At 48.3% G+C, this 283780-nt stretch overlaps 9 protein-coding genes and 1 long non-coding RNA gene across 15 annotated transcripts; 5 read left to right on the forward strand and 5 right to left on the reverse strand.

Annotated features, from left to right (window-relative positions):
- The first annotated feature begins 12050 nt into the window (after positions 1-12050).
- LOC101940344 (myosin-16) lies at positions 12051-64435 on the forward strand. Its single transcript, XM_065559000.1, has 44 exons — positions 12051-12153; positions 14964-15242; positions 16172-16315; positions 16869-17025; positions 17482-17509; positions 18837-18933; positions 19166-19258; positions 21425-21488; positions 23012-23110; positions 23773-23876; positions 26053-26191; positions 26832-27100; positions 27641-27811; positions 29576-29752; positions 31510-31636; positions 32547-32605; positions 33436-33523; positions 34270-34387; positions 35531-35651; positions 37370-37506; positions 38552-38633; positions 39921-40094; positions 40984-41211; positions 41988-42092; positions 43063-43149; positions 43344-43489; positions 44923-45013; positions 46506-46562; positions 47385-47471; positions 48135-48380; positions 48635-48752; positions 48982-49109; positions 50662-50858; positions 52001-52133; positions 54305-54521; positions 55797-55933; positions 56085-56188; positions 57051-57243; positions 58454-58657; positions 60434-60559; positions 61889-62059; positions 62636-62836; positions 63315-63544; positions 64035-64435. Exons 2-43 carry the CDS (start codon positions 15033-15035, stop codon positions 63516-63518), a joined length of 5838 nt encoding a protein of 1945 aa, XP_065415072.1. The 5' UTR covers positions 12051-12153; positions 14964-15032; the 3' UTR covers positions 63519-63544; positions 64035-64435.
- On the reverse strand, positions 58616-69339 carry LOC112059055 (uncharacterized). The gene is made up of 4 exons (XR_010590870.1): positions 68147-69339; positions 62625-62803; positions 61878-61939; positions 58616-58754 (listed from the first exon to the last, which is right to left on the reverse strand). It is a non-coding gene; the product is annotated as an uncharacterized LOC112059055 (long non-coding RNA).
- On the forward strand, positions 69332-89532 carry ARPC1A (actin related protein 2/3 complex subunit 1A). Of its 2 annotated transcripts, none has more exons than XM_008164723.4 (10): positions 69332-69624; positions 73083-73188; positions 73886-73990; positions 76775-76997; positions 79693-79800; positions 83022-83234; positions 84601-84676; positions 84878-85071; positions 86171-86261; positions 89166-89532. In XM_008164723.4, the coding sequence occupies exons 2-10, from the start codon at positions 73125-73127 to the stop codon at positions 89202-89204; spliced, it is 1113 nt and encodes a 370-aa protein (XP_008162945.2). In that variant the 5' UTR covers positions 69332-69624; positions 73083-73124; the 3' UTR covers positions 89205-89532. The 2 variants fall into 2 exon arrangements, with proteins under 2 accessions (XP_008162945.2, XP_065415074.1); XM_065559002.1 differs by lacking the exon at positions 69332-69624 and adding an exon at positions 71845-71962.
- An 8429-nt stretch (positions 89533-97961) lies between these two features.
- ARPC1B (actin related protein 2/3 complex subunit 1B) lies at positions 97962-116475 on the forward strand. The gene is made up of 10 exons (XM_005289060.5): positions 97962-98198; positions 106430-106503; positions 108891-108995; positions 110497-110719; positions 110839-110946; positions 111932-112138; positions 112872-112947; positions 113035-113231; positions 113729-113819; positions 116127-116475. Exons 2-10 carry the CDS (start codon positions 106440-106442, stop codon positions 116163-116165), a joined length of 1110 nt encoding a protein of 369 aa, XP_005289117.1. The 5' UTR covers positions 97962-98198; positions 106430-106439; the 3' UTR covers positions 116166-116475.
- A 1098-nt stretch (positions 116476-117573) lies between these two features.
- PDAP1 (PDGFA associated protein 1) lies at positions 117574-127569 on the reverse strand. Its single transcript, XM_005289059.5, has 6 exons — positions 127424-127569; positions 122312-122403; positions 121551-121658; positions 120955-121076; positions 119172-119323; positions 117574-118371 (listed from the first exon to the last, which is right to left on the reverse strand). The coding sequence occupies exons 1-6, from the start codon at positions 127434-127436 to the stop codon at positions 118313-118315; spliced, it is 546 nt and encodes a 181-aa protein (XP_005289116.1). The 5' UTR covers positions 127437-127569; the 3' UTR covers positions 117574-118312.
- A 214-nt stretch (positions 127570-127783) lies between these two features.
- On the forward strand, positions 127784-131964 carry BUD31 (BUD31 homolog). 2 transcript variants are annotated; one of them, XM_005289058.4, is made up of 5 exons: positions 127784-127923; positions 129221-129328; positions 130062-130184; positions 130478-130644; positions 131691-131964. In XM_005289058.4, the coding sequence occupies exons 2-5, from the start codon at positions 129235-129237 to the stop codon at positions 131739-131741; spliced, it is 435 nt and encodes a 144-aa protein (XP_005289115.1). In that variant the 5' UTR covers positions 127784-127923; positions 129221-129234; the 3' UTR covers positions 131742-131964. The 2 variants fall into 2 exon arrangements, with proteins under 2 accessions (XP_005289115.1, XP_065416228.1); XM_065560156.1 differs by lacking the exon at positions 127784-127923 and adding an exon at positions 127987-128007.
- A 1322-nt stretch (positions 131965-133286) lies between these two features.
- On the reverse strand, positions 133287-139508 carry PTCD1 (pentatricopeptide repeat domain 1). Its single transcript, XM_065560154.1, has 9 exons — positions 139381-139508; positions 138396-138953; positions 137772-137912; positions 137190-137408; positions 136377-136478; positions 135186-135959; positions 134760-134876; positions 134030-134212; positions 133287-133650 (listed from the first exon to the last, which is right to left on the reverse strand). The coding sequence occupies exons 2-9, from the start codon at positions 138900-138902 to the stop codon at positions 133471-133473; spliced, it is 2223 nt and encodes a 740-aa protein (XP_065416226.1). The 5' UTR covers positions 138903-138953; positions 139381-139508; the 3' UTR covers positions 133287-133470.
- CPSF4 (cleavage and polyadenylation specific factor 4) lies at positions 139464-148058 on the forward strand. 4 transcript variants are annotated; one of them, XR_010591208.1, is made up of 10 exons: positions 139471-139718; positions 141088-141138; positions 142021-142173; positions 142979-143074; positions 143208-143301; positions 144140-144212; positions 144595-144683; positions 145094-145264; positions 147422-147577; positions 147691-148058. XR_010591208.1 is itself a non-coding variant. In XM_065560155.1 (8 exons), the coding sequence occupies exons 1-8, from the start codon at positions 139616-139618 to the stop codon at positions 147488-147490; spliced, it is 810 nt and encodes a 269-aa protein (XP_065416227.1). In that variant the 5' UTR covers positions 139464-139615; the 3' UTR covers positions 147491-148058. The 4 variants fall into 4 exon arrangements, 1 of the variants encoding a protein (XP_065416227.1); XR_010591207.1 differs by having other exon boundaries at positions 147422-148058; XR_010591206.1 differs by lacking the exon at positions 144595-144683.
- Positions 148059-152219: 4161 nt separating this feature from the next.
- ATP5MF (ATP synthase membrane subunit f) lies at positions 152220-155959 on the reverse strand. Its single transcript, XM_005289057.5, has 4 exons — positions 155812-155959; positions 155285-155392; positions 152924-153040; positions 152220-152406 (listed from the first exon to the last, which is right to left on the reverse strand). The coding sequence occupies exons 1-4, from the start codon at positions 155825-155827 to the stop codon at positions 152378-152380; spliced, it is 270 nt and encodes an 89-aa protein (XP_005289114.1). The 5' UTR covers positions 155828-155959; the 3' UTR covers positions 152220-152377.
- Positions 155960-229265: 73306 nt separating this feature from the next.
- LOC101937616 (ATP-sensitive inward rectifier potassium channel 12) lies at positions 229266-281985 on the reverse strand. Its single transcript, XM_042853113.2, has 2 exons — positions 281351-281985; positions 229266-231392 (listed from the first exon to the last, which is right to left on the reverse strand). Exon 2 carries the CDS (start codon positions 231238-231240, stop codon positions 229927-229929), a length of 1314 nt encoding a protein of 437 aa, XP_042709047.2. The 5' UTR covers positions 231241-231392; positions 281351-281985; the 3' UTR covers positions 229266-229926.
- Positions 281986-283780: the final 1795 nt, after the last annotated feature.

The following is a 283780-nucleotide window of genomic DNA, read 5'->3' on the forward strand; positions in this document are numbered from 1 at the left end:
GTGAGCGGGAGAAACGGCACAGGCAGCAGCCTGGGAACTGGCTGTACAGGGAAGGCCGGGTGGCAAGGAGCCCAGGAGGAAGGACTGAAAAATTGTGAGCCAGGCAGGGAAGCTGCCTGTTGCCAGCAGTGGCCTGCGTGCAGGTGGCATGGGCGTGACTGTGTATATGCAGCAGGTGGAAGGCGTGGAGGGAACCCCAATGAGACCCCATTACCTTTATACCTTGTTAGTGGGGTGCCCATAGGAGGTAGGTGAGGAACCATTAGGTTGCTCTTTTCTTGAGTAATTGTCCCTTTCAGTTTCCAGTAGCCCTAGAAAAGTGACCTTCTGTGACTCAAAATGGAAGTTGATCTCCACCCGAAGGCAAGGACCTGGTGTTTATAGTGCCTATCATGCTTGCCTCCCTGCCTGGTAGCAGACATTCAGAGGGGACTGAAATACCACAGCCCTCAAAGCTATGACTTGCTCTGGTCAGTCAGGGGAGGCCTCCTTTTAAATAGCCAGCTACCAACAGCCCTTTGTTACGGGCCCCAAAAAGCCTGCTTTGTGTTCCCTCTGCTTGGTGTACCAGAGCAGCAAGCATTGGGCAGAGGTGACAGCCATCCACAATGCAGGGGATTGTTACAGACAGAGAACATTCATGTTAACTTCAGCTGAATCAAGAAACACACAAGAGGCAAAAGGACCAGTGTTTGCTAAATGCGTATGGGACTCAGCTGAGAGTTTAAAATATTTAATTAAAATCTACTTTTAAATCACGTAACATCTTTTCCTGGGAGAGAGAAGTTCATTGAGCCATGTTGGTCCCAGGGTATGAGAGACAAGGTGGGTGAGGTAATATCTCGTGTTGGGGAAAGAGACAAGCTTTGGAACTACAGAGCCCTTCTCAGTAAGTTGGGCGGGATGCCTGGGGATTGCTTCCAGTCAGAAGACTAGACCCAATGAGTTTTAGGGATGAGGTAGCAACATTGGAGTGAGTGGGTAACCCTCCTGGGAGTAAGGGTGTAACTGGAGCAGAAGGGTGTAACCTGGAGCAGAATTTGGCCCCACGTATCCAGTTAATTACATATACTGAGAACCTTTTCAAGGAAACATCTGTAAACTACAGGGAAAACCTATATGTGCTCATGTACGGCATATTAAGGCTGCCTGGAATCCCAGGTTCAAATCCCAGGAAGGGTCATTTTAGCCGTTCCTCCCCAGGCAGATGAAACGAGATCTAAGCAGGTTACTGCACTGGGGGTCTTTCAGATGAGCCTTTCCAAATGGAAGCCTGCTCTTTGTGGACATTAAAGATCCCACGGCACTTTCCATAACATCAGTGTTACGTGTCAAGTGGTTGCACTCTGTCCTTCTTTTAGCCTTGGCTCCATGAGAAAATAGCACCAATGTAACTTAAATTAGTTTTGAATCTGATTTACTCAAACTGGTGCAAAGGACAATGTGGACCCTTTTATTTTACTTTCAGAGTGGCTCGTCGTGGTTTAGCTTCAGTCAGTTCCCAATTGGTGCAAGCTAACCCGCAATATGTCTGGTTTACAGGGAAATAGGAGGGTCCACACAACTTTTTCCACTAGTTTAACTACATGGGTTTAAACTCACGCCTTAAGTTAAACTGATGCGACTTTCTCATGACAAGTAACAGAGGTGGGCACTGGGAAATAGCTCCTTTAGCCTTGAAGACTCTGACTTTCTCTTGGCAGGAAATGAGGCTTTAGAATGTGAATAAGTGAAGAGGCCGTGAGGAAGTTTATTGTTATTCTGCGCTCCTCTTTCTCTTGGTGCTTTTCCTTTTCCTGCACACCTGCCAGGCACAATCAGCCCCATCCTGTGTAGTGCTCCGTGACTGCCAGCACAGAAAAAGAGAGCAAGCGAGACAGTGTGCCCTAGTTCACTAAATAAAGCACCCCCCCAGCTTTGCTTAATTCCTGGACCGCATCCTTGCCAATAGTGTTGAATGTCAAGCCCAGAAGCAGGAACAAAAAGAGCCGGGTTAATGTCCGCCTCTGTGGAGAATGTGGGGAAGATCAATATTTGCCAAATGGGAAAGGGCAAGATCGATAGAGATGTTTTATTTTCAAACTTAATCGGAGGGTATCACAACTAATGGAGAGTAAGAAAGATAAAACCATAAATCGACAAGACAGTGGCCCTTTAGCTCAGCCATGTGTGCTCAGGCTGAAAACCCACATCTTGACAGGTACGCAAAAGCGAGAAGTCTACCCTGGTGCCGGGGTTTCTGTATCCCAAGCAGGTGGATCTGATCAGACGGAAGAGAAAATATATATAGGTTTGTTCATTTTCTGCATCTCAGAGGAAATAGCTCAATTGTACAGTAGGTTTTTTTCTCCTGCCAGCTTTTTGTCAGGCATTCATATGCCAGTACTGTAGATTAGTTAGATCACCACTGACAACAGCTTTGAAAACATCATTTTTTAAGCCTGAAGATAAAAGTCTGCTTCCCCCTCCCCGCCCCCTCCATCTTTTCATGTCTTTTTAATAGGCTTCCTGACGTTGCTGCATGCAATGAAAGATGCTACTGGTGAAAGACGTCAATATGCAGGATCCCTGCAGTGGGGTCAGACAAGTCATGCAATTGTTGCCCTGGCATCGTCATGTGAGGTTGTTCTTTGGAGCAGGTGTTCAGAGCGATCCTTCTGCAAAATGAAACCTCACCTGGTGAAGAGAGGGACAAAGAGGAGCCCTACAAAGCTAGTCATCCTCTGCATTCAAATTGGGTATCTTGCACTAGATTCTAATCCAGCCCATTAAGTTAACATCAGCAGCTTCAGTATTATTAGTATTATTAATTACAGTAGCACCTAGAGTCCCCACCCAAGATTGGAGCTGGACCTGTGGTGCTAGGTGCTGTACATATGCTTAGAATCATAGAATATCAGGGTTGGAAGGGACCTCAGGAGGTCATCTAGTCCAACCCCCTGCTCAAAGCAGGACCAATCCCCAGACAGATTTTTGCCCCAGATCCCTAAATGGCCCCCTCAAGGATTGAACTCACAACCCTGGGTTAGGACGCAGACTCCTAAAAAGTCCCCACACTTTGCCAAACAGCGTGACAATGGGCATGTGAGGGGAAAGTATTCAGCTCTGATGAAACAGGCAAATGCAGAAGAAGTCATGAGTGTCATGGTTCCCCTTGGTACAGATGACACACTCAGGGATCAGAGCCAAGAGATACGCCAGTCACCAAGTGATGAATCAGATGCCGAGAAGAGTGCTTTGCTGTTGGGACAGCTGCAGCCGCATTTCAGTTCTGTTGCTAGGGAGGGCAGGGGAAACTATGAGCCCTATTCACCCTTATGCACAGGAGTAGCCCCATTGGTCCCCGTTGGGCTGTGAATGAGAGTCAGGGTGGCAGGATCAGGCCTGTAAATTGAACATATTGTATGTGGGTTTATCAGTAAAGATGTTCTGGTTCACAATGCTAATTTACTAGTCCCTACCAACTCCCCAGTCAGCCGAAGAATCACACAAATGGTGGCCTTCACACCCCCAGCCTTCAACTTCATTTCACCTACTATTATTATTCCTGTAGCACCTAGTGTCAGGCGACCTGGACGTGGGCAGTCTAGCCTAGTGGTGAGTGCGAGCATCAGGTCTACGGGTTAGAGAAGGCGTCAGGAACCGAGCATCAGAAACTAGGGGCTAGGGTCAGAGCTGGGGACTGGAGTCAGGCACTGGGTACCATGGCCAACGGTCGAGCTGGAGTCCCCTAGAGCAAGCAGGATAACAGGCAAGGTGGGGTCTCAGGCAGAGACAAGAGTAGTGACAATAATGTGCTTAAGAGCTGCTTTGCTGGCCCCTCCAGCTGATCAGACAAGCCTGCTGCAAGCCATGGATTGCCTGGAAGCTAGCTCCGTTGCAGGCCCTGATTTCTGACACCTAGCGCCCCATTGTGCTAGGCCCCATACAAACACCTAGGAAGAGATAGCCCTGGCTCCAAACAGCTTACCATCTGTATAAACAGGTCAGAGGAAAGCTAGGAAGTGCTGTTATCCCCATTTTACTGATGGGGGATTGAGGCACCAGGAAGATTAAGAGACGTACCCAAGGTCACTCATGCAGTCTGTGGCAGAGCTAAGCATTGAACCCCAATTTCCTGAATCCAGTGCCTCAATCACAAGACTGTCTTTTCCCTCCCATTGAGCTCTCTTTGGGGTGGGCTCATGGCCAGGGGTGTGTGCACAGCAGGCGGGGCTCAAAATCACCGCCAAAATTGTTTAAAACTTTTCATCTACATGGCTATGGACTTAAACCTGCTCCCCAAACAATTTGGACAATAAATGCTCCAACCTGAAAGCCCTGACTACAAAGGAGAAGAACAGATGAAACTGAAGCTGAATGAAAAATCTCCGGTGGTATTGGGTATTGCTTTCTGTGATTCCACTTTTATTCTTCGTCCCAGCAGATCCTAGCTAAAGCTGGTGCAGGGCTCTCAATGCAGCTGACAAAATATAACAATAATGCACATAACAATAATAACTTACACAAGACTATACGAAGAGGAGAATCTGTCCCTTTGTGTGTTTTTTTCAAGGCACGAGGCTTTAGGCCAAGTGTCTTTAACTGTCTCTTTTCTGCCAAGAATGGGAGTATTCACTGGGGGCCTGATTATCTCATCAGTTGCGCAGGCCAAAGCCAGTGGGAGCTGCGTGCCTGCAACGGACAGGCTAATTGAGAAGTTCTAACGCCAGCACGGCTTGAATGGAAGTGGTAGGAATCCTTTAGCGCTTGCCAAATGCAGCTGCTAATGTCCGTTAGCCAGGCAATCTAAGTGTACCTCTTAGAAAGCCAGCGCAGTCCTGGAAGAACTGTCACTCCACACTAGACTGAACATTAAGGAACTCAGTTTATCCTCTTCAGCGTCATCCTTTCTGCCATCTCGGAGGGGATCAGGGTAACAATTTGGTGTGTTATTATTTAAAGAGAACATCAGACACAGCTAATTATTAGAGTTATTACAGGACACTGATTTATCGAACTGCCGACGTGTAATCACAGAACTCCTTGAAGCTTAACAGAGTTTGTTTTCTACAGGAATAAAATAGCAGGATCCAGTAATATTCAGCTCCGGTTTAGTCTCAGGCTCTTTTCTGTGCCATGAATATTTGGATGTGTTGAAACAGGCAGAACTATGCGCAGCTGAGGGGAAAAGCACAACCCACTGATGGGCTGTCTCAGATTTACGGGGGGATCCCATAAGTGGGCCGGGGGGAGGAACAGAGAAACGATTCAAACATCTGTGAACATCCCACACAACCTTTCTCCCCCAAAACATTAAAATTCCAAGGGAATAAATCACTCATTAAAATAAAGGGAAATATTTTAATTCACCTGGGAGGGTAAAACCCATGAAAATATCAGGAAACATCCAAAATCATGGATTTCAGAAGTCTGGCAACCTAACAAAATCCCTGAAGATGCCACTTTACTGTCAGGGATTCAATGTGCAATTTCATTAGATGCACATGAATGCCTGGTCCCCTTCCACTCCCTAAATACCGATAGTGTTATATTTGAGGCCAGGAAGAATCTTTCTCTTTGGAGTAGTGGGTGGCAGGTTGAAGCCTTTCACAAAGATTTGTCCTGTGCTAGGAACACAGTGCTGTGTGTAGGGCCTACTCCTGAACCACTGAAGTCAATGGCAGTTTTGACATGACTTTCACAGGGAGCAGAAGCAGGATGGAGCTGTGCCGTACTTCCAGTGAGCTGAAGCGGTTGCTTGCCACTGGTTTGATAGGGGCAGACATGAGTGACCAAGGGCTAAATTGTATGCCAACACCCTGTGCAAACCCATTTCCTTCACGGAGGGCGGATAGAGCGTAAGGCCGTGTGTAACCCACACACCTTCTGGGTGTGGTGCTGTCCTAGCTAGTGGCACTGAGACCACTTAGAGAGAGATAAAATATGTCTGCTCTACAGCCTTAGTTAACAATCAGTTGGCTTTTAGCTCATGTGGTAGAGGCCCATGCCCAGAGATCCCTGGTTCGATCCTGCCCGCCGACGACCCTGATCTGTCGGCGTTACATGTGCAATACTTAGCTCTCAGAGAATGTCTTCACTGGAGCTGGAGGTGTAATTTCCAGCTTGAGTGGACATTCCTGTGCTAAATCTGATCACGCAAGCATGCTCAACATGTAGCCATGGCGGCATGAGCAATGGCACATAGCTAGTGTCTTGGATGGGGCCATACTCGGGGCAGCTAGCTCTCACCCTGCTCATGCACCTACACTCTATATTTAGCATGCTTGCTCCATCAGAGCGAGCATGGGTATGTCTACTCAATTTGGAAATTACACCTCCATCTGCAGTGTCAATGTACCCTTAAATAGTCAACTCTTCGGGGCAGGGACTGTGTGTGCAGAGTCTAACACAGCCGAGCGCTGATTCTGATCAAGACCTTTGGATGCTGCCATAACCTAAATATTAAATACATAAGGACAAGGATTTTCAAAGGGGCCTGAAAGTCAATGGGAACTGGGCACCTAACTCCCTCAGGAGTTTTTGAAAATTGCAGCCCAGGTTAGGAAGTTACTGGAGATGGGTGGAAGAGGCTTTCTTGTAGTTAACATTAATATTCAGGAGATGCTGAAAACTCTCCAAGGCCTTCTAAAAAGGCAGAAGCAGAAGGTTGGACACAGGGCCGGCTCTAGGCTTTTTGCCGCCCCAAGCAAAACAAACAAACAAACAAACAAACAAACAAAAAACCTTCCAGAATGCGGCCCCTGGAATTCTGCTGCCCCAAGCTTGTGCTTGGTTTGCTGGTGCCTAGAGCCGGTCCTGGTTGGACATGTCTCCTCTACCTGTTCCTAGCAGCTGTTGGTTAAAGCTAATTCTGCGCTAAGCATGAGGATAATACCAATGTCTGTTTCAGCATTTCCTATCTCACACACGCTGATTTAGTAATGAGGTTTCGGGGCAGCGGTAATTACATTCCTTGTGCTGTATCCACGCTGCCACTTCGCTGCTCTGATGTCTCTTCACATTTGGGTAGGATCTCTGATGTGCATGGCGTGCTGAGCCTCTCTGGATGAGCTAATTGAATAGTTCTTCTTTGCACCAGTGTAGCCCTTGGGCACCCCCACCTTGCCACTTGCTGGAAGAGCAACTCAGCTGAGAATCCAGCCAGACCCCTCCCTTCCGGAACACTGTGACTCACAGCTGATTTATATGAAATGGGGCTTGTGTGTGTGTTTGTTTGTTTGATAGCTCTCTGATTCCCTTCTAGCATGGAGTGAACCAAGGGATCCGAGTGTGGATTCTCCCTCCTTCACCCCATCAGCTACACTCTAGTAATAGCCGCTTTCAGCCCATGAGAGAGAGCTCTCCCATCGATGGAATGAATCCACCCCCAATGAGCAGCGGCCGGTAGCCATGTCAGCTGGAGAAGTGCTCCTGCCAACATAGTGCTGTCCACACCGGCGCTTCGGTCGGTGTAACTTATGTCGCGCGGGGGGGTGGTAGTGTAGATGCAGCCTAAGACATGTCCTGAGGTTGAGGTCACCTCCCTGAGAAACGACTAAGGGAACAGTTAGACCATCAGAGTGGGAATGCTAAAGGTTTCTCCCCCCCTGCCCCCACATTCTCCTTTTCTTTCCTGTTTTCAGAACTGCACCTGGAAGAACTAGCCAAAAGGGTATAGGAAAACACAGTAAGGACAGGAGATAAGCCAAAGGCTGATCTTACAAACAAATGTGAGAGAGGCCCATATAATCCTAATGGATGATCCCATTCATTGCCTGAGAAAAACACCTCCACTACCTATGACATACTCCTAAGCAATGCATGATAGCCAATAACACAACAGACGGGCCACAAACTTCAGTATGAGGCTGGGTGGTGGCCCTGGATCAGGGTAAGGATTGAAGCCAGTAGGTGACCCCGGTGAATGGGTTAAGGTCAGGGCCGTTGACGGGGGGGGGGCAAAGGGGGCAATTGCCCAGGGGCCTGGGCAATTTAAAAGGGCCTGGGGAGCCCCAGGCCCTTTTAAACAACCCAGGAGGGCCACAAGGCTCCTAAACGCACATGACTGCACTGACCAATCGTGCCAGCCTGCGGGGCCTCCCAAAGCGCAGGGCCCGGAGCGGTCGCACCTGCCTAGGAGTGACAGGTCCTGGAAGTGACGGATTCGTCACTTCTGCCCCGGGCTCCCCACCAGGGATTGGGGGCCCGGAATTTCTGTCAGCGGGCCTAGTTAAGGTTGGGGCCAGTAGAGGATCTTGGGCTAGAGCAGTTCTTAATTTGTGCCCGAGTTCATAGCGCCGGCACCTCTGGACTTGCTGCGTCAGGTATGCAAGTAAAAATATTGCTTGAGCCCCGGCACCTCTTTCATTACAAATTAAGCACTGGGCTGTGGTTCAGTTTGGGGGCTGCAGAGGGCACCAAACTGGGGTTAGGATTGGGGCCAGTTTTGGGCCCCGGGCTAAGGTTAGGATTGCAGCTGGCTGGGGCCCCAGGTCAAGGTTAGGGCTAGAGCTGGCTGGGGTCCTGGGCTCGTTAGGATTGGGGCCTGCACAGGGTCCAACTCCGGGTAAGGGCTAGACCCCTAGTGGGGTTTGAAAGTGCTCAGCACCTCACAGGATCAGTCCCAGAGTGCTGCGCAAAGAGCTCTTTGTCCTTGTTTGGTTCGAGTCGGGGATGTTTGCCTCTTCAGCACAGGCGTTACCCTACCGTCCTCATGGGAAGACAACAATCCTCCCCAAGGCGGCCAGCAGACAACAGCTGAGAATGAGGCTAACACATTTAGCCGGAGGATCAGCATTATTATTATTTTTTTTAATGATTCATAAATGCAAAAACCGTCTTAGAGTCTCTCGGGTCAGATCTTAATATAACCATGGGCAGGGTTTGCCTTTCGCGATGCGAACGACCCCCCAAAGCAGCATCCAGCATGTGTCAGTTTGCTGCACCCCAGTGAAGGTAACAGGCAGCATGTGAAAGGCAGCTCCCGGTTGCCCCAGGGCTTGCCGGGACAGGCTGGCTTGAACAGCAAAGCCCTGCTGTTCGCAGGCTGAGACTGTAAATCAATCAAACGTTCTTTTGGCCCACTTGGCTTTGCAGTTCTCCCTATCTTCTCCTTTACCTTGCTCTTTGCGGGCTGGAGTCTGCAGGAAGAAGTACTCTGTCTTATACGGCTTTGCACCCTCGGGATACGTCTACACGGCAAAAAACCTGCCGCATCAGCAAGCTTCAGAGTCTGGGGCAACTGGCTCCGGCTCATGCTACAGGGCTAAAAACAGCAACATAGATATTCCCGCTCGGGCCGGAGCCCAGGCCCTGAAACCCAGTGAGGGTCAGGTCTCTTGGCTCGGAGTGGAACGTCTGCACTGCTGTTTTTAGCCCCTTAGCGCAAACTGACCGGAGCTGTGTGACTCGCTGCCGCGAGGATCTTTTGCCCATCACCATAACAGCTGGGCGCCACACCAGTGCCAATGGATTTAGCCTCACAACACCCTAGTGAGGTGGGGCCGTGCTATTATCCCCATTGTGCAGATGGGAAAGTCTGTGAGAGAACAGGCACTTGAATCCATGTCCCCCATGTCCTAGGCTAGTGCTCTAACCATTGGGCATCCTTCCTCTCTCCCATTTGACATCAGTACCTTTCAGAGGGGGCTACCTAACACCTGCCTCCAAAGTCACTCATTTTGAGTGGCGTAGGGTGGTATTATTTAGAGTGCTCAGGGCAGGGCCCATGTATTTTATTTTCTGTAAAGCACCATTAAAACAAATACTTTTTCTATAATATATAAATAATAACAATAAGTGAGTGGAAAAGTTGGTCCAGTACAGCCAGGGTCATTATAATGGAGTTTATAAAATGTAATATGAGAGAGAGAGAGAGAGAGAGAGTGTGTGTGTGTGTGCGCGCGCGCGCCCTCTGCTGGGTAAAATCTGAACGGCTCAACTCTGTGACATAGGCCCTATACTGCTAAGAAGCAATGGCCATTCTCCTTTAGTTCAAGTAGTATTTATTATTAATTATTATTATTTGTACTCATAATTCACTAGTGCCCAGAGGCCCCCCGTCATATTTCAGGACCTGATCCTGCAGCCATTAGGGAACCAAAATGCCCACTGTCCTCAAAGGAGTTTTGTCTGAATAGGGACTGCAGCCCTAAGTCAGAATTTCAGATCATTGATAACATTATCAGGTGCCTGCAGAGTCACAAACTCCACCCACACAGACCTGTTCTGAACCTGTCTCCAGCTGCATTTGGCATGTTGACTGAATCACTGGGTTATTGCTAGTCGATCTCCTCCGGGCCAGGGAGGAGTTTTCAATTTGCTGGGAAAAGCAGGGGAATAAGGACTCGTAGGAAGGTCTGTAGATGTCATCTCCCATCCCTGCCACCCCCCTGGCCCCAATCCCCAAGGCCATGGTGCAATCTGGGGCATTTCAAACTGTGCTCTTTCCAAGTACTTGTATAGTAAGGATAAAAGTCACCTCCGGCTGGGGTGCTTTGGAAGCATTCAGAGAGTGGAGCAAACCTCCAACGTCAGGAACATCCCGCATCTCCCTTTGAATTCCACCAGTGCACATGGTAAAGATCTGGGAGTGTGAAGGATGTGCTGCTGTCTAAGGGCCGGGTCTTGCACACCCTCAACTCCCACTGACGTCAACGAGGGCAGTCAGCCTCTTCCAGGTCTGGGCCTGTATTACTAAAAAAACATTCTGCATGTGGGGCTCCCTAATAGCTGAGCCAGCATCTCTGAAGTCAGAGGGAAACATTCTGCCGATTTTCATGGGAGATGGATTTGACCCCAAATGTTTGCTGATTCTGGCCTCTTGGTTGGATGAGCTTGTGCCTGTTTATGATTAACCAGCTTGGCCTATAACCTCATGGGGAGGTGTGACTATTTTTTTGCAACCTAGCTCCCACACATGGATAATACAGACCTTTATGTCTAATAGATCAGGATGAATAATTCACAGTCAGTAATTTATCTAATGAATTTCACTCCTCTCGCGGTCTCTAGACAGATTGTTCAGGAGTCACTTATAACTTCCACTCATCGTTTGAAATTATTCACCGAATACGCTCGGCAAATAAGTCACACTCTGTAGTTCATTCTTGAGCAGTTCATCGCAACCACTCGATATTGAAAATTCAAGATGGATTAGTTAATTCTGATTGGACATACAGATCATGTGGTACCATTTCTGTTCCCTGATTGGATGAATCAGATTTTCAGTGTGAATGCTCACCATTGCAAATTCAAAATTTGCTTTCTCCATTTCCCTAATATTTGCCTCAAATTTGCTGTTTCTGCAAACATTTCTGCCAGCAAACTCACTCCTTAGTATACTCACCTAAGTAAACACAAAACCCCTTGATGGGGGATACTACTCATGCTCCACCCACAAGAGTCGTCAGATGCTTCTATTGAAACACCCAGCAGTGCAGGAGGTAGCAAAGTTGACATTGAAGTGGTCATCATTAGACTTCAGAGTCAACATGCCACTGCAATATGACTGGGGGGCAGTTGCCAAACTTGCCACCTCCTAGAGCAGTTGGGTGAAATTCAGTCCTGGCGTAAGCAGTTGCAACTCCACAACAGATGCCATTGTTTGTCTGCCTGCAGACTCAGGCAGACAGCTCAGATTCACAAGTTTTTCATCACAAATGTAAGGACTAAAAACTATTTTCAAGTGGAAGCTTAACTGGGTCAAAACTGATAGCGCCACTTGAGAAGTAGGGGCACAGCTGGCACTCCAAGTATCATTGAGCCGGACTCCTGCTTTTCACTGGTCAGCTACCCTCACTGGTGAAATCCTTACCCGTCACCTGGCAGGAAAGAGACGGCTGAAGTTGTGCCTTTGAAGGAAAAATTCATTAGGCAGCTGTTCTATTTCAGCCCCTGGTCCCTGGACTCATGCAGTTGAGTTGGTAAGATGCCCTATAAGGAGAAGAAAGGGAAGGAGAATTCCCCAAGAAACAGGGCATTAATTGATCTCTCCTGCGGGACATGAACGTTGGCCAATCAGGTTTGCAATGGTGTGGCCAGCTGAGTTTGTGTCTCATTAATGCGCTGTTCTTTTTTTTAAAGGAAATGCTGGCTCAGGCCCTTTGGGTGGGTATAAGAGAAGCTGGCCAGCCCCTTGTAAACACGCAAGGTCTTCCAGCACTCTCAGTGGTAGGTACTTGCTATGTGTGACGGTCGGGAAGAGGTGTATTGGGGAGCTCTGCTGTGATTCATGCAGCCGTACTGGGCAGGAATTGAAAGTGGAGGCGGGGGAGGGAATAATGTCAGGCTATAAGAAGCAATAGCTACCCCTCTAACTTACCCAGCATGGATTTGTTTTCATTGTGTTTTATGCCAGAGAGACTTTGAACTCACAGATAGTTTTATATTATAGTTGTTACATCAACGGAAACCTTGGAAAACTAAACCTCAGAATTTTAAAAAGCGAGAGCCTGCTCTGAAAACCCGTTGACGATAATGAGGAGAGTCCTTTAGAGAGGCAGTTTGATCAAATACATTAGAACAGCGAAAGTAACCTCCTTGCACTGTACTTGTTTTTAATCATCGACTTAATTTAAGACATCAGTGGGGGGTGTTATTCAGTGGCTAGACCGGAGAGGGGTGTTCCAGGGCTTCTGTGCCAGCTGCGCCACTTATCATGTGACCTTTGGCAAGACCTTTGCGCCCTTTTTCAAAAATGTCCCCGGTTTCTGGATGCCTCTGTTTTGGGGTCCCAAAATAAGACTCTCAGGGGCTGATTTCAGAGGAGCTTCAGGTAGAAAGGCAGGCGGCCAGAAATATCCGATTTTAGATGCCTCATGTTGGCCTCTCAGAAACCAAGGCAACCCCAAATTGATGGACACTTTTGAAGATTTAGGCCATTCCTCAGTTTCCCCATCTATAAAATAGTATCTCCCAGGGATAGTGAAGCTTACTGAATTGAAATCTGTAAAGGGCTTTGAGAGCCGCAGCTAAGGGGCACTGGATGACCGAAGTGTATGCTATTTGTATTTACATGCGTGTATGTTTAGTGGTAGTCTAGTGCAATGTACCTTTCAATCTAATCGGTTACTAATATGCTTTAAAGATCCAGCGTCCAAGTTCTGCTCCCGTGTCTTTATTCATGTGTAATGTTACTTAGTTCACTAGTGAGTCTGTTGATTTCAGTGGGATTGCTGATGGCGTAGGGAGAACAAGGGAGAGCAGAATCCGGCTCTAAATAACTCTTGCAAACCTGGGAATAATAATAGTCAAATTTAGCTACACAGAGCGCAAAGGAAAATGTTTGCTGATACTCCCTCACTGAACCTCCTTTATCTCTGCCTGCTTGACCAGCAGGTGAGGTATACAGAAGAAACTTCTTCCTTCATGCTCTGTGGGTGAAATTCATCCACTGAAATCAGTGGCGTTACACCATGAATTCATTTGGCCCCCATAGCCTCCCTTATCGCTTCCAGTGCCTGGAGGAGCAGTACTGCATCTTGGGTTTTTTTAGACCCTCAAGATCTTAAGTGGGCATCAGGGAAATTGAGATCCCCAGAGGGACCCCAACCAAGATCTCTCTCCGTGTAGTGCCAATCTATTCTGAGAGCAACAGGCTGCGGCCCAAGCAGCATCTTCTAAATGGAGCAACAGCTGGCAACCAGAGTCATCTGCCCTTCCCCTTGGGATTCCTCCCCGTCAGCCAAGACTGGCTTGTCTAACCAGGCAGTTACTTCTGCTGCGACACCACAGCTCAATATTGCAGTGAACACTGTTCTGGGTCATGCACCCGCTGCCCCAGGGAGTCAAGGGAGCTGCAGTGGTGGAACAGAGGGTAGCGCTTGGTGACAAGAGCATCAGGGGTCAGGTCTGTGATGTCTCCTGGAGGAACAGCCCGGAAGGCACAGACCAGCCTTTAAGCAGCTCGCATCCTGGACTGCACTGCTAGGGCTAATGCATTCCCTGGGGTAAGGGAGGGAAGCTTTGGGGTCTGATTTCTGGCTGCCGATGGGCCGTTCCGCAGCCCAGAGCCCACACAGAGTCTCCGTAGTGCTCAGCATTATGGAGATGCCACTGACACTGCCTGCCCCCAGATGTGCCCCAACATACCACCAAATTTGGGGCTTGCAAGCACTCTTGGTGGCCCTACGCACGGCCTGCACTGGGGAATTCTCCCCTTGCCGCAGGCCAGGGGCTCTTGCGGAACGTCTACGTTGCAGTTAGACACCCATGCATAGCTCCCCGACCCACCCCAGCTCACCTCCGCCTCCGCTCCGTCTCCACCTCCTCCCCTGAGCTGCGTCCTGCTTCTCCCCCCTCCCTCCCAGCGAGGGGGAACGCGGCGCGCTTGGGGGAGGAGGCATGGTGGGGCGGGGATTTGGGGAGGGGTCCAATAAGGGCAGAGAGGGGCCGAGTTAGGGTGGGGACTTTGGGGCAGGGGTGGAGTCAGGGTGGGGGCGGGGGCGCGAGCTCCCACAGGTGCAGAAAAAAGTTGGCACCTGTGCACCCACGGCTGGCCCATAACAGCTGACACTGGCTCGTGTGGCTCGGGCTAAGAGCCTGTTTAATTGCAGCACAGACATTTGGGCTCGGGCTACAACTCGAGCTCTGGGACCCTCTCACCTCACAGGGTCCTAGAGCCTGGGCTCCAAGCCAAGCCGGAACGTCTACACTACAATTAAACAGCCCCTTCCTTAGCCCCCGAGCCCCGCAAGCCCGAGTCCGCTGGCACAGGCTAGCTGCAGGTTTTTCATTGCAGTGTAGACCTACCGTTGGGGCTTACAGGGTTTAAGGGGTGTGGGAGAAATCACCTCTCACTTTCTAGCCTCCCTCTTGATAACAATCCTCCAGTTTTGGGGCATCCCAGTCTCTCACTATGTGCCGTGATGGGGCCCTATTGAATTCACAGGGGGTTACTGTAGCCTGTGGGGGACAGAATAGGGCCCCAGGATTCCCCACACTGCTCCTTGCCAGATTCTCTGTTCTCCCCCTTTTCACAGCCTTGCAGGAAGCACTGCTCCCCATCTCTTTTCCTTCCGGTTTCACCCTCTGCCTGACCTGAAGCCAAGATGCCTGGTGGCTACAAAGGCGAGTGCGGGGACGATATTGACCCCATGCCATTCCTGAACCCTCCCGAGAAGGAGAAGCTGGAGGCCATGAACAAGCCCTATGACATCAAGAAGTCGTGCTGGGTCAAGGATGAGAAGGAGGGTTTCGTTGCCGGGGAGATCCAGTCTGACAAGGGTGACCAAGTCATTGTGAAGACTGTGACCAACCAGGTACGGTCGGCTCTGTGAGTTGGATGTGAGAATGACAGCAGCTCCCGCTGGGTCACTGTCCTAACACTGCAGCTGCATCACCAGTGTAAGCCTCTAGATTTCAGGGCCTGGTTTCTCCCTCCTCCCTCTATGGGGCAGAGGCTTAAAATCAATGGAAATCCATTGTATTCTCTGGTGAGAGGAGAAGGAACCAGGCCCAGGGGTTAACTGACCACATAAGATTAGCCCTGAAGCCAAGCGATGCTAGTAAGGATTACTCACGTGAGTAAAGCTTTGCAGGATCAAAACATCGTTAGTCTGAAGCCTCTAGCCTCAGGCAGGCTGAAAGTGGCAGTGGCTGCCTGGCCGGGCTTGAAGGAGAGCTTTGCCGTTTGCTTTGCAGCTCTCTCTTTCTGCCCATAGTTTCGTGGGAAGGACGCTCGTTAACAGTCCGAGCATTTTCCACACAAAGCCTCCAGAGTTTGATCTGATTAGAATGTCCCCATGCTGGATTGGCAGCCTGGGTGAGTGAAGCCTGCTATCCCCAGAGCAGGCATGGCATGGCGAGCAGCAATCCACGCACCCGCCTCCCTGCCCTGCTGATGTGCCTTTGGCCTGACCTGGAAGTTCAGTGTCCATGGGCCATTCAGGCCTGGGCCCTCTCTGCAGAGCCTGCCAACAAGGTGCTGTTGACAATGAGTGCAGGAGGGGTTGAGATATGGCTGGGTGTCCATGGAAACCATCAAACTCATCTCACATAGCATCTGATGGGTGCTCACTGGCCTAACACCTTTCAGTGGCTATTGAAAGAGGCAGGATTGAACCCAGGGACCATAGGGCGTAAGGCTCTATTTCCCATTTACCAGTTACCTCGAACTCTGGCTCAAATATTCTGATGGCGACAGAATGCAGACTGACCCCACTTACATATTGCTTCCCTAACCCCCCAGACCGTCACCGTGAAGAAGGATGATATCCAGCAGATGAACCCACCGAAGTTCTACCAGGTCAGCGACATGGCCAACATGACCTTCCTGAACGAGGCCAGCGTCTTGGACAATCTGCGGCAGCGTTACAGCCACATGAGGATCTATGTAAGTGGAAGGCTCGCAGGGGAACGCCGAGTAGCGTGTGGTGATGAACATGCCAGTGCCAGGCACTAGTGGGTCAGAAATAGTCGTTGACACCAATTCAGAGGCCCAGATCCAGAGCTGAGTTACTTCAGTGTAAATCTGGAGGCACTTTCTTCTTTCTGAGTTCCACCCCATTCAAACCCTTCTCCAGGCCTGCTTGGCTCTCACCTGTTTAAAACAGATGATGGCATGTGAGGCAGCCTGGATTCTCACCCTCGCTCTGCCTCTGTATGAAATCGGCCAAGCCAATTCACCACTCTGGGCCTCAGTTTCCCCATCTGTAAAACAAGGACAATGAATGACGCTGCCCTACAGGTGTTGGAAGCACTAATTCATGATTGTAAAGCCCTCTGAGATCCCTGAGTGCAGGGTGCTAGATGAGTGTCAGGCGTTAGAGAGACCTGAAGTATCACCTGAGGCTGCACAATAAACTAGCTCTGTGCTTCCCATTGTGCCCAGAGCAAACTGGTTTTCCTCATGTTGGCTGGTTTGTCTTCTCTTTCTCACCCTCCAGACGTACTCTGGTTTGTTCTGCGTGACCATCAACCCCTACAAGTGGCTGCCAATCTACGGAGCCCGGGTGGCCCAGATGTACAAGGGCAGGAAGCGTACTGAGATGCCCCCTCATCTCTTCTCCATCTCAGACAATGCCTACCATGACATGCTCCAGGGTGAGTGTGAAGGGCAAACTGGCTTCCCTATCCCCCCGGAGCCTCTATCCTTGTTCATCCCAACCACGGCTGCCCCCGGAGATCCCACTGGGGCGGGATGAGCTTGCCCCAGCAGTGAAAGTTGCTGCAAAATTGGGCTTCACATGAAGTTTTGGGAGGGGAGAGACTAGCTAGATCCCTCCCTCCCCCCGAATCCAGGGCTCTGATGCCACAGAGCCCCCACATGGAAGGGCTCCTGCAGAGCATGTTCTGAATGACACTTGCCCCTTCCTTGCCAATACCCCTGGGCTAGGCTTCCCTGTGTGGATGGAAGAGGAAGGGTACGTCTGGGGGCAGAGGGGCAGGGACCAAGGGCGCTATCCCTAGGGATAGCCTGCAGGGCTGGCACTTTGTTCCTAGGGGATTGTGGAGAGCCTCGTTAACCCTGGCCTTGTCCTGTTTGTTGTTCCCCCACAGACCGTGAAAACCAGTCTATGCTGATTACGTAAGTATTCCTTGGGAGTCTTCAGCTGGTCATCTCCGCTGAGCGAGAGGGGAACGGGGCGCAGGGAGAAGAGGTGGAATTAGGTCTCGGAGGGAGAGCTGTCCGGTGGTTAGAGCAAGGGCTGGCAGTCAGGATGCCCCGGTTCTGTTCTTGACTGTCACGGACTAAGGCCCCAATTGTCCTTAGGTGTGTGGGGAGCAAGGGGGACAGGAGCCTTTCCCCACACTTGCGTGCCCTGTGCGAGGATCAGCTGCAAATGCCATCCCTGGACTTGGAGGGGGGGGCGGCGCGGAATGTAGAGACTGTTCCCCTGATGCACCCCTGCGGGCTCTGTTAATATTTCTGCTGATCCTCTGCAGGTTTAGTGCAGGCAAGATACACATTCCCCCGCTCCCCCCAGTCTGCCCCCTTCCCATGCACAGATCGGTGAGCTCGGAGTCTCTCTGCGGTGTCCAGGATATAATGCAGCAAACTGGGATGATTCCCACCTTCCCAGCATGGACACTGTAGATAAGTGACACTCCAGATTGCCCTCTCATGGCCTGGAATGGTCCTGCAGGGACCCTGCCTCAGTTTCCCTCTGAGTTCTGAGAATAATACACTTCTACCCAGCGTCTTCCAGAACAATATTACACACACACACACACCTTGAGCTAATTTATCAGTCTCTTGATCCTTCCCAGGTGGGTCTAATAACCCCAAGCCCCTATCTGCGAGAGAGGGGAGCTTTGCTCCCTCCCACCCCTCACTCTACAAGGCTCCAGGTCTCAGACCCTTAAAGGAACAGTGCTCTTGGATGGCCCTAGATCTTTCCTCTGCCTCCTCAAGCTACTTCTCCGGGCTGTAAAGGCCGGAAACCCGTTACAGCCACAGGCCGCTGCCAGCACACAGTATGGGCCATGTGTTGTAAAACTGTAGGGCAATGATGCCGATTTTGCATGAATGTAAAACTCCTCCTGATGACTCTTCTGGAAGTATCAACTGCAGGCCTGATTCTCCTCTCGCTTACATTGGCCTTACACCCTCCCTATTCTTGACTTTAATGAAGTTACTCCAATTTTGCCCTGGTGCAAGGGTCAAAGCAGAATCAGCCTCGGTGAGCTTTGTAAGTGACCGTTCACGTCACAGATGTCTTTCCCCAGGGCAACTGCCTTCAGTCTTTCCCTGCTCGTTCTTGGGAAGGTCAGTCCCCCCCAGAAAGGACTCGTGCCCGCAAACACATGCAGTAGAAGCAATGCTATTTCTCTCCTGACACCGACAGATCATTTCTTACCTTTTGCTTGTTTCTCTTTACCGACACCTTGTTTCTCTTGTTTGTTTTACTTAGCGGAGAATCCGGTGCCGGCAAGACTGAGAACACGAAAAAGGTCATTCAGTACTTTGCCAACATCGGCAGCACGGGCAAGCAGGCTCTTGACGGGAAGGTAAGACGCAGGAACGTGGGCGTACTGTCACAACAGTCATTCAGCTACCCTTGGGAGTTCCCTGGAAGAAACTATTCTTTAAAGAGCTGCAGGAAATGTTTGCAACCAAACTCCAAAGTCTTTTGTGTTTAGATTCCGAGGCCAGAAGGAACCACTGTGACCATCTAGTGTGACCTCCTGTATAACACAGGCCACAGAATTTCCCCAAAATAATCTGCCTTTTCTTGTGCAGGGATCCCTGGAAGATCAAATCATCCAGGCTAATCCAGTCCTGGAGGCTTTTGGAAATGCCAAAACTACCAGGAACAACAATTCCTCGCGTTTTGTAAGTACCAGCCTCTCTCCTGACTTCAGTTTCGTTGGGTGGGGGGGTTATGTCAATGATGCAACCCAAAAGTGTTCACAGAGGAAGAAGCCTCTCTAGGAGTAACGATAATAAGAAGGATGTATTTAGCACTTTGCATTTCCAAAAGACCATGCACGCATTAATTACCCTGCATTTGCTAACATTCCAAATCAAGCTTCATTGCATCCACGTTCACTAAAACAGGCACAAAAATAGAAAATCAAACATTGCCAGAAGCTAGGAATGGGCGACAGGGGATGGATCACTTGATGATTCCCTGTTCTGTTCATTCCCTCTGGGGCACATGGCATTAGCCACTGTCAGAAGACAGGATACTGGGCTAGATGGACCTTTGGTCTGACCCAGTATGGCCCTTCTTATGTACAGTAAGAAATACACATTCATATTAATGATCCACTGTATTACTGACCCTTAGTGCTTAGAGATCAAATTCAAAATGCTTTGCAAAGGTTAGCAAATGAACCCACAGACCATCCCTGTGAAGTAAGTGAGTATCATTCATGCCTTCTAATTGACTGGGAAATCGAGGCATGGAGATTTTTTTAATTCAGGAAATCTCTGAAGCACGTGCTTACGTCCCCCTGGAAGTCAATGGGGTAAATGCTAAAATACTTTTCTGAATCAGGGCCAAAGAGCTTTGTCAAAGTCTCATAGCAGGTGCGTGAGAGTGTTCTAGGGTTACCATACGTCCGGATTTTCCCGGACATGTCCGGCTTTTGGGGGCTCAAATCCCCGTCCGGGGGGAAATCCCCAAAAGCCGGGCATGTCCGGGAAAATCGGGAGGTCAGCCGGGCCCGCGGGGAGCCGGGCCGGCGGGGAGCCGGGTGAGCCGGGCCCGCGGGGAGCCGGGTCGGCGGGGAGCCGGGTCAGCCGGGCCCGCGGGGAGCCGGGCCGGCGGGGAGCCGGGTCAGCCGGGCCGGCGGGGAGCCGGGCCGGCGGGGAGCCGGTCAGCTGGGCCGGCGGGGAGCCGGGTCAGCCGGGCCGGCGGGGAGCCGGGCCGGCGGGGAGCCGGGTCAGCCGGGCCGGCGGGGAGCCGGGCTGGCGGGGAGCCGGGCCTGCGGGGAGCCGGGCCGGCGGGGAGCCGGGGGAGCCGGGCCTGCGGGGAGCCGGGCCGGCGGGGAGCCGGGTCAGCCGGGCCGGCGGGGAGCCGGGCCAGCGGGGAGCCGGGTCAGCCGGGCCTGCGGGGAGCCGGGCCCGCGGGGAGCCGGGTCAGCCGGGCCGACGGGGAGCCGGGTCAGCCGGGCCGACAGGGAGCCGGGCCGGCGGGGAGCCGGGTCGGCCGGGCCGGCGGGGAGCCGGGCCTGCGGGGAGACGGGCCGGCGGGGAGCCGGGTCAGCCGGGCCGGCGGGGAGCCGGGTCAGCCGGGCCGGCGGGGAGCCGGGTCAGCCGGGCCGGCGGGGAGCCGGGTCAGCCGGGCCGGCGGGGAGCCGGGTCAGCCGGGCCGGCGGGGAGCCGGGCCGGCGGGGAGCCGGGTCGGCCGGGCCGGCGGGGAGCCGGGCCGGTGGGGAGCCGGTCAGCTGGGCCGGCGGGGAGCCGGGCCCGCGGGGCCGGGAGCCGGGGGGTGCGTCGGGCCGCCGGGGGCCGGCAGTGCTGGGCGGGCCGGGGGTGGTCGGCCGGGCCGGCACCCCAGGGCCCGAGCTGACCCAGGCTGGAAACGCCGGGGGGCCAGCCTGGGCCGCGCCTCCTCCCCCCACACCCTCCTTACCTGCTTCAGGCTTCCCGCGAATCAAATATTCGCGGGAAGCAGGGGAGGGGGCGGAGACTTTGGGGAGGGGGCGGGGCTGGGCGGGGCTGGGGCGGGGCCGTGGGCCGTGGAGTGTCCTCCATTTGGAGGCACAAAATATGGTAACCCTAGAGTGTTCCTCGCTCCCATTCTTCTGTTGTGTGCACTATACAGCATTGCCTCAGCTGTAACAATAGGACAGTTTCTTTAAGCTATACTAAAATATCCAAGAACAAAGGGATTTTTAGAGATTTGATCTGTGAAAAGACTAATTGCTTCTCACTGACTTGCACATTTGCCCCAGCTGCACGGCCCCTGTGATCCCCCAGAATCTCTCAGCTACTCCCTGTTTTTAGTCAGATATCGCAATAAACGGCCTCCTCTTTCATTTTCTTATCCAGGGCAAATTTATCCGAATTCACTTCGGTACCACAGGCAAACTGGCTGGGGCTGACATTGAGAGCTGTAAGTAGCCACATGAATTTTGTCATTTACTTCCCCCTGGGTCTCATCCAAAGGCCATGGGAATGAGTGGGAAAACTCCCATTGACATCAGGGTGGCCCATGGGTCAGGGTCTATATTGTATGGCCATCTACTGCACCAGGGCAAAGCTGGAGTTAATTCCATTAACTTGATTGATTTGCTCTGGTGTAAACAAAACCAGAATCTGGTCTCTGGTGAAAAGACCTGCTACAGTTACTTGTATTCATCATCATCATCAGGACAATGGCATGACTGTGGTATACTTAGGATTCTAAAAATAGCTTTCTAGGAATGTGCATTGTTCTTTGTTTGCACACATGCATTTAAAACAAAACTTAGAACCACATATCCCAGCACTCCATGCATAGAGACCCCGGCGGGTTTCCTGGCTAGGGAATTTGAGAGAGCAGAAGAAAGAGAGAGAGGAAACATATGGATTGCTGTTTTTTTTCCTGGGGGATTCTCTATATCTGCTACTTGCAACTGGTCCCTGCTTTGCAGTCCTCTCTGGAGGTCATAGGTTGCAGTCACCTCTTTTTTTGGACAAGGAGGTGTAGATATCCTCCGAGTCAATCAGAACTGCAGCCTAACTGGCTGTTGAACAATAGAAGAAGCTTCTTCCCCCAACGACTTCTTTGCAAATGGCTGAATTTCCTGCCTCTGCATCATTTGCAAGTTGCAGCCTCAGCTGGTGTGACCAAGAGAGTAAGAGACCAGAATCAAACGTAAGTCTCCTTCACGTCAGCGAGAAACAGCACCGTTGGGCCAATGCACATGGGCATAGGACATGATGACAGGGCACAGGGAGTCTTTTCTATGGCTCTTTTTAGAGAGGAAGAGCATCTCAGAGATGATTAGTAGTTTAATCATATATGCAATAAATTGACTTTTCATAACATCCTTTGAAATGGAAAGAGCTTTGGGGCAGTTGCGTATCTGGAGATTAGAGCGGGACTCTGAGAACCAGAAATCCTGGCTTCCTGGGACCCAGCATTGACTTTTGACCCTGGATAAACAACAAGGAGTCCTTGTGGCATCTTAAAGACTAACAAATTTATTTGGGCATAAGCTTTCATGGGCTAGAACCCACTTCATCAGATGCATGAAGTGGAAAATACAGGAACAGGTATAAACACATGAAAGGATGGGAGTTGCCTTACCAAGTGTGAGGTTAGTCTCACTTATCCCTGGATAAGTGACTTCATCTCTTGCCTCACCCATTTGGAAAATAATTATAATAAAACGGATCTAACTGGGAATGTTGTGAAGCTTATAAAGTTCTTTGAGATCCTCAGCTGAAGGATGCTCTAGGAGTGCAAAGTATTATACAGTCATGCTGGATAGAGTGAATGGAGAAGGAATTTGCTTCCAAAGGATACTTACTGTACATGAAATTCTGGCTCCACTGAAATCAACAGAGCCAGGATTTCATGCTATACCTTTTACCTACGTCTGCAATCTTAACACAGGCCTGGGTTTACCAATGATCCCATCTCTATTTCAGATCTCCTAGAGAAGTCTCGTGTCATTTCCCAGCAGGCAGCTGAGAGAAGCTATCACATCTTCTACCAGATCCTCTCTAAGAAGAAGCCTGAACTGCTTGGTATGGCCCTTCTGTGTATATTCACTCTTCTTAACTCGGGCTTCCCTGATATGTCCTCCGTTTCCAGGATGAGAAATCTGTTCACCAAAGCTATGTTTATCAGTGGTTAAAGTAGGTTGACTCAAGAAGGCGACCTCCTACTGAAGCAGCTAAGGAGGAGGAGACCAGGGCGGGAGACCAGGACAGGGGGTGATGGGGACGTTGTATTTCCTTTTCTTTAACCCCTGTAACTGACTGGTCTAAGGTGTGCCACGTAAGGTCTCAGCTGATCTGATCAGGTTTGGTGTTAAGGTAATGAACATCAGGTGCAAACTGAAGCGATGGATTGCTAGAGCATGGAGATTGCTTATTTCCCTAGACATGGGGAAAACACTGAGGCTGAGGTTTTCAATGTTGCATAAGAGATTTGGGTGTCCAGTTCTCATTAATTTTAATGGGAATGGGGTGTCCACATCCCATAGGGGGTCTGAAAATCTCAGCCCTAAAGGAAGTCTCTCGGAAAGTGCTCCATTAGAAGTGGATCCCCGGGAAATGAAACTCCTTATTCCCTTCCCCATCTGAAGAGTTTTCCTTCTCCACCCATAGGTCCAGTGCAGGTACTGCTTTGTAACTGCGTTGCTGTCAGACCATGTAATTACCTTTTGGTTTGCCTCCTTCTGCAGAAACTTTGCTTCTGGCACCTGATCCCAAGAATTACCACTGGATAAGTCAGGGCGTAACTACAGTAGACAACATGGATGATGGGGAAGAGCTGCTTGTCACAGATGTAAGTCTGGAAAAATGAAGTGGGGGGGTAAAAAGGTCTGGCTAAACATGATGCTCCTCCATGATCTCAGTTCTCTCTAGAAATAAGTAATTAACTATTGCAGCAACTTACCTACGGATCTGATAGATTCTTCATCGCTCAGAGATTGGGATATCCTCTAGCTCAGGGGTAGGCGACCTATGGCACGGGTGCCGAAGGCGGCACGCGAGCTGATTTTCAGTGGCACTCACACTGCCCGGGTTCTGGCCACCGGTCCGGGGGGCTCTGCATTTTAATTTAATTTTAAGTGAAGCGTCTTAAACATTTTAAAAACCTTATTTACTTTACATACAACAATAGTTTAGTTCTATATTAGACTTCTAGAAAGAGACCTTCTAAAAACGTTAAAATGTATGACTGGCACGCGAAACCTTAAATGAGAGTGAACAAATGAAGACTCGGCACACCACGTCTGAACGGTTGCCGAGCCCTGCTCAACCAGAAATTCTGGGCTTGATGCAGGAGGTCCTGGGTGAAAGTTTATGAGTTGTATTATTACAGACATCAAACTAGATTAATTATAATGGTCTTTTCTAGCCATAACACCTATAAATCTGTAAACTTTGGTGCATATCGTGGGGTAAAGCCTGCTTACCTCCCTCACATGCATAGTTTCATTGGACTTCTTGCACGTGGAAGGCTAGCAGGTTTTGAGCCTCTCTCTGTTCTTTGATGACTGTTCTCATACATAAGGCAATCTGGCTTTGGAAAGGGCTTATTAGGAATCCTTGCTCCTGACGGTGCTATTACAAGCACTGTTTCAGCTACACAGAGATCAGACTGTCTTCAGCTGCGCATGTTATAGTGCCACACGACCCTTTAGAAGAGCTAGGCTTCCCTCACTGTAAACGGGATGCTAGCTAGAGCAATTGCTTTAGGCAGTGTTTCCCAAACTAGGGCCGCCGCTTGTGTAGGGAAAGCCCCTGGTGGGCCGGGCCGGTTTGTTTACCTGCCGTGTCCGCAGGGTTGGCCGATCTTGGCTCCCACTGGCCACGGTTCGCCGCTCCAGGCCAATGGGGGCTGCTGGAAGCAGTGCGGGCCGAGGGACGTACTGGCCGCCGCTTCCAGCAGCTCCCATTGGCCTGGAGCAGCAAACACGGTCAGTGGGAGCCGAGATCGGCCGGACCTGCGGACGCAGCAGGTAAACAAACTAGCCTGGCCCGCCAGGGGCTTTCCCTACACAAGCGGCATCCCAAGTTTGGGAAACACTGGCTTTAGGCCTAGAATAGGCCTCAGAAACATTCAATTTTCCCACTAGATTCACATCTTTGTACAGTCCGTTTTAAGTTCAGTTCTGTGATAGACTCACAAGACAGAGACGGGAAAAGGCCAATTAGGTCATCTAGTCCCTCGCCTTGCTGTTACTGTAGGGCTGTTTCCTACCAGTGTTTTGGCCAGACTAGTTTTGGGTGATAGGATCCCATCACTGCCCTTGGAAGACTCTGGTTGGTGACCTGGATTTCAGGAAATGTTGATAAGGGTTCCAAAAGGTCAGGTGCTACTGAGCCACATTCCTCTCTGGTGTGACTCTACCAGACCCAGTGGAGTTACACGAGCGATGGAAGCAGTGCCTTCTGTCTTCCATCAGGCTCTTTGTTTGCACGAGATTCAGGTTTCCGCCCAGTGTGGGGCGTTCAACCAGCCCTTTGTTTATTTGGTACAGAATGATGAAAAAGTTCCAAATTTGAAAATGATCTTTTTTATTTAGTGGCGCTTGGTGTTTTACAGGCTTCACTTCTTTAAATGAAACAGCTGAGATTCTCAGAGCCCTCTGAGGGGATCTTGATGCCCTACTCCCCTGAATTTTAAAAAGGGGGCTTTGAAAATGTCAGTGAATGCATTGGATTTAGCTCCTTATGTCATGAGATTGTTCAAATGACTACTGGCGAGGGGGCAGACCCTCAGCTGGCGTTAAGTGGTGGATTAGAGACAATCAGGCTACACTGATGTCCATCAGCTGAGGATCCGTCCCAAATAACTTCCCCAAAATGCTATCTAGAGCTAGTTCGAAGGGACCTCACTGGGCTGATCTTGATGGGCTGTGAAATGACTTTAGGTGTTTATAATAAGGAGAAGTCCTCCTGCTTAAGGTGCAGGTTTATATGTCCCTTCTGTGGGTCTCTTTCCCTGCGTCCAGGTGGCCTTTGATGTTCTAGGCTTCTTGCCAGAAGAGAAGCTTGGAGTTTACAAGCTGACGGGAGGCATCATGCACTTTGGCAACATGAAGTTCAGGCAGAAGGCAAGAGAGGAGCAGGCGGACGTAGACACCACCGAGGGTAGGTTGGGGGTCACTGCATTGAGTCAAAGTACGCCAAGGGAATCTACAGCTGAAACAAGAATAGATTTCTTTACTCAGCCAGTTCACTGATGTCCCAGAAAAGCTGCCCAAACCCAAGCATGTTTCCAAAGGATAAAAATGACCTTAAACAACCAACTGCATCTGAGTCGTTAAAGTGAGCAGATGTGCTACCGGGAGCTGCCATTCACCACTCCAAAGGGGTGTCAGGCCTAGACAGGTGATTGAGCATTCAGCAAAAGGCTTGATCGTTCCTCATAGACATCACCCTGCATTGTGGCTAGTATGGAGTCCTGGGGGAGCGGGCAGACAGTATGTCTCCCGGAGCACAAAGGCAGAGCACCCCCTGCTGTGTCTCTTTCTTGACTGGGCTCTACTCCTCCAACTCCAATATGGCTGGCCAGCTCTGCTGGCCAATGTGTGTCAGGGGACAAAACTATGGCCCCTCCCCACCCCTTGTGGAGTGCTGTGCTGCAGCGGTGAAGCAGTCTCTGGGCTCCCATAACCCCTTTCCAGAACCCAGAACCCCTTTCCAGAATATACTAAAAAACACAAACAGGAGATCAAGCAACATTCTGCCTCCCTTTAAGATTAACTACGTTCCTCTTGTCCTTTAACAGTGGCTGACAAAGTTGCCCACCTCATGGGTCTCAACTCTGGAGAGCTTCAGAAGGGCATCACCAGGCCCCGGGTGAAAGTGGGCAATGAGTTTGTGCAGAAAGGGCAGAACATGGAACAGTGCCACAACTCCATCGGCGCCCTGGGCAAGGCCGTCTATGACAAGATGTTCAAATGGATGGTGGTCAGAATCAACAAGACCTTAGACACCAAGATGCAGAGACAATTCTTCATTGGGGTGCTGGACATCGCTGGCTTTGAGATCTTTGAGGTACACAAAGCAAAAGACCCTCTCTCTGCAGTGGGACCCCTCTGTTTGTGAAAATATTTCCTTATCATCCTGCCCTCCTCCAAAATGTTACCTTCAGTATCCGTGAACATGCCAGCATAGTCAGTCGTCGTCCATTGGGACGGGTCACTAAATCCCGGGCACCAAACAGAGGTTGATACCCTGGCAGAAAACAACCATAGAGCGTGTGGGGGTTAAATAATGAGCAAATGACCACATTGGATCTCTCAGTTGCAGGAACCCAGCGACTGCTTTGCATTAGGGAAAGAAAGGTGCATGTTGTTTGGACATTCAGTTACCTAAGGCCAAATTTTGGTCGCATTTACACCACAGAGGGAATCTGAAATAACTCTGAAGTCAGTAGGGTTGCTCTAGACTGGCTCTGGAATAACGGAGATCAGAACGTGTCCCCGAGAGTGGATAATTTGCCTCTTGCCAGCAGCTGTGTTGTATTTGCAGCCTCTGGGGCGACATTTCAAAGGCCGATCAGTGAATGCTTTGCTTCCCCCCTACTCTCTGCAGTTCAACAGCTTTGAGCAGTTGTGCATCAACTTCACCAACGAGAAGCTGCAGCAGTTCTTCAACCACCACATGTTTGTGCTGGAGCAGGAGGAGTACAAGAGAGAGGGCATTGTGTGGGAGTTCATTGACTTTGGCATGGATTTGCAGGCTTGCATTGATCTCCTGGAAAAGGTAACTTTCCCTGCCCTGAAGGAGAGGAGCGGGGAGAGAATGATCTAGAACAGATGCAGAGAAGGGCTACTAGGATGGTTGGAGGAATGGAGAACTTAGCTCTGAGAGCAGACATACGGAGCTCGGCTTGTTTAGCCTAACCAAACAAAGGCTGAGGGGACCTATGACCAGGGCCGGGTCTAAGTTTTTTGCTGCCCCAGGCAAAAAAGAAGAGCGCCGCCTCGCCGTACCCGCCCCCCCGCGAACGCTGCCGAAATCCCTGCCCCCCAGCACCACGCAACCCGAAGCCCCGCCTCCCCAGCGCCATGCTGCCTGAAGCCCCGCCCCCTCCAAGCGCCGCGCCGGCCGAAGACCCCGCCCCTCCTCCAAGCGCTGCACCGCGCCAGCCCCCCCCCAAGACCTCGCCCCCCTGAGCACCATGCCGCCCAAAGCCCCGCCCCCCAACCACCACGCCACCCAAAGCCCCGCCTCCCCCGAGCACCATGCCGCCCAAAGCCCCACACCCACTCCAAGCACCACGCCGCCCAAAGCCCCGCCCCCGCAAGCACCGCCCGAAGCCCCCGCCCCCCCTCTGAGCACCGCGACACCCGAAGCCCCTGCCCCCCCTCCGAGCACGCCGCCCGAAGCCCTCGCCCCGCCTCCGAGCGCCGCACCGCCGAATAAAAAATAAATAAATAAATAAAAAATAAAAAATCGAGCACCGCCCTGCCCCAAGCACGTGCTTGGTCGGCTGGTGCCTGGAGCCGGCCTACGACTGCTCTGTATAAATACACCAGAGGGATAAGCACCAGGGAGGGAGAAGAGTTATTTCAGTTAAGGGCCAATGTTGGCGAAAGAACAAATGGATATAAACTGACCATCAACAAGTTTAGGCTTGAAATTAGACGAAGGTTTCTAACCATGAGAAGAGTGAAGTTCTGGAACAGCCTCCCCAGGGGAGCTGCCTTCCAAGACTGAGCTTGATAAGTTTATGCAGGGGAGGTATGATGAGACTGTCTACAATGGCATCCACGGCGGCTAGCAGCAAATACCTCCAATGGCCAGAGATGGGACACTAGATGGGGAGGGATCTGAGCTACTACAGTGAATTCTTTCAAGGGCTCTGGCTGGTGGGTTTCACCAACATGCTCAGGGTCTAACTGATCACCCTATTTGGGGTAAGGAAGGAATTTTCCCCATGGTAAAATTGGCAGAGACCTTGGGCTTTTTTCACCTTCCTCTGCAACATGGGGCACGGGTCCCTTGGTGGTTTGAACTAGAGTAAATGGTGGATTCTCGGTAACTTGAAGTCTTTAAATCAGGGGTAGTCAATTGCTTTTTGTCAAGGTCCAAATTTCTTGGTCAAGGTATAGTCAAGATCCAGACACCAGAGAAAATAATAAATAATAACAATAAATCAAATAGCAATCATGATAATAATAAGTACATGAAAAGATTTTGGGGTCCGTTCAAAAGCATCTGGTGGTCTGGATTTGGCCTGCGGTCCACCTCCTGACTACCCCTTCATGATTTGAGGACTTCAGTAACTCAGCCAGAGGTTAGGGGTCTATTATGGGAGTGGGTGGGTGAGGCTCTGTGGCCTGCAACGTGCAGGAGGTCAGACTAGATGATCACTCAGCTGCACATAATTAAATTACTAGATAATAATCTTGCTGTAAGTGGCAAACTCAAATCAGAGGTGAAGCTTCCCCTGCTCACCACTGAGAAGGCAGAAATGGGCTTCTCTCATCTGCTTCTACCGTGTAATCCTCTTTCTTCCCCCAGCCCATGGGCATCTTCTCTATCCTGGAAGAGCAGTGTGTGTTCCCGAAGGCCACAGATGCTACTTTCAAAGCTGCCCTCTATGACAACCACCTAGGGAAATCATCCAACTTCCTGAAACCCAAGGGAGGCAAGAAAGGGCCTGAAGCCCACTTTGAGCTGGTGCATTACGCTGGCACGGTATGTCCAGAACAACGTTATTTTTGTTGGCATATCATCCATGTAGATCTGGCTACCTGCATGGGCCTGACCCTGTACTCGCTGAAGTTAACGATGAAACTCCCACTGACTTCAGTGGAAATGGAGCCAGGACTGCACTGCAAACTCAGGCCTGTTAGACCCATGCCTGAGTGCTCGGTGTTTCCAAGCTCATGTTTCAGCATCCACATGGCACTGGGTCATGCACCAATCATGTCATCCTTTCAAGGCACTTGTCATATTACAGCACAATGTGCCTTTATGGGCCAAATTCCCTGCTGGGGTAAACTGGTGGAGCTCTGTTGACTTCAATAGAGCAGCATCAACTTACCGCAGCAGGGAATTTAGTCCTGCAGGGTCTAATTGAAACGCATCTCACAATGCTTTATAACAACAACAAATGAGATAAATCACAATCTAAAACTTCAGCTGGGCAAATGGACCATCAATGACTTGATAGTAGCGCACTTTAGTGAATTATGAATAGCAAGTCAATTGCATCTGTCAGGGATGGTCTACATATACTTGGTCCTACCTCAGCGTCAGGGCCAGCGCTTCCATTTAGGTGACCTAGGTGGTTGCCTAGGGTGCCAGGATTTGGGGGGGGGGCAGCATTTTGCCGCCCTTGGCGGCAATTCGGCGGCGGGGGGTCCTTCCGCGCTCCGGGTCTTTGGCGGCAATTCTGCGGTGGGTCCTTCACTCGCTCCGGGACCCGCTGCTGAAGTGCCCCAAAGACCGGGAGCGCGGAAAGACCCCCCGCCACAGAATTGCCGCTGACGACCGGGCGCATGGACGGACCCCCGCCTAGGGCGCCAAAAACCCTGGCGCCGCTCCTGCTCAGCGTGGGTAGGATGGAGCAGGTGACCCCTCCGTCCCTTCCAGCCCCGCATTGCTATGATTTCTATGACACTTCAACACACAGGGCTCAGCTCTGATCAAAAATTAAATCCTTAAAAAAAATTCTGCAAGCCATTCCCCGCCCCCCGCAGTACCAGGACTTTGTTTCTGGGAGCACAAAAGCTCACAGGACAGTTACCAGGCGAGCAAATCAGCCAAGGGGTTAAATTAATTTTTGCTTGTTTCTCAAATGTTGCCAGAAGAGCCTGAGTCCTGGAGTTCGCTGCCGCTTGTCTAGTCTTTCATGGAGACTGTGTCAAGCAGCCGTGCCAGCGCTTAGTCTTTATGCATCTAACCAAACTCTGCCAGTTATTCCCGCACGTGACCGCACAGACATTCTGACAAAACATGACCACAGCATGAATCAGAAGAGCTTTCTGTGTCTTATTCACATTTAGCAGCTATTGCCATTCCGGGATCACACATGGGCCTTTGACATTGGCCTTTGTGTTAGACTACGCCACGCTAAATTCAGATGACACCAACGGATCGGCCATATTGTCCCCTCTGGCAGTGGCTCCGGATGAATGCGTATTAGGGAAGTGTCTAACCTCTGCCTGCAACAGGCTTCCATCCTTGAAGCCTGCCAAAGCTCCTCCATCAGGGGAACATCTGCTTTCAATGGCAAGACTACCTAAACCCACAAGACTTCAGTGAGTAAGTTAATGCTGATTGTGAGTCAGCAGTAACTCAGTCACTTTCCCTCTTCATGCAGTGGATTTCTCTTCAGAGGTCTTCAGGGCCAGTGGTCAATGGAGAAGAAGCATCTTCTTATTTATACTGCGTGGCAGCAACATTCTCTTTCAGAATCTGGAGTGTTCACTTTTCTCCCCTGTCTCCAGGTGGGGTACAATATTACTGGGTGGCTGGAGAAAAACAAGGACCCCCTGAATGAAACAGTGGTGGGCTTGTTCCAGAAATCCAGCATGGCACTGCTCGGTAATCTCTTTAAAGAGGAGGAGGCTGCAGGTACGGTAAACATTACACAGTACAGCAATGTGGTTGAGCGCAAATGTGATCGTGTCTAGCCCTTTAGTGTTTCCCCACAATTCTCTGGGGCAAGGATTAAGCCACTGGTTGTAGCATCCTCTGAAGCCAGGTAACAGACTTTGCTCTCTGATACCGCCTTTTCCACACTGAAAGATGGGCTAGCTCTGTCCTTGAAAACGACGCCCCCTTAGAGTTAGCCGAAGTAGCTCACCTTGGCGGAATGAAGCCCCTCTAGAATACTGTTGCCGGCACACACTTGTGTCTGAATGAAGGGAGGATGCAATGCGGAGTTAATGACAAACTATGGAATTCCCTCCTGGCAGTAAATGGCCTTCTGTTGACCAGACAAATGTCAGGTTTCTATCAACCAGAAACTTGCTGCCTCATCGGATTGTTGCCAGCCCAGCCTGGGGCTCCACAATTCAAAAGATGAATGGGAAAACTGTTTATGAAAAGGCTTTTAAGATCTCAAATTATTAACAGATTGGGTCAAATTCTCCTCGGAGTGACACTGGTCCCACTCCATCCAGTTACAGTGCAAAGCAAGGCATATGCCCCACTGTCACCGAGAGGAGAATTTGGCCCAAGGGATGTACTTTCAAACAAAATATTGTAAACTCAGCTTTTCTTTTCCAAGCACTGAGCTCGCTTCAGATTCCAGGGTTCCCTTACAGTAGTAAATGAATACAAAATCCCTAAACCAGAATAGCGTGCGGGTTTGATGGATGCTTGTTTTTTATTTAAGGGGCTGTAGTCTCCAGCGAGTACTGTACTGTGAACTACAGGCTCCTGAAGAGATATATTTATTTTGTGTGCTATAGTATAGCACTTTCATCTAATGTATACTTGAGTATATCACTTATATGTGATGCATTTTATTATTATTCAGCTGGTACCAAGAAACAGAAGAGAGGCTCTTCTTTCATGACTGTCTCCAACTTCTATAGGGTAAGTGGGCCTTCGCCACCCATCAATCGCAATATAGGGTTCTTTATTATTTGTATTTTGGTAGTGATCCATGCCCCTATAGGGCCAGACCCTATACACACACATAACAGAGAGCAGCCCTGCCCAAAGGAACATACAATCTAGGATATGATTGTGGAATTATAGCTCTGCTCTAGGAATTGTTTTGGGGAAGTTCTCTGGCCTGTATTATACAGGAGGTCAGACTAGTTGATGACAATGGTTCCTTCTGGCCTGGGAATCTATTAATCTAATCTATGAATCAAAGGTTTAGAAAAGATTCAACAGGTAGACATGGCAAAGAGAGGTTGGGAGCGCAAGAAAACAGTGTGATTGTTTATGAATCGTGGAATAAGAAGAACACTAAGATCACATCAGCTGCCTTTTAGAACTGAAACAACAAGGAGTCTGGTGGCACCTTAAAGACTAACAGATTTATTTGGGCATAAGCTTTCATGGGTAAAAACCTCACTTCTTCAGATGCATCCCAAATAAATGCCCAAATAAATCTGTTAGTCTTTAAGGTGCCATCAGACTCCTTGTTGTTTTTGTAGATACAGATTAACATGGCTACCCCCTGATACTTGACACCATTTTAGAACTGAAAATCCACAATTCAGACCCTCTTGATCACCCATGGTGTCCTCAAACGTTCATCCGTGCAACGCTCTTCACCTGGTGTGCAGCATCCAGCCTGCACCTGCATCCTATTGTTATCTTCACAACTAAGGAGTGTGAATTAATGTATTGAGCATGAGGTTCTCTCTCTTCTGCTTGGCTCGCTCACTTTATTTCTCTTCCTCTGGCTTCAGGAGCAGCTGAATAAGCTGATGGCCACTTTGCATAGCACGTCGCCCCATTTTGTACGCTGCATCATTCCAAATGAGTTCAAGCAGTCTGGTAAGTGTCTGCAGAGCCTCTGAACTACACTCGGGCAAAGAAACACAATGCCTTCAGCCCTAGCTTTGGCTGGCTGAACAGCAGATCTTTATCCAGTCCTGGAAGAACTTGGGATATCACTTCATAGAAGACCTCCATGTCCCTTAAAGGCAATATTACTATGGGACAAAACTCTAATAGAGAGGTTTGATGACAGGATGGCTAATGAGCAGTTCATTCCTCTGTGGATGTCCACTGAACAGGGAAATACAGGATCACCAAACTGCTTTGACATGCAGTAAACTGGCAAGGACAGTAATAGAAAGCACAAGGTAGCACCTGGACTTCTGGTAAAGGGTGGTTATCCCTGATATCTCCCTTTAACTCCTCGTCTACCCATGAATATGCTGTTGGGCTGATAAATGTGCCAGATACTTCACCTCCTGGATTGCCATAGGGGTCAGTGGAATCTCAGCTGCATAGTAATTGCAAGAAGACTGATGGAGCAGGGTTGAAGTGAAAAGGTACACGAACAGGCCCTCTGGTGTAGAACATTTCAGTTTTTCTTGTACCCAGCACAGCAAAGTGAAGGGTGCCCTTAATACAGTCCTTTCTCCTCCATTTCAGTTCTACCCACAGTGTGTGAATTCTGTCGATTGCTAACCTCTCCCTCACAGAGGGCGAACTGCGCGAGAAGCTCCAATTGTTTTGTTCCCCTGCTCTGGCTCAGGAAAGTGAAGTGCTGATCTGTTCTATGGTTTTTGTAGGGGTGGCTGATGCCCACTTGATCTTGCACCAGCTGGCCTGTAATGGAGTGCTGGAAGGCATCCGTATTTGCAGGAAGGGCTTTCCTAACAGACTGCAGTACCCCGAATTCAAGCAGAGGTGAATGTTTATATTTTTGGGGCCATTTGGTAGAGTTTGGGAGGATGGACACATACAACATCCTATATGGTAACCTCCTTGGACAATCGGGAGGTGGAGTAGCGCCACTGCTAACCCTCCTACGTCCGCTTCTCCAGGAACTCTTATTAAGCAAAGACGAGAAACAGAGATGGTTATAAACACTTCACAGCTGGCACCCTTGCCCTCTGGAGACCTTTGCTAGAAGAGCCTGCGATGCAAGTAGACATTAACCCTTGCCTAGCTCCAGGGCCATCCTTAGGCATGCGCAGCTGCGTAGGGCACCTGACCACCAGGACCAGAGGCGCCGACTTCTCATCTTGTCGGGGGGGCGCTTGACCCCCATCCCCACTCCAGGCCCTGCCCCGCCTCTTCCCACCCCTGTTCCACCCCCGCCCCACCTCTTCCCCAGAGCACGCCCCATCCCTGCTCCTCCTCCTCCCCCCCAGAACTTGAACACTGCAAATTAGCTGTTCACGGTGCTCTGGAAGCGCTGGGAGGGATGGGGAGGAGTTGGTAAGCGCAGGGCCGCTGGCACGCAAGAGGCGTAGGGGGAGGGGGCCAAAGGGGGGGAGCTTGGTGCCGGTGGGTGCTCTGCACCCACTACATTTTCCCCATGGGTGCTCCAGCCCCGGAGCACACACCCACAGAGTCCACGCCTATGACTGGGACAGCAGGCAAGAGTGGGTCAGCTCCCGCACACCCAGCACGCACTGCAGTCTCCTTGCGAGGCAGAAGGCAGGGGCCGTATTCACAGAGCCGAAGGCGCATTCTGCATGAGGGAGAGGGTACGGGGGTCGGGTCTCTGTGGGGAACTGTGACTCTCCGCATCATTCTGTCAATAAATCAGAATTTTTTTCTATAGCGCTACTTCGTTAGTGCAAGGACAGTCCAGCAACATTACAGTGGGCTTCATTTGTTTAAACTGGTTTTAATAACATGCACGTGGCAAATTGTCTAATCCTGTCAACTTATGTTTGTGTTGCTAAGAGCAAGTCGGGCATAGAGGCACCAGTTTAACAATACTGCGTAGGGCCCCATACATCCTAAGGATGGCCCTGCCTAGCTCTTCTACACTGGTCCTAACAGTGGCTCTTACATCATTACACGTCTTTCTCATTCCAGATATCAAGTCTTGAACCCCAATGTAATCCCTCAGGGATTTGTGGACAATAAGAAAGCATCAGAATTGCTACTTGGCTCTATTGACTTGGGGGAAAACGAGTACAAAATTGGGCACACCAAGGTACTGGTTTTTCCTCTCAGATTAAGCTAAATGAATCCCAGACCGTTGTCATAAGTGTGTCCACACAGGGAATGGCACCAGTTTATGTTGATGTCAAAACCGATTTTAATTCAAGCACTGGGACTTTTGTGTGTCGACCAGGCCTCGGAGTTAAAAGTTCCTACAGCAACCTTAGCTCTGCCCTCCATTGCCTTCCATTACGTGACCTCACGGCCCAGAGCAACGTCACATGCTCCTTCTCAAATACAGCGCAAGATAAGGCGAAGGAGGCACACTTTTAAAGTGCCCTCAGAGCGCTTTTTACTCGCTCCTTAGTGTATGTCTACACTAGAAACACTATAGGGGCACAGCTACGGACATTACAGAACCAGAAAGGGTTCTTCCATCACTGTAGTAAATCCACTTCCCCGAGAGGCGGTAGCTAGAATTCTTTTGCTGACCTAGAAGCGTCTACACCCGGGTTTCTGTTGTCTTACTTACATCATGCAGGGCATGACCTAACTTCGTAGTGTAGACCAGGCCTTAATCAAGTAAAAATTCCACTAAGAATTATGCCCGACTTCAGACTGAGTAAAAAAAAGAGTCAAGACCTTGTTTTTTGCCCCTATAATCTTAGTGGAGCATGTCAGAAATTAATATTTCTGCATGTATGTTTTGCGTGATCACGTAATGAAATAGACTATTGTGATACACATGCAGAGGCGGAAAAAGTTCAGCTTTTTCCAGGAACTTCTACTGGAATTTTCTAACTTGTATAATACTCCCACTCCACTTACTGCTTCTCTAGTATATTTCATCCTTCAATTTCCAAGTGCTTTATTATATGTCAGTTAATTAAATCTTCCAGTGTCGTCATTATCCCCATTTTATTGCTAAAGGAACACAGGCAGAGAGAGGGTAAGTGACCTCACCTAGGACACACAGCAAGTCAGGGCTAGAGCCAGAAATAGAACCCAGGGGTCTTGACTCCCAGACCCTTGCTTATAAAAAGCCCAACTTTAATATTTTATTAATATATAATTCTGTGTACTTACAGCAGTGGTCCCCAAGCTTTATTGGCCGCACCCCCTTACCTGGTCTGTGTCCCCCGGGAGCCATGGGTGGGAGCTTGGGCTGGGAGTGGGGCCGCAGTCATGGGCCACAGTCAGGAATGGGGCCGGTGCTGCAGCTGGGGCCTCAGCCGGGAGCAGGGCCACGGTCGGAGCCGGGGGCCATGGTCAGAGCTGGGGGCCATGGTCAGAGCTGGGGGCCGCGGCTGGGAACAGAGCTGTGGCTGGGAGTGGGGCCACGGTTGGGGCTGGAACTGCAGCTGGGGCCGCATCCAGGAGCGGCGTGGCTGGTTGCGGGGCCAGGAACCAGCGGCTGAGGCTGGGGGTGAGGCTGGCATGGAGCTGGGGGCAGAGCAGGGCTGGGTGGTGCTTCCTCCCTGTCCCCCCCGTGGGGGCTGGCCCGGGCCCAGCCACAGCACCCCACAAATGTTCCTCCATGCCCCCCCTGGGGGGGACACCAGTGACCTACAGTGATAGTAAATGTAGGTGGAAAGTCAGACAGGTCAACAAAGGCAGAAACCCATAGATGGAAACTAAAAGGGGACTAACAGCCCTGAATAAGCCCAGATACATGAATAAGCCTAGAGACGTGGGCTGAAGTTCACAGTTTCAAAGTTCTGGTGCATGACCTGGAAGCTAAGTCCTAACAGTCTTCTCTTGCTCTTCAAGGTGTTCTTCCGTGCCGGAGTCCTGGCCAAACTGGAAGACATGCGCGATGACCGTCTGGCAAAGATCATGACCATGTTGCAGAGCCGTGTTCGTGGCTTCCTGATGAGGATTGAATTCAAAAAGATGCTGGAAAGAAGGTATCCCTTTGAAATATGAGACACCATCCGAGAGAGCGCTAGAAACCAATTGCTAACAGGCTTCATTCTCTACTAGGCATCATGAAATGAATCTTGGATGTCAACCCTTGGTCCTGGCACGCAACCAAAATAACGGGGCTATGCACTGTGGATCTATACGGGAATCATGGGGATAAAGAATCCTCCCCTTCAGCCCACAGTAGTGCATTAAAGCCATGCTGCAGCCACAGGGCTACAATAGCTCCACTCCCTCCCGTGCATCTACTCTACTAATTGATGGATCTATCTAGTGATGGATTCACAAGCCCTGCTTCTGTTCAGGAACCTGATGGTGCAGTGAACCCTTTGGAACACAGCTTCGTGGTACACAGTTGGTGTAGATCAGAGTGGGCCCTTAACATCTTGGTCCCAACCTGTGCAGTAGAACGGTATTGTTTCTGCTGCCGCTAGGGGGCGTTGATGGCTGCGAGGTGAAGGAGTGTGGGGAAGAGAGGCAGATACTGCCAGTTAAAATCTTTTCCAGCTGATGCACCATATTTGTTTCCTCCCGTGCATGAAACACCCAGATTCTACTTCAGTGGTAGGATTCCTTCTATCCCAATACCACCCTGCCACCCTTTACCTACCTTAGCACACTGCCGCTGACCTTTCTTGCATCTGGGACTGGGAGAATACTGCTCCATCCATTCCTACCCCACTCAGTGAATGCACCAGCATTACATAGCTTCTGTATACTGGCTCCAGCCTCCTGGCAGGGTTCTATCACACTGCCACAGTGATACCACCCAGTACAATATACACACTGCACAACGAACCTTTGAAAATAATATCTGCTTTAGGAAACAATTGTATTCAATGAAAAGAAAACCCCTCTAGCCAATGCAGAAATGTGAGGTCAGCATTTAAGAATGGACTGAAAACTACATCTCTCAAATGAGCTGATACAGAAACTTGCTGCATACCAGGACAATGTCTTGATGTCTCAACATTGCCAGGAAACCGGGGACTGTTTCTAAGCCACACAACCTGTTCTGTTTCATTACAGGCTAGGCCTGATGGCGATTCAGAGGAATGTTCGCAAATTCCTGCAGCTGCGCTTCTGGGGCTGGTGGAAATTGTATAACAAGGTGAGAACTGTGCTCCTCACAAACAAACCCACACGCACCACTGTACCCAGCTTCCACAGACTGAACTAAAAGCAGCTGCAATGGGTGGGGTGCTTGGATTTTGAAGATAAAGGGTAGAAAAAAAGAATTGCCTTGCCCAGTTATTCAGCGACAAGTAAATACACTCTGGGTGCCAGTGACTTTCTTGTTAATTATTAACAGGGCAAGGGACATGAATGATTTCCCTCCACGTCTATGCCAGAGCAGTCTGGAAATGGAGGACACGTTGAAATCTGAATCTGCCACCTCCATGAAATGGGAATTAGGTTCTTTAGGAAATTCAAGCCCTGGATCTCCCTCCTCCAAAAAATAAAGTTCAACTCTGCCTTAAGCGGCTAGATGTTGTAGCTCTGAACACTGGGGATGGACTCAGGCTATTAATTAAATCCTAAAACCTAGACCAAAGTTTCTTGGTCCATTTCCCCACCAGCTCAGAAAGACGTGGCCTAAATAGGCCAGATGAGCCCCATTCCACAGCAGTGGCTTCTTCTCTCATCTCATAGGCCTATTAAGATTTTTTTGGTGGCAGGGGATGGAAAGGAGCATTGGCCAAGATATTCTTGCATAATAGATGCTGAAGGACCCATACACCAATTTAAGGCCAAATTTAACACAGGGGAACCTAAACAGCATCCGATAAATGTACCTGTGTACCCATTGGGAGCACAGCCTCCCACATCCGCAAAATTGATGTTGCAAACCTTAAATATTCATTATTCCACCCCCATTTTGTGGTTGCGCAAATGTAAATATGGGGCTTTTGCATGTGTGTAGAGGCCAAAACGTTAAAAATGTGGGCCCAATGTCCTCAATTTACCAGAAGTTCAGCACCTCAGAAGCAAAGACCCGGAGCCTCAAAGGTACTTAGACATCTTACTCTCCCATTGAAATAAATATCTTTGAGGATCTGGGCCAAAGAGCCTCCAAAAGACATTAAGTCAGATTTTGATCTCCGTTACACTGGTGTGAACCTGCAGTACCTCTAATGATGTTAATGGCACTCAGAATCTGGCAAACTGTCCTGGTTTCTCTGCTGGGGCCCAGAATTGTGAGGGTAAGTAGTTTATTACGATGCCTTTCCTGGAAGTTATCGAAGTCACACTGTAGTGATGAAGCACTCCGCACCGAATCAGTCATTTCAGAAGACACCAGGCCCAGGCAATACGATCAGCTCAGGTGCATTCTGGGGGAAGTTGCTACAGAGAAGATCCATTTGTGAACCTCACTGGCTGAACTTCTTGCTTACAGGTGAAGCCTCTGCTGAATGTGGCCCGACAGGAGGATGAGATAAAGGCGAAGGAAGAGGAGCTGAGGAATGCCATGTCGAAGACTCAGGACCTAATTGATCGTGTCAAACAGCTGGAGGAAAATATGGCCAGCCTCAGCCAAGAGAAGAATGATCTTACCATCCAGCTGCAGGCTGTGAGTTATCAAAAAAAAAGGATGGTTACCGGTTATGTCTCCTCCTTGGGCCCGTAAGAGGGCACTGGCTATAGCTTTTCCAAATGATTCATAAAAGGGCTTGTTTTAAGAATCTGGAACAAGGAGAGAGCAGTGGGAGATGGAAAGTGAAAGTCCCAGAGAACCACAGCAGGGCAAAGAAAAACCCAACTCTTCCAAAAACAGCAGGAGGCAGAATGGCCTAGTGGTTAGAGCAAGGAAATGGGAGTCAGGAATCCTGGATTTTCTTCCTGCCTCAGCCACTGATTCTGTGTGTCCTTAAGCAAATTACTTGGGGAAAATTTTTCAAAAGCGCCCTCTAATTTGGGTTCTTCCATTTCTGGTTGTCGCACAGTCAACCTGTGGAACTCCTTGCCAGAGGATGTTATGAAGGCCAAGACTAAAACAAAGTTCAAAAAAGAACTAGATAAATTCATGGAGGATAGGTCCATCAATGGCTATTAGCCAGGATGGGCAGGGATGGTGTCCCTAGCCTCTGTTTGCCAGAAGCTGGAAATGGGTGACATGGGATGGATCACTTGATGATTAGCTGTTCTGTTCGTTCCCTCTGAAGCACCTGGCATTGTCCACTGTCGGAAGACAGGATACTGGTCTAGATGGACCTTTGATTTGACCCAGTATGGACATTCTTATGTTCTTATGTAACTTGAAACACCGAAGGCTTGATTTTCAGAGATGCTGTGCAACCACAACTCCAGCTGGAGTCAATGCACCTTTAACATCCTAGCATAGCCGCCGGTGCTTCAGTGGAGTGGCCCTGACCCACTGTAATGGATGTTTGGTGCCACAAGAGACCAGAGATACAGTAGCCTCTAAAATGATAAAGGTTGTGTTTCCCCCCCGCCATTAGGAACAAGAGAACTTGACAGATGCTGAGGAGCGGCTGACCCAGCTGATGAAATCTAAAATTGACATGGAGAGCCAGATCTCAGAGATGAAGGAGCGCCTGGAAGAAGAGGAGGGCACGGCCTCTTCCCTGAGTGCCCACAAGCGCAAGCTGGAAGGGGAGCTCAATGACCTGAAGCGCGACCTAGAGGGGTTGGAAACCACGTTGGCCAAGACCGAGAAAGAGAAGCAGGTACGAAGCGTTGTCATTATTTTAAGCTCTCTCTTCCTTGCCCTTTAGGGAAATAACCCCTGTCAAGAGCAGGGAACCAACCAGCAAAGCTCACGCAGTCTGAATGCCCTTTGAGAAACTAGCTTGGAAGCTGTCAGCTGTTCCCTCTCCAGTATTCAATATTCCCCGTTCCACAGTCTCTAAAAATCTGTTATTCCTTCTATCTTGAGCTGGGATGAACCTGAATCTACAACTCTCCTTATTGTCCTGTATTAGGAAGATAATTTCCCTGTAACTCCCACGAATCTCTTTCTACAGAGGCCTTCAGAGCCCTTCCACATCCTGTGTTAATCACCACCTTCCTTGCACTGCAAAGTTACTGGGTTTTTGCTTAGAAAATGTGCCCCCATGAATCCCTCCCAGTTGCCTTTTATCTAAGTTCCGGGGATACTCCCTCTGTTCCCCATCAACCGTTTCTTATTTGGAACAGTCACTGAAGGTTTAAATCCATGATGATGTTATAGCCTTTTTGTGTCCGTGTGATACGGTCCTTGGGTCACAGTCAGCAGATGCTTGCGGCACCCTGCGGCTTCCCCTGAAATCAGTGTTAGATAGAAAGCAGGACAGGGTCCTTGATCTTCTACTCCCAGACACCGAGCGGGTGTGAGAGGTCAGTAACAGAGGTCCAGGTTCTGGCCTCCCCGGAGCTAAAAAACTACAAGTTAGTTGATTTGGGGGGTGCTAAAAGTTGACATGGCTGGTCGTGATCTTGACTATGTTATCTTCCCTGTCTCCAGGCGCTAGACCACCGAGTGCGAACCCTGACTTCGGATCTCTCCGTCCGGGACGACACAATCGCTAAACTCCAGAAGGAGAAGAGGGCGTTGGAGGAGTTGCACCAGGTAGAAAAATCTGCTCCATTTTCTTTACGGCACCCCAATCGTGTCCTTAGAGTTGCACTCTGGGAAAGGAGAAATGGTGTCCTACGCAAACTATCGAGAGATTAAATTGCTGCACAAATGGGAAAGGATCCCAGGTCTCAATCATGCTGGTGATTTGTGTCTCCTACAAATTGTACATTGCAGAAGAGTAAACTCTTTCTCCTTTGCACTAATGGCTGAGAGATCTATTGTGAACTGCTGGATTTTGTGTGAACAAATGCAAAACACACCTCCTGCTGTTTGTACATGTCGTTTGCTAGCTCCTCTGGCCAGGGACTGCGTTTTTCTTACATACAGTGCCGAGCCTGCAGTCAGTCAAAACCCACCCCCCAGACGCATTCGGCTCAGCGGGCTGACCTGGTTAAGGCACATCCGTTTCCACAGCGTAACATACAAGAAGTCATGATAATGAACTATAGTGCTAGTAATAGTACTGAATTAGTAAATGTTCTGCCGGCTCTTTTCCACACGTAATGACGTCTTCGTGAGATGTGAGCTCACTACTGTGGTCTATTCTCACATCTCAGCTGAGCTAGGAAGAGACTGCCTTTTCCTGGGTGCAAAAGATGGTGTGTGGATTAGCCAAGAGCAAACTAGGGCGGTTCTTTTGTAACGATACACGTTGTCACTGGGCCAGATCCTGCAGGTCTTGCTGACAACTTACACAAAGCTCCCATCAATGTCAGTGGGTGTTTGGCCTGACTGAGGAGGACTGCAGCTGTGTCCCAGGATTATTACTATCATCTACTACCTTTAATAAGACACTAGGAAATTATATGAATCATTAATAAATCTGTTACCCTGAGGCGCCTTCACTGAGAGAAACTGGGGTTTTGGATGGTGTTTTTCTTATTGTCAGGACAGGGGTAGCTAGTCTTCCAGCCACACAGTGCACCAGCGATGGCCCTTTTCTCTGTCTCTCTCTTCCTAGAAAACTCTAGATGACCTGCAAGCTGAGGAGGACAAAGTGAACCATCTGACCAAGAACAACAGCAAACTTACCACTCAGCTACACGAGGTGAGGACTGGTGGTCTGAGATTGTCATTTCATTCATTACTGTGTGAGGGCTTGTTTTTAAAGATTGATACGTTGGGTGCCTCTGATGAGCATCTACCGCCCGGGTGTTATTACAGAGTGCTTGTCTCTACCCAGCCAGCTTTTTCAAATTCTTGTGGCCATGGATTCTCCTCTCCCCTTTTATCTCTGATTAGCTGGAGGACAACTGGGAACAGGAAAAGAAGATCCGTGCCGAGGTGGAGAAGGCCCGACGGAAGGCTGAGGGTGACCTGAAAATGACCATTGAAAACCTCAATGAGATGGAGCGAGCCAAACTGGACTTGGAGGAGGTTGTTAAGAAGTAAGTGTCAGTCCATACGGAATCTCATTGTGTGGCGGATACTCCGCAGTCAAAACAGGGCAGCACCAGGGATCTGATGGCGTTAATTATACCTGAAGACCACTTCATTAGAAAATCACTAGTAAGAGTTCCTGTTGGGATCCTAGAAATCCATTACTAACCTAAGGCCAGGAGGAAGTGCTGTCTAATGGTTAGGGCAGAAGACTAGGAGTCAGGACTCCTGGATCTTATTCTCGAATCTTTCTCCAACTCATTGTCTGATCTTTGGTAAGTCAGCCTCTCTATTTTCCCTCTTACAAAATGAGTATAATCATACCTACCTCGATGGGTGTTGTGCGTGTTAACTGATCCTTATTTCTACAAGGCTCTGTGAACAGATAAAAGCTGTCCTAGAAATGCAAAGTATTATCGCTAATTAGATCATTATTATAGTGTCACCACTGACTACTCTAGTGATGGGTCTGCCAGCATTTCTCTGGCATTCCTCCCCTTCAAAATTAACTTTAAGGATGTAAATTCTCAATTACATATTATCGAAACCACTGCTATTGTTAGTTAAATAGCTAAGTAGCTAAGTAAATGAATACAGCCATTAATTAGTAGGTGCAAAGCGTGATACTGCCAGTCCTAGCAGAGAGCTCAGCAGGAAGTGCAAGGCTGTTGTGCTCTCATGCAAGGGAAGCTAAGTGCAGACACAAGTAAGGTTAAGCACTAATATCGCTCCTCCACACTGAGTGAATGTATCAGCTCCCCTGAGTGGCCATGCCTTTACCCTCAAGGGTACATAGTAAAAAGGGGGCAGGGGATGGACATGACTGAGGAGAAATGAGCTTAAGTACTGAGGCAATTAGCTATGAATTGCCTACTTAGCCCTCACTCCTGCACAGCCTAGCTCAGGGGTGGCCAACCAGTGGCTTCAGAAGTTAATATGCGGCTCCTTGTACAGGCACCGATTCCGGGGCTGGAGCTACAGGCGCCAACTTTCCAATGTGCCGGGGGGTGCTAATTGCTCAACCCCTGGCTCGGCCACAGGTCCTGCCCCTACTCCACCCCTTCCACCCCCTCCCCTGAGCCTGCCATGCCCTCGCTCCTCCCCCTTTCCCCCCAGAGCCTCCTGCATGCCAGGAAACAGCTGATTGGAAGATGTGGGGAGGGAGGGGGAGGCGCTGATCGGTGGGGCTGCCAGTGGGTGGGAGGCCCCGAGAGCGGAGTGGGGGAGCTGATGGGGAGCTGCTGACGTATTACTTTGGATCTTTGGCAATGTCCATCAGTAAATTCTGGCTCCTTCTCAGGCTCAGGTTGGCCACCCCAGCCTAGAGTCAAGGGTTCCTAGTAGAGTTCTTACCCAGTCCTCTGAACCCTTGTAAAAAGGACCACCCACCATGTGACACCCCCCTCTCACCTGAAGGGGTTTCTTGTGCCTTTTCTTGCAGGCGAGACATGGAAATCAATTCAATCAGTTCTAAGGTGGAAGATGAACAGTCTCTGAATTCCACACTGCAGAGGAAACTGAAAGAACACCAGGTGAGGAATGATCTGACTATTCTCTTGCCCTTTACATCCTATTTCAAGACTGTCTGGTTTTCCTTTGCTAGTATCAAAGGGACTGTCCAAACTCACATGAGAAGTCAATCCACTGGCGTGCTAGGGAGCTGGATTGGCTGTTAGGGACCCATGTCATTCGTGAAAAACTCCTCAAACCAAAGCTCCAATAACACCAAACCTTTGTGGCTAGGGCCAGATTCGCCACTCTGGCCCGTCAGTGTAAACTGGTATAACTCTGCTGAAGTCAATGAAGCTACTCCAGGTTCAAACCCGTTTAAAGGAGATCGCCATCTATCCCCTGGTGGGGTGGGATCTATTATCCATTCTTTACAGGACAAGTACAAATGTCAACTTCCTTTCCTTCTACGGAAATTATTCTAAGAAATCCAGTGCAAAACAGCAATCCAGCTCTTTTAAACTATTCTGTTAAAATGGAGACAAGGCCCTATTGTTTTTTAAGATCTCGATACTCTTCTCTTCCAGTAAGTCATACAATAGTCGGGTAGCCACTTCCTTTTCCAGGTAAATACATTATGCAAAGCTCAGCTCAAAGGCAGCACCTGTGTGGGTTTTTTTTCAGGGAAATTTTGATTTTTTTTTTCCCTAGCTGCCCTGTCTGAAGCCCCAGGATGTGGAGTCCCTTGCCCTACAACTCACAATGAGTCAGGGACTCAGTCAGCTCTGAGCTCCGCCCCGTCTTTTGTTCCAGCTACTTGCACTAGACCCTATTTCCTTTTATGGCCGGAAAACTGCAGCCTCCGCTTTGAACTTAAAACTCATCACCGATGAGTCCTGTCACAATGATGCGGCAAGAAGGAAGGTGATCTAGTGCAGGCACCTCTTGGTCTATTTGTATCTACCGCACAAGTATGGCTGGTCAAAAATGTGGCATCGAAACAAAGCACGGGGACTCCTATGAAGTTTTCCTTCCCCTGACCAAGAGGGGATAAAGTTGTGAATCATGGGAGATGTAGTCCAGCCAGAGACCCCAGCCCATAAGGCACCCAAACTACAATTCCCACAAGGCACGGCAGTGCCCTGCAATATTTCTGGTTTCGGCTGGAATAGTTCAGTTTTCAAATATTTCACTGAAAAGTCAAAATTTGTCATGAAAAAAATGCCTATTTTCTGCCCAACTCTACTAACAAGTTTCCCCATGTAAATTGGTCTTCTTTCCAAGGACTCACTACCCACACGAGATGTGACACTCCTCAGGAATGAGAAGAAAGGCCTGGTGACAACAGGTCTTGAATGTTGGTCTTTTACAGTTTAGCTAGGGCCAAATTCTACAGGCCCTTCCCAGGGAAAACTCCCTCAGAAGTTGACAGGTGTTCTGACTGAGTACAGATGTTAGAATTTACAGATGTGTTCATGCAGGTTCTTTCTTATTCCCTCAGCTACTCAGATATAAACACTGGACAGTTTACTGTTGCTTGTCCGATCACTTGATATGCTTGTGTGTGTCTTACAGGCCCGTATTGAGGAGCTGGAAGAGGAACTGGAAGCTGAACGGGCTATGCGAGCTAAGGTAAAAATATGATTCCAAAGAGAGAAGACTGTATGTTGCAAGTCCCTGATAAAATCAGCAATGGTGTGAAGACCAGTCTTGAACTCTACTTTGCTTTCTGTCCAGCTATCAGTGGGCAGGTGCTCACACCACAAGGACCTACCAGTATGTAACAGCCCTCTGGTTTGAAATCTGTGTAGACTGAATGGGCCATGAAGAGTGAACTACCTGCCCACTGCAAACAGGAGCCTTGCAGTTCAGGGGCTGACCAGTTGGAGGGGAAATCTGTGGCAGAACAGGGTGGATCCCATCCTGGCTTTAATAAAAAAAATCTTCCCTTTTGCTCTTTACAGATATGTAACTATGTATGTATCTCGTATAACAAACCTTATATGTACAATTCCCTAAGCCAATTGTAGGGATTTGACTAATAACTATATTATCAGATCTAGTGATAGCAGAAAAGGCTGTAGATAATCCACTCTCCAAAAGGATGTACTGTAAAAGCATGCCCTACATACAATCTGTGGCTATGAACAGACAGCATGAATACATAACTTTTCCATTTCAGTGTGCTGTACAAATGATAACTTATGACTTTTCCAACAAGCTACGAGGCAGATAAGTATTATTAGTCCCATTGCACAGATGGGAAAACTGAGGCATGGAGGGACTTGCCCATGGACACAGCAGGCACCAACGATTAGCGTTCAGGAATTCCTGGGTCCCACTCCTGAGCTCACTCTGATCGTGGTTTCTGACATAGTCATGCTTTTAAAAAAAGGCCATGGGAGAATTTAGCTTCGTCAGCGAGTAAGAATTTCTTTCCTTCCCTCCCACCAGGTGGAGAAACAGCGCAGCGACCTCTCCCGTGACCTTGAGGATCTCAGCGACAGATTGGAAGAGGCCGGAGGTGCCACTACTGCTCAGGTTAGGAACTGACCAGAGAAGGGCATCTGACCCTTTGGTCCCCCTCCTTGAAGAAAGCAAAACATTAGTGAGTTGGGAATATCTCCAGGAGCATTTTCAGAATCTGCACTGAGCTAGTGAGCAGGCAAGATTCTACACCCCCTTGTATCACCAAACCTTTACCAACCCCCAACTCCCCCAAAACCTTCCCCAAGCAGAGTTTGACCCCCAACAGGGACACACGTCAGAAACTCCAGGAAGTCTGCCATGAACTTCACTATTGCTATTGACTTTACATGGACAGCACTCAGAAACTATGGTGATACATAGCAGTATAAAACCCTTAGATTCTCGGATGAGGAACTCATTTACTAACATGGAGAAGGGGGGTGGCAGATGACTTGGGCAGAGTTTTCCATTGATTCCACAATGAAAACATTTGGACTGAAGTCCAAAGAACGTTTCTGTTTGAACTTCAGCCCGGATGCTTTGCCTTCCGGGGGATCTGTCCTGGTAGCCAGCGGTAAACTCATTAATGAAGTTACACCAGGGTGGAGCTGGTGAAACAAAACAAGACAAAAGGCATCAAAAAGCCTTTCAAACAAAACAGCCCCTTGAGGAACATGCTGAGAATCGGCGGCTCTCCCGATCCTGGTGGATGGTTTGTGCTCTGTCCCTCCGCAGATTGATCAGAATCGCAAGCGTGAGGCCGAGCTGCTGAAGCTGCGGCGTGAGCTGGAGGAGGCAGCCTTGCAAAGCGAAGCCACAGCCTCGACTCTGCGCAAGAAGCACGCAGACTCCATGGCGGAGATGGCGGAGCACGCGGAGAACCTCCAGAGGGTCAAGTCCAAGCTGGAGAAAGACAAGCAGGTCATGAAGGCCGAGATCGAGGACCTCAGCGCCACCATAGAGACCATCCAGAAATCCAAGGTAAGGAGCAAACAGCCAGTGTCTCTGAAACCCAGCAGGGAAACCAGGCGGGCTGCATATGTGCTGAACCCCTTCAATGTCACCTGAAGCAGAGGCTATTCAGCACCTTGGAGCGCCAGGCCCACATCCCACTCGCCTGGTCCATTCCATTAGAATGATAGCTAATGGGACAAACTGGGTGTGCTGGGGAGCAGAACTTGGCCCTTCAAGTCAGACTTTGCTTTTGTATGACTGACCTCACTGTTCATTTACAGCTGAATGCTGACGCCCATGTCCGCAAGCTGGAAGACAACTTGGCAGAGGCCAATTCCAGGCTGGCTGAGATGGAGAAGAACCAGGCTGAAACTAACGCCATCAGGACAAGACTCCAAGGTAAACGCCCTGCTCTCCTTTGACATGTCTGTGCCATACTGTGCCCCACTGGGCCTCCTCTTCCCCTTTTTCCCATCTAGCTCTGGCAACCCTGTCCCCATCTCCTCTAGCCATCTCTTGCGCTGCAAAGTCTTTCTGGCAAGGTCGTGACAGTCCAGCCTCGTGATCTCTTTCAGTTCATGAGGGCAGAATTATTTCATCTCATGCTTGTTTTGCACTTTATTTGTAGCTGAAAACAGTGAGCTGAGCCGGGAGCATGAGGAATCTCAGAGCAGGCTCACCCAGATTGCCCGCATGAAGACTACCCTCACCTCTCAGGTGGATGACTTGAAGAGGCAGCTGGATGAAGAATCGAAGGTGTGGATGATAGCCCAAGAGGGGGCTGCTGCTGGATAGTTGCACTAATTGCCATCCCATACCCTGCTCTCTTCAGAGAAACAAACCTTTTATTGTGTTAATGACTCACCTCTAGCCATGGAAAATCAGCCTGGTCCAATTCATCCCTGGGGTAACAAATAATACCCATTAACAGCACTTTTTATCCAGGGATCTCGGTTGTAGGTACCATTAGTCCCATTTTACAGATAAGGAAATGAGACCTAGGGCAGTAGTTCTCAAACTAGGGCCGCCGCTTGTTCAGGGAAAGCCCCTGGTGGGCCGGGCCGGTTTGTTTACCTGCCGCGTCTGCAGGTTCGGCCGATCGCGGCTCCCACTGGCTGCGGTTTGCTGCTCCAGGCCAATGGGGGCTGCAGGAAGCGACTCAGGCCGAGGGATGTGCTGGCCACCCTTCCCGCAGCCCCCATTGGCCTGGAGCGGCAAACTGCGGCCAGTGGGAGCTGCGATCGGCCGAACCTGCGGACGCGGCAGGTAAACAAACCAGCCCGGCCCGCCAGGGGCTTTCCTTGAACAAGCGGCGGCCCTAGTTTGAGACCACTGACCGTTTTTATAGCCCCGCAGCCCAAGCCCCGTCAGCTTTAGCCAGACGATCCGGGCCAGCCGTGCTGCGGGTGCTTTATCACAGTGTAGACAAACCCTCAGAGGTCTTACTTGAGTCAGTGGAAGAACTGAGAATAGAACACGGTTCTCCTGACTTCCCCTTCTATGCCCCAACTACTGGATCTCACTGCAGATGACTCCAGTTGAGTTACAGTTGGAACAAATCAGACTGAAAACTATGGCAATATTTCAAGTACCTCCCCTGCCCTGGAGGCACTCAGCATATTCCGCAGGCAGGCTCCGTTTACTTGCTGCATCGCTCTACTGGTGTATCAGTACATCTCAGTCACGGCAGACGCTGTTTCTCGGCTTAGAATGAGCACAGAATGGGTTTTCCATGGTAAATCAAGTGAAACACCACGCCAAAGCGTTGAGAACAGTGCAAGGCCAAATTCTGCTCTCTGTTATATGAGTGCATGTGCAACTGATTCATGGCAAAGCAGTAACACCTATGTACGGAGAGTGGAAACTGGCCCCGTGACTGTGAGTATATTTGTATTTCTGGCCTGAAATGTTTCTAACAGGCTCAGAACTGAGTTGTTCCATCTGGGCACCGAAAGGCCAGGAAGTTACTCCAGTGCCTTCATTAACATAAGAACAGCCATCGTGCGTCAGACCAAGGGTCCATCTAGCCTAGTCTCCTGTCTGCCAACAGTAGCCAATGCCAGGTGCCCCAGAGGGAATGAACAGAGGCAAGTGATCCATCTCCCTGTCGTCCACTGCCAGCTTCAGGCAAACAGAGGCTAGGGATGCCCAGAGCATGGGGTTGCCTCCCTGTCCATCCTGGCTAATAGCCATTGAAGGACCTATCCTCCAGGAATTTATCTAGTTCTTTTTTGAACCCTGTTATAGTCTTGGACTTCCTTTGTGCTCCCAAAGGACAAGTAACTCATGGTGGTTTTGGTATCTCCAGTCCCGTAGCACCGCTGTCGTGAGCCTGGCCAACACAAAACATGATCTGGACCTGATAAAAGAGCAGCTGGAGGAAGAGCAAGAGGGCAAAGCCGAGCTGCAACGCCTGGTCTCCAAACTCAACACTGAAGTCACGACGTGGAGGACCAAATACGAGACGGATGCCATTCAAAGAACCGAAGAGCTGGAAGAGACCAAGTGAGCATTCGGCTTTCAAGGCGCCGGAGAGGGGATGGGGGTCGCCAGGGCCAGTATTCAGGTTGGCTGTGGAGCGAGTCAGAGTTTAGGGCTGTGAGCTTGTGGGGCTCCACTTGAAAAAGCTAAAGAGGAAGCGAGAGCATCCCGGTCAGGAGGAGAAAGAGGGAATGTTGCCTGTAATAATAAATAAGGGATGCTGAGAGCTAAATCCCCATTGCTGCCCGGTATCAAACACCGCAGACACATTCCCTAATAAAGGGCCAGGTTCAGATACCCCTACTCGCACCTGAGTGGTACTTTACTCCTCGGTCAGCCCTCGTGGAGTCAATAGCACTCTCACGGGGAAAGGGGCTACCAAACCGGAGTGAGGCACTCCACCCCAGGGAACTGATAAGAGATTATCGAAGCTGCACAGGCTGAAAGCGGAGCCCCCTTGGCTGTGGTCCGTCTGGAAAGAGCACTGTGAGAATCCATGCCACCACGAGGAGAACTCTTAGCCTGAAAGCCCCGGTTTACATCTCTTGACTCAGATTGAATAGGTCTGGTTTACTTTAGATTTGATGGACTGTGCATTGGCTGAGGGGGGAAAAGGGGACAATTTACCTTTCCCCTCTTTGCAGTCCTACTCCTTGAGACCCCTATGTGCCAGGCCAAGGAGAGCTCAGTGCCAGCAAACCACCCAAGAGCAGAGGTCTGAACGGTGGCCCCGACCACTCCTTCCAGTAGAAGAGACGAGCATGTTGCACACTGTTAGGGGTGCTGCTGGGTCCCTTCTCTGGCATATACCCCCCAGCAACTCTGGACGTGTTCTCGCCGCGTCAGCAGCAAAACCTCGGAAGAGTCCTGCTGGTGCGGAGCCCTTCCGCGCAGACTCAGCCCAGCGTTTATTTGCAAAGCCGAATGGCAAGCACCGTGAAATGCGCCGGATTGAAATTTAACACTGAAAAAACAATAAATTAAACGGTGCACGTGCCATTCACAGATAGGACAGTACCATTCTCAGTCAGGCTTCTGCAGACCTCCTGACCTTGGTAGGTCCCTCTGAAGGCTAAAACAGTGAACGTGTCTGAGGAGGGAACAGATAGGCAAGCCTCTCTCCCTCCGCTTTCTTCAGCTTACGCTTTAAAACCTTCCACCCTCAGGAGAAAGCTGGCTGCTAGGCTCCAGGTGGCAGAGGAGACAGCCGAAGCTGCCCAAGCCCGGGCCGCCAGCATGGAGAAAACCAAGCAGAGGCTTCAGATAGAAGTGGAAGACCTCACTCTTGACCTGGAAAAGGTAAGGGACCTGATGATGCAAAGATGGATTCCTGCAACATATGCCTGAACAAAACATTCCCAGGAAACCCTAGAACCTGATTTAAAGCCCACTGAAGTCCCTCTGTCAATGTCCATGGACTTTGGGCCAGGCCCCTCATTCACATGATTTTTATGGTCTCTACTGAGTTTATTAAAGTAAAGACAAAATCTTGCATTACCAGCAGTAGCAAGGCACTAGACGTATCCCACTGCGTGAAAGCCCAGAGCAGGGGTTGGCAACCTTTCAGAAGTGGTGTGCCGAGTCTTCATTTATTCACTCTAATTTAAGGTTTCGTGTGCCAGTAATACATTTTAACCTTTTTAGAAGGTCTCTTTCTACAAGTCTATAATATAGAACTAAACGATTGTTGTCTGTAAAGTAAATAAGATTTTTAAAATGTTTAAGAAGCTTCACTTAAAATTAAATGAAAATGCAGAGCCTCCCTGGACCGGTGGCCAGGACCCGGGCAGTGTGAGTGCCACTGAAAATCAGCTCGCGTGCCGCCTTTGGCACGCTTGCTATAGGTTGCCTACCCCAGAGGATAGTCATAGACATTCCATATGGACATACAGCATGTTCCTTTCAGTCAGGCTAATTAACCAGCTTCCAGTAGCAGCAAAAGCAAGAGTCCATGTGGCCAGACAGCCCGTCCTAGCTGCAGCACCAGGTAACCCTCTCCAAAGCCTGTGTCTACAATGCCCTTGTCCTTCGCGTTTGCCAGTGCTGGACCGCCACTGTTTGTAGCAACGGTGGGAATGCTAGTGTGGACTGGCCACTGGTGTTTTAATCATTATGTCCTCTAGCCCTGCAGTGAAAACACTAGTGACTGGTGCTGCCGGTTTACGCTAGCGTTTCCACCTTTGCTAGCACTAGTCTAGATGCACCAATAACAGTGCAATGATGGGAAATGGGAATAAAAATGCTAGTTAAATCAGGACTACGGGATGCTCCAAAGCCCAATAAACTAAATGGGAGTTTTTCCAATGACTGCAATGGGCTTTGGATCAGGCCGCAGGAGCAGACAACCCTACCTCACTGCGTTACATCCATGGACGGTAGGTGACTCGCCGGTTCGGGAAGGCTAGCCCCTCCCGCCCTCCTTCCCCTGATGGAGCCCAGAGCGCCGCGCCTCCCGCCCCACCCGTGGCTACCAGCCCGCCCCCCCAGCATGCTGGGCAGGCGGCGCGTGGCTCCCCCAACCCCACGCCGCCAGCCCACCCCTCTAGCACAGGGCAGGCAGCCCCAGTAGCCACCCCCCCCCGCCCCAGCACTGGGTAGTGCAGCCCCAGCGCTTGGGGGGGCCCCCTAACGCTGGGTGACCCCAGCCACCCCAAGTTCCAGCCTGCTTCCCGTAGAGTTGCCAACCCTTCAGGACTGGCCTGGAGACTCCACGAATTAAAGATTATGTCATGTGATTAAATCTCCAAGAACACGTCCAACCAAAATTGGCAACCCTATTTCCTGGAGAGGAGCAGCCAGCCTGCCTGGGCTGGGGCCAAGAGGGAAGGGCAAGCCTAGCCTTCTGGGCGGAGCATGGGCGGGGCCACGCTGGGCTGTTTGGGGAGGCACGGCCTCCCTCAGCCTACGATATGCACTGCCCATGGTTACATCCCTGGGGCAAAGGGGTGTTTTGCTATCATTTCCCTCTAATGAAGGCCAGCTTTGGATAGTAAGGATGCAAGGCATATTCATGATTAAAAGCCATAAAGCTCCAGGAAAGAAAAATACCCTGTTATCCTTTCCCTTTGATGGTGATTCAGTTTAACACAATCTAAAATTGCCTTGGATAGCGTCTTGTTTGCAACTGAAGCCAAAATGCTTGCGAAAGAGCCACAGTAGTCGACCACAAGAATTCCTACCAGCGCATCTGTACGCGATATGTCTGAAATGGGAAACATTTGCTCCCCTATAACCGCAGAATTGAGGGAGGCCATCACACTGAAAGCAACTTGGTGGTCTTGCCAAATTCCTAGCAGCAGGGAAAGAAAGCCAAGCAAATATTTTAATCATTCATTCAGAATGACTAAGAGGAACTCTGCCAGTCACTAGAGCTGCTGCCAATTTAACCGTGACTAGCTGGCAGGACATGCACAGAAGTGATGTGTAAAGAAAAACTTGTCTGCCGTGAATGCTTGGCTTTCTGCTTGCAGGCCAATGCTGCTTGTGCTGCCCTGGACAAGAAGCAAAGGGCCTTTGATAAGATGCTGGCGGAGTGGCAGCAGAAATGCGAAGAGCTGCAGGTGGAGCTGGACAATTCCCAGAAGGATTGCCGCATCTACATGACGGAAAACTTCAAACTCAAAACTGCCTATGAGGAAGCCCTAGAGCATCTGGAATCTGTTAAGAAGGAAAACAAGACCCTCCAGGGTAAGCACTGATTCCATGTAAAAACAACCTCCACACATCCCCAAAGCCCCCGATTTCCACAGAATGATGGGCTGTAGCTTCTCCCAGCTGATACTCACGTTCTCTTTGTGAACGTATTTCTGATGACATTCCAAATGATGGGCCAAATTCTGCTCTTGGGGTGAAATTCACCAACTCACTAACACCTCCCCACGCACAAACGCAAAGTAAATTGTGAAAGTAACGTAGATAAATATATAGTGCCGGGGGGGACAAGAGGGGCTCAGGAGACAGGAAGATTGTGCTTCGGGTCAGTTGCCTCTTGGTGGCCACTGGTCTAAAGGAGGGGCCATGACGCCTGTGCATCCCTTGGGTGGGGGGTTATCATCACGAGAACCAGATAATAGGGGGAATGATGGACTAGTGGATAAAGCAATCAACTAGGATACATGAGGCTTGGATTCCATTCCCAGCTCTGCCACGGAGTTTTCTGTGATCTTGAGCCAGTCACTTAATCTCTCTTTGCTTCAGTTTACCCGTCTGTAAAATGGGGCAAATGACACTGACCTTCCTGCCAGGGGTATTGTGAGGATAACTCCATGAATATTTGGGAGGAGTTATGACCCTCTGGCAGTGTGGCCCACAGAAAATAAATAATGATGCACTCAGTGGCACAGCCCTGATACTCCCTGCCCCCTCCATCCTTTGCTCCAACCTACAGTGGCTGGCACAGAGCCCAGACTGCGTGGAGTCTTGTTTTCACTTAGGAAGAGAACCATTTGAGAGGAGGGAGGAAGAAGTAGAGAGAGACTGTGGAGAATTTCTGATGGCTCTTTTCCATCTCCCTGAACACGGGCTACCAACAGGCCTCATTCGGAAATCCAGAGTAACATTTAGAAATGAAAGCAAAGGCCAATTGATGGGAAGTAGAGTCATAGAAATGTAGGGCTGGAAGGGACCTTGAGAGGTCATCTAGTCCAGTCCCGGGTGCTGAGACAGGACAAAGTACACCTAGACCATCCCTGACAGATATTTGTCTAGCCTGTTCTTAAAAGTCTCCAATGATGGAGATTCCACAACCTCCTGGGCTAACAGATTCCAGTACTTAATTATCCTTATAGTGAGAAAGTTTTTCCTACTGTCTAACTGAAATCTCCCTTGGTGCAGAGTGTTGATCGCTTGACTGGAACTATCTCAAGCCCTTTGCTTTCAAAGGATCAGTACGGGTGGCACTTGTTAAAAGTTCCCAGTCTTGGAATACACCCATCCCATGAAATCTCCATTTTTCTTCCTCAGAGGAGATTAAGGATCTGATTGACCAGTTGGGTGAGGGAGGAAGAAGTGTACATGAGCTACAGAAGATAAAGAAGAAGCTGGAGGTTGAGAAGGATGAACTGCAGATGGCGCTAGAGGAAGCAGAGTCTTCCCTGGAGGTAATAATCGTATCCAGTTGTGACAACTACACATGAGGGGGACACATCAGACTAGTACATAACCTGCTGGCCATATTCCAGCAGATAAATTATACAGATTTTACCTCTGAAAAGCCATTCAGTCACACCTCTATTGTATGTTTGCTGGCAGGTTGAAGAAAGCAAACTGATCCGTATTCAGCTTGAACTAGCTCAGGTGAAGGCTGACATTGACAGAAGAATCCATGAGAAGGAAGAGGAATTTGAAGCTACAAGGTATGGAATATTTAAGTGCTCAAAGATACACACGCAGAGCTTTCTGACTCAATATGCCGTGAGGAGGTGTAAGGTCCCAATATGAATATTCTTTCATTCAATGAAAGAAGCCCACATTTGCTTGGGTGATCTGTTGGATTTGACCTGATCTAGTGGCTGTATGATCAAGGGATCTTGTGTTAACATTAAGAAGCAGGTGATTGTAGGAGATTCTGGGTCAAATCCAGTTCTCTGTTACAGCTGCGTGGGGTCACCGAAGTCCAAGATGTTGCGCTGCATAACTAAGAACAAAATCTGGCTCCTAATACATTTCTTAGTTACCATCAGAACAGACTTCTGCTTCAGAATTTACGCCAGTCTCTATTAGAGTAGGATGAGACCTAATATGGGAGGCAGATTATCCCACAACCAGGGTTATTACACCTTCCTCTGAGGCTTATGCTGTTGGCTAGTGTCGTAGACAGAATATTGGACTAGATGGACCTTGGCTCTGAGCCAGCCTAGTAATCCTTAGGCTTCTAATGTTCACAAAAGATACAAAATATTGTCTCTCAGGGAAACGTGATAAACCACAATTATCACGTTAAACTCTCAGGATTATTTCCAGTGCTTAGCTACCTCATTGGAGAAGTGTTGGTCCATTTCAAATCTATACTTATTAGTATGAAGTACTCTAAGAAGGAAAGTGTTTGGGATCAGTGTGGCTGCTGGGATCAAGAATCCCATTTTCAGAGAGTTTCTGAAATGATCCCTTTTTATAATTTCATGAACAATCCCTTGGTTTTACCCCCCTAAAGCCAAAGGCTGGGCTGCAGTCAAGTGTAACAGAATGATCCAACTTGTGCTTCATTGGAATCCGCAGGAAAAATCATCAGCGTGCAATTGAGTCTCTGCAGTCAAGTCTGGAGATGGAGGCTAAGGGGCGTGCTGAAGCGCTCAGGCTCAAGAAGAAGATGGAGACGGATCTGAATGAAATGGAAATCCAGCTGGATCACGCCAACAGGAACAACAGTGAGCTTGTCAAGACACTGAAAAAACTGCAGCAGCAGATCAAGGTAAACTGGAGAGGAGGAAGTCGGACCCTGAAGGGAAAACTCTATCCAGTTACATCTTTTTACATATAATAACTCTAGGCAGTGGAATATACAGCCTTGTTTAGAGAGACTCTGTCAGGTCACATTTGCCCCCAAATTCAGGTTTTGTAAGCAAAGGATGTAAATCAGGAGTAACTTCATCCAAATCAATGGGGTACAACTGTTGTGAGAGAAAAACCAGGCGCACGGGCTTTTACAAAACCTCGGACCAGCAGAAACATTTCCATGCAATTAAAAAAATTGCAATGAAAACGGTTTTGATTGTAATAGACAGTGCCCTGCAGTGTTTGCAAACCAAACAGTGCTTCATCACTCGGGTGCAGGTGAACCTGAAAGTGAAATTGACTAGAAATCAACTGAAGTGAAAAGTGAAACTTACCAGTCTGTTTTCTTTGTCCGAGCTCAGAGAACTGCAAAAAGGATACCAACAGCATAAAAAGGGCAAACCAAATTTAGATTAAAAAATTAAAAAAATAAAAACCTTTGAAGGCCAGATCCTCAGCTGGTGTAAACTGGTGTCACCGCAGCTGAGGATGTGACTCTAATAATCTAGTCCGGGGTCCTCAAACTTCATTGCACCACAACCCCCTTCTGACAAGAAAAATTACTACATGACCCCAGGAGGGGGGCCTGAAGCCTGAGCCCATCCAAGCCCCACCCCCTGGGTGGGGGACCAAGATCGAAGCCCAAGGGCTTCAGTCCCAGGCAAGGGGCCTGTAATCTTAGCACCAGTGCCCTCGGGCTTCAGGTTCGGCCCCAAGTAGTGGGACTCGGGCTTTGGCTTTGGCCCCAGCAAGTCTAAGCCAGCCCTGGAGACCCCATTAAAATGGGGGCGCGACCTATTTTGGGGTCTCAATCCACAGTTTGAGAACCACTCACCTAAGGTGGTGTAACAGCATTGAAAAGTACATTTGTTTTCGTTTTTTAAATAGGTGGGCCTTATTTTGCTCTTTGACACTGGTGCAAATCAGGACTAACTCCACTGAAGTCAAAGAAGTTGCACTGGTGTAAAGCAGGCATAAGTGACATCAGAATCAGACATCGTGATTTTTAACTGGACAATGTCCCTTTAAAAAATAGGAGAAAAGAAAAGGAGATGGGTGGGCCGTCTTGTACTTCGCAGCTTCCTCTGCGTTCTTCTTAATCATGCTGATCCCTCTTTTGCCTTCAGGATCTTCAGATTCAGATGGATGAAGATGCTCGCCAGCACGAGGAACTCCGGGAACAGTACAACCTCCAGGAACGCCGTCTCAGCCTGACACAGACAGAGCTGGAAGAAATGCGCGCTGGGCTGGAGGGCAGCGAGCGCTCTCGCAAACTCCTGGAGCAGGAGCTGATAGAGATCACTGAGAGGCACAACGAAATCAATGTCCAGGTGAAAACAAATACCACACTCTTGATACAGGGTCCTTGTACTGTTTGCTCCGCTGCTGGCATTAAAATGCTGTCGTGCTTGATGAGACTGTACTGCGCTGTAACGAAAATGTTATGAAAGAATAAATAAAAATCCGATTGATTTTATTAGAGCCAAATATAGCCGCAAAACTCCCAGTGACTTCAGTGACAGCCTGAGTAAGTATTGCAGGATTCGACCCATAAAGAATTAAATATGATATTACTCCTTATGGGGAAAGTCCTATAGAATTTACGATGAACTCTACCAAGAGGGTTGTATGGATATTACACTAAGCATGGGATATTTGAAAATGCTCAGCGTTGGCCCAAGTCTATGATCCATTGACGCCAGTGGGGGCAGAGTTAGGACAATGCTGAGTGCTTTTGAAAATGCCCCTCTAAAAATCTATCGGGTGAAATGCTGGCTCCACTGAAGTCAATGTGAATTTTGCCATCGGCTTCACTGGTGTCAGGATTTTACCCCTAGAATTTAATGAAGAGTGAGATCCATTTGACTGAAATTTTAAACCATCCTACAGAATGCAAAGACAATGATGTCCTATAGGATTCTGTGCACTGGTTTCAAAATTCTAGAGATGGTTTATCATTATTTATTACATTCTCTAGGCCTTTTTCCATAAAGGATGGACTAAATGTGCAAAGGATTTCCAAAGAAGGGGAAGGTCTACAAGATAAACTGCTGGAAAGGACTAATAATAGAGAGAAGCATTTGCATACTGAGATGATCATGGGACTTTGTTCATCTAAACAGATGTAAATGCCACTTTTTATCAGAGACATAAAAAACATAACAAATACATTTACTTGTAACTGATGCTCAAAGGCTAAATCTTTGGCAGCTAAACTGCTGTATTTATGTCTCATAGTCTGCCTGATGCTTGCTTGTTATACAGAACTAATATTGCACGGTGCTTGCATTGTACTCTACAGCAGGGATAGTCAATTATTTTTTTGTCAAGGTCCAAATTTTTTGGTCAAGGTATAATCAAGGTTTAGACTCCAGAGAAAATAATACAAAATAACAGTAACAATAATAATAAAAAGATTTCAGGGAGCATTCAAAAGTGTCTGGTGGTCCGGATTTGGCCCGTGGTCTGCCTATTGACTACCCCTGCTCTACAGTATTGTGGTACATAGACTTGATGCTGTAGGTCTGAAGATCTTGAAAGTCTATACAATGCATTTGTTTGGTTATTTAGTAATGTTTCTAGGTATAATTGTCTTAGCAGTTGGGCTCCTTACAAAAAATCTTAAACTATACACATTGGCAAACATTGTGATTAGATGTAGATCAGATTTCCCATGAGGCAAAAGATACATGTAGGCTGTAAGATCTTTGCACAGCAATTCTGTGTGTGTGTGTGTGTGTGTGTGTGTGTGTGTGTGTGTGTGTGTGTGTGTGTGTGTGTGTGTGTGTGTGTGTGTGTGTGGAGTGCCTATAGACAAAAACGTCTGGATGCTACTGCAATATAACTTTGAAATAATAATACACACACATGCGCACAAATACAATGAAGCAGGATTAAAATCAAACCCTTTCGTAGACAAAGGGATATGACGCATGGAACAAGATTGGTTACCAAGGAAAATCTTTCCGATATAAAAGTAAAATAAACATACAGGGCCAAATGCATCCCTAGTGTCAAACCAGCAAAGTGCCAAGTCATCTGCTCAAAGACCAAGTTATAGCCCATAAAGCTAGGCTGGGTCACTGAGTCTTCCCTCCTCCCTTCAGAACCAAAGCCTGCTGGTGATAAAGCGCAAACTGGAGTCTGACCTTATGCGCATTACAAGTGAACATGAGGAGATGATCAGCGAGTTCCGAGCGGCCGATGAGCGAGCCAAGAAAGCCATGGCTGATGTAAGTTGCACCCGGCCCTCAGTGATGGTCCCTAGAAGCCTGGGGGTGGGGAGGTTGTATATTCTGCTCTTTCCTACACTGCTCAATTTTGAAGTGCATTGTTACTGATTAATCTTAGCACTTACGTAGCATTTCCCATTCGCAAAGGGCTGTGCACACATCAGCTCGTCTGCTCACCAATATGGCAAAAAAAGACTTGGAGAAATCCACTTCTGTTCTGTCCCCCCTGCTAGGGAAGGGATCTTCTGCACTACTGATGGCATCCTGGGGAGCTCCTCCATTTCCCCTTCTGTTTTGTCCCCGCTTTCCTCAAGGCTTAACATTGAAACTATCAGGCTTCCAACCAAAGACTGGACACCCTCCCCCGTAGCCAGTCAATGCCATTCATAATTGGCATGGAGAGCAGAAGAGTGGCCAATGTGGAGTACATTTCTCAGTTGGCACTTAACAATTGACACCTTAGAAATTCCATAGATAGCTGTAGAGTTAATGCTCAGTATTTCCTCCTGAAAAAAGGCTGAACATTCTGCCTTCTTTATGCTCTCAGCTATTGCTTGTTCATACAGCACCTTACCTAGACCCCGGGGCAAGAAACCCAGGCTGGACCCTGCTCCCAGAGGCTCCCTCCTGCTCCCAGCTCTGAACCTTGGCTGTCTTGTCAATTTCAGCTTGACAAGGCTGTCTGGCTTCTGGAGGGGAGTGGACATTGGGGGGAGAAGTCCTGGGTAGCTTCCTCCCGTTCCCAGTGGGGAACATGGAGTGGTGGGGGGCAGCCCGCCAGGAGCCTGTGGGGCAGCCAGGCTCACGACTCTCAGCTTCCACACTGCCCCTCTTAGGTTGGTGGAAACGCTCCTGAGGAGGACACGCACCACCAATCCAAGGAGGGTAGTCTGGAGATGCACCACTGCAGTAATTATTGCGGGGCCTGTAAGTCGACCTAATATAAGTTGACTTATGTGTCTAGTGTAGACATACCCTATGGTACGTTCTAATCTCTCTTCTTCCCAGGGGAGGATGGAAAGCATAAGCACTGGATTGTCTAAAGGCAGAAATTACTGTCTTAATAAGAGGGATGGGTAATATCTTATACTATACCCCTGTGATAGTAAGCAAGCGCAAATCTCCTGGCTTGAGGCCTGATCCAAAGCCCATTGAAGTCAATGGGAGCCTTTCCATTCGAGAGGCAAACTGTGATGCATAGAACAGACTTCTAGATCCTGCAAAAATTCCCCATATGGCCGCATATGGACATCAGGTCTAAATATCCTAGTTTCCAATGCTCAGTATAAATAGTCCGTGCTGACAAGCTGTTTCTTACCCTCCTCTTAGGCTTCCCGCATGGCAGAAGAGCTGCGTCAGGAGCAGGATCACTGCATGCACCTGGAAAAGATCAAAAAGAACTATGAAATCACAATAAAAGACCTGCAAGTCAAGATGGAAGAGGCTGAGCAGTTGGCCCTGAAAGGAGGAAAACGTACTATCATGAAACTTGAGACCCGGGTAAGAAAAACTGGATAGATCTACTCCAAAAAAGTCTTCCAACACCGCCGTCCAACCCTTCCCTGACCTGAGCTTTAGTACTCGGGAGAAATATTTGGAAAAAAAAAAAAAGGAATGTTTTTATTAAAGGGCCAGTGTATCCCAGATAGATTAAACTAAACTAAAGAGAGAAAATAATAGCAAAATATATTCTAGAGAAATTAAAATCCACCCAGGCCATACTCAGCCCACTGCAATGCAATGAAAGGTCAGTGCTGCTCCTCTGTGTCATATGCAATTTCTGGTTGGATCCTAAATGTCCTTGGCTATAACTCTAGGGCATATTCTCATTAGCCAAGCCATCTCTCTGTCGAGCATCCCATCGATGGGTCCTCCTGGCCCCAGTTCACACAAGGTCCTATTGGATCCAGTGATATGTCTCATTGGGATTCTTTTCATATTTATTGCAACTGAAATACCCCTGCATCAGTAAATAAAAACTTTCCAGATTCTTAGTGTGACTCCAGATCTCCATGTCCATCATGCTAAACACAATCAGTACTAACGTATCCTGCTGGGTTTTTACCTCCTTTTCAGATTAAGGAACTGGAAACGGAGCTAGATTCCGAACAGAAGCGTCACGTGGAGACGGTGAAAACTCTGCACAAGAATGAACGCCGCCTGAAAGAGCTGATCTTCCAAACAGACGAGGACCACAAAACCAACCAGCGCATGCAGGAGCTTGTGGAGAAGCTGCAGAACAAGCTGAAGATTTACAAGAGACAAATTGAGGAGGCCGTATGTAGCCCAGACTGTAACTCTCCCCTCTTGTGTGCACACACAATAATATCTACCACATAAATTGCATCTTCAAAAGAAACAGAACCTGAAATACGTGTTCATCAGTAGCATTAGCACCTCCAGTCATCAGGCTCCTGTTTTATGCTCCCTTTTCCTGCCATCATTGATAATACAAGCCCCAACGTACCTATAAAAAGACAGCCACCTAAAAACCCACCTGCCTTATCCTTTGCAAAAAATCAGATTAATGCACGTTGTCATCTCAACCTCTTGCAGTCTGTTGGCCGCCCTCACAAGTTCCCTCCAATATCTGGGGGGATGTGTGTGTAAAATGTATTTATTCCTGGTCCAACAGTTTACTATACACTTTGCCTGATTGGTTGTACTGAAGGAATACAGGTCAGAGCCGTTTTGTGCCGGCATGGTCTGATATAAAGACTTAAAAAAAATAAGCCAAATCTTCTCATGTCCGCAGGAGGAGCAGGCTAACCAGAGCATCGCAAAGTACAGAAAGACGGTGCACGAGCTGGATGATGCAGAGGAAAGGGCTGGAATGGCTGAATCGGCACTAAACAAATTGCGCACCAGGCACCGTGTCTCAGCGAGCAAGGGATTCACCTCTGTGGAGATCATCCAAGTGTCGAAGTCTTCTGCTTCCAAGTCCGCTTCGGGGGAATAGACACCTATGCTCTGAACCTGCAGCTGGTAGGGCTGCATGCCTGGCCTTTTTCAGACAGGGTACTGGGGTGGACTCGGAAACACGGGTTCAGTACTGACCCTGGGGGACTCACTGAATTCACTATGAATGGTGACGGGGCCATTCTGCATGGCTCTGCTGATGTGGGAAGAGGAATTGTGAAATTGAAGAGGACTGTGATGGTTATAGATGCTGTTACAGCCTTAGAATCATGCAGAAGTTCCACTGTTGCTCTTTAGCTCAGAGGCAGCGGGGTTTCTGTCCCCTCCACACCCCTCAAGTAAAAAGTATGCTCAAAACCGATATACCTGGCCCGGAGAGGTCAGGATTTAGCCCTATTAAAGGAAATCATTGGCCCGGTCTGAGCATCAGTAGGTTCCAGTGGGTGTTTACATGGATACTGTAGCATTTCTCACCTCTTCCCCTCCTCCTTAGGGAGGCTTTAAAAAATAAAGAAGTTGCTATTGCAATCCAATTTCAATGTCTCTTTCCTTCCAGGGTGACACACATCTTCCCAACAGCTGCCCATTGCAAGATTGCTACCCTAGTGATGAATTGAAAATAGCAGTCTAGAGCCATCAAGAAGACGCCTACAAAGGGAGAGAGAGATGGAAACAAAGAATGTACGTGTATCTCTGGGGGTAAAAGAATGATCTGTGTGTTCCCATCACTGGAGAGCTTGAAACCAGTACTTCCCCCGACTGGATTAAACCACAAAATCATATAGGTCTGGCTGTTATCAGTTGAAATGAGTCTGTTTTCATGTGGATTTTACATTTTCATGTCAAGGACGGAAGGTGTAAAGCATTTGGTTGATGTGGGCTGACTCTTGTAAATAATTCCTCACACTAATAGTCTTAATGCATAGTCTTAATAAAGCTTACTGCATGGGAAAGAAACTTGGAGATGCTGCTGGATTGTCTGTTTGTAGGATGACAGTTTGATTCACTGAGACCTCCTGTCCAAAAAAACATTTTTAAACTAAATTCAGCAGCACTGAACCACGTTGGCTAGTGTGCAAGTGTACTAGTTACCTTTACTGGATCAGAATTTCTCAGCTGTGTGTCACAGGTCCTCTAATCCTAACAGTTAAAAGCAGGTTCTCCTTTCACCCGGGGTTTTGGAGAGGAAGGATCTAAGTTCTATCCCTGCTATTGCTCTAAATTGCTGTGGTACACATCACACTGACACCTATGAAATCCTAGGCCATGGATTCTTTAAATCCCAATGTACGAGGACTCGCACAGCATTTCCTTTGCTCATTTAGCATAAGGGCTGTAGAGATTTTCCAGATCCTTTTGGTGATGAGGTCCCAGCCATGCACTGTTGGGGGCAGTTTTGTGACATCAACAAAAAGGCCCAGCCAATCAGAACATGGCTTTGGACCATCAGTGTCTCCAACCCAGACACTACTATGTACTGGCACACACTCTCCTGGGGTGAAAAAATACAGCATTGTGTGTCTGTATGATACAGGCCCTTGTGACAATGGGTTCAAGTGTGTGATGCTTGGGATCAGAGATTTGTGCAGCTAAGGGAGGCGGAAGCAAAGGTGGCTGAACACATGCTGACCCAGCTCCAGTAACAGCACGGTCGGGGACAGTGGCCGTTCCAAGAAACAGCTGGAGGATTTGTCAAGAACAGATCAATGCCAAACCAACCTGATTTCCTTCTTTGACAGGGTTACTGGCCTAGTGGACAAGGGGGAAGCTGTAGACATGATATATCTAGACTTTAGTAGGGCTTTTGACACAATCCCGTAAGACGTTGTCATAAGCAAACTAAGAAACTCTGGTCTAGATTAAATTACTGTAAGGTAGGTGCACAATTGATTTTAAAAACCCTATTCAAAGAGCAGTTATCAACGTGTTTCTGTTAAACAGGGAGGGTGTATTTAGTGGGGTCCGACGGGGGTCTGTTCTGGGTGTGGTACAAGTCAATACTTTCATTAATGACTTGGATAATGGATTGGGGAATATGCTTTTAAAATTTGCAGATGATGTCAAGCGGGGAGGGGTTGCAAACACTTTGGAGGACAGGATTACAATTCAAAACAAGCTTGACAAAATGGAGAATTGGTCTGAAATCAACAAGATCAAATTCACTAAAGGCAAGTGCAAAGTCCTTCACTTAGGAAGGAAAAATCAAATGCACAACTACAAAATGGGGAATTACTGACTCGGCAGTAGTACTGCTGAAAAGGATCTGGGAGTTATAGGGGATCACAAATTGAATTTGAGTCATCAGTGTGATGCTCTTGCAAAAAGGGAAAATAATATTCTTGGGTATAGTAACAGGAGCATTGTATGTAAGACTCGAGAAGTAATAGCTCCGCTCTACTTTGCACTGGAGTATTATATGGCCTCATCTGGAGTATAGAGTCCAGTTCTGGACACCCCACTTCAAGAAAGCTGTGAACAAATTGGAGAGAGTCCAGAGGACAGCAACAAAAACTGATAGAAGGTTTAGAAAATCTGACCTATGAGGAAACGTTAAAAAAGTGAGCGTATTTAGACTACAGGGGGGCGTCATAACAGTCTTCAAATATGCTAAGGCTTGTTGTAAAGAGGACAATGATTGATTGTTCTCTGTGTCCACTGATGGTAGGACAAGAAGTAATCGGCTTAATCTGCAGCAAGGGAGATTTAAGTTAGGTATGAGGAAAACCTCCTATCTAGCAGGGTAGTTAAGCACTGGAACCCTTGGAATCCCGGTCATTGGAGCTTTTTAAGAACAGGTTAGACAAACACCTGTCAGGGATGGTCTAGGCATTCTTAATCCCGCCTCAGGTAGAGGGATGGACTAGACGAGAGGTTCTCAAAGCCGGTCCGCCACTTGTTCAGGGAAAGCCCCTGGCGGGCCGGGCTGGTTTGTTTACCTGCCGCATCTGCAGGTTCGGCCGATCGCAGCTCCCACTGGCCGCGGTTCGCCGCTCCAGGCAAATGGGGGCTGTGGGAAGTGGCGCGGGCCGAGGGATGTGCTGGCCGCCCTTCCTGCAGCCCCCATTGGCCAGTGGGAGCTGCGATCAGCCTAACCTGTGGACGCGGCAGGTAAACAAATTGGCCCGGCCCGCCAGGGGCTTTCCCTGAACAAGCGGCGGACCGGCTTTGAGAACCACTGGACTAGATGACATCTTCAGATCCTTTCCAGCCCTACATTTCTACGAATCCCCAACTCTGGGCTTGTCAGCATTGCCCTTCAGCTGCAGGAGAAATCAGTTGAAACGAGGGAGGGTGAGGCCAGGGAGAACGATGCTGCAGCCTCTGAAGAAGCTGCTGCCAGAAACACCAAGCAGCAGCTTCGTTGTCTCAAAGGGAAATGGTGGTGGTGACTTGTGTACTGCTGCACCAAATCAACTGACATCCCTCAGCAGAGCCTGGGACAAACACTGCCACCTGCTGGCTCCTTCCTTCCCCATCCTCGCCCCACCAATCTGCCTCCCTCCCTCCCTCCCTCCTTCTTCAAAAATCAAACCAGTCAAGCCCCTCCAAAGTAGGGGGAGGGGGCAGTGGGAGCCCTGAGGTATGTGAGGTGCTCGGGAGGGACTCCGGGATTGGCCTGGAGTCTCCAGGAATTAAAGATTAATCTTTAATTAAAGATTATGTCATGTGATGAAATCTCCAGGAATACATCCCACCAAAACTGGCAACCCTAGGAAGCAGCGGGGCTCTCATGGCAGATATCTGGCACTTTACCAAATGGCTGAGGCCCTAAATCTGTTTCCAAAAGTGCTCATTTCAGGCCTGACCCTTGGACCTGAGCTTCCCAACTCCCACTGATTTCAGGGAAGACCTCATCTTGCAGGAGCTACCTGCAACTAACTCCCAAGGAAAAACTTGAACCAAAGACCACAGCTGAAACATGGCATTTACTTAAGGTTTTGATCAGGTTAAAAACAACTAAATCATGCCCCCTCCTTCCCCACCGTATGTCACAACCATTTCACACACAATCCACTTAAACACAGAAGATTAAAACACAGCACAGCAGTTGTTAAACTGGCCTGTCTTAACCAGCTATGGAAGCTGTCTAAGATGATGGCATAAATTGATCTTCATTTGTTAAGAATCGCAAATTTTGCAACTTCAGTACATCCAGAGTGGCTATTTGAGATCAATATAATGCCTTTGCTAAGTCAGATAGCTCTAGTATTGGTTATGAAAACTGATTTTGAAAAATTATTATAACCTAGGTGGATGCTGTACTGAAGTCTTAAGCAAGTGCATCTTGGAAAAAAATCCAGTACTTATTTTTCTCTCTTTTTTTTCCCTCCCCAAACATGTTGTGTTTCCTTCCCTGTGCCTGAAAGTGACACATTTTCAAATGTCGGAGCCTACCTTACACTTCTAAAATAGATACTTTCGCCCACAAATGCATTTGTGTTTAGTTACCCATTCTGAATCCAAAATTCATGTTGTGCACTTGCAGTTACCTGTTTGCACATGTCTGCGCATATTTTGCAGTTGTCTGCATTTTGAAACTATGTCCCGTCGTTTTTTTCTTAATACCTTAAGGCAAACTTCATCTATAGTTAAATCTCCCACTGTTGCTCTCACATTAGTGCAGTTCCACCACTGTTAGAGGAGTGTTAGTATAGATTGGTCACTGACCTTTTCACTACTAAATCTTCTACTCCAGCTCACAGCTGCTTGGGAGGATGTGATGGTGAAACTGCTGACAGCTTGTCTGCACTGGAACTTGCATAGCTACGCCAGTGATACAGCTGGAGCCGAAGTGGGAGATTCCTGAAAACCTTTATTGTAGACAAGGCCTTAGTATTTTTGCATTTAAAATCTCCGAGCTCCTGCAAAACACGGCTGCTCTGTAACATATCTGGCTCAACTGCTTTCACCCATCTGCCAGTGAAAATCATTTTGTCAATGTAATACTGTATTTAAATGCAATTTCAATCCTGTTATGTAATATTTAGTTGACCTAGTTACATATTTTTAATCTTTACAACTCAACTAGTTTTATAAGCAGACGAATAAGAACTCCAGTGACTGCATACTGCAAAGAGTCACTCTAATCTTCCCGTATCAGAGGGGTAGCCGTGTTAGTCTGAATCTGTAAAAAGCAACAGAGGGTCCTAATCTTCCCATCAGATTTGTCTTTTCTGTACTATAAGTTGCCAGCTTTACAAGTGCTGCCTTTTATAAATATGGTGGTTACCTAGAGGATAGAGCACTAGATGGGGCCTCTGGAGAGCTGAGTTCTACTCTTGTTCTGCCACTGGCCTGCTAGATGAACTTGGGCAAATCACTTCACCTCTTTGTGCCTCAGTTTCCCCACCTGTACAATACCTATACCTATCTCATAGAGCTGGAAGGTCATTGAGTCCAGCCCCCTGCCTTCACTAGCAGGACCAAGTACTGATTTTGCCCCAGATCCCTAAGTAGCCCCCTCAAGGATTGAACTCACAATTTAGCAGGCCAATGCTCAAACCACTGAGCTATCCCACCCCCCATATGTGTAACAATAGAAGTAACTATGACATTCCAGTTTGATTTATAACATGACTCCCTGGCTTTTTCATCAGTAGAGCTCAAAGCACTTGACAAAGGAGGTCAGAATTCCCAGCCAGCTGCTGGATCAGCCAGATCCTGCTTAACTGACAAGCGCTGCCACAAACCACAGCTCCAAGCACTTCAGTGACTAGCTCTGCACAGAACCACTAACCAACCGCAGTACGCATGTGTAACTTTCCCCTCTAGGACGATCACTGCGCATGTACAGCTCTCCCCTTCAAGCTGGCGACACTGCGCATGCTCCATCCTATCGCCCCCCGCCATTGTGTAAGAAGAACTCTCGCCTCAACACGCTTCAGAGCTACGCGCAGGCGCAGACTGAGGAGCAGCTCCCGGCCCGTGCGCAGGCGTAGGGGCAGGAACTCAGCCCGCCCCAATTCTGTGCGCAGGCGCAGTGAGAGGAGCGGCTCCCGGCCCGTGCGCAGACTCCGAGGCTGTTTCCTGGATCGCTTGTCAGTGCCGGGCCCCGCCGGCCGCTCCCTCTCCCGCCGCCCGGAGCGGAGTCGCGTTGACTGACCAGAGTCCGCGAGTCCCGCTCCGCTGCCTCCCCTCCCCCCCAGGTAAGTGCCGGGTCCGCGGCCAGGCTCATCCCGCGTCCGCCTGCGGACCCCGGGCCCTTCATCCCCCCCCTCGGGGTGGGCTCGGCCCTTCCTGGGCCCCTCCCCTCAGCGGGTGGGGGGCACCTGGGCCCCGCCCCCTTCCCTCACGCCGGGGGGCGGCAACCCCTCCCCCCATTCTCCGTGCGGCGGGGGGTGTCCGGCTGTTCCTCAAACCTGAGGAGGGGGCGGTGAGAGCAGCCCCTCCCCCACCGCTGACCTGTGCCCGCGTCCCCGCCTGGGGCTGGTCCCTCCTTCCCAATGGCGGGCGGGGCTAGCCCGCCGCCTCCTCCCCACCCCACACATCGGGGGCGAGGGGTTCCAGGTCTCCGGCCACCTGTGCCGAGCGCAGCGGCCCGCCAGAGCCCAGCTCGCTCAGAGCCCCCCCCGGCCAGCCCGTGCTCCGGTAGTGACAGCCTGGGGCAGGGGCACAGCCCGTCGGAAACAGCGCCTCTGTTTATAACGCGGACTGCAGCCTGGCTCGGTAGCCCCGCGAGAGAGCAGTCCGGACCGATTTGGAGGGGCTGACTAGCAGCAGGAGGCAGTGAACTGCAGACACTTTCCTTCCAGATGATTTATGTGATCTGAAAGGAGATCGATGGGGGTTAGGAAAGTCTCTCTCTTTTTAGCGCTCTATCTGGATTGGGAGGCAGTGTTCCTGCTATGTGTGTGTTGGGGATAGCCCTGTAACATATGTAACCTGTCCTGGTTAGGGAATGACAGCAGCCTAACACCCTTTCCTCACCCCATTATCACACTCCCCTCCCCACCACCCCTGAAAAAGGAAGCTGGTACTGTACAAAAAGATAAAAATCCCATCTTGATTCTGGAAAGCAAGGATTATTACTTTGCAGTTGTAAATTAATTAGATACATTAGGCCAAGTACCTAGATAAAAAGGTTAACTGGGGTAATATATTTCCTGTGGGGGATTCTCAGATTGGGTTGACAGGGACGGTTGAAGATATTGGTGGTTGAGAACTGCACTGAATACCACCTATCAGTAATATCAAAGGGCAATGGATTAGTGTCTTTATCCTGCAATGAGCTGTTTGGTGATTAGGAAGAGTATGACTAAAAATTGTATTGAGGTTTTTTTTGACTCTGTTAAAAAGGAAGGTTAGGAAAAGGATAGTGTAGTTATCACATGTGTGGGGGAGAGGTATTCATTTTTGAGAATATCTGTCTGCAGCATTGCTCTGTAGTGGTTAGTTGGTCCTCCAAAACAGAATACTGTCACTTTATACAGGTGAAGGGAGATCTACTGTCCGTCTTATGAATACGATTATTGCACAAGAGAAACACAGAAACTACTGTGATTCATTTGGAAAGAATGAATGATACCTTCTATCTAGATTAACTGAATGGGCATTTTAGGTTAATACTGGATATGGAGGAATCTTTCTAAGTTTAACTAGGGATGTTTTCATGTACGAGCATCTATTTTTGATACCAGCTTGCTGTTTAGTCTGAAGCTTAAAAGTAAAATCTGTGGACTAGATGTTATAAAGACAGGAATATGTCCCCAACATGTAGCGCATGTGTGGGAAAGTAGCAGGATTGTGTTAGAAACCGTGTTTTGAAATAACTATATGCTTTGGTTTTGGAAAATTTTCTACATTTTATTTCTGAAAGAGAGTAGAAAGGGCTGAGCCATCCTTGTTGGTGAAACAGCTCTTCAATTTTTCCTGTATATGGAAATTTACTGCCACTGACTGTTGGCGTGCACTAAAACAAGAAGATGATAAAAAGAAGTTGCAAACCTTTTGCTTAGATTAACAAATGGAATCTCAAATCATGGCTGTCCCAGGTCAGAGATAACTCAAACCCCTTTTAATTAAGGAAACGATGATGACATAACACTTTGGTAGGACTGGATAAAACCTCTCCAATAATAGTTACCCATATTTTGGTAAATCAAAGGAATTAGAAGAACAAGCAATGAGGTGTTAGTTTAAAATTATATCACCTTGACCTTAGTTAAAAGTTTAAATACTGTTTTTCTCAAAATGCACTTTCAGAAGTAGTACACTGATATATAATTGTATTTGTTTCCCTAAGTGTAAGGTAACGACGTGGAGGCAGTACTTAAGTTTTAAAAAAAAGTCTCCAAAAATATTTGTGGTGTTGGAATGCTGTATCATTTGTTAAACTACTGTGATTCCATTTGCTAAATTCAGTAAGGAGTTGCTCATCTTCCATTCACTCCTGAGTTTCTGTTGGGTTCTGTTCATTTCCTGTTTGCATCTGAATTCCTACCTTGCCTTGCAATCTCCACCCTCTGCTAACATGGCCATACTTGGGTATGTTGTAATTTCAGATTATAATGGGTGTGAGTGTTTTAGAATGACATCACTATGGGATTTTTTTTTTCCTTTTAGATGCATGTAGGAAAAAAGCTTTCTCCTGGACTATTATAAATTGATCCTTGGATATGAAATTTAGTAGGAATATGTGTGGGAATTGGCAAATACAAATTATATGTATTGAGCTGTATGTAGTTTGACTACAGGTGCTTTTAAACTGCTGCAGTGTTATCTTCCACCCATTTATGCTGCAGCGTCTTTATACTTTTGACAGCTGTGCATGTGGAATGTATAAAGTCTCAGATTGTACTGTATTATACAGTTGTGTGGTTACTCACTAATACAACTTTGGTTGCAGAACCCAGTGGCATCTGTATTAATGCCGTTACAAATTATGGAATACTAAGCTTTTTTTTTTAAATAAATTTGTATATTTACAGATTAGAATATTTTATGCTGTCGTTTTAGTGTTCAGTTTTCATGAAAAATTCTGTAATCCAAAAATGTATAGCTAATTAGAAGTAATTTCTTTTTGGGCTTAACGAAGTGAATAATTTTATCACATAACAAATGTGTCAGTACCCTGTAATTAAGTTTCAGTGGAATGTTTGTGTTAATATTAAAATGACACATTCAACTTAAAAAAAAAAAAATTCCTGGAATCATCTTAATGCTTCCTTTGAGCCTTGATATTGCAGGGGACTTTGATCAGTTTATTGAAATATCCATCTAAATAGAGCTTTTTTTAAAAAAAACCACCATTCTGTAACTCTGTAGAATTATTTAGGTTTGTTAGAAGACTTTTCATAAGTCAGGGAAAGCCTGTCTCACTCTTACATGTGAAGAAACACTAAGAAGTGATAATTTGCAATTAGCTCTGTTAAGAATGAGAAGTCAAAATAAGTCTGCATACCCTGGTGAATGGGTGCTTTATAAATTCATGAGATAGCAAAGGTAACCTTTATAGGCATCTATACTCTTGTTGAACTAGTTATGATGATGTGTAAATAAGGTATAGTATTTGACTCAAACAGCCCTAGTAAGTAATGTCTAAGACTATAGCTTTATGTAATTATCTAATTTAAAATGTTGATTTTTCTACTCTTATTCCTTTCAGCTTTTTCACTGTTTAAAACACTAAAAATATCCTTTATTCAGAATGTCTCTACATCAGTTTTTATTAGAACCAATCACCTGCCATGCCTGGAACAGAGATCGTACTCGTAAGTACCATATTAACTATCTTTTCCCCGTTGATTGGTATTTTGTACATGTTACAGAACCATATACTTATAGAAAGGTGACCCAGAACTTTGAAAAGGAGAAAACAATCCAGTACAGCACCAATTACAAGATCATATCAGATACCTAGTGTGCCTCACTGAGCACTCCCCTAAAAACTACAAAACATGCTGCAATAGTGAGTCTTCAAAATTCCATATAGGACATTGGGTATATGGGAAACTAGAGTCTTAGAAGTGTTTATCTGCGGTGCCCAAAAGCAAAAACTAGAGATTTAAGTGGGCACCATCACTTGCAACATGACTTCCTGTTACCTCACTCTTAACCCTCTTTTCCATGCCCCAAATCCAGCCTTTTTTGTAACCTAGTTTCTCCCCACCCATTTTGGATTATAACCTTCAGAATCTTTTTTCTTCTTTGGAGACTGTTGAATACTAAACATCATACAGTTCTAAAGTTCTTCACAGCTTCTCCAGATAAGAAATGCCCTACAATGCATTCTGGACTTTGGGAATAAGTCTCTTTAGTCCAGATTCTGCATTCCCAATGAGATTGTATCCACCTGTGTACACATTTTGAAACTGAAAAATACAGATTTGATTTGGAAAGCTATGCTGTTCTAAAGCTTTTGTCATAAAAAATAATCTCACATACTAATGGATTAATTCCCTTTGCCAGAGATTGCCATTAGCCCTAATAACCATGAAGTTCACATCTATAAGAAGAGTGGGAACCAGTGGGTAAAAGCTCATGAGCTGAAGGAACACAATGGACACATTACAGGTAAGTGAATATGCTGGATCTGATAACATAGTTATAGAAAGTCATTCAACCTGCTTTTAAGAAGTAGTCTGACAAACAGAAATCTATAAGTGATGAATAGATGATCCAGCCTTTTTATAGATCGGCACTCACTTCATGGAGAGCTTTGCTGCATTTTCCTGGACCACGTAAAGCAAATGTGGGGAAGCAAAGCATTGATTTCCAAACACTTTCATTGAGTAGCTACCATACTAAAGTTCAAGGCTGTAAAAAGTAGTAGTATCCTGTTCCTGTGACCTTTTTAAAAAAAATTCTTTAGTGAGATAGCAAGAATATTTTTATCAACTTTTCAAATAAGCCAATTTTGTCATGATTTTTCTCTGGTCATACTTTGCATTCATCTTAATTGCTAGATTTAGTAAGCAAACTTCAGCAAGTATATATGACTCTGCTATACTGGTATGTGGCTTTTGATATCTATAGATATATTTTCTGGGGATTAAATAAGCAGTTTATGTTTAAGCAGGTTGGCATCAGTTAATCTCTTCCTTTCTCCTCTTTGATATGCTTGTAATACAATGTGTCTTTGTATAAAGAGCAGTGGGTTGCCGTTCTAAACCCTGGTGATGGAACAGGGTCTTCAGGACTTTTGTTTTACAAGGTAAAACGTGAAAAGGAAGATAATGCAAAACAGTTTTACCAAAGGTCCTTTGTATTCTGGGGAAGGCTAGAGCTCATTTCTACAGCAAGGTCTTGGTTTTTGTGCCAGAATAGAAATTCGGTAGCAGCTGAGATAAATTTTAAGTTGGGGTTTTAATTATAAAATTAATATAACAATACAGTATTATTTAAATATTAAATCCAGTTTCTTAATTTGTTTTTGCATTTACAGTTTGTACTGTCTCATACTTCTGTATTGACAATTCAGTTTTGTATTAAAGTTTTCAGTGAGGGAAAACTAGATGTTGTGGGTTTTGGTGGCTGGATAGCAGGAAGTTGAGGATTTTGGCATCCAGGGAGATGTGGTAGAGGTTTACAATGCTCTCTTTTAAGTTACCATGTTTTGGTTTCAGAGTTAACACTCATTGGAGATAAATAGTACTGTTCACATCTGTGAGTTATTGTTTCAGGCTGTCTGCAGATTCAGGAAGACATATCACTGCATTGGTTTTACTCATTTTATATTTTAACACCTTCTTTGCAACCATAATGGCTAGAAACCTTTGTTAACTAAAGCTTAGATACTGATGCACAATTCTGGGGTAAGTTCTACTTGTGTGAATTCTTGGAATTCATGGGTTCCTGGCTTTATCACAGAAGCTTAGTTAATATAATTTTCAGGATCCAAAATTAAAATATAGAAATGGTAAGATTGCCAAAACATGAGTCACCCAGGTATAGTGTAGAAAATAGGATTGTCCTGCATTAGCCTTCTAAACAAAATTACTTGGGGAAACTAGTGAAAATTAGCATTTGCCCTGTCCACCAGTATTGTGTGCTGATATCAGCCCACTAATGGAGAGAAGCCTCTGCTTGTACTACAGGGTTTTGTGGGAACTTCACCGAACTTGCCTGCACCTCGTTGGCAAGTGCACAGCAGTTTGCACTCTTTCATGCTAACCTAACTGCATAGCCTGGTTGAGTGTACAAAAGACTTGTCATTCCCAAGGGTGTTGCTCAGCATTTTAGTTGCACCTTTTGCCACTAGCAATATTTGGGTGTTAATGTTGCATACCACTGCCACTTGAGAATGCTGGGTGCTATGCAGCGTTTAAAGCTTACCAAAGTCTTGACACTTGCAGTATTTTAACATTAAGAAACCTGTTTTTATAGTAGGCCAGAAATGAATTGTAGAATAAACATTGCATCTAAAAATATTAGGCATCAGATTCTGCCATATTTTTCTACTTTAATTCTATTTTTGTATCTTTCATGCTGGGTTTTTTTGTTTTTTGTTTTTTTTTTTCAATCAGCATGCTTGAATAATTTTTTTTTCACTACTAGAGTAGTGCTGTTAAGGAAGGTCTAAATATATTTTTGTGGCTGGGGGAGACTAATGATAGCAGACTTCATCAAAAAGAAAGATGCTGAGTAAAAAGATAGGCAATAACTCTGCTCTGAATATTTCCAGTTGAAAACATCCATCATTGCATAGGAAGGATGGAAAGCTGTGGCAAGCTTGTCAAAGGGATTTCTTATACTGTTTTTTCCTGACGTTTATTCGCTTCTTTGCATTGATACTGATTTATTTTTGGCTGATGGCACAGCTTCAGTAGGCATGACACAGACATATGTATTGTATTCCTACATAAAAACTGATAGCTTTGTTCTTTCTAACATTTCTAAAAACTACTACTGTCTGAAGTTTTAGACTATGACCGTGTAGCTTGGCAGCAGCAAAAGTAAACAACTATGCTAGAAGTTTGGGCGAAGTTTTGGAAGTACTGCTTCTTTAGCTATTGAAGTAATAAGCCTCTTGCAGAAATCAGAGTTGGGATCCAGAAGAGGGAGGGGGTGGAGGAAGAGGGCGGTAGCCATTCTACTACAAGTGGGCGAGCTTTCAGAACAGTCTTCCTTATCACACAGTCTATGTTCCAATAATCTATCAGTAAGAGGGATTTGGAGAGGGAAGTCAGGAGCAGTAAAGGTTTACAATGATGATTGAATGAATGGTGGTGAAGACCTCATTGGCATCTATCTTCCTGGTAAAGGGCAGTAGCTGATGTCTCGGTTCTGGGTTGCTGTACAGTAAACAGGGATTCACAAGAAAGAAGATGTGATATTAATAGAAGGTCTAAATTGCAGGTATTGATTGGGCTCCCAAGAGTGACCGCATTGTAACTTGTGGTGCAGACCGTAATGCCTACGTCTGGAGTCAGAAAGACGGCGTGTGGAAGCCAACTCTAGTGATTCTGAGAATTAATCGCGCGGCCACCTTTGTGAAGTGGTCTCCTTTGGAGAATAAATTTGCCGTAGGAAGTGGAGCTCGACTCATATCTGTGTGCTACTTTGAGTCTGAAAACGACTGGTGAGCAGTTTAAACTTGATGATTTCCATTAAGGCAAATCCATGAGGCAGTACATTGTCTTGTTTCTGTATTCTATAGTGTGTTTTAAAATGCAGTTAATGGACCATAGATGTGCTTTAATTGCTGAGTTTTTATCTTTTTTATTGAGATTTTCTTAGAGTTTCAAAGCTGTAAAGGGTACATGTTATGCATGTGATTTAATCATGCAGTTCTCATTAATATTAATAGGTAGCTAAATCCTTGGACAGTACCCTGAAAATGTATTTCTAACACTTACTTACAGTAGAACCTCAGAGCTACAAACACCTCGGGAATGAGTCGTTCGTAACTCCAAAATGTTTGTAACTCTGAACAAAACGTTATGGTTGTTCTTTGAAAAGCTTACAACTGAACATTGATTTAATGCAGCTTTGAAACTTTATTATGTAGAAGAAAAATGCTGCTTTTAACCATCTTAATTTAAATTAAACAAGCACAGAAACAGTTTCCTTACCTTGTCAAATCTTTTTTTTTAAACTTCCCTTTTTTTTTTAAGTAGTTTACATTTAACACAGAATTGTACTGTATTTGCTTTTTTTTTTGTTTTGTTTCTGCTGCTGACTGCATACTTCTGGTTCCAAATGAGGTGTGTGTTTGACTGGTTTCTGCTGCTGACTGCAATTCTGGTGTTCGTAATTCTGAGGTTTTACTGTATGTCTGTTTAGACCTTTATTTTCATACTCCACTACCTGATTTCTGGCAAGTTTAATGGATTTTCTCAAATATTTGGTGTTCTTACTTCTCCTACCTCTTTCAAAAGTGCCTGAATTTCTTTTATAACTAACCATTGCCTGGGATTTTGCTCATTTACCAAATAGGGTTTTTTGGTGTAATGGTTTATTTGTTGTAGACACACAAACCATCTCAATACTAATTCACCAAGATTCTGAAGTTGTTTGGGTAAATATTGTATAGAGCTTCAGAAATCAAGCCCCATATCTCACAAACATGAAATAAAATGGTCATGGCGCTGCTCGGGTTTGGCCCAGTTACCCTTCATCATCATGGGGTGTAGGGGAAGGTGTCTTGGCTAAATTTGAGTGAATGGCACTGTGGCCTGGCCCAGAAAGGGGAACTGAACCCATGTGATGGGCCACCACTGCAGGGTGATTGCAGGGCAGGCTCTCTGTGCAAACACACCCCCACCTCCAGGTCCAACCCCCTGGTATGGGTAAAACAAAATAACCTGAAATTCCCAAAAAAGAAACTATAAAAAATAAAAAGAATTTCACAGGTTTCTAGTCATATACCATCTAAAACAACCATTCAAAAGAAATGTATTGCATAAGCAAAGAACTTACTTTAATAAATCTCTTCTGTTTGGTGTGTAAAGAAACAAGTGGTCTACCAGACACTCAGAAATGGAGTGGGTGACCATACTTGAACCTGACAGCATCAAGCAATATATAACAATTAGCATTTCCATGTCTCTTACAAGTTCTGTTGAGATACATTCTACTTTTTATTAGCATTTATATACTATGCCAAAGCCACACATTTGGGCGGGCCAGAAGACGTTGCATTTTAAGATAGATTTACAAACATGGACTGAATGGTACCTCGTCCTTATTTGCATAATCCTCCATGTTTAGAGAGTCTTTTTTTCTCAGTTACAAGCTAAGAACTTGCACCCAAGTCACAATATTTAGATGGAAAAAACTTTGTTTTGTTATTGCTGTTATCTGTGGCTTAAATGTGGCATTTAATTGATCTGTATTTTATAACCTTCTGAATAACCTGTGAAAATTTCCATGCAATATGAGTTTATATAACTTTCATAAATTTTACCATAAAATATAAAGAACAGAAAAGTTATAAGCTGCAGAAAACACTTTAAACCTGCAAAAAAACATGCATTCAGAATGTTGTACTAAGAAAATAATACTGCTCAACTCTATATTGTGATTCAGCAATGTTCTCTTGTTCTTAGGCATATAAAAGGGGAAATTTACTACATCAAAATCAAGTTAATGAACTCAAGGTCAGAGTAGTGGTCAATTTGGTATATTAAAGTGTTTCCAAAAATTGATTTCAAAAGGACATAGGACCCAAATGCGTATCTGCTCAGAATAGTAGCTTCTTTATTTTAATGGTTGATGCCTGGCTGACAGAGCTCACAGCCACTTGAGATTCATGAATTGTATTGGAGGTTTTGCAATCATCAGTATTTTCTGAAATGAATTTACGAAATCTCGACTAGATGGATTAAGGTAGAAGAAAGGAGCAAAAAGAGAATAACTAGTTGAATTCTTCTCTAAAAAGTTCAGCTGGTCAGTGTCTCAAAAACCTACATAGCACTAACTGAAAAGTAAAGAGAATACACATATCTGATAGAATACAGGTGTGTATTACAAGTGTTGCATTTTAATGTACTGTCACTGTGGAGTAATAGAGGGCTGGAGTTCCATGATGTCTAGAACCATTTCTTTTCTGGTGAGAATTTAGAGGCAGATTTAACAGTAATGATGATTGAATGGGCCATGTGTACTTCAGTCTCCTCATCCTTTACACATCAGTTCTGTTGCAAAGTTGGAATGTTTCCAGTCACTTGCACTGAGATTTGATGCATTGGAGTCATATATACTGCAGGATATTTGGTGCTTTAATTGTAAGCAAATGGTTCTCAATAAATAAGTTTTATTTCCTGTTATTTTAGGTGGGTGAGCAAACACATTAAAAAGCCTATTCGCTCCACTGTCCTAAGTCTGGACTGGCACCCCAATAATGTCTTGCTGGCTGCAGGATCCTGTGACTTCAAATGCAGGTGAGAGCAAATAAAGCGTTTGCAAGTTGATTTGTGTTACTGCTTTAAATCAGTAAGCATGTGCTAATCCTACCTACACTGTCAAAATAGCAACCTGTCATGTACTAATGTATTTATTTAGAAAAATAAAATATAGCCTTGAAAGACTATTGAATCTGTGCCACTACACATGTACACAGGACTTTATATTTTTAGCATGTATCCACTAAAAAGTCAGTGTTACTTTCATAAAGCAGTGTTTACTTATACTGCGTCAGCTGTGCAGGTACCTGATGGTCAGCTCCTAATATGAAATCAAAACCTGTCAAGCACCATCTTTTATCTGAAACAGTCCTTTGGCCATTGTTAGCATGAGGTTGGAAGACTTGGCAGCTGCTTAGTGCAGATAGATCCCTGTCCCCTGCACAGCATCCCATTAAAGTCATGGGGTGCAGTGCACGGGTCCATCCATGTGTCTCAGCTTGCAGGATCTGGGCCCAGATAGGTAATTTTCTACATGGTGATTTCACTGTATTCTTTTTATTATTATTATTTTAAACACTTTTACTTTGCACAATAGTGAGAATTTCCCTTCCTTCTGCTACAGGGGAAGTATTCAGGCTTAAAAATAAAGTCTGTGTTTTCAAAATGGCTACTAGAATAAATGCTAGGCCCAAACATTACGTTCCCTAGTCTAAAATGAGGTATACATCTGAAGTCTAGAGCATTTGGTCATTTGATATCTCATGGCACTTTTCACATGAGGAGAGGTGTTCTGACCAAATCCCAGTTTGTTTAAATTGGATAGGGTATACATCTTCACTTCCTGCCCTAAACAGTTGACTTTTGTAAAGTGTTTTCATCCCTCCAGAAGAGACTGCATGTGAGTTGTGTGTGAAAGGTTCCTTCTGCATATGTTATTAAAGCACTTTGTGACCCTGTGAGATGAAAGGTGCTATTTAAATGTGAGTTGTTTTTTATATTAATGTCAGTTTCCTTGGATTTGTAACTTTTTTGTCCTGGTATTTTTTTCTAACACCTCTTTTATGTGGAGAGGATCTCATGTGAGGTTTTTCTTTTGACTGCTCCTGAGAAGCTGGAACTGATTACCTTATAATGCCTTGTTGTGTCTAATCATCCCTTATTGAAGAATCTTATTGAAGATATGGGTAGGCAAGAAATTACCAAACATAGGTTGAATCAACTTCCCAGGATTTCCTTAGAACAGAACAATGATTCATGGAAGATTAATATTCTTGTTTCATGTACTTCCTGCTGGAAAACTTGTTCTGCCCGGCATTTCATTCCTCTGGAAATGGTCCATTCTGAAATGTGTATCTTGCTATTAAAATATTTAGGAGGCATTTATTATTTAAAGTTTGCATTGCAGGATGGACCATTTAATACCAATTACAACTCTGATCAGAGAGAGGAACAGGTCTTTATGTAGGTGCATCAGAGGAAGAAGTGTCCATCTCAGTTCACATTTCCAGGTCTCGTACTTCTATTGTCTGCGAATAACCTATTTCTGAATGTTAGGAGAACTGTCTTTCTCTGCTGAAGGGTGTATACAGATCTCCGGAATTCTGTTTCCAGGCGAATGTTCAGTTATATACTAGAGTTATAAAGACAACTGGGCTTTTAGCACATCTGCACCGATAGCTGGTTCTGAAAAGTTATTAAATGCCAAAGTCAGTAGTAGCAAGCAGTACATCACTTCAGCAAGCAGGAGACATGCTGATAAAAATCCAGGGCAAGAGGTGCTGCTAGTTGATAGTTATTTAATAGGATTTAAGATGGCTGGCCTTGATAATCCATAGGGCCTCTTCCTTTAACTTTCTCTCTTAGAGTATAGCTACGAGCACTATGTAGGGTCGGTTTTTATACTGTAGCTGGAGCAGTGTCACTGGAAATAAAGGCCATATTCTAGTGCTCTTTGAATGTGGAGACTTTCAAGCATAGAGATGGCTTTAGTTCTAAAATTGAATGGTTCAGAAAGAAATCTCAGCAAATGAAAGGCTTTCTTCAATCATCAGTCACCTCCCAGTCTTCTTGCTACTTGGGACTGATTTATTCTTGCCTTGTATCAAAGACTCTGCTGCTTTTAACATATGATGTCCTATTTCCATATATTAAGTGAGCTGTCCTTCTGGATTCTTGTAAAGGGCTCTTAAATTTAAACCTACCAACAACACACAGTCCTTCCGCCAACTTCTGTTTTAAACTGACAAGGCTGATTCAACTCATGTTTACAATTTAGAATTCTCTGGTAGCCATATTAACATAGCTCCACTTAAGGCCTTTTTTCTGTTCTATATTTGTCGGCTTTACTGAAGACGTGTGTGTTCTTCAAAGCATATGTTGAACAATGTGCCACACACACACATGCAGAGTTTAAAAAATATTACCATAAGCTCACTTTAAAAAAAAAAATTCCTCTTCATTTTTGACCTTGAGCATGATCATTTGATCACGGCTATTGTTATACTGAAATCTTTCATTATTTGTACTATGGTGTGGTTCAAATGGAAGAACACTCTTGCTCAGTGGATTAACTGCTGCTGTTAATCCTATGCCTGTGACATCATAATAACTTCCATGGTAGCATTTATGGGTGCCATATTGTGCCACCCCTGAATCTCACAAAAGGAACCTATGATTATAGGGGGAAGACTTTTTATTTAACACATTTTGATAAATAGCAGTGCTGGGAAAAGAGATGCAGAAAAATAGTGACCGTTTAATATGTTTTGATGCACTCTTCCAGCAGTTAGTCCGAATGTGACAGTCTCTCTTACCCATTCTCTAGATTGAGATTTGGAATCTTTGTAAGGATTTGTGTTAGCTGGCTGTTACATATTGCACTTCTCAGATTCTCTCTGAACTTTGATTGCCAGGGTTGTTAGTGCTGTGAAAGGAAGAAACAAAAATCTTAATGCAATAGAGAATTTTTGTAAGTGCAGTATACATTTCCATAGCCAGCCTCTGGCAAAAAGGAAAGAGACAGAAGGTTGCATTTGCGATAAGAAGACTGTGTACGTTTTATGCATAATGCTGCTGAGTGCTGATGTTTTCCCACAGCACACAGAAGTCTGCTGTCAAAGGAAGCTCAAAAAATGGCACCTTAGCATGGCACAATTAATGTAGCGTCTGTCCTGGTGACTCTAACGTGAGATTTTTATGCAGTTAAAGTGTCTGGTTTTCTTTCCATTATCATTTTGGTGTTTTTTTTTTATTTGCAGAGTGTTTTCTGCTTACATTAAGGAAGTGGATGAAAAGCCAGCCAGCACACCATGGGGCTCAAAGATGCCCTTTGGGCAGCTGATGTCAGAGTTTGGTGGTCCTGGAAGTGGCGGATGGGTGCACAGCGTCAGTTTTTCTGCCAGTGGTAACCGCCTAGCCTGGGTCAGCCATGATAGTACTGTGTCAGTTGCTGATGCCTCAAAAAATATGATGCAAGTATTTTCTTTTTGTTGTCTGTGTGTTTATTAACCCTGCGATACGAGAAGGGAAGGGCAAGCACGGCACATGGAATGTTGTTTGCAACAAGGAAGTACAAAGCTGGTATTTCCAGAAGTGTTGTGTCCAGCTCTGTCAGTTATGCTGTGGGGTACAAGCAATCCATTTAAAGTTTAGAAGACTTGTGTCTATTCAGATTGGCTCTTGGGAAGTTTGGATAAATAAAGCCAATCTGGAGTAAATTAATGGTTTTTGATAAAAACGTTTTGTTTTTGAAACTAACAGTGTGTTTAGTTCTGCTATTAGGAAACTACATTCTCCTGTGGAATAGCTATAGGAGACTTCTGTGAGAGCATGTCCAGTTCTTTTACATCTAGTCCCTGATTTGATAGTGTTAACTAGGGACTGGAGAATAAACTGTTCCATGAAATCTCAATTCCACACTTGTCCTCTTCACCATCTTACCTGTTGCAAGGTTTTAAATTATATCCTTCAACCATGGTAGAAATATTTCACTATCCTCCTGTAGTGCCCCCGCCTCTCTTCTCTTGGGAATGGGGAGAGGTGACATTGTTCCAGGGATGTGGGGAGAGGAGAGGGCCATCTGAGCACAGCTGTGTTTAATTGTGACACACACAGATCTGGGGAGAAATGCAGAATGTATACTTAGCTAGAGAGATCATTAAATAATACAGATGATCTAGGGCCATCTTTGAAATCCTGGCCTGTTCATTAATTTCCTTGGTATTGTTGTAATAACTTGAATGATGAGATCATTTAGTATTGATATAAATGCCCAGCTATTGTGTCTTAAAAGGATGCAGCCAAGTACTTTAAGTACTGGAGTGTTTTACATTATTTTTGTAACCTTCTGGAGACCTAACTTTTTGTCTTACCAAGCAGAAAAGACCCAAATTGGTAAATATCAGTAATGCTGGAATGTGTAATCTTTTTAAATGTGTGTCACCACTTGTGTACAGAATGCCCTATAAGGTCAGCATATAGCCAGGAATAGTTTTCTGGTTAATGGCGCCCTCTACTGCCTGCTCAGCAGCCCAGTATAAAATATTGTAGGATTTTTATAAACATTGACTATTGTCTCTTCCTTAATTTCTTGGGGACATACCACAGGATTTAAAATAAAAATAGATTTCACAGGGCATTCGCACTAAGCTATAATTACTTTTCTGTAAGTCACAATCTACTTGGGTCACTTGAAGGCACCATATTATAGTAATTGGGCTATACTAGCTTTTGTACTAGTAGCGCTGTCTGAGAATGGGCCCTTTTGTCCTATTCTGTTGAAACAAAAGATAAGAGGTTTCAGTGAGGCCCTTCTTTAACAATTGTTCTTGTGTTTAGGGTTTCACAGCTGAAAACAGAGTACCTCCCATTCCTGAGTGTGTCATTTGTCTCTGAGAACAGCGTTGTGGCAGCTGTAAGTGTCCCTTCTTTCCTCTTGTAGAATGTTGTAGTGCTTCAGTGAGAGGATAACACACACATTGTGAAGTTAGTCAATAATGAAATACCTCTTCAGAAGCACCAGCATGAGCTGTTCTGCAGCTGAGTGAGGTATAAAAAGCAAAGGTGCTGCTCCTAATTAGCTCATGTTTTTTGCCTTGATGATGTCTTGTTGCAGGGCCATGATTGCTGCCCAATGCTCTTTAACTGTGATGACCGCGGCGTGCTGACCTTCGTTTCCAAACTAGACATTCCAAAGCAGAGCATCCAGCGCAATATTTCTGCCATGGAACGCTTCCGCAACATGGACAAGAGAGCCACTACAGAGGATCGTAACACTACTTTGGAGACACTGCATCAAAACAGCATCACGTGAGTGCCACCACGCTCAAGACATGTGACGAGGAGCGCTCCCTTGCACCTTATGTATTGCAGGACATATCTGAGACCCTTCAACCTTGGATTTGCCATATCAGAAAACTTACCCTTTCACTGACCGTTGCTTATTCCTGGTGTTTCCTAGAAAGGCAAGAATGCCTTGCCCCAGGGACCTAGCCAATTTAGCAATTTTGTGCATAGATGTTAGCTATTGGAAAGGGAGACATGGAATTCCTTCCTGACCCCTTGGGATGTTGTCTGATACCCTGAATAAGGAGATTTAATTGCTCCCGTTTTGTTTGGAACCTGATAAAAGATAATCATTAACATTGATAGTTACACATGTGTATCTCCCTTTGTTTCTGGGTAAAGTCATATTTAATGTGTTCCATCATTCAGACCTGAACAGACACTGTGTAACAAGGACTTGATACTGTACGTGGGACCAGGAACACTTACCAAAGCCACTAAATCCAGTGAGCAGAATTCACCTGAAAAACTAATTCTCCTTTCACCCTCACATTTACAAATTTATTTCAGTATTTATTACTGTTTTGGAATGAGTGAATACAAGTTAATCATGTGAGATGTTCCTGTTTGCCCTAGTACTCCATGTGCACAAAATACACTAACACTTCTAAAGGAAAGTTGGTCCCTCTTTAAATTATAAGCTTTTTATAATAGTGCTGGATGACTTTCCTTGTCTGCCTTGGAGGCTGCCTCCCAAGTTCTTACATTGGCAGAAATACTTCACCATTCTTACTCCTTGAAGATGCATGAGGTGGGGTTGTGTTTTGAAATCTTTACTTGATAGCACAGCTAATGAAAGATGGAGGGGTTTCAAGCAGACTCTCCAGCATCCTCCAAATATGATGCTTGCTTTATTCTTTCTCAAGTGGCATACTGAAAATCAGGCAGAAGGTACAAATTACAATCATGTTACTCTCTTCCTTTGGGAGAATAGGGATTGAACCTTCTGGAGTTCTTACAAAGCCAGTAATATCCAGTGCTTTAAAGTCTACTCAACCATGTCTCCACTACTTGTGGCTCTCTGGTATTCTTAGCTCTTACAGCTGTCACTCTCTGTTTTCAGCCAAGTGTCTATTTATGAGGTAGACAAGCGAGATTGTCGCAAGTTCTGCACCACTGGCATTGATGGAGCAATGACCATCTGGGATTTCAAGGTATGCATTTACTACTTTGCTTATGAGTAAGGCTAAGATTATGTCATGGAAGTCACGGAATCTGTGACTTCCAGAGACCTCCGTGACATTTTCTGCTTCAGCCCTGGGCTGCAGGGCTGGAGCTGTCAGCCAGAGGACCCTAGAGATCTCAGCTGTGGGGCCACTGCAGCTCCCAGCCAGCGTGCAGGGGCAGCTCTTCTCCCCCCCTCCCCTTCCTCCTCCCCCACCCCACTGTTCCCTCTAATTTTTCCCACCCATGTGCGGAGAATTTTGTTATGTGCACCAATATGGAGGTGATGTGCCAACACTTCGTATTGGTGCACATAACAAAATTCATGTGGTGGGGGTGGGGCCAAGTGGTTTGGAGAGTGGGAGGGGGCTCAGGGCTGGGGCAGAGGGTTGGGGTGCAGGGGTGTGAGGGCTCTGGCTGGGGGTGTGGGCTATGGGGTGATGCCGGGAGTGAGGGGATCAGGGCTGGTGCAGGGGGTGTGTGCTCTGGGATGGGGCAGAGGGTTGGGTGCAGAGGGTGAGGGCTCTGGGGTGGGGCCGGGGATGAGGGGTTTGGGGTGCAGGAGGGTGCTCTGGGGCTGCGGCGGGGAGAGAGGACTCCCCCCAAGCCCAGGTGCTGCTGGGGGGGCGGAAGGGGGAGAGACACCTCTCCCCACCACAAGAGCTCTGGGGCTGGGGCTGAAGGATAGGCACGCCAGCCCTGGGCTGGGAGGATCACCCCAGCTGCGCCCGAGTCTGGGCAGCTCTGGCTGTAGCTGGGTCCAGGGTGGGCCAGGCTGGGGCCAACCCGGGCTGCTCCGGCTGCGTGCACCAGCAGGTCCAGGCGCCCAACCCCAGCAGGTCCGGGCCACAGGCTGAGTTGGGGCTGGGGGAGGGGCGCCCCAGCAGCTCCCTGGGCAGGTTCCCTGAGCGCCTGCGCAGCGCTAAGTAGGCTGATGCGCGGCCACACAACTTACAGGGAACTTAGGCCCCCGCAGCTCCCAGCTGCTGGCCTGGAGCTCCAAGCCACTGTGGGGGTGCCCCGGAGCTTGTAGCCGCTGCAGGCCCTGGAGTTCTGAGCTGCGGTGGGGGTTCCCGGAGTGCCCAGCTCCAGCAGGTGGCGGGGCCCTCTCAGCTGCCACCGGGAGATCCCATCCGTGAAGGGCAGCCCCCGGAGCTCCCAGCCACCGCAGGCAGCAGGGGACCTGGAGTTCTGAGCGGCGGCTGGGGGCCCCGCAGCTCCCAGCCGCCAGTCCTCGAGCTCCGGCCTCCACAGGCAGCAGGGCCACTGCAGCTCCCAGCTGCTCTGAGCAGCAGCAGTGGGTGCTGGGTCCCCTGTTCCCCATTTTGTCACAGCTCTTTTTAGTAAAAGTCAGGGACAGGTCACAGACTTCTGTGAATTTTTGTTTATTGCCCATCACCTGTCCGTGATTTTGACTAAAAATAATCATGACAAAATCTTAGGCTTACTTGTGAACTGACTGTGATTTGTTAATCTCTGGGCATCGGAACCTGGGATTCAGCCCTAATGTAAATTGTATTAGCATTAGGGAATCTAGACTCTGGATAGTTAGGACTCTTAGTGAACTCTTTAGAGGACACAGATCCAAGACTCAACATAATCACAGATGTATTTGCTTAGCAGATGGTACTAATCCAGACTAATGTTTTAATGGGATCACTCAGGTCCCTGTAGGAATCTTGTTAATCCTCTTCTTCCTCCTCCAATCCCCTTCTTTTTTAGCCACAACCATGCTGGCTCTGGAGACCAGAATTGACACTGGAGCAATGAAAGGGACTCTGGCACAGGTCTACAAAGGTAATTAGGCTTATAACTGCCATTGAAATCAGTGGAAGTTAGGAGCCTAAATACCTTTGTGCATCTGGGCCACTGTTATCTTTCTCCATCCTCTAGGGACTGAGCTTACTGTCTTGGCAGACCCAGGCTCTTCAGAGACTTTCTTGACTATTTTTTTTAAAAGTAGCAAAAAAGCGTCTACAGTGAGGTCCAAAATGCATGGAAGCTCAAACAAAAAACCTAAATGGATTTAAATGTTTAAATGATTCTAGGCTGACTTTTTACTAGATTCATCTTGATGTCAAAACAGACTAGGCCATTCACCCTGCAAACTAGGATTCATAGTTTAAAATTCCAGCAAAAGACTACTGCTTGACACTCCTATGGCAGGGTGCCCTACTTGGTGCTTTAAAAAAACCCAACCATAATTGGGATATATCTAGGATCTCAGGATCCATCTTTGTGAAAGCCTACACGTGCCCTATGCAAAGTCTCTCTCAGAATTTCCTCCAGACCAGATTGCATGTGTTGCTGCACATTGGCCAGCAGGTGTCTCTGTAGACCCCCCCCCCCCCCCCCCCCGACTTTTCTGTTGAGCTGTGGAATACAGTAGAACCACAGAGTTACGAACACCTCAGGAATGGAGGTGGTTCACAACTCTGAAGAAAACATTATGGTGGTTCTTTCAAACGTTTACAACTGAACATTGACTTAATACAGCTTTAAACTTTACGATGCAGAATTGTTCCCTTTATTTTTTTAGTAGTTTGTTTAACACAGTACTGCACTGTATTTGCTTTATTTTATTTTTTTCGTCTCTGCTGCTGCCTGATTGTGTACTTCTGGTTCCGAATGAGGTGTGTGGTTGACCAGTCAGTTCGTAACTCTGGTGTTCATAACTCTGAGGTTCTACTGTACACAATTTTTGCAAGAGAACTGTTGGTTGCTTTATAATCTGGTAGCATGTACCAGCCCCAACCAGTGTTGGGGCCAAGTTAGAGAGCTGGACCTGTCTCACATTTCATCTGTTTTGTTCTATCACTTAGTTTTGCTGTAGGGGTTGACTATGTTCCATACAAGATACTGTGGTAGTACTGATAAATGTTTTCTCTCTCAAGACCTTAGAGTCTTCTATCCAAGGTCTACGAATCATGTAAAGATGGATCTCCATTATCTAGCATGACAGACTGCTTGACAGCATGCAGCTCCAGCCTCCACACAGACCTGAAAAGGGATGAGTAAGCTGGATCATTTGGAAGCACTGAGAAGATATGGCTTGGCAGATTTTCTTTTAAATACATACTTGGTGAAATGTGTTGGTTTCAAAATCAGCTGTGATTGTCTCTTTCGTTTTGATTGGTTGTTTCATTCCATTCTTTACCAAAGCTGCTCCGTTAGTAGTATATTGCAGGAAGTTATGGATCACTAACTTAAAAGGGGAATTTTATGTAAATTGTCTGCTAGAAATAAAAGATACAGAATGTGTTTGTAGTTTGGTTCCTTGTTAATGATGATCTAATCAGTAGTGAGTGCATGGGAAAGAAAAAAACTTTTAATGTGTCCTTCTATATCAAGAGGAGGAAGTTCGTCTTCTCAGCTAAAAGCTCTTTACAATCTCAAGAGTGAGGGTAAATCCAACCAGACTTCTTCTGAAGGAAGAGCCTAGTCATGGAAAGCTGTAATGATGAGGGAGACTTGTCTCAATGATTATTTCCAGAGTGATTAGTCCTCTCTGCTTTAGCAGTTCATCGTCTAATAGTAGCAAATTAAAACTGAAAGTCCTCTCATTATCAGCTCAGACTTGGTTCGCTAAAGGCAAATTAAATGACCAGGATTATCTGTAATGCTTTGAGGCTTGCACGGAGCACCTCCTCAAATAGCATTAGCTCAAAGTATCTATGATATGGGATGGAGACTGCATACTGGAATTGAAGCATAATTAATGCTGCGCTAGAGTCTAGTAGGACAAGTGAGACAATGACCTTCTAGGCATGGTGTAGAACATTCTACTTTATTGTGACTGCTGGAGAAGTGCAGCTTGTTTAGCAGCACAGAGAGCACAGACCAGCTTCTCCAGAGACATAAAAAGTAATGGTGGACCGGTCATACTTGCTGGAGTTCATTTCTGACCCCCTGATAACTCACAAAAGCAGTTATGAATAACTTTGTCCATATGGCCATGTAAGGTGACTGTTGAATCTTACTGCATGCCTTGAGGTTGGCAGTCATTAGAGAGGATTATCTGGCTAAGGGCAGTTTGCATTGTGTCTCAGGTTTGAGTGTTGCATTTTAAACACAAGAAATGAACGGGGGGGGGGGACCACTGTCTATATTTACCACTTCCTCTGAAACCAGCATGTAACTCGATACACTACTTATTGCTCCCCTTTGGCTTGAAAAGAAGGGTGAGAGGGAACCACAAGGCATTGGGTCTCTCGTGCATGTCTAAAAAACAAGCTACCCGCAACTCCAAGACTCATCTTTTTTCAGGTAAGGTGTCTGTGAAACACAGAAAAATGATTATTTTCCAATTCCTCTTGTTTCTGGTTTCCAGAAGTGTGGGGAGGGAAGTCAACATTTTGCAGTTTTTCCTTCATCTCAAGAGCATAGAATCAGTGGGGCTGCAATGAACCTCTCATTCACCATCTAGTGCAATGATCTGCAAAGTGACTGATTTCATCCGTAATAATACAGGGCATTTCCTTGTATGTTCCATGTGAGGCTGTGTGTGCTTGAAACAGTAGTGAATTAAACCTCTTAGGCTGCTATTGCATAGGTATTATCTCCCTCCCTGTTCCAGAGCTAGGAAAATATCCCCCTGGCTAAAACCTGTCACAAGAAGCTATTAGAGACATTAAGGGCTGGTCCACACTAACCCCCCAGTTCGAACTAAGATACACAACTTCAGTTACGTGAATAACGTAGCTGAAGTCGAAGTACCTTAGTTCAAACTTAAAGGTACTTACCAAAGGTCCACATGCGGCAGGCAGGCTCCCCCGTCGACTCCGCCTACTCCTCTCGCGGAGCAGGAGTACCCGCATTGACAGCGAGCACTTCCGGGATCGATTTATCGCGTCTAGACAAGACGCGATAAATCGATCCCAGAAGATGGATTGCTTACCGCCGAACCCGGAGGTAAGTATAGATGTACCCTAAGATAGTGATGGAGTCAGGGAATGTCATGAATAAGAAACTGTTTTTGAAACAGTTTAGGATAACAAATGGTCCATTCCAAACATGGCAAAAATGTAACAATGGAATGTCCCAAAGTTCTATATTTGGACCAGTGTTACATATATTAATCATCTGGAAAAGGGGGGGGGGAGCCAGTCAGATGAGTTATTTTGACTCCTCAAAGCCAGAGAAGACTGAGAAACTCCGGAGAACCTTTTTTTTAGCCTGGTGCATGGAGGCAGCACCAGCTCTAAATTCATTATTGCTATATACCCTGTAGAGGAATATTTGAACTACGACGACATATTGCTGGGACCTAAGTTAACTGAAACAACTCAGAAAAAAGAATTAAGCATCACTGTAAGGAGAGCCCTGTTCAGGGGTAGACTAGTGCCAGTCAAAAATAATCAGGTAGGAATGGGATAGAAAATAGAACTATTACACATCATAACGGAATGTCTCAAATACTGCTGAATTCTGGTCACCTGGGGTAAAATTTTCAGAAGTGTCTGTTCCGTTTGAAGTCAGTGGTAGTTAGTCCCCCAAGTTGTGCGGATGCTTTTGAAATTTTTATTCCCATCTCAAAAAGACAGTAGCAGAAAAGGGGGTTCAGAAATAGGTGGCAAGAATGAGCAGAGGCAGAAAGAGAAGAGTACTGCTGGAAGAGTAAAAAGTGGGCGAGTTACATGCAGAGACGAGGGTAGAATGGAAGCATATGAAATAAATGGTCTACAGAAGTTAAACAACTCTGTTGTCCTTAGTACAAAAAAGGCAAACCCAGCAAATTCCAAACTGAGAAGGCATAACACACAACTGCAAAAATCAGCAATTTCCAAACTCCTTGACATAACACAAGCTGTGTGACTTATCGCCACAAAAATGTGTATGCCAGAAGCATAGTGGGATTCAAAATGGATTAAACATATATGGGGAATGAACACATTCACAGTTAGATTAAGAAAGGATAAAACTATGAAGTTAAGGAATATAAAACAACATCCTTTAAGGCATAATTCAACTAACAGCTGCTTGGGATGAAAAATAAACTTCCCCTATAGGCAGGTTGTTATATGCTGGTCCAGTGCAGGGTTTCTTGCTCCTTGCTCTGCAGCATCCAGTTGAGGCAACTCTCAGAGATGGGGATCACTGGTCTCATCGGGAATAGCTTTTCCTCTACCCTTTGCATTTATCACATGACCATCTTTCCTCTCCCTTAAACCAAACTGAAGGTCTGTACGGTGTTTGGCTGAGTCAAGCAGTCTCCTTGCCCTGATTTTCCACCTTTTAAGGAGGCCAAGGGGAGTTCTTTGTATCTTGCTTTGGTAAGAATCAGCTGGTATGTGTTAGCCAGCTGCAGTGCCAGACTACACACCCAGTTTGGTCAGGAGTGTCTTGTCTACACTTACGGTGCAGCTGTAGTGCTTAGTGACAGCCGACAGGAAAGCTTCTCCCCGAGAGGCGGTAGCTATGTTGATGGGAGACAGAGCACTGTCTACACTGGGGGTTCGGTCAGTGATGAAGCGATGTAGTTATACTGACATAAGTTTGTCGTGTAGACCAGGGCGTAGAGAGCTATATTCCTAACCAATAACACCCATAGCTGCCATCTTAATTCTATGGGAACAAGCAATCTTACTGTTTTTTCTAGCAGTCTTCACTCCAATCCTGCTTTAAGACAATTGGACAATAGCAGCACAGTCAGCTGGCCAGGTCTACATCCTACTTAGTTGTCAGCACTTATGCTGAGCTGGGTTTAGGTCATCGAGGGGTTTCTTGGGTGTCATGAGCATACAAATTCTCTGTGTGTAGCATTTCACATCATTACTGTGCATATGCCTTCTTGAGACTTGGCAATGGAAATCCGTGCAAGCTGTCCATTGCATGTCAGGTAAATCATAAGTCAAGCGATGCATAAGACTGTGGTCTTGTCCTCTTTTCAGCTGGTCTTGAGGTTCCTTACAGTGAAGAATTAGCACCATTGTCAAAGAATTCTGTTTTCAATTCAATTCACTTTCAGTTCCACAAGCTAGTATGTTCTACGCTAGCCAGAGGGTAAGGAGCAGCTTGCGTTCTTTGTCACATCGTCCAGCTTGCAAGGACCTAGAACAGCCCGATCTTATGGTCCTAATTCATTTTAAAATCTGGCTGTCTTCCTGTGCTCAATGATTCTCCCTCTTGTAAGTTGATCCTCGCCTGCTGCCTGCTTTATGTGGAACATAAAGTGGGGGAAGCAAAACTGTAGAGTTGCTTTTAACAAATGTCTTTTTCCCCCGAGGGAACTCATTTGTTTGAAGCAAGGAACCTTTTGCTTTGGCTTCATTTTAGTTTTTGCCAGCAGGAATAATTCTGGGAGGAAGCTCATGGGTTCTGAAGGAACTGTAGGGTTGCTCGGGCCTGCTGCATTCAATGTATCAGATCATGTGGTTTGAGCAGAAACATGTTTTAAAATATATATTTTTTGGACCAGGCCAACTTAGAACCCTAGTTTAGAAAGATCTACAATAGTGCCCATCGTGTAGGTACCTTAGATTGTAAGCTCTTTAGGCAGGGATTGGCTTTGTTCTGTGTTTGTACAGGGCCTAGCACAATGGGGTCTTGGGCCCTTCGGTACACTTGTGAGAAGCACTGTTTGGAAACCCTGTGATAGCCGAGAGAGTTTCACCCCAGCAACAGCAAGTGGGACCTGGCTAAGAAGAACCCAGCCCCTAAAGCTTTCAGGATGACGCTGGAGTGTAACCAATGCCTTACCTGCCTCTGGAAGTGAACAGGGAGCCACCACTGTGGCAGAGCTGGGAATAGAACTCAGGCGTCCTGAGACCAGTCCTAGGCAGCAGTGTCCGATTACTCTCTTGCAGGGGATACATTGGCATCATACTCTAGACTAGAGAAACACGCAAGCCAGATCTCTGCAAGAGCTGCACATGTTCAGTACCAACTTCTTTCTGTCCTTGTTAATTACAACACATCTGAACAGCAGCCACCCCTCAGCCCGAAGCAAAGAGGAAGTGCAGTAGCTAATAGGGAACTGCTTTGCAGGGGACGCTGCTGGGTTTTCAGTCCAAGCTCTCTGTTTAGTAAGGTAAGGGTTCCTTCCCCCAGAAATGAAGCTGACCTATAATTAATTCACAGTCTTAACAGGCAGTAGCAGTGAGTGGGAGTGGAGTGCTCCAGGCAGCTGAATGTCTTAACGTAGCCTGGAGGGGAGAATCTTTTTGTTCTGCAGTGAAGTAAACCTGTGTTCACTCTGTCAGGTCTCTCTGGGGCCAGTGATCAGTGGCAGTATTCTTCTGCCATCAGGCCTACTGATTACAACGAAAGAGTCAATATACTGATGGCTTCAGGAAAGGATCCCTGGCCGAGATCGGCATTGCTGAAATCACAGCAGCTTCTAGCCACCAGTAGCCTGAAGGGAGAACTGGTTTGCTTGGGCCGAGGACATGAGATGCGCAGGGTAGGAAATCAAACCTCTGCTAAGCTTTCAGCTTTGAGAAGCCTGTAGCAGGTGCCTTGTTAGCCAGGTCCCCCAATGAGGGACAAGGAGTGGTTATACCTGCCAAGTTGCCTTGGTGGACTTTGCATCTCCCCTCTCAAAGCTGAGAGTTAGGCCTCTTGCCTGATTTTGAGAGACTATTTTCCTGCTGTATCATCCTCTGTTACCCTCAGCCCTCCCTAGGGTGACCAGATGTCCTGATTGTATAGGGACAGTCCCGATATTTGGAGCTTTCTTACATAGGCACCTCTTACCCGCCCACGCCTAGTCCTGATTTTTCACACTTTCTGTCTGGTCACCCTATCCCTCCCAGCACCTAAAGCAGCAGTGGCCAACCTGTGGCTTCGGAGCCACATGCGGCTCTTCAGAAGTTAATATTCGGCTCCTTGTATAGGCACCGACTCCGGGACTGGAGCTACAGGCGCCAACTTTCCAATGGGCCAGGGGGTGCTCACTGCTCAACCCCTGTGTCTACCACAGGCCCTGCCCCTCACTCCACCCCTTCTTGCCCCCTCCCCTGAGCCTGCTGTGCCCTCACTCGTCTGTGCCTCCTGCATGCCACAAGACAGCTGATCTGGAGGTGTGGGGAAGGAGTAGGAGGCGCTGATCAGTGGGGCTGCCAGTGGGTGGGAGGCCCTGGGAGTTGGGTGGGGGCTGCTGACGTATTACTGTGGCTCTTTGGCAATGTCCATTGGTAAATTCTGGCTCCTTCTCAGGCTCAGGTTGGCCACCCCTGACCTAAAGACTCCTGCTTAGACTCGTACAGGCTTCTAGGGACGCTCTGAGAACAACCCTCCTTGCATGCTGCAGGAATCCGGACTAGCCAGTTAAGCCGGAAATCGGCACAGGAATATGTGAAAGGTAAAGCTGTCAAAGCCTTTTTGGATCGGGCCTTTATGTAGTCAGTTCAGCTACTCATCCTCCCCCCAGCAATGCCCATGAATATTAACACTTAGCACTTCTCCAGAGATTGACAAAGGTTGGTCCCTTGCTGCTATGGTGCTGGTTGCCTTAGAAATACGTATTAAATTAGTAAATAGTCAACCTATTCATGGTGTGAGGAAACTAGATTAAGTGGGCTGCTGGGTATCTACTTAAAAGGACCCCCTCAATATGCCAATCCTGGGTTTAGGCAGTGTAATTGTAGCCTTATTGGTCCCAGGGTATTAACGGGACAAAGTGGGTCAGGTAATATCTTTTACTGGACCAACTTCTGTTGGTGAGTTTTTGTCTAGAAACTTTAAACTGTCTCTACCTTCAAGTGACACCTAAAGTTACTGCAGCTGCATGGACGTAGTAGAAAAAATCGATTCGCTTGTTTACTGTGGGCATTTGACCACAGTTGTGTATAGTCACTGTCACGGTTTCTTTAGGGTCACCAGACAGCAAGTGTAAAAAATCAGGTTGGGGGGTAATAGGAGCCTATATAAGAAAAAGCCCCCAAAATCAGGACTGTCCCTATCAAATCGGGACATCTGGTCACCCTAGGTTTCTTCCTTGCTAAAGTGACACTGGGGGGAAAAAAGGGGGGGGAATGATTACAGAACCCCCCATCTCCGTTGTTAATGGAATTTTAAAACACCTTCAGGACATACTCTCTAAAGGGGGCTAGCTGAGTCCAGGCCACATGTGTCTTTAAAGCGGTAGCCAGCCTCCATATAGCCTGGCCAGTTGCAAAACTATTGATAGTGGCCCTTGAAGGAGGCAGAAATACCGTCAAAGAATCCACACTCCAAATCTAGAGGTGAAGTGAAAAGCTGAGCTCAGGCGTCCCTGGGTTGGCACTGCTGCTGTGCGAGGGCTGCGTTCCTGGCACACTCGGCAATGACCATCGCCGTGTGTGGAGGTCTTGGCAAGTGGGAGCCAGAGGGCTTAGTTCTTAATTACTTTGCTTTTAAGATTCTATTTGGGGGGGGGGGGGGGAGGGAATTACCTCCTGCACCAGGGTCATGTTCTACCAGCAACACTGGCCCACAGTAGCATCCAGAGAGCACAAGGAACGGTTGGAGAACACCCCGCCCCCCAGCATGGGACTGTTCCAAACAGGGCCGGCTCCAGGGTTTTGGCCGCCCCAAGCAGCCAAACAAACAAACAAACAAAAAAGCCGCGATCGTGATCTGCGGCGGCAATTCGGCGGGAGGTCCTTCGCTCCTAGGTGGAGTGAGAGACCGTCCGCCAAATTGCCGCCGAATACCTGGACGTGCCGCCCCTCTCCGGAGCGGCCGCCCCAAGCACCTGCTTGACAAGCTGATGCCTGGAGCCGGCCCTGGTTCCAGAGCAAGGGCCTGCTCCTTCCCCATGGTGCCACCAGGTCTGTAGGGTTGTGGCAGCTGGACTGGAAGTCAGTGCTGCCCTACTCAGCACTGCGGGGCTGAGCTGGGCCGGAGCAGCCCAAGGCTTGCCGAGGTGCAAGCCACCTCCTCTCTGGCCCCGTGCCAGGCTCTGAACTGGCTCAGGGATCAATCTGTCCAGGATCCTGAATCGTAACACAGACTTGGGTTAGCAAACTTTGCAGCTCCCCTTTCACGCTGCGAGTGTGGGGGAGTCCGGCCCTGCTAGCACGACTGAGCCCACCATGAAACCAGTGTCACCGTGCCATGCTGGGAAGCTGTTAGGGACATTTTGATCCTTCCTTCCTCTCTCCAACCTGCCAGCATTGGAAAGCCATAACTAGGCCCATAGCATCAAACTCCACTGGGCTACCATGCCAGAACAGGGAGAGCAGTAACGATTTTGCTTAGAAGAAAAAGAGGGTGGCTGTTCTCTGTTGTAAACGAGGATGCTTTGGGTCTGATCCTGCACACGCTTCTGCGAGTAACTGCCCTCGTGAGCAGCCCTGCTGATCTCAGGTGTAAATGCTGTTATCCCCCCGGGCATCAGGGAGTCCAGGATTGGGCCTCCAGGGCCACCAGCCTATCCCTTCCAGCTATGAAACTGTCAAACTGGGGAGCAGAGCAGGAACTTTTCCTGTTGCAGCCACCTGTCTCTGCCCCTTCCCTTTGGTCCTTCGCAGCCAAGTCTCCTCTTGAGCCCAGGCACCTCAGGTTTCTGGGCCAGATGCGAACGCGATCGATGGCCGAGCACAGCAGCGATCCCCTGAGCTCCAAGGGCATCTGCCAAGCCTCTAGCGAGGGAAGCTCTTTCCAGGCTCCGGCACTTCCACGTGTCGGCCCCGGAGCCTTGCACACAGGCCTGGAGAACTGAGCCAGGGCTCGTGCAGACAACCCAAGGCTGCTGCGGCTGCTGCTTCAGCTGGAGGCAGCCCGTGCAGCTTTCTGCAGTCCCCACACGCCCACGCAAGGAAGTGGTTACATTGCTCAGAGAGGAAAAGGGAAGTCAGGCTCCTTCAGAGCGAGAACTCAACTTCTGCCTTTCATTCGGGGCTGGTTCAGCTGCAGTTCGTGTCGACTGCCCAGAGTCCATGAACTAGCGAACCCGCTTTGGACAGAGAGATTTTTCACCCTGCTTTCCTCATCTTCTCTTGAAGGTAAGTTGGCAGGAGTTTCTTCTCTTTTACCACAGGGGAAGGGGAGGCTCGTCCTCGGCTCCTAGCGGAGTGACTGGCCGTGTGTTTAACCCCGGAGCGTGCCGCCAAAAGAAAAATCTTTGTTCCTTTTACTTGAGCAGAACAGATCCGGAGCTACAAGAACGGCACTGGGATTGGAATGAACTTCCCCTATGAATCAATAGGTCCTCAGAGCTGTTGGCTTTTTTTCCCCCCCTTTTTAAATGTTTCTTTTCCATTGTAGCTTTTTTTCCCCCTAGGAGGCCTGAAAGCGCCACTGATTTGGAACAGATCCCTGAGCAGGGATACCACAGAAATTAATGAAAACGGTGTGCTGGACCACAGGCCCGTTAGCCCTGCTGCTGTTCCCAGATCCCTCCCCAGGGATCCCCTCCGTGTGTGCGCTGGGTCTGACTCTCCCCTTGCTTACGCTGCTCCATTTGGCAGTTACTTCTGAGTTACACCAGTGGGAGTGAGAGGAGAATCAGGGCCTCTGGTTCACGTTTGCGCTGTCCCCTCCTTGATTTTTTCCCTCTAATCCTGACACTGACACTCGATGCAAAGGTGTCTCTTGGCACATCTGCCCGGAACCGGCTAGGGGTGCTCTCTTTCCAGCCAAAGGGACAGAGCCTGCGCGGATTTCTGCGTAACAGCGCGGGCAAGCGAAGATGGAAGTGTGTCGGGGGATCTCAGAACCGTGTGCTGATTGATTAAAACATCAGGCGTTGCTCTCGGAGCCGAGACCTAGCAGCAGCGGGCAGACAGAGAGCTCCTCCCGTCTATAATCTGCTGTGTCTATCAGAGAGGAACTGCTGGGCTGTGGTGATCTCTGATAGCCTGGGGCGGGGGCAGGGTGCCTTCAGTTAAATCAGTTCATTTGGAAGAAGGAAGAGAAAACCCTGGCTGGCGGAGCCATTGTCACACTCAGCAATGGGCTCCTACTGGGTCCCTCTCCCGAGGTGGGGTTAGGGGCACTCTGTCACAGCGAAAGCGCCTCGCCTGACTCCCAGGGGAAATCAATGGGTCGCAGGCTCCTAAGTCACAGAGGTACTTTGGATTGTGTCACCCTGCTGGGTTGGCTGGAGAGGAGGAAAGGAAAGAGCAGATGGATGGAGCGGATGGGTAGAAAACAGGGCCCGGGCCGGGGGGGTGCACAACTCTGTCTCCCCCTCCCTGCAGCTGTTGCTGGAGTTGATGGGATTGACCACTGAGGCCCGAGGGCACCGTCAGTAATACGGGGCTGGGACGGTGGCCTGACCGTAAAAGGCTTTGGGACAGACTCGGTCCCATCCCTGGCCTGGATCTCTCTCCCCCCAGGCTGAAGCAGGGCAGTGGAGATGCAAACTTGACCCCTGTGCAGAGCAGGGTGATCAGATGTCCCGATTGTATAGGGACAGTCCTGATATTTGGGGCTTTGTCTGATGCAGGCGCCTATTACCCCCACCTCCTGCCCTGGTTTTGCACACTTGCTGTCTGGTCACCTTAGTGCAGAGCATCTCAGCTCCCCTAGTGCCACCTCCCCCTGGAAAGGGCCGGAGGAGCCTGGCTGGACTCCCAAGGGAACATTGATTCTGCCTAGTCTAGCAATAGAGCCCCCTCCCCATATTAACTGCTTGACCGTCCAGCGGGGCAGGGGTTAACACGGACGACCTGCCTGGCTCGGGGCGGAGGACTAGATTAAGCTGCATGTGCTAAATACAATTTCCGGGGAGGCAGTGACAGCAGAGAGGCTGATCCAGCATTTTGCCTGTTTCTGACCAAATTCAACGCTCCCCACAAAATTTGCAATCAAGGCCCTTCCTACTGAGCAACTTCCTTAGCTGGGGGGGAAAGAAATGGCCCAGCTCTGGATCCAGCGTTCAGTTACTTCCCCCAGCCTGTCTCTTCATTGGTGAGGCCTTGAGCCTGGGCAGAAAAGGAGTGAAACCCGAGGAAGGTATCCAATTCTAAGCCATCTCCGCGCTGGGGATCAACTCATCTGTCTCAGGCAGGCAACGATCCTCAAACTGAACTTTTTACCCACGAAAGCTTATGCCCAAATAAATCAGTTAGTCTTTATGGTGCCACCAGACTCCTCGTTGTTTTTGTGGCTACAGACTAACACGGCTGCCCCCTGAAACTTACCTTTGTTTTACTTGAGAGAGCAGATATCTGATTGTTCCGGGGCGGGAGGGGATGTGGAGCCAGCGGATTCAGGAGATGAATGGGACCGGCTGTTGGAGTGGATGTTAGTATAGAATGAAAGGTGACGAGCAAAGGGGGGAATTTTTCTGGACCCTTTTTTGGTTCTTTACTGTGCATAAAGGTGACCGGAAAGCTTGTTTTATTAACCGATGTCCTGCTTTGTCCTTGCATTACAACTTCAGCTCTTGTATAGTCTGCCCGGAAAACGAACAGTGGATCTGTGAAATCAGATGCCAAGCAAGTGAAACCTAACCTAGGAGGGGAAACGATTGTTGTTCAGATTGCTTAAAACACTTGGGTGCAGGCAGTTGGCAGCAAAGCATCTCCATTTTTAACCATTCAGCACCCAGCGCCTTCCACGGAGGGTGAGGAAGGCAGCCAACGAGTCCCCCTGCAAAAGAGGGAAGGCAGAACTTGATATTCCCAAGGCAAAATTAAGCAAAGCTTCCCCCCTCCTGAGATTATTTTAAGCCTTTCAGGCTGTGTTGATGCATCAAAAAGAAGAGAATGGGGACACAACTCCCCTTTTCTCCTTCTCTGTTAAAAAGGACAGAGATGCAGTAAAAATGCACCCTTCCCCCAAACCCATCTCTCTCCTAAAGCAACATCAGCCGCTCAGTTCGGGTTAGTGACTTCACATGTTTTCTGCTCCAGGCTTTCCCTCACATTAGCAGCCAGGCTCAGCCCCTCCAAAACACCCCGCTTTCAATGGGTGTTAGGCACTTAAATAGCTTTGAGGAGCTGGGCCGAGACTACTATTTGCAGCCAGTTTTATTCAGCCAGGCCTCCTGGGGCACTTGCTTCCTGTGCCTCTCACGCCAGCCGTGTCAATGGGATGTGCTGTAGCAGGTTTCAGGACAGCGGCAGCACTGCGCGGTGATCACTGAAATATATACGGTCTGGTTCATTGGGTCAAACAAATCCCCCGTGTAACCTCATTGACACTTTGATGGGATTATAGCATAGTCCTTTGATGCTCATAACACTTCCCAGGGTTGCCGCTGGTCACGTTTCCCCCTTGCAGATGATGCGCACAATCCCGCAATAATACAGACCCTTTGCATTTTCCTTGGAGGGCAGGGCTGGATGTTACAGCTGTTTAAGACACGGGTAGTTGGCACATTATGTGCTGTGGATCTGAGCTTTGCTGGGACTCAAACCACTAGGCATTGGTTTTTGCTAATTCCTGTGTGTGGGGCCCTGTTTCTCTTGCTCTTCACAGGCCTAGGAGGCTGGAATCTGTTATTAGAGGCTTGGCTTTTTTGCCTCCAATAATAACAAGCAGCAAACACTGCAATTAACATCCTGGCTGGCGGCACAGAGAATCGTGGCAATTTCTGAGTGCTCCTCATGAAATTGGCTTCTAGGTTCAGTGCAGCCCAGCTCAGCAAACCGGGGTCTGTTCCTTGTCTGATGGTTCCAGTATCTTCCATAGAGTTGGCCGAGGCCTGTTTAAAAGGCAAGGGTGGGTTAATAAAAAAAAAAAACTGTAAAAATATCCCCTCCCACTCCAACACTGAGTATTTCAAGCAGCACCACAATGGTTCTTTCATTATGAATTCTGTACCCTGGCAAAAGCCAGCGGTGAGCTAAGCTAGTGGAAGATATTAGTCATGATCTACACTGGGGTTGAACAGCCAGCTTGTGCTTAATAGAAATGTAGATTGGTTGCTGCGGGGAGGTGAAGAGAAAAGAACGTTTTAACCATAAAAGTTGAGTTGTGTCTAAAGAGGAAGGAACTCGCAGAGGAACCAAAGTGAGGAAACTAAGATGAAGCAACCAAGCAGGCCGAGAGATTGCACGCTGTCTGTTACACAGTGTCGGCAAGATAGTTTCTAGAAGGGGACGACTTCTCGTTTGAAAGGTTCTCTGACTTGGGAGCAACTTGCTAAGACACTCATGGTTAATTTTGCTAAGAGAATTTTTGATCTTGGTTGATTTTGGTACGGAAGCATCTTGAGGCACATGCGTGCCCAGCCCCTCAGCCTTTGCCACAGCCTCTGTTTTGTTTGGGATGTTTAACGGAACAGCTGAGCGTTAGCCAGATTAAAACCGGTGCCATTGGAAGCTGGACTAAAACATGCAGCATAGTGAATGCGGACAGAACGAGGCAGTGTGTTGCTGGGGATTGGATGGACACTTAACGTGGGCAACGCCTACCATTAGACAAAGCTCGAGCAAGCGCATCTACAAGAGCTACCAGCTCTGACTTGGCTGACTGCATCTCAGAGAGGTACCTCCCAGCAGCCAGACAGCGGTTCCTTCTTTTGCAACATCCTGCAGTGGCCCCAGCTGGAGGCAGGAAGCCAGGCTCGATGGGCCACTGGTCTGATGACACACTTTGGATCTGAGGTCAGCCTCTTTAATACTGGAATGCCTCCAATCTAGCCATAAAAATGCATCCTTACAGGGCCGCCTGGGGTAGCTGGTACAGCCCCCTGCTCCATTCAGGGCGGTGTTGGAGGGAATGGATCACATGATTCTAGCACCAGTGATGGGGAATAGTGAACTGGAAGGCGATCCGTTGGGGACTGCCTGGCTCAAGGGATGGGGACACGGAGCATTTCACCACTCGGGCGCCAGCTTGAATCTAGTTATGGTTGGTAGTGACAGAAAACTTTTCTCCGCTGCCATTTGTTCATTGGCTGTGAGCCACTTGATGCTCCCTGTCTTGGTACCATTCCCTCCAGGTGTCTGATCTCGCCCGGGCTGGGGCAATGTAGGGGAGGTTTGCACTGGGTCTGAAGCTCCCCCCCTTCTATAAATAAAGGGAGGCCTCGCCTCTCTAGGGCAGTCAACCCAGCACTGAATTCACCCCCTCCATGGAGGCTTGGTGGGGACACGGCACCCAGTAGGTGACTGTCCAACTGCCTTTGGCTTTGAGGGGGTAGGTCAGGAAGGAACCTGAGCCATGGGGAAGAGAAGATTCCCAGCTGCAGGCAGTTTCCTCAGCAAGGAGGTGACTAAGTGTTTGGAGACACTGAGGACTCCCAGATGGGGCAGGCTCTTCCCAGTGCACTTAATTCCCAGGCCCGCTGTTGTTCATTCCGGCTCTGCTCCGTTCTGCTGCACGCAGCAGGGGCATCTGAGGAATGTGACAGGCATGCGAAGGGGGGGGGGGATCTAAGGCACAAGGACAGGGGAGGGGTTAGCAGCCAGCTGCTCTGTGCTCCAGCTGGTGGAGGTTAGTGGCTCTCTGGGATCATACTGAAGATCCTGGCCAGGAAGAAGGGAGGCTGGCAAGGCAGGCAGCAGTTCCTCTGACCCTACGAACTTGAAGAATTTTGCACTTCATTCATCTGCAAGGAACCCCAATTCTGGGCTTGGTTCACCAGATAGGTCACCTCTCCTCCCTCCCCTTCATGCAGGGGCCAGGCCGGACCGTCCATGTGAAGTGGACTGAAGGGCCCTGCTGAAGTGATCTGCTGACCGATAGTTACGTGCCAGTCACCTGGGTTAAGAGGCCATGGAACAGAATGATTTCCTGCACCCCCGCACCAGTACCGCAGACTTTCCCATAAGCCAAGAACATATGTGTCCATTTGGATGGAGCAGTTCCAAGTGGTTTTGGTCCTGGCCTTTCTGCAGAATTCTTATCTCCTCTGCCCCGAATGCTGAGAGCTTCCCTGATGTTTATACACATTGCAGAAACCAGAAATCCTGCCTAATGCGTCCATTTGACTGTCACCGCATCCTCCCCCCTTTTTATCTCCTTCCACTGGTTGCATCTTGACTTTATCCAGCCTACACTGCGAGCTTTGGGGCAGGGACTGTCCTAGGTACGTGTCTGCACAGCAAGGAGCAATGCACTGCCCTGATTGAGGCCCCCAGGGGCTACGGCCGTGCAAAGAAGTAATAACAATGCAGCTGATTTCGATGAGAGCATCAGAGTAGCCACAAGAACGGATTGAGATCACAAGCGACTTTGTGTTTAGCCTGCTCCAATCCCCTCCTGTAAAACCATGCTTGTGGGCGGAGTCTGTTCGCTTCAGGAGCAGGAACCAGCGCCAAGAAGGTTCATGAGTGATTAGAAAGTCCCTTAACATTCTGAGCCAGCTTCCTGTTTTTTAAGGTTATCTGGACCTTCTTGTTTCCTTTCAATGCCCTGACTGTGACAGGTTGCTGCCAAAGGGCCATTCCAGGAAGACTTGAAAAGGGAACTGGGGGGGGAGGCCTCGCTGTGTCCTTCCAGCAATAAGGCTCGACTGGATGGTAAGATCATTGCCAGAGCGCCGGGTCCATCTTGTGGGCTGGACCATGAGGCCCTAGCCTAGTCTCTTCTCATTTTGCACCACCAATCTCCCTCCACCAAAGGCATAAGGGGAGTAATTTATCAGACTAAATTAGTAACGCATTCCAGTGCTGACTTGCGAGAATCAGACAGTCTTAAGAAATGCTTGGGGTTACTGACTCGAAAGGGCTGGCCACAGAGAGAGGAGTGTGTGACTTCCTGGCTTTTCATCGGTTGGAGATCTGGCTTCAAATCCAGCCCTAGGTTAACAATGAATTGATGGGTCCTCCTCCTAGTTCCTAGTGGCCCAAACAACTACACAGGTCATGATTAGTTGAACTGGTCTGAAATCAAATCTGAAATGCAACACAGATAAGTGCAAAGTACTACAGTTAGGAAGGAAAAATAAAATGCACAAATATAAAGTGGGGAATAACTGGCTAGGCAGGAGTGCTACCGAAAAGGAGCCAGGAGTGATAATGGATCACAAATTGAATATGAACATACAGTGGCAAAAAAGGCTAATATCATTCTGGGGTGTAGTAACAAGAGGGTTGTAGGTAAGACCAGGGCTGGCTCCAGGCACCAGCTGAGGAAGCTGGTGCTTGGGGCGGCAGATTGTTGGAGGCGGCATTCTGCCCAATCCTAGGGCAGCACGGCCGCTTTTGTTGTTGTTGTTCTTGTTACGCTCCGGCCGCCCTGTAGGGGGCGGCGGCGCGGAGAACCAGAGCGCCCTGCAGGGCAGTCCTCTTCCTTCCCTCCCCGCCGACCGGAGCGGAGCCCTCGCGGCAGGAGGCGGCGCGGCGGGAGGGGCCGCGTGGCAGCGCCCCTGCTGTAGCCCTGGCCGCCCCTTCTCTCTCTCTCTCTCCCGCCCGCTCCCTCCTCCTCCCCCCCCCCACAAGCCGGTCCCCCTGCACCTGTGCTCCAGCCGCGCCGCAGTTTTTTTTTTTTTCTTGGGGCGGCCAAAAAGCCAGAGCCGGCCCTGGGTAAGACACAGGAGATAATTGTCTACTCAGCACTGGTGAAGCCTCAGCTGGAGTTCTGTGTCCAATTGTGGGCAATAGGCTTTCGGAAAGATGCAAACAAAGTGGAGGGAGTCCAGAGGAGAGCAACACAAACGATAAAAGGTTTAGGGAACCTGCCCTATGAAGAAATATTTTAAAAATTGGTATGTTTAGTCTTGAGAAAAGAAGACTAACGGGCACCCTAGTAATAGGCTTCAAATATGTTCAGGGCTGTTATAAAGAGACCTGTCATCGATTGTTCTTCGTCTCCACTGAAGGTAGGGCAAGAAGTAATGAGTTCAATCTGCAGCAAGGGAGATTTAGCTGAGCTCTTAGGGAAACGTGTCTGTTAGGATAATTACGCTCTGGAAGAGAGTTCCAAGGGAGGTTGTGGGATCCCTCTCATTGGAGGTTTTTAAGAACAGGTTGGCCTAACACTGGTCTAGGTGGACTTGGCCTACCTCAGTAGAGCGGGCTGGACTAGATGACCTCTCAGGGTCCCTTCCAGCGTTACATTTAAATGATTCTATGAAAGCCAATTGAAGTCAATGGAGCTATGCAGATTTACATCAACTGAGGAGCTGGCCTTTGGTTTCAGTTGTCATTGAACACCAGCGTGAGAATCACCATGAATCTACCGAGTCAGGCAATGATTGGGTGACCAAGGAGCAGATTCCAGTTTACCGCCCTTATAGTGGCTTGCTCCCTTTGGTGGCTATTTCCTTTAGATGTGGCTGACGAGGGCCCTCTTTTAACCTGGCTCTTACATCTCTGCCTTTTCACTTTCGTTCCAGCTGAAAAGCCATGGCCTACCACAGCTTCCTGCTTGAACCCATCAGCTGCCACTCCTGGAATAAGGACAGAACCCGTAAGTGTACAAATCCCTTCTCCTCCAGGCGCACCAGCACCGTGGAGTGAAAACAGGTTACGCGGCTATAACTGAGTTAGCAGAACTGGCCCATGGTATGCCTGGAACATGCTGCACTGGTAAAGGTCCCATTTCCCAGGACCAAGCCTCAGAGTGCAGAGAGTGCTGAGCTGGCCACATTGGCTTCCCTTCAGGGCTGGCTCACAAGACTGCTTCCCATGTTCTCCCCAGCTGCCAGCTCCCCCCAGATGTGCAGGCTGTGGAGACCCCTTGCATCTGGCTTTGCCAAGTGCAGTGACATACTGGGCTGGGCCTATGACCTAGTCATGCTATTCATCAGAAAGAAGAGACAACGTTCATCCAGGTTCTGAGCGCCTCAAACTCGGCAGAGGGGTTTTCAAATCCGGGACCCTAACAGAGAGAGGAGGCCATTTGCAAGGTCCAGGTCCCAGTTCCGAACACGCAGCTCGCCTGGGGGTGGGGGGACGGATCCCGGAGTTTGCTTATGTCCCATCTCTGAAGCAGTTTGTACAGAGGGATAACGCCCAGGAGCAAGTGGGTAACACATCTGGGGAGGTGTTCCAGCAAGCTCCCACTCCTCGCCTCCCCCATGGCTTCCTACCAGGAGATTGGGGTCGTGTAGGAGGAGGTTCAGCCCAGCCCCGCCGGCTCAAAGAGACGATCCTGCAGCCCCGTTTACTTGGGGCCAGGTGCACCATATGCGATGTGTTGCGGGGGGCCCAGCCCCCATGGTGCAGCAATGGGCAGAATCGAGGTTGTTACTGTTAGTATCACAGATAAATACATTTCAAGTCAATCTGAGCTGCCCTTGTGGCCTGCCAGCAGAGCCCCTGGGCGATTGACGGTGCGTGACGCCATGGCGCCCTGGGGTGCAGGGTATAAAAGGGCTGCAGTGACCACGGAGTGGCTCACCAGAACAAAAAGCACTTTCTTTAGGGGCAGGGGGGAATGGGCCATGCGGCTGGCTGTAGGCAGGATGGGGCGGGCACAGGCAGAGTGCCTGCCAGGGGGCCACCCCTTGACAGCTGGCATTCCATAGGGAACCTCCCAGCAGAACGGCTCACCCGAGGTGGGCGGAGCCTCTTCTGGTAGTGGGTGGGGCCTCTTCTGGTGGTGGGCGGGGCCTTCCTCCCACTTGCCAGTTTAACTGGGAGCTGAAACTCAATGCTGGGGGCTGCACAGCAGTGGCAGAGTGTGGCATGGATGGGCTGGGTCAGAGGAGCTTGGCTGGGACAATTCACATGCAGCTGCTCCCCTCCAGCACTAAGTCTCGCCTAGCTTCACCCAGCTGCCTCTTCCCCTTGTGCTGCTCCCCTCACATAGTTGAGGCCTGAGCAACGGAAGGCACAAGATCTAAGCTATGCTTGAATCAAGGCCTCAGACTCCCCTTCGTGTCCCTTTTATAACCTCCACCTTCCTGCGTAGAGGCCCCTGCCCACCACATGCTAGTGCCAGGTTCACCAGCACAAAGGCGCTGACTTTCCCGCTTCGCCCCAGTCCCCGCCCCCACACTACTCCTTCCCTCAAGCCCCTGCACCGCCTCTTCCTGTCCCTCTCCCCCACCACCCGAGCACGCCCTGCCCTTGTTCCTCCCCCTCTCCTCCTTCATGCCGCGAAACAGCTGATCCGCAGTGGGCAGGAGGCGCTAGGAGGAAGGGGGAGGCCCTGATGGGTGGGGCCTGCTGGTGGCTGGGAGGCGCTGAGGGGTGGGGGAGGAGCTGATAGAGGGGCTGCCAGTGGGTGCTGAGCACCCACCATTTTTTCCCCATGGCTGCACCAGGGCTGGAGCACCCACAGAGTCGGCGTCAGCGCACCAGCACGTGTGAAGTTTCTCTCCTAGCACCTCTCTTTGTCACTGTGCACAGGGATCACCCAGCCCCTCGTCACAAGGCAAGAGGGATGTTGCGTTTAGTAGCTTTCCCACAACAGCGAACTCTGTGTCCGCTGACTGTGCGCTACAAGCCGGGCTCTGACTCCAGACTCAGGGCCACCGAGCAGGCAGCAGGGGAAGGTTGAACGAGGAAGGGCTGGGGTCGCTCAGAGCGAGCCCCTTTGAAGTGTACAACTGTTCCATTGGCTCTGGTATTCGGCCACTAGCTGCAGCTGTTGCTTAGACAACCCCCCGCCCTCCTCCCCCCCAGCACTAGTCAGGGTAGAGGCTTTCCTGCCTGACCTTTGTGGGCCATAAGTGAACACCCTGAAGCTTGAGACTGGCCTCTCTCACCATGAGCTTAGCCTGACTGTACATGCTTAGACATGCTGTATTTATGGGCATCAGCTGATCCTGCTCTTCATTGGACCCCCAGCTGCGGTACATAACCCCGCCCCCGCTGGCGGGTCACGTAACCGCTGTTATTGTTCCCCAGAGCTTGCCATCTGCCCCAACAACCACGAGGTCCACATCTACAAGAAAGCTGGGGAAAAGTGGAACAAGGTCCATGAGCTGAAGGAGCACAATGGGCAGGTGACAGGTGAGACAACGCGTCATAGGGCCAAGGGTCCCTCTCGTCTCTGAAAGCAGCCAGGGAACACGGCTCCTAGACACAGCCGCCTGCGAGAGACGGGGCTGGAGGGGGCAGATCCCCGGCTAATGGGAGGGCTCCCTGCTTGGTAATGCACTCAGAGGACGTGCTTGTATCTGCCGTGGGGGACGGGTGTCCTGGAGATCTTGTCTCAGCCGCAGCCAGAACCCCTCAGGCTGCACTTGGGCATCTTGCTAACTAAGCAGGGTTGGGCTGGCTCAGCCCTTAGATGGGAGCCATCCATGGAACACAGTAGTGCTGCAGGAGGTGGTGGTGTATGAGTCAGTAGGTGGCGCTCTTCCCCTTGTCACTACTGAGCCCAGAGGCCTAGCGCAGTGGTAGGGGGCGCTGTGCTGTCTTTCAGAGGAGATGTGCAACGGAGATCCTGACCTAGGGGCATCAAAATCCCAGGGCGCTTTCCACCACAGTTCTTGTACTGGCTGAATTCCCCATTGGTCTCATTCTTCACCCCCCTGTACTAAACTGTTGTGTTGCTGTCTGCTGTCAAACAGCTGCCATGTTCCACCCAGAGGTGGCTGCATTTCAGGGGGGAGTGAAGGAATGTATATAAATTGTTAAGCAGTGAGGGATCTTGTGAAAGGAACAGGGGAAATCTAAGCTTTTGCTGTTGGGCAGAAGCAGCTGAAAGGGCCTCCCCAAGGTATAAATTGAGATGGGAGTTGCAGCTATCAGGAGAGACCGCTTTAAGCCATCATTAAAGCTGAGCTGGGGCAGGGACTGTCTAGTGGCAGCACATTGGCGTTCAGGGCCTCACCACTCTGTCACTGCAAGGACTGGGAGAGACAGAGGCTTGGAGTGGCATCAACAGTCTCCAATTAGAACAGCGTCCATCCCTGTCCCGCCCCTGGTAGGCCTTCTGGGGGGGGGATTGATCCACTTCCTCAAAATCAATAAACTTGCAGCTTCCCGCCCCCAAAGATCTGTGCTTTGAAAGGCTGCCTGGCTGACTCGTTCTAGGAGGTTGTGGCTGGCTCTGTAGCAGGAACCCCAGATCCAGCGTGGCAGCCTGGGGCACTGAACATGAAATGGCACTAGTGAAAGGCAGGGGGGAGATTTGGAAGTGGAGGCTGGCAGCAGGAGGGGGAAGGAAAGGGCAATGGTGCCCCCTGCTGGCCATTTTGTTGGTTTCTTCTCACCAGCTTTCCGGGGGGGCAGTAAACTGATGCCGGCGATGGGCCTGACCCAAAGCCCTGGCACCAAACACCCCGACCGCTGAGGCCCCTTAAGCCCAGCTGTGAATGTGGTGACTGGGGAGGGGCTCGAAGAGCCGGGGAGAAAGGAGTTTGGGAGCATAGACTCATAGATCTTCAGGCCAGAAGGAACCATGATGTCATCTAGGCTGCCCTCCGGCAAAGCACAGACCAGGGACCCTCCCCGAGCATTCCCCGCCCCAGCCCACGCCCTATCCACACGGCTGTCTGTGTTTCAGGCATTGACTGGGCCCCCGATAGCAACCGCATCGTGACCTGCGGGACCGACCGGAACGCCTACGTGTGGACCCTAAAGGGCAATGTCTGGAAACCCACCCTGGTTATCCTGAGGATCAACCGCGCCGCCCGCTGCGTGAAGTGGTCCCCCAAGGAGAACAAGTTTGCTGTGGGCAGCGGCTCCAGGGTCATCTCCATCTGCTATTTCGAGCAGGAGAACGACTGGTGAGTCCTGGCCCTTTGGAGCGCCAGCCTCTAGGGGAACATGCTCCCAGGGGGGTAGGGCGCCTCTGCCCTGCTGCTGTCAGTCAGGCAGCGTGCGACCTGCTTGTCTTGTGCCCTAGGTGGGTTTGCAAGCACATCAAGAAGCCCATTCGCTCGACCGTCCTCAGCCTGGACTGGCACCCCAATAACGTCCTGCTGGCCGCCGGCGCCTGCGACTTCAAATGCAGGTGAATTAAGAGTCCCTGAGAAAACGCTGAGACCTGGGGAGGGTAAGGAACAGGGGGTTCTGGAAAGGAGCAGGAAGGCTGCTCTCTAGCGGGGAGCCCTCGCCCTGGCTGGACTGACATGCTCTTTGGCACGCCAAGGTTAGAAATGGGGCCCTGGTGGGGTTTGGGCTTGCACAGAACTGCCTCTCCCTTTGCCGTGCCCTGTCACTTTCCTCGGGGAACGCTGACGTCACCCTCCTCCCCTGTTTATTTCTGACTAGAAGTGGGCCCTAGATCAGAGCACCCCAAGCTCTGGGGAAGCCCTGACCCTCAACTGGATCCCAGCTGTGCAGCTCAGGCCCATCGCTGGCTCTTCAGAACCAGAAACGGCCGCTGGGCAAACAGCAAAGCCGCTCATGTGAGAGTAACAAGGGACGATCATGGGACTAAAATAAAGATCCAGGGAGAAGCTGAGAGGTCGGGTTCGCCAGATCTAGGCAGGACTGGGCCCTCCAGGGTTCGGAGTGTCATTCAGGACCTGGGTGGCGTGAGGGGAGTCTCCATGTGGCAGCACTGCCTCCCTGGCTGATGATATCATGGAGTGATTTCCTGCCGTAAGCATCCATCAGGGAGCTTCTGATTTGTTGTTCCCCACCCTAGGGGTGTCTCATTAGTGATGTGGCCCAGCCCAGCTCCCTGGCAAAAGCTCTGTCGTCTGTGGCCCTTCATAACACAACTGGGCCTTAATCAGGAATGAGTGAAGCCTGTCGGGGGCGGGAGAGAAGAGTAACTCCCCCTTCTGGGTTCTAACAACGCTCGGCACCTCTCTGGAGAGGGCCAAGGGACTCGCTCGAGGTCACACCCGCCAGCATTACAAACCTGGTCGCCTAACTCCTCAGCCAGGGCCCAGGCTGCTGGACTCGGCTGCTTCTCGGGCTACCAGCACCGTAGCCACCGTTCAGCCAGCGCATGCAGCAGCCCAGATCTGTGCCTCGGTTCCCTGTAGGATTTTCTCGGCCTACATTAAGGAAGTGGAGGAGAGGCCGTCCCCCACGCCGTGGGGCTCCAAGATGCCCTTTGGGGAGCTGATGTTTGAGTCGAGCAGCAGCTGCGGCTGGGTCCACAGCATCTGCTTCTCTGAAAGCGGCAACCGCGTGGCGTGGGTCGGCCACGACAGCACCGTCTGCCTCTGGGACGCCAACAAGAAAACGGCGTAAGTGGGACTGTTTTCTTTAACTGAGCAGCACGTGCCAGCACACTTGCATCTCCAGTGGGGCAAACCCCAGCTCGGGGGAGAAGCCCTTGTCCGCACAGAGCAGGGAGAACCTCACTGTGAAGGGCAGAGCTGGCTGCAGGTAGCCTGGATGCTGTAGCGGCCGGGGGTTGAGGGCCTTGCTCAGCCCCATGCGCTGATCGACCCTCAGGGATACAGGGGCTCTGCCGGCAGAGGCCTGGGAACGAGCAGCAAGGGTTGGGAGCGCCGGGGCTGACTGCTGAGCCGTCTGCACTTCTAGCCTCTGTTGCTACTGCAGCCACCTCTGGGGGCAAAAAGTGGCAGCAGCTGGCCAGTGCCCAGCGACACTCGAGAATAGCCTAGGGCAGCATGCAAAGACTGAATCCAACGCCATCTCCTGCCGCTCTCCCAGCCACCTACCGACCCAGCCCGATCCTGCCGTGCCAGGCTGCCTGGGCGAGGAAGGGACCACCCGTCACAATCCCCCTGCTAAATTGGCCCCTTTCCCTTGCTCACCCCACGGTGCTGGAGACCAGGATGCGCTCAGCCCTCGCAAGAGCCGGCTAACCCTGGCTGCAGGCTGGCTCATTGCTCGCGCTCTGGAAATCTGGGGGGCCTGTTGCGTTCCCTGGTGGTTCCAAGGAGGATGTGATGTGAAGCCAGAACGCTGCTCAGAGGTGCTAACCGCTCTTGGCTGCTTCTCCCTGCCTAGTGTCACCTCGTTGTCTGTGGAGACTCTGCCGTTCCTAGCGGTCACCTTCATTACCGAGAACAGCCTGGTGGCAGCGGTAAGTCTACGGCTCGCGCCGGGAAGCTGAGCGGCTGCTCTGGTGCCTGGCGGCTTTGAGCCGAACACACTGTTGGTGTTTCCCCAGGGCCACGACTGCTACCCGATGCTCTTCACCTACGACGAGAGCCAGGGCTCGCTGACCTTTGGCGGGAAGCTGGACGTCCCCAAGCAGAGCTCCCAGCGTGGCCTGACCGCTCGCGAGCGCTTCCAGAACCTGGATAAGAAAGCCAGCACCGAGACCAACAACGTCACGCTGGAAACGCTGCACAAGAACAGCATCAGGCAAGGGCCGGGTGGGGCACCGGGAGGGACCCTGCCGCACGTTAGTCCCGGAGACGGTGGGGGATGGAGCTAAGTCCAGCCAAACCCAAATCCCAGAGCTGCCTCCTCACTTCGAGGAGGTTCGGCTTCCAGTCTGACCCCGTTAGCGTGGGACTGGCTGAAGTGGAGGCTTGCACTGCAGAGCATCTCCCTGGCCGTTCTGCAGGGACAACCTGCCTCCCCTTGCTAGAGCTCACTTGCTCCATGCAGCCTTGTTAGCTGGGAGAGCCCCTGCTGGTGGCCTTCACAACTGAAGGTGGTGAGTTGAGTTGCACGAGACAGAAACTTGGGCAAAGCTCTCCTGTTGGAGCCAGCCTTCCCGTGTGGCAGGTGGTAAAAAAACCCGGAGCTTAATAAACTCTGAGTCGAACACGCCACCTTAAAAAGACTCTGTCAAATGCTGAGGCCAGGGAAGCCAAAGGGCAGCTGACTTTCCAGTGTCCGTCTGTGCTCTCCAGCCAGATTTCCGTGATTGCCGGCGGCAAAGCCAAGTGTACCCAGTTCTGCACCACAGGAATGGACGGGGGGCTGAGCATCTGGGATATCAAGGTATACAACCCCAGCAGTGACTGGAGACGTGTTTGCAAGTTATGGGGCTTTCTTGGGTCACCTCAGATCACAGCCTGAGTGCCAGGCCCTGCTCGCGGTTCCAATAGCATCAGCGCCTCATTGCAGCCAGCTGTAAAGGAAAATACAACGTGGCCCCGCAGCCCTTCTACACGAGGGGATTGCTGGCTCTGGGGAGTGGTGCTTCTGCAGCCACTGGGGGAGGGATTCTCAAAAGCACCTGGCGTTGGCCTAGCTGCTCCTAGGCCAACTCTGCGCCCTTAACCAAGCAGGGTTTTTATTTACCGGGGTTGTTTTCAAACTGTCCGCACAAAAGACCCAAACGGCAGGGGAAGCCTTCCCAGACATTTCAACTGACTTCTTTGGGAGCCGCCCCCACTACAGTTATGAGGCTGCTAACAAAGCTAATCTCTGCCCTGATTGTGCTTTCTAGTTGCTTTTATTACGCCTGCTGGCCGCTGATTAGCAGCAGGTAACAAAATTCACACTACTGGGAAGGACTGAGTAGCTCAGAAGCCTTGTGCCGGATTACATGGAGACAGCAAGGAGAAAGCTGGGTTCTCGCTGTTGGAAGATGCTCAGGAAACGTTATATTGTAACAAACGCTTCCATTTCACGTCACGCTCGCGTCCCCAGCGTCCCACTGATTTGCAGTTCTGCGACCCCCAAATGCCTGGGAGCTACCGCTCAGCACCGGACACTGCTTGCAGGCCAGTCCTGGTACTGAGAGCACATACCTTTACCTAGCACTACACTATCCAGACTCACAAAGCCACCGCGCGGTTCCCCAAGGCAGTGCTGGGAGCGGACGGCACTGAACGCTGGCTGGTTGCTGGTGCAGGCATATTGCTACTCCTTGTTATTGCCACTCTCTGCTGCCATGGGCTAGCTCCAGGGGGATGTGTGTCCACAGGAGGCTATTTCCTCGCCTTCAGACCCCAGAACCCGGATCAGCTTTTCAACCTTTTCTTCTGTTGAAAGCTATTCAGCATGCCCGAGGGAGTGTTCCACGCCGGTGCTGCGCCCATCACAGCCACTCACATGAGCACAGATTGAGTCCTTGTGTAACAAACGCTGCTTGGAATGGGATGGGATCAGACGTGCCGCCGAGCCCTGGGCTCACCTTGTGCGACTCCACCCATTCCGTCACAGCTAGTAACATTCGGCAGAGACATTCTGTCCATGCTTTGACCTACCCAGATAGTTCTCCAGGCTGGGGGGGAATATTCCCAGGATGGTATTTTTAAAATTCAGCCTGATCAAAGGGAAATTTAGAACCCGACACTAGCCCCTCTGATTAGAGGATCCTGCAAAAGAAATGGACACACCCAACTGGCTCTGTCAGACAGTTGACTTGAACAGCCCTTTGGAGCAGTGGAGAGCTGTAAACGCTAAGCGCCATAGAAAAGCATGCCATGTCCTCTTGCTGGGGAGGGGGGGGGGTAAAGAAGGGGGTGAGTGGGGAATGCTAAATGCAGACTAGCTTGTATTTTTACATGGCTGGACACAGGGCCGGCTCTGGCTTTTTTGCCACCCCAGGCAAAAAAGCCTCCCACTGCCCCCCCCGCCCTCCCCTCCACAGGGAGCGCGGCACGGGAGGGCGCCGAACCCGGCCGGGGCCCTGCTCTCCTGGACCGGCCGGAGCGCAGAGAGCCCAGCCGGGGCTCCGCTCTCCCCGACCGGCCGGAACGCCAGGGGGAGGGCGGCGAGCCCAGTCGCGGCCCCGCTCTCGGGCCGGAGCGCCGTGCCACCCCAAGCACATGCTTGGTGGGCTGGTGCCTGGAGCCGGCCTGGCTGGACACAATGTCTATCTATTTCCCCCCCCCAGCATAAAACAAATACCAGCTGTGGTCTACATCCAGTTTTTGCAGTTTCGGCATGTCCACACCAAATCACACCCTTAGTGGTAGAAAGATGTTCTATAGAAATGTGGCTCAGTCCCCTTCCCATATGGAATCAGTTACACCGGGACAACTGTGTCTACATTAGCGGGTGGTGTTGTAACACTAACTCTAGCAATACCGTTAAAGCAGCAGCTCTTGTGTGGGTCGACAAGGCTTATGAGATGAGGTCACAGAGGGCCCTGCATTAGAGAGGTGACTGGTTGAGAGGCAAGGAGTCTGCTGCAAGAAGCAGGCATATTTCCATGGCTTGTGCTTGCACTCTGGCCGAGCAAGCCAGCCCCCTAATTTGCAGTGGCCAGGCTGCCCAGACTGTTTATTCATTCACTGTGCTCTCACACACCCGGAGAAAAGTGCTTGTTGGAAATCTCTGTTGTTTTCCTTGTAGAGCCTGGAGTCCGCACTGAAGGATCTCAAGATCAAGTGACGGAGCCTGTCGGGAAAGGCCATTTGCAGCACCGCCAGCCTCGCTCTCTTATTCCAATTCTGCTTGCTTTTTTTTCTGTAAGATGTTGAGTTCAGATCAAGACGACTGATAGTTGCAGATACACATCTCCCCTGGCAGCGGTACAACTGCCTGGGCTCAAAGGCACTTGGGAGACTTGTCAGCTGAAGTAAATTAAGTACAAAGAAATTAAGTAGTATTTTTAAGACTTTTTTACATTTTAAAACAATGCACCTATGCTGGTCATAAATTGCTTAAAGAAACAGAAAATAAAGTGTCTTTTTCATGTAAATCCAGCGGCTGCTTTCTTTCGAATATATATTGATGTCGTGTCACTGTTAAGTTCTCCCCAAGGTAGCAGATATCATGGGGGAGTCTCCTAGTGCTGTCTCTGCGTCTGTTTCACACCTCAGAACCACTTCCTGTTTCAAACAATTGCTGCACTCACGCCTGGCACCCTTTATTGCCAGAACAGAAACAGCTTTTGCCTGGGAGGCGTTCTGCCCATGCCTGCTCAGCCATGTACAGCCCCACCCAGTCTGCTCAAAGAGAAGCAGGTTTCCCAACCTGCGATGTTGCTGCCCTGGTTTCATAACTCTACCTGCAAACATGGGACCCAAAGCTTGCACCTCCACGGTGCCATCCTCGTGGTTGAGTTCAGCGCAGCTTCCAGACAGGTGGGGGCTTTTCAAAGACGCAAGTAGTAAGCCTGGTGTGTGGCACCTTATCTTTCCAAAACACTTAAAGATACAAGGGGATAAAGATGGAAGAAAAAAAGATCGTTCCCATTGGATTTTAACCAGTCGTGTCCACTTCTAAATGTCTCCTTCTCATTTATACAGACTTCCAAGGATCACGTTCTGGTGCCCAGGTAGGGGACAACTCTCTCCCGGTAGCACAGTGGCAGAGCTTTCCATGATAAATACGCCCTCTTTTCCCTCCTCCCAGAAACCTCACACTAACCCTCCCAATTCTGAAAGGTGTAACAGTCCAGGGTTAGCTCTATCCACATTGAAGAGGACATGGATTGAAAGAAGTTAGAGGACAATTATCCCCTTCCACTAGGCTAGCCAACTGTGTGTGTGTAGAGCAGATCTAATGAGATGTCCACCAGACCCAAGCAGGGAAAGCGCGTTACCTTCAGGCTGTAGCTGTTGGTACAGTCCAGATGCTCCAGTCAGACTTGTCCTATTGGCTCCATTTTGACAGTGCAAGCGGCACAAAGTGCCAGGAAAGCAGAGCAAAACAGAGACATGAAATAGCAAGTCACCATCATAGCTCACAGGTACGGGGCATCTCCCACAAGTTGTTGTAACTGGAAACCCCATAGAAGCATACCCGGTGCCCATGAGATTTCATGCTGACACGCACAAAAGACAAGGGCAAAGCGTTTACGATAATTTAAATTTTAATCAGCCAAATATACAAGTTTGGGTTGGTTTGTTTTTAATTTATTGAGTTTTTCTTTTTACCTGGGTTTTGGTACAATCAATGAAGGCTTTGCTTTAAACAAAGGATGATGTGGTTAAAAACTGACACTATCCCTAGTCAGAGGAGAGAAAAAAGGAGGGAAAAGGGGGGGGGGGGGGGAGGGTGAAAATGGGAATGAACAGCACTCCAGAAAAACAGCCCTGAAGTTAGGCTTCCAGACTATTCTTACAACACTCTGCAGCTCAATTTCACGGGCTGTTTGCAGAAGTGGGTCCTGACGATACACCCCCCCGACCTTTGGGTTTTCATCAAGATTACCGACCCCATACCCCACCCCCAAGCTGACAGAAAAATCTAGGTTTTGTGATCTAATATATGAAGCATTTCCCCTCCCACCTTGCTCCCCTACCCTGCCCCTAATGTGTTCTCGGTCCTAAAAACAGCAAAAACATTCAGGTTTCCAAACTGTTACACAGAGAAGTGCTGCTCAGCACGGTTCTGCCCTGAAGATAGCAGCTGCCCCCCCAACCCAAAATGGAATTCTGTGCCAAGATGAAGACGAACACACTGTCAGTGTCTCTTGGAGGTGAATTTGACTTCGATGTTGCAGTACACCCTATGTGGTATGCAACATGGCAGAGTTCCTGGCAGGCACCAGGCAGAGTTCCCTGGAATTCTTCCTCCTGCATGTCCTGTGCTTATTTGTTAAGGGATAGTGATTGCAGTCTTTTGCCTGCCACAGACGCGTCATCTTTTGCTGTGGGAGTGGGAGGGGAGAAAGAAAAGAGAGAGACTTGTCAATGTTTCCAGATGCAGGTGGGGAATTGGTGCTGTCTCGGTGGCCCTAGAGACAGAGCTCCATTTAGCCACACTAGACGTATAACAGCTTAGCAAGTGTCCCTCTGCCACCCCCCTGCTTAGATGCTAAAATTCCTGGTGGGTCCACATCCAGAGTGAAAGGAGAATGCCATCTCTACGGTCCATCCTGACCCTGGCCTCAGTCATTGGTGCCAACTGTGGAGAGATCTGTGCAGTGCGAAATGCACTGAGACCAAACCCCCATCACCACTTTGGTTCACTAGATACTTCAGCTGAATTAAGGGTCAGCCTGTGACCTAGAGGTGCAAAGCTCTATATCCTATTACCAATTCCCTGAGCCGTTTAGGCCCCACCCCATATGTACTTCTGATGCACAATATCCAAGCTGTTTGCAGGGAATTCACTGAACTGCTGGTGCGAACATGTACAAAAATCCACTACCTTTGCCTGTTCAGCTGAAGCGCTGAGGTGTAGAGAGCAAATCCCTCCTTACTTTGCCTGCTCACTGCCTAACTAATCTACCCCTTTATGACGCAGCATAAAGCAGAGGATGAAACAAAGCTGACTCTAGGGTTGAACAGAATAGCTGTTTAACAGCACACAGTAACAGCACTGGTAGAAAGGGAATACTATGCCTACTTCGCTTGTGATACTGAGATCACAGCTCCTGGAGGTATGGCTGTCAGCGAGGACAGTTAGGGGTGGACTGAATGAGGAACTGTTATTGTAAGGCCTTACCTTTTCTTTCCTCCTCTTTCTTTTTGGCAGCTTCTTCCCTCTGTTTCCGGATGATGGCTAGTCGAGCGAGATCTGCCTTTGCCTGTTCCGTTTTACCAGCTAGATGCATTTTCATGTATCTTTCTTTTGCTTTCTGCTTCTCTATTTCTTCTCTGTTTGAGTGAAATACACTAGTCGTCATGGTATCCAAATTAACACACAGGTATCGTTAGCGTTAGAAAGGGGATTAAGAGAAGGCGTGATCTCGAGCAGCATCGACCTCTGATCTTAGAGCACAAATGCGCAGTCATTTCAATCTCTAATTAGCATTTTAGCAATTGAGCAATTCAAGGAGGCTGAAGATCAAAATAATGTTTAAATCCTTTTCAGAGCAGTCACGGGGCTTGGGAAAAGCCATGCTGAAGATGGCTTCTGGCTTGAAAAGCTACCTAAATAAAGGCTTCTTTCTAACATTCATTATCACCACACCCAAGTGCCTCACAGTAGCCCAGTGAATTAGGGATTGTTTCTGTTCCCACTGTGCCAGGGAAAACTCTGGCACAGAGTTAAGTGACTTAGGGTACGTCTATACTACCTGCCGGATAGCATTCCATGTATCGGGGGTCGATTTATCGCGTCTCGTCCAGACGAGACAAATCGATCCGCGAATCGACGCCCGTACTCCACCTCGGCAGGAGGAGTAAGCGGAGTCGACGGGGGAGCCGCGGCAGTCGACTCGCCACCGTGAGGACGGCCAGGTAAGTCGAACTGAGATACTTCGACTTCAACTATGCGAATAGCGTAGCTGAAGTTGCGTCTCTTAGTTCGAACCCCCTGCTAGTGTAGCCCAGGCCTTAGCCTAATATCCCACAGCAGGACAGTGTCAAACCAGAGCACAGTCCTCCTGCTTCCCAGTCTAGTGCCCTACCCAAAAGCCACCCTTCAGCTGTAGGAATCGGTATTGAATCAAACTCGCACTTTTCTCTCTAAAAACCCACGTGTGAAATGGCAACTGAGTTCAAGACTGAAAACAAAATCTAAGTGTCCACTGGGGCAAGTAACTTCACTCTGACCCCAGGAATCTGGAAAACGCACTCCCATCCATACTAGGGCTCCTGCCACACCAGGAACTTAACAGGGTGACCCTTGGCATGGTATTTTTCTGCCACTACGCACTAATGCACAGGGGCAGTTATTTCTGATTATTGACATCAGGCTTTTAGAAAGGAAAACTAGATAGCCAGGGTCCATGACTAGGGCTACTAGGTGCTTAACACAAATAATTAATAACCATTATAATAATTAGCAGAGGAAAAAACACTTATGCCCGTCTCAATGCGTTTCGCAAAGCTGCCTGACTTTAGGATGACAAGGTGGGTGAGGTAATATCTTTTATTGGACCAACTTCTGCTGGTGAAAGAGACAAGCTTCCAAGCTTATACAGAGCTCTTCTTCAGGTCTGGGAAAGGTGCTCAGAGTGTCACAGCTAACTACAGATTGTTTAGCATAAGTAGTTAACACATATAGGATGGCAGCCACCAACATAGGCTGGCTCTACTTAACCATGTAAGTTCCTACCCAATGAAATTGGGATCCAAAGTGAATCCTGACAATTATCTTCACACCTACTGTGACGGTGGGCTCAAATAAATAAAGGACCTCACTGAGACGGCAACTTCCCTCCCAGCAGGTCAGATTTACTGGCACTACGTGGCTTGGCCACTGCAGGGGGCAGAACATTATTCTAGGAACAAACACAGAACACACATCTCTCCAAGCTATAAGAGAGAAGGGGGATTGTTACCGCTCTCTCCGCGACAGCTCCTTGGGTCCATCCAGATCCAGCTGAGTTACTTTTTTGGCTGTCTGAACAACGCGATTGGGATTCTCTATGTCTATCAACCCTTCCACGCCTTTGCGCTTTTGCTGGAGTTTAGAAACAAAGGACATGCATGTTATCAATGAGTTCTGTAGCTGTCAAGGCTCAATGAGTCTTCTTCACATACATCCTAGTGGAGAAAGTTCACTCACGTGGTCATTACCTCTGAAACCAAACCTAGACAGACACTAAAAAAATTCTTATTACCAGGGAATATATCTGCTGCCACATCGTATTTTACTTTACCATGTGTTTTCAACCCCATTGTTAATAGTGAACGTTACCACGTCTGTTTCTTCCACTTCAGTGTACAGCAATGAACAAATTATTAATGGAGTGAAGATTAACTAGGAGGAGACACACACTACGTTTAACTTTAAAAAAATCCCACCATCCTTATAAATCTGGGCTCAGGAGCCCACAAATACATGGGGAAAATAAAAATCAAGGATTAGCAGGTTGGTTGTGCCTTGAGAATGTGGGGTGTTCATCTACGTTAAATGCATTGGGAGTTACGGTACCTGATAGTCCTCGTCATCTTCGTCACTCTCGTCTGAATCTAACGATTTCTTCTCTTTTTTGGGGTCTCCTATTGCCCCCTCTCCCCCTTCTTCTTGCTCCTCCTCTTCCTATGCGTTTACAGGAGATTAAGAAAAAATGTAAACTGATGAAATTGCAACCACTAGCAACGACTCTTTAAAAGAAGTCAGCACAGTGAAAACATTAATAGGCAAGGGATACAACTGCATGGCCGAGAATGTCAGTATTATTGGTATGTCTTCTCTAATCAATTTTATTTGTATTGCATTCAAGAGCAAGATACGTTTTGTCCCCTAAATGTGTCCCATTATTCACATCACCTGCATTAACAGGGTCCTCAATAAGAGACTCCACTGCTTTCTATATACAATATGATATCCATTGCTAGGTAACTTGATCACCATATTCTATGTTTCACATTTTACCTCCCACAGAGGAAGAGAATAAGGGACACATTCTGACTTTGGTTTCAAGTGCTCGATACCCCATTGATTTTGATAGAAACTGCCTAAACATCACTACGAATTAGATCCAGCTCTAAAACTCTATGTCACCAACAGAAAATCTGGAGAATTGCAGATTGTCAAACCCAACATAGAAGCGTTTCCACATATTGTAATTCAGGTGACAGAATGATTTACACCACTTGACTCTAAGCTGCCTTTGCTCATGAACTGCAAAATAATTGAGTATAAGAGCAGCAGTTTATCTCGCTAAGCACATGACCAGACAGAACACATACCCTGGCCTTTTGTTTTTCTGCTTGGAGCTGTGCATCAATCTCTTCAGGGCTTGTGTACTGTCTTGCTCGGCCTTTGTGGCCTCCTTTTCTACCTGCATGAGAAATTAAGTCAGTAGCTGATTTAGTGAGATGTTTCCACAAACTCAAAAGCCTGTCCCCAATTCTCTCTTGGCTGTAGTTGTGCATAGTACAGACCAGTTCTTCTTCCAGTAAAAGCTAAAAGAACGCAGAAGTAGCCCAATAATTCACCAACCTTAGTCAAGCACTTCGAGCCCTTAGATAAATACACAGAGAACTGTTATTGAACCACAAAAGTGTTCAGAGAAAATTTTTCAGACTTAGCTTAACCCCTCCAGTTTCTAGGGAAGCCTGCACCAGTTGGACCATCTAATCCAATGGTCTGTATTTGAGAGGGCCCAGTTATACCTGGCATCACCAGAAAAGAACATAGCCCATCATCTCCATAAGATTCTCTACATCATGTTAGCAAATAAAAGCTCTGAATAATTTCAACATTTCCTGTAGTTCACTAGGGATGTTCTCACCACTCCTCAAGGTAGGTACTACTGTTTTCATCCCTCAACTACTACAGACACCAGGCATTGCAGCACGGTTCTGTCAGGCTATAGAAGGATGAGGAGAATTACGCTTCCAAGGGCTCAAGATAGTGGAATGACACCATCCTTCCCCTTCCATCCACATCCACAGTTGCCTCTGATTCACTTCCTGGGTTGGCAACCAAATATAAATCCCACAACCACTCCCTACTCTGCATTTACTACACAGCAGGAAGCTGCGCTCTAACTATGCTGCCACAGAAACACTAGGGAGTGACAGCAATTGTAAGTGAATTTCTACTATAACCCTGATTTTTCCTGACTGCCCGCCGCCCCTACACACATACCCAGAAAAATGAGAGATGAAATCAGTTTCCCTGGATGCATTGCCCTAGCTGAGATCCGGTACCTACCACCAAACTTTAATACCTATCGCCAAACTTAAATTGATTGATGTGAAATCACTGAAACTATTAATGTTTCCCGAAGAATGGCAGCGCCAGTGGTCGCGGCACAAGACATCCAAGGACTGCTGGAGACCTGGGCTTTCTTTTTTAAGCAGTCTCTACCCTTTTCCCTGCAGACACAGAGCTCAAAGTACAATCTGACCACTAAAAGTACTTTGCAATTATTTTTTTGCCAAACAGTTCATGAGGGGGTTCTCTCCTCCTGCAGATCTCAGGAGGGCCACTGGCAGGAGCCATGGGACATCCGTTTGACCTCTTTACCCCCCTGTTTATTCCCCGAGGTCAGTAAGTAGCCTTGCGGGGAAGGGGTCGGGGGCGAGAGATCAAGGGAACACTCTTCCTGAGATCTGTATGAGGGGAGAGCACCAGCTCCCCTGCAGAGGTTCAGTAGTGCCCAACTAACCTAATTTGTTGAGCTGGTTGAATAATTGGAAAATGTTCATGAAAAAACTGTCCCTTTTTTGGCATTAGTACATTGGTCCAGCAGAGGCAGGCAACCCCTGTTTTCTTGATCAGAGCTGAACCACTTACTGTGACCGTGGCTGGAGTTGTCTTGAGGAATCTACCAAGGCTGGGGGGGCACAACTGTTCATGAGGAGGGCTCTCAATAGCTCAGTAGCTCCAACATACCTCCCCCCCGCTCCCCTCGTCCTCTTTCCTCACACTGCTTATCACTGATTTTCTAAAGTCTCTAGGAAGGGAACTTTGAACATGCAGTTCTTAGAAGATCTGAAGGGGGGAAATGAAAAAAGCAGGAGGCTTGAAGGGAGAATTCCCAGCCAATCTTGGGGAGCTCAATAAGCCACCTCCCCACAAATCTTAAGAAGCCTCATGGCCCCTTCACCTCTGCATTTCTACGTTTTCTAACATGAGAGGTGAGGTTCTGTACACTAGTGGCCTTGAAAGGGGATATTCACTCAAAGAACTTACATGTGCCTGCCGCCTTCAAAAAGCATGGGATAGATTTTCAGTTGTGATTTCAACTACAGTGTCTGCAGCCACTGATAGATGGTGCTGTCCATTAAAGGACTTCTCTACCCCAGTAAACCACCCTTTTTTTCCTCACAGCTTATAGAGATGCCAGAGTAGCGTTACAATTCAAAATTGGTTACTTATTTAAAAAAAGTGTGGCATGACTGATACAGGTACAAAGTAACTACTATGCTGTAAACTTTATGCATTATTCTACCCCGTGAAGGGCTACATGATCTAAAACAATGATCTGCTACAATACTACCAGGGTAACTAGGCTCTTTGGTGTCTGGCAGATGCATTTTCAGGCATTTGTTTTCTTTATGAGTCAGGTCAGCTTATAACAGCAGATTTCAACGTACTTTTTCAAAAAATAAAACTAGCCTGTAACCCCCTTTGGTCTTCACATTAGGTGTTGTCAAAAGCAATAGATACGAAGAGCAAAGCTTATTAGTTCTAAGTTTTACCCATTCTACACTGAAGCCTGTACCAAATAATTAAGTATTGTACCGCTCAATACTTTTACCATCATCTCATCAACTAGAATGAGATGAGACCTGAGTCGCATTAGTATGCCGATATTTAATCAAGGAGGGCATAGGGAAGGCCTTTGCTCATGGTAAGGAGGCAGGACTGTAAGGGGCTTTGGGCTGTGAGTCATGCAACCTGAGTTCTATTCCTAGCTCTGCCACTGACCTGCTGCATTACGTTGGGCAAGTCACTTCACCTCTGTGCCTCAGTTTCCCCCATCTGTAAAATAGGGATAATGAGTCTTATCCTCCTTTGCAAAGCACTTTGAAACCCACAGATGATTGTATTTTTAAACTATGGTAAAGGCACACAGAGCCTAAGATAGGCATGTTTTTAAATACATATTTCAGTCTATAAGAGTATTACTATTAATGTGAATTTAAGCTTAGAAGAATTTTATGGAGCTATGAGTTTAAAAAAAAACTTGGGAAAACGGGTTTCGACAGCCTCTAAACAGAGATCAAGAAGTACTTCAGAAACACTTGTTCTGTATTAGCAGACAAGCTCATATTTGTGCAGCAGAAAGGGTTTCTCTCCCAAAACATTATGAACTACTTCTTCAATAGCGCTATTTCTTTACAGAACATAGATTATAAAAAAATTACACACACACATTACAGAAAAGAGAAGAGCATTCACCGAGTGGATCCTTTTGGAGCAAGATGTATTTGTAATATATGCAGCTGCGGGTTTTTTGTTTTTTTTAATTATTGACAGGATTAAATCCAAGTGTGCTACCAAACACTGCAGGCAAAACCCTGGCCCCCCTGAAGTCAATGGCAAAACACCCATTGATTTCATTGGGGCCAGGATTTCACCCTGCAAAGCCACAGACAAACTTGAGAGGGGTATGTTTAGAATTGTGTGATGAATTTGGAATAGGAAAAATTGAATTTATTGAGCTTTCATTACAAAAATAATTATGAGCATCAATACAAATAAGTCTGGAGCCTTTTCCTATGTCTAGCAATAGTTTTATATAGTACAAACTGGTATGAAGGATGTCTGGCCTAGATCAAGATATCAAAGAACCTGTATTAAAAAACTGGGAAACAAATCTTATGATATTAAAGACCGTGGAGGGCGGGGGGGGGGATACTGTATTTGATGCCTAAAGAATTCTCTAACAGTCACAAACTCAGTTAATGGACACTAATAAAGTAAATTGGCAGAGACTACAGGAAGGGTAGAATGGGGAATAATAATTTACATTAACATAGTAAGATTTGATTCCATAGAAAGCATGAAAGAGCCAATTATGTGGACAGATTTAGTGAATCTAGAGAATGATCTGGGTAGATCCAGCTCAGACTTGATGGACTCTCATTCCCTCATTAGCTCTCCTGTACCACATGCAGGCAGGTTGGTACCCACTGCATAACAGCAAGATGCTGTGAGTGAAGCTATTATGATGGTGGGTTTAGAGCCACTAAAAACTCTAAAATGAGACATTAAAAGTCATCTTTGTGTCTTCTTCTGTACAGTACTCTTATGCAGCAAGTAACCACCTTCTCTTCATTTAGATCAGTAGTTCTCAGACTTTTGTACTAATAGCAAGCCTCTGAGTGTGACCCCCCCTTATACATTAAAAACACTTTTTTATATATTTAACACCATTATAAATGCTGGCAGCAAAGCAGGGTTTGGGGTGGAGGCTGACAGCTCACAATCCCCCATGTAATAACCTTGCGACCCCCTGAGGGGTTCCGACCCCCAGTTTGAGAACCCCTGATTTAGATCCTTTCTACATATCCCCAGAGGCCTCTCAAATACTAATCCACTGAAGGAAGAATCTTAAAGAACCACATGCCATCAGCATCCCTTTGAAATAGGCCCCATCAGTCAGTACATTGGGTACATGTGAACTGCATTCTGTGCCCGATTTAGCTTGTGAGCTCAGTGCCTCATGTATTCTGTACAGCACCAATCATACACTCCATGCTCAACAGATGCCAGCCTCCTCCCCAGTGCAGAACAAAACCCATCACCTGGCACTAGATCTGCTATGGGCCACCAGTCCCACTACTTTTCCCCTGCACACAGTACCCCTACAACTTGCACATACCCCTTAGTTCCCAGGGGCTTCTGCCCCCTCATGCTTCTCCCATCACCCACAGGGGCTTCAAGCTGGTACTCCCCTGAACCTGCCATCGGTCCATGGGGGCTTGCACCTCCCCATAACCCATCACTCCATTCCCCTGGGCTTGCATCTTCCTCTCAATCCAATCGCTCCAGGGGGGTTATACCCCTCCCCCAGGGACTTAGGGCTTGCCCCCCCCCCCTTGATCCTATCGCTGTGGGGCTTACACCCCTTCCCCAGAGCCCTAAGGCTTGCCCCGACAAACCCCACTGCTCCTAGGGGGCTTATACCCCTCCCCCAGGGACCTAGAGCTTGGGCCCGCCCTTAACCCACCACTCGTGGGGGGGTTATACCCCTTCCCCAGGAACCTAGGGCTTGCCCCCCCCCAACCCCACCGCTCCTGGGGGGGCTTATATCCCCCCCCCCCGGGATTTAGGGCTTGGGGCCCCCCTCCTTAGCCCCACCGTTCCTGGGGCCTGTTTCCTCTCATCCGCCCCTCCCTCACCTCCTTTCGGCATAGCGGCGGTGATGGCGGCTCCGGCAGCAGCTGCAGCGAGTCCCCCAGTCCTCGACCCGGAAGCGGAAGCCGCACACCGCAGCCCCAGCGCGCGGCTCCCTCCTCAGCCCAGTCACCAAGCCTGGCCCTGGAGCACGAGGCCCCCAGCACAAGGGCTAACCGCAGCACTGCCTGAGTACAAACCGAGCCGCTACCTTCCCATTGCCCCTCACTCACGGCACCAGTGGTGAGGCCTGTCCCTGCTCCTTCCTTCCGCACCCGGGGCGGGGGAGGAGAGGGAAATTCCTTACAGGCATTACAATGGACACCAAATGCACGCGAGGATTGCGGTGAAACTCGCGCTCCCCACCCAGAAAACGGCGAGTGAATTTAGTCATTAAAGCGACTAGGCAGCGGAAGGACCCCAGCTGCTTGTGACGCCATAGGGGAGCGACGGATTTGAAAAGGCGGAAGCTGTAAATAGTGATCGTCTTTTTCTCTCCCGGCAGGTGAGCTCCTTTCTTTCCGGGAGAGCGATATTCCCCGGGGCGGCGGTGGGTCGCATTGCACTGCCCGACACGCCGCTGGGCGGGGTGAGAGTAGGGCAGGGGGTACTAGGCCACAGGCAGGCTATTGTAAGAGGTGGCGTGTTCTCCCTTAGAGTCTAGCAACGAGAGACCTGCGCCTGGCCTGCTCCTTATTCCAGCCAGCCCGCTTCGACCGTCCCTTGGGGTGTCTGGTCTGGGTCTCCTACAGAGATAGTCCCCTAGCTACACGCAGCAACTACGGGTCAATATTACCAGCTTTCAGCCCAGCCCAGGATGTTTAAACTCAGGTTTTCCTTGACCTGGCTAGGTGGTTTCACAATATCTGTGTATAATGGTTACGGCCATAGTCTGTGGTTAAAAGCAAATGTGAGGGGAGCTAAGACTCGGCGATTCCCAGCTTTGTCACTGACTGCCGGGTGATATTTGGCTTCCTGGCCTTTACAATGGCAGTTATGATGCCTACGTATCTCTCAGTAGTTTGTGACGCATAATAGGTCTTTGGATTTAAGACATTAGAGAAGGGTAAAGTACTATTAACTGGGAAACCTGCCCTGAAAAGTGAAGGAATATGTTATGAATTAAAACGGAAATTAGGAAAGGCTCCCTCCCTCCTATACACTGATAACATGTTAAACACTTATTCATTGTTTAAAAAAAAAAAAAACTTGTCAGACCATTTTTCAGAGTAGCAGCCGTGTTAGTCTGTATCCGCAAAAAGAACAGGAGTACTTGTGGCACCTTAGAGACTAACAAATTATGTAGATTGTAATGGATTTTTTACCTTTAGTCCTTTTGGTATGGTGTCCATCTGCTTGCATTTGGAAAGGAAGATGATGTCTGTCTGTATCTGTGTGAGTTTTTTCATGAAGTTGATGGATTTCCACTCCATACGGCTAAATGCAGTGCCTTGCATAATGACAGGTTTCAGAGTAGCAGCCGTGTTAGTCTGTATCTGCAAAAAGAACAGGAGTACTTGTGGCACCTTAGAGACTAACAAATTTGTTAGTCTCTAAGGTGCCACAAGTACTCCTGTTCTTTTTGTCAGACCATGTCATTTGTTTGTTCCTTAGTTTAATTTATCTCTAAATAAAAAACCCACCTCTATCTTTATCATTGAAAAAGGGAGTCAAAATAATGCTGAAAAATCTCAAGGGCTTCCTTATGCTTTTTTTTGGAGGGGTGGGGGTGCATGATGACCTTATGATATCTGGAAACATAAGTGCTATTGAAACTTGACCTGCATTTATCCCTATAACAGCCTTTTTTGAGAAGATGCCCAAAGTAAAGAGAAGCAGGAAAGCTCCTCCGGATGGCTGGGAACTGATTGAACCAACATTGGATGAGCTGGATCAAAAAATGAGAGAAGGTAAGTTATGAAGCCAGATACTGGTTAGCATGTGACCCTATGATTGTACAGTCCTTAAGAGCTTCAGGATACATGTTTTATAAAAGGACAGCAAGTGTGGATTTTTAAATCTGTTTTCATTAGGGGCTAATAATGAAGATGAAACATTTTGATGATGATAACTTAGTGTGTTAATTTCTTGCATCAAAAGTTACCCCTAGAAGACAAATTCCTAATTCTAATTTAGGACACATGGAATTGGGACATGGCAGAATGAGTTACGTGGATCATCTCTGGATCTATGGCTTAATTTGCAAATGAAATGAATATTGTTCTGAGTCCATAGTACTCCACCCAAGCTCTAAGGACTACTGTAGGCCAGGATTGAAGCACGCTGGTATAATTATGTGCAGGGGGAAGCTTGCATTGCAAAGGCCAGCAGTGTTTGGTTCTAGTCTGTGCTGTCACTCTTGGTACTCAGATGTGCCTGTCCTATCCAATCATTATACCTGCATTTTCCTTACCATCATCCCTTTAGCGCGCTGACTTCCTTTCCAAAGGGAGTGCAAGAGAGTTAAAGACCTCCTGTGTGTATTTTTACTGCAGTGAATTTTGTTTTTGACTATCTCCCCACACCCCTTTAAAACTACATTTTTTTTCCTCAGAACAATTGTGCTTTTTTAGGATATATAGTGCTGTAATAACTTATAGGCCACTGCAAGTTAAATCTGATTTCTGTGTCCTCTTCCCTCAGCGGAGACTGAGCCTCATGAAGGGAAGAGGAAGGTGGAATCCCTCTGGCCCATCTTCAGAATTCATCATCAGAAAACGCGCTACATCTTTGATCTCTTCTATAAGAGAAAAGCTATTAGCAGAGGTAAAAAGCTTAAATATTTGCTCTTGTGGTGAAGAGATCACAGCTTCCATACGGAGTGTCTGAATCATTAGCCAGTGAGTGTAAACCAGAATTAGATTATTGATGGGAAAGGATTAAATAATTGTTCTTAAAAAAAAAAAAAAGTGACTTTCCCTCTGTCTGTATTTGCCAGGAAGTGGAACTAGCAATGAGAACTAGATTCAGTGGAAAGACTAAAACTTTTTAAATAAACTGTTCATTTATCTGCCCCAATGAGAATTCTGTGGTGCTCACCAGTCACCTCTCTCGTGCAGAACTGTATGAGTACTGTATCAGAGAAGGATACGCTGACAAAAACCTGATTGCAAAGTGGAAGAAACAGGGTTATGAGAACCTTTGCTGCCTGCGCTGTATCCAGACTCGGGATACCAACTTTGGAACTAACTGCATTTGCAGGGTCCCAAAAAGCAAGCTGGAAGTGGTATGAATTTTTTATTTGCTCTGATGCTATTTTCCTTGCTTGGATTTTGAGCCAGCAGTCATGACTTACCATAATTGTATTTCCTCTGCTACCTTTGACAATAGTATCAATTTCTAGTTTTCTTTACCACTGGATTCTGCTATTAAGTGGCCATCCTCTGTTTTTCCTGTTTCCTGAAGCATTTGCCCATGAAAATGACATTAAGGGGCTAATATAGACTTGTCCCAGTTACCTTCACACTTAACCAACTAAAATTCTGGTGCAGTGTTTAGGGTGCTAGAACAACACTTAAGACCAGAGCACTGACTTCCTATACATAGTGCCTTGAGCCTAATTACATGTATTACTGTGGCATCTAAGTGCCCTAGTCATAGACCAGGACCTGATTGTGCTAGGCACTGCACAAACACAGAACAAAGAATGGTCCTTGTCTCCTGAAAGTCAGACTGAGGAATTTTTGAGAGGGATTTGACTGTGGCAAAGTACAGTGAAAGGAATCTTAAATACCCAAAAGGAAATACAACTGTCTAGTTTCTGATGTGTTCCCTTTCTTCTTAATAACTTGAGCTTGTAACATAGCTATAGTGCAGAAGTTCCCACTGCTTTAGATAAAAATTTGTAATACTAGGAAGGAAAACTGATAATCCTAGATGTTAATTGGTCCCATGACTGTCCCTCGAATGTTCTATTCATAGTTCCAGACAGCAGAGTCTCACTGATGCACTTCTTGGCCAAATCTAGTTCTATAGGATTCCATAATCTTTCCTGGTGGAATATTCACTTCCATTTGGTTTTATAGTAATGCCTGATTCTTGCTTCACCCCCGGAGGGAAGGTGGGGCTTGTGTAGCCTCTGCATAATGTTGTGAAAAGTGGGGTGGGAGACTGTTTGTAGAGTAGCAGGAAACTTGGAGCTATGGGCGCTTCAGAGGGCTTCCCCTGTTTGAGATGTAGCATACTGCACTAGCTTTTTATTAAGAATACTTGTTCTTGATATAAAGTAACTTACCTGGAATGTGGTGACTAATGCTTGTTTTTGCTTTATAGGGGAGAATCATTGAGTGCACGCACTGTGGATGCAGAGGCTGCTCTGGGTGAAATCTTTAAAAACTGGACACTTTTGGGGTTCTGAAAAGTGCTGATTTCACATCATGGACTATTCCTGCTATAATTGTCTTGTATAAACTCTGCAGTGAGTGAAGCTTCCTTTATCAGTCTGAACAGCAATATGCCCACCTGGATCATAAAATGTAGTAGTGAATGATTTTGACTAGTCTTGTATAACCATTTTATTTTAAAATAAAATCTTACCTCCCCCCCAGAGTGGAGTGGAATAATCTTGTGACAAGGCAGTTCAAAGATTGATTACACATATTCACAATGGCATATGGCTCCTGGCAGCAGAGCTGTATTGTCAGTAGTAGAGGCACCCGTGAATGGGATGTAATCCTTAACAAGTGACAACTCTATGCCATACCCAGGTAGCTATCCCTGTACAATTATCCCTTTGTCTTTAATAGTAGTGTCCTACTTACAAAGTGACTCCCTAAAGCAAGATAGTGAGGCAGGTATACAGAAACTCGTGTACAGGTTTTCTGTTACTTCAAATTTCAGTACTAGTGAAGCTAGCTGGCCTGGCTGGGTGTTGTACCATTGGAAAGTCAAGCTTCCTCATTCCCCCTGGGTTACAGCTTTCTGTTAGGACTGAGTTCCTGGGGTTTGGAATTGTTGTCTGTTACTAAATCTAGCAAGTCCCAGACTGCCAGCTTTCAAGCCCTGAACACTTCTTGCGGTGGAGGGGAAGGTACCTTTCAATAAACTGCTTAATATGAATTGCATTGTAAGTTTAGTGGGACAGCATGGAGGTACAAACTGAGTACTTAATTTCATGGATAATCGCACCATTTGGCAAACACTAAGGAAAGTAACCTAGGGTCAAATGTGTATTGTCTCCTATTTGAGCCAAAAACTAGCCTGAGGTTGTCATTAATGATACAAATGCTTAGCACCTCTATTCCACGAGCAGCTGTTAGATGGAGAACTTAAAATGCTTAACACTATCATATACTCCATCTCCTCTGCCACATGTGATTACATTGTAGCCCTTCTAAAAACAGCCAGAAATGCAAATGCTTATTAATTTTCTACAGAAGCATCTAATAAGTGTTTTGACCTTTGAAAAAAAGATAAGCCTCTTACTTAAAAAGAACAGGAGTACTTATGGCACCTTAGAGACTAACAAATTTATTAGAGCATAAATTTGTTAGTCTCTAAGGTGCCACAAGTACTCCTGTTCTTTTTGAGGATACAGACTAACACGGCTGCTACCCTGAAGCCTCTTACTTGTTACTCGTGTTCTAGGGGTGATGCTAGTTTCCTCTCCTAGGGACCAGCAGACATTGGCTGCCGTTCAGGTCTAAAGGCCCTCTTCTTCGGTGATGCCTGGACCCAGAGAGGCAGATGGAATCAAAAACTGCCTTATGAACTACCTCTGAAGATGAATTAGAGAACCACTGAGTAGTTGTTTCTAACAGCTCTGGCAATTCAAACCTCTTACAAAATCAAACACAAGCTTGCCACTTATTAACAAAGCATCTATTAATAGTAGTGGGAAGCGACGCTGTGCTGATGACCACCTAGTCCTTTTTAGTTCTTATTTCTCCTTTCTGTTGAGATGGTACTTTATTAAACAGTCAGAACATACAAGTACAGTGCTGCCAGCTATACGGCACCTGAAGGAAACAACCCTCCAAATTCCTCTGTCTAGGTCCAGCATCTGACGTCGTGCACATTCAACACATGGAGAATAGTGACTTGCTCTCAATAGTTACTGTTCCCTGGTGCCCTGGGGCTGCGTGTCCTCTGCACTGCCCTTGGCTGCTGAATTCTTAGTTCTGTATTTTGCCCATGGGTGTGGAGTCTCCTCTGCTACCATTGCTTTTAGCCAGCGGAAATAGTAGCCTCGGAACCCATCAATCTTCTCCAGATAGGTGTTCTTTGACTTATACTGCAAGTGAAAGCCCAACAGTACATGTTATTCTATGGAAGAGTAACTAGGCTGCTCTGATTCTGCAAATTGGAAGAAGACCGAATACTCCTACTAAGCCGCTACAGAAAATATTTGGCAGCTGCACTGTACTCTTAACTGTCACCATTTCAGCCAATGCTTAAACAGGTGGTAGATGAGGAAGATACAATTTTATTGGGGCAGGGAGGAAAGGTAGAGATCTTAAAAATTACTTCACTCTCCTGCTAGGCGTTATATAAACAGACAGTCCTTATCCAAAACAGCTTAGTCTCATCTGTGCTTTTCCACATTACAATGTTCACTTCAGCCATAATCAGTTACATTGGTCCTGGTCCTAATAAATGACTGTGGTACTTACCCTGTCAAACTGAGGTGGATACTGAGCTGCAAACTCCAGCTGGCGTATGACAACTTCGTTTGGGGGGACCTGGTTCTTTCTCATGTCTCGTAGGATTTCTGTGAGGTAAGTATAGTCCAACTGCTTCACAGCTGCATTGATAAGGGTGCTGTAGATGTGGGTGTTGGGAGTAATCCCAGAGTTCTGAAAACACATCAGTGTCCGAATTATTAGTGCCTGCTATCTACTACAGAGCTGATCTCTGCAGACCTTTCTGCCGGAGAGATATGAGCACATCCTAACGGAGGATTTTGACTAATATTATTTGACCTCAGTGCTGGCAAGTCACATCACCACTTAAGAGTGCAAGAGCTGAAGCATAAATACTTTTGCCTACCAACACGCACTTTGGGGGACGTGTGTGTCACAACTCCACTGCAGATAAGGGGGAAGGGCCCATTACCTAGGGAGTGCAGCTGCCTTTCCTGTTATGGTTTTGGTTACCTGTACAGTACTAGTGAAGTTTACAATCCAATCCTCCTTCCCATGACCCATGCATTAAGCTAGACTACTGTACCACAAAGGAGGAGTTGCAGAAGATCTGACTAGAGGGAGTTCCGTTACTTTAGCCTCAGTGAAAGCTCATGTAGAGAAAGGTACAGGATCACTGCCTGTAGGAATCCCCCAGTTACTGCTGTCCCAATAATAAAGTAATAATACTTTCCAGTAGCCAGAGCTGTAGTTTTTGTACCTTCATGTCCAAAAGTAACTGCAGTCCATCTTTCTCTTTGCGGCAGGCTATGGCCAAGTTACAAAACGTCTGTATGTTGGGTGATATTCCCCTCTGCACTAGAGCTGTCAGCATGCCCTGCAAAACACAAATACTTGAGTACTTAGACCATTCTAGATGATTTAAGATGCAGCACTGACTGTTTCCAAAAGAAGTTCCAGCTAGTTCTCTTTAGCCAGAAGGCTGCTATATGAGAATGCAACAGAATCCGCAGAGCTCCAATAAGTACTTTAAGGGTCCCTTATGGGAGAGGGAGAGAATATACGATTCTGTGCCTTCTGCTGTGAGTGGAGAGTTGATCTCAAAGGTTAAAAGGCAGCTAACGTGACACCAGTATGACGATAAAAGTTTGCAGTATAGTCATCATTTGGGGGCTCTTATTCTTACCTTTGCACCTTCTAGGTCTCCCTGTTTACTCTTCTTTCTCAACAAAGTATTAAACAAGGTCACATCTACTTTCACTTTATGTTCATCCAGGACTGTCAATAAAGAGGATTCTGACTGGCTCAAAGGTTCAACCAGCTCAGCCAACAGTGTGAAAGTCTTAATGTTGGGTGCCACATTGTCCTCTTTCATTTTATTCAAAAACCCCTCCATGTTCCCCATCAAAGCCAGCCTATCGGAGGGCGTTGCTACTGTCCCTAAGGAAACCAAGTTCTTATTGGAGATGTTTAAGTCCAACAAATTGGGCAGGTTCCAAGCAGACTCAACAAATTCACCTCGGTTTGTTTGAGGTGGATCTGAAATAGCCTGGTTTCTTCTGAAGTGTCCAATCGTACTGCATTCTACTGTCTTATTAGTGAGACCAGTCAATCCAGTTCCTGGCTCAGTCTGAACCTCACTCACGTCTTTGTCTTCATTGTTGATTAAGTGTTCCTCAGTTCCTCTGGAATCTTCTTGAAATATTTGTTTTTCCATGGTTTCCACATCTAACTGGGTAGCAACTCCACTGTCTGCTCCCTTCCTTTTCTGACTTTTCACCTTTTGACCCCGCCTACCCGATATGAGCTTTACTTGAGCAGGGTTTTCATCTGTGCTTCTTAGCAACAAGTCAGAAGCCACAACTGGGTCACCTATTCCACAATCCCTTGCAGCATGGAGCATCAAATTGTAAATGTAACCATCAGGTTTAATTCCCAATTTAGTCATTTGTCGCCAAACCTGTTTTGAAAGGGAAAAAATGTAGAGATGCTTAGATAGAGTTAATGTATGTGAAAAGTGTACAGCATTAAAGAAGTGGGGTATTTTTAGCTAGAAGTAATCTGTCATATTTAGACCCAATTATTGTAACATTTTAGGTGCCCACCATCAGGCTTTCTAGCTGCACAAATGGGAATGATACACTTCTTCAACAGAAAAGACCTCCACACCCCAGACCGGACACCCATCCAAACTATTATTAGTACAATCCTCTAGTGCACATGGCACTTTATGGGCATCAGATAAGAAACCTGACTGAGGAGCTTACAGTTTAAGCATTTTCCACCTCCATCAGCTCCAAAGGCCCCTCCCGCAGGTTCCAATCCCAAATTACAGATACAACAGTTACATGAATGGCAAAACAGGATAGAACTAGACCTGCAAGGCATATCTGAGGCCACTCTCCTTGTCCTTTATGCAGCCCATGAGAAGGAAGCTGAAGGTCTCTGTGGTGACAGCATGGCCTTTATGCACAATTTCCTAGAGAAGGAAAAGGAAGATGACAGTTACACCAAGGGAGTTTATTCTGCAGCTGATTGCTTAATGGAAAGTATTGCCTTTCTTGCTGCTGAATGGAATCACTTTTTTGAGACACATCTGCAGCAAACTGCATGGGAGGTCTAAGGACTCCAAGTACTTTAAGCAGAATGATGGCTACAGAAAAGAGAAAAAACAACATCTGACAGCTACTTCAATCTCAGCCTGTCTCAGCAGAAGGTGCTATAGGGAATAATGTAGGAAATTTGGGTGGGATATAGGAAGGAACTGCTCAGCTGCTCCACTGTCAGCCTTTCAAGGGGGAGCTGCAGTAGAGGCAAAAGCAACCGCTTTAGATGAATACATGTTTGTAAAAAAGGGACCGTAAACCTGACCTTTACACAACACTTAATACTTGAGAGCAGAATTTCAAAACCTCTAAGTCTGAGCCTGCAAAATCCTGTTTTTGTCTGTTTAAACTGAATACTTAAGATATTGAACTACCCAGTATGACTGCATAACTCAACGCAAGCATAAAAGAGTGATCCTTAAAAAAAAAAAAAAAAAAAAATTTCAATCTATTCCCCCAAGCTTAAAGGCTAATATAATAATACATAATTACAACCTGTCTGCAAGGAAAGCCACATGCTTCCCCCTAAAGTGCTTTGATTAGAGATGGAGATATGTATAGTACAAGAAGATACTCCTCTTTACCTTCAGTACGTCAAAGCATGTCCTGAGATCTGAGCAGATGGCACATACTTTCATTAGAGCGTGATATGTTATCAGATTCAGCTCCACATTTTTGCACTTTAGTTGTTGCCGTAGATTGAGCGCACTCTGCAGACCCGAATCTTTCCATGGCGACTCAGCACAGGCATTGAAGAGGGCTGTGTATGTAGCGTCTGTGGGGATTAAACCCCGCTTTTTCATCTACTCTCAGGGGGAAAAAAGTTAAGGAAATAAATTATATTAAATAAAGAGCCCAGAATTAAGATAAAAAATAGTTCCACCTTGTACAGATACCTTGGCGATAGGCACATTAGGAAAACCTAAAATAAATTAGATACAACTTGTAAGCTTCAAGGCTACAGTAAATTCTTGAGCTCCAGTCTTCTGAGTCCCAAGCAAAGTGGAAACACCCATGGAAAGACATTTTGGAGGAAGCATCTCCAGAATTATCTCTTTCTATGGGACAGAACGCGAATGGGTATACTTTAACTCATGAAAGACCCCCATTGTACTACCTGCCAGTGACCCTGACCCCTTTCTTAGGGAAACAGCTATAATATTTACATCATTGTAAAGTCTGAATGCCTTCTTCACATAGCCGACTCTGCCACAGCCACCAATCAGAACAGTGTAGTTGCTCTCCTCTGGCTGCAGATGCTCTTCCTTCAGCATCTGCACCTCAAACAGCTTCAGAGCCTCTGCCAGCTACAGACAGGAGAGACAAAGATGAGAAGGTAAGAGAAGCAGTTCCTTAAATAACATTTAATAAAGCAGATACATATACAAATATGGAGACACACTATGATGAGACAAGGGATGCATGTTTATATTTCATCTTGGGATGGAAACCACTACCCCTCCATTCCTTATGAAGCCACAGAAATGTAATCATAATTCCTTTGCCCAAAGCGGTGACTAGTGAGAGGCCCTCTCCTTCCCACTCAGAGGTTAAGAGCAATTATCACTCTTTAATGAATTAATGCTCTCCAACACCCCTGTGAATTAGGTAGATAGATATTACTCCTGGGAAACTGAGGCTTATAAGGAGGTAGCCAGACTGTCCCGGGCTTTAATTCTACCTCTGAATTTTTGTCTCCCAGTCCCACAACCAATCTAATAGATCATACTGCCCCTCAATTATCAAATGCTGTTAATTACTCTAGTGATTACATGACTTGAGAAACCAACCTTGTCTTCCTTTATCAGTGCCTTGCATTGCAAAAAGTACCAGTATGGTGTGTTCTTAGGACCACGTCTAGGTTTCCGTTCTGACACTTTTTCCTCCTCTTCCTCTTCTGCTTGAAATCTTAAGTTCTGCAACGCTGATGTTGTTTTGTGAAAATATTTTCTAGATGAAAATTTATTAGATAGTGTTCCAAAGCCTACATCTGCATCACCGTCTTCTGATTCTTCTTCACGTTTCCTGATAGCTTCAGGTGAGCTGGCAGGGTCAATCGGTTTCAAGTCTCGGTTGTGTAACTTACAGAGACCCTGTGATGAGCTGAAAGGCCTCAGCCTCATGCACTGCAGTCTCTGGCCCAGGAATCTGAGCAGACTCGGTATATTTTTGGGACACCCTGAAAAACTCTTTGGAGTTGCCCAAAACATTCGACTGTGACACACCAAGGGATAGTAGCATTTCAGGGAGAACAATCCTCCAGGGAGCTGGCGGGACACCAACTGCGTGAACCTCATGATGCACCTCTTGTGTCGCTCCCCTTCACTACGAGGTTAAACGTCCATCTCCTAAAGTCAACCAGAAAAGAGAGCCGATGAGAGGAGCCCGAATGGGGTCAGCAAGGGGATCCCTCGGAGAGAGCGGGAGACACACCAGGGACAGGCACTAGCAAGGCAGGGGCTGAAAGGCTTTTCCCCTGAGGGTGGAGAAAGTCCAGGACCTTGCACATGCTGTCAGGGCTAGTCCCAGCCCCTGGCTGCTCCCTGACCCACGGGGGGGGGGAGGGGTGTCCATGCTCTGATCTCCCCCGCCCTCCAGCCCCAGCCTGCTGGGGCTAGGCCCCACGAGGCGCCCCTGCCCCCGGGGGGGCTCTACCGGGAACCGGGGGGGGGCTGCTGCTGGTGGTGGGGAGAAGGGTTTCCGGGGGGGGGGGGAGTATGGCCCTTCCCACCCCTCAGCCCCAGAGCGCGCGCGGCACAACCCCCTTCAACTCACCCGCAGCCCTCGCCTCAGCTCGCGCTCAGGGGCGGGGTCATGGCAGGCTCCCCTCCCCATTGGCGGAGGCGGCCCCGCGCGGTGCATGCTGGGAGCTGGGGGGTCAGAGGTGGCGGCGGGTGAGGGTTGAGATCCCAGCATCCCGCGGGCGGGCGGTCCGGAGCGGCTGAGCCGGTGGCCCCGCCGGCCCCCAACTCCGCGAGTCCCCGGCCCAGGCCCCCTCCCCGCCGCCATCATGCAGGAGCTCATCGCCAGCGTGGACCACATCAAGTTCGACCTGGAGATCGCGGTGGAGCAGCAGCTGGGGGCGCAGCCCCTGCCCTTCCCCGGCATGGACAGTGCGTGAGGGGCCGGGAAGTCCGCTCCCCATCGCCCCCCCCGGGGGGACACCCCCTCTCCTGCGGAGATCCCCCCATGGTCCCGGGGGGGACACCTCTCCTCCTGGGGAGACCTCCCCCCTCACAGCCCCCGGGGGGAGCCCTCCTCCCCTGCGGAGACCCCCCCCATGGTCCCGGGGGGGACACCCCTCTCCTGCGGAGACCTGCCCTCTTACAGCCCCCGGAGGGAGCCCCCCTCCCCTGCGGAGACACCCCCCCCATGGTCCCGGGGGACACCCCCCTCTCCTGCGGAGACCCCATCCAAGGTCCCAGGGGGGACACCCCTCCTCCTGGGGAGACCTCCCCCCTCACAGCCCCCGCGGGGAGTCCCCCTCCCCTGCGGAGACCCCCCATGGTCCCGGGGGGAACACCCCCCCCCTCCTGGGGAGACCTGCCCTCGCGGGTCCCGGGGGGGAACACCCCCCTCTCCTGGGAGACCCCCCCCATGGTCCCGAGGAGGGAACACCCCCCCCATGGGGAAAACCCCCTCCTTCCCCTTCTCACCCCACCCTTGTGTGAGAGACTCCTCCATATCTTTCTTCCTAGGGGAAAGCTCCCCTCAAGGCCATGAGGAGATGCTTCCTTCATCCCTTTAACCTCCCCCGCCCCCCCCAACCCCAGCATTGGGCAGATGGCCCCACAGGTTCTCATTCATGGCCTAATGGAATGTGTTTTGTATTTTGGTGTCTGATCTGCATGATTATTGCTTGAAAACAGACTTTATCTCATTAATTAAGGGACACTAGGGACCAGATTACTGTGAGGTAGGTCAGCATCAGTATGCCCACCCTATTGATGGGGAAAACGATTGGACAGAGAGGTGAAGTGACTTGTCCCTGGTCACACCAGGTCTGTGGGTGAGCCTCAAAACCTTGTGTTCTGATGATTGACGCCAGTAGTGGGAGGATAGGCATCGGTTAACAATATGTGCTGGCTAGCCTAGTGTCCTTGTGTTTGACTCTGCTTGCACACCGCAGATGCTCTAAGTCGGGATCATCAAGCATAACAAGGGGCAGTGTGCTGTTGACCACACTGTACTTGTTCGGTGGATAAATACTGCATGAGATTTCAGTCTCCAGGACTGGACAGGTTCTTTCACCAATGTGAAACTAACTTAAAAGTAACAAAAAATACTCTGAAGAGCCAAATGGCTGAGACCAGCACAAGAAAGTTCATATATTCCATTAACATGTAATTTGCCAGGGGGATTTTTAATACTGCTCAACTGCTTTTGATGCCCAGAACTAGCTCATCTCTAGATGGAAGGAAACACTTTTAACATGGTTGCAGAGTTTCAGAAACCTTCACTGTGAATTTTTTTTCTCCACAGAATCGGGTGCTGCTGTCTGTGAATTTTTTTTAAGAGCTGCCTGTGGAAAAGGCAAGTGACATCCCTAATACTATATTCTAACAGAAACAAAAATAGGAGAAATAGGGGTGTTGGCAGTTCATTAATTATATTATCTTAATTTATAATACCCTAGTTATATTGCAGGGGTTGGGGAGAGAGACAGTGAGATGGAGATCAAGAGGGACTATGTTTCACGCACTAGAGCTCTCCAAAGCAAAGATGCATTGGTGGGATCCCTATAAGGTGGATGATGCGTGAACTAAGAAATTCAGGAGGGTGAGGCTTGAATTGATTACATACAAACCCTTTTGAGGGGTTTGGGCAATGGTAGTGGTAGGAACTGAGTACTAGGGTACGTCTTCACTACCCGCCGGATCGGTGGGTAGCAATCGATCTATCGGGGATCGATTTATCGTGTCTCATCTAGACGCGATAAATCGATCCCCAAACGTGCTCCCGGTCGACTCCGGAACTCCACCAGGGCGAGAGGCGGAAGCAGAGTCGACGGGGGAGCCACGGCCATCGATCCCACGCAGTGAGGATGGGAAGTAAGTCGATCTAAGATACGTCGACTTCAGCTACGCTATTCTCGTAGATAAAGTTGCGTATCTTAGATTGATTCTCTTCCCCCCCCCCCGTGTAGACCAGCCCATAGACTGCCATGCAGAGGATCTGTCTGTTGAACTCCTAACCATCTATGTGGATAAACAGAAGACCTCCCTTTTCTAGGGCTGTCAGTTCAGGACCTTTCACCAGCGCTAAATGGTAAATTCATATGCAAATGTAAAGACTTCTGAAACTCCTCTTCCAGGATTCAAACAAAGGACCACCATTGCCCTGTAGGCTTGCACAAAGCTTCTTGCACTAAAAGTTCCAAATGTTCATTCTTACTTCTCCCCTCTCCACCCATAGGAGGCATGTGTCCTTTCCGACACATCAGTGGAGAAAAGACAGTTGTGTGCAAACACTGGCTCCGAGGGCTGTGCAAGAAGGGAGACCAGTGTGAGTTCCTTCATGAGTATGACATGACCAAGATGCCTGAGTGTTATTTCTACTCCAAATTTGGTAAGGGGTGTTGTAGTTTCTCATTGACTTCACTTGCTAGTGTGGGAATATGACTGGCAAAGAGGACCCTGGTATATACCTGTCATCTCTGCTTCATCTGCTCTCTCTACCCTTCTATGTCTGCTACTGATGCTTGTTAGATTGTAATTTATGAGCTCTGATCAGATCTGTTTAGTTCCACATTGTATTTTACCCCCTTAACTCTTCGCACATTTAAAGTTTTGTCTTTCATAGCTTGTCCCTAACTTGAACTCTTTGACCCATGACTTTAATGGGTTTTGTACCTGTTATGCTGATTTGGATCAGAGTTGATTTGGATGAATAGGTGGTCTCTACATGAATTAATTTTTCAGCAGATGATGGGTGACAGGAGGCTCAAGGATCCAAAAATTGAATGCCTCAGTCTTTCAGCTCTGGAGACCTGGGCTAAATTAAATTAACATATTGAGGTAACTTGTTAGAAAATTATAGTCCTGTAGGTTTCCTTGGATCAAGGTTAGCATGTAATTTATAGTTTCGCCACAATTTTGCTGCATTAAATGTTTAGTTTTGCTGTAATTGCTTCCCTTTCCAGTATACTTTATTTTTAAATGCGCATCTAAATAACCCAATCTAGCAAAATCTTACTCACCTGCAGTGAGTATTTGTTGATGTTGGTAAAGGGCAGGCAAATATATTTTGTGCCTGGATTTAGAAATATTCATGACAGTTTTGCTGGGACTAGATGACCTAGGTATTGTTTTGGGAGGGGATTTTACCTCACGCATGCTCTGTTTCCTAAAGTGTGTGTTTGGCTTTGGTACAGGAGAGTGCAGTAACAAAGAATGTCCGTTCTTGCACATTGACCCGGAGTCTAAGATCAAAGATTGCCCCTGGTATGACAGAGGCTTCTGTAAACACGGTATGTATGGTGCATAGGTGCTGCTTTTGTGACTATAAAAATGAGGCTAATGTAATCCACCTCCCATATGTGCCACTGGTAGGTGCTGGGGTATGTGTGTAATATATGTGATCTATGAAGTTTTATGTTGTAGGTCCCCTCTGCAGACACAGACACACTCGAAGAGTCATTTGTGTGAATTACCTGGTGGGATTCTGTCCGGAGGGGCCCGCTTGTAAATTCATGCAGTGAGTATGTTCTAGGGTCTTTTCTGTCATCTGTAGTTTCCTCTCTGATCAGTTACCCATCAGGTCTATCTTACCTATATTGCACCCATCAGTGTAGAACATTTGCAGCACTGATGCAATAACTGTACTGTACCACACATCTGAAGTTTTGTTCATATTTGAGTTTACCTCTTAAAAGTGAAAAGAATTTGTAGTCAGGATGATCAAAAGAGATTGGGCAAATCACACCAATGTTCCCCAAGAAGACATTGAAAATGTCAGTCAGTGCTTACATGGTCAATACAACTTGTACAAAGCAATTTAATTAATTACAGTTGATCTGATCCTCTTAACTCTAGACACATTATTCCAACAGTTACGCTTTCAGCTACGCAACTGTTTTATTTCATAGTATATATTTTTTTAATCCTTGCATATGAGTAGTTCATTCAGTGGCCAAAATTGGTATGGACATTTCCTATATTGCATTGCATTTTCCAAATATCAGATTAAAGTGGCTGTTTCGATATTTACACACACAACTCTGGGACATCAAACAAAGGTTGTGAGGACAACTGCAGATTCGATGAGTATATATCCCAGAATACAGAAATACTCTTTACTGTCTCAGTACCTCCCCAACCACTTTAGTTTATAAAGGCTAAGCAGCAGAACACAGGAGAGAAGGTCCACTTGTTGTGAAGCACAGTTTAAATAACTAAAGGTTTGCTTTGCTCTCTGGACCGTTATTTGTCTCTTAAGGAATTAGTTCAGTGCTGTGCTGATAGTATATGCCAGTTTCTGGTTTGAGTTTCAATTCTCTATATGTGTCTTTTCTCTTTGTGTGTTTATAAACCAGTCCTCGATTTGAACTGCCTATGGGAACCACAGAGCAACCACCACTGCCTCAGCCGACACAACCACAGCAAAAGGTACACGACTTCCCTGCCTCTCCCAGAGACAACACATTCGAAGCACAGCTCATTTAGATAAACCAAGTTGACTCTCTTTTTAAAGAGGGCATGTGGTTAGAACAGGAACGAGCCATCAGGACTCTTATCCTACTCATCGTGTCTTGGGAAAACATCTGTAAAATGGGGATAATCCTTTCCTAGTTCAGAGCCCTATTGAAACTTGACCAAAAGTTTTTAAAGAACTTTGAGATCATTGGAGGAAATCCACCATAAAAATGCAAAGTATTATCCTTTTCCTCTCCTCTCTTACTCCTGGCATTGATCACAGTTGCTGCCTCCTTCATTCTGGGGTTGTTTTTTTTTTTCTTCTAACTGAACCCCTGATTTCCCTCTTCCACAGTCACCATTCTGCTGCTGCCACCTTCCTTCAGCTGAGAGGGCAAATGCATGGCCAGTAGTGACAGTTCTGTTCCGTGGACTGTCTGGAAGGTGGGCACTGTGTAAGCATTAAGCAGTGCACCTGAGCTCTGCTACACTGACAAGCACAAGTCCTAAGATCACTCGTATATTGCAGTGTAAGCCCTTGGTCACAGAGCACTACCATGTTACATAGTATATCATATACATCTGTGTTTTCTTTATTCCAAGCAACCATCTGTCAGATTTAAAAAAATAAATCTGCTTGACACCTGTCATGGAGCTCTAATGGACATATCTGGCAAGCTAGCCCAGCTCTGTAGATCTGTTTTGTGAGGGAAGTCTTGGTTGCTAGGTCAAGCCCTGTATGCCCTATTGTTTCTGAACTTTCATCTCTGGTGCTTGGGCTGGCAGATAAATTTTCCTATGAATTTATTTAGAAGGTTATCATTCAATGTGTGGGATGTTCTCTTCCCTCCCAGCAAAATAACAATCCGCCATTACAAAGGTCATCATCCTTGATCCAGTTAACGAGTCAGAACTCTTCTCCCAACCAGCAGAGGACCCCACAAGTCATCGGAGTTATGCAGTCTCAAAGCAACAATGTGGGGAACAGAGGTCCCCGGCCGCTGGAGCAGGTCACCTGTTACAAGGTAACTCTCAGAGGGTGTTGGCATTTGAAAAATGCAAGGTAAAAGTCACCTAAACTGACTAATGCATCCTTTGTGCTGCTAGTCACCTGTCACATTGCTTTTCAACTTGGTGCAGATTGCAGTAAAGGGAACAGGTGGCTGAGTTGCTGGGGCAGCAGGGCCTGTGAAGAAGCATTGACATTGTAAAGAAAAGTATTGAAATGTATGCACTGGTTATTAGACATGTATTTTGGATAGTGGGTGCAGCTTGGGATCAGGAAGTTAGTATTGCGCTATGGAGCCTGTGGGTTACCAGTTACCTAGTCTGTGGGTTGGCAATGACTGTCAGATGGCTCCTCAGTGGCCTGTATGAAATGGTTCAATGCACTTGATCCACTTGCTAATCACAGAAAACCCCACTAGTGGCAGTTAAAAGGACATTGTCAACCCGAAATTGAGCCAATTTCAAAAACCGTCTTAGAAGTAGTTTCAGCTGCTACCCCTGCCCCTGAATGTTCCTCCTTGCATTTTCCTATTTTTAAAAAGGCTTCTCCCCTGTTACTGTGTGAAAAACTCACCCAAACAGGGGAAAGTGACTATACACAGTCAAATCCAGAAAGGCTGAAGATGGTTCTGCCACAGCACGCGTAGTTCCTGCCAAACCGAGGAACAAGACATCATACCCAAATTTCTCAGTTTGTGGTGCAGGCAGCTCCTCAATTAAACTGAAACCTCAATTTCCATTAACATTTTGCAGAAACATCCCCACATGCTACTGTAGATAGCAAAGGATCTTCTTAGCCACTCTCTTCAGTAAGTCGGACCAAGATGAGCACTAGCATTAATAATGAACCTAAACGTTTCTTTATTCAAAACTAAGTCTCTTAATAATCTAAACATACAACTAAGACTGTTTTTTGGACTCATTCCACCATTATCTTCTATAACTAGACATTTATTCTGGCTACATGATTATAAACATCCAAATCCGTTTAACTGAGAACCTCTAAGGCTCCAATTTAATGCAAGATTTGGGTTTCAGTGAAGGCAAAGGGCCTAAACCTACCCACTAAAGTTATCCTTGTGAGTCTTGCCCTTAACTTCCTTTGTAGCAGAAACTCTAATTGGGGCTAGTTGTATGTCATGGGGGGGCGGGGGGGAGAAATGGGCAGGGGAGAAGTCATATGCTTCCAATGCTCTTCTATGACTAATCTATGCAACGCTGTTGCCTTTGTCAAAGGTAAAGCAGGAAAGCAGCACAAAAGAGGATATAGGGGCAGCAGCAGTTCTCTTCCCCCTCCCTTCCTCCCCGTTCTCTCTCTCACCACAGAGCTTCCCCACCAGGCACTGAGATCGTATGTTTAACGGGTTCTAACATTTTAGTCAGTTTTTTATTGGAAAATAAAAGATATTTTGATTTCAATTAGTTACCCCATGACTCTTGTCATGCATTTGTTTGGTTTTATTATCAATGCGTTACTTTCCATTTTTCTGCAGCTGAAGCTTTGAAAAGTCACTACCCTACCCAAGGCTAAGCAGTTTCTCTGCATAGTCATCAATAAAAGAGTGCTATCAGGCTGGGATTTAAGGAAGTAATTCAAATAAATTGCACATCTGGAGAAAGTAGGAGGGTCAGACTACGATATGTCATGGCTTCACAGCTTAGAAGGCTGTTTCAGAGCATAGGAAGCATCTTTTGTTCAGATTGAGTTTTACCCTTTTAGTCCAGGGTGGCTGACAAGGAGACTCTCATCTGAACGTTTATGTTCATCATACACATTGGTCAGAGCAGAGTCCTTGAGACTTCAGGTGCTGAAATATAGCAGGTAAAAAGCCCCTTTCTCTACAGCGGAGTAATGCAGTTAAATCTCCTCAGGGCTTTGAGTATCTCTATTGCAGCCCTTTCCCATTGGTAGTGCCAAGAACCCCAGTGTTCAGATGGAACCTGGGTCTTCAGGTTATAGTGGCAGGCAAGTTCTGGTCCTAACAGTCAAGTGGCCCCAAAAGGGTCTGTGGCAAGGATCTCATTTATGGTATAGCACAGAATGCATTAACTTGCTGAATATTGTCTCTCGTGTACAAATGGCATTGCTTCCAAACTAGAACTACTTGCCAGTTGGTTTGTTAAAGGCAGTGTTGGGAAAAGCCACAATAACTCCTCCCTTTTTTCCTTCCTAGTGTGGTGAAAAAGGACATTACGCCAACAGATGCACCAAAGGACATCTGGCCTTTCTAAGCGGACAGTGAGACAGCATAGAGGGAGGAGAGTGCAAGGAGGTTCTTTACACTGGGGAAAAGTTTCCGCCTAGCACTATTTCTTGAACTATTGATCAGGTGTTTTGGTTTTTTTTTAAACGCCATTAGTGAAAGAACTGTGGCCAGAGGCTGGCTGCTGATAAACATTTTTGTAACTGTCCAATTTTTTATGTTTTAACCTTTTAAAATAGATCTTGGCCTCTGCCTTCTTTCACTGAGCCTAGCTGGGAGGTAGATCTAAAGGCAAATAGATGTGCAAATCCCCACCAACGCAACATTCAGCGTAATACACATCTTGCTCCAGTGTGTTTCTGTAAAGGATAGCCTTTGGGAACCTCCAACCTTTCAGCAATCCTTGTTCAAGGAGGAAGACAGACTGGAAGAACTAGTACTTGAAATGCCTCCCACTTCAGTGAGGGAGCTTGTCATGCAGCTCTTGAAAGGAGGCCCCATGTTCCCTTATTCAATCGGAGGTTTCTTAACCTGATGGCTCACATAACATGTGGTGTACCAAGATGTAAAGTATTTGTCCAACTGCAATAAAAGTTTGTATGCTTTGGCCGGAAGCATTTTCCCCTTTGCTGTTCTGCGGGGTGAGAAGTTGGTCCTTGTATGTGAAAACCACTTGTAGGGGAATGAACGTACATTTATGGTTTTAGCTGAAATCACAAAAGCATTGGCTGTAGAAGAGGCGCAGGTCTGTTCTCACCATGGCAACCCTGAACTCAGACCTGAAGTAGCTTTGAAGGTGTAACACTATATGGATACCAACAGATGAAGTTAGTTGGCATTCCCACAAGCAGTCAATTGCACAAGTATCTTCACAGGCTCTCGAAACAAATAAATGGAACTATATATTCTTGAGATTGCTTTTAAATTGGACTCTGAGTGTTAGAGTATCCTCATAGGAGCATGTTTTTCCAAGCCAAAACACCTTAATTTTGTAAGACTTTGGTCCTTTGAAATAATGACAAAGAGAATTTAAAAAAAAAAAACCCATCTGTTGCATCTGGAATATGTGAGCCTTTTCTAGTCTCGAGCATCTATCTACATTTGCTTATCTGCCGTTGTTTTTTCCTTCCTATTTTAAAGTTTTCTGTGAAACTTAGGTTGTGATTTTTCAGGAAAAGGGTAATGTATGCCTAGGAAGCGATAGGACCCTGGGTTGGTTTAAATGATTACACAGGACTGTTGATTTTAAAAAAATTGTAGAAGAAGCTGTACTTACTGATACTCCTTTTAGTAAGTACACAGTGGGATATTTAGGCTTAAAAGTTAAAATTAAATCCACAGGTGTAAGTTGGCTGACTAGCATTGCTCATTCTGCATTTTTCAGAACACGCATCAAGACTTCTGTCCCTGAAGTCTATAAACAAGTGCCAAACCTGTGTTTGTGCTTCCAGCACAGGGCTGTTAAAGACTGTGCATCTCTAAGCAACTACCCCCATCTACACTTAGTGAACTAAAGCTTATCTGCTTGAGAGTATGGTCAGCTGGTGGAAGTTTTTTCAAGCCAGACAGTAATTTCATCTTTATAATACTGCTGAACACAGAAGTGCTCCCTGCCATCCTCCAGCAAGACCTTTATTCTAACCAGGTTCTTAATAGGCAGGGGCCTCTGTACCCCATTAACAGCTGTTATCAAACACTCTTATCACTGTTAGCTTTAGACAAACAGCCTCTTGTAATTCATCCATAAAGAACTGGCCCCTGCATCCTTCTGAACAGTAGCATCATTACTTACTGATGTGTTTTGTTAATGTAGGTGGTCCCGAGTATATCGAAGCTGTGCTTCTTTAAGTGACAACCATGTACTCTCCCCCTTGCTTATTTAGACTTTCACCATCATGGTTGGAAGTGTCAGCTGACAAACATGGCTTTGCTGCTGTAGAAGTTTCATTTCATCCCTCTCCACTTTATTTAAAAAAATAAAACCCAATAGCTTTAGCATAGTTGCTTGTCCCTGGCATTTAGAATAATCTGTCACATTCCATTTTAAATATAGGCTACTCATTTGCTTTCATTCTGCCTTTACCATCACTTGGGCAAGGGTTGTTCTACACACAAATCTATGGACACCTTTTAGGACCAGTGGCAGGAGCTGCTTGGCAACATACTATTGAAGACAACCACTATCCGAGATCTTACTTAGTAAAACAGTACAGATTAAAAGTGGTGGAAGTGGCCGCTAGCAGAGAAATTTTGTTTTGTATGAGGCAACTATTATTATAGATTCATAGATTCTAGGACTAGAAGGGACCTCAAGAGGTCAGCGAGTCCAATCCCCTGCCCGCATGGCAGGACCAAATACGGTCTAGACCATCCCTGATAGACATTTATCTAACCTACTCTTAAATATCTCCAGAGATGGAGATTCCACAACCTCCCTAGGCAATTTATTCCAGTGTTTAACCACCCTGACAGTTAGGAACTTTTTCCTAAATGTCCAACCTAAAATATACAACTTGGAATGGATTTGAGGCACATTGTGCCATAAGCAGATTCTTTTGAAAATAAGTGGCTAAACAAAGTTTAAAAAGCACAGTAATAGGAGAAAATGTTTTTCTGGTACAGGACTAGTAGTACAAAAAAAATAGTGTACAAGTACCTCGATAACACACCCGTTTTGCAATAATGCAACTTTTAAGTTTCATATTCAGAGGGGTAGCCGTGTTAGTCTGAATCTGTAAAAAGCAACAGAGGGTCCTGTGGCACCTTTGAGACTAACAGAAGTACTGGGAGCATAAGCTTTCGTGGGTAAGAACCTCACTTCTTCAGATGCAAGTAATGGAAATCTCCAGAGGCAGGTATATATCAGTGTGGAGATAACGAGGTTAGTTCAATCAGGGAGGGTGAGGTGCTCTGCTAGCAGTTTAGGTGTGAACACCAAGGGAGGAGAAACTGTTTCTGTAGTTGGATAGCCATTCACAGTCTTTGTTTAATCCTGATCTGATGGTGTCAAATTTGCAAATGAACTGGAGCTGGCCCATCCGACCTGAGGCTGTGGTTGGTGGACAGAAAGCCAGAGAACCCGCGACACGCCGGGCAGCTGGCTGATGAGTTTGTAAAGAGCCGGTCAGGGGGTGGCAGGGAGGAGCCCCAAAGGAACAGGCCCGCCGTGATGCAGAGAGAGAGTCACCCTGGGACCTCCCAAAGAGGGAATATGGGGAATCCCCTCCCACGGGGAATGCCCAGCGTCAGGGACAACCGACCGGCTCGAGGGGACCCACAGGACATGAGCTGCTATTACTGCGGCCGAAGAGGCCACGTTCGGGCCCAGTGCCCCAAGCTCAAGGACAGACTGAGCAGACCGAACCCGCATAGGGTTAACTTGGTAGAGGCCCAGACGGACGAGGGGCAGGCTTCTCACGCAAGAGGGGCTGGCAGCTTATCAACTGCTCAAGAGAGAGAAGGGCCCCAGGCCAGCTCCTCTAGGGGGCTGGATGCCCCAGACTCAGGGTTTTTGGTTTATACGGTGGGCGCGGGGCTGTCCCTCCGGAGAGAGTACCTTGTTCCCCTGGAGGTGGATGGGAGGAAGGTCAATGGATACTGGGATACGGGCGCAGAGGTGACGCTGGCCCAGCCCGAGGTGGTGGCCCCAGATCAGGTGGTGCCCAACTCCTACCTGACCCTGACGGGGGTGGGCGGAACACCAGTCAAAGTCTGAGCTCCAGTTCATTTGCAAATTTGACACCATCAGATCAGGATTAAACAAAGACTGTGAATGGCTATCCAACTACAGAAACAGTTTCTCCTCCCTTGGTGTTCACACCTAAACTGCTAGCAGAGCACCTCACCCTCCCTGATTGAACTAACCTCGTTATCTCCACACTGATATATACCTGCCTCTGGAGATTTCCATTACTTGCATCTGAAGAAGTGAGGTTCTTACCCACGAAAGCTTATGCTCCCAGTACTTCTGTTAGTCTCAAAGGTGCCACAGGACCCTCTGTTAAGTTTCATATTGTTAACTATCAATAGTCCACGCAGAGTTAAGGCTCCACATTTCAACAACATGCTAAGTTTCCTAAAGAAAGCTACTTTAACAGGCATAACCAAGATGTTCCCTCATTTGATCAACTCCAACTAACTTGATGTGCAGAAGGGCTTAAATATCCAGAGTAAGCCACATGCAACATTTGTTACTTTGATCAATTTTCCAAAAAATTATCAGAACATTGACAATAAGATAAAGGGAGAAAAACATGGAGGAATGGAATTCTAATGACTATACATGCATATTCTTTTGACAGTAAGGGAAAACCCTTTTACAGATAAGTTACAAAGAGAGAAGGCAAATAAACAATTTTGTACAAGAAAATTATTATGAGTTTTAGATATCTGTGGCTACTATGAAGTGTCTGTTGGCATCTTAAACAATTGAATTCTCCTTTGCAACAGTAAGAATCCTGTTAAAACAAGTTCTGACCAGTAATGTCTGCACCAATTTGGTTGAAGTGAAGGGATCATTAAAGTAGAGGTACCCTATACAGTGGTAATACTTCTCAGTAAAATAGTTAAAGATTAATCAGTCTTATCCTTAGTCATTTGCACTGCACATTAGACCAATTTATTATTAAATGGCGAAAGGCTTTCTAACCATCTTCATTGTACCTACCATATAGAGGGGAAAAAAGGCAAGAAGACGCACACAATTTTCAGCACCAGAAAGTGAAAGTCTCACAATAATAAGAATATTAGCTACATAAACCAACCAACCTTAAATGTACATATTTTATTGGTCATAGAATCTGCCTGGAATTATAACAGTACAGAATTCAGTGTGACTGGCTTATATGCCTTCATCGGGAAAAGTTGTTCCAGCAGCTGAATCCAGGTCCAGGGCTGCAACTTGCATTGCTGCAGTAAGTTAATGTTTCAATGATACTTCCTCCAACGCTCATGCTCTGCATCATTTAAATTAAAACAAGTCAGTTTGCTGAAGTCATAAAGACCATTTTTAGTACTTAGGTATTTAAAGTACAGTCTAAGATTGCACTACACAGTAGGCAGTTCTTGACTACTGTTGGACAATAAAAGCAGCGAGATAATCTTTGTTCACCACTAGCACAAGTACTATTTTGTAAATTATTTAATTCCTAAATATTACCAAACGGCTAATTCATCTTCACAACTTCCGACAGGCAAGTATTATACCCATTTTCTACATAGGTTAAAATTATTAAGTGACGGTCACAAAACTGCAGAGGCAGGGTTAGAATTTAGCTCCCTACTCCTAGTCCCATGCTCAATCTGTTAGTATGTGTCTTGTCAGCATTTCTCCGATATATAAATAAGAAAGTTAAGCACTCTCTCTCACTTTGCTTCCTCTTCCAGGAACAGTTTTTGAAATCACCCCCCCACCCCCATAGTTCTACAGACTACACTAGTGTGCCCAACCATACAAAGTAAGGTTTTACTTACTCAAATGGTGATAGTTCCAAATGTAGCTGACAACAACATAACCAAAAAGCACCATAGAGATACCACCGATGCCGCCTTTCTTCACACTGATGTACTTATTTAAGTATCTGACATAACCTAAATAGGGGAGAGAGTTATTTTCTTAGGTTCAGTGTCAATTATACCCTGTATACAGTTATACTTACAACTCAAAAGTCATTTTGTACAGCTACTTACTGTACCCCTTTCAACAGAAATTCAGATGAGAAAAAACACTAGAAAATCTCTAGAAAATAGCATCTATGATCTCCAAACATACTAATGCAGTGGTTCTCAACCTATTTATCATTGTGGGCCGCATCCAATATTACCTGTATGGCTCTGAGGATGTCACATGGGCCATAGCTGTGCACTGACTGGGCTACAGGTTGAGAACCACTGTACTAATGAAACAAGTCTACCAGAAGACAACTCATGTTAAGAAAAATAGGATAGTATTAGCTTTAGACTCATGTATGGAACGGAATAAGAGTGACTCAGTATCTTGTTTCAAGCCAGATACTACTGAGACTTTCATGAGAGCAAAGTTGTTTCTCCAGTTATTCAATTTTTAAAAGAACTATATGCTCTGTCTACCGAACTACGACTAGTCAAGAATACTTGAGCTCATTGGAAGCTTCATGTGTTTAAAGATATCTGAAGATGCATATGGCACCTACATAAACCATGAAGTTACAACAGAAGTACAGTATTTAGAAATTGCTTAGTCCTTAGGGTTTTTGCAAAATTGTTACTGAATTTTATTAGACTTTGTATTATGTTAATCTCTACCAAAAACCTTGTTTCTTTCCAAACCATTGCCACCTAAAATTATACATTTTATTTGCCTCTTGTGATATGAAAAAAAGTACTGATTGTTTATTTTAAGCACATCAATTCAGGTCCCACACACTCATTTTAAGGAATAAGCAGGCCATTTTACTGACGTAAAACTTCTAAAAGATTTATTTATCTATATGTAAACTGAAAGCATATTAAACCTCTGAACAGGCTGACAAAGCAACCCTAATGAATTCAAACACATTCATAAGAACAGAACAATATACTATAAAAGGCAACATTTCTGTGCCTGTTTTAGGAACATAAGAATTGCCATATTGAATTACATCAGTGGGCCATCTAGTCTGGTATTCTGTCATCAATGGCCAGTACCAGCTGCTTCAGAAGCAGCACCAGGCAATTATGGGATAACCCGTCCCCAAGGAAAACTTTCTGCCTAGCCCCTGCAATAATTAGAGGTTGGCTTATGCGCCAAAGTTTCTTCCTCACAGGAAGGATGGTGACAGTATATTTAAATATGTGCATAGTGCTGGTCAGCCTCAGTAGGGGAGATGCTTCCACTTCCTTAATGAGGGGCAGCATTCCCCACCGAGGATAGGTCTACGCTTGCGGTGGCATGCAGGGTACAGAAGCTGCACACCCAGCTAGCACCGGTATAAACAACAACATAGACAATGAGGCACAGCGTTGGCAAGTAGGGTCGAGTACCCTACATGCCTGAACTCTAGGGTATATGCCCTACGTGGCGCTCTACAAGTCCAAGCAGTGCCGCTGCCACAGTGAAACTCCAGCAGCAGGCAAAGGCAGGAGCTGCCAGAGCCTTTCCTCACTGCCTCCCCCTCGCTAGAACTCTTCGTTGCCATGCGTATCTACACACTGCAGCGAGTGTGGATGCAGGCTGTTTTTCACCGTGATGGGTAGACAAGGTCGAAGTTTGAGAGGAGTGGGGGATGGGTGGGGCAGATTTAAATTTTATTAGAGAATATTTAAAAAGTAAACAATACAGAAAATTTGAAGCGTCAGTTATTGGTCATTGGGGGCAACATACAGAGTATAGGGGTATGTTGGTGTTTTGGGGTTGGGCAGCACACATAGTATATACAGACTGCAATGTCCCCAATGAGGGGTGGGTAACCGGTGGGCGGGATCAGGAAACAGTCGATAAGCGGTGAGGGTCTATCACCCATACGGGAAGTAGAGACAGTCATGGGTATAAGTAAGCGGGCTGGGTAATGGGGATGGGGTGACCCTCACGTGGTGGGATTCAGCTAGGTTTGGTGGGTTCAGGGCTCAGGGGATAGAGTCCAGCAGGGGGTGTGTGTGGGTGCACTACCACTTAGTTCTCCCCAGTGAAGCCAGACATGGCCATTTAGGCCCAGATCCTGCAGTCGGCTCTGAGCAGGATCTGAGAACGTGTGCAAGGTTAGGATATGTGGACAGGATCTAGAGGGCAGGGCAGCTCCACATCTGTCCTCGCCGTCACTAGCACTTGGCCTTACCCTTTACCAAGGCTACCCCTGCCGGCTCATGGGGCAGACTCACCTCTTCGCACAGCCCCAGTCAGCCCGGAGGGGGTGAAATCCCGCATTGCAATCCAGCTGGGCAGCTGGCCCAGCTTCACGTCCAGGAGCCTGGTGTCTTTGAGAGGAACTGAGACACAGAGAAAGCCCGTCACTGCCCGTTTGTCGGGGAATAGCTGCAGCACAGGGACACGGACAGCTCCCCCCACCCCCCGGGGGGGACAGGCACGGAGAGAATCACATTGGAGGGGAGCGTATCCGAGAGGTGAGCAAGGCTCTCCGGGGGGATGGGCAGTGAAGCGGGGGCAGGGATCCTGGGGGTGTGGGGATGGGCATAGAGGGCGCGGGGGCAGGGGAGGGCCAGGCACTGGAGGGAGGGAATCCTGGGGGCATGGGGTGGGCAGGACCGCGCCCGGGGCGTCCCTTTTGGGGGGAAGGGGTCACGCTGCGGAGGCCGGGCTAGGGCCAGAGGCGCCCCGCAGGCCCTGGACCAGGGGCTGGGCGGGAACCAGTCTCCGGTCACCTTGGAGCCCCCGGGGCCGCACTCACCGAGCCGGTCCGCCATCTTGCAACTGCGCGGGGTGTCGGTGCGCAAGAGAGGAAGACGGGCAGAACGTGGCGCTGAGACTCACGGGAGGAAGGGCTCAGAAGCCGGAAGTGAGGCAGCCGTTGCCGGCGTGGGCGGGGCGCCATGATAGGGAGGGCGGGGTTGGCTGGCTCCGAGCCACGTGCGAGCAGGCCCTCCCCCGCGTGTCACGTGCAAGGCGACACCCCCTCGTGTGAACAGACCACCCACGTGTCACGTTCAAGGCGACACCCCCTCGTGTGAACAGACCACCCGCGTGTCATGTGCAAGAGACACCCCTGTGAACAGACCCGGGCGTGTCACCTCACTTCCCGGGGCTCTGCACCCCACACACGGGGCCACTCTGTGCTCTCTGGCGCGGCCTTTATTTGATGCCTGACACTCAGCAGGACTTTTCCCCAAATGTTACCCCGCCCGGTGTTGTGTCTCTGTGGGAACGGCTCCATTTTGCATTCAGGGTTGGCGTCCCCATCCCGGGACTCAATGCCTTGTATCAAACTGACATCACTTTTCATGAAAATATCATGACCTAGGGATGCAAGATGAGGGAATCATGTGAAAACGTAGTGACTTGTGGTGACATATGATAACATCTTTGACCCGGGACCAAGCGGTATCACGCTGCACCGGAATGTCTGCACAGTGCATCTGTACATCATCGTGCAGAGAGGCAGCATGAGGACTTCAGTGCTGAACTGATGCAATGCAATGATTTTTGTATGCAAATAAGATCAAGTCACACGCAATATCGCCTAGCATCTCAAGGCAAAGACATAGAAACATAGGAATTGCCAGGCTGGATCAGACCCAAGGTCCATTCTGGTCCAATGTCCTGCTGCTGATAGCGGCCAATACCAGATGCTTCAGTGGAAGATGTAAGAACCCTGCACTAGGCAAATGTGGGAAACTCTATCCCCCAAATTAAGGGCTTGTCTACACTTACCGGGGGATCGATGAGCGATGCATCTGCTAAATCGACCACAGATCACTCTCCTGTCGACCACTGTACTCCACCGGATCGAGAAGAGTAGGGTGAGTCGACGGGAGAGCGTCTCCCGTTGACATCCCATAGTGTTGGCCCCCGCGGTAAGTAGATCTAAGCTACGTCGATTTGAGTTACGCTAGTCACGTAACTCAAATTGCATAGCTTAGATCGAATTTTCCCTGTGGTATAGACAAGGCCCAAGTCTCATCATCATGGAACCTAACAGAAAATAGCTTAATACATGAGATTTAATATCCCTTCCAAAACTTATCAAATATGATACAGTAGAACCTCAATTTTATGAACACCAATTTTATGAATAAATATGAAAAAATTTTCCTGTGGGAGAAAAACAGTAATCACAAAATAAAAGTGATGCTGATGAAGACCAAGTAAACATCCCTTAACATTCCAGTGCCCTTAGTGCATTAGAAATCACTTTGGAGTGTTTTGAAGGACAAGAAGAAAACAATGCAGCGCACCGTACTGCAACTTATGCACCGTGCACCGTATCTTCTGTAATTTTGAGATGTTCTATTTTATTCATGTTTTGATCCTCCGTTAGTTTGTAAAATAAGGGGTCTATTATACCTCTGGATAGTCTTGTTATCCATGTAAAGGTCCAGACCCTTTTATAATCCTGTTAAGTTTTTGGCTTCAATTACTTCCTGTGGCAATGAATTCTGTATCATGTCAGAACATCTTTGTTCATGAAAACATCACGTAGCAATGCACCATCATCACTTCATGTCTGGCCATCATCAAGGCACATGAGTGTTCCCAAGGAACAATGCAGTGTGAGGACACTGAATCCGAATGACATTATGTCATGTGAAAACATCACATGGGTTAGACCAGTGGTTCTCAATCTATTTACCATTGTGGGCTGCATATGCAGCTCTCTATGTGTTATGTGGGCTGCATCCACACAATATATATACTACCTGTGTGGCCCTGAGGATGTCACATGGGCCAGAGCTGTGTGCTGATTGGGCTGCAAGTGGCCCACGGGTTGAGAACCATTGTCCTGTCATGGGAGAATGTTACATGATGTCCAAAGGGCAGCGCCACATGATGAAGTTACATGAGATTGTCGCCACATTATATCAGAACTTTGCAGTGTAATAATGTTTCACAACCCTCCCAAAAGTTATTTGGTGTTAGCTAATGTCTTGCAAGTGACATTTCCAGGATGTGGGATCAGTGCAACAAAAAGAGGACGATCCTCGCACTGTCAGCTCAGATGATATCAGGAGTCTAAGGGCTGGAGAGGGAAAAACCCAGAGCTCTTTCTCTTTTACCATTTCAGAGATACTAGAGAGTTGGAGGGGTTGATCTTTTTTTCTAGCTATGTTCCTCCAGTGTTTCTTAATGTTTCTGAAGCTGAGGACCCACTACTTCCTTCCTCACCCAAAACAGTGTGCATCTAAAATATGTTAATTTTATTCTGGAACAAGCCTGTCACTGCAGAACCTCCAAACTATTTCTGGGCCCTTTCTGGGGTCATGGATTTTGGTTTGTAATTAGCATCTGCCTCTATCCTCCTACTCCTGTTTCTGTTCCCCACACGTCTGTGCTCTCGCCACATCCCCCGTCTGTCTCAGGATTGTATCTTACAGTGTGGTCTCCAATGCTGTGTATGCTCTGCTGTTAAATTACTTATAGGATGAAGGGGGTGAGTTAGGCCCCTAGCTTTTCCTATACTAGTGATTATGTGTCAAGTGAAAAATGAATCACGTGGTCCCATCTTAGTCCCGTTTGGGCTTTTTTTTTACATGTCAAAACCATCCCACCCTTCAGCACCACAGGCGAAAGCGGCCAAGGACTAGTACAGCAGTTAGTTGTAACTAAGAACTGCTATGCCATTGTATAGGCAGAAGCGTGTAAGGATAGTTAGCATATTACCTGCAGGAACTGTGCCTTGCTGTGATGAGTGCTATTTCCTCATTTCCATAAATATTAACAGAGCATCCAGATTTGTTTCATGTTTAATTTTCTTTGCCCATGAGTCACTATTGGGGTCCCTGGGCATGTGTGGGCTGGGCAGCAAGGAGATCTCTTTATGCAGAAGGGAGGGAGGGATTCTGAAAAACTAGATATGATTAAATGAATGATCATTTTAACAAGTAGAAAACCCCAGCAGGTGTCAGCCTTGCTTAGCAGAACTGTTCATCTAGAAATAATCTCTACATTAGCCCGACCTCTAGAGGTTTTAAAACGACATAATTCAAACTCATGAACTAAGCGTTGGGTTTTCTATGAAAGCAAAATGATACGGCAGGAAACAGAGACTAGCCGTCCACCGGTGCCTCTGGAGCGCCAGAGAAGTCCCAAGTTTTGCTCCCACTTATTCTGATAATACTATTCTACAGTTTAATAGACTTTATCCTCAGGGGTTCTACATGTTCGGCTCATATTTTGCCTTAATCAGTTTCTTAACTTAGAAGCATGCTCTCTCCCTTAAATAAGAAAACGGATGGAATAGATTAATGCCAGTTATTTTCTTTTACTTATTAGTAGGAATCAGTATTAGTAAAATGTAATGTGCTCATTCAGTTAAAGGAATTATTCCTCCCCAATTCTCTGTTAAATGAGTTAAAAATCCTTCGATTAAATTAAGTTTTATTTTATTATTGCACTTACCGGTAATGTTTTTTTATTGCAAAAGTGGCCCCTGACGAACTCTCATATGGCCTTTTTCTTGTATTGCTAGACTCTATAGGCTCCGTCCTGCTTCCCTTCCTGAGGCATGTAGTCCTGTTGTCTGAAATGGGACTATTCATGTGAGCAAGGATCATTTGCAGGGGGGAAATCTGTAGGGTCAGGTCCCTGTTCTCAAGCAGTTCCTTTCCTGTGGAAAAGTGCCTGGCACTGTGCAAAGAAGATAATGTCAGGCTGGTGGAAATTAGGGGTGGAATTTAAATCAGCTTTTCTTTTTTTAAGTCTCCAATACAGGTTCACTTAGACAGCAGTGATCTAACCCCTGATAAGAACTGTCCACCTTCTTTTAGACTAGAGTAAGAGTAGAGATAGTCGCTGATTAGGCCCAGAGCCTTAAATTAGGTTCCTAACTTCCATGGAAATCAATCAGAGGTAGGTGCCTAAATAAGTTTTGAGGAGCTGAGTTTTAGTCTTTATACAACCTCAACCCTGAGCGGAGCACAATATTTAACTGATGTAAGTATGTGCAGTGGATCTGTGACACATAATAGCCTACTGAAGTGCTACCCCGAGGCTTTCACTCATTTCTCCGGGGACCTCCTAAATGGTGGGAAGTTACTTCACAAGTAATCGCATGGAAACACCAGGGATTTCATCTTTCAAATATACAGAGTGTTTTGTAAAAGAATTCAGTGAATGCTATGGACATTGCCTAGGGAGGTTGTGGAATCTCCATCTCTGGAGATATTTAAGAGTAGGTTAGATAAATGTCTATCAGGGATGGTCTAGACAGTATTTGGTCCTGCCATGCAGGCAGGGGACTGGACTCAATGACCTCTCGAGGTCCCTTCCAGTCCTAGAATCTATGAATCTATGAATTTTTCTTTTTATGTAGCATCCTTGATTCACAGTATTACAGTATGCTTCATTGGGAAAGCCAATTGTAAGCTAAAGAGTAATGACAGAGGCGGATTATGGTTTTGTGGAACCCTGGGCCAGAGCAAGTGGGGGCCCCTCCCGACCCCTTCCGCCTGCAGTCCGCTCCTGCTGGGGAAATGAGGTCGGGGCGCGGGGGCTTGCCCCGCCCGGTGCTCCTGCCAGGGAGCGGGAGAAGCCCCGCAGGAGCGCCGGGTGGGCGGAGCAGATCGGGGCATGTCAGAGACCATTTTTCCAGGGCCCCTGAATTGGCAGGGGCCCCTGGGCATGGGCCTCATTGGCCCAGGGGCTAATCTGCCACTGAGTAAAGAAAGGTTTTATAGCCAGACGAATAAGAAGTAGTTTAAAATTAATGTTTGTACAGTGCCTAGCACAAAGGAGTCCTGGTCCTATGTGCTATGGTAATACAAATAATAATAATAATCTTCTTGTGCCTTGTAAAATATTTTGAGATTCTTGGATGATGAGCGCTACAGAATATTATTACTGTATTACTGATGTAGCAGAATGTTTGCATAAATCAAACCAATCCAAACTGTAAAGGGTCCACATACTTAGCTTTTATCATACAGTAATGATACTTTGCATTCCTCTAGCTCCTTCCCTCTGAGGTCCTCAAAGCACTTTACAAACATTAATGAATTAAGGTAGGTAAGGGATATATGAGGACCCCTCCATCCACTGCTATAATGCAGCAGTTTAGCAACACATAGCAGCACTGCTTAACAATAAGGACAGGAAGTAAAGAAGACTACCACAGCTAACTGAAACTGCAGAGAGAATTCAAGCAGGCAGATTGCAATTATCTGTATTGGAATTTGGTCAGGACACAAGGATTAATTTCCTACGCTAACAAAAAGTACTATGGGATCTTCAATGGCCATGGTGATCAGACACTCAGTTTTAATCATATCCAGAAGACTGTCCCCTCACCTAACACCTTAATGGACAATTGGTTTACCAATGACTACAGGGGAGGGTACCGCTTAACGAATTGCTACCACAACTCCCTAGAACAGGAAGATGTTACCTGCAGGTCTCCTAGCCAAGTAGTGATGCAACCCAATCCTACTTATCTTTTGAGATCTCGAGGCAACCACAGCAGATGATAGCTTGGCTGCAGGCATAGTGGTAAGGTTGGTGCACACAGGGCATGCAAAATATCAGCAGCCAGCACAACCTGCACTTCGCTATCATTAATGTTTCCTTAGAGTTGCTGCCCTGGCAAGCCCTCATATCCTGGGGCCTCTTCCTCTTCTCTCTTTTGGTCTGAGGCTCTTTGCCAGTTGGGGTTTTCCCTAAGATGAAAAGGAAGAAGAGGAAAATGGCAGCTGCAGAGACATTGGCTGTCTGGGTTGGAAAGGGAAAGAGGAGGCCTGAGACATGACCTGTTAAGACAGAGATGAAGCAAGAAGGGAGGTTGAGACATTTTAGAGAAAGACTGGCCAAGCAGTCTCCTATCTCATAAGCACTTGCTGCTTCTCCATTGCCACGAAGTACAGTGGCTGGAGTAGCACAAGGCCTTTCTTCTGAAGACCTGGAGCTGGCAGGAGATGTTTTTGGGTTATGAGAACTGAAAAGGCTGAGCAGAGCTGAAAACGGGGGCTAGGTTCCACAAGTGGGCATGCAGCTGCAGAACCTGAACCTGATGCAGACAGACTTCTGAATTTTCCAAGTTGGCTTCAGATTTGTAAGGTGCTCAGATATCCGTGGTGGGCATGGTATAAGAATCCCGGTAGGTTAGCTGAGAGTGGATTATCATTATCCTAGCTTTGTTATTTACCAATCTTGACCATTAAAGTATCTGGCCCTGGTGACTGGGTAACAAATGGCAGATGAAATTCAATGTTGCTAAATGCAAAGTAATGCGTATTGGAAAACACAATCCCAACTATACGTACAAAATGGTGGGATCTAAATTAGCTGTTACCACTCAAGAAAGAGATCATGGAGTCAATGTGGATAGTTCTCCAAAAACATCCACTCAACGTGCAACGGCCATCAAAAAAGCTAACAATATCAGGGGCCATCAGGCAAGGGATTGATAATAAGACAATAAATATCATAATGCCACTATATAAAGCCATGGTATGCCCACACTGTGAACACTGCATGCAGTTCTGGTTGCCCCATCTCAAAGATATATATTACGAATGGTAAAGGTACAGAGAAGAGCAACAAAAATGCTTAAGGGTATGGAACAGCTTCCATGTATGGAAAGATTGAAAAGACTGGGACTATTCAGCTTGGAAAAGAGAGGACTAAAAGGGGATATGATAGAGATCTATAAAATCATGAACAGTGTGGAGAAATTAAATAAGGAACTGTTATTTACTCCTTCACATAACACAAGAACCAGGGGTCACCCAATGAAATTAATAGGCAGCAAGTTTAAAAACAAATAAAGGGAAATACTTCTTCACACAACATACAGTCAACCTGTGGAACTCATTGCCAGGGGATGTTGTAAAGGACAAAACTGGGTTAAAAAAATTAGATAAGTTAATGAAGAATAGGTCCATCCATGGACCTAGGGATGGTCAGGGATGCAACCCCATTCTCTGGGTGTCCCTAAGCCTTTTACTGCCAGATGCTTGGATTGGACAACAGGGGATGGATCACTTGATAATTACTCTGTTCTGTTCATTCCCTTTGAAATATCTGGCATTGGACACTGTTGGAAGACAGGATACTGGGCTAGATTGCCATTGTTTCTGACTCAGTATGGCCGTTCTTATGGCCCTGTTTTAACTAAGGTGCGGTAAAATGACTCCTGTGATGGATCTAGGTATGCATGACAGTGGATCAATCCCCTATGAACTGATTGAGGTAGTGTGATCTACAGTAGTTCACAGGACAGTTGACAACTAAGAGGTGCCCTTGTTCTTTGCTTGTGAATATATCTCATTTCAGATTTCTGTATATATAGCATTTTCTCGGATGCCAGCCTAAGGGACAATTATACATTAATAGCTACTTCTTTCAGAAGCAGCCAGCCCTGCTCCTGAGAAAGGGCTATTTTCAGGCAGCCCTGTTTCTGCGGAGCTGCTATTTTTAGTGACTTCTATTTCTGAGGGGAAGAAAGCCATTTCTTTATCTCTAAACCAGGCCCCAGACCCATTGGCTGTCTCACATTTTACAATAAACGTTTCCTCTTTACATCTCAGTAGCCTAGGGAAAGTGGATCTCCAGCCATTACACAAAGCAACAATCCAAGCAAGGTCTAACTAGGCAGACAAAGGATTTGCGGGAGCTGGTCTGTGCACACGTACCTTTGATTCCTTTTCTAATAACAGGGAAATGTAACAGTTCCCTCCTGGAAAATGCAGGACTTTTGGATGCCTCATTTGGAAGTCCAATCTGCTTTCTGGTTTCAACATCCCAAGAGTAATGATTTATCCTGTGCTTCAGGTTTTTGTGATTCAGTCCATCTGTAGGTGTGGTAATATGTGTTGTGCATGTGTGACGGGTCTCAGTCACAACGGGGACACTGCCCTGCGGCCGGGTCTAGGAATTAGCTCTTACCCACTCTGGAACCCTTTTCATCGATTGCTCGCACTGTTCCCCCATCTCTCTGTGTGACTTGGCCCTCCGGGCAGGTCACTATTTAATCCTCCCTTTCCAGAGTATCAAAGTCCCCTAGACAAACTGTCTGCATGCTGTGTCAGGCAGTCTTCCGATCAAAGTGCAGGTCCAGTACCTCTTTCCCAGTGGCTGGTAGGGGAACCCGGATCCACCCACTACTCCGACCTCCAGCCCAGGGACCCTATGCTTAGCAACAGTCTACTCAATCTCCAGCCTTGTTGCTGTTTCCCTGGGCTCCTTCCTACCTCATTTCTCTATTTCCTGCCCCACTGTGGGTTTCCCAGCCCAAGCTTTCTCCACTCCCAGTGGCTTCTTCACCCCCTCAGCTTCTTGCCAAATGCTGTAATCCAGGGCAGGATCCCAGGGCTTACACCCCCCCTAAAACTCCTCCTTGTCCCTAGCCAGTTCCCTTTTTCCCTCAGCAGGTACTGCAGAACTCATCCCTGCTAGCAGGGCCGGCTCCAGCATTTCTGCCGCCCCAAGCAAAAAAAAAAAAAAAAAAAAAAAAAAGCCGCGATCGGCGGCAGCAATTGGAAAAAAAAAAAAAAAGCTGTGATCGGCTGTGGCAGTTCAGCGGCAGGTCCTTCGCTCCTAGAGGGAGTAAGGGACCTGCTGCCCCCGAATTGCTGCAGGTGCCGCCCCTCTCCCTTGGCCGCCCCAAGCACCTGCTTGTTAAGCTGGTGCCTGGAGCCGGCCCTGCCTGCTAGCCCCTCTTGTGCTCAACTTCCTGATTTTGTACAAGCCCAGCCTGCCTTTGCCCAGCCGGGCTTCACCTTCAATTAGGCTTTATCAGGCCCTGACTCTCCTTCCGGTGCAGCCTATAAAGTTAATTGGCCCTTTTTAACCTGCTCAGGCCTTGGCAATGACACTGTGTAAATGATTCAAGGCAACAAACGTCCCAGCTTTATGGTCATTAACCTATTGCACATACCAGGGCCGGCTCCAGGCACCAGCTTAACAAGCAGGTGCTTGGGGCGGCCAAGGGAGAGGGGCGGCACCTGCGGCAATTCGGGGGCGGCAGGTCCCTCACGCCCTGAAGGAGAAGGACCTGCCGCCAAACTGCCGCCACCAATCGCGGCTTTTTTTTTTTTTTTCAATTGCCGCCGCCGATTGCGATCGCGGCTTTTTTTTTTTTTTTTTTGCTTGGGGCGGCAGAAATGCTGGAGCCGGCCCTGGAACGTACACATCTGGCTGAGATTGGAACTCAGAATCTGCAGCTCTAAGGTACAGTTTTCCCTCTATGGAAGATAAAAGAGGCTCCATTAGTGCAGAAGAAGCTGGATCTCACTAATATGATCCTGATCCCATTGAAGTTAATGGGAGTTTGTCATTGACTTAAATGGGTGGACGGGTCCAGTATTGTCTTGCGCCACCACCCTCAAAGTGCTATACGAGGGATGAGTTTATAGTAATATACCAGGAATACTTCTTTCTTATTAGCAGAACTAGCTCTAAGCTGGTGGCCAGATACGAGAGTGAAGCAACTCTCGTCAGAGGGAAGAAGTGCTAAGCTTGTCTCAGCTGGAAGTAGCTAGTGTTATAGCTCGTGACTGCTCCTGGACACTCCAGGCAGATTGCAACAGCAGTGTGGCTGAATGTAGCCGATTTGGGTGACAGCAGCATCAGTGGAGAACTAGACCATAAAAGAACCCAGGGAGCTGCTCTTTTAGTTTACAGGCTAGATGCCAGGCATTCTGGAGGCAAAACTAGCAAGTTTGAATTCCTTGGCCTCCTCCAGATGTTGTGCCTATGGGAATCACTACAGATTGGTGCCCAACCAGTTGGTGAACATCAGATACTCTGTCTCCTGCTGGAGGCCATCGCTAGAGAAGGAAGTATGTGCTGATTTGTGGTGCATGGGCGACACCGCCCTCTACCAGAAAATAGGAGAATTGATCATAATACTGAACTCACAGAGTTTGTCCTTTAAATGGCCTGATAGAGGACAGACTTTGAGGCGACTCTTGTCCTGAGTTCAAATCTGTTGCATTCTTTCAATGTCGCTTTTTAATACAGTTCAGCCACACCACCCAGCCAGCTGATCTTTTTCTTTCTCCAGTGTACTGCCCCTTCCCAGAGTTCGACAAGGGTTTCATGGAGATTTAGATGCTGCCATTCAGAGCAAGACCGTAAGTCAGTCCCATTTGCGCTGCAGCATCTCATTCACTCTGGGCGTGTTGTTATTTACATTGTTATTGTGGGCAGGACAAGAAGATCATTTCTACCGGAGCTGGATGTGCTGCTTGGAGTGGGATGCTCCTGATTTTAAGAGAACGGAACCAAAATATCACTATAAATCATCATTCCACTGGAAAACTGCTCCAAGCCTCCTAAGCAGTGAGACGCATCCCCTCTGGCCATATGGAAATGTGAACAAGCAGCTCTAACCGAGTATCTAACACACACGGGTTGCCACTGGCACTGCTAGGGTGACCAGATGTCCCGATTGTATAGGGACAGTCCCGATTTTGGGGTCTTTTTCTTATATAGGCACCTATTACCCCCCACCCCATCCCGATTTTTTACACTTGCTATCTGGTCATCCTAGGCCCTGCTGATGCATCCGAGTTATGCTTCCTCATCAGCATAAGGATTTTCATAGCCAGATAAAAGGCAGAACAAATCCCCAGCAAATCCCATAAAGGGAGACGGCTGGAAGAGGTTTCCTTAGCACACAGGAATGATACAGGAAGGGAAGTCCCTTTTCTTCTGGAATTATTACTTAATATATTGAGGTTTCATGCTACCATAAAGCCCCACTAATCAGGGTGCAACGGGGAAGGAGCTTGTTGCAGAGTAGACAAATGGCCCTGGAAAATGTGCTGTTGAAATGGCATGAGGAAGCTCTCAAAGTCCTTCCAACAGGGGGTGCTGTGATAATCAGGCCAGAGCATTCTGTTGCCATGACAGCAGAGGGCGTCCATTGTGTGGCAACAGCCCAGAGCTGCCATTCCACCCCAGGGGCACGAGGGAAGCTGGCTGGAGAGCTGTGTAATACCAGCAAGCGGGAGGGAGGAGCAACGGGGCTGGGTGAAGAGAAACACAGTATGCCCATATAGAAATAGAATAAGAAAGGACAGGATGGGGGTGGCACTGTGCTAGCATGTCACATCTGTACTTAAGCACGGCTATTGATACCACCATTTCCCTGAGCCATGTGGGCAAAATTTTTTTTCTCGTTGTGACTACTGTGTTATATGTACTAGAGGCTATTTAGCAGATAAGTCTCTAGCACCCCTTAAATACCACAAGGATTTGCACTAATGATCCTGTGGTCATTCAGGTGCTGATCTGGTCTTTGGTGCAAATTAAAGGATGCCCTGATTTGCAGGCAGTTCTGGCAGCCCCTTTTTCTGAGCCAGACAATCCACACGTTCAGCAGGAGGGGACTTGGCGTAAAAGCCTCTCCGGCAGCTCTATGCCACCTGCGGATTGTCCTGCAAAGGGGCATATTCCATCAGCCGGGGAAGCCAGCTTCAGAACCGGTTGGCAGTATAGACACGATTAAAGAGAAAGAAGCTGGGGAGGGGAACTCATCATATGTGGTGCAGAAAATCAGAGCAATGGGAAGCAAAGGAGACATTAGAGGACATAATTGCTGCAATTGATGTTTGAGATGTGTAACAGATGAATGGAAATTTCCTGGATCTCAATGGGCTTGTAAGCCAATGAAAGGGAGAACACATTTATCTCTTAGCTTTGATCCTTGAAACCCCTCCAGGGGAACCTTCTAAATAAAGACACAGACATCACTAGATTTCCCTCAGCAGGATTTTACAATCTAAATGCAGCAAGAGAAGTGGGCAGCTTTGCCTCTGGCCCGGGCCATAGTGGATGCAAAGATGGCACCCCCCTGCCAGACCCTCTTGGCTGAAGGCACCATTTGTTCAGAGCAGTCTCTCTGCTGACCCTGGGAAGATGTGGACGGAAGAGTTTCCCTGAATAGGAAGGGCAGAGAAAGGTGCTTGCTTCCTGGCCATAGTGGGGACGAGGCATGGCAGGTTGCATCAGCTCAGCTGAAGCCTAGGGAAGTGTTGTGCAGGAGGTCAGACTAGGTGATCACAATGGTCCATTCTGGAATCCATGAATTTATGAAGTGCGGAGAGACCCGTCTTCCCAACCACTGCGAGCTGGGGCTTGCATCAGTCCTGGGCCATGCGCTATGCCTACAGCATTGATAGACCTGACTGGTATTAAATAAAACTTTGTCACATTTTTAAGCCTGGTCTAAAGAGGTTCTCAACTGTGAGTAGAGCAATGTTGGTTTTTTTTACAGAGTAAGAATTCCCTAACTCCGGGAAAAGCCAGGACTCATTGGCAGCCTTTCTAAGGCCTGACCGCCTTTGTATTCTGGGCTCAGGCAAAGAACAGTATATGAAGCATGAGTGAGTCTCGGCTGCTTCTATCAGAATGAGAGCTCATTATTTGGCACTTTCTCCTTTTACTGCTTTGCTACTGAAAGGAGGAAAGAAATGAGAGAGAAATCTGGGAACTGAAGGGTAATTTACAGCTCATGAAAGAGCAGATCAAATTAATTAGCTGTCTGAGGGTCCACTCTGAACTGGGCCACAGTGCTCACGCTGGCTTTTCTGTATCACATGTTCTGTCTGTGCTCTGCTTCTGAGATTAGATGTGCTTGGAGATTAAGGCCATAATTTTAAAAGAAGTTAAGTGCCCGATGAGGGATGCAAAATGTGTATGCAATTGAATGCCTAATTTGTGTGCAAAATCGACATGATTGGCTATTCAAATCAGGTAATCACATGCTTAGAAGGCTACTTATGGTGCTACCTGTTACTAGTCACAGTAACTGCATGTACATTAGGTGTGCAATCACCCATATAATTGCACATCTAACATCTTTGAATATCGGGGCCTAATCCAATTCCTAATACTCGTCCTTTTTTCTCTGGCTCAGCCCACATTAATACTTGTCATCACCATGAATGAAATGGTTTTCAAACATGACATCATAAAGGTCCATCTACAACAGCAAATCAACCCTGTTGTGGAATTGCACAGCCCAGTAGCACTTCGGGGTCCTGTTATTAGCCACCTTGGTCCTTCTGGTGGAGATGGGAACAAACTGTTTTTATCATGTTTCAGCCTGTTCCACCTAGCCTAGGAACCCTACCTGGAGAAAGAACTTCACAGTCAGAAATGTCCTCAAATGTGTTCTTTTTTGTGTGCATATTTAAAAAAAACCTGATTTCCATCTGAGAACTATTTGTCCTGATTCTGAGCTTCTGCAGTTTAATTTAGTCAGCAGATGCCATCTGAATGTTAATGCCTTCTTAATTCTCACCTACATGCTTTTATTCTTATTAATTTGGTATCTGGGGCTTTAATATTCCTTTTTTTCCCCCTATTCTGATCAGTTGAAATCATTTGATGGCAGTATTTCCGTAGCGCTTGCACTGTGTGATGTATAATTATGCATAGCAGCGATATGTATGCAGTGTATCCTGCTTGTCCATTGTACTGTGTGTGAACATGAATGATGCGATGTGTTAGGTGATTTGAAATGAAGGTTTACTGATCCCTGATGGGAATAACCAAAGAGGGAAGAGGGAGTCTGAAGATCATTTGCCTTCCCCCCCCATCATTCTGATGCCAGATCTCTTCACTGAGGTTTCCTGGTAAACTGGAAAGCCAAGAGAGCAGAGTGATATTGTAGTGGTATGTAGACTGCAGGCACAGGTACTGTGGCTTTGGTGTAGTCAGCTTTCCCTGACCAACACATATGTTAGTAAGTCACGTGTCACATGCTGCTCGTGTCAGATATGTAGTAATAATAATTGCCTTTTCTCCCGAAGGAACCCAAAGTGACCATATACGTATTGTATTATAGGTGGGGTTGGTAGCACCACCTATTATTAAGATTGTCTGACTCTTCCTATTACCAGATCTTTTTAAAGTTGTTTATAACTTTGACAAACTTTAACCATTTGGGGTGAAATAGACTCATAGACTTTAAGGTCAGAAGGAACCATCGTGATCATCTAACCTGACCTCCTGCATACTGCAGGCAACAGAAACTCACCCACCCACTCCTGTGATAGACCCTTAACCTCTGGCTGAGTGACTGAAGTCCTCAAATCATGGTTTAAAGACTTTAAGTTACAGAGAATTCACCATTTACACTAGTTTAAACCTGCAAGTGACCCAGCCCCCATGCTTCAGACGAAGGTGAAAACCCCCCAGGGTTTCTGCCAATCTGACCCAGGGGAAAATTCCCTTCTGACCCCAAATATGATGATCAGTTAGATCCTGAGCATGTGGGCAAGACACGCCAGGCAGATACCTGGGAAAGAATTCCCAATAGTAACTCGGAGCCCTCCCTATTTAGTGTCCTGTCTCCAATAATTGGGGATTTTTGCTACTGTCAGTCTCTGATGGGCCACTTGCCATCACTGGCAGTCCCATCATCCCCTCCCCTCCATAAATTTATCAAGCCCAGTCTTGAAGCCCGTTAGGATTTTTGCCTCCACTGCTCCCCTGGGGAGGCTGTTCCAGAACTTCACTCCTCTGATGGTCAGAAACCTCCACCTAATTTCGAGCCTAAACTTGTTGATGGCCAGTTTATAGCCATTTGTTCTCTATAGCTATGGTGGGTATCTGTCTCAGCCTGAATGTTTTTGCAACAGTTCAGCCAAAATCACTCAGATATTTCCAAGGATGAGGCTAGGACAAGATATTTTGTTTTGCCCATATTAAAAAATCCTAGTGGCCTTTTCTTTGAAAACTCTGTTATTCTCCGACAACTCTTTGGAGCAGGGACTTGAAAATTGGCAGGGGGTGACTGACCTTTACAGATAGAGATAGGGAGATACACAGCTTCATCCTCCACTGAAATAATGCAATAATGCAGCCACCTCTGAGGTGGGGCTTATTCAACGGTGCACAGCAACCCTGTGAATAATATTTCCTTCATATAAAACTATTAGAGGAATTTTAGGTAGGCAGAATCTAATCATTTCTTGTTCTGGAATTAGGCCAAGACAGAGACTAGACTGGACTCTTTAATGACCACCAGTGCTCAGGGCCTTTGTAGGCACGTGCCATTCTTTGGGATGAGATATAAAACTAGTATTCGGTTGGGGCATTCGATACAGACTTAGAGAAGAGTGCCACCTATTGAATCCTCAACATCACTTTCTGAAGCCCCCAGAGTTTTCTTCGGAGGTCTCCCACCCACATGCAAACTGAGCCCTACCTTGCTTGTGTGATGGGTCACCAGCAGAGCCCAAGGTAGCCAGACTAGAAGTTTCTAGGGTATTTGTAATATGGCACTTTTGTCATAGATGTTTCGCATGTATCTTGTCATGCACAGTTGTGTAAAACAAGGGGAGTCTCTTTGGGCGTGTCATGGCCAAAAGAAACAGGAATGATGACCCAAGAAATTGCTGACTCCTATTTTTGGCTGGGAACTGCAGTTGGTCTGCACTTTTGTTTTGATTGCAGGCCCGATAACGTGCCCTTGGAGACCCGCACCAGGAATGTTACATACGAAAGGAGGCTTCATTCAGGGCCAAAAGCAACACCAAGTTAGAGAATGAAGGAGAAAATGGCCAGTTTTATGAACACAGCCACATATTTGTGCTGCAAAGAAAGAGGGGGAAAAAATGCCCAGGTCCCAGACTCCAGTCTCGCAACCTTTGGAGTTCACATCCCGCTCGCAGGAGGGAGAAGGAGAACATATACCTTGAGTCACCCTCTAGCTGGCTAGTGAGATACAACATTAACTGAATTCCAAAGCAAGTACTCCAGCCTGGAGGACAGTCAGGATGACACAAGTCCTTAGATAAGGAAGCGAATGACATTTACATATTGGTCTTTTAGACCAGATGCATCTGGATCCCCTACTGATCGGATCCCTTTATGTCATGACTGGGTTCCTACTTTTGGAAACCCGTCAGCTAGCGTGGTTTGAGGCTGGAAGCAGCAAGGTCTTATCACAGCTGTTAGAGTCAGGCTGAGATTTGGGGCGGGGGGAAAGAAGCTCTCCAAAGGGGAAGGGAGAGGAGGGAAGGGAAAGGAAGAGAGAGAAAGAAAGACATGTACAATGACTTGAAATTCGCCATCCTTGTCTTTAACACATTTAAAGCCACATTTTCGTAAGCAGTAGCTACATTTGCACACCGGTGACCTAAACCTGGCTTTGCACCCTCAAGCTATCTAATTTTTCCTGAGCAAATCTAAGCATATGGGCATGCAAACATGCCATCTCCTAATGCAGCAGGCTCCAAAATATGGGGAAACCAATACAGAGGCCAAGTTAAATCCCCTTTTGAGACGTGAGCCAGATCTCGCAACTTCTTGTAAGGAAGGGAATACATCCCTGGAGCTTCCCCAGGAACCCCACTTTTTGGGGAAGATGATATTCTCAAGGGCTCATGCTTTCCCCCTACAATGTTATATGAAGATATCAGCAGACCAGAGCTGGAGTCTCTTTTGGATGCCTTGTGTTACTTTCAGTGGATCTGTTTGGTTCTGTAGAAAGTTATGAGTGTATGTGGTTGTCTTTTAATGCAGTGAAGGGTTTGAAAGTGAATGCATTTGTTCGCAGGGCAGCGTCCCCTGGAAAGCGGGGATACCTGAACCGCATATGCCAATTAGATATTTGATTGTGCAAATTAGAAAACAACGATCTTTCTTATTTTGGTCAGCTTCCAAATTCAAATTTCAGCCCTTTATTTCTATGGCGTGGGGACTGCAGCTGATATAGTTTATCACAAAAGATGCTGATTGCCATGGTATCTGGACCCCATCGCAACATAAACCAATTTCAGTCACTTACCATACCCGGTAGGTAAGCTGATTCTGCCATAAACCAACTCCCGCTTTGACTGACCTGCTAGAAGGAGCAAGTTCTAGAACCCTGGTCTCTCTACGGGACGCCCAGCTACCCAGCCCGTGAAGTTCAGCGCCATCAAGAGGCAACAGCTTTCTGGCTGATGGCAGCTTCTGCACGAGACATCAGAGACTGGTTATAACGCTAGAGGGGGTAAACAAGAGCTAGCTGAATAATTCATTACCCACGTGAGGTAGGGAGTATGTGGTGTTATCCTCATTCTCTAACTGGAGCACAGAGAGGTTGAGAGACTGGTTCAAGGCCACAGAATCAGTGTCGGAGCGAGGATTCGAACCCCGGAGATTCTGGTTACTCGGTCCTGTGCTCAGACAACTAGATCTCATCGGCCTCTCTCCTTGAAAACCACGTTCTATATCAGGGATCATTATTCGAGCTGGTCACATTATTCATTGTGCATAGCTTTAGATGTGAATTTGGCCCTTTCCTCTGTTTGTGAATGGTTCATGACTCAATTTGTATTTTATGTACGTGCTCATCAGATACCTTGGACGAACAGTTATCCGAGTGTCCGTTCATGAGCTGTTCTTGCCGACTATTTGCTATGTGTGGCATGTGCCTGGTCATCTTGGTCATATGATATTGCTTCCGCTGCTGGGTGGGATGAATGCAACTTTTTAAACAGGAAAATAACCAGTTTCATATTGCCAGTATGAATTTGCAGACCAAGAATCATTTCCCGCTAAAATGCATTAAACTCTTGGGACTTATGAATGTTTTAATGAAATCTCGGCAGCCATCCAAATACTCACAAAAATATGTATTCCTTGTTATTGTTATTATTTGCATATCACTGCACCGAGGAGCCCCAGTTATGGACCAGGGTCCCATTACGCTAGGTGCTGTACAAACACAGAACAAAAAGACAGTTCCTGCCCCAAGGAGCTCACAGTCCTAATATGAGTGCAAGGGTATCAATGAGCTGAACATAATACTGTTATTTATTTTTGCCTGATTCATGCAGCTCTAATGCAGACATAAAAAGAAAATAATAGAAAGAGGCTGAACAGGAAGAGGTAACTGCTTGAGTTAAATATTTGAGGTGATGTCTGGACAGTAGGAAAGAGAAATTCCTTCCTACACAAAGAACAGGAGAACTGCCAACTCTCAGACCAATGGTCCATCTAGCAGCCCAAGATCCTGTCTTTGACAGCAGCCAGTACCAGAGCTTCTGGGGAAGTGTACAGAACAGGGCAATTTTGGAAAGATCCACCCCTGTCGTCCCCTCTTGGCAGTCAGTGGTTTAGGGTTGTCCTGAGCATTGGGCTACAACCCTGACCATCCTGACTAATAGCCATTGATGGACCTGTCCTCCATGATCTTATCTAGTTCTTTTTTTGAACCCAGTTATACTTTTGGCCTTTACAACGTCCCATGGCAATGAGTTCCACAAGTTAATTGTGCATTGTGTGAAAAAGTATTTCCTCCTCTTGTTTGTATTAAACCTGCTGCCTGTTAATTTAATCGGGTGACCGAGGGATTTATATAGTGGCTTTATAATATTTTCTGTCTTATTTTCTATTCCTTTCCTAATAGTTCCTAACATTCTGTTGGCCTTTTTGACCACTACTGCATATTAAGCTGAAGTTTTCAGAGAACTATCTACAATGATTTCAACATCTCTTTCTTGAGTGGTGACAGCTAATTTAGAACCTATCATTATATATGTATAGATGAGATTATTTTTTCTAATGTGCATTGCTTTGGACTTATCAATGTAGAATTTCATCTGCCATTTTGTTGCCCGGTTACCCAGTTTTGTGAGATCCTCCTGTAACTTTTTGCAGTCAGCTTTGGACTTAGCGACCGTGAATAATTTTGTATCATCTACAGACTTTGCCATTTCACTGTTCTCTCCCTTTTCCAGATCATTAATGCATATGTTGAACAGCACAGGTCCCAGTACAGAGCCTTGGGGGACCCTGCTGTATACCTCTCTGCGTGGTGAAAATTGATCATTTATTCCTACCCTTTGCTTTCTGCCTTTTAACTAATCCATGAGAGGATCTTCCCGCCTATCCCATGGCTACTTAGTTTCCTTAAAAGCCATTGGTAAGGGATCTTGTCAAAGGCTTTTTGAAAATCCAAGTACACTATATCCACTGGTTCACATACTTGTTGACACTCTCAAAGAATTCTAAGAAAATCCACGTTGATTCTTCCCCAACAAATGTTGTTCATCTACGAGTCTGATAATTCTGTTCTTTACTCTAGTTTCTACCAGTTTTAATGGTACTGAAGTTAGGCTCACCAGCTTGTAATTGCCAGGACTGCCTCTGGAGTCCTTTTTAAAAATCAGCGTTACATGAACTACCTTCCAGTCCTCTAGTACAGAAGTTTGTTTCAGCCCTAGGTTACATACCAAATTTAATAGTTCTGCAATTTCATATTTGAATTCCTTCCGAACTCTTGGGTGAAAATTATTTGGTCCTGGTGACTTGCTAGTATTTAATTTAACAATTTGTTCTAAAACATCCTCTGTGGGCACATCAGCCTGGGACAGTACTTCAGATTTATCATCCAGAAAGAATACCTCTGCTGTGGGGATCTCTCCCACCTCCTCTGGAGTGAAGACGGATGCAAAGAATTCATTTAACTTCTCTACAATGGCCTTGTCTTCCTTGAGCACTCCTTTAGCACCTTTGTTGTCTAGTAGCCCCACTGCCTGGCTGGCCGGCTTTCTGCTTCTGATGTACTTACAAAAATTCTTACTGTTAGTTTTTTGGGCCTTTAGGAAGTTGCTTCTCAGATCCTTCCTTGGCCTATTGTATGATAGGGTTACCATACGTCCGGATTTTCCCGGACATGTCCGGCTTTTGGGGGCTCAAATCCCCGTCCAGGGGGAAATCCCCAAAAGCCGGGCATGTCCGGGAAAATCGGGAGGTCAGCCGGGCCCGCGGGGAGCCGGGTCAGCCGGGCCGGCGGGGAGCCGGGCCGGCGGGGAGCCGGGCCGGCGGGGAGCCGGGTCAGCCGGGCCCGCGGGGAGCCGGGCCGGCGGGGAGCCGGGAGCCGGGGGGTGCGCCGGGCCGCCGGGGGCCGGCAGTGCTGGGCGGGCCGGGGGTGGTCGGCCGGGGCCGGCACCCCAGGGCCCGAGCTGACCCAGGCTGGAAACGCCGGGGGGCCAGCCTGGGCCGCGCCTCCTCCCCCCACACCCCCCTTACCTGCTTCAGGCTTCCGCGAATCAAATATTCGCGGGAAGCAGGGGAGGGGGCGGAGACTTTGGGGAGGGGGCGGGGTTGGGCGGGGCTGGGGGCGGGGCCGTGGGCCGTGGAGTGTCCTCCATTTGGAGGCACACAATATGGTAACCCTATTGTATGATACGTTTACACTTGACCTGCTAGCATTTGTGCTCCTTCCTATTATCCTCACTAGGTTTTAGCCTCCAAATTTTAAGGTGCCTTTTCACCTCTAACAGCCTCTATTACTCAGCTGTCTTGCCACAGTGACATTCTTTTAGTCCTCTGATTGTCTTTTCTGATTTGGGGTATATCTTTTTTCTGAGCCTCTCTTATGGTGTTTTTACATAGCCCCTTGGCAAGTGTGCATACCGAGAGCATCTGTCAGACACCCTGTACACACAGGAACAACGAGAATTATTGTTAACAAAGTCTGGCAGTTTGTGTGGCAATGAGGGTGGTCTTGGTTTTAAACCAGCTATACACCCAACCCTCTGATTCTGTGCTTTTTGCAATGTCTGTTTCTTTTTGTGTTTCTGTTTCCCAGCCTAATGTCTTAAACATGCCCAGAAAAGGCTCTTTTCCCATCAGGCTGCATCTCTGCAGAGAGAATCTGAAACCCTCGTCCATTTCAGACCCGTCTGACCTTGCGTTGCAACCAGATGTTCACTGGAGAGCGGCACTAAGGAAAGCCCAAGCTGTACATAGCTGCCAATGAACTCTCTGGCTTGGTCAAGCACTTGTAAACACAAAGAGAACAAGACAAACAAACCTTTTCTAAGCGGAGTCAGTTGAAGGCAGAGCTAAATCCAAACACGTGCACAGCTGTTTGTAGATCACGTGAGCTGGGCTCACCCCTGTTGGAGCAAGACACCTGCCAGCAAAGGACTGGATCTCAGCTTTGACTTAAAAAGGTCATCTTAAATCCTGTAGCCACATGTAGCTGAGTCGTTGTGTTTTGCAGATACCGAGTATTGTTCCCGCTTGTTTGAATAGCGGGTTTTGGCTAAGCCCACCACAGCAGCCCCTGCTCTTTCTGTGTCCCCCCTACTCAGCTCCCCAATCCCAATCCAATCATGGCTCATCACCAGGCTGGAGCAGAGAACTAACCGTTTACATGGCCCAGCCACGCTGCTGTACTTGAGCAGACTTCTAGGGGTGGAAATCTGAAATCCTTGCAGCAAGTGCTGTGAAAGTGCTGTGAGGCAGGAAAGGACCATTTTGGTCATTCCCTCCGGGCCCCGGTGTGGCACTGGACTTTTGTCTCCAAGCAGGAAGCTTGCTCGGCAGGGCCTCAGTCTAATGTGTGAACTGCTGCCACCTCATTTACCCCCCAGCCTCAAATTCTGCCTGACTTACCACTTGTGCAAAGCAACGGACGCCAGTGGAAGGGGCTGCACGCGATGGAAGTCGGGGCAGAATTTGGTTTGAAATCTTTGGGCTCTCCAGATGCGAAGATCAGATAAAAAGGGGCTGAGGGCTCCTACTGCAACATGGGGCCAGGGAGAGAGAAGGGTCTTGTGAGTCAGGACACTGGACCAGGACTCAGAAGACCCAGTTTCAATTCCTGGGTCAGCCGCAGACTTGCAAGACATTGGGTAAGATTCCTTCTCCTCTTTCTCTGCGTCTGAGCTCTCCGTCTGTAAAATGGGGCTAGTGAGGCTGCCCTACAGGGGGCTTGTGGGGGGTCAAGTCTTTGATGACTGTGAGACATGCAGATATTAGGGTGATAGAGTCCCCAGAATACTGGGATAAATTTCTCTTGAAACTCACAAGGGGAGGTCACCAAGCCAGTGGCATAATGGTTACAAATAGTTTGACATTTGACATAGTACCTTTCATCCTGATGGATCTGAAGGAGCTGTACAGCACGTACTATCCATGTATCAGGATCTCTCACCTCCCATTGAAATAGCCTGATTCTGCACAAGCAACACTATCCTACATAGTTTGTTTAGCAGAGGAAGTGAAGAGTAATGTCAGCCGTTGAAACTGTAGGGGGAATTTAGACTGGCGGAATGTAATTACCCAGGCTGGAATTTGGTCAGGCCCCTGGAGTTTTACTCTTGCCCGAAGTTCAATGGAATCAGGCAAAGACCCAGTTTAATGTTTCATTTGAAAGGTGGCTCCTACAACAGCCCAGTGCCCCCCTAACACTCTTGTTATGACCGGTATCGCTGGTTGGCATTGCTACACAGAGCCCTCTGGGTTCTTTTACTTGCTGGGCGAGCAAGTGTTCAGTCTTGGGAAGATGCGCCTTGTAGTTGTTAGTTTTGCATGCAAAGTTAGAGGGCGTGGGGAGCTGTGTGAGCAGCTGGAGAGTTTGCTTTCTGCCCTGGTCTCTGATTGGAGTCAATTCTTGAGGCAGACTTATTTCCTGGCGGTAGGCTGAGATCCCTGAAAGAAGAGATTTCCCTGCACGCTGTTTGACCAGTGCTGCTCCAGATCTGGTGTATATATGCGTAAATAAACACGTTACACCTAGAATAGACCCATACGCCACATCACTGATTTCTCCTCCAGTGGGAAGCCAATCTGCAAGGCCTGGACAGCTGCTGTACGGGGCATCTCAGCAGAGGGGCCGCATGATGCTGAGGCATTGATCCAGTAGCGGCTCTGAAGGAAGAGTGCCATTGACTGAACTACCATCATAATTTCCTACAGCACTTAGATTTCCCCATCCACATGCTGGCTAAACCTAAGATTGTTCTGCCAAAATCACAGACTGGAGTGGTATGGCTATAGTCCACTGGGAAGAGTCACACACTGCTGGCTGTGGACTGTATTGACCTCAGTGTTGTTATGCCAGCAGAGAATCTGGCCCCATAAATCTACTTTAATAATCAGTTTGCACGTAAGGCAGCGGTTCTAATCTGGACTAGGTCTAGTTAATCATGTGTTTCATGCCAGTCTCACCACTATGGTAGCTGAGTACCTGTGCTTGTCTCACATCAGTTGTAAATCAGGAGTGACATCCCTGAAGTCAATCAGGTTCTATTCTATTCTGGTTCTTAGACTGCGTCCATCACCATGGTATCTGAGCACCTCCCTGAGGTGCGTTAGGATGAGTTACACTGTGAAGGGAGAGAATAATTAGGCCAGAAGATACAATATTTTACCAAAAACCCCACCCAGTTCCATTGTCATACTTTTTCTGTACAGTATTTTTTATCCCAGTTTCTGCCTCTCAAGGAGCTATTTTCTCACTGAAATGTTCTCCTTTCGCTTATTGGCCTCTGCTTCTGGTCCTGTTATTTTAATCACTGACATCACGCAGTGAATTGGGCAAAGGGAGCGAGCTGATTAGGAAGGAGGAAGGGATCCGATAACATTGTGTTCCACCCTCCCCTGTTAGTGAGACATTTCAATCTGGTTTAAACATCCGCTGCCTCATTGCTGGAGTCTAATATTCCACGACGGCCGGGGCAAGAGCTATTTTAATCCCTTTTCAGCATTGCGAGGCCCCTACCCTGCATGCACGTCTGCATATCTATCCACCGAGAAATTCCCTGCTTTAGCTGTCCTCGGAAAGGTCACCTGGGGTATTCACTACCAGCAGGTGTGAAATCAACACTGGTGGGATTCCAATCATCGGGCAGGAAGGAAGCGATTGGACAGTAGATGGGGGATAGGGTACAGTTTCCATCTGAAGACTCATTGCCTGATTTAGGATGGCAGGGTGAAGGGATGGGAATGCCCCTAAAAGTCTGACACCGATAGGGTCTTACTGTGCTATAGTCCCTCCCACTTGTTTTCAGCTTGTTTGATAATATTTAGAAATGTTAAATGTAAAACCCACCTGGTCACGTGTACAAGAAGGCATCATACGGTCCCTTCCAGCCAATCAGATGAGCAGATCTCATCCCTCCCCCTTGCTTTGGTCCTTTTGTTTTCCCTGATGAACTGGAAGGTGAATTTTCCTGCATGAATCTGAAGATCTTAAAGCATTTAGAATGAGCTGCTACTACAGTATATAAAGCTCTGCACTCAGATACGATAGTGATTAGGGATGGATGGATAGATAGATTAGATTAGATAGACTATCCCTTGCCCCTTAAAAATAGTAATTTTGTTTAGCTCAACCCCAGTCTTTTTCTTAATGTTTCAGCATAAATGGATGGACAGAAGCAATGTGAATATCACTAGGTTGTTGGAGTCTGGCACCTTCATGGTTTGTTGCTTTGGTGGGTGTGAATGTTAGACCTTGAAAGCGGTAGAAGTAGAAGACAAATGAGTCAAGCACGGTGGTGTTACTTAATACCAAGAGTGGCACTGACCCTGAAGTTCAGTGGTCCCTGCCCTTTTCTAAACAAAAAGACAGCATTTATCAGACACCAGATGGCCTGGGTGACCCAGAGGATGATTCTGTTTTAGAGGAGAACTGGGTGGGAAGTGTCTTCCCATCTCATGCGGATTTTCAAGATTAAAAAAAAAAAATTCCATTGTGAATTGGAATGAAAAGTCAAAATCTGGAAAATTTTCACAAAATGAAAATTAAAAAAAAAAAATTGGATCAATCGAAACGTTTCACTTTAAGAATTTGGAAATGTTTGGTTTAAATGTAGACTTTTTAAACATTTCCCCCCCCTGTAAATTAACTTAAATTTCAAAACTAAAAGTCATTTTGTACCCCAAAAAGAGAGCTTTTTCCCCTCTAAAAATGTCAGAACAGGGCATCTCAAAACTTTTCAAAACTTTTTTTTTCAAAATTTTTCAAAACAGGAAATTTGTTGAAACCAACCATTTGCTCCAAACTGTTTCAGTGTCAATGAATCCGCATTTTCTGATGAAAAATATTTCATCTAAAAATACCTGATGAGCTGTAGTTTACAGCATAGTGGGTTTCTTGTGTCAGTTGGTGGGTGACAGCATTTGTACTTTCATAGATTGGCATCAGTTGGTTTCATGGAAGTTTTGAAGAAGGTTTGAAGTTGGTTTTGTGGTGAGTTTTGAAGAAGGATTTGAATGGAGAGAGGGTGGTAGCCTTGTGCACTGGATGGGAAAGAAAATTCCCCTGGCTTAATAGGCATGGGACAGACCTCATCCACCCCATTGTGGCCTGTTTCATACAAGTGCCAAATATGCACTCAACCCATTCTTGCGGGCGGGCCTTTCTTTTCCACATTGCTAAGCAAAAGGGTCACATGACACCTCATTTGTGAGGCTGTTTCCAGTTAATCAAGGACAGTCAATCAAAGCAAAGGGGAGGACTGAAATCCTCTCATTTGATTGGCCAAATAGCACACCCTTTCATGTTTGCATCCTGGGAGATTTTACACTTGACATTTCTAAACATTCTCAAGCAAGTTGGGTGGGAAAATATCCCATGTCAGTAACTGATGCTGACAGGACTAATAACAGCCACAGGCCAACCCCCGGGGTCTTTATTCAGTCCTTCTTCAGGCAAAACTCCGACTGAGGTAAGGAAGCCGGCATTTGGCCACATGTCAAGGACATTGTCAGTTATCATATGAACCATCAGTTTGACAGCTGCATTGATTGAAACCCTGTATAGCCTTAGGGTAGCCAAGTGCTTTCATTCACCTTCCAACACAGGAAAGGATTAAAGAATTCCAAGTATCTTCTTCCAAAGGAAAGTTCTTTCATGCCTGGATTGAACGTTGAGCATAAACAGTGCACTTGGAACGGCCAGTAGCACTTCAATTCATAGTGATACTCAGAGATGTTGATAGGTTTTCTTTTGGCTAGGAAATTCTTCCCGTCTGGAATGGTGTGAGCTGACGCTTTAAATTTCTAGAGATGTCATCAGTTTTTCCACGTCCCCTTCCATCATTTGGATATGAGCAAAACAGCACTGCTATTGTTGTTAGCGTCACAAAGAATCTCAGAAATAGGGAGCCTGCTGTATTGGGAAATCCACGATTATATGTCAGGGAAGGAGACAGGAGGGATCTCACAATGCCGCGCCGAATGGACAACGCTTGGGACGGCATTAACTGGGATGTGGCATTAGAATTCTGACACATGGTGTTAATTTGTGACAATGAGGCCATCAGAATGGCATTCCCACTGGTAGTTATAATAGCTTCCTAGTTTTTATCCTGTAGCTAGGGAGGGATAATAATATTTCACCCCTCCAGATAGCAGAGTGTCAGACAAGCATTTGTTCATTAACTCTCCCTCCCTGTGAGGGAGGTCACTATTGTCTTCCTATTACAGAAAGGGAGTTGAGACACAGAGAGGTTAGGGGATTTAGATGCCTAACTGCCACATTAGGTGCCTACATCCCAGGACCAGACACCACTGGTATTCATAACCCCCACCCCTCGCTCAGCTGCTCTCCTAAGCCCCAGTGCAATGCATGGACCGGGGGAAGTGAAGTGTTCTCCTCTGCCCAACTCACCTGCAGGGCCAGTCCGCTAGACAGGCTCAGGGTACTCACCTAGGATGTGGGAGATGTCTGGTTCAGCCCCCCCTTCTACCAGAGTGGGAGAAGGGATTTGAATAGGGATCTGAGTGCTGTAACCATTGGACTCTGGGATATTCCAATGTGTCTCTCCTGTTGAAGCTGTTTCACTTTGGATGAAATAGTTAAAGAGTCATTGGGCCAGAGAGCGAGAGCGGAAGAGAGAACAAGCACAAGGACCTCTCGACAGCCTGGTGCTTAGATGTGGGAGATGTAGGATCGAGTCTCCCTGCTCCAATGAGCATCGTAACGCCTACGTTCCTTTGTGAGTCTAGTCCCAAGCAACTTGCCTGATCTCACACAGTAGCAGAAAACAGACTCAGGAGTTCTGATCCCTTTGTCCCTCACTCAAAGGCCAAGAGAGTAAAACCTAGGAATCTACCATTAGGTGCCTAAACAAGGAACCTGATTTTTCAGAAGTGCTGAGCACTCAATAGTTCCCACTGAAGGCACTGCATGAAAAAAAATATGGAGTGAGTTTGCAACCAGTCTCACCTCCCTCCAATGTTTACTCCAACTTATTTTCACATCTCAGCCCTTACATAGGGCCCTTGTTTCTTCACCCAGCAACGCATTGTCCCTCCACACAATGCATCTTTGTGCAGGCATGCAAATCTAGCTGGAGGCCAGGACTTAAACATTTGGCCCTTGTGTCCAGCACACGTAGCTTAACTGAAAGCACCGTTGTTGTTGTGTTTTTCTTTTTATGAGCGACGTGAATTTCTTCCGACTTGCTATCATTAACAATGGCGTGAATAGTCACTGAAAAATGACCAGCAAGCTTCAAAGATGTCCAAATATTATGTCTCGGGTGTTTGATTGGAATTCTTCTTCCGTCAAAATCAAAGTCATATTAACACATGTGTGCTTGGCTGTAACTTGTTCTTAACAAAATATGGGAGAAGTCTAGAGAAAGTCCTGTCTGTTGCAAGGGGAATTTCTCGCTACACTGACTAATTTCCATGCTCCTTTAGTGCCATCAGTGCTGTTCACTATAGTTCCTGTTTTCTCAGAGTGTTCGGGGTCTTCATCTCAGTCCCTTTTACTGGGGTTAGAGACAGCGATTGTAGAGGGCAATGAGTCAAACCGAGGATGGGATTGGCTTGGTGGGGAGAAGCCCACAAAATGTCAGTTAGGTTTTGCACAACTAAAACCTCATATGCAGTTTGGTTCTGGGTGCGAAGTTTAATTGGATGGGAGGCGAAAGTGGTTAGATAAAAGGTTTCAGTCTTGACCCATCCCAGTCAAAGAACACCACAGCTACAGTACCTCCTGGATATTTCTGAAGCATGGTTAGCTGAAATTCCTGGTTAGTTGAAAGTTGTTTGATCCTCAGAAGTTGGCTAACTGAAGCTCTGCATCTACAGAGCTCCTGCTCTCTGCAGGAGAGGAACTCCAGTCCTGCAATGCAACTAAACTCCTCAGGACTGCAATTAAGTTTCTGCAGGACTTCTAACGTTAGGGTCTGTCTAAATGAGCAGTTAGTGCCCGGCAAGCTGGGGTGTTAATCTACAGGGCTCCAGTGTGCTGTGCGCTAACTGTGCATGTGGATGCTACTGATGTGCACTGAAAGTTCCCTAGTTTGCACTGATGTACGGCACATTCTATAGCAATGTAAATTACGCCCCGGCTTGCTGTGCACTTACTGCTCATTTAGACAAGTCTTTCCCTTCAACCCTGTGGGGATCAGCGATCGGTTGGATCGAACATTCATAATTATACAACACCCGGATTTAATTAAGGTTCTAGGTGTCCTCCTGATTTGTATAGTCAGGGGTGTGTCATACCAGAAAAGAGCAAAACAGCAGGAGTTCTGGTTTCAGGCTAGCAAAATTGATGCAAAAACCATGTATGGTTCTGACCTCAGTTCCATTTTATCCAAACCCCCAGCATTCAAGGAGGTTCAGATAAAAGGCCCCAGGTTTGGTTCATCTCTTTTCATCATAGAAAAGGCAAACTAGCTGGTTTATTTTAATAGGACAATCAAATACATAATAGCACCCAAGATTTCAGGTAAAAAAAAAATCACTTCTACAGCTACTGGTAATCAAGACTGGAAGGGACCAGCTTGGCTTCTGGGTGTGTTTTGTGATCTGTTTGTGATATCAGTGACAGGGATTAGATGTGCTTGAGTCAAACATGGGTTATTGGGCTCCAGACTGGAGTAACTGGATGAAACTCCCCGGGGTGTGATATTCTGGATATCAGACTAGATAGATGATCTAATGGTCCTTTCTGGCCTTAAACTCTATGAATCTATGACATCCTTATTTGCTCTACTGTGTTACTGAGCTCCTGTTATGCTTCCAGCGGAGCTATTTATACCCTGTGACTGTGCAAAGGCTTAGTCTCTGCGTTGGCGTTCTTCTGCCTTCACGGGAAAGGGAGTCAACTGAAAATCCAATAGAGATTGCAGTTCTAGATCATGGTATTAAAACCCTGGTAATGACTTCCATGAGACTGCACCATTCATTCTCCTTCCCCCTGCAAGGGGTCAGACTGTTAGGAGGGAGGAGGGATAGCTCAGTGGTTTGAGCATTTGGCCTGCTAAATCCAGGATTGTGAGTTCAATCCTTGAGGGGACCATTTGGGGATTGGTCCTGCTTTAAGTAGGGAGTTGGACTAGATGACCTTCTGAGATCCCTTCCAATCCTGATATTCTATCACCTGGCAGATTTTTTCCACTGGGGGAGGTCTGGTTGTGGGAGGCTGCTCATCTCTCTCCACCTGTGGTATTTAGCTAGTGCCAATCACTCAAGTATAGAGTCACTCCTCTCCTGCTGGTTCTCCATTGGGAAGGCTGAGACATTCCCTTTGCTGATTCTTCCTCAGGGGGGAGGGGGATTTCAACAGCAGGTTTTCAGTTATTGATTTGAGGAGCTCAAGTCATCTGGAGGCATGTGGCTTTGATCTATTGCCTTGGAAAGGGGCTTAGATAAAAGTGGCAGAGTCCCTGTCCTACTGCGACACAGGGTCAGTGTCCAAACTCACACCACATTTCTGGGGTTTCCTTTTTGCTTTTCTTATTCCTAAATGTAAACTCTAGCCTGAGCTTCTTTCTGAACTACCTGTTTCTAGAGATCTTCCTCCCCATAGCCCAAACCCCACTCTTGCATCCTTCTGCCTCAGAGAGGCATAAGAACCCTTTTATATACCTGGAATGGAGCTAATAGGACCCACCTGGGCTAGCTACCAGTGTGAGTCAGCAGAAAAACTCTACATCTCTGTGCCATTCCTAGAATCTGATATCCTGTTACAGAGAGGTTTATAAATGTGAATAGGGTTTGCTCCCCCTATTTCCTAACTTGACCATAACATTACAGTTCAATGTCAGGGAAGATATCATCTAAGTCTAAAACTCTCTCAGCCCTCCATGCCCACGCACTTTAACTCTCATCCCTCGCATGCTCCTGCTCTTCCCCCCATATTGAAAGTGCTCTCATTAAGACCCCAGAGGGAGGAGATGAAGCTTTGAAATTGACTTAATTGCTCTTGTTTATGCTAGTTACGATGGCAATGAATCTGCCATGCAGAGGAGGCTCTCTTCAGGTATGCAGGCTGTGCATTGTTCAGTATTCTGAAGGATTATCTGTAGGCAGCTCCAAGTCATTTGTAACAATAGATTAATATGAAGATCAGTAATACCTGGTGACTCACAGTCACACGCACACGAGACCCACCAATCGCTGTGACCTGCCGCCAGATTTGAGAGGAGGCCGAGTGCTGCTGGGATGTTCTCCCTGGAATTGGAAGAGATAATAATAATACTCGGCACTTGTATAATTCCTTCCATCTAAGGATCGTCAAGAGCTTCACAAATATTAATTGAACCTCACAACACCCCTGGGTAGGTGAGAATAACTGTACCTGTTTTAGAGAGGTAAAGTGAGGCAGCGAATGTGATGTACCCAAGGTGACAGTTAGCACACGCCAGAGCTTAAAATAGGAGTCCTGACACCTCATCCCCTGAGCCAGCTCCCAGACACTCTGGCTTCCAAACTCCAGAGACTTTTCGCCGGTTTGGCACTCTGCTTGTATTTTACACAATTCCTCACTCAAAACAAAGCTGCAGAAAATGGCCCGGCTGGCTCCGCCCTGCAGGGTCCCATGTCAAATGCTGCAGTATTAGGGCCAGGACTCAGTCTGGTGGGAATCAGCGTTGCTCCGTTACAATCAGTGGAGTGACATCTGTGGCCGTCAGCTGTGGATCTGGGCCTTCGGGTCTCCCGCCATGTTTTTCCTGTTGTCACAGGCTCAGGGCACATTTAATGGAATAATGACTAGGGGGCGGCACACTTAGTCACTTCTGGTGGCCAAGTACATTGCATTAACCCGCAGCATCCTTTCATTCCTCATCCTCTCCCACAAGCTCCCTGGATGCCCCCCCTCTCCCCCCCAAGCTCACCCTATTTCAGGGACTCCCTGCAACCCCCACCCCTTCCCTCATGACAAGGACGCTGTGTGCCTCCCCATTCCCTCCTTCCCCCATGCCAGGCTGTCTCTGCATCCTCCCTTCCTCTACCTGCCAGGGGTTTTATGTGCTCCCCATTCCATCCTTCCCCCCAGAGCAGGGTCCATCATTCTCTCCCCATGCCTAGGGCTCTCACCCCTTTATCCCCACCATACTTATTTCGTTTGTTTCTGTCTGGGATCATTCTGTGTGTCAGCTGCAGAAACAACAGCAAGATTTCCATGCTCCGTCCATCCATTTTGCACTGCAGCATACCCACCCGGCTGGGACGAGATGAACGACGGTCCCTTGAGCTCCTTGGATAAAAAACATTATCCAATTGCGAAGTATTAATACCAAATGCTAGTGGTAACCCGTGAAACATTCCTCTTTGTATCCTTGGTAGCGTACCATCACTAGAGGGTGACTTTATCGCATGCTTTTGCACAGGCCTGGCATTCTATCCTGGGCTGGTTACACATACACATTGTTGCTGCGTGATGAAGCACAACCACCCGAGGGCAGCCGGAAAGGGGGATTTAATAAAAGAGCTGGCCAGGCTAGCAAACCATCATTTCACCTGCTCTGTGGTGGCGAGCAAAGTGAAGTGCTCTTTCACCACCTCAGGTCAGACGGGACTGTCAATCTATTCCTCTGACTAACTTCTGTAACGCCTATCACCATGGCAGCCGGGCACGGGGAGGAGAGAGAGTCAGCCGTAAAAAGAAGAGCCCAACCAAATTCTTCATTACACTGGAATCGGGGGGTCTGACCCAAAGGCCATTGAAGTCAATGGAAAGACACCCTATAGCTTCGGATCATGCCCTGAAGGTTGCTTGGGCTTGGCCTCTGATGACCACATCCAAGAGAGACAAATTCTGACTCGCCGGCCCTGAGAATTTACCTTCTATTCGCCAGGCACACACCTCAGTGGATGGTATATTATACCTGTCTAGGGTGACCAGATGTCCTCATTTTATAGGGACAGTCCCGATGTTTGGGTCTTTTTCTTATATAGGCTCCTATTACCCTCCATCCCCTGTCCCGATGTTTCACACTTGCTATCTGGTCACCCTATACCTGTCCAATGGCAGCATGGGCTTTCCCAGGCTACGGGGCAGTAGGATTTTTCTTAGCCTGTGTGGATCCTGGAAAAGAGCCTTCTCCTTGCCTCCCCCTGCTCTGCCCGAGTAAGCCTGTGCGTTTTAATCCTGCATGATGGCCAGGGTTGACGGAGGGGGGAATCTTGACAGCACTTTCTGCTTCTGTTCTGATTAAATTTTAAACTTCCTCTCTTTTTGCTTACATTGCCGTGTTTGTCCTGACACGGAACATCGGACTTCCGCCAGGTGTCAGCTCCAGAGGCTGAAATGCCACTCAGCTCTCACAGGGCGTTTGCCTGAGGCGCTGGAGGGACACTCACAGGTCAAGAGCACGCTGAGCTGTGGGGCTCTTAGGACATCTGGCTGGTTTCCTCTGCCCACCGGCACCCAGGAGCCTCTTAACCTTTATGTGTCGCGTGTTTGATGCTTCCGAAACATGGCCTGGGTGGGATACCAAAGCACGTGGCCACTTCTCTCTGTGGGGATCCAGCATCAGCAATACCTTGGAATTTCATTAACCACTCAGACTGCTGGGTCTGTTCAGTGTCTTTGTTTTCTAGTTATGCTTTTGATCCTATAGATATCTGCTGTCACATCATTTCTATTGAGAATGGTTTAATTTAGAAACCCCATTGGCCTGGTCTAGCTGAGACCAAACCAATTTATTTCACCTAACGGCTCAGTTAGCCACATGCCCGTTGGCTGAATCACCAGTAGTTAGGGAGAAGGACTGACTTGAGGTTAAAGCACTGGCTTGCGACTCAGGGGATCTGGGGTCTATTTGTGCCTCAGCCACAGATGCCATGTGACCTTGGGCAAATCACTTACTCTGCCTTGTCCCCCATCTGTAAAATGGGGCTAATAAAAATACTTCCCTACCTCACAGGCCCGTTACGAGGAGAAATGCTTGTCAAGTGCTCAGATACTACAGCAATGGGGTATGGTTATCAGCATGTTTATAGGACAGGGGACCCTGTGATATGCATTACAGATAAAAGAACACCTCCCATCCCGTCAAAGAAAAGCTTAGCTGGCACAACAAGGCCATCTACAAGATATAGTTATCACCGGCCCGGTAAATGTCTCTCCACTTTATCTTCCATGTTATTGTTTCTACTGTTTTTTTTCCCCTCTCTCTTCTTCACAGTCACGGCTGGGTGGAACACAAATAACATCTGAGCGTGAGCTGAATTTTTCCATTTCTTTATCTGTGGCTCCCAGCACTCTGTAATGCAAGCTGCAACCTTCCACTGGGTTACAAACCGAGAAAGATCAGGTTGCCCAGGCCTAGCCTATGCAGCGAACCACATCCTGGGAGGTACTGGCCACCTGCAAATCCCACTGGGGGCAGCAGGAGTTGCAGGGCTGAGCACCTGTCCAGAAGTGACCCAGTGGGTCAATGTGTGAGTGCATGTTTGCATGAGTGAGGCATCCATTGATCACATGGGTTTCTGGGCTCTCACCTCCATCAGCCATGTCTCCCCATAGAGCAGAGGCAGAGAAAGCTGTATTCAATGCCACAGGCAGTGACGTCCCTGCTAAACCTCTCATGGCAACAGGCTGCTAATCAAAACCGCTTTGCTCGCCGCTTTGGCATCGCTCTGGGAAGCCTGTGGAGCACAGAGATTCTCAATTCCTCCCCCTCCACACACCTTCCATTGTCTTCGTAACTGACAGCTCCGATGTGGCGTGTCGATAAAAGCCAGCTGACGCTGTCAGGGCCTGGTACAATTGCACCACTGGGAAAAGGGCAACTGGCTCTGACTCATCCTTGCCTCCTTTCGCTGGAGATGTCTTGCGTGCGTTCCGTCTCCTGGAAGAGTTCAGCCCATAAAGACGCACGTTAGAGCTCCTCTAGTTGCTGCTGATGTGCAGCGGGTTTTGGAAGGACTGCGTATAACTGGAGATGTCGTTACAGCTTCCAGGAATCCCAGCCAGCATTCCTTAGCATTTGAATGAATCTCAGCTTAGCAGGGAACGTCGGCCATGGAAGAACAAATCATCAGCACAGCTACCTGAGAAGCTCTCCAGGGGACTGTCCCCCACGACAGCTATCAGCAAAGAGATTTGAGGGAGCAGCTGTTAGGCCACACTCCCACTGGAGCTACCTTCAGGGATCTTTAGCTGAGCATCTCTGGTCTTTTGGGCAACTGTGCAGCCCAACCAATGGCACGGCTAGGGGTTGCATGGCCCCTTAGTTGGATACCTGGCTGCTTATGACTATAGCAGATGACTTCCCTGAATCTTTTGCTCCTAATAACCCACTCTCCGAAGGCTGGTCTTAGCTTTTCTGATGAGGGTGCCAAATGAGACCCCAGTCTTCATTATTGTGCCCACACCTGCCTGGTGAGAACTGGGCTGAGGCTGTGTTAGACCAAGTCTATCCTAGAAAAGGTTTGCTAGTATAGCTATGCCAGTGTAGCTATAGTTATACCAATTCCCTGAATGAACTTAGCTGTACCAGCAAAGGGTATAAAGATGTGGTGAAGAATCAGACCCCCAACCACATTACTGTACCGACAAGAGTTTCTAATGTAGACCTGGCCTTAGAATCCCTGCCTTAGAAGTGAAGGACTCTCTTGCATCTCCAGTCTGGTGACATACGTTCCATACTTGAAATGCATCAGTAGTGCCCTCAGTTCCACGCCAGAGGATTAAAGGAAGGGACTCGAGGGAGGAGCGTTGGACTATAATCTGAACTTTTGTGGGATGATCTGGAGATGGGCTGTGAAACGAAGTTAATCACCATGCTCCTTCTGTCTAGGGAGTTGGCAGAAATGCCCATTACTTAAGGTCGGAATTCAGGGCTTATGTTTGCTTCCTTCTTGACTTTTTCCGCCAACTTGACATTGAATGAGAGGCATTAGGAGTTCCTCACTATAAATAGGAGCTCTCCTGTCACAGCCAGTTAATTCAAACCCGGTTTCAAAAATATAAACAAGATGTCTCTCGGTGTTAAGGATCCGCTGTGCGTCGAGTGGGAAAGGACGCATGAGGAAAGTTTACTTGCTTCCTATTTGACCTTGTGGTCTTGGGACAATGGAGAATTAGAACCGTGAAATTCCATACTCTTCCACAGCTCCTGGGTAGACGTTTGGGCATGGTGCCAGGGAGATGTAGCCCAGAGGGCGCACCGTGCAGCTGGATGCAGTGCCTGCAGTGGGCTTTGGGATGTGCATGGGATGCAGTGCGCACTGCATCCCCTTTCTATCTATCTATGGACTCTTAGGGTGCCCATCACTGTAACAGTTAAATGCCCCTATCGCCACAAGTTCTATTCCGAGCTCTGCTGGTGACTTTGGGCAACCCACAATCTCTCTGTTACTCGGTTTCCCATGGGGACAGCTTTGTTCACCTATCTTACGATAGTGCTTTGACTCTTCAGGTGAAAGCCCCTATATTATTAGCGATTATTATCATTGTTATTATTATGGCTCGCCATAAGAAACAGCCATTTCTGTGGCGCCTGCTATTCACCTGCTTTGCCGTATGGTAAGCGTGCTCGAGTGTGACAGTGGCCCTTTAAATAATGTTGGCGGCGTGAAACAATCGAGGCACATCTCTCCCCTCCTGTGGCAGCGCCAAGGGAATTTGGTTGGGCTTGGCTTTGGGAGGCGCTCAACAGAGATTTCAGGACCTTTAAGGCAGCATGTGATGTAGGATGCAGCAGGGCGAGCACATGCCACCACCCCCTTGTCCCTGGCGGCCTGTAAGTGTCATCCACATTCTGGTTCCATGGAGGCAGGGCTCGTGCTCACAGGCAGCCTCAGCAACAAGTAGACAAAAGGCAAAGGGAGGAGGAGAGATGATTTGAAGGCGTTTTATTTGAAGCCGAGCCGGGGGAAGCAGAGCATAAGCCTGGAGCTGCTGCAGCAGGTGGGGTGGGTTTTGTTGTTCATTCTGAGGTAGACAAACTGAGTTCTGTGCCTGCTGCAAACAGGAAAGCCCAAAGTCTACTCAGCCAGGACATTAGAGATCCTGGAGCACTGTCCATGAATAGAAGGATTTGCCCTAGAGTCCTTGTCCCAACTGTCCCCCGTTGCCATATTGCATAGCGTTTGCCTGGCTGCCACCCTCCACCCCAGAGGTGGCTGCATTTCGCTGGTGCATTGTGTCACTAGTTTCTGAAGCACTTTAGGCTCCTCTGAGATGAAAGACCTTCTATAACTGCAAGATCCTGTCACTCTTTGGGATCAGACTAACACCAGCTGCATAATGGGGCCTACATGGCATCAGACAGCAGTCAGTCAACAACTTTCCACACCTGCCCCGTGCCCTTGCGACTGCCGTTCTCCGAGAGGCCAGGACTCAGACACACGCTCCCCAGTGCTCTCCCACCAGGCCTGACTCAGCTAAACCGACCGAGCCTTTGGATTTTTTGTGAGGCCAGCATTTAATCCATATTTCCACTGATTAATTCCCTTCCCTCCTCCCCAAAAGTTTTTCCACCGGTCAGATCATTCTCTCTCTCTCTGGTGCATTCGGGGGAAAGCTCATCGTGAGAGGGAAGAAAGAGCTGTGTTTAAAAAAGCCCAATGTGTTACCTTGGAGCTCCCCCCAGCATCCACATAGCAGCTTTGCCCGGTGCTGCTGAGAAACGGGGGAATTGCTGAGCTGCTGCGGTTGTTTTGTTTACGTTTTTTCATTAAATGGCCCCGGCTGCTTTGCCAGTTGCTCGGAGCAGGCCTGACCTGGCCCTTGTCATGGAAAATGGCATTTTGCACCCTCTCCTCTTCCAAGCTCCCCGGCTGCTGCCCCTGTAGCCGTCGGGCTGAGGGAACAGAGACGGTTTGTGCTGGTTCCCAGCTGTCAGCCCAGCCGAGTCAGGTTCTTCGCTCTGCAATGCAGTCGCCTTGGGAACTGGCCCTTCACACTCCCGGGGCTGCGGGTGGAAGGGGCAGGACAGAATGTGGCACTTTGCAGCTGGCTGAGGGGAGAGACACAGTCAGCTTCTCCAGGGGTCCCCAAGCGTCCTGTGGCTAGTGGAGGCTTCACTATGGGCCCTTAGTAAACCGCTGGCCTCTCTGAGCTCTTGGGGCCAGATCCTGAAAAGGTATCTAGGCACCTAACTGCCATTTAAGTCAGTGGGAGTTAGGTGCCAAATCCCTTTGAGGATCTGGGCCTTAGGAATGCCAGGTTGTTGGCAGCTTCATTTATGGCATGAAATAACGACTAATCTCCTCCTGCAGTGGGAAGCTCCTGGGGTGCCTGAGGCACAGCAAATCTTCTCCCAGAACAAAGTTTTCCTCCATGGTCAAAGAGTCAGAAATGACCCTGTTAGCCCTTTGGGCCATGAAAGACAGGTATTTAACACCCACGACCCTGCAGTCACGTAGGGTAACCCCGCTTACCGTGGGCCCCTGGGACTCTTGCTACGCTGTTCAATTGACTAAAAAGCTCTTTTCATTGTAGTGATGGCTAAAGAGTCCAGAGAAATGAAATCCTCAGGCTTATAAGTAGCTCACAACCGTGAAAGCACGTGAACTGAGCACTAAGAGTCCTTTATGCCTCACCTTCTTTCACCCTCGCTGAAGGACTCCCAAAATGGGGCGGCAGCACTGTGGCATGTGCTTGCCCCCGGAGATGCTCTTTGGCAGTGAACCTCTTGACTGAGAAAGGATGAAAGCTCTGAGGGATGTGACGGGCCTCCAGAAGTGGAGGCGCTCTTGTCTCATCAAAAGGAACCCTTCTTTTTCCTCTGGGCAACGTCAACATCGCCACAGTCATGAGACACTCGCCCATTCCTGGGGAGGGCGGGAGAATAGGAAGTTAGCTCCCATTGGAAATGAGAGATCTACCCCGAGGCCTTGGGGAAAAAATAGGCCAACAACAAAGAGTCTGCACAGTATTGGGCCTGGACAGGAAAGGGACAGGTTGACAGTGACTCCCAAAGCTCATCTAATCCATGGACAGGGCCAGCGATCCAACATTCTGGGACCAACCCCAGAGCACGGGGCCCAACAACCATGAAAATGACTTGTTACAACTGACACATGAATCAGGGGGTGGAAATGGGAGTGAGATTCTATTACCAAAAGGGCCTTTCCACGCCTGTGACATTTTGAAAGGCTCCGAACATCACAACGGCCCCCATCTCTACCCAACAGGCTAAACCAGAGTACCAGACTGGAGGGCTGCCTCGATCAAGATCTGAACTTTGTGATTTCAGCCATCTCCAGTTCTAGCAGCAGCCTGTGGGTGCAGCACAGAGCTCCCAGGAGGAGATGAGAGGGAGACGTTATCATCTCTCCTACTTGGAAGCTTTGGACCAATGATTGAAGCCCTTCTCCTTCCACCAGCGTTAGCCCTTGCTTCTGCATGCACCTCCAGGCTCATTTCCAATCAGTTATCCCATCTCTTGTATTGCAGTGGCCCTCTTTTCCCACCAAGGGGAGCTGGAGAACCCAGCAATGTCACCCCATGCCCCAAACAGAAGGGGTTGCTTAAGGGTATTATGAAAGGCCTCTGGTGCCATCGACAGTTGAGCTCATTGTCATTGTGGTGCTCCCAGCTTCAGCCAATCTGGAGAGCTCCAGATGAGTTCATATCCCCTGCATGGTCACTAGATGAAGGGGCTGAGCCAGACCAGTGCATGGCTTTGTATTCCTTGCTCTGCACACGAAATGTCAAAACTCTGCTTGCAGAGGGGATGGTGCAGACGACGGTTTCCCTTTTCCTTTTTTTGAAGGAAGCTTGCGAGGGTGGCTGGAAATCTCTGCAACAACCAACAGTGTCCAGCAGCCAGTCCGCTGTGATGGGATTGATCTGGAGTGTGAATAACGAGCTCTGTGGGTGGCGGGTGGAAGTTATTTAATCAAAGGAACATGTTCAAAGGATGGAGGAAGCAAAGTCGTAGCTAGTGGAAGAAAGGCTGTTCGGTGTCCTTGAAGTGGGACGCCAGGGGGAGAAAATCCATTTATACTGCATTTGCCGGAATAGAAATATATTGACTAGAAATGGCCCTGAGCCAAAAGACGGGGCCTGATTCTGATCTCACGCCAATGCCAAGCTTTCCTTTGCTGTACCGTGCCCTCACTGTGGTACCTGAGTGCCCTCCAAAAGGCTATGAATTGCCATGGCTAGTATCTGTCATGTGCATGAGTCAGTGGAGTTAGACTAATAAGTGAGGTTTAATGCCTCTCTTTCTTACACAAACCTTAGTTAAGCAACTGCTTAACCGATTGTTCAGATTACCCGTCTGAGTGTTCATTTAATTTTGATTGCTTAACTTCAGAAAAGGACTTCAGAGTTGAATTTTAATTTTATAGAGTTTGATTAAATATCTTTAACAGAAACTAATAGTATAGGATATAAGAAGACAAAAATAGCAGTGGACTATGATTTGGCTGACAAACTTGAAAATTGGTCGATATAAGCATTTAGGTTTTTAGAATCAAATTACACAACCACAATTGAAAATAACACTTAGACTTAATCACTATGTTGGGAAGCTGACTTTAGATTTCTGACTAAGGGCCCCTCAGAATAGGGCCTCACTGGTGCCAGTTGGTTATTAACTCTGGTGTTGCTAACACAACAGAGGAAAAACAGTACAAAGTTAGCTCACAAGACAAATGGGTCAATTACCTACATGCCAGTTCACCAAGGTCTCCTTCCCAATGGATCTGTACTAGTCAACCCTTTTAACCTACTTCCCAGTGAGTTATATTAAGCCCAGGATTTGATTAATACTCCTAACTACCTAAGGCTTGGTCTACACTACCCCCCCTAATTCGAACTAAGGTACGCAACTTCAGCTACGTGAATAACGTAGCTGAAGTTCGAAGTACCTTATTTCGAATTAGTTCAAACTTACCTTGGTCCACACTCGGCAGGCAGGCTCCCCCGTCGACTCCGCGGTACTCCTCTCGGCGAGCTGGAGTACCGCAGTCGACGGCGAGCACTTCCGGGTTCGACTTATCGCGTCCAGACTAGACGCGATAAGTCGAACCCAGAAGTTCGATTTCCAGCCGTCGAACTTGCCGGTAAGTGTAGCCAAGGCCTAAGATAAATTCCTACATTTATGACAAACTGTATAGAGTGCACTTCAAGGAACTTGCATCATTGGTCTCATAGAATATCAGTGTTGGAATGGACCTCAGGAGGTTGTCTAGTCCAACCCCCTGCTCAAAGCAGGACCAATCCCCAGCTAAATCCCCCAAAGGGCCTCCTTGAGGATTGAACTCATAATCCTGGATTTAGCAAGCCAATGCTCAAACCACTGAGCTATTCCTCCCCTCTCCCATTTTTATGTCTCTATGCTCCATGAATTTGAAAACAGGATGAAACCATTAACTGTGCTAGACACATGTGCCATGTTCCACAGTCTTAGTTAAACAGTAACTTGTTCAGTTTTAGAGCTACTTTACAATACTCTCGTTTGGAACCTGTTACAAAACAAGGACACCTGCTCTGTGACAGTCTTTAAAGCTATCTTTGGGGTGATTTTGGTTTCTTGAAAATAACAGGGCTTTCAGGGGGCTGGTGTAGCGGATTGTGCTTCATAGATAAACCAATGGGAAGGTTGCGCTTGTTTTTACATTTGTGGTGCTTGTGAAATGGGACTAATAGTGTTGACTAGTAGCTTAGAAGCCAGCCTCGTGCAGCCAGCTGTCACGCTAGCTCCCAACTAACACAGCTCGGCCAAAGCACTTCAGACCAGATCTTCAGCCGGCTGGCCTTGCTGGACACAGCCTGCCAGTTTGTGGGTGGTTCTGAAAAGCAAATAATGGGGCCAATTTTTCAAAAGCAGCCTCCAACTCATTCACCACAAAATGACACTACCCCATATTTGGATGGACAGACAACTGTGGGGACCCCCAAAACTCTGCTTGTGCACTGAAAAGTGCTGTTTGGGGAGCTCAGTATCTGACTATCCAACTTGGGCACCCAAATGTAGTTTGGGGGCATAGAACCTAGTTCTCTGATCACCCGCGATGCTGGGTGAGCAAATTTAGAAGCTAGGTTGGGGCTGCTTTGAAAATGTGGCTCTACATATCTTTTGAGGCACAAAACAGAGGAAGCAAACTCATTTTACTTGTCCAGACAGAGGTGCAAAGCCAGGTCAGCAAAGTCAAAAAGCTGGAACCATTGGAAAGACCGCTGGGTTGCCTTGTTCCTGCTTCCTAAAACTTAGGGTGAATGACCAGGAATAATGCAAAGAAGCTTAATGAAGAGACAATATAGGGGGAATATTGTGGAAAACTTCCTGAGTATAAGTTCTCCTAGGGAGTGGAACAATCTCCCAAGGGAAATGGTAGAAGGCCCATAATTTGGGACACTGGAACCTAGACTGGACAATACGCTGGAAAATGAAGAGTAGGAGATAGTGCTACGTTGGGAGGGAGATGGAGCTGATGTCCCTATCAGCTCCTTTCCACCTCTAAATATTCTGAGCTAAACTCCACCCTGGTGTAAGAGGGGGGGCATTCAGCTGAAGCTACTGGCACGGTGCCTTAGTGAATTTGGCCATGTAATTCTATCTACATTTTCAGCTCTCCCTCCTCTCATTATCACACGAGAACTGATAATCAACTTTATCTTTCCACTGAGCATAGCAGGAAAATAGCAAACTATTTCTAGATTCCTGTGGGCAAAAATCTATGTCTGGGCACCCTGCTGAACTGTAGTCAGTAGAGCCAGGCAACCCACTTGGCTGTGCTCTGGTAGCATGAATAACAAAGCCAGATCAGTAGCTACAAACTGACTAACGACTTCCAAAGGTGGCGTAACGACATCAGCGTCAGGATAGCTCAGCCAATGGCACTCTTCCTTCTGGACCAGAAAGCCTTGGAGTCAAGTCACACGCCTAGGAGCTCAGCTCTGATCTCACTCGCACCAGGTTTAATGGGGGAACTGGAATGGAATTTCTCCCGCTTGACACTGGTGTGGGATCAGAATGAAGCCCAAGGATAATATAACCAGTGCTGATGCTTTGGGAGTATGGCACGGCTGGAGAAGCCAGGCTCATGTAATTAAACACTGGAATCAGGGCCGGCTCCAGGCACCAGCTTGGCAAGCAGGTGCTTGGGGCGGCCACTCCGGAGAGGGGCGGCAGGTCCCGCTATTCGGCGGCAATTCGGCGGACAGTCCCTCACTCCCGCTCCGAGTGAAGGACCTTCCGCCGAATTGCCGCCACAGATCTCGATCGCGGCTTTTTTTTGGCTGCTTGGGGCGGCCAAAACCCTGGAGCCGGCCCTGACTGGAATAGGCTTCCAGGGGAGGTTGTGCAAACAGGTTGGATAAATACCCATCAAGGATGGTCTAGGTTTCCTTGGTCCTTCCTTAGTGCAGGGGGCTGAGCTGGGATGATGTCTAAAGATCCCTTTCAGCCCAATATTTTTATGATTCTACATAAAGGAGCACTGCCAAATGCTAGGCGGGGGGAAGGCTTGGTCTTGCCTGTTACACCCCCCCATAATTACCCTGACAGGACACCCTCTGGCGTCCCGTGCCAGAATCATGATTCCATCTATCCCCAGCAGGATTCACAGACTCAACAGATAGTTCAGGATCAAAGCAGATCGAGCCTCAAGGCGAAGGGAAGGAATCTATCCCTCCCAGGCATTTCTTTTATTGACACTGTGCAAGAAGTGAAGTCTTTCTTCCTGATTCCAAAGAGCTCTGACTGAATTCAGCTCAGCATCCCCTCTGCTCCCCATCGTCAATTGTAGAGGGATTTCCGCCCCCCCCCCCCCCAGCCTTTGGAATTTCCATTTGATCCCGTTATTTTTTTAATAGGATCATTTACTGAGCAACCTCTAATGATCAAACAGGTGCCTCGTGCAAAACGTGCTTGGGCAAAAATAAAACGTGTGAGCTTAGGGGCTGGAAAACCCAGGCACCCTTCCAGGCGTTCATTCAGTCATCCATTCCTCACAGCCCTTTTCGGCTCCTCTTGTTTCTCCCCGCCAAGACTTCTTAAATACTCCTCTCACTGGCAGATTGTTCTATGAACTGCGAAGTTGAAGCCCCCTAGGATTTTTGATTTGCCCTTAAAGTGCAACGTTCAACCCCCACCGCCTCATTCCAGCTCTGAAGGCTGCAAGGGAATTCCAGTACCGATTTATTTCATTATGAGGACTGCTAATAGTCTAGGTGTGTGATCCACTCAGGCGTAAGTTCCCAAACTGCCTGCAGGGGGCAGATGCTCCCTGGCCTTGGCCTATTAATCCAGAATCCACATAGTCATGGTAAAGATTCCTAGTTCTGCCTTTAAAAGCAAATGAAATTTACCTGTCAGAGAATCTGGGAGGCCAGCAACTCTCCAATCTCTCTCTCTCTCTCCCCCTTCCCTTCTTCAAGGCTTTCCTTCTGGCACTACTGCTCCGCTCATGTTACTGTACTGAGTGCATTCGCAATAGGAGAGATGGTTGAGTTTAGGGCACATCCTTGCACCTCTCCTGCTGCATGTGGTGAGCTACACAGGCCAGAGGGCTGCCTCCATCACACCAGCTCTCCTCCATGGTCATTTCCGGGTGATGGTCGAGTCTCTGCACCTGGGGGCGGGGTACATGCATGCTATGCGTGTCAGGAAGGAGCAAGGAGCGGGTTTGGATGAGTGTGTATGTCAGGGGGTTCCATGTTTGTATGTGGGGGGGGTGTGCTCCCAGAGAAAGGTCATTAACCCTGCAATGTCCTGACTAAATGTGACGGTTGGCATGGTGCTGGAGAGGAGAAAAACTCCTTCCAGCCCCTGTACTTGGTGATCCACTTTTCCTCTGCATGTGAGCAAGCGGTGCCGTAGTTACTCCAGATTCGGTAGGAGACAGGCCAGTTTGGGGTCTGCTTGAGACTGCACATGCAGCTGAAAGATGTCATAGGAAGGCAGAAGAGTATAGAAGGGAGAAAGATGAGAGAGCTTAATATATCCCCCCCCCCCATTTTAACTCATGCTTGGCCTCGGCGTGTGCGTGCACTGCATGCAGCGTGTATGCTTTCTGAGCTCCAGCTGATGATGGCCGGGCAGCAGTGTGTGCGTCTGGAGTGTGGGGGGAGGGGTAAATTGGGCCCCTCGGAAAAAACAGCTCCCGAAGGAGCAATCAGCGTTATGAGAAAGGTGTGGAAACAAAAGACAACACTAGCTCCGGCTCTGGTGGGCCCTGTCATCACTTCCCAGCACTCTGGCAGTTGGGAAGAGCAGAAATATCACACATTGCCATAGGCAAGGGGAACCTGAACTACTCAGACAATTAACATTCACCACCAGTCCCTGCACACAGCCTGCTGGGCTGACACGTATCAGCATACCTACGGCCTGTTCGGAGCTAGGTATAGCCCTGCTCTTGGAGGGGTCTTGTCTGGCCTGGGCCCATCACCGTGGTATCTGAATGCTATGCCAATGCTTACGGCAATATCTATTTATGGCTGGGGATAGACACATCCCTATGGGCATATGCCAGTCATCCCAGCTACAGTGAATGATTGGCAATAGCCCACCCCCCTGAGTGTGTTCCAGTTATACCATTGGCAGCTTAGGGCTGATGAGGAGAATGATGCAGATGCCACGTGTGCTGTTGCCCACTCTTAGCCAGCAGTGGGAGAAACACATATGAGGGCATGGGCCAATCAGATCATCATGTGCATGGGGCTGCTTCCTCCGGGTGTGAGTATCACTTATGTTATAGGACACCGGGAGAAGAGTTTGGAGCAATAGGCCCTTCTTCTTGAAGTCCGGTGAAAGGTGCTGCATTAATGGCTCTGGAATCTGAATTACTCTCATTAGCCGTAGATTAAGAGCGGGGCTTTTTAAGTATTTATCCAAAGTGGCACAGTCAGTGAGCAAGAGAAAGACCCAGTCCCTTGGCTCCAATCACTTTTTGATTGTTTATCCACAGTGGAACAGCTTCACCACGAGAGACTGAGGGGAGGCCCCTGTCAGAGTATCCCGTAGCTCAGGGGTTAGAACAGCATCCTTGCCTCAGTTCCCCCCCCATGGGGGTCCCCTTCACCTTCTCCACATGGGTTGGTTTTGGTGATGCGGCATGGCCTGCTGGCCAAGTCATTGAACAAATTTAACCCTTCCAACAAAGAGTCCAAACTTCCCTCTGCCCCTACTCTTCAGCCAGCCTTCTAGGCTCAGTTCTCAGCCCCTTCTAGGCTACAGTTAAAGCCTGTGCTGCTCCATTATAGAGCGCTGACTTTCAGGCTGCTCCTGGAGTCCCTCTGGCAGCCTCTCATTCCCTGTTCTTTGCCCCGTTCCTCAGCCCTGCAAAGCTCCTCCTTGCCCCTTTAGCTGGAGCACTGACCCCCAGGGCTTTCTCCCTGGAGCCCCTTTTTCCTAACAGGCTTCCCTCCCAGGGGACTCTGGTAACTTCTCCCCAGGACCTTGCTTCAGACCCACCATCACGGCCTCCTACCAAAGCTTAGCCTGCCTCCTGCCATTCCTCCCTCAATCTGACTTCTCACAGCCCTTTTTATGAGGCCCAGGTGTTCCTCCAGCTCACACCTGACCCCAATAGTTTCCCCCCTCCCCCTCTGGCTGAGAGGCAGTTACTTATAGCTCAGGCTGAGAGGCAGTTATAGTCCCCTTAAAGGGGCCATTCACCCTGGGACAGGGCCCAAACGAAAACTCTGTTTCTGAGCATGGGCAGAGTGCGGGTGCAAATACAGCTCCAGAATCTGCAGCCTGAGTGCTCATCTCAGATGATAACGCGTGCCCCCCACCCCCTCTCAGCCTTTGCAACCGAGCTCTCAGCTCTCTGTAACACCCAGGGCAAAGTTCCTGGCTCCAGGAACTGGTTCCCAGTGGCTCTATTTACCTTTAGGTAATAATGTTAAATCAGTCTCTTGGCTCATTAGGGAGCCCTCCTATTAAATCTTCCCCTTGTCAGATCAATACTATTTCCCATGATGCAGTTTTGACACTAAATCCAGGAGACGGATTGATTCTGCGGTTCTGGATCCGTGGAGAAGAGCATCCTTCTTGATCCAATTAGAGCCAGCCCTGGGCTTCCTGAGTTTTTGATCTGTTGTCAGAGGAACAACAATAGCTACAAATGGAGGAGCTGCAGCAGATGGAAGCAACAAATGTGACAGTGAGGGGTGCTAGTGTGCTGTACAGTTGATGGCCATTTGTGGGTGAGCTTTGTGGGGGTGGTCTGTTGTCCAGCGTTTGGAGGGGACTGTGTCCCCCACTCCTTTTCTATTTCATGCACACCACTGGAACCATGGTATGACACACAAGCATAGGTCCATCCACCAAATAGCCATCCGATGGTGACTGTCAATAACGGTTGGATCTGACCTGGAGGTGAAAGACTCCTCTCCCTGGTAAAAGTATGTTTTGAAAGGAGAAATCACAGGGCCGTCACTTCTCAGCACATGATGAGGCTAATTAACTGGGAGCCATACAGGCAGAACACATTGTAGAATGGCACTACCAAGTCATGTGACAGGAAGCCAACAACACCTGTGGCTGGAAAAGCTCCCTCCACGCCCATTATTGTCCCCCAACCTTGACTCATAGGGACCACGCCTAGGGGTGAGAGAGTAGGTCAGTCTCTGTGTCCCTGTATTGGGGTTATCTGTGCGGTCAGCCGGCTCAGTGGTGAAGGCCTGCTGCTCCAATCTCTCTTTTAGTGCAGTGAGTCCAGAGCCCATTCTATGGGGATTAGCTGGGTCAACTTCCGTGTCAGTAACCCCTTAGTGCTCCTCCCAGAAACAACTTCTCTCCTCCCCCTTGCCTGGGATGCCCGAGCTCTCCTTGTACTGCTCCTTTCCCCAGGAGCCTGCTCAACAGTGCCTGAGGAACGGAGCTGGTCTGGCCCAGGCCAGGACTGCTTCAGCCTTTCTCCTGCCTTGGCCTTAGCGTGAGGTTTGTAAACCTCATCCCAGTCCCATTCAGTCCTGGCCTCTTCAATGAAACTGCCAACAAGATGTTCCAAATGTAGGGGTGGTTTTGGGCATAGACATTGCTACCCTGGGAGCTGGGCTGAGAGCACACTGTTGGTATCATGGTCACACCACAAGTGCTTCTTCAGGACCCAGGCTCAGAGGTCCCTCAAGCACCACCACTGCTGCCCAGACCGACCTTCCTCAGGACAGTGAGCATTGATTGGTAGTGTCGTAACGCTGGAAGCCAATGGGAGTTCTTACAGAGACAAGGTGGGTGAGGTCGTATCTTTTATCTGGGTGAAAAAGACAAACTGTCGAGCTCCACAGAGCGCTTCTTTAGCTCCAGACCAGACGAGGAGCTCTGGGTAAGCTCGATACTTGCCTCTCTCACCAGCAGAAGTCGGGCCAGTAAAAGATGTTGCCTCACCCACCTTGTCTCTCTGATATCCTGGGACCGACCTGGCTACAACAACACGGCAAACAGGCAGGCTCCAGAGATCCAGCCTGCTGGTCTCCCGACGTGCAGCCTCAGAGGTCACAAATAAAGGTGCTAAAGACGGGGAAGCTGTGATTTGAGTGGCTTTTATCACCCCTCTCCCACTGGAATTGCCTTGGACTGTCTGGGCTGTGATCTGACTGCAGGGAAGCTCCTAATCCATCAGCCCATGGAGAGCTTTCTGGGGGAGACCCACTGTCTGCAGAGATGCCGTGCTGTGGCTGGTGGGGTACCTGTGGATAATCGTGGAGCTGCCTGTCAGGGCAGGCCAGGCCTTGTGACCCTGGGTCCTTCGCAACATGGCTTAAGTTCTGAGACTGCAAGGTTGATTCAGCTCCCAGGTTTCTGCTGCCAGAGCTCTGCTTTCTCAGCTGCAGCCATGGCCGGTTTAGCTACTCACTGGGGCGGGTCCTGCCTTTTATTTTTGACTCCAAGCTTGGCCTGAATTCCAGCTCTTTGGCCCCAGCGCTTCTGGCTGATCCCTGCGCACTGGTGCTGTGAGGTCCTGCGTGATCTCCTCCTGCCTTTCTCGGGGTCACGTCGGCTGAGACCACCAACCTCGTTTGCCCCAGTGACCCTGAGCTGGAGTGCAGTGCTACAGGCAAAAGATCAACATGGTGTCACCCGCCCCCCGCCTCTTCTCCAGCTCCCTGCCCCCCGACAACCCCTAAGGCATGAATAGCAGGATGCTATTGGGTGCTTATTCATCTGGCTTGGAGAAGCAGGGAGAGCGTGTGGGAGGCTACTGGAGGAGCATGGGTTGCAGCCCATTAGCTGCACTTACAGCTGAACAATTTTTTGTGTGTGGGGGGTGGGGGCAGGTTGGGGGATGTTTAAAGGGTGAACCCTTCAGTGCCAAGCCTCACCCATCTGCCCACGCTTCTGAAATCTTCTGTGCTAATGCTTATCTGTGGGATCAGAAAGATCTCTGGGGCCGGGACTTAGCTGAGCCAAGAGATCGATCCCCTAACCCCAGAGCGGGAAGTGGAAGGAATGACCTCAGCTGCCCCATACTTCTTCCACCCTCAAAATTAAATGCTTTCTGAACCCAGAGCAACCTGACTGATGCGGAGTCCATGTGTTAATATCGCCTGGTTTCTAGATTGCTGCCCTGCAACAGCACAATCGTCTAAAGATATTTGGTGTGTTCCCCTCCCTGCATCCCCAGTGAAACCCCGAAGATCCAACAGGCTCAGTCTCAGGCAGATCAGAGGGGTGGGTGTGGGGACCTGGCTGGCTGCGTTTGGGTGTGGCCAGCTAGGAGTGTTTGGGGTGAGAGGGGACAAGTATGGATGAACATGGGTGCTTGACTGGGATGGTGTAGGTGTCTGGCTGAGTGAAAGGGGAAAATGAAATTACCTGTTGCAGGGGAGTCTCCTCTCCTGGCAGGAGATGATGGGGCAGCTGAGGGAGATGCCAGCAGCAGCTAGGGTGACCAGATGTCCCGATTTTATGGGTCTTTTTTTTGTATAGGCTCCTATTACCCCCCCCACCCCTGTCCCGATTTTTCACATTTGCTGTCTGGTCACCCTAGCAGCAGCTGCCACAGTATGGGGCCATTGCAGGAGACATTGGAGGACCTTGCTTTGGGCCCAGTCAATTCTGGCTGCAGCCCGGCTTGAGAATCTTCTTTCTGATGGAGGCCCAAGAATCCTCCTCTGTCCTGAGATGGCTCGGTGCGTTGGCAGCGGCAAGCTAGACACAGGTGATATTTGGCATCCTCTCTGGGTGCTCCCTACTGTACCCAGAATTCTGGCTGCAGCAGCGACTCAATGGAGATGCTGGACAGCAGGCCCCAGAAGAGGGGTGGGGCAGGCAGCGTAGTAGTGGAAGTCTTCACCAGCAGTGGCCTGAAAGAAAGAAACCACTAGCAAACCCTGGATCCTTCCTCTGTGGGAGGAGATGTCACCTGACGGCTGCCACGTAGCGCAGATTCAACCAGGAGGCCTTGGTTAGCTTCACCAGCTGGAATTTACGGCACTGGAGGCCATGAGCTCTGTTCCCACGTCACAGACCAGTCTCCCCTTGGATAAGGGAAGCAAGCGGGGGAAGCCACTCACAGACTGAGTTCCCCTCCATCCAAGCCACCCACACTTTAGTAGTTTGGGGCCCATGAGGTCAAAAGCACTGGGGTGGAGTTCTCTCTGGCCCTGAGGATAGGTGGATCGGCCAGTCTGCTGTTTGCCAAGGTCAGGGAGTACAGTGAAGCCCTCCCTGAGTTAGGAGGCTAGGGATGGGGACGTAAAGCTGTTATCTTTGGCCTTCCTGGATCTTGTCCTAAGCAAGTGAAAAATACACCAAGTGAGTGCTGCCGGCAGACCAGAAATAACCAAGGCCCCAAACAGCTGAACTGCTTCAGAGGGTTGTTTTTTATTTTCCAGCCCTGGGAGTTGATCTGTTCATTCGGCTTTTCTCTCACGTGTATTTTTGCAGCGCACTTGCGGGCAAGCCCTTCCCTGCACTGTGACACAGCACCGCAGCTTGGGCTGAATGGCTGGGAGTGCACGTCACAAGGAGAGCAGTGTAGTTCCTTATGCCTCCCCAGCCCTGAGCGATAGCCGGGCACAGTCAGGCCAGGCAGCGCCAACTCCTCCGCCCCTGCAGTGAAGCCTGGCTGCAGCTCTTCGTGCTCTCTCTCCCTCTCTCTTACTCTGTGTTCCTGGCATCTCTGGCCCTGGCCCGGGAAGAGCAGCCGCTAGCATTCTTAACACTGTGGGCCGGTGCCTAAGAGACACAGCGCTCACACCAGTGTTGTGCCACTGACGTCAGTGGCGTGACTCTGGATTTACTTTGGCCTGAGGTCTAGGCGTGAGGCTTTTAGTGCAGGATGGAAATGAGAGTGTTTCCCGCCCCACAGTTAAACAACTCCTTCGCCCGAGCCCAAGTCAGCAGGCTCAGGCCAGCCGCGGGTTTTTAATCGCAGTGCAGACATACCCATTAGGACTAGTGCCACAGAGCTCAGTATTTGAAGGCTGTTCATGGGAACCTCATGATAAGAAAATAAGGGCTTCCCCTGGCATGACCCTTCGCTGGATTGGATGAGCTGTTTGGGGGGAGAGGCTGGGAAAATAGTTAAAAATAGGGTCTGCCCCTGCTCAGTAAGGACAGCTGACTCCTGGGCTCTCCATATGGGGATTGAGAGGCATGCTGTTAGCCATGTGGTGTAAACACCCAACCATGGCCCTAGGTGGGATCAGCCCTTGGGCAGGTGAGAAAATACAAGCAGTGCACTCTTGCTCCAGTACCACAGAGGGACCCTGTAGGAGACCTCCTGGCCCGTCTTTCCCAACGTCAGCAGCGTCTGACAGTCCCTGAAGCAAGGGCATAGCATGACAGATGCTGTAGGGAGGTGCCTCCTGCACACAGCCTCAGAGCCATGTGGATGAGTGACCGAACAGGAACGGAACGGAGCAAACATGGAGCGTTGGCGGTTGAGTTCTGAGGTTCAAGGCGGGGACCATAAACCCTCAGCCTCTTCTGGTGGGGACCATAAACCAACCTATTGCTACAGATTCCAAACAGGTGCTTCAATGCCCAGGTACCCAATCTGCATGTGCAGCTGCAAAGTTTGCAGGTGAAAGCAGTGTCTGTTCAAATTGAACAGGCACTCACGAGAGACACCTTCTTTGGAAAATGGAGCCCTCCGTGAATTTAGGATGGGCTCTTTATTTTAAGCCCTAAAAGGGGCATTTGCCATCTGTCAAGAGCTGGAGAACAGAAGCCCTTGGTACCATCTGCCCATGGGACTGGTGAATCATCCCAGTTTCCAGTTACCCACAGTGTTTGCCTTGGGAGATCTCCAAGTTAGAGGGGAAAAAAAAACACCCAGGCATCTTTTCCCACACGATAATAAAAATGCATTTTTTTGACAAAAGCTAGTGTGAGCTCTGCTTTTACTCAGGCAGCGGGCTGGCTAAAAATAGCAAATGGGATCGCACTGGCTTCAAATGACAGAGCCAGATCCAGGGTTCTGGGGAGCTCGGTTGGGGTCGGGCAGACTTTGCTCCACAATACCCGAGCCAGGAGGGAGAGGCCAGGTTCCACTTAGCCTCCTCTTTTGTTATTTCCCTAGAGTAGCATTCAGCTGGTAGGTGGAGGCGACTTGTGTAGGGTTCTCTCAGAGGCTGTGGTCCAAATTCCGCCCTCCTGGGTGACTCCTCTGGAGTCAGACTGAGGCCCTGTGTCAGTTTCTTTGCGTGTGCACATCAGCTGGTGTGACGCTTCGCTTTCCCCGGCTAAGGCCCTTGGCCTTGGAATTCACTCCACCCCGCATAGCACCAGGGCAGCCAGCTGTCATGCTCCTAGCTCAACCTTTTATGTATTTGAAAACTGTTATCATGTCCCCTCTCAGTCTTCTCTTCTCCAGACTAAACAAATCCATTTTTTTTCAATCTGCCCTCTTAGGGCATGTTATCTAACCCTTTAATCATTTTTGTTGCTCTTCTCTCCTCCAATTTGTCTCCATCTTTCCTGAAACGTGGCACCCAGAACTGGACACAATTCTCCAGTTGAGGCCTAATCAGCATGGAGTAGAGCGGAAGAATTACTTCTCATGTCTTGCTGATGTAAGTGGGCAGAGCTCCATTGAAGGTGGAGGATTTGGCCCAATTTTTTTAGACCAATTCTCGAATGAGCAACAGGGCAAGCTTGGTTTAGCATTACTGGGTGTTCCCAGGAGCCAAAGAAATTGGGATGGACAGAAACATCAAGTACACCTACGTCAGCGCCTGCCATTGCTCAAGAGGGTGATCCCCACAAGATCTGTCAGTAGTTCCACTGAAGATGGAAAATCAGGCCCATTCAGTTGTGCTTTTTCCCTGTGGACACAACATCACCTATGCTGCCACAATACACTTAATTGTATACAATACACCATCCCAATGTCTATCTCAGGTACTTCTAATGCATCCATCAGTGTAGGATCAAGGGTCTGAGTATTATAGTAAGACAACCCATGTAGAAACCTTGTGCTTGGTCTCTGTGCTCATAGAATCAGCATTCGCGCTAGTGGGAAAATGGGCTTTTTTCCACAGGAAATTTCGACAAAAACAAAAAATTCATTTTCAGCAGAAAATTTCTGCTTCTCTTGGAAAACCCTGAAAACCTTAAATGTTTTGGTTTTGGGCAAATATTTGTAGCTAAACCCCAAAAGTGTTAGGACCAAAAACTGCAAAAAGAACCCCCCCCCCCCCCCGCCTGCCCCAGTTTTTGACTGGACATGTTTGTTTTTTTAAGGTTTTTTTTCCCTTTTCTGAAGAAAAATTGACCATTTCCAAGGCGAGCCGGCACCGTCTGTGGAAATGTTCAATTCATCCAAAACCCAGTTTTCTCTTGAAAAAAAGTGAAGAGGGGAAAAAATGTTTGACCCGCCCTATTCAGCATGTGCTTCCAGTACCCTCGCAGGGCGAGCTAGGGCTTCGTAGAAGGCCTGAGAGGCACAGCAAGAGGGTTACGGGTGCTTTTCACCCATCAGTCATCTGGAACTAACATTATCCTCACTGGAACGATGGGCCCAGCACAGCCCTTCGCTGCCAGAATGGTTCTGCTGTAGCCGTTCCAGATTGTTTGGTCAGTGGCGGTGGAGAGCGGCCGGGCGTCCACAGGTGATCATGCCCAAAGGATCACTGGCTGTGCTGTTCCTGCTGCAAAGTGCTGACGCCGAAGACAGAATTACAGCAGGGCAGCCTGGGTTTTGTGTTACTGATTTTTCAGGTGTCCACAGGAACATAGGAAATTGGGATGGACACAAACGCTGGCCCATCAAGTCCTTGTCTTTCTTTTGCCAGGACCTGCCCAGACTTGTGCCGCGGGGAGCGGGATTTCCTGCTTGACATACCTAGGTCAGCATCTGGCATTGCTCAAGAGCACATGACCCAGTAATTTGCCAATGGCACCAAGGCCCAGCTGCTGATTCCCAGCTTTGGGATTCACTTGCTCTATCTCTATTAGGTTCACTTTGCCACTGGACTGGGGCAGTCCAAATGGATTCTGCAGACCTGGCTTTGACCCTGGACTCAGCAGCCACAGATGTTTAGTGGTGGGCTGAACCATTTGAACTCAGAGTGGCTACCCTCCACGGAGCCTGGCAATCCATTGCAGAGCAGAGGAGCGAGCGGCAGGCGGGGGGTCCCGGGGGAGAGGGGATGAAGGAGAGGAGCGCCTAGGTGCTGAAACTAGGAGTGCGGGAGTGGGGGGCTGCCACACCCCCTGGCTTGAAGTGATTTCCATCACATACAGGGTTTAGAGTTTGGTTCAATGGCTCGCAGCATCCCCACAATACAAATTGTTCCAGCCCCCCTGGAGGAGCGACTCAATGAGAAGCAGGAGGTGGGGGCCTTGGGGGAAGGGGCAGAGTGACGGCAGGGACTGGGGGGAAGGGCTGAGTGGGGGCAGGAAAAAGAGCAGCGCAGATGGGGCTATGGGAGAAGAGCAGGAGCAGGACCTCAGGGCGGAGCGCAGGTGGGGCCATGGGCCAGGTGTCTGCACTCTCAAAGGCGGTGGGTCGGCGGCACATCTCCAAAGGGAGGTGCGCCGCATCCTGTTTGAGGAGACTTAGCCTCCCCTGGCTTATTATACACCACTGTCCATGCCAGGGATAGTTCCCACTGAGGAAGGAAGGGATAAGTCACATGACAGTCAGCTGGAATTTGCCTTAGAGCTGGTCAGAAAATGGGATTTCACTCCCATGGGAAATTCTGACATCTTCCTTCCAAATCAGGATGAGGAATTGAAATATCAAAACTTCCTGCAGAATGAAATGTTCTGAAAATTTGTTATTTGGAAACAAACCTTTTTTGGCATTTTTGATTGAAACAAAATATCCCGAGCATTTTGAAACACATATTTTTCTTTCCAAAATGGTTCATCTCGAACCGATGCTACAACTTAAAAAAATGACAGTGAAGTGGCATTGTCAGTCGAAACGCCAGTTCATATCGCCACTTGGAAATGCAAAACGTAATTGCATTTTTGAAATGTCGAGTCAAACCGAAAGAAATCTCTATGGAAAATAAAAAATATATATGTTCCATCAGAACCGACAGTTTCCAGTGGGACATGTCAATTTTGAGGAAACCACATTTTTCCATTGGGAAAATTTCTCAGTTGAAAAATGTCGACCAGCTCTGAGCTCACGCACCCAGGCTGCCCACCACTTACTGAAACACAGCGTGACGAAGTTCATGCCATTCCGGAATCACTAGCATGCAAGATCCACAACTGGTGTCAACTGGTGAAGTTCCCTTGACATTCAGTGGAGCTCTGCTGATCTATCCTAGCAGAAGATCTGGCCCCACCTTGTTTACAAGGAGGTCTGGCCATCTCAGTCCCTACAAAGCAGGGGTTTGGTGGAGGTGGCGTACGGACAACAGGGGAAGGGGGGCGGAGAATGACACTGGGGAGGTTAGGGAGACAGAGATGGCTCTGGAATGCTATCCCAGGATGGCACGGTGAGCACTCACTTCCTTTCCAGGCAGAGTGTCTGAGACTCTACATGGACATACTCTGGACCGACCTGGTAAATTCATCGGTGCAGCAGGTGAGTTTTGTCTTTCCCCCAGTCTTTGTCTCCCCTCCAATGCTGTCGTACTCACCATGACATAGCCTATGGCGTCCGTCAGTTCATTTATCCCACTGGGTTGTTCCCTGCCCCTAGGAAGCCCCAAGATGTACAGGGTCTCAGCTGGCTCAGCCAGCCTGGGAGGATGCAGTCCTGCAGCAACAAACGCCCTAGCAGAAGGATTTCTTCTTGCTGAAAAGCTGCTTAGCAGCTTATGGAAACAATAAAAGTAGCATTATCTTCAGAGGCGAGGCAGATGGTTTGGATCATTGGTTTGACTCTTAAGCTGGATTTGAGCTACAGATATTCTGATTTTTAACATTTTTTGGCTGGTCAGGCTGTGGCACCATAATCCCCAGATTCAAGTTCCCTATAAATCCAGTTCTCTTCGACTTGGAGACTCTCTGTACGATGCTCTCCTGGGCACAACACAAAGATCTCTGTGGCTCTGAGGATGGGCAAGCCCACTGGCAGGGCTGTATGCTATGCCCTACCATGCCACCAAGTCGATAGCCAAGCATGCCCACATTTAGCCCTGACGCTCAAGGTTGGCCCTTACTTCACACCTGGGTCTTTTGTATTCATGACATTCTTACCTTCCTAGAATTCCACCTGGGCTTTTATTGGCATAAAGTATGCGTCTTCACTTCCTGTCCTAAACTGGTGCATGGTGGTACTGTCAAAGAGCTCTGGCCGGAATTTTTCATGCTGGCCAAGAGGATTCCTAGGAAAGACAATTTGCAGGAGTGCTTTGGGATCGAAGGTGCTGCATAAATGCATCAATGGCATTAATTGAGGCATGAACAGATTCCTCCATTGTCTTCAAAGGTGCTTGTTTTAATCTTTTGTCCCATGCCTCAGGAGGCCTCCTGGACTTTCCCCTGCCATATGAGTGGTGTTCTCAGCTTGAAATGCTCCTACTGTCTCCTGCTGATACCATTTAGCTTGTTCTCGCCTTCGCCCCCTCACTGCTTCATTCTGGCAATGCCTTATGGAGCGATTTTCCAGAGGAAGTCTTGCTCGTTCAGAACATGGCAGTGGGACAGGTTCCCACCAGCCCAGCTCCTCACACACAGCACTGGTTGCTCGGAACGTTGCACATTCATTTCAACCTACAGGCTGCCACATGGCGAACGCCCTGATGCATTTAACCTTGATTGCCCAGCTCTAGGCTCTCTTCTCCCCAGTGCACCATGGGTAGTGAGTTATTAACTGCTCCTAAATACCAGCAGATGATGGCAGGTGCCAAAGTGTTTGTCTGGTGCAGCCCTGCGGCTCTGTTGTTCAGGTTGGCCAAGCACATCTGTGTGTATAGCGAAAAACTGGGGAGTTTCCATTGCCTTGGAGAGGTCCTTAAAAGCACCTGCTCTGAACACCCCAACCTTTGAAGGAGGGTGGGGAAAGTGTGAATGGGGATTTTTCAGAATTTGGCTATTGCAAGTGGCCCCCATCTCTACACTGGACTGAACCCCCACCCCCTAGATTAACCCTTCCTTTCCCAAAATCCAGAAAAAAATCTGTGGTCTGAGCCCATCTCTAGTCTCCAAAGCCCGGCTGTCGGCAGGAAAGTGACTTTGTTAGAACAGGAGCCAACTCTCCTATTCTCCCTGTAGTGCTTCGGGGGTGATTTTCCTTCACTTTTGCAAGTGACTCCTGGCCTTTGCCCACTGCCAGCATTGCTGGCCCAGCTCCCAGGCTGGGAAACTGAGCTGTGTTCATTGCGTTCCTGAGCATAGGAGGACGCAGCCATTGGGGACGGTTTGCTGAAGGTGTGTAAAGCTGAGGAGAGCCCAGCTCATAGCGTGGGAGTTCGGGTGGCTCTGCAGGGCCGACGCCGGCGGGAGTGTACTTTTGTGGGTAAGCTATGCGGCTGCGTCCCAGGGAACCCATGGGGAGCAGACTGGTGCCATAATACCGAGCCAGATTCCATGTTTGGGGGCCAGGCCTGAGGGGACGAGCACTTGGTGAAAGTCGCTTGAGAGAGAAGCACATACACAATAGGGTGATATAGAAGCCACCCCTGGTGCTTAGCCCAGCCTGTGAATTGCAGCATATGGTTAATTACCAGGCATGTCACATTGAATAAAGAGCCTCTCTCAACCCACAGCAGTCAGTGTAGGGGCTGGAGGCAGGTTTGAGTCCCAAGCACCCCTGGGTCTAGACTTCTGCAGAGCCGCAGGGCACTACTGCTTTCTCGCCAGGGAGGGAAATCATCTGAACCCGGCCAGGCAGAGGGTCTTGGGCTTCCAGTTGCCTGGGGCAAGAAAACAATTATTGAATCATTGTAATGTGTACAAATGTCTCAGTAATCTAGCAAAGTTCATTAAAATGCCAGCCTCACGCAGGGCATTGTGTTTAACCTTGGTGATCTCTTAATTACCAGCTCCATATTTGCCTGGGGCGTCAGCAGACAAGGCATCTGCCGCAGCTGCTCGGGTCGCGTGCCAGCCCGCTTCTTCTGCTTGGTGTTTTCTAGTCTCCCTCTGCTTCCCATGTGTTTGGTGGCAGGCGTGTTGCCTAGTGATTAGCACCCTGGACTAGCATTAAGGCATTCTGGGTTCTGCTCCCCAGCTGTGACACTGATATACTGCATGACCAGGGGCAAGTCACTTAGCCTCTTCATACCTCAGTTTCCCTACCTGTTGAGAGGCTCAGGCCATTAACATTTGTAAATTGCTTTGAGATCCTTGGAGAGAAGATGCTCTAGATGTATGCGTTTTTGTAGTTAGTGTCTCCCCACACTTTGGGCACAGCCCAGCCAAACAGTGGAGGACTCCGAGAAGAGAATCTGTTTGGGTCTAAAATCCTGCACTGCATGGGCTGGGGAAGGGTCTTCATGTAGTCCTCTCCCTCCATGTACATCCTACCTCCCTGCAAACTGCCAGCATGGGACTGCCACTACCCACCAGCTGGGAGAGGCAAACAGAGCTTGCCTCAGACACTGGCTGAACCTCTCCTGATCAGCCGGCAGCCATGGCTGGGGAGCAACACAAAACTCCCTGCCTCAGCACCCCAACCCTCTGGGAGCTGAGCCTCTTAGCCCTACGGTGGTCTGACCTCGGCCACCTTTGGAAGTCTAAGGTAAACCAGCCACAGCCTCCAATGGACCATCCAACTAAACCAAGGTTACATTCCCTGCCCCTTTACCCAGCCCTTAACCCCCACATTTCCCAGGATCTTCGGGCCGGTATCTCTCAGCCCAGTGCCTGTTGCTGCACTCCAGTAGAACAGGTTCATTCCAACTCTGTAATGACACAGCACCTTATGGTTTTCCAGGCAGACTTCCCAGTCCTCTCACAGTCTGGCACGAATGTCCAGTTCAGCCTTCAGCTGCCCATCAATATCACCTTCCCAGTCAGTGAGGGTCCTGGCGCAGAGGCCTCCGCCCAGGACTGGATGTCACTCGGTGCAGTTTCTTGGACAGGACGATGGGGCTGTGGGGCCAAGCCCTTCACTGCTCCCATTTGCGCTGTTACTGTGTATTGTTCATACAGTGTCGTGCATCTCCCATGGTGAAACAAACCCAAACATGTCCCAGCCTGTCATTAAAACCTGCCTCAGCTCATTGCAGCTCTCAACTTGCCCCAGTAATATTTGTGGCATCAAACACCTCCAAGACCAGGACCATGGACAGGGAAAGCGGTTGCTGGTCAGAACAAGAGCTCAATGGGAGCTGCTCCCCAGCTGCTGAAATTGTATCAGTTATCTTCATTCCTGTCCAGAGAAAGGCTGGGACTGAAACCCTGGGTCCCAACATGGACTGAAACCCTGGGTCCCAACTCTCCTGGTCTTTGGATAAATTTGGACATTGTGGCTTGGGCTTTTTCTTCAGAACTACACTCAGTTCGTATTTGAGCTCCCCTAGTCTCCAGGAGGCATTTAAGTTCAGAGTCATGAGTCTTGAAGGCCTGATTCTCCTCTCACATAGGTTTTGCTCCATTGGAGCGCCTCTTGGGACTTACAAGTGGAAGGAGACTTAGGCTGGTGGAGTCCATATGTTGGAAAAGAGGAGGAGAAGCCCTGGGGTAAAGCTGTCTTTTTGTTCCATGTCTGTACAGTGCTTAGCACAATGAAGTCCTGATCCCCGGCACTACAGTAGTAATAATAAATAATAACAACAGTTTATAAAGCCACCATTCATCCTCCATTGGATGAGAAGAAGCCACTGGGCTCTTGGGATTAGCATTAAACTCAGAGTCCCCTGGACATGCACAAGAGTCTGGGAGTCACCTGTCTACAAAACAGATAACTCTTGAACTAGCTCAGGAGCCCTTGGCAGAGAGGTTGAGCTTGTGTGTGTGTGTGTGTGTGTGTGTGTGTGTGTGTGTGTGTGTGTGTGTGTGTGTGTGTGTGTGTGTGTGTGTGTGTGTGTGTGTGTGTGTGTGCGTGCGCAGGTGTCTATGCAGTCAAGGGGAATGGATACGTTTGCCTCAAACACCCCGCACCCTGGTAGCAGGCGGTGAGCCTGTTGGGGAACGGTAATTGGCTTCTCCTGAATCACTGAAGCAGGTGGCTCATTACCTCACCTGGAAATAATGGAGCCGGGGAGTGGCTATCTAGACCAGGGGTGGCCAACCTGTGGCTCTGGAGCCACATGCGGCTCTTCAGAAGTTAATATTCGGCTCCTTGTATAGGCACCAACTCCGGGGCTGGAGCTACAGGCGCCAACTTTCCAATGGGCCGGGGGGTGCACCCAGTGAAATCAATGTTTTTGTGTTAGTTAACATTAGAACCTGCTCAGCACCCTAGGATCTGACCTTCACACAAAGGGCACAGCACCAACCACTTCATTCATATTAGAATTGTTTTTATTTATTAAATCTCCATAGCATTAAAATAAAACTTCCCAAAAAACAAGGATCATCTTTGTGTTTACATGTAAGTCGTAAACCGGGCAAAAGAGGAAGACTTCTACAGAGGTCAAAGGTCAACCAATCATCCCTTTAAGAGAAATAAACATCCGTTTTCTCTGGTACAACCACAAACTTCTGTGCTGGTGGACACTGTGAACCAACGAAGCAGGAGGGGGTTAATGAGAAAGCGCCCAAAGGGCTTTGGTGGATGGGGGCTAAGGGGGGTTGTGTGTGAATGCAACTAAGGTCCGAGTGCCACAATCACAGGGGGAGGGGGCATGCCTGGAGGACGGCCCCACCATCGGCCTGCAGATGTGAAGAGGCCCCCCTTCCTCCCTAAAACAATGAAACACTAAAACAAAGAATAATAACTGAAGAGTGGGGCCAGGGGTAATTTTATGATATTATGTGAACCACATTACAGCTGAATAACTGAATGTCCCTTCAGGGCCTATGTATCAGGAGGGTGTCTCTATAAACAGAAGGCTACCGCCTACCCGGATGGCTCTAAGAACACGGGAAAACTCAACAGCAAGAGTTACTGGCAGATCTTAGTGCTCAGCGACCCACGGAAGTGGAAAAGGGGCGGAGCAGGGTTTGAGGCGCACAAAACACACCTAGCGCCAAAGACGCGCACCCACAGCACTTTCCCCCACCACAAGGTGTGGAGGCTCATCGCTCCATTTGCCCTGCCCTGGGCCCAGGGCCAGCAGGCGGAAAGGGATAGCGAGTGGGGGCGGTGAAGAGACGTTTTAAAGGGCAGGTGGTAAGGAGGGAGAAATTAAATGAAAAGTCACATGGTGCTGGGTATGGACTGCTGGACAATCTGGAAGTAAATGGCTTTAGGAGCTACTGAGACTTGGGAGGTGTGCAAGAGATGCCATTCCCTTCCCCTGTCACCTTGGTAAAGGAGTGGCTCAGAATCCGATACACAGCAAGTTTTAATGTCTTGCTTCCTCTAATACAACCGGTGGCAAAAGGTGCCTCAGAGCAACCTCAGCCCCAAGGCAACTGAAGTCAAACTCTGAAACGGTTTCCACTTTTCTAATCTTCAGGACCTCCATACCAACCTCCCACCCCCCCTTAAAAATCGTATGACCTAAATAGTGCTATCTAGCAGTCTGCAAGAACTGGGCCAGCCAAGGACCCCAATGGACAGGTCAGTTACAAAGTAGAAATGCTTTTCTCTTTATAAACAGTTTGGTTAAAAAAAAAAAAACAGCCTTTGAGTTCTGCTTTTATGGTCTTATCCTGGAACCCCATCTTTGGTGTTGTATTTCTCTCATTACACCGCAACAAGATCTAGTGGTTAACACACAAGGGAGCTAGGAACCCCTGAGTTCAAGTCTCAGCTCTGACACTCATGCCCCCTTGTGCAAATTACTTCCCCCTGCCTCAGTTTCCCTCCTCTGTAAAATGGGGGCTACTTGTCTACCCCACAGGCATGTTGTGAGGAGTTATTAGTTGCTGTTTGTAAAGTGCTTTGAAGATGAAAGTTGCTCTGAAAGTGCTAAACAGACATTGCAAATGCAGATGTGCCCCGTAAGAAAAAGGAGAGGAGAAAACAGCCGTCTGTGCACAGACATTCATTTACCAACATAACTAACTTGGCCATTTATAATCTTCCCTTTCTAACAGGAAAAACTAAAAACTCTAAAGGGCACGGAGTCCACTTTGTGGAGTAGTGAATGGCAACTTGTAAGTGACACAGGAATTATCCTCCATGATAACTGATTGGCTACTGTTTCCCTGATCTTCTCTTGAAAGGGGTACTGGCGGGGCAAATTTGGCCCAAATTTAATTTTTACTTAAAAGACCAGTAGAAATATTTCCATTGCATTTTTTTTAAAAGTTATTAGAATGGAGACAGATTTTCTCAAACAAAGAAACACTCCCCCTTCAGTGCACCAGACCCAAACCTTGCAGCCTTTTGCTGATTCCTGGAGACCTGTCAGCAAAACTGACTAAAGACTGACAAGAAACAAAGTGCAACTGACTCATCTGTTTTCTCTATCTAAGCTAAATTAAATGTGAGCATTGAACAAAGAACTTAAAGGGTGGGAATTAAATTAGATGTTTAAAACTCCTTCCATTTGAATAATGCACAGGGTTATTACTAATAGAAATAAGGGACGTTTTCATGGAAAAAGCATACTGAAGATTTTTACTCTGACAGTGACCTGTTAGCAACAAATATAAGGGAAACCCTTAATTATGTCCCAGTCATACTTAAGTGCTTCTTAAGGTTGGATGGAGAAATTAAAGCAGCCAGGTTTTCATTATCATGGCAAAGGACTCTAATTGCCTGATTTGCCTCTTAAATACACCAGGGCAAATCTGGAGTAGGAGCAGAATTATGCCAGGGTAAAACTAGTGTAAGGAAATGGCAACTCAAGCCCCGGCTGTTTTTCTTGCCTTTGGTAGTGCAGGCAGAAGGGGAGGAGAGCGAGAGAGAAAAAGAAAGTCAGAGAGGTTCCACCTTAATACAAGAGGAAAAACAAAATTGACAGGAGAAGCAGAGAGAAGCTGATGATGCGTTACTATGGTTACCTCATCTGAGACATGCCTTGAACATCCCAGAGGTATCAGACCCTAGGGTAGATACAAAGATCCTCACACAACAGGTTGTTCGGGCCTTCCCAGAAGGCATTGCAAAGACATAAACAAATAGGGCTGGGGCAAAAAGGAAAGCTCTGGTTTGTGTTCTCTTTGACACAGCTGTGCCCAGTGAAAAAGCAACCTTCAACCTGTCTCCAGGCTGGACAGAGGGAGCCAATCTCAAGACAAGGAGAAATTTAATAAACCTTATTTCCTGCCCTCCTGACACCCCCCCCCCCCCCCCCCGTCCAAAGTGCAACGTTGCTAATTATATTATTATTATTTAGCTCAGGACTCTTTGGTCAGAGAAATGCTGTTGATCATATCACACCATTCTGTGTGCTTGCTGGTTAGGCCAGATTCTTGTCTCAGACACACACCGGTGCATCTAGAATTCCCACGCAGGTCAATGAAGTCGCTCCAGATTTACACTGGAGTGACTGAGAGAAGCGTCTGGCTTTCGCATCAGCTGCAACCCCAGCTTCCCTTCTGTAAGGCCTGGTGGTGGGAATTCAGTTGTGGATTTCCCTGGTGGGGTTCCTTTCACAAAGATTCCCCGCACCCCTCCGGCAACCTTGGTCTAGTAGGGGGCATTTCCTGGGTGATTTTGTCTGGTGCATTAAGTCCATGAGCCCCAGTACTGGCTCTAATGATAATTCCCACAGGAAGACAACACAGTTAAACACAGATTAAAACAAAAGATCTTCTCCCCTTGTTGCTGGACTCTGCCATCCTGCCCTGCAGTTAGCAGTAGGACACTGAGCTCTCTTTGGTCAGCCTGTTCACTTTAACACAGCCACTTCTGCCTTCTCAGTCTTTTAGCGAATTGGGCATGAGACAGAGCATACCAAGATAAGCTGCAGTTTAACCCGTCCCATGCTATACCGGACTTGGATGTCCGGACTGATGCTAAGGTGTGTTCCTGGCATCACATGAGTATTCTTCACTGGGCATAACCCTTCTGTCCTGGGCGTAACAGAATCTCCAGGGACTGAAAGGCTTGAAAAAATATCAACTGAAGTTACAATATATTAGTGAGTAATGGCTGCCTGCCTGTCAGCCCTGCTATCCACAACAATATTGATCCAAACGCCAGCCTGTCTGAAACTCACTGTGGATGGGAGCCAAAATCGATAGAAGACAATGGAAAGACTCCCGTCCGGATCAGGCCCTGGGTCCTTTGTTCTATGTGTACCGATAGTGGTGCATGAATAAATAGCACTAGATGCTTACTTGAAGCCGGGCTGTGATCTAGGTCGGAAGGTCCTTGGGCAGGGTGGTGATTAATAGAAAATGGATAAAACTTCTCCGCCTCGTCAGTGTTTAAGCAGCCAAACAGGCCTTGATTGCTGAAAAGGTTTTCTGGTGGTGGAATTAATAGCCCCAAATGCCTCTGCCTGCCATGTAACAGTCATTTGATCAGCAATGTAATTAGATTCTTAACCCTCAAAACTTGTTGAGGGTTCACTGGACTGAACACAGACGCTTCCTATTAGCATATTTAAGAAACCACCACATGTATAACAGCTAATAGGCATTTAATTTATTTGCTGGGGCCACGGTGCTTGGCAAGTTGGATGTGGTGATAGAAGTTCTTTTTGTCCACTCACTCATGAGTGACAATAGGGGGCACAGGTTGTCTCCTACAGAACAAGAACCCCATCCTTCTTCAAAGGCTCAATCTCTTCCTTTCACCCATGTTCTCTGATATAAGTCATCTAGCCTCCCAGCATATCCACTAACATCTGTATTGGGAAAACAAAAAAGAACCAAACAAGGACTCAGTGGATGTGGCTGCAAAAGATATGCATGAGCCTGCCACTCCCACATCAACCCATGTGCCGAATGCACACGCACGCCCCCATCCGCTGTGGAAACTTGCAATTGAACATGTAAATCAGGTGTCTCTCCAGTTAAATTAACTTCCCTGCCTGCTAGGAGTCCGAACCAGTGACTAGAGGTGCAGTTACCCAGCTTTTGCCGCTGCTATAGGCATATTCATCTTTCGACTGGTGCATCCGCTTTGGAAAATGGGGTCCAGGTTTAACCCACCAGGACCCAGAAATGTAGCGTTAAAGTGAAATGCAGAGTGTGTTTGCAGCACATTTGCTTCAATAGGTAAGTCGTCCCCATGCCGCGGAGATACCTGCTCCAACCCAGATGCAAGGGGACGAGTTGGGTCCAAAGTGTGAGCTTCCTCTGGGGCTTTCCTGGCTTCTGTGCTATTAAGACAGGTGCTTATTTATTTGGAGTTAGGTTTTTATAGTGCAAGCGACTTCGTTATTCATTACGATTAAATAGAAAAGCAAACACTCAGAGCGCCGGCCCCAGAGCTCTTTGGAGTGGATGTTTGCTTTGTTGAAGGGGGACAGATCCGAGGCTGAAGTTCTCTGTTTATCCACAACACAGGTACAGCACCAGCCGTCCTGAACGCTTCTGCCCTTCGGGGCTTCAGCGTGCAGCTGTTTCGTTGACATAGATTCATTCACAGAGTTTAAAGCCCAAAGCGACCATTAGATCATCTAGTCTGACCTCCTGGCTATCACAGGCTATCACTACATTTCACCCAGCTACCCATGTACTGAGCTTGTCTTTGGCTAAAGCGTCTCTTCCAGAAAGGCATCCAGTCTTGCTCTGAAGAGGTCAAGAGATGGGGAATCCACCACTTCCCTTGGCAGTTTGTTCCAGTGTTTAATCAGCCTCACTGTTAACAATTTGTGCCTAATTTCTAATCTGAATGTGTCTGGCTTCAGCTTCCAGCCATTGGTTCTCACAGTGCTTTTTTCCGCTAAATTAAAGAACCTTTCAGTACCCAGTATTTGCTCCCTAGGAAGTTAGTTAAAGACTGTAATCAAGTCACCTCTCAGTCTTCTTTTTAATAAGCCAAACAGTCTGAATGCTTTACATCTCTCACTGCAAGGCATTTTCTCCAGCCCTTGAATTGTTTGTGTTCTTGGTCTTTCTGTTGAGGTGATTAAAAGGTTGCTGATTAGAGCCAGCTGTTGTCCCTGGTTTTTGTAATGCTCAGAGCTCTCTACTAAGGAACTGGACTGAAATCACCAGGCTACCAAACAAGCAGCCATCTAAGCATGTTGACTTTTGGACACTACTAACCTGGCCTGGATTCAGATCTCAGACCTATTTGGCAAAGGCTCCAGATCAGATCAGCAACCCCTGTGCCCTCCGGCCCCCAAAAACTCATGTACAAGAGTTAAGAGGAAAACCCAGAATGGCTGACCCAGTGTCGTTGTGTCCACCATGTAATAAATCTCTATGTATTATTTACTTTCTAGCATATTTCCCTTCTGTTGCTAAAAGATCTTGAGAGCTTTCATGTGAGCTCAAGTCACGTAACATCCTTTCATGGAAGCAGTGCACTCTGAAAACGGCTCCCACTGGAATTCAAGGACACTTCAGACAAATGGTCCCTTGATGCTGCCAGGTGGGACAATGAATATTGTTGCTCTGAAGAAACTTTTGGATAGCGATTTGGACTCGGCCATCTTCACAGCTGGGCTATTTTTGTTCTGGCTCAATACACATTTCCCAATCTCCTCTCTGCTTCCACATCTTTTCCTCTTAGTACGGAGACCCAGTCTATTGTAGGTTCTCTTCTGTGTGTTTCAGTAGCGTCTCTTTGTTGGCATTGTGCTGCCTTTCTCCGCCCTACTGATTCTTCCTGTGACCCCTTCCCTGTGTCTGCTGAAAGTGAGGGAGATTTTTAACCTCCCAGCATGATGGAAAGAAGAGTTGGCTGAAACTCCTTTCCCTGTTGTTTTGTAGGGCCCGATGCTGATCTCACTTCTACAATGGCGTAACCTCATTGACGTCAATTGAGTTACTCCTGATTTACACCAGTAAATGAGACCATCGTTGGGCCTTGGGGTTCTAAAGATCTCTTAAGCCATGTCCCATTGTTACAGTCTCCTAAAAAGCTTAAAAAACTTAGAACGTCACGTTCCCCAAAAAATATTTCATCAGCTTCCTGTCATCGAAGCTTGACAATGCTCCTCCCCCACCCCAAACCCAGCCCTTGAAACTTTGCTATCTCAATCAAACCAGCGAGTGGATAGATCTGTTCAGCTCGTGGGGATTTTCTGTTTTGTTAGCACAAGCAAGTCCCTTTTAAACCCTTAGCTGCTCCCCCGTGAACCAGATCCATCACCTCGGAATGCCAACTTTCCACTGAGAGATCAGTGCTTCAAGCAATCACTGGGCTTTCTACTACGACAGAGAGGATGCAGGGAAACCTCGCCACGAAGAGCTGAAGATACTTTCTTCCTTCTTTGCTCTTGCTGGCTTGATGCTCTTCATTTTAACGTCCTACTGATCAGCATAGCTTGCCCAGATCTTTGCTCAACGTCTGACCAAGTTTGCTGCGCATTTAAATTATATATGTGACAAGTAACAAGGTAATAAAATATATTTAAAATACGATACAACCAGACAATTTTTTTATGAACTTTAAAATATACAGCATATTTTAAATAGATCAAAATACATTTATTACATATTTAGATTATTTTCTCTATGCTATTTATATCTTTTGGATACTTTTATATTTATATATATTTAAAAGAACATGAAAATTGGCCAGTTTTGTCGCATGAAATACATTTTACTTCTCTATGTATATTGTCACATATATCTCAGATATATGTGCCATGAAACACATAACAAACAGTGCTGATGGAACCGATACAGATATGCCCAGAAAGCCCAGCAACGTCTCTAACCACTATATATAAAAACAATCCTCCAAGAATGGACTCTATCACCACTTAATTTTTATTTTCCAGGAAGCAAATGCTCTCTGGCAACTGACCTGCCTAAGCATACAGTATCTGATTCTCCAGCACCTGGCACCTTGTCTACACAGCACAGCAATGCTCATTAGAGAGGTGTGAATTCTAAAGAGCAACGTGTTGCACACTAACTGGCCTATCTGACTCTGTTGGTGTGCATTGAAGTTCGCATTGATGTAGTACTGTTGAAACTGTACTACGTTAACATGCCTTAGGGAACATTTACTGCATGCCAGCAGGGTCCACACGGGCCAGTTAGTGCATAACACATTGGTGCGATTTACAATTCAGATCCCTCTAAGTGCGCATTGCCACACCGTCTAGACAAATCCCTACACCAGTGCAAAGTGAGCATCAAATGCCTCCAGGTCAGAATGGTGGGATTGTTCACTCACTTTGCACTAGTGAGAGTGACTCCACGAGGCTCAGTTGTGAATCAGGGCACTGGAGAATCAGTTCCAGATTTCATTGTCAACTGGGGACCATTAAAGTACCAGCCAAAGGCAGCGAGGTCTGGAGAAAACTTCCACTTGGCTTTTCAGTGTACACACACACACAGGCACACAGACAGTGGAGCAGAGAAACGGCGAAGTGAAAGACAACGAAGCTCTTTTCAGAACAGAAGAACATGAAATTCAGCGAATTCTCTCTGTGAATCACCATCTGCCAGTTGCGCTCTTTGGAGGAAAATGGTTCACGATGGACCAAATCAGGATGTTCCTTACTCGTTCCTTGCTCAGGCAACGCTCCCATTGACGTCAGCTTGAGAAGGCATGAGTAAGGGCTTCAGGAGTTGGCCCTATGGCTCTGATTCATCCATGGCATATTCACAGGATGAAGCAATGCACTTAAGCAGGCACCTAACTTTAAGCACATGCTAAAGCGCTTTGCTGAACGGGGGACTCGAAGAGGATTCTGCTCTGGTAGCTATTAGAAGACGGGCCTAAAACAAATATCCAGATCTAAATACACCTGACATTTTGGAGAGTTTGGGGTTCCCTAGACCCAAACCCAAATCCACATTTCACAACTGAGCTTTAATTCTACAACCGGACAGGCCGCACCCCAGATCCCAGCATCCCTGAATTGCGAGGGATTTGAGAGGCAGCTCCAGATCAGACATGTGCCGCTTTAGGCCCATCTCTGTTACACACGCTCTATAAACTCACTCCTCCCATCAGCGCTCCCTTTTGAAGTGCAAGGAAAAGAGGAGCGACTCTTTTGGTCTTCAGCACAAGTGAAAAGAAAAGAGCAGGAAAGTTTAAAAATAAACACATTTGTTCTGCCTTATTAAAGATAGAAAAGGTGGCTTTGAATTCGTCTCCTACAAAAGGTTTGAAGGTCACGCAGGCACCGAATCTCAAAAGGTTACAGGTAAGTGATTGTCCCAGCCCTAAAGACTAAGTGCACTAGATTAAATAAGAAGCAGCTAAGTCTTATCATGACAGTTTCCATTCCCTGTATGCAAGCAATAGCTGAATCATCTATCATTTGGAGAAAGCTGGGCTAAGAGTCACCCAGAAACTATCCAAGGAGGGAAGGGAGACCTTCTGCCAACCCCTGGGTGGGAGGATGGGGATTCAATTTCCCCTGTGCCGTTCTTCTGCAAAGCCTCAGGGTGTAGCTGTATTTGAGGAAGCAGGGAATGTGCTCTTGAACCAGGGATCTTAGGATAGAGACCAGTTTCTGCTTTCACTGGTGCAACCGGATTGACCTCACTGGAGCTGCACCAGCGAAAATGAGAGCAGGATCTGGCCCAGGGTCCCAACCAGCCAATCAAAATGATTCCTTTCCAAAGGAGCTGTTACTTATGTAGGTTTGCTCGAACCCTGACTAAGGGAGGGTTAGTTATATACAGACGGGATGGCATAGAGGACTTGGTGGGTCTTTTCCATCTCTGATGTCAAAGATTCTCTGAGGACCAAGAGTCACACCAGGGAGTTAACTAGACATAACTGGGGTTTTAAGCTTCAAGGAAATGGCTGGTAGGTGTTCTGCCTACCCACCACTTCACCTGCTCTGCTCAAAAAGCCCTTTCCAGAAAGGTGTCCGTCTCTGGTTGGCTATGAAGGTCTCCTACTTGTCCCTGAACTCAGGAAATTAAACACAAATAAACAAAACAATCCCACACACCAACCAAAGAAACACAAAGAGCTTGGCAGAGATTGGCTCAAACATTGTCCAATCACATGGAGAATCCTGTCTTGCTTGGCCTGTCAGGAAATCCCTGAGTCGGGCTGAGATTTGTGTGGAATCCAGGCTGAAGACACCAGGACTGAAGTTGATAGAGTATCTCTTCACATGGCAAATTCTGCTTTCGATGTACCCGTACCAGAGTAACTCCGTCCAGTGACTCCTGACCTATTCCACTTCAGCCCTGCGGTGTGGTGTCACATCCCTTTCAGAAGGCCACGCCTTTTAAAGGCAACCCCCGGTTCATTAATGGGTTGGCCACACCCACCACCATACCCAGGACCACCCCTTTGAAGAGCAAAACACTTTTGCATGAATGGCTTGTCGACACATACAATGCGCACGAAGAGCGCTCTTAGTCTGTAGCCGGCTCATTGCATTGCAGGCTTCTCGACGGTGGGGGAGATGGTCCTCTTTACAAACGTCAAATACCCAGACTTTGTTTGGCTTCTTTTCTTTTTGAGTGTTTGCGTTCTGCTGCAATAATACTATTTGTTAGCCTAGAGGAAACTGTAGGGACATCCTTATATTGCTCCCTGATAGTTGTAAAAAGACTGATCAACTATAGCACTCACAGTTAGGCAAAAAAAAAAAAAAAAATCTATACATTATGTAACAGCACGTTCCATCTCTAGAACTATACATTATATATAACATTACTCTCCAGAGCTAGTGCTTCACTAGCGAGATGTTCGGGGTAGGGGGCGTGTGAACAAGACTGAGGAAAAGTCTTTGAAATTCAATTCACTAGGGCTGCATGGGTTTTCCACAAGCTAGTTCACATCCTCCTATGCAGTAGTTTAAAAATACATATGTATATATTATTCTATTCTCCCAGGTGGGACTGTACAATTATATAATATTTTTTTTTAAAAGCAATAATTTACTTAAAGACATCTCTATTTTTTTTCTCACTTTTCAGTTTTATATACAAATATTTACCGTGATATATATTACGAAAGGAACCCGACAGCAGCAAAGTTGTGCATCTTTCTCAAAAGAACCTAAAGCCACCCCAAAAAAAGCATGTTAGAAAAAAATAAAAATAAATAAATAATACCCGCAAGAAAAGAACCTTGCCCTCCCCTCCCCCATCCCCACTGTTGCTCAAGAAGCAGGCACCAAAACTGTCCCTCGAATCAGAGAAAGGAAGTTGTGTGGTTCAGCTGGAACCGGGCAGGGAAGGGGGTGGGATCACATCTACATTTTCTGCCTTAGAAACACAAAAAAGTTATGCCTCTGCCCTGGGGTTTCGCAGGGCAGGTGTGACTATATCTCTATGCAGCCATGCCCATCTCTGATGGTGTGTCCATATGCTCCAGTTACACAGGGGACAAATTCTCAGCTCTGAAACATTTTCAGGGCACTGGACAAACATCGCTCATCCTGCACTGGCATATACTGATTCAGAGTTCCCATGACATCAGTGACATCGCAACAGTTGCCAACTCTCCATTCCTGTCCTGAAGTCTCCAGGAATTAAAGACTCATCTTTAATTAAAGATGGTGTCATGTGATGAAACCTCCAGGCATACGTGCAACCAAAACTGGCAACCCTACCACTGCAGCATGGGAGACCGTCACATGAAACAGTTAATCTTTCCAATCTCCCCTCTGCAGCGCTCTGATTTTACAGGTGGAATGAGGGAGACATATTAAGAGACTTTCCCAAGGCCACATGTCAAGTCCTTTGCAGAGCTGGGATTAGAATTCAGGAGGCCCATGCGCTAGGCCAGCCGAAAATAGTCACAGCAGTGCTGACATTTGTCAAGGAGAAGCAGATGCTTTCTCCCCCCTTCCCCCACAGAGCAGGACTGCACATCATTTAGAGGAAGCCAAAAATAAAGCAGCCCCTTGAGTGAGCAGCATGGAGCTTTCAATCACTGCTGGAAAGGCTCACGGACGCTGGAAATGGTACCAGGACGACTTGGAGGAAAATTCCCCGGAGAGGTAACCTCTGTATTGGTGACCCCTCCTGTTCCTTAGAGCGAATTGTTACCATCCAAGTTGCACGTTCCAGCCAGTGCTTCGAACGCAGCGGTACAGGAGGGCCCGTGCAGCACTCTGGCTTGAGAAGCAGGTCTGCTGAGGAAAAGGTGGGAGCTCTCTCTCGAGTCACAGGTGGTCTGAGCACAGGACTAATCCTGTCTCTGACACCAACTCCCTCGGTGGCCTTGAGCAAGTCCTTTAACCTCTCTGTGCCGCAGGGGATGACAATACTTAACTCCTCGCATGCACTGGAGGAGGCTACGTTCATTACTGTTTGCAGTGCCCTGGAAAGATAACAAGAGCTGAGTGTGGGTCATGAATGATTTGGCTGATGACCATATCTCAGGTCCTTCACCACCCTTTCATTGCCTCTTTCGCTGATCTGGATGCTATAGCAAATGAATTGGCTAGTGGTTCTGTGCACCCACCACTGCTCTCTGTTGGCTAAAATAAAAGCTGCACAATTGTGTGTCATAGGCACTATACTGCCAATAGCTACTAGAGTTTCTCCTTTATTTGAAGTGGCAGGAGTCTGGATTTTTAGAGCAGGAGTTTCTGAGCTCTCCACTAGCGGTCACTGGGAAGTTCAGTATGTAGGAAAGTGACAGCTGGCCACATGAACCTTAGGCCTTTGGGACACAGGTAATGATAGGCCTGGTAATGATTTCATTCTAATTTGAGATGGATCTTTTCTCTGCACAGTGCCAGAGAGCCCCTGAGGTCCTTTCCCTCTGGGAGCAAAATCTCCCACGCAAGTACAGGCATGATCTTTTGTGCCTTTTGGAATAACAAACAGCCGGTAATCAATAATAGCCTGTAATGTGTGCAGTGTGGGCCCTGTTTATTGCATATGATTTGTTCTGTGCTCTTGCTGCATGGCTGAACCCATATGGAGCGACACATGACATGCCGTAAGGCTGGAGGAAGAGCGCTTGACTAGGAAACAATTCAAAGCAGGGATTCTGGGGCTGGGGAAAAGCTGTGTACAGCTGAACAATTTTGCATCTCTAAGGCATGGGACCCCTGGTTTGAGAGTAGATAAGGTTTGAATCAGAGAAATCATTGGTTCCCTTTTTTGGCCTTTGCACGTAGCACTGTCCAATGCCGGGGCAATTCATCAGTTACAAACATGCTCAAGAATAGAATAGATGCTAATACGAGGGAGGGCAACCAACTCCTTGTGAATTTTGCTGTGTGCAAAAGTACCAATATATATATATATTGCACATAGGTTTTCATGTTTAAAACAACTGAATTGTTTGCGGCGGGGGGGGGGGGGGAATCAGGTTCACTGAAAAAAGGGGAAATACCTGACTTCAAGAACTTCCATTCAATTCTTTAAAAAAATAAACATTCTGAATGGTCCCACTGGAGATACGGAGTCAGATCCAAAGCGAGTGTAAATCTGAAGTCAATGAGACTTACACCATTTAAAGGCTGGCCCATGCGGCCACATTTCATCCTCAGTCACAACCCCACTGCCTGCAAGTGACTCAGAACAGAACGCTTGCGCCTTAGCTACTCAACGGAGCAAAACTGATTAACCCCAAACGAGAATCCAGCTCATTTTAGCCAAAGGTGCAAAAAACAAAAATATCAGTGCTCCAAAATGTTAACCCAGCAGCCACGCCCAATCCCGCCCCAGCCCCCAGATAAATATTTCCATCGGCGTGTTAATTATTATTCTTATTGTTTGTTTATCCCAGAGTCTAGTCTAGCATTCCCTGTGCTACGTCGCCAGTAATTGTGCTCCTGGCTTTCACTGCCACTGGGCTTCAGCCAGTCAGTGCTGCGACCTGGTTACAAAGCTTTGCCAGCCAATAAGCAGGAGGCGGCCTGCCGTGCACCCTGGGAGTCTGCCCTAGAACAATTCATGCGGCTTCATCGTTGCCTTGTTTGTTTTAAAAATATATTGACTCGCATTTTGAATGTGTGATTATTACATTATTATTATTGGTAAACAGTCTCCCGAGCACGAAGTTGACAAATTAAAACCTCATTTCCCTTCCCCCGAATTAAAAAAGGAGTACTTTACGGTACGTGTTTTCAAGTGTCGGTCTTGTGCAACTGAATCACATCTCCTGCCAGAAATATATATAATTTTTGTGTTCAGTTAAAAAAAAAACGAAACCAAAAAAGGATTTGTTTCCTGATATTTCTTCCTTTCCAACCTCGCAGAGCTCAGCTTCATGAAAATGCTTTCATTTTCACAGAGTGAAAGAAAACAAAATCACCAGCTCTCTGCGTGCTAAGACGATACTTCTGCATAGCCCACCCCCGGTGTTCTCCCTTAGCTGTGCCGCCATATTGAATCTGCTTCCAGTACGTTTTCTAATAGCTTTATCAACACTGGAAGTTCAAAACACTCTGTGGCCTGCTGTGGTTTCCTATCACAGACCGTTCAGTGGTTATTGCAATGAAACTTAAAACTACAAACAATACTAATTTCTCAAGCATTCCTATGGCACTTGCATTGTTCTGCATAATTTGAGCAGGTGGTAGGGGAAGAGATGAGAGGAAAAATAACCTCAGAACAGTTAGTGAAGGGGCCCTGGGTCATATTTCGGACTCCCTTCTATATGACCTCTGATCCAGTGCTATCGTGGCCTGAAGCCTGTCAAATTCATGCCTGTTGTCCGGGTTCAGGTCATCCAGACCCCTGCTGTCATCATCCTCTTCCTCCTCCTCCTCCTCATCACGGCTCATGAAGGCAAGCTCATTCTCGTAGCAGAAGGAGTTGGTGCTAGGGAGCAGGAATTTGTTCTCCACCAAGTCCTTAGCACTGCAACGCGGGGTTGACGGCACCTCGTAGGTTTTGTGGAAGTGCGAGTAGTCTACTTTGTACTGGTTTTTCTCCTCGAACAGGACGGGCTCAAAGCGGTGGCCCCACAGGATCTCGCTAGCCAGGTAGGAGCTCCGAGCTTGTGTCGTCATGGCTGTGGCTTCTACCATCCCTTCAAGGATCACCACAATTTCAAAGTCATCTGTTTCCAGGTCCTGGTGGCTAATTCCAAACAGCGGGCTTTCCTCATTGATTTCATGAAGAATAGTGATTGGTGACACCAAGAAAATACGGTCCAAGCCTTTGTCAAACCCAACGTCAATGTCTATTTGATCGAGGGGGATATACTCCCCCTCCTCGGTGATTCGAGGCTTAATTAATTGAGCTCTCACGTGGGCTTCCACTATGTGGCTTTTTCGAAGGTTCCCAACTCTCCACATCAGGCAGAGCTTCCCATCTCTCATGGCCACGACAGCGTTATGGCTGAAAAGTAACGTTTGGGCCCTTTTCTTGGGCCTGGCCATCTTTGCCATGATTGCCCCAATCATGAAGGAGTCGATTATACACCCCACAATGGACTGCACCACCACCATGAAGACGGCTAGCGGGCACTCCTCTGTCACGCAGCGGAATCCATAGCCGATCGTCGTTTGGGTTTCAATGGAGAACAGAAAAGCAGCCACAAAGCCGTTCACTTGAAGAACACAAGGCTTGAAGTTGTCATCCCCGGCTGGGTTTTCTAGGTCTCCATGGACAAGTGCAATGAGCCAGAAAATCAGCCCAAATAATAACCAGGACACCAGAAAGGCAAGGGAGAAGAGCAACAACATGTACCTCCAGCGGATGTCGACGCATGTCGTGAACATGTCAGCGATGTATCTTTGAGGCTTGTCATCCATGTTGGTGAACTCAACATTGCACTGGCCATTCTTCTTCACGAACCTGTTTCGGCATTTCCGCCTGGTGTGGATCTTACCGTTCCCAAAGCCGTTGACTCCTGGCATGGTGGTCAACCTCAGCCCGTCTTCCTCAGAGGATACTATGCTGTATGCGTTGACTCGGCCTGTGCTCATCCCTGAGTCAAGCATGTAGAGAATGTGAAAGGTCTCCTGACTCCTTCTGATGTTCCCCTCCCCCCTTGCCTGCCCCCCCTCCCCCCCAAATACAGCTGTTGCAGAAGAGAAGTCCAAGGCTGCAAAGTCTTTGCTGCTACTTCACCAAACAGATCCAGTGAGAGACTCTGCAATGAGAAAACAAAGACACACGTTACCATTCAGACACAGAACCGGAGCAGGGCAAAATGGAAGCAAATATGTGTTCTGCAGTGTCGCTGTATCAAACAGCTGTGTGCTCCTCCCCAGAGGCGGCTGCATTTCGGTGGTGGGTGAAGTGACTTACTTTAGCTCTTAGGGGCATTCTGGGCCTTGCCTAGTGAATTCAAAAAGAGAAATTAAGTGGTCCAAAAGACTGCTCCTTTGTACTGCATAAGTGAGCACTATAACTGGGAAGACGTTTGAGAGTCTAAGCCATGCAAACGGACAAAGACCGGTCAGCATGCATGCAGATTCAGGAGGACGGCTCTTTCAAAACTGCCTCTTCCCCTCTAGTGCTCTCTGTTTTCACACAGAGGCCTCTGGGGGAAGGGTACTGGAGAGAGGAAGAGGGGAGGGAAGCCCGAAGGCCAGCATGCATTCCTCCTTGAGTGTGCACAGATATTAATAAATAATCTGTAGCTCTTAGATAACACTGTTGATCAGTAGATCTCAAAGTGCTCTAGAAAGGAGCTCAGGATCATATCCCTATGTTACAGATGGGGAAACTGAGGCACAGGGTGGTCACCCAGCAGCTAAGCTACGGATAGAACCCAGCTCTCCTGAGACCTAGTCTAGTGCACTATCCACTAGCCCACACTGTTTTCTGGAGGTGCCCTTGAAAAAGCAGCCCATCAGGTCCCATCTCATGAGCCAGACAGCTCTCTGCCCAAGCACAGCACAGCAACAAAGCCCCTGACTTCCCAAGCACCAGCTCTCGTGAGGTCAAAGGAATCCACAGGGAGCTGCCTGAACCCACGTGGCAACCCCAGCAATTGGAAGGGGGGCGGTTGTGGGCCAACGTAATGTGCGAGTGGTTTGAGAAGGCCTCAGTGAGACGGTGGGTATCAGCAAAGTCTAATCCTGCAAGGGTCCGAGTGCCTAGAGCACCCAGTGACATGACACCCGGGGGAGGCAGTGACCGGATCAGTCCCGGTTAGTGCTGACAACTCATCCACTGGGCATGTCAACAATCAAACAGGCGCTGGCGGTGGGGCAGCACCATTCACAAAATCACTGGGTGCTACTTGCTCTCCTGCTAATCAACAACATGGATTTGCCATGCTGCGTCAGCTCATCAAGCCGTCTAGTCCAGCACCCTGCCCCGGCCAGAGACCAGTACCGAGGATCCTGGCTGGGCACTAGCCAATTGTGCAATCAGGGCCGGCTCTGGCTTTTTTGCCGCCCCAGGCAAAAAAGCCTTCCACCGCCCCCCCGCGGGGAGCGGGGGGGGAGGAGGGCGGAGATCCTGGCCAGGGCCCCGCTCTTCCCAGCCGGCCGGAGCGCCGGGAGGAGGGCGGTGAGCCCGGCCGCGGCCCCGCTCTCCCCGGGTGAGCACCGCCCCCCTCCAGGTGCCGCCCCAAGCACATGCTTGGAGGGCTGGTGCCTGGAGCCGGCCCTGTGTGCAATACAGTACACAGAGAGAGGTGGAGTGGGGGATCCTTCCTGACACCCCTATTCCCTCCAGACACACCAGTGCTCAGCTGATGCCTTGAGACAGGAGCAATGTCATGGAGCTCAGCTGGTCAAGCTGTACGTGTCAGTGTTTATCTCACAGGGCCAGCTAGACCAATCGATCCAGTCGATTCCTGCAATCAGTCCTGGTGCCCGGGGATACAATGTAACAAGCACACCCTTTTCCATCACATTGTAGGCTGGGGATTGGTTGGCTGGCCCGGCATCACAGCTAGAGGAGCAGTGCCAGACGCAAGCTGCCTGTGGCTAAATCAACCCATCTCGTAAGGATCCAACGATTTCCTTTGAATTGCATTTTGCCGTGTCCAGTTTTGGACCCCAGCTTTGCCAAAGAAACACGGCACCAGGCATCTGCAGTGTTATCAACCGGCAGATCCTCAGCGGGCACCCTCAGGCAAGCCACCTGGGCTTTGCAGGTGTTGGGAGCAGTTCAGAATCAGAACAGTCTGTGAGAACCCTTGCAATGCAGACAGAGATAGCTGGGGACTGTCATCAAAATGCTTTAAGAAAAAATTCCTCTGCCTAAATCACAACACCTAGAACTTTTCATCTTTAACAAAGCCTTCCAACAGCCCTATCACATCACCATTATTACACCCATCTTACAGTTGGGGAAACTGAGGCAGCCAGGCCAACGTCACCAAGGGAGTCTGTGTTAGTGTCAGGGGGATTAGAACTCAGGAGCTCCTGGCTTCTCAAATCCTACACTTATAACACACCGCTTCTGAAAAGAAGAGCAAATCTGACTATACCACTAACGGGTACGTCTTCACTATCCGCCGTATCAGCGGGTAGCAATTGATTTATCCGGGATCGATATATCACGTCTTGTTAAGACACGATATATCGATCCCCGAACGCGCTCACCGTCGACTCCGGAACTTCACCAGAGCGAGTGGCGGTAGCGCAGTCGATGGGGGAGCCGCGGCCGTCGATCCCACGCCATGTGGACCCCAGGTAATTCGATCTAAGATACTTCGACTTCAGCTACACTATTCGCATAGCTGAAGTTGTGTATCTTAGATCGATTCCCCCCCCCCCCAGTGTAGACCAGCCCAAAAGAAGAGGAAATCTGACTATACTACTAAAATAATTCCATACAATATAACAGGTCTGATTCTTCTCTCACTCTGATTCTTCTCTCACTTATACCAGTATAAGTCCATAAACCTGGTTGTAAATACTGAACTCTGATATGGTGCTTATCTTCCAGATGTCTCAAAACTTTTTACCAAATATCATGATCTGCAGCTTACAGATGGAGAAAGTGAGAAGGGAAGAAACCTACCCAAGCAGCAAACCAGTGGACAAGCTGGGGCTAGAACCCCCTTTCCAACTCCCAGTCTAGCCTCCCATCCACCAAATTACAGGGAGCCAATGTGGTCATGTAACTGAATGGAGAATCTAGCCCCGTATTTTCCTCTCCTTCTTTCACACAGTAAAATGGCACATTGCAGCTTCCATTGGACAGGAAACTTGTAATCCCACTCACTATCTCCCTTTCCATCCATGCATTGGTCATGGTCTATGGAAAACTATAGGGGTAGGAATGCCTGGTCAACCATCCCTATGTAGGGTCAGGTTAGATGCAGAGATAAGAGTGTTGCTTCCTGACAGATAAAGATATTTAATGACATTGTTACTTAAAATGTCAATAGAGTGAGATAGCATTCCCCAACCTTCTGAAAGCTGAGCTCCCATCCAGGAAAACGAATGGATGGGAAACACTCTCCTCCTCCCCAACCCCACACATCTTTAGCATCCTAATGTGTTGTTTAAAGCCTACACAAATGGAGTGGTCACTCAGAGTAGATTGTGTAGATCTTCCTAATCTGAGCTGTCTCCTCCTTGCTTACATGCTGTGATGAGCAGTGAGACAGTTAACAATGCTGGTGTTTAAAGCATCATCATTGGCATCTAAGTTAGTGCCCACTGAAATGAACATGGTAGATCAATCCACAGAGCTACTGTTTCAGGCTCCCTGCAGACTCAGGCAGACATCACCGTGTCAGTCGCACTTGGGTCACGTTTTCAAAGTTTTCTTCTCAACCATAACAGCTAGAGGCTTTCTCTTTTTATTTTCTAAAGGAAAGTGAGACCCTGGAGAACAAAGGAGAGACTTAGTCTGTGCCCCTCAGCTAATCCGATACGTCTCCCCCCAGGGGGAAGCACCCACACTTTAGGAAATGCTGAAGTAGGTATTCGTCATACCAGGAAATAAAGGGTTTTACCTAAAGCGAACGTCAATTAGGCTACTACATTGAGCTATTGCTGCTCTATTTACTAATTATTTATACATTTCAGGAGCTATTAAAATACTAGAAAACCTCCATGCTAAGACTCATAAAGAATAGCTAATAACATTTCAGAATTTGGGCCCTGGTTCTCCACTGCTGGTTTTATGCCAATGCAACAATTCCATGGAAATCCCGCAATGGAAAATCAAACCCTGTCTGTTATCAAATTCTGGTCAGAAAGAGAAATGGCCTCAAGACAAGCCATTAAAAATTAGTCAAAGATGCTCATAAAGGGAGGAAAAAACAACATCAGGCTGAACAATACCAAGACTTCAGTATTGCATCTAGTGGTATAATTAAACCACAGCTAAATAAAGGAAAGTAAAATGGATCTGAATTGGATTTATCATACAAAGTGCCCCCACAGTTTTGATTATCTGTGGTTAGTACTTCATTTAGCTTGGGTTTTTTGTATAAAGAAGATTGAACAAAATGTCACTGTTAAGTGGAGCGCTTTTTACATTTTAACAGGGGAGCCTTGTGCTTGTGCCGGCAACACAGGCAGGGAAACTGATTGTGGCCAGCATTTTTCTAAACAGCTCAGTGCTCACCATCAGGGCCAGGTTTTCAAAACAGCTCAGGACATCAGAGACTGATCTCTTTTGAAAACCTGGCCACAAATGTGACACTGGGAGCTGCTGGGGACCGAACACATTTGAAAATCCGGCCACATACTTTGGTGCCTAATTGGGAGCTGAATGCTTTTGTCAATCTGGCCCCAGTTGTGGGTAGGGCTGCCACCTCTGAGGTGTAAAAAAACCAGGACATCCGGGATGATCCTGAGCTCATAAAACTGGAGAGCTGGCAGTGTGTACTGAGCTCCCTTACAGGTTTCCTGGGCATCGCGCTACTTCACAAAAAGGATCAGCCTGGGAAAACCAGGACAGGTGGCAACCCTAATTGTGGGTGATGAGTATTTGAAAATTTGCCCCTACAAGTGAAACTGACCAGGTCCAGCTTCAAGCTAACTAACGTGCAAAAACAGTCAGCAACACCCTTGATGGGTGAAAAGCAAATCAGGTTTCTCCAACTCTTCCAGTGGTACCAATCAGAAGCAGCCTTATTAGAAGGGCACGTGCTGTGTTATTATTTTGAGACTGTCCCTTTGATTGAAGGGAAACTTGGCCGTCAAAATGGAATATTGCTCCCTCCCTCCTTTCTTTGAGCATTCTGGACAGTCCAGCCCATCTGCACCCCTGTGAACCCTGCGTTGCTGCCATGGGAGACTCACTTCCTGTATGCAGGATGGATGTGGTAGGGATGGGCGAACACAGTATGTGCCAAGCAGCATGAATCTCATGCTTTTCGGGGAGCTGACTGCGGGGTTCCCTAGTTGAACAAACTCACTGGATAAAACCCTAGCCCACTGGAGGGGGGCATTCTGGGGCACCTCAGGGCACAGCCTGCTCAGTGAGAAATGAAAATGGCAGGCACAGGGACCTTTCCTGAGAAGGCAAGTAGCCTTCTCCCCAGCTGGTGTCAAGACACTGAGGAGCAGCAGGATGTGAGCCTTACCACGCTGCCCCCCACATATAGAAAAAGGGGAGCAGACCAGCTGGCTACCTGTGTAGACCCCGTTATGGGAATGTGTGGATTGGCAACTCCTAGATCGGGGTGGCCAACCTGAGCCTGAGAAGGAGCCAGAAGGAACGAGGGCATGGCAGGAAGGGGTGGAGTGGGGGCAGGGCCTGTGGCAGAGCCAAGGGTTGAGCCGTGAGCATCCCCCAGGCACACTGGAAAGTTGGCGCCTGTAGCTCCAGCCCCGGAGTCAGTGCCTATACAAGGAGCCGGATATTAACTTCTGAAGAGCCGCATATGGCTCTGGAGCCACAGGTTGGCCACCCGTTCTAGAACGTGGCTTGGTGGAAAGGGTACGAGGGACCAACGCCAGATAAGAAGACTAGGGGCCTGGGTTTGGTTAGGGAGCTCGTTCAGTGGGGACAAGGCACAAGTTATTCTCAGATTTGGATGATATTTGTATCTTTCATGAATTGGGCTGAAGTGGCCCAGTACCTTGCAAGATCAATGCAATAGGAGACACCAGCCATGTGTCTCTTTTGGTCAAAGTCCATTCATCCTGGTGGTTGCCACAATTTTCCTTGAGAAGAAACTCAACCTTTCCACTAGTCACCAGCGATCATTTAGGACCTGACCCCACAAACCTTACGCTCATTCTTAATTTTAATGGGTTTACTCCTGGTGAGTCAAGTTAAGCTAATGAGCAGGGGTTAGCCGGATCAGGGCCTTAGATTGTAAATTCTCTGAAGCAGTGTCTTTTGCACAGTGCCGACACCACTGTCAGCACTCAGGAAATAAAACAGAATCCTAATATTAATGCTGAGAGAAGAAACATTAGCTCCCTCGCAGGGCTAGTGATGTTGAATGCAGAAATGTTTGCTTACAAGTTTAAATCAAGTTATAGCCCAACCTTAAAGCTAATGACTTCTGCCACCTTGTACCAAACAAAACCCCCCATGGCTGAGCCGTTTCCAACCAAGTGTCTCAACAATCTGCCAACTGAACGGCTAATTTTATCGTTTTTAAATGGGAGTAAATGCTACAATCTATTGAGCACCCAGCACTATTGGAGAAGGTGTTCGGTGCAGAGGAGGTCATTAGTTATAATTGCCTGAGCCTGCCTACAGGATTTACTGTCTTACCTTGCACCGCATCTACGGGGTAGAAGAGCGTTTCTACATCTCGTATTGCTGGGTGTTAGGAGCCCTAGGGTGAATTCTGCTTTTGCCATGGCCGCGCTAGCCGTGCGTCTCCTCTCGCTTACACAGGAGACCAGTAAATCAGAGGTAACAGTGCTGCATTTAGTGATGTATAACAGACTTGCCATCCCAGTGCACACCCTCATGGCATGACACGGATGCAGCAACTCTGCCTCAGTTTCTCCACATTCTCTTCAGCCCACCTGCGCCACAGATGTGGCTTAGTTCTTCAGTCAAGACACTTCAAGGAGGCCAGCCAGGCTCAGCTTTCAGCCCCCTTCTTTACCAGCAGGCCCCCAGCTTCACCGGCCTGTGTTAACATCCAGCTCCAGGTTCCTGGGCTTCAACCAAACCGACCATCAGGCTGGGCAGGGCCAGGTCCAGCCTCCAACAAAGGGCCACCATCCCCAGCCCACCTCTAGCCCCACACAGGAACAGCCTGTCTGCTCTCCTCCCCAATGATCCCTCCTTCCTTTGACATCCACCTCCCGGCCCATCTCACCCAGCGCTGGTGTAGCAGGAGGGGGCTAACGGAGCCCATGTCTGCGTCTGAACCCCTTCCTGTCTGGTGTGGGTTGTGCACACCCTGTCACACTGATGTAAACCTAGCGTAGGTGAGACCCAGGCCCATGGAGTGATCTTGATAACATCACTTAACCCCTCGCGTGCCTCGGTTTCCCTCTCTGTACAATAGGGATAATGACGCGCACTTTTTAAGAGAGTTTTGAGATCTAGAGCTGAAGTGTGTGAGGTGGTGGATGATGGAAAGCACCAGTACTAAGTATTATTATCACGAGCACGTCCTGCAGAATGGCCCTTAATACTGCCGCTTACAAGAGTGACACCTCAGGGTCTATTTTGTAGTAGATACCCCTACTAAAATGGGAGATACCCCTCATTTTAGAAGCCAGTTTGGAACAGACTGCTCCACCAGATGTTAGCACAGCTGTGCCAACCATGCAGACCCTGCCTGTACCAGCCAAACCGGTGCTGTCAGTTGGGCTCATTCGCATGTCCATGAGAAAGGAGCTTTGACAGGATGGATCCTCTGTCTGTCATCTAGCTCGCCCTATAACAGTCGTAGGTAAAAGTCAGCTGAGCACACGGAAGCGGCTCCTGCAAATCCCCTCACAGGACAGCCAGAAAAGTGCTCTTGCCCCTGTGTTTTCAGCAGCAGAACCGCGCTCTCTAGTGGCCAGTGCAGCTAATCCAGGGGTGGGCAAACTGGGTGGGGAAATTGTATGCAGGGTCGGGGCAGGGGGTTGGGGTGCATGAGGGAGTGTGGGGTGCGGGAGGGAGCTCAGGGCAAGGGATTGGGGCAGAGGAGAGGGGTGGGATGTGTGAGGGGGCTGAGGTGCAGGAGGGGTTCAAACTGTGGGAGGGGGCTCAGGGCAGGGGGTTGGGGTGCAGGAAGGGTGCAGGAGGGGTGCAGACTGCAGGGGGGCTCAGGGCAGGGGGTTGGGGTGCACAGGGGTGCAGGGTGCAGCATGGCGCTCAGGACAAGGGATTGGGGCAGAGGAGGGTTGTGGGATGTATGAGCGGGCTCAGGGAAGGGGGTTGGGATGCAAGAGGGGTGCAGACTGCGGGAGGGGGTTCAGGGCAGGGGGTTGGTGTGCACAGGGGTGCAGCAGGGAGCTCAGGGCAAGGGATTGGGGCAGAGGAGGGTTGTGGGATGTATGAGGGGGCTCAGGGCAGGGGGTTGGGGTGCAGGGGGGGGTGCAGAATGCAGGCAGGGGGCTTAGGGCAGGAAGTTGGGGGAGGGGTGCAGGAGGGGCTCGGGCTCCAGGGTGGCAGCGGCGCACTTGCCCTGTCCCCGGCCCCATGCCGCTCTAGGAAGCGCTGCGGCCCCTGGCAGAGGGGAGGAGAGCGGGGGGCAGAGGGCTCCACGTGCACTGCCTTTGCCGCGCCTCCAGGTACCTCCCCCGAAGCTCCCATTGGCCATGGTTCCCCGTTCCCGGCCAATGGGAGCTGCAGGGGGCGGTGCCTGGAGGCATAGGCAACGCACGGAGCCCTCTGCCCCCCCACCTGGGGGCCACAGGGATGTTGGGCCAGCCGCTTCTGTAGAGCAATGCGGGGCCCACAGCGCCACGGGGGGCAAACCCGCAGGCCGGATCCAAATCCCTGAGGGGCCAGATCCGGCCTGCGGGCTGTAGTTTGCCCACCCCTGAGCTAATCCAAAGCATGGATTTTCCCCTGTGGATTTCCCATATTTATTTAGACTGTAAACTCTCTGGGCAGTTATATGTTTGTACAGGGCCTAGCACAATGGTTTCCTGGTCCAGGACTGGAGCTGCTAGACGCAACTGCAATGCAAACAATAACGTATGCTCAGATTTCAGATTAGCAGGAGCTGGAGAGGATTAATCTGCACCTCAGTTATGACCGTGCCCTGCCCATCTCTTTAGTGCATCTGCATGGGCTAGTGCGTAGAGCAAACAGTCCCCAGATCTCTCCTGGTACCAAGCCGAGTCCAACTTTGACACTCACGCTGTGATCCAAATCACTCCACCGCCTTGTGCCCATTCAGCCTAGGGCGCAAATCAGGGACTTGGCGGGAAGCCAGATGCGGAGTCTGAGTGGAGCGTTCCTGAGCAACTAAATATAGGGGAGGGAAAGGGGTAGAAGCCCCCAAGCCGCTTGCTGACGGACGGGTGAAAGCAGAGGAGCTGAGACACAACAGCCAACCTTCCGCAATTAAGATGTAATCCTTCGGCAGCCAGCCAGGGGGCTGTCTGCCCGGTGCCGAGGGGAGCACTTCCACCTGACTAATTCGCTCCCTCCGCCACTCCGTGTTTGCACGCTTCCACTAAATTAATGGCAGATGGGAGCAGGCCAGGCCCCGGTGTGCTCAGGAAGATAAACGACTCTCAGCAGGCCAAGGGGACAGGCGGGAGCATCTCCTGAATAGCGAGGAAACCGATCAATTACAGCAGGAACAAGGATACAACGTAATCCTGGGCATGAGCAACTCCTCACAGTTTGTCGCGCTTCCCTCCCCTCTCTCTAGCGAAGGGCTTTGTACAGCCCGCACTACCACAGTAGATAGCAGCGTGGCAGGGAAATGCAGAGGCACAGAGAGGCTAAGGATGTTTAGAGGTAGTTAAACTCCCAGGGCGTTTATTTAGGTGCCTATGTGTATCTTTAGGCACCTAAATAAACACCTTTAAAAATCAGGGCCCAAACGGCTTGCCCAGGTCACAGAAGTGGAGATTGGACCCACGTCTCCTGAATCCCAGGCTAACACCCTAACCACTGCACTATCCTTCCTCTTGCTCCCCTAGCCCCTTGCCAATACCCAGGAGTTTCACATCAGCTCTACACCCCCCCCAGATATACACTGAGCGGAATTACCCCAGGGGTCTGGACTGGGGTGGCCTCTGACAGAAAGACATTTGGATTCTTCCTGAATTGTCTATGTCGGTGATGAGCTCAGCAGATAAGTCAGTCACCCCAAGGGGTTGGTTTTTGTTCCAAGGCCAGCTGACCCTCCTTCCGGTCCATCCTTACCACGGCTCCCCGGCCCTCAGCTAGTGCCTTTCCATCTCTCACATGGGTGAGCATTCCTACCCCCATTTTACAAGCAGGGCCACTGAAGAACTTGCCCACGGTCACACTGCAAATCAGTGACTGGAAACAGACCTAAGGTCTCCTGTATCCGTGGTCAAACTTCTAGACCACAGCGGTCTGCCCTGCTGTCGTATGTTTCCCCCTGGCTGGGGAGGGAGGAAAGGTACAGCGGAGGTACTCCCGCTACATTAAAATTATCCATCATTTCCTTCTCTCCTGCATCTCTGTCTTCCACCTGCACTTCCCCCATCTGTGTGTGTACAGAGTACGGGCTTCCCTCAGGGGATCAAACTAAAGAAGCCACATTCGTAGCTTGGATCACACGCAGGGGGCGGCCTGGCAAGAGAGTCTCCTACGGGCAGGCATCCAGTGACCTCATTGGCTCCCTCACTGCCCAGAGCAAACGGGGTACCATTCTGTACCCTGGCCTGGCAGGTTAGGAGTGGGGTTGATTTCCCAAGGCCAGGCGTCTCCTTCCATGGCTTGCCGATGCGGCTCGGAGGCTGGGTGGTCTTGGCTCTGTCCCCGCTGGGCTCTTTGAAAAGCCTTTACCTAAGGGCAGGAAGCCTGTCTGTCAATCTGCCCACGGCCCCACTGCTCTATCCAGAGGCTGCATTCATAGGCAGAAGCAGGGTGGCTGGCAGGCAGCGAGCAGAATACATGTCTGAAATCATCTGGAGCAGGGCTGGGGCAAGGGAAGGGGCTGCCGGCAGGGCTAGCAGGAACAGCTGTGCTCTCTGGACGAGCAGTGGTGGGAATCGCCGAAGCGCAGGGAAAACATCGCTAAATGAGCCTTTCGCTGGAATGTTCTCCCAAAACAGGCTGCTGTGTCCGAGCTTTCAATGGTGCCTGTCTCCCACCAGGCCCATCTAGCTCGCGCCCCGGATCCCCGCTGAGATCTGACCCCCCCCTGCTCACAGGGGAGTCCCTTCCCAACCACACCGGCGGCTGCCCAGGCCTGGAGTACACTTGCTAGTGCCCAATAAGATTCCATAGGAAGGGCCAGGGGACTGAAAATGGCCAGAGCAGAACGAGATCCGCTAACGCCCACTAATGATCACAGATATTTGCCCACAGCCCCATTAAAAGTGAGGGGCTCCCTTCTCTGCCACAGGCCCCAGCACTGCGTAGCCAGGGTTATCGTGCCCAGGGCACCCCTCAGCGTTGCTTGCAGACCAGGAGAGACACAGGGAGTTTTAATTGAATTTCTAGATTATCCCTGAGAGAAGTAATCGCCTTAAACCCAACCTCTTGTAAATTCCCTGAGCCTACTGTCCTTGAGCAGAAGGGATTTAGCATGGGGGAGGGGAGATTTCCCAGCCTGGCAATGCCGTCAGTGACCAGTCCTCTGGGATTTGGGCCTTGGCCTAGGCTCAGCAAATGCAGCATCTTTGCCCAGAAGACCGGATCGGCTCCTGGAGGTCCCAGATCTTAACATGCGGGGAGTTAATGCTTTGCAGCTGTGCTCTCCCCAGGGGATTTTACAGCCGACTGCTCAGGGAGGCTGAGCCCCTGCAGGTCCTGTTAATTTCACTGGTAACCAGGGTCGCTCAACACCTGAAGCGCAGACCCTGGGAGAACAGCACCTGGGAGAAGGGTTGTACTGGTTTCAGTGGGCAATTAGTGACCTGCTCTGTGCTGTCCCTAGAGCCCGTTGGGGTGTTGTCAGACAGCTACCAGGCCTAGGCTGAGGTAGAGGTTCTGGAAGGAGAAGGATCTCCCCTAAATGCAAGCACCTGGCTTAGATGCATTTGTTCTGTTCGACAGCCAAGTGACAAAGGATTAAAAAGACCCGAAGAGGCCAGTTCTAGGTAGGTTGGCCCCTTTCCTGAATGAGAAAGAAAATCTGAGCACACAGGAATCCCTGCAACGCCCAATACACAGAACTGTAGTAAAGCACCAAATCTGCATTGGTCCCTAGGCTGACTCCCAGAACAACTAGAACTCAGCTCCTCCTCCTCTGAGAACTCAGCCCCTCCCACTGCAGCTAACGGAGAACCTTTGCGAGCTTGATCAATATTAGGGCTCTCATCTGACACAGGCCAGCAAAATCACTTGTTTAGCAGACAGTGCCTTCCCTTAGTGACTGCGGTTACGCCCCAGCTGTCTAATCAACACGGCGTCAACGGAGATAGAACCCAGGGCTTTTAGTTCCAAAAGTACAAATCCCTTTTGCTTGGGCTAACGGGGTGGGTGGAATCTTTACTGTCACTGCAGAACCTACGGCCAAGATAAGAGTGAAAAGGTGTCTCAAGGCTTCCACAATTGGTTTGTGGGTGTGTTTCGCTTGGGGGATAGAGAACCCTTGGCCATGCAGGGGAAGGGTGCCAGAGGAGCGAGAGTTTCTTTGCTTTAGATTATAACATTTCCAATGCCTCATGATCCCGCTGATTGCCATTCACAGCCCCCCTGGGGCTGCAACCCACCAACTCACCCACTAACCAAGAGTAAGGGTGAGCTTGTGTCTCTCTGGGTAAGTGGGGCCGTCTTTCCCTTTTCAACTCGGCACACATATAACAGCCCCCAGACGTTTCTGCTCCATGCCTTTGTTTCCCTGCCTTCGTAGATGGATTTGTTCTGTGTCTATGTCAGCGTTCAGGACCAATTCTCATTGGTGGCCATTCTGCCCAGCAGCCTTATCTCTTGTGGCTTCTCTCTGCCCCGTGACCTCTGGTCTGTCCACTCCCCAACCCTTCCTAGCTCTTCCCCTCTTCCCCCCCGGGATCCCAGTTCCTTGTCTCTCCAAGCATGGCTAAGTCATGGGCACAGGGGAAGTTTGGGGCTGGCTCTGCCTCCTGGGGCATCACTGACAGAGGAGCTGCAGCACCCGGCCTCCCCTGCTTTCTGCCCTTGCACAGTTAATACATCTGCAATGCTGGGCATCCCATCTGCTCATTTCCACTACACCCTGCCTTTTGCTGGCCTCAGGTGGCCTTCTCATCCATGTGTTCCTCCTACCCTGGGTCTGAAATAGCTGCCTGAGTTCCCGCTCTGCTCTCCGCCATAGATCACTGGATTGGTTTGTGTCATTGCCCAAGGCCTTGGAAACACTCCCTGAATTGACGTGGGTTCTCATCAGGGGACAGTTTGTTCCGATTCAGCACGTGGCGGGACTTCCCAGAGCCCAGCGGAGACTCATGCCCTGCCCTTTAGCACCCCCACCTTCCCGGTCCCCTGGGGATCTGCTGGCAGCGACAAAGCACCATGGGAAGCAACGCAAAAGGCAGGAGCAAAGGCCAAATATCTCCATGCCAGTTTTATCACAGCAGAGAATGGGATGCCCAGCGCAGGGCCCGGCCCCTGGCCAGGGCTGCTCACAGTCATGCAGGACCGTGGGCTCAGCCATGCAACAACATCACAAAATGCCCGAGCAGCAGCACCCTGCACCCTGCAGCCAAATAAAGCTGCAAAGCGACAGGGCTAAACTCTCTGTGCCGTGAATATTGCCAGTGGATTAAATGGGTGAAGGCAAAAGCACCAAGCAGAAGTTGGGAGTCAGCTATTTCAGTGCAGGGATTCCTCAGTTCACAAAGCTCTTCCAAGGAACCCCACTCCTGAACCACAGCACCCCCTGCTGTTCCAGTCCTGCCAAGGCACCGCACTCCTGCACTCCTGAACGGCAGCACCCCCTGCTGTTCCAGTCCTACCAAGGCACCACACTCCTGAGCGGCAGCACCCCCTGCTGTTCTAGTTCTGCCAATGCACCACACGCTTGAACGGCAGCACCCCCTGCTGTTCCAGTCCTGCCAATGCACCGCACTCCTGCACTCCTGAGCGGCAGCACCCCCTGCTGTTCCAGTCCTACCAAGGCACCGCACTCCTGAACCGCAGCACCCCCTGCTGTTCCAGTCCTACCAAGGCACCGCACTCCTGCACTCCTGAGCGGCAGCACCCCCTGCTGTTCCAGTCCTACCAAGGCACCGCACTCCTGAACCGCAGCACCCCCTGCTGTTCCAGTCCTGCCAAGGCACCGCACTCCTGAACCGCAGCACCCCCTGCTGTTCCAGTCCTGCCAATGCACCGCATGCTTGAACGGCAGCACCCCCTGCTGTTCCAGTCCTGCCAAGGCACCGCACTCCTGAACCGCAGCACCCCCAGATATTCCAGTCTGACCTGCTGCCACTAGTGAACTTCAATTCTCCACTTTCCTTTATCAAAGGCAGCAAGTGCTATGTAAGGCAGCCCTGTCTGAAAGAGCATGGTTAGGCTTGTACCAGCCCAATGGTTTGGGCACTAACTTAGGAGATCTGGGTTCAATTCCATGCTCTGCCACAGACTTCCTGTGTCACCTCAGGTAAATCATTTTGCCTCTCTGTGCCTCAGTTTGCCCATCTGTACAATGGGGATAATAGTCCTGCCCAGACTCACAGGGGTGTAGTGGGCTGTAAAGATTGAAAAGCCCTTTGAGCTCTACTGAGGAAAGCACGGTTTTGACAGCGAGGTATTTTTATTATTGTTTGTTTCACGCCCATTCTTGCCACATTTAAAAACATGTGAAGAAACTGGGCTTGTGCTTTATGAAAATGCCACCTGTGGGCAGAGCCCAAGCCTGGAAAATGTCATCTTGAACGCTGAGTGTTTCACAAAGATACCATGCGCGTAAAGGGGACACGCACGTCTGTAACTGAAAGCGACTGCCAGCCGTCACAGGTGGAACGGCTACAGTAACCCAGGCCTGTTGGTCGGGCACTCTGCCCCCCACCATTGGCGGCTAAACCAGTTAGAGCTTGATGTGCCTGCTACAGCCACACCTAAAGAGAAATGTGTCTTCTAGCGCTGGCAGGAGAGGTTCATACATTAAATTCCAGAGGGGCCCAGGTTTGATCCCAGCTGACGCTGAACGGGCTCTGGTGGCCTTACATTACCACAGTATAAATAAGAGGGAGGGTATTTTTTTAATTGGCAGCATGTGAAGGCATCAGGGAGGCAGCAGAAGGGCCGAGTTGTCAGGACAGGGGACTACACAAGCTCTTTGACCCTGCCCCTGCTCTCTAACTTTGCTGAAGAAAGGCCAGAGAGCAAATGCTGCCGCTAGCTCCCACTCAAGGTGAATGAAGGAAGAGTACGGTACTTTCAAATACAGGCCGAACCAACCCAGAATCGCCAATCCCCATCTGAGACTTGGCAGCCAAGACCAAGAGCTGAACTGCCCAGTCCAGCTGAGGGGCTCATCTCCTGGAACTTCTGTCCTAGACTGAAGCGGGATGTACAGGGAATTCAGAGACTCATAGACGTTAAAGCCCAAAGGGACCAGGCACAAGGGATGGGTCCCGCACGCAGCAAGCTGAAGATTAGGGGAAATTTACACCTCACCCCAACCAGACTTAGCAGCTTCTTTGTAAGAATTATCTGCAACTTTGACCCAGAGAGAGCAGGATGGAAAAGTCTCCCAGGAAGACCTAAAACATGATGGCTGGATGGCATCAACAGACATTGGTCCCTCACCGGCATCCTACCCCGTAACACACCAGCTTTGGCTCAGGACAGAACATCACGCATTTGGTGACCTCTAAGAGAACTAACCACCCAACGGCCCAGACTTGGGATGTGCACACCTTGGCCTTAGATGAGGATAGGACCCTTTGAATCTGGGATTGAATGGCCATTTGGGCTGTGACCAGAGACAAAGCATCGGGAATTTTCCCCAGCTTTGCATGGGGAAGAGGTAACCCCAGCTTTAAAAATGTGGCAGCCAAAACAAAGAACGAACGCCCACCATCCTGCAAATTGCCGATCGCAGTGCTGGGTGCCGCTGCAACTGCTGTCGGGGAAAGTCCAGGCACTTTGCAGACCCCACCCCATCCCACCCTGGGAGACTGCCAACCCTGGTTTGAGAACCTCAGTGCACCTGCAACTCGCCAGAGCTCCCTTCCTCTGACTCACCCCTGGCATAAACTGAGCTGCCCTTGGACCGGATGAATCATCCCTCCCAGGGGTTATCCACCAGGAGACAGGGTCAGGCAGTCACCCTTTCCTTGCTGCACTGTTGTTATGAAAAGAGCTTTGCAGGATTTGCTTGTGGCAGGAGCCTCGGAGATCTGGTCTCCATCCCGCCCCTGGATTGTATCCGCTTTGTTTTATTTACACAGAGGAACATTTCCTGAAGGAGGGGGCGGGGCAGGCTATTAATGAGTTCAGACCAAGAGGAGCTGCTTTATCTGATGATTTTATTGCTTAGCCGGGGAGTTACGTAACACTGGGGTTTGTGTTCCCCCCTCAGGGATCAGGCTACCGGTTCAATTAATCCTTCCTAATTCACTGCCCTTGGGGACCTTCAGCTGGAGAGCACCAAGCAATGCAACTCGCTGCCAGCTACGCCAGGCCCTGGCGTGGGGACCTGGGAGCGCCCCCCAGCAGGAAGAAGCAAGATCTCTTTCACACCTACAGAGCTCGCCCAGCTAGACGGTGTCTCGTTCCACATGCGTTCTAACGTGTGCTAAGGGCTGGGATCCGTGTCACTGAGAGCATGTAGTAACCCTACAATAACAACGCCCATGAGAGCAACCCTACAATAACAAACCTTTGTGTGCTGCCCATTAAAGTAACCCTACAATAATAAACCTACATGGGCTGCCCAGGAGACCAGTCCTACAATAACAAACCTGCATGCGCCACCCATTAGAGCAGCCCTACAATAACAAACCAATATATGCGGCTCATGAGAGCAACCCTACAATAAAAAACCTGCCTGCACCACCCATGAGAGCAACCCTCCAATAACAAACCAGTGTGCACAGCCCTGCGTTCATGAGCCAATCTACAACAAAGCCTGCGTGCGTGCACGTGAGACGGCAGAGAACATTCCAAGTGTTTATTAAGAGAGAGCAAACATTAATTATTGAACTAACGTCATTGCCAGCACCCTTCTAAAGCTGGTTCCAGTGATTCTGTAAAACAGGACTCCCAAGTGATCTAAGAAAACCAAGTACTTTGCGGGGCACTTCAGCTCTTTTATTCCAGCATCTCCAGCTCTGAGCCAACAACTGCTGCTCTTGGCACGCTCTTGAGAACACTTTTCACTAGGCGTTAGGCATGAAATGTACCAAAACAGCCAGTTACAGCAGCGGTCCTATTTCCAGGGTCTGAACCAGTATCTGACACCCTCAAGGAGTTTCATAGCAGCACCAAAGTGCCACAGCGCTAAGGAGAATAACTGCGTTGTTTCAGCAGCCCCAGGGATTGCAGTGTCCTGTTGCTGTTGCGTTTTGTTCCAGTGCTGGACATGCACTTTAGAGAAGTTCCCAAACTCACAGTGACACGGGGCTGCCCCGTTGCTCTTTGCAGCCACACATTCCATGCAGTGGTGCTGTCTGGGGCTCCCTGCACACACAGCTCTTCCCACCTTGCTACTGCAGCGGTGCCGATGCACCTCAGTCCTGTCCCCCAGCCTCTCCTCTGGTCCAGCCCTGAGCCAACCCTGGCCAACTGACGGGTTTGGGATGCCAACTGACGGGTTTGGGATGCAAACTTGCTTCCACTTGTGACCTGAGGTCTGGTCTATACTAAACAAGAAATGGATTGACCCAGTCACGTCGCTCAGCCGTGAACGATCCACACCCCTGGGCGACGTAGTTAGCGCCAGGCGCAGACAGCGCTAGGTGGATGGAAGAATTTTTCGTCAATCTAGCTACTGTCTCTTGGGGACGTGGATTACCTCCAGTGATGGGAGAAGCACTCTTGTTGGCATAGGTCATGGGCAGCGCCAGCGCGTGAACCCCCTGTTCAGGGAAGCTACCTCGCCACTCTGCCCCTTCTGCCTGAGTTCCCACCCCTACCCGCCTCTTCCGCCCAAGACCCCACTCCCCAATCTCACACACTGGGACCAGAGGAGCCCCGAGCTCCCCACCGCAGCCGGAGGAGCCCCGGCCAGCCCAGCTGAGCCACCCCATGCGCTGGCTGCCCGAAGGTGCCCCGAGTCCCGGCCACCCGGAAGAGCTCTGAGCCCCACCGCAGCCCCGCCCCAGGATGGGGAACATTAGCGGAGGTTTGGGGAGGCATAGCCTCCATCAGCCTCCATTACACGCTGCCCGTGGTCTAAGTAGCGTCTACACGGAGGCGCTATAGCGGTGCAGCGGCAGCGTTTCAAGTGTAGACAAGCCGTGATTGGGACTGGAAGTAAGGCTGACAGGCTCGGGCATCAACTCCCTTGCTCCCTGCAACGAGCAGCTGCCACCTCTGCGCCCATCACACTTAAACCCTGCGAGATGAGCAACATTCCCCTGCTCTGAGCCATTGTAGCAATGCTCCCCCTGGGAGGAAGAGTGAGACCCCCGCAGCACGGAGAGGGAGACAAGTGGATGCGGAGCCTGGGCTGCTAGTGATGGACTGTCGCCTCCATTCTGATGCAAACCAACTGCTCCCGGCAATCTGAACGTAGATTCCTCCCCGCCTCGCAAGACAAACGTAAATGCCAAGAACAGGAGGCAGCTGGGTTCCCAGGAAGCAGACACATCACACGGGCCGGATCCTCAGCTGGTGTCCCTTTGCTGGTTTACGCCAGTGGAGGTGCCGTGTGTCAGCTGAGCAGGGGTACTGGTCGGGGAAGAGGCTGACGGCCTGTCCTATGGGCAGCTCTAGGAAGCTCAGAGATGAGTTGCGTTCACAAGGGAGGCGACGGGATGTTTCGGGGGGCTAGGTGCCTGCTGCCTGAGTGACACACCGGCTTAGCGTGTGCCATCACATTTCTGCCAGTGTCAACGTTATCACCCGCTGGGAACACTGGCTGGCTAGCCAAGTGTTGACATGATGAGGTCACAGAGCTGCAGGTCAGGTTGAGGGGCACTGGGCCTGTGGACCTCAGGACCGGACGAGCAGAGGGAGTTGCAGGTTTGGACTGAAGGGCGCGGCAGAGTTGTGTGTAGGGAGGTTCAGGACTGGAGAAGCAGGGGGCTGCGGGTTGGGATCGAGGGGCATCAGCAAACCTGTGCGTGGGGAGCCCAGGACTGAAATAGCAGGGGGGCTGCGGCATGGGTGGTGGGTATAAGAGGCCAGGGGAAGCTAAGCCTACCCAAATAGCCAGCCTGCCGCCTTTGAAGCACGCTGCTGCCGAAAGGGCACCCGGACCATGGCCCCACCCGCGCTCTGCCCCGAGGCCCCAATCTCACTCGCCCTCTTCCCCCCGAGGCCCTGCCCTCACTCTGCCCACATGGGGGCCTCAGGGGAGGGGGCAAAGAGGCGCGAGCGGCAGGCAGGTGGGCGGTGGAGGCCTGGGAGAGGGGGCGAAGAGGCGCGAGCGGTGGGAGCCTCAGGGGAAGAGGCGTGAGAGGCGGGCAGGGGGGCTTTGGAGGAAGTGGTGGGCAGGGGTGGGCGTGAAGCGTGGGCGGGGCTTCGGGGGAAGGAAGCCAAGCGGGGGCAGGCTTTGGGGCAGGGCCATGGTCTGGACACACCCAACCTTCCCAAATGGACGAATCACGCACCACCCAGGGGCTGCAGGTGGGCTTGAGGGGCACCAGCAGAGCTCTCTGGGAAATGTTAGAAGCTGCCCATACTAAGGAGGCTTTGCCCTAGCCTTCAATGGGGAGCGTTCCCGGTGCCTGGCCGCAGCTGACCCTCGCTCTCATAAGCTCCAGGTTCCAGCCATACAAAAGCAGGACTGCCTCAGCGTCCCCCATGGGGCAACAGCTCCCTGCTGACCCCCACCTTTCGTTCTCATGCTACCCCATCGGCGAACCCCATCATTTCCTAGCGCACTTCCCCGGAGGACGTTAGCGCCCAAAGAGATGGCGATCACTTGACCGTTCAGTGCCCACACAGAGGTACCACTGTTTAGCCAAGGTAATTCTCCATAGCACAGCAATGAACTAACCCTCGCAGCCCCCCAGGAGGGAGATAAGCATTATTAGCCTCACTTAATAAATGGGGGAAACTGGGGCACGGGGCCTACTCAGTGTTGCACAGCTAATCAGTGCCAGACTTAAGCACAGAATCCAGAGTCATTCATAGATTCCAAGGCCAGAAGGGACCATTGTGATCAGCTCGTCTGACCTCCTACATAGCACAGGGCATGGAATTTCCCTGAAAAAAATTCCTAGAGCAGATCTGTTAGGAAAACATCCAGCCTCGATTTAAAATTTGCCAGTGAGGGAGAATCCACCACAACTCTTGGTAATTGTTCCAATGGTTAACCACCCACACGGTTACACATTTACCCCTTACCTCCAGTCTGAATTTGTCTACCTTCAACTTCCAACCCTTACACCGTGTTATACCTTTCCCGGCTAGACCGAAGAGCCCATTATTAAATATTTGTCCCCCATGTAGATACTTATAGACTATGATCAAGTCGCCCCTTAACCTTCTCTTTGTTAAGCTAAATAGATTGAGTTCCTTGAGTCTATCACTACAAAGCATGGTTTCTAATCCATTAATCAGTCGCATGGCTCTTCTCTTTATCAACATCCTTCTTGAATTGTGGGCACCAGAACTGGACACAGTATTCCAGCAGCCATCGCACCAGTGCCAAATACTCTCTATTCCTGCTTTAGCTTCCCATTTATGCATCCAAGGATTATATTAGCCCTTTTGATCACAGCATCACAGTGGGAGGACATGTTCAGCTGATTATCCACCCCCCACACATCTTTTTCAGAATCACTGCTTCCCAGGATAGAGTCCCCCAGCCTGTAAGTATGCCTACATTCTTTGTTCCTAGATGTATACATTCACAGTTAACCAAATTGCAACATGTACTGTTGGCTTGCACCAAGCGATCCAGATCACCCTGTATCAGTGCCCTGTCCTCTGCATTATTCACCACTCCCCCAATTTTTGTGTCATCTGCAAACTATATCACTGATGATTTTGTGTTTTCTTCCAGGTCATTGATAAAAACGTGAAATAGCATAGGGTCAGGAATTAATCCCTGCAGGAACCCACTAGAAACACTTGCTTGATGATGATTTCCCGTTTACAATTACATTTTGAGACCTATCAGTTAGTCAGCTTTTAATCCATTTAATGTGTGCCATGGTAATTTTATACTGTTCTAGTTTTTTAATCAAAATGTCGTGCAGTACCAAGTCAAATGCCTTTCAGAGTATATTACAGAGCGTAAGTATATTACATTAACTCTATTACCGTTATCAACCAAAGATGTAATCTCATAAAAAAAAAAAGAAATCAAGTTAGTTTGACAGGATCTATTTTCAATAAACCCATGTTGATTGGCATTAATTACTTTACTCTCTTTTATTTCTTTATTAATCAAGTCGTGCATCAGCCACTCCATTATCTTGCCTGGAATATATGTCAGACTGACAGGCCTATAATTATCCAGGTCATCCTGTTTACCCTTTTTAAATATTGACACAACATTAGCTTTCTTCGAGTCTTTCCCAGTGTTCCAAGACTTACTGAAAAACCAACATCAGTGGTCCAGTGAGTTCCTCAGCCAACTCTTTTAAAACTCTTGGATGCAAGTTATCCAGAGCTGCTGATTTAAACATGTCTAAACTTAGCAGCTACTGTTTAACATCCTCCCCAGATGCCAGTGGAATGGAAAAAGCATCACCATACGATATGACTACATCATTTGCTTTTTCCCCAAATACAGAACAGAAATATTTACTGAACACGTCTGCCTTTTCGGGCACTATTATTGATAATTCTACCATTTCCATCTAGTAATGGATCAATACCATTGTTGGGATTATTTTTGGTCTTTTGTCCTGACTCCCAGCCTGTGTGCAGGCTAGTACATCAGACAACCTCCCAAGTGGGGTCTGGCTGAGTTTCAAGGTGCTTATAGAGGCCATGCAATTTTAATGTTTGGAAAATTCCTGCCGCTGTTGTACAATCATCCCATCTCACCCTATATATATATATATATATATACACACACACACTGTATCTAAAGTACAATATGCCAGCATGCAGAGAGCTGACTCAAGTTGCCATAGTGATGATCAAACACTAATGCTCTGAGGACTCATCCAAGAAATGTTTCATTTCGCTCCTGACTCCACAAAACAGTGACAACGCTTAAGAAGCCCATGAGTGGACAGACTTGCCTTGATGTCCTGGCTGCTTATTGCTACCCAAGACCAGCCTCCCTTCTGACCACTGCCAGCCTGGTCAGGGCCCCCCAGCCACCAACTGCCCCATCCCTATTGCTGACCGCCACCATTACCACTGGCCTCTTCTTCCCCCACTAGTGCTGCCAGTGTCCATCTCCATCCACAGCCATACAGCCAGCAATGGCGTCCTTCTCCAACAACCTCTTCTGCCTCCATTCCCTCATCCCCCCCCCAGACACCTCCCGCCCTGCCCCACAATGCCCTGGGAGAGCTCCGGCCCACCCTTCACCTGAGGGCAATGGACATTACCCACTTCCCCAACTTTGGCCAAACTGACAGAGTAGCAGTGATGCACGGCTGAAGTTTTGATCACCACAGCAACCTGAGGCAGCCGTCTCTAGGAGACCAGCTTTTTGTCTTTCACTCCATTTGGTGATGCAGCACTCTAAAGACGCAAGAAGAGAAACAAAAAACGAAAAGAGAGAGAAACTTTTGGTCGTGCTCTGAAGCTGCCGTCAAACCGTCTCCTATTCCTACAATGGTCCCACGCAACTGGGAGCCAAGCCAACCACACAGAGAGTTCGAAACCCCTAAGCACAGTCACATACTCCCAGCAGTGTTCGGATGAGACCTGCGAACCTAAACTACCACGGGAGGACGGACGGCTTTGGACTGATGGTAAACTGAGCCCCAACACAATCATGTCACCAAATGCTAAATGTCATTTGTAAAAACCCACCAACTTAACCAGGCGATCCAACTGGGCTGGTGGTTTCAGAGGGTGAGGTTCCGTTCTGATGACTTTCTCATTCTGAAAAAGGTTTGGGGTGGGGGGGGAGTTTTGAAATGGTGGACAGGTCCCGTTTTCACATGTTCACAACGAAAAATTCCCTTTTTGTTCGGTTGAAACAACTTTTCAGCTAGAAATTTAAGCCAGTGATAGTTTAATTATTTTTGAATTAAAAAGTTTGAAATCAAAACAAAACATCTCAAAATTCAAAAACAAAACATTTCATTTGACCCAAACTGAATTTTTATTTCTTTACTTCGGATTATAGACTCATAGACTTTAAGGTCAGAAGGGACCATTATGATCATCTAGTCTGACCTTCCGCATGATGCAGGCCACAAAAGTTGACCCACCCCCTTTCCCTTGACTCAGCTGTTGAAGTCTCCAGATCGTGATTCTCGGTTGGCAATTTTTTTTTTTTTGAGATTTCAACTCTTTGGCCTGATTCGGGACAGGAAATTCTTCTCAAAAGTTTTCCCAAGATGAGAAAACCATTTCCCACCCCACTGCAGCCATGGAGGGTGTTGGTGGAGCTTGTCCGGCCGGTGCACTGCTGGGTAGAGGACAAGGCCTGCGTCTCCAGGACCATCAAAGCTGCCCTTTCTTCCATCACCACTTTCACTAGTCCTTGCCTGCATATGCCTGGCTAGCGGAGCTCTTCTCCACTTGCTGAGCCAGTGCAACAGAGTGACAGAGACCTGGGGATCTGGCACCCTTTGCTTTTCAGCGAGACGGCTGCTGTCAGCAGGCAGCTCCGACCTGCCAGTTCCAATTTAAAACACTCCCTGCTCAATTACAAAGACAATTCGCAGTTTGCACGTGGGTGAGACGCTGTCCTCACTCTGGGGGCAGGCTGCACTGGGGAGGTGGAGGGATGCATTTCACAGGGACTGCGGGGCTGAACGGATCACAGCCCAGGGACATGTGTTCAGGGAGGGGACTGGGCCCTGTAAACCACAGAAACGGCCCTGCGCTGGCTGGGGCATGGACTACATACAGAGACATCCCTAGGGTACAGCAAATGGGGGCGACCACTCCAGACCCCGCGCTTAAGGAGGCTGGCGCGTCAGGCCGGCACGGTCAGTCCCAGAAGTGACGGATCGATCCCAGAAGTGACGGATTCGTCACTTCTGCCCCGGGCCCCGCTCCCTCCTAGGGACAGCCCTGACTACATACCCTGGGTGGGACTTCTTGTCTAACTTCTCTGGGCCATTTGAAGGAACCTCTTCCCCTTGTTGTGGGCTCTCTGAAGCTGATTCCACTCATCCCAGAGTGATATTGACTCTTCGACAGAGAAATTGATTTCCACGCCATTGGTCTAGCAACTTATGATACAGAAATATACTGGAAGGGCACAGCCTGAGTTCCAGAAGGGGCAGGAATCTCCTCTGGTTACCCTGTTTTGCCTATCTTCGGATGTATGGATGAGAGTTGTTCTATGACCTAGCATATGGGCAAAGCCCAGGACCGTGTGAGAAGGATAACCTAGTGGTTAGAGCACTGCGGGGGGCGCACAGCTGGGTTCTATTCCTGGCTCTACTGGTGACTTTTGGCAAGTTGCTTCCCTGCTCTGTGCCTCAGTTTCCCCAGCAGTAATAAAAGTACTGACCTGCCTCCTGGAGTGCTGCGGGTTAACCCATTTGTGTTTGCACAGTGCTGTAGGCAGAGGGCATTAACTAAGGGCAGGCTGTCCTTGGGAAAGGCAGCTGGGGTTAGCACAGCAGCTCTTTCTGAAGCGCTCCCACCCGTTTGCCATGTGAACTTTTAACATGAAGAAATGACAGGGCCTGAGAAGCAGCAGCCCGGGAATTCCAGTCCCAGGCCCTGCTGCTGCGGCCGTCGCTCCGTGTCAGTTTGTGCACACACTTGTGGGCCGAGATAAAACGTTTACATCAGCCATAAGGATCCTACAGCGCTCCCCTCCTTCTCCGCGCTGGGATGCTGCTCCCCCAGCCGTGCACTACAGAGGCTGGTCGTGGAACCGTGGGAAGGATTATCCACTCAGCTCCAGCAGATGAACGGATTTCTCCTCCGGAGAGCCTTCAAAGGCTGCAGCCACGCTAAGCAAAATGGGGGCAGCTTGCTCCTGCTCTCCGTGCCTGGCACGCTCGGGAAAATGTTGGGCATTGTAGGTTTTAGCTGTGTCTTCTGCTGAGGGATTGTGTGGAGCACACAGGTGGTCTCCCAGCCACCGCCTGGGTGTTGGGATCTCTAGGAGGAAGCCACATGGGGTGGCCCCCTAGGTCTAGCTGTAGTTCCATGCACTGCCGGGCGGAAGATCCCTGCTTAAGTCTCAGTCTAGTTTCTTACTCCATGGGCTAGGAGCGGTAGGAAGCCCGTATGCATCATATCCAGGCAAGGAGGAAGGGCTTAGCCGGGACTCTCAATAGCAACTCCAACGGGGGATAGTTAAAGAAAGAAAGGAATGAGGAGAGTTGTTAGCACTCCATAACAAAAGCAAAAGACGGGTGGGTCTGGGTGTGCACATACTGCCCATTCCATGCCCTGTAACTGAACTGCAGTGGAGATGTTACATGCATTTTTTCCCTCTCTCGCCTGCAAGCGCTACTGACCGGCTATTGTTTGCATTGTATCTGGACCGTGCAATTCCATAGGCTGCATGGTTAGTTTCTTCCCTCTCTCTGTATTTAATCTATGCGCTGCATACGCACAGGCTGTGATTGCTGCAGGCTTGCACTTCTGTACTGAGCTTGGGGGAGATGCCTGTTCTTTGCTTATCAGGCTCCTCTGGGTCCTTTTCAGAGGTAGCTGAACCAAAAAATGCCAAATGTACTGAGTTCTCTGTACACGCAGGTGGAGAACTCAGAACTGCCTTTTCCAAACACATAGGCTGCGACCACTTGAGCTAAAGGGGAATCTCCTGTTGCAGTTCTAGTATTAGGGCTTATAACCTGTATAGGCATAGCAACTGGACGGCAACATATCTCACACCATCTAGCAGAGGGCACACCAGCCAGTAGGTTATAGTGCATGGGAGAGGTTAAAAACAGACTCCATGAACACCCGCTGTGGAGAGACACATATCCAAAGAGAGCAACTGAGCTCCCACCGGGCACCTGTGTGGCATCACCACCTCCAAACAGGCAGTTTTGAGGGGAGCCCCTCTAAGCAATGCAGCACACCTCTCCGCACACACAATCTGTTCCCCGTCAGAGCACCCAGGGAGCTGGGTGCAGAAGCCATCCCTGGGCCAGGGAGCAAACTCCCATGCTGATCATGACCCTCTGGAGCGCCTCTTCCAGAAGGCCTGTAGGCCAACTTGTCTGAGTTGTCCCAAAGGATCCAGCCCCACCCCAGCTCCTGCTGGTTCTAGTCCAGCTCGCATGTGCCCGGCTGGCCAGAATCTGGGCCTAAGGCTAAAAGAATGAAAAACATTATAGGACAATGTAGAAGAGTGTTACTCAGCTAATAAACATAGGGCCTGATCTGTACTGTGGTGCTGAGGGCCCTCAATTCCCACCGAAGTCAGTAAATACCTTGCAAGATTGGGCCCATACTTAAACCGATCCCCTGCTGGTAACAAATTCTTATCCGGATAGCAATGAACTAATTCCTGGCAGGAGAGTCCCCGAGTTCCAAAATAGACCACACAGGTCAAGCTAATGTTAGAACCAATTCCATCGGTGCAAATCCCAACACACTGGGAGCTGAGGCATTTTCAGAGTCACATGATGACTGAAAGAGAATAGACGGTCCAGGGTGCTGCTTTGTCCCCATCCCTCCGCACCATAATCTAAGCAGCTGTTAGACTGAGACAAAACAAATAAATACAGTCATTCTAGAGCCAAGCTGATCTGTGACTGAAACAACTGCTCTGGAGTCTATGGAGGAAAGCCAGGAAAGAAGGTGGCCCCCTGAGACTTAGAAAGAAGAATCATAAATTTTTTAAAACCACATCTTCGGAAAATGAAAGACTTGGCAACAAGTTCCTCCCCTTGCCCTGCCCTACCGGCCCTACCCCAGGTACCGCAAAGAAGAAGCTGAAAGACAACACTCCCCAAAGCAGAGAAGTATATCCAGATGGTGAGAATCAGGTGGTGGATGAATGGGAACAGGGAGGAGCAATCATAGACATGCTTCAAAATTTGCACTTTGATGAGACTTTAGTGAAATGAGTGGAGCTGGTGGCAAAATGGAGTTTCCATCATGCGGGAAATTCCGAATTTTGGGTTTGTCCCAAATCAGGGATGAAAAGTCCGAAATGTGGGAGTTTTTTCCACATGAAATATTCAGAACATATTTTGTTTTGAACATATTGCTCAGGGTGAAACATTTGGTTTTGATGTTATCATGAATTATATTATATTACATCACAACGATTACGTTGAAATGAACTGCTTTGATAATTCCCCATGAAGCTTTTGATACAATCGATACAGTCCCAGGAAACGGTTCATTTTTGCCAAATCAGCATTTTCCAACGGTAACTGTTCCCGCCGAACGTTTTTTAACCAGCTGTAGTAAGGCGTGAATAGTCACGGGCCAGATTCTGATGGCCTCACTTACTGTGAATAGCACCTTACTCCATCAGTAGCCCCGCTGACGTCAAATGGGAGCCCGTGCGGAGTAAGGCGTTACTTCTCAGCCTGAGTAAGGGGATCAGAATTGGCCCTTTGGATTTCACCCTAATATAACTTACCCAATACAAAGGAAACAAATGATATTTAGCAAACAAAAATCCTTAGCGGCAGAAAACCCAATGCTGCCACCCATACTCAGGTTAAGCAGCCGCGCTGATTTCAAAGTGGCTACATGTGGAGCGGGCTGGCACTCAGCGGGAGCTAAGCATAGCAGATTCTGGCCCAGAGATTGCATGTCTTCAAAGAGCACGCTGAACTGACCAAGAGGCAGAGCCCGGGCAGTGTTAACAATGTCTAATGTGTATGCGGCAAGAGCGCAAGGAGTATCATCCATCCTAAGTCATTAAAAAGCTCCCAGGGAGTCAAATGAACAGGAAACTTCAAGGAGAGAGCCGGTATATTATTGTCCAAGCAGAGAGAATTCTGGGTCATTTCCATTCTGTTCTCCCAACACAGATAAAGCCTTCATTTCGCCTCCCAGGGAATAGGAGAGTTGCAGACAGAATCGCGGTCAAATCATAGGTCCCATATTATGCAAATCGGAGTTAATTACAAAGTTTGTGTGTCTATTTCTATATGCATCCGAAGAAGTGGGCTGTAGTCCACGAAAGCTTATGCTCTAATAAATTTGTTAGTCTCTAAGGTGCCACAAGTACTCCTGTTCTTCTTTTTGCGGATACAGACTAACACGGCTGCTACTCTGAAACCTTTCATTATGCAAGGCACTGCATTTAGCCGTATGGAGTGGTTTCTATATGCATCCGAAGAAGTGGGCTGTAGTCCACGAAAGCTTATGCTCTAATAAATTTGTTAGTCTCTAAGGTGCCACAAGTCCTCCTGTTCTTCTTTTTGCGGATACAGACTAACACGGCTGCTACTCTGAAACCTTTCATTATCTCTGGAGCGGCAATAAACAAATCAAAGGCCAAATGCTGCTCTTGGATGGGTGGACACAGCTCCCATTGGCCCCAGGGAAAACTGTGCATGTGCATAGAGAGGTTAGATCTGACCCCAGGCAAAGATTAGAGGCCAGATTCCACAGTCCTCACTAGAGCCCCAGGGCTGAGGGATCAGCTGCTCAGACCGAGGCTTTGGCCCTAAAAGCATGTGTCCTAGGCAGGGTAATACACTTTGCAGCAAAGAAACGCCCAAGGGAAATGCTCAGAGCTCATGCACATGCTTAGAGCTTCACTGTGACTGTAGGCGGAGCAAGGGGCGGTGTATGAAATGCACTGTCCCCAGGAAGCCCGGGGACTCAGACATGCTCTTCGGAGGCACACTTCCTGCCCTGCTTCCTCTGCGGGCCGGGGGAGGGAGTAATTTGCTGCTGGCCTGTATCAGTTCAACTTCTCTGCCCAGCGAGTAGGGAGGAGAGTCAGGGCTCCGTCCAGTCTCCACGCAATATCCGCCCTGTCTCCACCCACTCTCTGCCCATCTGCTTCTAGGAGAGCGTCACATACCGTACACGAATGTAGGCATAGACCCAACTACTCCTATACGCTGGAACCCAAAGTCTGGGTAGCCGGCGTAGGGATATGGGCGCACATAGTCAAAGTAATAATCTAGCCCTTAGACGGAATGTAGGCACGGTAGCCCTATACAATGCAGCCCCACGACTAACAGAGATGTACTAGGAAGCCAATCGGGAGGAACTGTGGAGTTCCCAGTTCCAGGCTCCAATATTCAAAACATATCCCACCATAATGGGACCTGCATTCCCGAGCCATTGGGTGGTTGAAGAATGAGACGAATGCAACCGGGCTGAGAACCAACAGCACAAGCAGGCTTGCCTTGTAGTGGCTTATAGTGTAATCAATATCTAGCATGCAGGAAGCCTATCATAATGCAATAGAAAATTATATATCCACACACATTTAAGCCAGTATTACTCACAGTCTGTAAGCTCAGAGAAACAGCATGAGGACAAAAAAGACTTTGCCCAGTTTCACTAATAAATATAGATTGCAAAGTCTTAGCAAATGTAATGGCCAGCAGGTCATAACCCATAATGCTGGAGTGATTCACTAATCAAGTAAGATGTATTCAAACTAGACTATTGTAGCAGAGAATAACACAAGGCAAGCAGGCCAGAATGTTCTTCATTGATCAACTGATAGATATTAACCGCATGGGAAGAGATTCCAAGGAGTAAGTGAGCAAAACAGCAGCAGTGTACCCAGATCAGAAAGCAGCATTCTTCCAGGCAGTTCTCACAGCGCTGGCTCTAGACTAATGAATTAAAGAGACACCATCAATTTCTAACGCACTTCTTCTCTGACCATTTTTACTAGTGTTACTGCAAGTAACATCCAAGACAATGGTAACTGCGAGGGATTCAAGAGAAAAATGCTTTTTTTCTATTCTTTCAGATGGGACCTCTAACATCACTCAGTGGAGAATGAGTTTCCTTGTTCTCTTGTATAATCAATTAGTCAGTTTCCCTTTTTACTTGTATGGAATTTATTATTAAAGTTGAGCAACTAATGTAGAACAAATCATTCATGTGACAAATGTTTTCTTCCTTTTTTTGTCTGCTCTTGAGTTGCCAATGATCACAAATTACAATTCTCTGAACTGAAAATTATTTACTGGATATCTCTGGACCTTTGGGAGATGTTTGCGGTGAGTGTTTGATCTTCAAAATTCCGGCTGCACTGATGAGCGGGGTTGGGACGTTTTAGGACAGCACATATGTTTCTGATACCTGACTGGATAAGCACAAATCTTAGAATTTGGTTCCTGGTGTGAATATTTGTGTTTTATTATTATTATGTGTATGGTGGTAGTGCCTCGGAGCTCCTGTCCTGGACCAGGACCTCACTGTGCTAGGTGCTGTACAAACACAGAACAAAAAGACACTCCCTGCCCCAAGGAGCTCACAGTCCATGTTTATGAATTCAGGCTCCACTTTCCATGAATATTCTCCAGTAGTTACTTAACATACATCGTTCCTCTAAACTCTCCTGCACTCGGTGGAATATTCATAGAGCACAAGCACAGAAGAGGAGCGGGCAAAGCCACAGCAAAGTGGCTTTGATATCCAAAGCAATATTTGTGGCAAATACTCTGTGATTGGCCCCGTTCTAATGACCCTGTGTTGAATATGGTGGAGACTCGACGGGGCACCTTAGCTTTATTTTTTCCGCAACTTAAAACAACACAGAGGGCAAAATTCCCCCCTGTGCAGAGAACAAGGCTCATACACCGCTGGTGAATCACTTACGCTCTCTTTGGAAGACCATCTGCTGGCTCTCTGCACAGGGGTGAATTTCACCCAGAAACACGTTTTCCAAGGACACAAGAAAAAACAGCCCTGGACCCGAAGGGAATGGCAAACCCAGTGAGATTTAAATCAAACTTTGCAATAGGCAGCATTCAAGTGGGTTTGAAATTAGGGTCCGACTTTTGGCTCACCCCTGCCAGTGGGGTCTGGGGGGTGTGGATCAGCGTTCACGTTACACTCCCCAAGCCGGGCAAGCTAATGATCCAACCAGCGGACCAAATTCGGTGATGAATCCTGGTCACCTGCCATCTGAGGAACATTGCACATACGCTAAGAAGAAATGGGGTATGGTTCACAGTCATCAGTTTGTTCCAACTGTCTATGGAATGTGCCCTGTGCCTCTTTCACACAGGCAAAGAACTCAGAAATCTTGTTCCTGCTACTGAATTCTCCAAACTCCCTGGGTTTCTTTGAATGCAAGTTCCCACTCCGCCCCCCTCCCCCCGCCTCCATTCAGCTTTCTAGGCTGGATTGTCCTTGTATACAGGAGGAAAACAAGTAACTTGAGTGACCCTGTAGTGCCAGGAGCAAGCTGATAAGTTAGTAGCAGCGGCATGGGCGGTATTCACAGCATTTCACCAGAAGGGACTCTGGGGTCTCCTCCTGCCCCCCACTGTTGACTTTATCATGAATCTACATGCTGCAGGCAACAGACCAGATAAATCTGGGGAGCTGGGCTTGGGACTGTGTTGATTAACTCCAAACATACAGGCCGCCGCTGCTTGAGCTAAAGGAGAGCTTCCGTAGATGGCAGCAGTAATAGAGCCCTTATCCTCTGTGTGGGCCAGTTTTACCATCATACACACATTGCAACATCAGCTGCTGCTAGGGTGACCAGATAGCAACTGTGAAAAAAACAGGACAGGGAGTGGGGGGTAATAGGCGCCTATATGAGAAAAAGTCCCCAAAACGGGACTGTCCCTTTAAAAACGGGACATCTGGTCTCCCTAGAGGATCCAGCTCTTTGTACCTTGCTCCTTCTCACTGCTCTGTTTCCTGGCTCCCTCAGGGCTGAGAGGCTTTCGGTGAACAAAGAGCAGCTTGCAGGGACCTGTCCAGGCATCTGGTGCTGGCAGGTTGCAGGCTATTTTCCCCACAGATTCGTGACCCTACATCTGCACCAAATCTCCTTTGCTGGGATTGCTTTGACCTTCCAACTCCGGCCTGCCACAAATATCCCAGGCATTCGCTGAAAGGTTAAAGAGAGAGGAACTGCTCTGTGCAAGTTCCTTGAGGTGCTCAGGTCAGAGCGCCTACCACAGGTCTCTAGCAGAGCAGGTGGCATCAGTGCTTTGGGGATCGCCTGTGCACTTGAGCCCACCAAATACAAGTAGCTTCTCAGCCTTCCCCTGCACACCATTGGGAGAGGACCAGAAGGCTCTTGGGTGAGCTTGGAGAGATTTGTCCTTGGCAGAGAACCCCTAAGGTGAGGTTCTCTCACCATCCCTCGGGTGCTTTTCTCCAGGGGAGAAGAACGTGCCGTTGTGACATGGAGCGAGGACAGGAGACAGCCTGGCAGAGGAGAAATGGGGGTGGGTGGAGGGGAGGGAAGAGGCAAGGGGTGAGAGCTAACAGGGGCCGCAGGCAGAGCTCAGGAGGCTTGGGGGCAGAGCTGGAGCAGGAATCTGCAGCAATGCTGGATTTAGTACAGTTCCTGGGAGAATGCTGAGCAAACCACCGGGCTTCCCCGTTTCCTGCTCTTCCTCTCTCACCTTTTAGTGCTCCTAACAAACAGCACTTGGCACCTTTCCATAGTCAAACCCTAATTCATCCACAGGGCGGGGCTTTACTGCAATTTACAGATAGGGAAACTGAGGCACGTGCCTGCGGCCGCATGGTAACTCTCTGGCAGCGCTAGGAATAGGACTCAGGAGTTCCTATACCCCAATAGAGTGGCCATCCCTGAGACCTTTTCTTGCTGCTCTGTGATGTATGTGGGCACTGCCTATATCTGATGAGGCAGCTTCCCATGGGGCCAATTCAATGACTGCTGGACACTGATAAGACCCTGTCGGGCACCAGAGAGAGGAAGGAAAGCTGGGCAGTCCCTGGATTTGGCGGGGGGCACTGCAGATGGTGGTGATATGCCACTGGCGTCTCTAGGCCACTGCCAACACTTCAGCGAGAACTCAGATAATCAGCCCACAGGGTCAGTCTCCAGTCGGTTACGAGTCTGCTTGGCCAGTGAGAATTCTGCATTAGCAAATCGTACAATCACTCGCTGGCTACTAGGAACTTCCTAGGCTCCTGCTGTTGCATGGTCTCCATCCATTTCCTAGGGCCCACGCGCTCATGTCGCAAAAAGCAAGCCACTATCCCCACAGGCATTCCTTCGCTGGTGCCTTTGATAGCAAACTGAGCGGGGAGGGCTGTGGACCGCACTGGGCCACTAGGGCCGAACTCCCCTCCTCCTTATGGAGCAGGTGTTGTCATAAAGAACACCCTGTTTGTAGCCGCTGCAGCCAACTCATTAAAGATGAACGAGTCCCCGGTTTTGCGGGCAAAAGGCTTTTGTCCGGTTTATTTGCTTTCGTAACGGAGCGAAATGGTCAGTTAACCCTGTGTGGCAAAGACTCCGGAGACAAACGCACACAGAGAACAAAAGGAGACATTGAATGCCCTGTGGAAGCAGCAAGAGGACAGGAAGGGCCATTCTTAGTGCCGTTCCAGGTGACTAAGCACAGAGCTCCATTAGTCTTTGTTGGAAACCCACCAACATCTCTTCTCGAGCTGAATGGCTTTCTCTTTTCATTGCATAATTCCACTTTCTCTAGAGAGCTGAGCCGGTGGCAACACATTTTCTCCAGCATTATAAATCTCCGGCAAAGCCTTTTTTTCTTTTAAATCCATCTGATGAGAGTTGCTGTATCGCTCATGAGAGGAGAGAGGAGGGAGAATAAAAATCCAACCTCCAAACTCACCCCACTCCAAAAAGAAACCCACAGCCTGATCTCAGGGGCCTCTCCCAAATTCATTACATCTCCCAATTTGCTTGTGGGTGTTTGACGGAGAGCTGCCTTTTGGTTGACAAAATGATTATAGGGGTTTGAGACAATAAGCGGCATGTATATTCCTGCCTGCATTTCAAACAGGGGAAGGATACAGTCGCTAAAACAGCTGCACTTTCAGGGGTTGCAATGGCATATGTGGGGGGGCGAATGGAAGGAGGAAGCAAAAGAAGGAAGAAGTAATGTTATCTGCTTGAAAAGAATTGGGTGTGAGCGTGCATCCGTGGTGTATGTGTAGGCAATTGAGGACGTGCATGTGAGTGTATCGACGTGCATGTGGCTACAGAAGAGCAGGGCGATGCATTAAAGTGTGTGGGGCCACGGGAGATGTAGCGATCTGTTTGTGAGAGCATCAGTGTTAAGGGAGATTCTGGGTGGGTGGGTCTGAATGCACCAGTGTGTGTGGCTATGGGAGGGCAACAGTGTGTGTGTGCACACGCGCGCGTGTGTGTGTGTCCCTTGTAAAAATAATGTAAAGAGCAAATCATATATTTGGAGCGAGATGTTCAGCAGCCACTGAACTCTCTCAAATGCCTGCAGACGGCGGGTGCTGGGAGAGGGGGGGGGATCACTTAGACTCCAAACTCAATCTGTTGGAGGAAACTTGGCCCAGTGCTCAGCGAGCTGGAAATAGCACCCATGGGAGTGAGCATGTACAGTGCTGTCTGCGTCCTTGGGGAAAGCGCTTCCTTCCTGTCACGTGGAAAGGGACACGCTCCATTACACGTTCCATTGTTTCCCCCCCTCCTTTGTTTGTAAGCCTGACCCATGGTGGTATCAGAACAGTGCTAGCAACATCCAGCTTCAGTCTGAGCAGCGATAGGGCAGGGGCATGACATTTGGATGTAGATCCAGATTGACAGCCTCACAACATTGGGGCGGGGTTGGACCATTGTAGACATAGGGGGACACTGGTGAATTTCAGATCAGGAGATGAGTTTGAGTTCCAGAGAAACACACAGAAGTGTATATGCACACACTCATATACCCACAAACACATACATACATACATACACACACAGAGAGAAATGCACGCACACACCTACATGCCCATAGATCCATACGCACACATACACAGAGATGAACACACACACACACACACACACACACACACACACACACACACACACACACACACACAGCTCTAAGATGTAGCTGTTTTCCTGTGGGAAGGAAAGTGAAACAAAACACTCGTGCCTGCTCACAGATTCAAATGGAGATCAGCTGATGTCGTCCAAACCTGGCACATCCAGTGAACTTAATCTGCCAATACAGCTCCATACACATGAGATGAATACTGGGCTGACTCTGGTGTGCATGGGCAGGTCTGATACACTCACTGGTCACTGCTCTCCCCGGACAGAGCCTTAGCATGTTGCTTTCCCCTACAGCTGCTCCATGAATCTTTGTGCATTCACAGCGGGACTATAAAGTCCATTTTATGATAGATGCTGCGGATCTGTTATCATCTGGAGTAAGCTAATGCAAACATTGTTAGCTGCAGGGTTCAGTACTTTATTAGAGATAGGCAGCTGGTTCAGCCTACATGCTAAATCCAGTCTTGACTCAGATACAGGTTGCAGCTGCACATACAGCCAGACACCAGAGCCATACTGTCACTATTCCCAAGTATTTGGAGGGCCACCAGCATATTCGTGAAGGTGTTTGTGAATTCCCAACGATTCACAAACTTTAGCCCCAAAAGAGAACTGACCAGAAATTCATCCCAGAAAATGAGTTATTTGCTCTTCATTATTAACATTTGTTAGTGGTTTGTTCTCAGGTTTTAAAAGTTTCCGTCATCCAATCAGGAAGCGGACACAATACCGTGTGAGTTAGGGCAACTCACCAATCACACGCCAGGAATAACAAATAGCGAACAACTGAAGCAAACAAGGCTGAAAATGTGGTGAATACTTAGGACAAACAGAAACCTTTGCAGGAAGCAGGATCAGCCCAAGAATGGAACAAAGGGCTGAGTTCCCAATGAATAATTAAACACACTAGCCATCGAGACCTCTTGGCATGCCATCTGTTTCCTACTAACAGGTACAGCCCTGAACATCTATCTCATGCTTCTTGCTAACCAGGAACCACCAATGCATGAACCAGGCATGGGTCTTCCAGCCGTGCTCCTGACCTGCCCAAGGACCAGCTCACTAGTTCCACGGGAAGTACCACAAAGTGTCAGGTGGTAAGAGAGGAAACGTGGCTATTCCCGCCTCCTGAAACTGAAAGTAACTGAGTGCAGTTGACATGAGAAGTATGGTTGGACCTACCATGTGTAACTTGCCAAATAATCTATGGGAGAATAGAATGAGTGATGGCAACTTGGGAAATCTGAATGGTGCTTTCCTGTGCAGAATTTCACAGTGCCACACATATTTTTGGTAGTGCACTGTGGGTATCCTATGGTGATGCTCTTCTACCTGCCCATGACCTACCAGTTGTGCTTAGTAGGAACGGATGTCACCATCATTTTATTGCTAAAGAGCCAGGCAAGGATTTATTTCAAACTAGAGTTGGGATGGCATCGTTGTCCCTCAAAATAACTTTATTACCGCAAATTTCAGCTCTGCTAAGATAATTTAGAGAGATGGCTCTTTAGGACCAGAATGCACAGTAGACAATGGCTATAAACCACCATCTATTTCATGTGTAGATCTATTTCAGACATTGGCCAAATGCAACTCTAAAATGCATTGACATGTGCAGGGAGTGCTTCAGAGAATGGTGCAAAACCCAGCTCTTTACAAAGGCCTTGTCTGTGGAACAAAACTAGAGCGAGTGCAGTATCATTCTCCCTGGAAGAAAGCCACTGCGGCTGATTCAGATGACCTTTTAAGCTTTTTTTTAATCTCCAATTTACATATTTTCATGGTTGATTCTCTCTAATTCCTTTGATCATTTGCCTACCAGCCCACCTCTCATAATAACAAAAGCCACAAGCAATCAGGGCCTTGGTTGTACATTTCACCCAAAATATGGTGCTGCCAGTCGTACAGCATCCACTATACTGCGGTAGCATCCAGAGACTGCTACTAAGAATGGTGGCCCACTGTGCTAGGCAAGGCCATCACTCAGCGAGAGACGAGGCCGACCAATGGCGGGATGGAGATCAGAGGCACAGCGAGACGAAGTGACTTGCCCAAAGTCATACGGCAGGTCAGAGCTGGGAATAAAACCCAAGTCTCCTGACTCTCTAGCTGCTGCCTTAGCCATTAGACCGCACTATCCCCCTGCTTGTTGCTGGGAGATTGGCTCAGTAATGACTCGGAGAGGAGAAAGTGTCATCTAGTCAATCAACACCACTTCCTAAAGCATCTAGGGGTCCCTCAAAAATCTGCCAAACACTGCTCTAGTCTCACCCTGCTTTGCTTGTTGGTTCTGAAGGACGGGATCATGGCCCAAGGTGGAATGGCTGCATTCAGTAAAGGAGGGGTAAAAAGTAGACAGCCAAATTCATCCTCGCCCTGGGCAGCATGGAGAACTGCCTCCAACCTGACTACAGTACATCTCAGATTTTGTTTCCTATCACCTGCTCTGCTCCATCAGTGATGACAGCCTCATACTCCCTGTCATTTTCTTCTCCCAGTCCCATCTCCCCAGCTTCTTCTATGCCACCCCCTTAAAAGGGCCTCCCACCCTTCTTCATTCAAATTCCTCCACAAACACTCACCCACTAATCAATCAAACCCCCTCTCCTCCTCAACATTAGTTTACCCGCTAGTTAACCTTTTCCCCCCAGTATATCTCACCTTATCTGTGCCTGCCAGTGTAAATCACTGTTCAATGTGTATGACATTCCCCACTGTGCCTGATCCACTGAAGAAACCAGTGTGGTACAGCGCTCAGCTAAGGAAATTAGTCCTTTAGCTCCAGCTGTAGCAGTTCATGCTCTCGGCTCTAGAAGTCCCAGGTTCAATCCCTCATGATGACCAAGAGGATGGTATGTTACATAAGCTCCCTGAGATCTGTGGCTGTTTTCATTTGTGTCATCTACAGTGCAGCGTGCATCCACATTGCTTCACAAATAATTAATAATCGTTAATGAGCGGGGGAACAGTGCACAGTGCCAGATTTTGCTAATCAGTGAACAAACGCAACTGAAAAAACAAAAACAATGCATCACAAACATACTTTGTCCATTGATTTTAACCATCGGAGTTTGGCTTCACTTACTGACGCGAATACTCCATGCGTGGTGTTAGTAAATGCACTGCCGCATGTTTGCTGAAAGAAGGATTTCCCAGGAGATCACACCACCACATCTGCTACTAAACCCTGTGTGAGAGGCAGGAAGACACCACCAACTTTTTGGAGGAATTATAAAGTGGGTAGATGGGCACCACTCATAGGTTCTAGCTGTCTTTAGCAAATGATGCCGGGCCATCTCTGGAGCACGGGATAACAAAGTACGTTCAGTTGCGCGCACATTGACATTTCTGTCTCTCTCACACACACGCTCTGTACAATATCTTTATACTGATGTATATGATAGCATAGAGTCAAACTCCCCAATTTTCTCCCTGCCCTTATTAAACTCCACCATCTGGGACAACACTACTTATTTGTCTGATTGTGGCACTGATCCATATAATTAACTACAAAAAAGGCAACAGCTCATTACACAACAGCCTTTGCTGTGACTCCTCTCCACAGCGACGAGCGTGCCAGAATAACCGGGGGCGCTGGGGGTGGAGGGACGGATTCTGCTCGCCTCCTTTCATAAGATCCACATGACTGGAGAGCTTTTGATCCAGTCAGAGGAGGCGCTGAGCATCATCTGAGTTGGTGTCACTTGGCTGAGGGTTATCAGCACCTCCTAGGTTCAGATCAACCCCTCCACACACACATACAAAGGCCCCCAAAGAAACAGGGATGTTTCTCCCATATTGTCACCTTATAGAACAAGTTTCTCCAAAAGAAAGAGACTTTATTTTGCTCATATTTTCTCTCTCCGACACATTTCATTGTCAGAAAAATCAATACAGTTTTTCTCTCTTTCTCTGGCTTAAGTTGTTTTTTTTCCCTACCACCCATTACTGTAGTTCTTGGGCACCTTCCACATAAACTAGATCAGCAATGGGTGAAGTCCCCAGTGGGATTCATAGAGTCTTTGGGTCTTCTCCATTATTGGGTTATAGAAGCTCCTAGGGGGTAGGGTTACTTCCTGGGTCATAGATTCATAGAGTTTAAGGCCAGCAGGGAACATTAGATCATATAGTTTGACCTCCTGGATATCGCACTCAATTTTATCATTACCGCTGTATTTCGACCAATAACTTGTGTTTGATTAAAGCATCTCTTCAAGAAAGGCATCCAGTCTTGATCGGAAGGTTCCAAGAGACAGGGAATCCACCACTTCCCTTAGTACATATAATTTCTCTTTCAATTTCGTACTTAATAAATTGCCCTGGGGTTTTACTTTTTGATACACAGACCTGTTGCAGAATCCTACAACTGGGAGGTTAACTCCAAGGATTACACTCTATATTTTCAACTGTAGTGTAATGACAGTCTCTGATACATTGGCAGATGCAACCTTTAATGCATGGATTCCTGTCTGACAGATGTGTGAGGGCCTCAGTGTGAGATGAGTGGACAGGTATCCTAGCAAAGCCACCAGCAGCACCTCTGACATTCCTGATGGCCCCATTGCTGACAGGCTCAGCAGAAGGCCAACAGCTGAATGGGCCACACAGACCGAACTCCACTGTCATTTTTAAAGGTGGGTCCATAGGCTGAACCTTAATTGCAGGGCAGCATGGAGGTACCTGCTGCTCTGTGGACATCATCCCCCACAGCTGAGCCAGCCCCTTTCATCAGCACTTTTGAATCTGAGCAGCATTTAGCTGGTGGATATGGTGGTTAGGGAGGGAGGTGCGGGATTTGGTTTGGGCTGCTATGTCTTTTGGACTATTCTTAGCAGGAAGAAACTGCAGCCGCTCCAGCAGACTTGGCCGTCATGACTCTGGGTCGGTAGGTGTATAGGGAATGTCATAACGGCACAGAAGACGCTGTTAGAAATGAACCTGCTCCGGCTGGGAGGTCCACGGTCTGAGAGCCTTGCAAAGCCCTGTGCTGGCTTGGAAAAGGAAGCTGCTATTGAAACCTTATTTTCCTGGCATTTGTTTTGATGGTTTATTTCTAGCAGTGTCCCAAAGAAGAACCAAAGTCCCCCAGAGCCTTTCATGGAGCAGACAATGCCGTGATTTCCCACACCAGCAGAGTAGAGATTATTAGATCATGGGAGCCTTTGTTCCTTGTCCGTTCAATTGTAGAGAACACTTGCTTGATACGAAGACAGCAGCATACTCCACGTGAAGCTGGAGGTGCGAGAGAAGGAGCTGGCTTGTTCCTCTCTGGAGCTTTGGTAGTGCCCCTCCCCTGGGGGGCTTCACACTAATGTGACAGCATTTCCTGCTGGCCAGCTCCTGCGATGGGAGCAGCCATTACGCTGGAGGAGTAAAGCTTCTTGGAAGAAGAGAAGGGGAAGGATCAGCGGCACAGAGGAGAAATGACTCTAGTATTTGGAGAGCAGGTGTGTGGGTAACGGGGTTTCACTCCCAGGCATTGATTTCCCCTTCTCCGGGATGCTGTCCTCTTTGCATTCGCAGTGCATTTTCTTACCCAGGGAAAGCAGGGACTGAGAGCACTGACTGAGCGAGATATAAAGCAGGCAGGGACTGAGAGAGCTACTCAGCAACACCCCCAGAGCCCTGCCAGCGTGACTCAACAACCACCTGCAACACGCCCACGTATGCCACTCCTGACCTTTACGTCCCCTCCCACACCTGTGCCTATTCACCTCAATCCTGACGTGCAAGGCCCCTTGCTATTCCAGGTCTGCTGTAATGAGCTGGCTCGGGGTTTGTGATCATGTCACTCCCTAATGGCTGATCCACTAAAGAGAGAGTACGGGATCAACTGCACCCCTGACAAACATCCCCCAAGGATACCCCTGTGGCCACCCAACAGCTTTCACTGTTGATCTGAGACCAGGTGGAAAATGAAGTCTAAGGCCCTGTCCTTTATGGGGGCAAAGAAACCCTTGAACGTGAGCACTGAGTCCAACTGATGGGGTGGGGTTTGCCTGAGTCTGCAGCCTGCCTGAAACAATAGCTCTGAGCAGGGCTGGCTCCAGGCACCAGCCTAGCAAGCAGGTGCCTGGGGCGGCCAATGAAGAGGGGGGCGGCACGTCCGGCCCTTTCGGCGGCAATTCGGCGGCGGGGCCGTCACTCCCTCTGGGAGCAAAGGACCTGCCGCCGAATTGCCGCCGTAGAATGAAGCGGCCGCCGCGATCGCGGCTTTTTTTTTTTTTTTTGTGCTGCTTGGGGCGGCAAAAATGCTAGAGCCGGCCCTGGCTCTGAGAGCCCCTCTCCATCTCAAGGGTTGTTCATTCTGAAACCCCATGCTAAAAAGTTAAATGTCAACATCATTGACTGGTTCAGTGCGGATCAAAATGTAGCAGAAAGGAGAGTTGCACGTATACAATGGAGGGCAATCGTGACCAGCATCTCATTTTGGCCTAGGATGGAGCTTGGTTTGCGAGCTGTCTTTTTTTCCTCCCTCCTTGACTTCTGGCCTAATGTATTAACTCCCTGGACCACCTAGCACACAAGCTGGAATTTCATAGCCACAAATAAATAGGTAGTTTAATTCTAACTCTCTACCAGAGACCAAGTGGGGGTTCAGTAAATAGACTGAAGTGCAATCCAGTCATTACGGGCTGGATTCTCTTCTCTCTTGCAGCCCATTTAAATTGGTCTAATTCCATTGGGCCTCTGTGGCCCTGCACCTCGTGTAAACTCATACACCAATGCAAAGTGAGTGTGCAGTGCTACCAGTCTGATGTGGTAGCATCTCACCTCCCCACCCCGCAGTGCACTGATGTACTTGACTACACAGGGGCAGAGCAATGCAGAATTAGACCCATTGATGTTACTGGAGTAACTCCTGATTTACACAGGTGTCGGTGAGAGGAGAACCAGACCTGTTTAATGGGTTCATTTTGGGCTCTCCTCCTCCCCTGAGCACACGAGAAAGGGGACTCACATTGAATCTTAGAAAGAAAATCTTCTGGCTCCTCGCAGCTGCTGTGATAGTTTGGGCCTGAATCTTCACCGCTTGGCAACACGTCGTCACTTACACCTGTGCAAAGCCCCACCTGCAATGACAACTTCCTGCTCTGGGAGCATTTCCTGCCCGCTTCACTCAGGCGTTAGTGACGAAACAAGGTGCCAGGCAGGGGAGAATCATGCCCTATGTCTGTCCCATTTTGCCAGGCCAATGCATGTCCATTCACGTCTGTGTTGCTGCATGTCCCATGATAGGCCTCGATAAAGTTTTGATGGACATAAATTAAACACCAGTCACTTTCATGTCCCCAGGTTCACCCACCCCTGAGCAGCCCCTCTGAGAGCTCTGAGCTCTTCTCCAGAAAACGTGGCCCCTCTCTGCAATCTGGGTGCCTGGCGAACCCTGGCATCCTGGCCCACACAGCCTCTCTCAACTCTCAGGAGCACTGCAAAGAGGCGCCTCGTTTTTCCCCAGGAGATGGGCAGCGAGCGAGCGGGGGGCAGCGGACAGTTCCGTGGCTGAGGTGGAATGGCTGCCCAAGCTCCCTGCGCACATTGGGATTTGGAGGAGTAAATTCTGAGGTAATTCGGCTGACCCTTCCTGTCACTGCCCTGCCCTCTGCGTCTGTGTTCCTGGCTCCAGGATCTCCACACGGCATAGTGCATCTAGCCACAAGCCCGGTCAACACACTCCATGCAAGACACCACTCCACTGCCCCTGCAGCCTACTGACCCAAGAAGCAGGGGCCAACGCCCGTGGCGGGAGGGTGCCCCCTAGGACCGAGTCCTGGCACAGTGCCATCAGAGAGTGGGCACAGAGTCACGCTGTGATGGCAGTCACAGCACCGAGCAGAGAGGGAGCAGAAACGGAGCACGCAGAGCCACAACGCAGAGAACACCAGCTGCTGCCCAGCCCAGCTCTCGGAGGGAGCCATGGTTCGGAGAGCCTGAATCCTGGCACTTTCCCCACCCCAAGAGGATCTTGGCATTGGTGCCTTTTCCCCCTGACCTGCTTCCCTGGGGCATGTAAATCAGGAAATAGGGGCAGGAGAGAGCGAGCTGCGGGTATCTGTGGTAATAGGAAGGGAAAGGGGTTGGGGAGTGGGGAGCTGGGGCTGCTTGTGGGATGGGCCCCATAGACCAGGCTGGGCCATTTTAGCAACATGCCCTGACTTGCCGCATGCTGATGATCAAACCAGTCCCTGCACCCCCGCTCTAGGCTCTGCTGGAGGTGCTGCCCTGGAGTGCGGCCTGGACTGTGGCCCCTCGCCCAAGCATACGCATTGGACGCGTTTCTCTGCCTTTTTGATACCAGCGACTGGCTTGCTGCCTTCTTAACAGCGTCAGGTGATCTCGGGGACCGGCACCAGTCCACGAACCGATCGTTCAGAAACACTGCATTAAACCGCTCTCCTCTCCCACTCATCCCAGGCTGCCTTTTTTCACTCCCCTCTGCCCCGCCTTCCATCCTGCATGGCCTTTTCCAAGCCCTGCAGAGCCTGGCCAGGCTGCAGCCTGGGAAGGGTCACAGGTGAGTACCAGCCACTTCATTCAGATCATTCATAATTACTCCCCTGGCACCAGGCCAGGCCACAGGCATCAGCTGGATCTGGTAAGGGAGTCCCTACCGTACCGTTCTCTCTTTCCTGATCCGCGCTGGCTCCCTCCCGAGCACGGCACAAAGCAACCAGTGGAAGAGGCTGGCTGTGTCGCTGCCTTCTCTCTGCATCTGGGGCAGGTTGCTGCTGCTGTGGAGATTTCAGGCCCTGTGTAACCCAGGTTCATAAACCATGCAGCAAAGTTCAAGACCTGTATTTCCTTCCAGGCCAAGCTGCCAAGGGGCGTCTCAGATCTCACGCCCGGGAGAGGGCTCTGCTGTTCCAGATGCACACACACCACACACCTGAGAATGGGTGCTCCTGTGGGAGACAGGGAGTCAAGGCTCCTCAGCTCTAATTCTTAACTCTGCCCCTGGCTGGGGTGCAGTCCCCGAGCCACCTTCTGCCTCTGTTCCTCTCTCTGTAGAATGGGGATCAGTTCCACCTGCCTCACAGGGTTAACTCATGTTTATTAACTACAGCAAGGTCCTTGTACAAAGCTCTCCCCTGTACTAATGAATGTTGCATTGAGCTAGCACCTGTCGGTGAGGATCTCAAAGCACCTTTACCCCCCTCTTCAAAGGGGCTCACAGAGCTTCCGTGATTTCTTCTCCCGCGGTCACAACGCATGTGAGTGGCAGGGCTGGGAGTAGAACCCGGCTAGCTACTCCAATCGTTAGACAACAGTCCCTGCAAACATCCCCCAAACCCACTCCCAAATCCAGGGAAACTCAGCCCAGGCTGCAGCTCTACCTTTAACATGCCCAGTATGCGTGCAGCAGATGCTGCAGCATGTACGTTATGTAAGATTAGCTGGCTTCCTAGGGTCTGGGACACACGGGGTGCCACCCATCCCGGAGCTGAGGCGGCAGCCTGATTTTCAGGGGTTGAGCCTGGTTCTTGCCAAGCTTGCAGGCCAGCGTTGAGTCCTGGACTGATTTGGGGTATGCAACCTCTCCATGTCGTGCTGCAGACGTACCTGGGTGAGTCCAGGATGCTGCACGCCGGAGACATTTGGATCTCCAGCTTGCAATTCTGTAACACCAGGGAGCAGCTTTTTCCCCAGAGGGCAGAATCTTAAAGGTGACAAGCAACATTTGCAATGCTTAGAGGAGGTTTTTACTGGGGTACACTGTGGGCAAGCGGGGGGCAACCGGCCCCTCACCCAGGTCCTTTCTGTTCATTTGAGTCAGCTAAACCCTCACTTTACTATTGCACCAATGTCTTGACACAACCAAACAGCCAGTGCTCTCACCTTGGTTTCCAAGACTCAATACTTGAGGTAACTCATGAAGCAGGGAGCAACCAGCCCATGGGGTCAGGCACTGCCTCTCCCACAGTCATCACTCCCACCCCTGCTACGTCACCCATTCAGATGGCTAGAATACGGCCAGGATGCTGCAAGGGAGGGAGGGATAGCTCAGTGTTTGAGCATTGGCCTGCTGAACCCAGGGTTGTGAGTTCAATCCTTGAGGGGGCCACTTAGGGATCTGGGGCAAAATCAGTACTTGGTCCTGCTAGTGAAGGCAGGGGGCTGGACTCGATGACCTTTCAAGGTCCCTTCCAGCTCTAGGAGATAGGATATCTCCATTAATTTAAGGAGTGTGGTCTTAAATTAATGGAGATATCCTATCCTTAGTGGCCCGAACACAGGACTGGGCGCCAGGAACTGCTCAGTTCTAATCCTGACGTCTACTCCAGCCCTGGCCATGTTACCTCACTCGTCTGTGCTAAGCAGGATTGTGGCCAAGCCGGAGGAAGTAGCTGGTTTGACATTCAGCACTCAGGGACCAAAAGGTGAGGGAGGCTTCCAAGCTGCCTCTGACAGTTGCCCAGCCGGACGCATGGCCTCACCCCCAGTGCCGCAGAACCAGGCTGCAGTACGACGGGCTGCCATCCCTCTGCACCTTCCAGCCTGCAAAGAGGTGGGGGTGTCTTTCTCGGCAAGAGGCAGATCTGTCAGTGCCTGCCTGAGGTTACGCCGCGCAGGCAGAGGAATGCCACCGCAGGACAGGAACCGCTTCCTGCAGGGTGCTCTTTCCCAGTGCAGCCACACACTTGGAAGATGGAGACGGAGCATGAAGTGCAGTGAGGGGGTCTTCATTTGCAAATAAGAGTCTCCGATCTTGCAAAGCGAAAAGGCAAAGGCCACATTTCAGGCCTGCTGTCACTCCACAGTGGAGCTGTGCCAGCCTGCCTGAAGCCTGAACTGGGCTCCACGTATCCACCTGGGATTGTAAGAGCTAAAAGCTTGAAAAAAGAATCCCTCCGAAGCAATGGAAAAGGTATATACGTCTCCTCTTCCCGCCCACCCTTCCTTTCTGGACACCTTTGCTCTGTATCTGCTCATTTCTGGTCGGGGGTTCAAGAAAATCCAAATATTAATCCCAGGGATATTTGTTTATAAATCGATAATTAAAGGAGTAATAATAAATAATTCAGAAGAAATCCAAAACATTAATTCTTGGCACTTCCATAGTGACTCCTACCTGGGGATCTCAGGGCACTTTACAATTAACTCACTGGGCACCCCAGCCCTGCTGTGAGGTGTATATAATCACCCCCATTTTTACCAGTGGGGAAACTGAGGCACAGGGAGGCAATGTGACATGCCCATGGTCATCAAGAGAGTTTATGGCAGAGCTGAGTATAGAATGCAGGTGCCCTGACTGACTGTCCCCTGCTCTAACCACCACACTACACTGCCTCTCTTTTGCCGTCTGCTCCGTGCTCCTAGTGGATTTCAGTTTGGGAAGTGGCAGGTGGGTCTGAGGCCTAAAAATGGTCACCAGCCCCTCAGGCTCGACATTCACTTGCTAGTGGCTCGGCAGTTCCCTTTAGCCCAGCGAGCTCTCTTTGCTCCTCATCTTTCTGCTGGGACGCTTCCTTCACTCTGCAATGAGAACAGCAGGGCCGTGGGTCCACAAACAGGCTGTGAAGCGTTTCCTCTTCTAGTGCAGGGAAACCCCACCGGTGTGGCTGCTTTCAGCACCGGACAGGTCAGAGAAAGGACACATGGGGAGAGTTTGGAGCAAGGCAGCCAGGGTTTAAGGCTAGGGAGAGGGACATTTGCAAAGACAGGAGACTCCCCTCTTGCTAGAACAAACCCTGCCCTGTCCCAGCCGACCGCCATTGAGGTCATTAAGAGCCAAAGAAGCTCTCTGCCCCCCAGGAGATTCCTGGTGCCATCCAGCTCAGGGCCCACTCGCTGATGAGGATGCTGGGATGGGGCCACCCTTACACCTGTTATAGGGCTGGTGGTGCATTGCAGGCCACAATAGACACTGCACAGCAAAACACAGCTAACGCAGCCAGCCACCCCAAGCTCTCACTGCTGTTTCCCTGCTTCACGGAGGGCGTTTTGGGACCCGGGCCATATCCCCACCTCGTCTTGGACCCAGGTGCACTGCAGGCCCAATAATACAAACCAACCAAGCTGTTTTCTTCCTTCCCTTCCTACCCAGCTGGAGAGCCAGGACACTAGAAATGGGCAAGACAGGTTTCCTCATGAAGTCTGTCCCCTTCTGGGGCAGGATGCGGGGCGGATCACATACACTATTAAACTGATACTACGCTGGACCTTAGCCAAAAAGTCAATGCAAGAGACTCTAGAGATGGGGCTGAACCCAGGCCCACTGGGTCCAAACACCCCAGCCCTGTCCAGAATCCTTTCTCTTCTGAGATTCCTTTTCCTCGCACGCTGAACAAACTCCCAGGAGCGTCCACACACCCAGACAGCCTCCAGGCTTGGAGAGGTGAAAGATTCCAGACCGGGATTCATTCCCTTTGAGAAAGATGTCACCTCCATCTCCTCATTTCGTTCCAGCATCTGGCATTATGCTAATTCTGCGCAGCACTTACACAACACCTGTCATCCAGATGGGAGACCTCAAAGCGCTCCACAAAACTGGGTCAACATCACCAACCCTGCGCTATTGGGGATGGGGAAACTGAGGGATAAAGAGGTGACGTGATTTTCCCAAGGTCACACACAGCGAGTCACTAGCGGAGTGGGCTCTAGAACTGACCAGATGTCCCGATTTTTATAGGAACAGTCCCGATTTTTGGATCTTTTTCTTATATAGGCTCTTATTACCACCCACCCCCATCCCGATTTTTCACACTTGCTGTCTGGTCACCCTATCTAGAACAGACGCTGAGCCCTAACCATTGGACCACGCTGCCTTCCTTGCTTATGTAATGACTCTGCTATGCACTCATTCTACTAGTAAAGATTTCACTGAGGCGAGAGAAGAAATGAAGGGATAGAATAGTCACTGCAAAAACTGCCCTTCCTAATGACAAAACTTTTCCTTGGTATCTCCAGATACATGCTTGGTATCTGCGGTGCATAACTATATATATACACACACACTATACCCACACATTAGTCAGCCTGACAACACATAATTCTTAAACTCTGCATATAGTTTCTTTACATTTACTTACAAGTTTATCTGCAGAGGGCCACCTTTTAACATACGCTTTGCTAAAGGAGCTGCCAGATATTTAAGCATCTAAAGTGACAAAAGCAAACCTGAAGTTGAATCTTTGATTCCTTTGCAGGTGTCTGATTGCAAAGCGTTTTCAAACACAATTGAAATGTGCTACAGCGCGCTTAGTAAAGTGGACTCGTTTGTTCCCAGGAAATGCTAAAGTGATAAAGTGCCCCTCATCTTTTGTGAGGGGCAGGAAACACCACAGCGCCAGGTGGAATTTGTCATATTCCTCCCAGATTATTTCCAAAACCACAGTTGTTGAGTTCTTAGGTAAGCGACTCCCTCGGAAAAAGAGTAACAGAGATCACATTGTGTTTCAGAATGTGTCATAGCACTGGAGGCAAAAAAAAAAAAAAAAAACAGAAGCATGCCATTAATGCGCCTTCCTAAGAGGATACAATATTTTATTAATCACGTATGTATATTTAATGTATATTTTGTTGATCATTCTAACCCAGGCCTGAAGAGCATGGGATGGGAGGGGGTGTATGAGAGAGAGAGAGAGATTGAAATGAGGATAATCTCACCTGTGCTGAGGACTTTAAAAGGAACTGCACAAGTGGAAAGTTTTCAAAGTGGGGGGAAGGAGTTTAATAGGAACAAAATTAGTACTTACACATTCTGATGGTGTGATCTCTATAGCTGCATATCTTAGGTATCTCTAGAACACCCATCACAGTAGCATCTAACTATTAACACCTCATCCGGACTATTCCATCACTAAAGTAGGGAGGTGGTGTTTACATTTTGATATAATCTGACATCGGGTTTTTTTGGGGGGGAGTGTGTATTATGTGATGATTTTTGATCCAGGTATGACTGTCCCATCTGAACACTAAACTGTTAGAGATGGGCATCACCTAACAGTCCTAAACTTTGGGGAAAGGCGATTAAGAATCCAGATCCAAACTTCCCAGCTCCGGGCCCCTGTGCTACTAACTCTTTCTAAAAGCCAGAATGAAGTAATACTAGCAAACAGCAAAGCTATCACCACTCTTTCTAAGAACTGCCATCAAAAATAGATACTTAATCTGCAGATACATCTACAAAACAGGTGGTTTGAAATCAGAATGGAGGGGGAAACAAAACCTGTTTTGTGATCACACTCACACTGCATAACTGTCCTGGAATTAATGCTGATAAATACACTCCATTTTCTTTCTAGTGTCGTTTGGTCTATAATTAAGAGTGACTTCTAAAAATATAAGTATTCTAATCCACTGAGAGGGAAAGATGTGAGGATGCTAATTGAAGACACTTTATAATATCCCATCTTCAGAATAATTTTACTACATTGGTTCTCACTGAGAGATGATACTATTTGGGTGATGCAATAGCTTTTTCTTTTCTTTTTTAAAAAACGTGGCGGTGGCTTAATATTTGTCTTTTAAAGTCATTCGCGTGGACACAATTTAATCACAGGCTGGCCACTGTCTCGGACAGACAATTCTAGGGGTTCGGACCCAGCAGACCAATGGCCCGAGAGACATGGGCACCCAAGGAATTCGGCAAAGACTATGTGGAAAGTTTCAAAGCAGAAGCAAAAGGCAACGTTTCAAAGCAGAAGGTCAGCATCACAAACTCAACCGCAAAAGAACAAGAGCTGGGAGGGACAGAGAGCAGACAACCCCAGGAATCAGCACTGGCACAGTACTGCAACCCACAGCCAACAGTTTCATCTGCACAGTACTGTATCATCTCCAGTAAGCAATCTTAGGGAACCCAAACACCTACAGGGGCTGGGATTAGAGAGGTTGTTGGTTGCTGCAAAACTTCCATCTCCCCTTCCCCTTTTCTCACACACATTTAGGGCTGCAAAGGCCAGCTTTAACGGGGTGCTGGAGTGACCATGAGACGGCTGTTTCCCCCGGCTTTCGGATTAGGCAGGTCTACAGAAGCACCGCAGCTGTGTCTCCCTGTCTCTTTCAGGCAGTCTGTTGCTAGAGCAGTCGCTTACCTCTCAGTGCATGGAGAGCCCCAAATCCCAGATCCTAGGCTGGAAGTCCTGGCCAGTTGGCTGGTAAGGAACCCCAGCTCTGCGCTGCTCCGGGCCAGGACTGGCGCAGGTAGAGGACCAATCCCTCCATTCCAACCCCCAAAACCTTCTTCCTCCCCTCCAAAAATAAAAGTGAGGGTTGTTGTTGTTGTTTTTTCCAAATGTTTCCCCCCCTCCCCAAAAAAAATCCCAACCCCCACCCCTAAGAGATCCAGCCTCAGGTGAATTGAGCTTCCAACTCTTCCTTGCTCCCTGGAGATTTCGCCCTCACAGGGGCTCGGGGGGATGCGGGGGGACCCATCACAGGGCAAGTCTCATCGCGTCTCCCGTGGGCACCACTCCGCTCCTGCCCGGGGACGGGGGAGTTCTCCGCCGCTTTGCTGGGCGAGGCGGAGGGTGGGTTTTGTTCGCCCGCCTCTCCTGGGGGTTTCCTGGCTAGCGGCTCCCCAACCAGGGCTGCTTCCCCAGCCCTTTGCCAGGGGCTGGCTCCCAACCCGCCGCGAGCAGCAGCAACTCCTCCAACTCTGCCCGGAGACCCGCGCCGCAGCGTCCGCTCGCCTGCCGTGCCTGTCCCGGGCTCGCTCCGCCGCGGCTGCGGGGAAGCAACAGCCGGGCCTGTCATGACTTGGCCGCGGGCCCGTGGGGAGGGGAGGGGCGGGGGGAGCTAGCGAGCCGCCCGTCCCCGGGGCATCTGGGCGCCGTGCAAGAGCAAAGTCCCGCGTGGGTTTTCCGGGAGTCCCTGGCTCTGATCGGGGAAAGGATCCGGGGGGGGGGTCATTTTATCGCTTTATTTCTCCCGACTGGGGGGTGGCAGGTTGATTTCCGACGGGGTTTATGGAGGGGGGTGGGTGGGATGAGCGGGGATTTGGGCCGCCAGAGCGGGGCGTATGTTGGGCGGGTCACTGGGCGAAAGGCGTCGCAGACAGCAGGTGAAATTTCCGCAAGACGGAGCCTTTCCCCGGGGGAGGCAGGCCCGGGGCCAGGACACCCCCACCCCCACCCCAGGCTGGGGTTTCACACGTGGGCCGGGGGACCTCGAAACGCCAAGGGGTCTGTTTGAGGTGCTTTGGGCTCAGGTCCCCCCCAGGCGTCCTGTCTTTAGCGATGACTTGTGACACTTGGCAGGTAATTTTGCAAAATTAGCCTAGACTCAAAAATACAGGGTGAAATGGGGAAACCTCCCCCTTACATGTCCTTGCCTGGCCCCCCTCCCCCTCTGCAGATACCCCCCCCCCCCATCTTTGCCTGTCTCCTGGATTTTAAAGCCAGGAGGGCGGGACCCGTCTCACTATGCAGCCCACTCCACCTGTTGTACACCTAGGAATAGAGCCAGGCCGTGGAATTTCACCCAGAAAGCCCTGCACTCATTGAGTTTCCTTCCCTCTCTTCTCATTTCCACCCGTTTTCTGATTTCACTTTCCTTGGCTTGGTGCTCCCCATCCCCCATACACCATTTCCCACCCCTACCCCCCAACCTTTCCACGGTCCACCCCTGTGTGCGGGGTCCAAATGACATTCTCTCTGGGCTCTGGTACCACGCTCAGCACCAGAATACCAGCTCGCCCCCCAGCCATGCACGAAGCAAAGTGACTACACATCTGTCACGAGTTGTTTGTTCTCTCATCCTTCCCCCAGGAAGGAGCCGGTGCCCTGGAGAGCCTTGTTTTGGTAGGGTTTTTTTTTTATGGAGTTTATTTTTAATATACATGTTGTGTTTATGTAAGAGAAGGCAGGGTCCCAGAAAGGCGCCTGGCACTTGGAGCAGAAGGTGGTGGGTTTCTCAGTGTCCTCTTTATTTCTCTTCTCCACTTTGATTTCTCCCCTCTCTCTGGTGGACTTTCCCCACTCCTCCACAGCAGCTTATTTACCTTCCCCATTGAATAAGAGGTGGGGCGTTATAACCCACACCAGCTCAAACCACTGGGAGGTTCTGGAAAGGTTCAAAGGCAGGGCCAAACTTGGCATCATCGGCTCAGCTGTGATCTCCCTCCACCCCAACTTGCATCTATTTCTCTCTCTTTACTCGGCTAATACATTCCCAAGGACCAACCCTGAAGTCAGATAATGCAAAGTGTTTCCTGTGTAAAGCACTTTGAGATCTCTGGATGAAAAGCACTATATGGGCTTGATCCAAAGTTAATTGAAGTCAATGGGCTCTGGCTCAGTCCAGAAGATCTAAATATTGTTATTGATAGAATTCAACGGGAGTTTAGCTTAAGTGAGGGGTGTAGGTTTTGCTGCATAATAATTTGCAGAAATAGATCTGAAATAACATAACACAACTGTATGACGTGAACTATATGATGAGAGACAAGGTGAGTGCAGTAATATCTTTTATTGGACCAGCTTCTGTTGGTGAGAGAGACAAGCTTTCAAGCTGCACACAAACAA

This window comes from Chrysemys picta, chromosome 10 (genome assembly GCF_011386835.1).
Source record: "Chrysemys picta bellii isolate R12L10 chromosome 10, ASM1138683v2, whole genome shotgun sequence".
NCBI lineage: Eukaryota > Metazoa > Chordata > Testudines > Emydidae > Chrysemys > Chrysemys picta.

What these genes read in the sequence shown, in the direction of transcription:
- CPSF4 (XM_065560155.1), top strand. Translation starts at nt 139,616, where the DNA reads ATGCAGGAGCTCATCGCCAGCGTGGACCACATCAAGTTCGACCTGGAG. An exon ending in TTATTTCTACTCCAAATTTG is followed by an intron (nt 142,174 to 142,978) that starts GTAAGGGGTGTT and finishes GCTTTGGTACAG; the next exon opens with GAGAGTGCAGTAACAAAGAA. An exon ending in CAGAGGCTTCTGTAAACACG is followed by an intron (nt 143,075 to 143,207) that starts GTATGTATGGTG and finishes TTTATGTTGTAG; the next exon opens with GTCCCCTCTGCAGACACAGA.
- ATP5MF (XM_005289057.5), bottom strand. An exon ending in GACTGGGGCTGTGCGAAGAG is followed by an intron (nt 153,041 to 155,284) that starts GTGAGTCTGCCC and finishes TCCCCTATTTAG; the next exon opens with GTTATGTCAGATACTTAAAT. An exon ending in TTGGAACTATCACCATTTGA is followed by an intron (nt 152,407 to 152,923) that starts GTAAGTAAAACC and finishes TAAATGATGCAG; the next exon opens with AGCATGAGCGTTGGAGGAAG.
- ARPC1B (XM_005289060.5), top strand. Translation starts at nt 106,440, where the DNA reads ATGGCCTACCACAGCTTCCTGCTTGAACCCATCAGCTGCCACTCCTGG. An exon ending in TTCGAGCAGGAGAACGACTG is followed by an intron (nt 110,720 to 110,838) that starts GTGAGTCCTGGC and finishes CTTGTGCCCTAG; the next exon opens with GTGGGTTTGCAAGCACATCA. An exon ending in TGAGCATCTGGGATATCAAG is followed by an intron (nt 113,820 to 116,126) that starts GTATACAACCCC and finishes TTTTCCTTGTAG; the next exon opens with AGCCTGGAGTCCGCACTGAA.
- LOC101937616 (XM_042853113.2), bottom strand. Translation starts at nt 231,240, where the DNA reads ATGCTTGACTCAGGGATGAGCACAGGCCGAGTCAACGCATACAGCATA.
- LOC101940344 (XM_065559000.1), top strand. Translation starts at nt 15,033, where the DNA reads ATGCCTGGTGGCTACAAAGGCGAGTGCGGGGACGATATTGACCCCATG. An exon ending in ACAGCCACATGAGGATCTAT is followed by an intron (nt 16,316 to 16,868) that starts GTAAGTGGAAGG and finishes CTCACCCTCCAG; the next exon opens with ACGTACTCTGGTTTGTTCTG. An exon ending in CATCAGGACAAGACTCCAAG is followed by an intron (nt 48,753 to 48,981) that starts GTAAACGCCCTG and finishes CTTTATTTGTAG; the next exon opens with CTGAAAACAGTGAGCTGAGC.
- PDAP1 (XM_005289059.5), bottom strand. An exon ending in CAGAAAAACAAAAGGCCAGG is followed by an intron (nt 121,659 to 122,311) that starts GTATGTGTTCTG and finishes GTAAACGCATAG; the next exon opens with GAAGAGGAGGAGCAAGAAGA. An exon ending in GAAAGAGGAGGAAAGAAAAG is followed by an intron (nt 118,372 to 119,171) that starts GTAAGGCCTTAC and finishes CCACTCCCACAG; the next exon opens with CAAAAGATGACGCGTCTGTG.
- PTCD1 (XM_065560154.1), bottom strand. Translation starts at nt 138,902, where the DNA reads ATGAGGTTCACGCAGTTGGTGTCCCGCCAGCTCCCTGGAGGATTGTTC. An exon ending in CACTGATAAAGGAAGACAAG is followed by an intron (nt 137,913 to 138,395) that starts GTTGGTTTCTCA and finishes TCCTGTCTGTAG; the next exon opens with CTGGCAGAGGCTCTGAAGCT. An exon ending in CATGCTTTGACGTACTGAAG is followed by an intron (nt 136,479 to 137,189) that starts GTAAAGAGGAGT and finishes TTCCTTCTCTAG; the next exon opens with GAAATTGTGCATAAAGGCCA.
- ARPC1A (XM_008164723.4), top strand. Translation starts at nt 73,125, where the DNA reads ATGTCTCTACATCAGTTTTTATTAGAACCAATCACCTGCCATGCCTGG. An exon ending in GATGCCTCAAAAAATATGAT is followed by an intron (nt 83,235 to 84,600) that starts GCAAGTATTTTC and finishes TCTTGTGTTTAG; the next exon opens with GGTTTCACAGCTGAAAACAG. An exon ending in TGACCATCTGGGATTTCAAG is followed by an intron (nt 86,262 to 89,165) that starts GTATGCATTTAC and finishes TTCTCTCTCAAG; the next exon opens with ACCTTAGAGTCTTCTATCCA.
- BUD31 (XM_005289058.4), top strand. Translation starts at nt 129,235, where the DNA reads ATGCCCAAAGTAAAGAGAAGCAGGAAAGCTCCTCCGGATGGCTGGGAA. An exon ending in GGATCAAAAAATGAGAGAAG is followed by an intron (nt 129,329 to 130,061) that starts GTAAGTTATGAA and finishes CTCTTCCCTCAG; the next exon opens with CGGAGACTGAGCCTCATGAA. An exon ending in CAAAAAGCAAGCTGGAAGTG is followed by an intron (nt 130,645 to 131,690) that starts GTATGAATTTTT and finishes TTTGCTTTATAG; the next exon opens with GGGAGAATCATTGAGTGCAC.